Source organism: Capra hircus, chromosome 18 (genome assembly GCF_001704415.2).
Source record: "Capra hircus breed San Clemente chromosome 18, ASM170441v1, whole genome shotgun sequence".
Taxonomy (NCBI): Eukaryota; Metazoa; Chordata; class Mammalia; order Artiodactyla; family Bovidae; genus Capra; species Capra hircus.
The window spans coordinates 26,082,526-26,324,763 of record NC_030825.1 but is presented as its reverse complement, the minus strand read 5'-3'; the positions used below and the strand labels follow the sequence as shown (position 1 = coordinate 26,324,763).

Sequence of the window (242,238 nt, the reverse complement as noted above, 5' to 3'; positions counted from 1 at the left end):
CTTGTGAAAATCAGTGGCAGCCACCAGGGAATTTCCCCAGAGTTTATTTTAAAATAATAATGATGATGATGTCAGCAAGAGGTAAGACTGGAAGGAATTCTTGGGACCAGCTCAGGGAAGACTGTATGCTCATCCTTGAGAGTTGGTTTTATTCTGTGGGCAGTAAGGGTTTTGAGGAGCAGAAGGCACATGACCAAATCACGTATGGATCCGCATCACGAGGAAGGCTGGGTTTGAGAAGAGACTTGGGGTCTGGAGGCCTGAGTGTTTCATTCAAGAGAAAACGTAGATCAGCGCTAGGATAGAGTTAAAAAGGAAATGTGAAAAATGATAGGGGAAAAAAGACATAGCAGAAATAAGGCAGGAGGGAAAGAGGCTTGGGAACAAAGATGGGTTCATGAATAGAGCTAACGGCTAACACAGGGGAGTGCTTACCCGGTGCCAGACACACGGCTTCCAGAACTTTGCATTTGATCCTTACAGCAACATTATGAAGTAGGATGCTTTTGTTATTGCTATCTCACAGCTAGGGAAACTGAGGCACGGGGAGTTTAAATAACTTGGTTGCGTGTATGCCTGCTAAGTTGCTTCAGTTGTGTCCATCTCTTTGTGACGCTATGGACTGACTCTAGCCTGCCAGGCTCCTCTGTCCATGAGGTTCTCCAGATAAATACTGGGGTGACTTGCTATGCCCTCCTCCAGGGCAATCTTCCCAACCTAGGGATGGAACCCAAGTCTCATCTCTTCTGCATTGGCAAGCAGGTTCTTTACCACTAGTGCTACCTGGGAAGCCTGGCTAACTGCATGAAAGTGAAAGTTGCCCAGTCGAGTCCGACTCTTTGTGATCCCATGGACTCTACAGTCCATGGAATTCTCTAGACCAGAATAAAACCCAGGTCTCCCACATGGCAGGCAGATTCTTTACCAGCTGAGCCACAAGGGAAGTCCAAGAATGCTGGAGTGGGCAGTGTTTCCCTTCTCCAGTGGATCTTCCCGACCCAGGAATGAATCGGGGTCTCCTGCACTGCAGGTGAATTCTTTACCAACTGAGGTATCAGGGAAGCTAATCTGAGATTTCACAAGGTTTAAAAATGTACCTGGGGTTAATTTACTTGATAAGCTAAACAGAGAATTTTCATATGACCCAGCAATTCCATTCCTAGGGACATATCCAAAGTAGCTGAAATCAGGAATTTAAACAAAAACTTGTCCATGAATATTCACAGTAGCTCCAGGTTCACGACTCTCCTGGCTGCTTGGGTTTGACTTCTGGGCAAACAGCACTCAGGTAGGCCCTGCCCTCCAGGCCTGCATCCCGGGCAGGATCATGGCTGAACTCTGGGGTCCAGGCAACGTCAGAAGCCCACGGTTCCTCATCACAGCCACCAGTCCAGCCCTCTTCTAAATATTCTGATTGTAGTTCAGCATTTTGCTTTAAAAAGAAAAGGAAAAAAACAGGGTTTATTCATCTTAAGTTTTATAGTGCCTTTTCATAAATAAAAAAATCTTTCCTATACTCCAAGTAGAATTTTGACTGTGTGTTAGTTTCTTTCTTTTTTCTCTAGCAAAACCTCCAGCTTCCCCAAGCTGGTTTCAGACTAGATCTAGCACTTAAGCAAAGATGTATAAGATCACAGAGATAGCAGTGTTCTTGCTATAATGGTGGGACTTACTACTCTCCTCCATGAATTTTCTTGCTCGGCCCTCCCACTGAACTCTGGGCTTCTCCTTTCCCAGCCCATAACAAACATCTCTGTTCATTCCTCTGCTTATCTCTCTCCTGGTCTGGTCAGCTTTTCCTGCCCCAGGCCTAAGTCAATCACTCAGGTCAGCAAGATTTTACCCATGGGTCTGGTTCTTTATAAACAAGCTCTGGCTCTATCCCCATGCACCTTGCCCCAGTTCCCAAAACCTCCTCACATTAACCAACCCTACCTTTCTCTAAGACAAGACTTTTGAACATTTCCCATTGAAGGCAGCCCTTCTCCTGTCTCCCCCTCCCCAGAGCTTCTTCTAAGCTGGTGTGCATCTTAGCAGCTTCTCTCTTCTCCTGAGAAGGCTTACCTGACTGCAATTACAGTCCTTTGATGTCTAGAAGTCTCTTCCAAGGTTACAAAGTTCCTTTACATCCTTTGCTCATCTCTCTCTCTCTCTCTCTCTCTCTTTTTTTTTTTTTTTTTTTTTTGGCTGCATGGCATGTGAGATCTTAGTTCTCTGACCAGGGATCAAACCCAGGTCTCCTGCATTGGGAGGGTGGAGTCGTAACCACTGGACCGACAGGGAAGTCCCATCCTTTGCCCATTGTAATGGTTCTAGCTTCCCGATCACACTCCCTTTCATTCGTTTCCACTTATCTCTGCTCTACTGTGTTCCCACTGCCCATTGTACATGATCCATCCATCCATTCATTCACTTGCCAAGCATTTATTGAGTGCCCTCTCTGTGCTAAGCTCTGTGTTGGGTGCTGGGAAGCAAAGATGAGTCAGATGTGGTCACCATCAGGGCTGAAGAGCACTCACTCAGCCATCTCAGTGGTTAAGATATTCAAATACCCCCGTGCCAGCTAGTAAACATGCCATGAATACCCTCCAGCTGCTCTGGTCCTCAAGGTCTTCCTGCCACCCAGTGACTAAAAGGTTCATGTCAATTGCCACCTTCACAGAGCTCACAGTCAAATGACAGACACCCTCGATTTTGCTCCAACACCGCCCGCAGAATGCACGTTGAAATGCACACATACCGACCACAAACTCCCCTGTAGTCTTCCCATCTGTCTCTCCCACTCCCCCTGAGCGTCTTTTTTGTCCTCCTGCTACCAGCCTCTCAAGTGTTCTCAAATCTTGTGGCTCACTTCCAGTCTCTCCATCCACTTCAGAGCTCACGTACTTTGGTCATTTTCCTTGGATTTTTCATACTTTGACCTTCCATCCTTCTTGCTTGGCCCATCCCATCAGTGGAGAACATGTCCCTGATTATTCATTCTGCACATTTGCTTTATGACCTGGTGCTTAGGAGCCTTGGCAGAGACTGGCACAAGGGCAGGTGTCCTGGGAATTTTGCACCCTTGAGATGGCAGACATTAGCTATGCCTTCCTTGTTGTTCAACTCTTTGCATGTCGTGTCCAACTCTTTGCGACCCATGGACTGCAGCACACCAGGCTTCTCTCCTTCACCATTTCCCAGAGTTTGCTCAAATGCCTTCTGTGTTGCTTGGCAAAACTCCCCCCGCATTTTGTTGATTCTCCATTACTACCTTTTCATCAATTACTCTCTTGCTTGCATGTTAAATCCTTCCCCTCTGACCTATATTTCTCTTTCTCATTCCCACCCATGACAGAGACATTTATAGCCCAATGAATACTTCTATGGTCCTCCCAGTTTTCCAGCACTCTTGCAGCAAGGTGGTGCCATGTGCATTATTTGGCTCGTGGACTTTGAGTGGAAGCAACAGGTCACTTCTGAGCAGAAGCATTTGAAAGCCAGTGCACGACCCTCCTGTTCTCTTTTCCCCTTCCTCAGTGAGTTGGAAGCTACTGGCTGAAGTGGTTGCCTCCCAAGATGGAGATAATTACTGGGACTTGAGGTGGACAAGAGGGTCTACCCAGCATAGGAATATTTGCAAGAGAGAAATGGATCTTTATCATATAAGCTGCTAACATTTTGAGGGTAATTTATGACTGAAGCAGAATCTAGCATTATCCTGACTGACACACCCCCTAAGACAACAACAATCTCTGTTTCTCCTCCAAGGTCCAGCTTATTTTTCCTCACCATATTGTTGTTTTCCTCCCCATTGCTGGGTCACTAAAACACAGGTCTATATGTATATCTGCTGCTTTCCTTCCCCCTCCACCGACTGTTCCTCTGTCTGGGGTCTCTGGCCCACCACCTCACTGAATTATTCTAAGGCTCCCAGTGATGCCCAGAACCACAATTCAGCAGTGACTTTACATCTGCCAACTGGGTAACAAGAGAGCCGACAATTCTGTGCTTCTTGGACCCTGGCGCCTTCTGAGGCCCTTGGTTACCCGGGTTTTCCTCCTGCCCCACCAATGTTCTTTTCTGAAAAACCTTTATTGGAGTTTAGTTGATTTACAATGTTGTGTTAGCTTCAGGTGTGCAGCAAAGTGGATCAGTCATACTTGTATATGTATCCATGTATCCACTCTTTTTCTTTAAAGATATTTTTCCCCATATAGGCCATGACAGAGTATTGGGTAGAGTTCCCTGTGCTATACAGTAGGCTCTTATTTGTTATCTAATATATATATATATATATGTATATATAGGTATGTATATGTTAATCCCATTCTCCCAATTTACCCTGCCCCTCTTTATCCTCCAGTAACGATGAGTTTGTTTTCTACGTTTGTGACTCTGCTTCTGTTTTGGAAGTTCACTTGTACCTTTTTTAAAAAAAGATTCCATTTATAAGTGATATCATATGCATATAACATTTGTCTTTCTGTGTCTGACTTCGCTCAGTGTGACAATCGCTAGGTTGCTGCAAGTGGCATTATTCTGTTCCTTTTTCATGACTAATACTCCCCCACTAATGATCTTTCCTAGGCTGCTTTGTCGGCTGCCTCTTCTTCCTGCCCCTAAATGGAGCCCTTCCGAGGTCCAGCCCCTAGCCCTCTCCATTCCCTGCACCCTTTCTTGGTGATCTCACTCAAGCTATGACTTTGAGTTCCTGTTCATGAGTGTGACTCCCGAATCTACTTGTGATCTCCGCTTTCAGAGTGTCAGGCTGAAACAGTGGACACCATGAGCTCTTCCTGAGCTCCAGGACCACATTTCTGACCCTTGGGGTGTCTCCATACTTTAAGTATCCGAAACCAAACCCACCTACTTGCTCATTTCCTCCAGCAGGAAGCCTGATCTCTCAGCCTCCATGTGACATAGTTTGTTCTTACAGCTGCCCAGGCTCAACTTCTGGGGCCCTGTTCCATCTACACATACATCCAGGCCATTCCCAGTTCGGGAAGATGCCATTTCTTCCTCCTCTTTCCCCTGCCCTTTGTCACTCTCAAGAGTGCTGAGGCTTGCTGGCTTGCCTTGGCAGTTCTGCATATCCTCCTCTCTGGGCACCATGCCTTTTCTCCCCCAGCCTCCTCCATCTCCTGTCTGGCCAAACTTCCTCAGGCTCAGGCTGCCCCTTCACCCTCAGTGGCTCCCTAGTGCCTCTGAATCAGTTCTGAGCTCCTCAGCTTCCCCATGGGGGCCTTGCACTTGAAGACCTTTTCAATCTTATTTTCTCCCAGTTCACAACTCTCTTAAACCAAGAAGAATGGTTTATTTCTTGTTCTCCAAACATACCTAGTTTGGAGAATTACTAAAGAGAGTTACATAGGAGAGTCACAAAAGAAAATGCTCTAAAGAGGGAAAAGAGGGCGCAAAGACTAAAGTGGAGGATGGAGGGAATTATTACTTTTTATTATTTATTTGGCTGTACTGGGACTTAGTCGCAGCATGCGGGACCGTCGATCTTTGTTGTGGCACGTGGGATCTTTAGTTGCAGCGTGTGAGATCTGTTTTTCTTAGTTGCGGCACGGGAGATCTAGTTGCCTAACCAGGGGTTGAACGGGGAGCCCCTGCCTTGGGAGCATGGAGTCTTAATAGTCCCTGGGAAGTTCCCTCCACTCTCCACCTTAGTCTTTACTCTCTGTTGTCCCTCTTTCACATCCTTAGAGCATTTTCTTTTGTAACTCTCCTATAAGCTGGAGCAGAAAACACTTGTATTTTCTTAGTGTCTTTTAACCATATGACACTCTGCTGTTTTGCCTCCCAGCCAGGTGGTTTTTCTTAACACTAGACCACGTGGTATTTTTAGAACCTGTGTTTGTTACGGCTCCCTTTCAGGCAGGGGCACTCATGTCATGCTTGAGCTTTCGGTCATAAGTTTGACCCTCATTTCAAGTGGGCAATTACCAACAAAGCCGGTGGCCGGACTTTCCTGGGCCCCGTTTCTGTGAACACTTCTCAAGTGGGTGGTAATTTTTCTTTTTTTTTCCTGCTCTCCTGAGCTATACATGGCTACAAGCAAAACCTGGCTGCTTTGCATGTACTTGGGGACCTCTCAACCAGCTGGTGGTTCAGGAACATTCCAGCTAGTCTCATCCGTGTGAAACCCACCTCGCCCTCCAAGCCACACGAGAGGCCAGGCAGGTGTGTAAAAGGGAATTCAGTCCAGACGGGGCTTTCCATGTTCTTGTGAGACCCACAGCTCTCTGCCTGAGAGGGGAGCTCAGAGAGCCTGTCTTACATCAGAGTCACAAGTCTGGGCAGGAACTGAAAGAGGACATGATCTGGAGGCTGAAATGCCAGGGGGGAAGTCAGGAGCTATCTGAGCAGTGGATCCTGGGGGAGATAAGTGAGGAGTCCCTTCTGCGGCGGCAGGGTGGCTGCTGGCAGCGTTGGGCTCCAGCTCTGAGGACCACCTCTCTGCGGTTTCCCGGGCACGGTGCCAGGCTGGACTCCTCACTGACGTGGAGCATCTTATCATCCAGACGCAGACACACAGACAGCGGACCGAAGCCTCTTCATCTCTCAGTGCTTCACACGCCCAGCGATGACGCGGTGGGGTGGTTGGGGCGTGGTGGGGGGGGGTGTCTTCACAGCCTCTGAACACACAGTAGGGCCAGAAGTGGTGGGCCACAGTGGGGGTGGGGGTACTGAAGAATGTGTTCTCCACCCCACCTGGTCCCCCTCACTTCCATAACACTAATCAACCACACGTGGGGACTTCCCTGATGATACGGTGGCTAAGAATCCGCCTGCCAGTGCCGGAGACACAGGTCCCATCCCCAATCCGGGAAGACTCCCCATGCCTTGGAGCAACTAAGCCCACGCGCCACGACCACGGAGCCCTTGCTCTAGAGCCCTCGAGCCACAGCAAGAGGAGCCTCCACCAAGAGAAGCTGAGCACTGCGGCGAAGAGTAGCCCCCGCTCACCACAAGCAGAGGAAGCCCGCGCAGCAGCAAAGACCCCGCACAGCCAAAACAAGCACACACATCATTAAAAGACAACACACGGGCCAGGCCAGTCGGGCCAGGCCAGCTGGCTGGTGACACCTGCTTCAGTCCCAGTCTCTCATTTCAGACTGTGGCTCAGAGAGGGTAAGGGGCCATATGTGAGGTCACAGCCAGTTCTGGGGGGAGACAGAAACTCAGATCCAGGTTCTTTGGTGGCCACGCTCTGGCTCTTTCCGCTCAGTCTCTCCGCCCCTTGGTTTGAGGCAAGAGTGAAATTCCTGTGAGACTTTTTAAAAGATAAAGAGGACAGGTTCTCTGTGCATCTTCAAGCACGTGTAAGAGAAGCAAAGGGAAAAGAGAGTGACCCCTGTAAACGTCCACGTGGAAATCTGGCACTATGACCTACGGGACCAGTGGGAGCTCAGAAAAGTTTAATCCAGGGTCGAAAAAACAATACAGTTAGCTTTTCCGAAACACTCAGCAGAGTTGAGAAACAGCCTGTTCCAAAACAAATACATTCTGTTGACTGAGTAAATGTATTTTTTATTCATTTCATTGTTTTTGACCTCACTGTTAACTCAAGACTTTTTTTTTAAAACAAAGCTATTATCATTGTTCAAAATTTAGATTCCAACATGGTGAAGTGTTTTATTTAAATTCCCAAAGTCAAAGCATTCTCTGTTCTTGGATCAGAGTTTCCTTGAGGTCAGAAGAGGGAGCAACCATTTGCCAGGAAGTGGTTTTCCATGTGGCTCTAGAAAGGCTTTGCCTAATCTGGAGTGGGAGTTGGTCCCGATCCACTGACTGGCTCAAAGGCAGCCCCCTCTCCCTTCTTCAAGTGCTCGGCCAGGAGCTCTGTCTTTCTCAGCAAAGGATAAGGATTGTTTTGTGACACTTTCGTTTCACTGTATTTGTTCCAAGTTTTAATGTCAAATAGATTTCTTACTGTGGGTTGCCATCTAGAAAAGTTTGAAAGTCTCAGTTTACCAAAGAACCAACCAAAACAGTTTAGACACATTATTGAAAGTGAAGGAAGTGAGAGGCAGTTAAATAAATTTGCATTATTATGGAGGCTCAAGGGGCCCTGTATTCCTCCCGTAAAGGCTGCAGGTGCATGTGGGGTGCCCACTCGCCTGACGTTGGAGGGGGTGGGGCGTGTTTAGGGGGTGCTCCCAGGAAAGGTCTGTAGAAACTGCCAAGACACACATCCAGAAGTCTGACTCAAATTTGTACACAAATCAAAGACTGAAATCTTAATTTGTTATAATCAAGAGCAAAAGAAAACTTGAAAGGGATATGGACCCGCCAGATAGAACGGACAACTCTATCTGCTACTTCTTTAGCCCATAAAAACAAAACCTAGAGCACACGTCCAATGCAAGTGGGGTCCAGCCGATGTTTGAAAATCTACCAACTTCTTCCACCAGATCATCAGATACTACACGTGACAGGGTATGCTTTCTGTGCCCATGGACAGGTGGGCATCCCCTGTGCTCAGGCTTTGGGCAGGTGCAGCCAAGCCCGAAGTTACTGGCAGTAAAAGGTGAGCACGTTCTCCTGGTTTCCTCGGATCAGGATGACTGGAGGTCTGAGGTCCTGGGACAGCGTCTCCAGCCAGGCCATGTACAGCGAGCTCGGGCACTTCCCCTTCCTCCCTATGGGCAGGGTGCTGTGGGGCAGGAAGAAGCAGCAGATGGGAAATTAAGCAAGGGCCTTCCCCATGTGGCCCAGCTCTTGGTCTGCTTCCTGAACAGCATCTCTCTTTGTTGGCCCTTTCAGCGCTCCTTCTTCCTAGCCACCCTAAGAATGACCTGTGGCTCTTCTTGAAAGCGTGACTTGAAATGTAAGTTCACCCACAAAGCATTTCTAAGCAAAGCCATGGCTTGTGAGGCCCCCGTGATCCTGGCCCCACCAGCCTCCACAACCTCCCCTCCCACTGCCCTCATGCTCCCTCACACCCCTACAGTCACAGAGGCTTCCTTTCCACTCCTGAAATAAAAGGCCAGCTTGTTCCTGCCCCGGGGCCTTGGCCCATGACATTCTTTTTTTATTTTTATTTTTTATTTTTACTTTACTTTACAATACTGTATTGGTTTTGCCATACATTGACATGAATCCACCATGGGTCGATGACATTCTTTCCACCCAGATGGCAGAGCCAGCCCCTAGCTCTTCACCTTGCCTCCCTCGGGTCTTGGCCCAAGAGCACCTCCTTCTCGGATCACCCTCTTCAATCCCATCTCCCCCTCTTTATCATGTCACCCTGTTTCATTATCTTTGTAACACTTCACACTCTCAAATCCTCTTCTCGTTTATTTGTTTGTCGTCTGTCTCCCCCCACTAGAACGTTTGTTCACGCGTGGGCAGGTGGGGTTTGTCTGATTCGCCTGTATGGAGAACACAGTCAGACTCACGGTGAGGCTCACGCATCCCACTCCTGCAGCCACTCGGATCACACCAGCCTTGCCTCTCCAGCCACCCCTGCCTGCAGCCAGAGCAAGTGATATGCTCATGCGTTTCAGCTGAGTGGCCTAGTCCTGGCTCCTGCCACACATGTAAGGCCTTGGGAGCAGGACTCTGCCGTCTTCCTGAACTGTCCTGTCCGAATTGCTATGCTAAGCAAATAACCACATACCCTGGGAAGGCTCTTCAGCCACATTTTCATGGCTATTTCAGGAAGCGACGTTTCCACCACCTTGAGATTCCGAAGACGCCTGGTGATGTCTGCCACTGCCCTGCTTGCGGCTCTTGCGGGAAGGCGGCATCACACTGACCCCGCTGGTGTTGCACAAAGCTGGGGCACCAGCATGTTACGTGGGCCTAATCCTTGTTTGTTTTCCCAAAGTACACCCACAGGTACTGTTTCATCTGCACCTCAAAACTACCCCGGGGAAAAAGCTGAGGGAACCGGCCAGACAGGAGGATGCTGCGCAATGCTGGGCTTCAGAGGCTGGCTCTGGGTCAGAGAAGCTGCTAGAGTCGTGGCTTGCCCCTTCCTCAGCCATGTGGCTGTGACAAAAGGCTCATTGACCCTAAGCCTCAGTTTTTGTTTCCCCAAAGTGAACACACATGATTCTGTCACTGGCTTGTGAGTTCCAAAGAAGCCCCAGCTCATGAAGGGTACTGCACAAAAACACTGGCGTGGAGTGAGCCCTTCGTAACGTCAGCAGTATTGTCACCTCTTATAACTATTTACCAGCTCGAGATGACCCAGCTGGTGAGTGGCAGAGCTGGGACTTGACCCTGGGTCTTGGGATCTTTCCATCCCCATGATCCCAGCTCACTGCAACCCCTCCTCTGCTGAGGATCGACGTCCCCAAACAGCTGTCCCTTTTTTAAAAATTCCCTTCTCAAAGCTTCGTGTGGGACAAACAGTATCCTCCCTTATAAAGCAAGGTCTCCAGGATTGCGGAACCTCATGGGAACAAGGACATTCCATTAAGCCAGTGTCACCTTGGTTAATAGAATGAGTGTGTGTTTTCCTGGTGCCTTTCCCAGGAAAAGGGAAGTGGGAATATTGAAACCAAATTTTCCTGATTTGACAGTTACACTAAAGGCTGGAAATGCCCACTGTTAACTACTCATTGGAAAAGACCCTGATGCTGGGAAAGACTGAAGGTGGGAGGAGAAGGGGACGACAGAGAATGAGACAGCTGAATGGCATCACCGACTCGACGGACATGAGTTTGAGTAGACTCCAGGAGTTGGTGATGGACAGGGAGGCCTGGCGTGCTGCAGTCTATGGGGTCACAAAGAGTCGGACACGACTGAGCGACTGAACTGAATTACTGGTATTACACATCCTTTCCAGGGACTGCAATTAGAAATGTCAAAGGCTTGGGGGCTTAGTCACTGCACTATCCAGGGCAGGGGAACCCCATCATTCCTGCTGTGGCTTTTCCAGCCCCAACAAGAAGTTCCCTCTCAGAGCAGAGCCTGTCCATCTGTCTGCCAGTGCAAAGGACAGACTCCCTTGGCACTCTCTCCCAGTGCCAGCAAACAACACACTCTGTTTCTGCCCACAGGATGTGTGTGGTGTAAGCGACTAATCTTTTGAAATCAAGCTGCTCTAGAACAAAGGAGCTTTTTGCTCAGAACTGCATCGCTTAGCCACAAGGAAAGGCAGCCTTGGATCTAACCTAGATGCGGAAAGATAACCGAGCTTCAGAACCAGCGTCTCGGGCTTCAAACCCCAGTCACCACCTGGCAGATTCTGAATTTCTCTGAGACTCAGCTTCCTCGTCTCCCTAGGGTGTGTGCTGCGGTGGGGATGGGGGTAAAACAGTCACTTAATAGAATTCTGAAAATTAATAAGGCCCAGTGGATTTAGGAGTTTGGGATTAGCAGATGCAGACCATTATGTATAGGGTGGATAAACAACAAGGCCTTACTGTGTAGCACAGGGAACTATACGCAATATCCTCAAATAAACCATAATGGAAAGAATATGAAAAAGAATGTATATATATATGCATAACTGAATCACTTTGCTATACAGCAGAAATTAACATAGCATTATAAATCAACTATAATAAAATAAATTTTTTTAAAAATTAGGACTTCCCTTGTGGTCCAGTGGTTAAGACTCTATGCTCCCAATGCAAGGGGCACAGATTGACTCCCTGGTGGTAAACCAAGATTTCACATGCTACTCGGTACAGCCAAAAAATAAATGAAAAAAAATTTTTTTTATTAATAAAGCCCAATGCCTTGAGTGTCACAGAGGCTCAATCAATAAACTACAATTTGATTACTGTTATTCTGACTATTACTGTTTGTCTTTGGTGACTTCCAGGTGCCACTAGTGGTAAAGAACTTGCCTCCCAAAACAGGAGACACAGGAAACCCGGGTCTGATCCCTGGGTCGGGAAGATCCCCTGGAGGAGGAAATGGCAACCCACTCCAGTATTCCGGCCTAGAAAATTCCATGGACAGAGGAGCCAGTGGGCTACAGTTCATAGGGTTGCAAAGAGTCGGGCACAACTGAAGCAACATGCATTTAGCACACACGCGTTTAGCTTTGAGGAGGGAGTCTTTACAAGAAAGAAGAGGGGCCTAGACCCAAAAGTTACGCCAGAAATATGTACTTAGTGTGGTAAAGGTTGTTGGGCTAGTTACAAGGCTGGTTTACTAGTGTGCAGTTTAAGTGGAGCTCAAAGAAGGACTGTAAATCAGATAAACCATTGATAAGTAGCAGCAAACAAGCCAGTTCTGCCTCAAAGCTGCTCTAGAAAACAGCCCATGTGTGCTCTCTGATGTGCTAGAAAATGTGATTTTTGTCATTTCCTGGAGGCTTGGGAGGATTTTCTCAGTCTTGGGATTTCTGGGAAATGTGGGCTCCTGGGCTCAACCCCAGACCCTGATCTAGAAAGAATTGAGGAATTTGCTGTTTTCCACACCTCCCCGCGCCCTCAATGGTTCTGAGGCAGGGGACCCTCAGAGTGAACTTTTAAAGGCATGTCTCCGGGTTGGAGACAGCAGAGCAGCTGCTCCCTGTGGCTTGACATCCAGGGCCCTTTCAGGCAACAACTGTGGCAGACGCCATGGGGTGGGCCCTGTGCACAGGCCTCTCCTCTAAGGTGACTGACTCCTGTTTATTTGTATCAGCTAATCCCAGAAAGGCTGGTGGGTGGGGATGGGTTTCCCCTGTGAGATCCAGAAGGTGGGGAAAGGAGGGGAGAGGTGACAGCAGGTGGTCCCTCCCCAGATGAAATTCCTCCTCTTCTAGCTTGAGAGACTGACTCATTTTAGTGGCAAACTTAGGGTCATAGCATGTTAGAGTGAAAGAGAATCTTGGAAATAATTAATTTAACTCTTCTCTATAATCAGGGAGGGACTTCCTTTATGGTCCAGGGGTTAAGAATCCGCCCTGAAGTGCAGAGGACATGGGTTTTATCCCTGGTCAGGGAACTAACATCCCACATGTCTCTGGGCAACTAAGCCCAAGGGCCACAACTACAAGTCTGGGGGTCTTAACTAGAAGAGAAACTACAGAGCCCATGCGCTCTAGAGCCCATGCACCATAACCAGAGAGAAGCCAGCACGCCACGATGAAGAACCTGGGTGCTGCAAGTGAGACCCGACACAGCCCCAAAAATAAACATTCAAAAAAATGTATAACAGGGAAGCTGAGGCTCAGAGAAGGAGAGTTACTTGCCCAAGGCCACACAGTGGGCTAATGGCAGAGACAAAATGCAAATCTGCTTCTCTGAACAGAGGTGGCACTCAGGAAGAGGTGCACACCCGCGCCCCAGATGGCACATCCCAAGTACCACACCCAGGGAAAGTCGGGGAGCCATCCCAGCCTGAAGCCGCTGTCACCATCTTACCCGCTGACCTGGCCCACAACCAGGCTAACCTGGCCCTAGAAACATTCTCTGCAAGATGTTGGCCAGCGGCTCGGAGATCAACCTGCTTCTCTTACACCACAGTTCCCACACCAAAGGAAACATGGAGCACTTTCTTTGTAGAAAAGATTATCTCCCCATGAGCCCCAGAAAGACCGGCTTCAGGCAGAGCCAGCTTCGTGGGCAGCCACCTGTGCGGCCGTGAAGCCCCCACTGAGACGGGTCCCAGGCTGGGCTTCACGCTCTGCTGTCAGCATCCTGACATTCTTAATCGCCTGTGAGCAAAGGGCCCCACACTCTCACTGCGCACAGCCCCACAAATTGTGTGCTCCATCCTGGTCTCAGGGTGTGAACAAACTGGTTCGGCTGGTTTTCCCGCTGTCCTGTGGAGTCTGCGGGTGGCTCGCCCCAGGAAATGTCGGGGGCTCCTCTGAAGGCCGCATTCCCTCTGAGCCGGCTGGTCCCTGGGAGAGGGGGCTGGGGGGCCTGGCTGACCGTGTTCTGCCTCTTGGCCTCCATGAGACTCTCCGCGCCACTGTCACCTTCCCCTCTTCTTCCACTTACTCAGCCTGGGTCAACAGCCACCAGAGGTGGCTCCTAACCTGACAGGGCCAGCAGCAAGAGAAGCTGGAGTGTCTGACGGGCCCAGAGGCTGGAACAGCCCCGGCCAGGGCAGGGTTCTGATTCCACTGCCCAGACCTGGCACCAACATCAGCTGGGGGTGGCTGGTGACCAAAGAGGGCTGGCCAAATAACTAGGAATCAATTTTCTTCCAGAACAAACTGGGTCCCCTTTGCCAAGCTGAGTTTGGCAAGAAAAAGCAATGGACAGGGGAAAGCAGGGGTCGGGGGAGTCGGTGAGGCCTGGGACACAGGGACCCAAGACCTCGGCCAGCTGCTGCACAGGCGCGGGGCGTGGGGCATGGGGTGGATGCAGGCCCGGTCACGGAGTAAGAAGCCACTCAGATAGTGTGTCTATGGGCCTGGAGCCCCTCATCCTCACAGAGGAAGGCTTAGGTCCTCAGCCAGTGACCAGCCCTCTGAAGCTGACACTCTGGCCTGGGCATCAGGCTTCTCCAGCACACAGGTCACTACTTACATGACAACCAGAGCAGCATCTCGGGAGTAATCCAGCAGAATCTCATTCAGCCTCACCTGCCGCAGGGACTGGGCAAGGAAAAGCCACGTATGTGGTCATTCCCCACGTCCTCTGAGCGATCCCCGCCAAGCCCAAGTCCACATCCTTGAATATCTCAAACTGGGTGTGTGAATTGTCCCCCCTAAATTATGATAGATTCTCCCACTCCGAGAAGGTGACTGAGTGCCAAGCTTTCTTCCTGGCCTTATTATTGTGGGATTGCGGTGGGAAAGATCACCTCCCGTGGGGTGGGGAGGGCTGGGTTCACATCTCGGCCCTAAGAGTTTCCGACATTGAGCAGGCACCTTGCCTTCCTGAGCTTCACAGTCCTCAGCTGTGCAATGGGTGCAGCAGCGCCCTCCTCGGGGAGTCTGGGAAGCCTGAGTGAGATGATACATGCAAAAGCTCCAGGGGAAGCGCTTGCTAAGGTGCACCCAGCAATGGCGATGGCTCGATCTCCTCTGTGACAGAGCAGGCAGGAGCCTTCTGCGGACACGACGCATTACTCAGCCTTTTCTCAGGACTGGGTGACTCTGGAAGGCCCAGGGGCCAGGTTAGGGAACTCCGCAAAGCTCAGATGTGGCTGAGCTGTGGGGCGGACTCCCTCCCCTTCTCCAAGGCTTGTCTCTGAATTGTTTAGAAGTGGCGGACACTCAGGGTCTGATTGTGGACGGATACCCCATTGGAGAGAAAGGAAAACTGAGGGCAAGTGAGTTCACCCACATCTCACATGGGCAGCATTTGGGTGGAATCACTGCGTTGTGGAAACTGTCCACTGTGGGCTGCAGGATGTTTAGCAGCATCCCGGGCCGCTACTCGCTAAGTGACAGCGGCCGTTCCTGCTGGCAGGTGACAGCCAAAACTGTCCCCAGAAATGTCCCCTGAGTCCTCAGAACTACCAAATGTCCCCTGAGTCCTCAGAACTACCACCATGGAACTCACAGGGAGCAGAACTGCTCTCCCCACCTTAAAATGGGCATGGCAGCCCCTCTCCTTTAGTCCTGAGCAGAGTCCTGAAGACGCTGCCTGGGAAGGGCGTGGGGTCCATAGTGAAGGGGAGAAGCTCAGGCAGCTTTGTGGGCCCACAAAGGACAAACTCTACCTTGACTTTCCCCACCTGCCTTATGAATGCCTTCCTGCAGCCATGGAGGAACAGGGGAGGAGAGGGAGAAGGACCCCAGGCAGTCCATTGCCATGGCCCGGGAGACTCAAAATGGACCGAGGGACCAGGCTCCCGCACCAAGGATGGCTCTGAGATCAACCCCTGGGTCACTCGTCAGCCTGCGGTGTGTGGCTTGAGGACACCTCAGAGGCTTGGTGTGGGGAGACTAGAGTTGAGGGTCAGGGAAAGGGGTTCAGGAAGCCCAGGACAGATGGGGGCACAGGCCCTGACCCAGGGGAGCACCCAGACCCCCACCCCCACCCCAGCAGGGCCCTTCTTTCTCCCGCACCTTGATTCTATTCTTGTTAATCTCCTCATCCGAGATCTTCCAGGGGCAGTCCCGCCTCATCTCAGTGACGGTGGCCTCGTCCTTGAAGCCATCGTTCAGGCGGAAGGGTGCAATCATGTCCTCAAAGCGCTTGATGCTGGGGGCAGAGAGAGCCAGTGAGACCGGGTGAGGTGCCCATGTCCAGGGGAACAGGGTCCTCAGAGGGAGATGGAGGTGGCGGCCGCGGGGACACACATTTCAGGCTGAAACCCTTTCTGATGCTGCTGTTTACATCAAAGCAGCCTCTGTGAATTCAGCCCTGACAGCTGCGTCTGACTTTGAACAGGACTTCCACAAGTGGCCCATGAAGCCTGACTGGGGTCCACCTCCACCCCCTGACCACTCCCGCCCCAGGGTGTTTACTGAGCACTGCTCTGTGCTACACAACAGTGAACAAACCAGACAATATCCCCAGTCCACACAGAGCTCATGGTCTGCTGGGCGACAAATAAGCAGGTCAATATAGATCAGAAGACTTATGAAAGCATACGCTGAGTCCTGGGATGGGAAATAATTGGGCAGAAAGTCCTCTCTGGACCCAAGGATGCCCGTCCTTCTGAAGCTAGCTACGCACAAGGCAGGGGGTGTTGGAGCAAACAGAATGGAAGGTGCAAAGGTCCCGAGGCAGAAGTGTACTTGGGCTGCTTAAGGAGCAACAGAGAAAGCCTGTGTGGATGGAGCAAGGTGAGTGCAGGGGTGAATGGAGGCCATCAGGTAAGTCAGGGAAAGGAGGCAGCACCAGCAAAGGAAACTGAAAGACGGATCCCTGAAGTGGGAGGGATCCAGCAGTGGGCAGCATCTTGGATCCAAAGGGGCTGTTTCAAGAAGGACCGCTGTGTCAAATGCAGCTGCGAGGCAGAGAACGAGCAGGACAGCAGCGGGCCCTGAAGATCCGGTGGTGCAGAGGTCACGGCCCAGGCTGGCGAGAGGGCCTTCAGCGGAGCTGCAGGAGGGCAGCCAGACTGGAGTGAGCTGGAGAATGAGGGAGGGGTGGGAGGAAGCAGCCACAAAGAGGGTAGCATCACTCTGGAGTAGGCTCGCTGTGCAAGGGAGGAGAGAAATGGTCCAGGAGGTGGAGGAAGATGCAAGAGCAAAGAAGGGGTTTAAAGACAAGATGGGCTGGGGGCTTCCGCATGTGGCTCCCACTGTCCTCTCCACGGGGGAAGGTCTCCCCCTCCCATCTCTGTTCATGGCCTTTCTCAAGGTTCTGCTCCTCCACTAGCAGAGATGGCCCTGTTCTCCTTTGCATTCGAGTCCATCTCTGCACCATTCTGATGTCTCTTGACATCCTCCCTGTACCTCAACCAAGGTAAACCACGCAGGGCAGGGCTGCAATTTACTCATCTCTGTCCCTGCAGCTCAAGCACAGCCCTGAGAGAATGGGGGAGTCAGTATATCCATCACTATTAACTAGTTCCTTCCTTCAAAAAAATATTTACTTATTTATTTGGCGACACTGGGTCTTAGTGGCAGCATGAGGGATTTTTAGTTATGGCCTGGGGGCTCTTATTTGTAGCATGTGGGATCTAGTGCCCTGACCGGGGATTGATCCTAGACCCCTTGCACTGAGAGCTCGGAGTCTTAGCCACGGGCCCACTAGGGAAGTCCCCTTTCCTTTCTTCTTGATGTCCTTCCTTCTCCATGTAAACAAGGGCTAAAGAGGTCAGGACGGACCTTACGTTACTGAGAAGACAGAGTCCTGGAAAACCTCACTTGGACAGATTTACGTAAGGCAATCCTACCGTAAAGGTCTTCTTTTAAGAATATGCAACTGAATCTAGGAAAGTAACTCATTCCTTCTGGCCCCACAACTGAGCCCTGCTACAGATTCACACAGGTGTTTGCTTCGAGTCTGCCCACTTGCCATTGCATGGGTGAGCAGGGGAGGGGGTCAACATCCGCCACTCTCTCGGTGCCAGTGAGCTAATACAACATCAGGGGCGGCAGCTGCCATGCTTCTGCCTCAGGGCCTGGGGAACTTCCGTTCTGTTTGCTGCAGTGCCCCTCAGCCCCATGGAGGGGACGTGCCTCTGCCGTGGCCTCTGCGGAAGGAGCACCCTTCCAGTGGTGTATTTCGGGGCATATGATCCTGCCGCTCCTGGCCATGGCCAGCTGGACTAAAGGTGGCCACAGAATAGACCTTCCGGTGACCTTTACCTCGGCTTGGCAGGAAGCAATGAGCTGGGCTGGTCACAGTCCCTTTTTCAGACACTTAATTTAAGCAATGTCCGGAGAAGGAAGGAAGCAGTCTGTAGCAGAGTTAGGACTATAGGGAAAGGTGGAGATACAGAAAGACCTCAGAGGCTACAAGTGGGCAGCCACAAATCCAGCCTTGACTGATCATTGACTCTGGGCAGGGCGCCCTGTTAAGCATGTTACATGGATCGTCTGAGACTGTGGTTCTCAAAGTGAGGTGCCTGCATCAGCACAGGAGAGCTTGTTAGAAGTGCACATTTTCAGGCCTCACCCCAGACCTAGTGACTCAGAATCTTGGGGCTGGGCCCACCAAGTTGTGAGTTCACAAACACTCCAGGTGATGCTGTTGTTTGAGAACCAGTCTTTTATGAAAACGATACAGGAGTTGGAGAAAATTTAGAAAATCAGAGTAGATAAATCAGCCTTTCATGAGTACCAGCAGCCTGAGCTCGAGAGGTGTGAAGCTGGAGACTTTCTCAGTGCCAGGGTGTGCGGGGTGGGTGGGAGATCCCTGGCAGATGAAACACCAGCTCTGCTCTAGGGGCAGAACGGCCATGAAGAGCTTCAAAAACACTGGGTCTGTGAAAAGCATGAATGGGAACTTTCATTGACCTTCAGCCAGGTGTGTTTTTGGCAAAGACCACAGCCCTGATATGCAAAGGACCACCAGGCAAGGGGAAAAAACTCAAACAAAAATTAATAGCTGCAAATTCTCTTTCCATGAGCCCAGTGTAGGCGGGGTCAGGTGACCAGGTTGCCCTTGGTTCACCAAAGAGAAAGGGCCAACCCTTCTCCCTGGAACCCTCAACAGAAAACTCACTGCTCAGCCCGTGGCTTCTGGTTGATGTCAGGAAGGACGTGAACTTCGTGGAATCCCAACCGGAACTTACTCAGCAGAGAAATGATCCTGGAAGACAGAGATTTTTTTTTTCTTTTTTTAACGCATTCATTCCTTCAGGATATGTATGTTAGTTGCTCAGTTGTGTTTGACTCTGTGACCCCATGGATTGTAGCCCACCAGGTTCCATGGGATTCTCCCAGCAAGCATACTGGAGTGGGTAGCCATTCCCTTCTCTAGGGCATCTTCCCAACCCCAGGATCGAACCTGGGTCTCCTGCATTGCAGGTGGATGCTTTACCATGTGAGCCACTAGGGAAGATAGAGCAGTGAACAAAACAAACTCTGCCCTCGGGGATTTCACATTCTAACCTGCGAGGGAGGCAGACAATAAGTGAAAATTGATAAAGCAGGTCAGATGACGACGAGTGACAGGAAAAAGGAATTGTCCTAAGTCTCCGGTGGCCATCTCTGGGCTAGAGCGCCTCACATTCTAATGTCGTGCACCTGCTGGGGAGCTTGTTACGACGCAGGTTCTGATCCAGCTGGCCTGGGTTGGGACCTGGGATTCTGCATTTCCTTTTTAAAAATCTTTATTTATTTACTTTTGGCTAAGCTGGGTCTTTGTTGCTGCATGTGGGATCTTTCTGGACCAGGGATCGAACCTGTGGCTCCTGCATTGGCAAGTGGATTTTTAACCACTGAACCACCAGGGAAGCCTGGGATTGTGCTTTTCTAAGAAGCTCCCAGGTGATTTGAGGCTGCTGGTTCACTGGCCACACTTTGAGAAATGAGGGTGTAAGGAATGGGAGGTGAACGGCAGGAAATTCCTCAAGGCGGCTGAGGGAGCAGGTAACACATATGAGCTAAGTATAGAACCAGGAGTGGCAAGCCAGGCAGCCCTGACTTTGCATCCACAAGGAAGAAGCAGTAACTGTGGTTTGAAGTGGTCAGGGAAGGCTTCACAGAGGAGGTGGTGGTCTGGCTGGATGGTGAACGGTGGGTAAGACTGTTATAGACTGAAGAGGTGGATAAGGGTGTTCACACCGGAACCACACAAGGAGGCTTCTAAACAGTACTCGTGCCTCGGCCCTAGCCCGTCCATTGCATCAGAATCCCTGGGCAGGACATGGCGTTGGTGATGCCCCAGGACTAGCTGGTGGGGAGCAAGCACCCCAGGAGGAGAGTCTAATAAGCAAAGACATGGGGGTGCATGGGATGGGGTGGGAGCAGCCAGGGGCTGCTTGGGACGGTGTGGAGCTTGCCAGGGGACAAAAAGGAGACGAACTGCCATTGGTGGTCCTGGAACTTGGGAGTGAACTTAGGAGAGCAGAGCCGGGGGCAGCACAGGGGTGCCCTGGGGTCACAAGGAAGGCAGAGGACTTGGGCTGGTCCAGAGGCAGCCGGGAGGAGAGGAGATTTCACAATCTTTGCTTGCAAGACATCCTGTGACCCCACAGTGCTGCGGCCTCGATCTGAACCAACGCTCCCTGAACCCAGCTTTGAGTGGGAGCTGGAACAGGAAGCCAAGAGGGCAAATCAGCCTTTGCGGTGTGTTTATCTTCTGGAAAGGAGCACAGAGAAGCAGATGCTGCGTTTCCTGGGCAATGTTCTCCGCATTAAGAAGGGCCCTGCAGTGGAGAAGCTCTCAACAGGGGTGAGGGCAATGAGATGGGGTTGCTGGTCACCCTTAACTCATGCAGCAGGGGTCATGGGGATGTATGAGGTCCTGGCATAGGACTAGGGTGGCACAGGCCACGGAGTCCTGCCCCTGGGGTGTCACAGCAGGCACTCAAGGCTGTGCAGGGTTTTCTCTCTGGCTAACTAACTGCACAATTTGAGGCAAGCCACCCACCCCATCCTCCCCAGCCTGCCCACACCCTCCAGCAGTCCTCGGTCCTATGGCCTTTGACCTCACTTGACCTTGCTCTAAAGCCACAGGGGCCTGAATCTAGCCCACGTGTGCCACCTGCCTGACCCCTGCCACCTCCACACCCATGTACGTGCCTGACTGTTTACTTCCGTCTCAGCTTAAGCCAACTCACATTCTCACTTAGATACGTCTTGAAAGGAAATGGCTTCACAATTTAATCAGCAAATCAGCAACTTTTGCCAGAAAGATGCAGCCAATAAAACCGGTAAACCAACATCACTCAGTTCTGGCAGATGCCACCACCTGCCAAGCACTTGAACCAGGCTGCCCTCCTCTTGTTTAGACAGAGAATCAGCCATGGAGTTGAAGAATGGAGTCCCTTCTCACCAAGAGATTCCAGGGGATTTGCTGCCCTTCATCCTGGCCACTGAAGTCACCTCTGGCCTCACCAGGGGCGGCACCTGAAGCTCGGGAGTCGGGGGCTGCAGGGGGTGGGGTGGGGAGTGGGGGACGTTGCCCTGAAGGATTCTAAGCTCTGCCCTCATTTCTGAGAGGCAAGGCCTTCTCTATCCTTCATTTCACTGCAAATCTCCTGGAGATTTGTGGATTTAAAATTTACCAGCCCTCCCTGCTATGGCCAGGACTAGGACATGCGTATCTTATTAAAGGGGACAGGACACCAAAACCACTTCTGAAATGGAGAGAAACCTGCTTCTATCCTGAACTCTCTCACCACTGCTGTGACCGAGACCCCCGAGGGGTGGAATGGGGAGTAGGGGCAGGTGGGGGCAGGCAGGTCGGCGCTCCCCACTTACGCCTTTCTCTCCTGGTCCATCCTGTTGATCTGGCCCCCCACGAACACGCGGATCCTGCATTTGCTCCATCTCTTCTTGCGGCCAAGGAGATACGGGATGAGGAGGGTGAGGCCTGGCAAGGAGGGTGCCGTGAGTTAAGAGAAAGATGCTCTCAGGATACAGCCTTCTCTGGGTCCTGCTCCACTCTGCCTCTAGCAAACCCCACCCCTTCTCTTGACCTCAGTGTACTCATCTCTATAATGAGTTTGCCAGGTGAAACCAGGGCGAGACATGGGCTCTGTGGGCTGGGGTTTATTTGAACGGCATGATGCTTTTATTTATTTTTTAAAAATCTGAGGGGCTTCCCTGGTGGCTCAGTGGTAAAGGATCTGCCTGCCAATGCAGGAGGCATGGGTTCGATCCCTGATCCAGGAAGATCCCACAGGCCTTGGAGCAACAAAGCCCGTGTGCCACGACTATCGAGACTGTGCTCTAGAGCCCGGGAGCTTCACTACTGAGCCTGCACACCCTAGAGCTGGTGCTCCGCAACAAGAGAAGCCACCACAATGAGAAGCCTGCACACCACGACTAGAGAGTAGCCCCTGCTCAGCACAACTAGAGAAAAACCCACGCAGCAACAAAGACCCAGCAGAGCCAAAAATGAAAATAAATTTTAAAAAATCTATTTTGGCCTTTCAGAATCTTATTTCCCAGAATCAGGGATCCAATCTGCGCCCCCTGAAGTGGAAGTGCCCACCAGGGAATTCCTGTGCACAAGGCTTTTAAATACATGAGTTGGCATTTAGGGGGGGATTTCACATGCAAATCTAGATGGCTGTCATTTATCACTGTATGATCCACACACGACTTCCCCACTCTGTGCCTCAGTTTCCTTATTTGTAAATGGAGTTAATAATCATTTTCACCTGGGGACTGTATTAGGTTAACCTATGCAAACCCTTGGCATCAAGCATATAGTAAATGCTCAGGATATCTTTGTATCTAGGACTCTATCAAGGTTGGGAACAATAAAGCTGAGAGTCACAAGAAAAACGAGAGAGCGTGTTTTTCTTTGGTAAGTGGTGAATATGCCTACAGCTTTGCTGCGCTCCGGCTCATCTCTCCCACTTACGTCATGTGCTGGTGACCCCGACGGCCTGTCCAGTCTGAAGGTCCCTCCTCACGCTGACCTCACCTGCTCCTTTAAGTCCCTCATTTTACAGCTGAAAACAGAGGGCCACGAGAGGGACCTGGCCAGGCTCCCGTGAGCCCAGTGGCGGGCCCAGGGGCCCCATTCCTTTTAGCTGGGCCCCGAGGTCCCACTGGTGGCCTTGTCATCAGCGGCCAGTGAGGGAGGCCGAGAGAGGAGGTCACGGAAGGGAGACAGCCAGGGGAGAGCCAGCATCTTGGGGCGCTGACCTCCATCGTCGAACAGCCAGTAGATGTCAATGGTCTTCTTGCCCTGCTCCGACTGGAAGACTGTGCTAGCCTGCTCCTCCTGCACCAAGGCCTCGGGGTCCACTGCAGGAGGAGAGGGGCAGGTCAGGTGGGTGCGGAGCACAGGGAAAAGCCTAAGGCTGTCTGGGAACACAGCATGGGCTTGCGCACACGGTGGCTGGAAGCCCTTGCTGTACGTGTGCGCAGGGGATGCCCTCCTGTGGGGGACGCCCTCCTGTGGGGGACGCCCTCCTGTGGGGGACGCCCTCCTGTGGGAGGCTCCCGGGGCAGGGACCCTGGACGAGCAGTGCTGGGATGTGCCCCTCCTCTGCTCCCAGCTTCTCTCTCCCTGGATTCTGGCTGGCTCCAGGGGGTGAGACCATTCTCTTAAAAATTCCCCTGTGTCCCTCACAAATGCCCACAGGATGCTGCCAGCCCCTGCACTGAGTGTTTCCTTGCTTCCCAGAGTGTTTTTGCCCCTCTCTATCGGAGCATGGCCGGGGGGCCCTTGGAGGGGCAGGACTTGGGCCCCAGAGCCTACTGGATGGGATCCCACAATCCCTGGACCCTGTGGGGATTCTCCAGCAGGGCTGGCAATCTTTATCTCGCCCCCAGTCCCACTGCCCTACCAACTCCCTGTGACCCAGTCCTAGGGGTCTCAAGTCACTTCCACAAACAAAAACCTCCTGCCCTTGGCTGAGTTCCCCCGTGGCCCACCACTCAGTGCCCCCCAGGGTGAGAGCTCCCTGTGCCTCTGAGTTGGGGCGGGGGGACTGACCTGTGCCGGAGACAGACAGCTGGGCTCCACCGACCCTGGCTTCCTTGCCGTCCTCTGCTGGATCAAACACAGGGTTAACTGAAAAAGAGGGGGAGCTTTGTTCCCAGGCTTCTCTGGGGGCCCTCTTACCCTGGGGGAGGTCCTGACTCCGCAGCTGCCACTGATCTGGTCTCTGCCTCCCTGCACGTTCCATGCACCAACACCGCCCCCCGCCCCACTACCAGCTTCCTGTCTGCTCAAACAAGCCATGCGCCTTCCTACCAGGCCTAAGTGGTGGGTGGATGGCCCCAGAGCCAAGGGCCCTCTTTCCCCAGCCCTTCCCTTCTAGAAATAAGCCCCCTCCTCAGAGAGGCCCTCCTGCCCGCATTCCCCCCACTCCACCCCGTGTGGGCCTCCTCAGGACACCTCATGAGCTATCAATGCCTGCAATGAGTCCTGGGTCCACTGCGTTTCCCCCAGAATGTCAGCTCCTCCAGGGCAGACTTGGTTATGTTCCCTGCTGCACGCCCAGTGCCTAGAGCCACCTCGGTCAGGAGTGTGGCTGCTGCTCTGCAAATTCTGGTTGTGTAAATATTCATTGAACTACCAGCTGCCAGGCACGCCCTCAGCCCATCGGTGCCCTGGGTGAGCAAGACCCAGGCTGGCCTGCGGCCTCTGCTCCTCTCAGCCTCGCAACCCCCACCCCTATTTGTCTTCATATGTGTTATTTCTATCACGCTTCTAAAAGTAACTAATTCAGATGTTTACATGTGAACTTAAATGTAGCTCACACCCCTACTCTATGCCCCAGCTTTCATGGCCTCTCTGTGGGCGTTTTCATGCTCTGGAGTCTTTACGTGGCTCTTCTCCCCCATCTTTTTCTCTCTCCTGTCTTAGTTTCTCTTTATCCCATCTGGTTACGAACGCTCTCATGGTGATCCGCAGAGCTGTGATCCAGTCAAGCAAGGATCATCCCCTTTCAGGACTAGTCACATCCCCTTTCAGGACCTCAGTTTCTCCATTTAGAAATCTGATGATTTCCATCGAAAACTGACTTTCTAGGAGTCTGTGACCTTCTATTCCTTACTAATTTCCCCCTGTCCTCCCTGAACCACTTGGGAAAAAAAAATGGGTTCTAGCACTTCCTGGGATCCTGTTCTGTCTGTGACAGGGGTGTCGAGAAGCGGGGCTACTCACTGTGTGCCTGCATCACCTCTGAGATGTTGAGGCCCTCACGCATCCTCATGACACAAACACCGTAGTTGAAATCAAAAGCGTCGCTGGAGAGAGAAGTCATGGAGTCAACCTGCTCTTGACCCCCAGCCTCCAGCCCCCAGCCCCCAGCCCCCAGGCCCCAGGCCCCAGCCCCCAGGAGGCCTGTCTAGAGCTGACCCTGCCTCCCACCATACCCTTCTCCTGTCTGGGCCTCAGTCTCCCATCTGTATAATGTGCAGGCAGGACCGGAGAGACAGCTAGGAGGCCTCTAGCTCTACTGTCTGAGGCACTATGGATTCTGCAGACCCTCTTGGGGGAAACTGAGTCAGGCCAGTTTCAGAACCAACCCTGTCCTCCTGATTGTTGCTGTTGTTCAGTTGCTAAGTAGTGTCTGACTCTTAACCCCATGGACTAGACTGTAGCATGCCAGGCCTCCCTGTCCTTCTCTATCTCCTGGAGTGAACTCAAACTTGTGTCTATTGAGTCGGTGATGCCATCCAGCCATCACATCCTCTGTTACCCATTTCTCTTCCTGCCTTCAATCAACCTTGCCCAGCATGAGGGTCTTTTCCAATGAGTCAGTTCTTCGCATCAGATGGCCAAACTATTAGAGTTTCAGCTTCAGCATCAGTCTTTCCAATGAATATTTGGGGTTGATTTCCTTTAGGATTAACTGGTTTGATCTCCTTGCAGTCCAAAGGACTCTCAAGAGTCTTCTCCAGCACCACAGCTTGAAAGCATCACACGTGGCTAATCTTCACAACTCTACCAACAGAGGTGGGGATGGGAATTGCTACTCCCATTTGACAGATGCAAAATCTAAGTTTTAGGGAGTAACTTGTCTATGGTTACACGCTAAGGAAGTGGCCAGTTCAGATCAGAATTAAATAGCTGAAGATGGACACGCACACAGGAATGGCCTCACTCATGAAGACAGCAATGGGCTGCCTGTATGGTATGTCTGGAAGACTCCCAAGCCACAAGTATATTAACTGCCTGGTTGACACGGTGCCCAAGAGCCCACGACCAGGGCTAATCTACTTGGCTAAGGACTGCCCTCTCTGAACTCTAGTCACAAATCTCTGGGACAGGGCCCTTTAGGCTTCAGCCGTTTGGAGTTTTGGCATATTGAAGCCAATATGTAGGGGTCCCTACAGAGCGGGTATGTACTGCCTCCTGCTGTGATTTTGCTAGAGGCAGTGAGATGCACTGCTCGGTCATACAGCTGGTTCCCAGCAGACCTGGAAGCCAGGCCCAGGTCCCCACACTCAGCCTCGTGTTTGTTAAATGCTCCAGCACACTGCCTCTCGATACCCCACCAAGGCACAAAGGCAGCTCAGGCAGGTGTTTTCTGGAGTTTGCACAGCAAGAAACAAAAGAGAAAGGGTTTGGCGTTAACCCTGAAATCCCCAGGGAGTTTATCCCTGGGTCCCATTCCCCAGTTTGTCGCCTCCTTGGAGGCCTGGTTTCAGTGGTACCACCTCACAGCTTGAGAGCTGGGCATTTGCAGGTCTTTGCAGCCCCCAGGTAAGCACACGATTTTCACCTAAAAACTCACATTTTCGACTTCTCTGAAAAACTAGAAGATCTGGCCACACTAGGTCCTCATTTCTGCCTGGGCACGATTAGCTGGAGCCAGGGAACACCTGTTCTCCTCCGTTTGCCACAGTCCCCACCGTTCCCTGATGCCCCACACCTGGCCCACTTCACTCTGTTACTTGCCTGTTCTCTGACAGTCTGGGTGTCTATGGCCCGCAGGGCAGAGGGGGACCCTCCATCTGCCTTTTTCTTCCTCAGCTTTGAACCAGTGGACTCAGCTTCTTAGAGTGTCCACTGCTTCCCCTCTACTTCCCAAGGCCCAGGAAATGCCAAAGGCCCAGATCAAGAGACCTCAGGCCCTGGCCCGCCTGGCGACCTCACTCACTGCAGGATGCCAATGTAGTCTTCCACCGTGGCTGGGTGAGCCGACTGCCAGTTCTTCTTGAACCCGACCACCAGAATGTTGGGCTTCATCCTCCCGAGACCTGCAGCCTGCCAGGGGGTGGGGATGAGGTGGCGGGTCAGGCCTCTGTTCTGTGACTAGGGTGGAGCTTGGTCTCAGCCCAGTTTCCCTCTCCGCCATGGGGTGGGGGCTCAGGAGAAATATCCCCCAGTTCAAGGTCCTGGCTGCCTAGATCCACTCATGAGAAAGGTGAAGCTATAGCCAGAGTTACTCCCTGAGGCCTCTGCAAGCAGGGCTAACGGCTGGGCTGTCCCATCAGCTCTGGATTATCCCAGCTACTGTTTCTTTATGGAATTATTTGCTATAACAGGGGACTTGAGTTTGGATGTCAAGCTTGGAGTATTCCTGGGTCACCTAATCCATACATCTTTTATATTCATCTTTTTTTTAATGTAAAAAAATTTTTTTAAATTTTTGAGGTAAAGTTTACATAACATAAAATCAACCATTTAAAAGTGTATAATTCAGTGGCATTTAATACATTTAAAATATCACACAATCATAACTTCGACCTCTGCTCCAAGTAGTTTTATAATCCCAATAGGAGACCTTGTATGCTCTTTTTTAATTTTGAGAAATATTGGAAACTATTGAAAAGGAGTCCCCTATGTTGACTCAGAATTAACAACTATTATTTTATCCATGCATCCCCACTTTACGAATAAGAAAATTGAGCAATAAAATGAATTGCCTGGAATGGAATGTTCTAGAACTTGACCCGAGTGGTGGTTTCATAGCACTGAGTGGTGTCCGCTTTTGTAAACATATATTAAACTCTACACTATTTCACTTTGCTGTCTGTAGATTATATTGTTAAAAAGTCCCCAAACCACAAAATGTGTCATCAGCTCCCACCGGTCTGCAAGGCAGTGTCCCTGGAGTCCTGGGCACTTGGAGAAAGTGCCCTAAATCAGCACATCCAGAGAGGGGGAGAAAGGTGGACTCCTATCGCAGCAAAAGGGGCTTCAACTAGCCCACCAGGGCATCCCACTTCAGGTTGCCACAGCAAGTAGTAAGGCCTGTGGGGAAGCCCCAGGCCTGCCCACCTGCATGAGAACCTGGACACCGCTGCGGAGGTCCTCGGCGAGGACGTCGGAGTAGAAGGCCTTGATCTTCCTCTTGTTCAGCCACTTGGTGTGCCCACTGGCGATGACCCGGAGCTCAGGCATCCTCTGTTTGCGGGGGCCCTGTGGGTGGCAGGGACACATGACCTCAGGGGTGCCTTTACCCTCTGACCTGAGACACAGCTCCTCTCTTGCCCTGGAGGTTGTTCCCTGGGCTCACTGGTGGTTTCCTTTATGGAATTAGGGGGAAAAAAGAGAAAGAGGAGGGCTTCCCTGGTGGCTCAGCTGGTAAAGAATCCGCCCGCAATGCGGGAGACCTGGGTTCGATTCCTGGGTTGGGAAGATCCCTGGAGAAGGGGAAGGCTACCCACTCCAGTATTCTGGCCTGAAGAATATAGTTCATGGGGTCACAAAGAGCTGGACATGACTGAGCAACTTTCACTTTTTCACTAGGCAGGGGGAAGGCCAGGAGGAAGATGGAGGGAGCAGGTGAGGGGTGGGGCAGTGGGGAGAAGCCAGTGAGAGGAACAGGAAAGGGGAGAGAGCCTGTCCAGGCCCCACAGCCCCTCCTCCGGCCCCTACCTCACCCCACCCCACTCCCACCCTCGGGGGTGGACCAGATGCCCGAGGCTCCTCCAGGAATACAGCCCCACCCTCTCTGCAGAGGACACGCACCATGAGCACGTGGCCACAGATCATCAGGCTGAGGTTCCGGGTGAAGGTGCCCACAAAGTCCACCAGGGCCGGGCGGAAGTTGGGGGGCCCTGTGAGCACCAGGCACTGGGGGCTGAGGAGGGGAAAGGAAAAGAGCTATTAGGACAGAGTTGGGGGTGTGGATGCCAAATAGAGTTGCTCCAGGCGTTGCCCCAGCTCCAGGACTCCCCTCCTAGACAGAGGAACCACCCTGTGGTCCTCCCGTCTGTGACTCCTTTCCAGCTCTCTCTGTGGCCAGCCACCACACTGGGTGTTCCTTGTCCTTCCTGCTCTGACCACCACAGGCTCTCCTGGGGCGAACCTCCCTCCTGCTGCTCCACCTAGGGCCCCCGCTCCAGCCAGCACAGCATGGTGTGAGCAGAATCAAGACTGCGAGTGGGGAGGCCCCTCACTCATGAGATCACTGTGTTACCGGGTAGAAGAGGCAGCCAAGGCTCACAGTCAAGGGTCACTACCAGACTCAGTTGGAACCAGACAAAACTGGCCACTCACCAGCTGTGTGAGTTGGGGCCAGTTACTTAACCTCGCCTTGCCTCAGTGTTCTCATCTGTGAATGGGGTTAGCGGTTTTATACACCTCAGAGGGTTGTGCCGACACTGTGTAGGTCACCTAGCACGGGATTGAAACCCAGATACGTCCGATTATTAACATTGTGATCTGTTGGGAAAGGGATCCTGGAGGCACAATTTTCCTCACTTAGGAGGGGAATCAGCTTCGAAGAGTACTTGGGACAGGCTCAGAACAGTCAGCCTCACGAATTATAACATCAGATCACCTTTACGAACACAGGTGGCCCTTAGAATCTGTAGGTTCTACATCTTCAGGTTCAACCAAGTGTGGCGGGGACTTCCCTGGAGGCCCAGTGGCTAAGACTCTGTACTCCTAATGCAGGGGGGTCAGGTCCACCCCTGGTTGAGGAATGAGAGAGATACCACATGCTGCAACTAAAGATTCTGCACATTGTAACAAAGATCAAAGATCCCACATGCTGCAAATAAGACCCAGTGTGGCCAAATAAATATTTTTTTTTAAATCAAGCATGGAGATTGAATCTGAATGTCGGACCATGGACAGCAAGGGCCAAGGGTACTAGGCTTTCTACATAAGGGACTTCAGCACCTGAGGATGTTGATATCTGGGCAGGGGATGGGGAGGTGGGGCTGGATCCAGGCCCTGGTAGACACAGAGGGATGTCTGTGTTGTCTGTGTTTGTATCGCCCAGAGCATATTCCACTGTGGAAACTTAGGTACAGAGAGGCCACTAGACTTGCTTGGGCCCCACTGGGCAGTGTCTACTCTGGTCTCTTGACTGCTGGGCGATGCTTCCCGACCCTGCTCCCTCTCCGAGAAGGGGCCGTGCCCATCCTGGGTCTGCTGGTCAGGTGTCAGGTCTTGGCTGGGGATCTCCAGAGCAGGGTCAGGGCCAGCCCTGCACCCCAGGCACCCCAAGGCTGTGCTCACCGGTAGTTCTTGATGTGGTCCTCCACCTCGTTGAGACCCACAGAGTAGCTCAGGGCCAGGTTGTAGGAGCCCGCCTGTACCGAGGAGCCCCAGTTCACCTCTGAGGTTAGAAGTCACGGGAGAAACCAGACATTAAGTACGAGGGAGGGAACGTTGACCTTTAGGAAGCAGACACTCATGGGAGCAGTTGACAGCATGTAGTTCTGTTCCTAACCTTTGCACTTACAATATGGCTACAAACTCAAACATTATACATTACATCAAGCTATTGAACTCTACAAACTAGTCTCCTCCTTTGACAAACAGACCTTCACAATGGCCTGGAAGGCCAAGTTCAACTTGAGAGTTCTAGGCTTTCCTGGAGTTCTTTATCTCACCCCAAGAGTGCTGTCTCCTGGGATCCTTGCCTGCCTGTGTGTTGACACCCCTGCCCCTGCATCCAGGCTCTGCCTGCCTGCCTTTCTGTCAGGCAGCCCCTGGTCTGGTACGCACACCAGCAGGCCGGCCACTCTCTGGAGGTTGGACCTGAGCAGGCAATTCCAAGCCCTGGGTGTCTGGCAGGGGGTGGGGTGGGCTCTGAGTGGGCACACTCCCCGGGGGCTCCTCACCCCGTGGGGAGGGATGAGGCTGGAGGACCAGAGGGAGCCCTTGGGAGCACAGACTCTGAGACAGACCCTCTGGCTGAGCTGACAGGCAGGCTGGCTCGGCAGCCTCAGGGCGAGAAGGGGATTCCTGACCTCCAGGGGCCGCCTGAGACACACACCTGGCTTCTTGTAGATCACGTAGAGCAGGAGGAAGAGGACCACGCCGATGGCAATGAGGGCCGCCCACCAGGTGAGAAGGAACATGATGACCACAGAGATGATTGCCCCAAACAGCGCTGCCCACTTGCTGTAGTATCGGAACGAGGGTCTCCACCCTGGTGGGGGGCACAAGGCACGGGGGTACCCTCAACACTCTGGAGTCTCCCTCTGAGCCAGCACAGCTGGGCAGGGTCAGGGTGGCAATGCCCATAGTGCCCAGAGCGGGGGTCCCAGCCTTTGCCCACCCATCTTGCTTCCTGGGATTGGGCTTGGAAACACTGATAGGGCCACATGCCTGCCTTGGTTGGCATCCTCCCATGTGAATAGGCTGTACCAAAGGACAGACATCCGGCTCTGGCCAAATACGGCCACAGGACATCCAGTGTCAGCAGCAGTGCTGGCTTCCGGGGCTCGCACAGAGCCGAGGGGGTGAGTGCAGGGGAAGGAGCTGACTCTGCATGGCCCACATCTGCAGCTGTGCCAGGGCCACCCCACTGCACAGCTCCAAGGCACCGTGCTCCACGGTCTAGGGAAAAGTGGCTCGGGGGCCAGCTTATCAGCAGTTTCAGGCCAACTGGAAAAAGTCTTCCTGGAAGACTCTTTGCTGCCGTCTGCCAGAGAGTGTTCATAATAAACATATAAATCTATGACGTCATGAGTGCGCCCCCTGGAGCTGGGCAAGTGCAACCTGTAGCCACTCTGTGACCGGTGATTTTCTTCTCTCTCGGGAACCAGGGTCCTGACTCCCTTAAATCTGGGGGAGGAAGGCACGAGAAAAGTCTCTGCACACTGTAAACAGTGTATGAATCCATGCAGAGTGTACATTGTAAGTGCCTGATAAAGGACAGCTGTTGCTATTATTATTATTGGAAAGTTACCTTTAATTGACTTCAGTTTGACAGGTGACCTTGGTCTTCCCGCCTGCATCCATGTCTTCCATGCCCCCTCTTCATACCCCAGCCCCAAGTGTCACTTCCCATGGAGAGGTGAGGCCCTTGCTTACCAGGCGAGTTGGTGATGGAGGCATGGAAGCAGCTGAAGTTGATGAGGGCGTAGGAGCACAGGAAGAAGTTGGAGATGATGGGGGCGATGGTGTTGAGCTCAGCTTCAGGGACCCAAGGGAGAGAGGAGACAGTCTGTTGGGCACCTCCATCACAGAGTCACCAGAACCCTCCCTCTCAGGGTAAGGGAATGCCAGACGGGCCGCCGAGGCTCAGTGAGTCTCAGCTTTCTCATCTGTGAAAAGGGCCCATCATTTTGTGAATCTCAAAGCCCATTGTTTCATAAGCTGTAAAGTGTCAGCTCTATGGAGGATGGAGAGGAATGTGAGGGTGGATCCTGGCAAGCTACAGGATGACCCAGGACAGAGACTGTCACTTCTTTTGTGACCACAAATTGTAATAAGAAATACATCTTACAATGTGACCCAAGACCCATGCCATCTGTTATCTGAAACCTTGAGACCACATCACATTTCCATCCACAGTGGAAGCCTGCTCAAGAACTGACTCCTGCCCTTCCCTGTCTCGTGAGCCCCCTGCCCTGGCACCCCAGCAAACTTCTGCACATGAATCCTTATCTCGGGGCCTGCTTCCACACGATCCCCGAACAAGATGAGCACCTCTGTGTGCTGAGTCTTCTGTACACAAGTCTATTGAATCAGCACCAGAACCTGCCCAAGAACATCTGAGATCACTGTCCTCTGTCTGAGGTCCAGTCAGAACAACCCAGATGAAAGGACATCAAATTGGAGGAGGGGGTGGACTGAGGTTGATCAGGAAACACCGGCAACACCTGGGACTCCGGGCCTGGCCAGGCACTTCCAGCCCTGGGTGTGGCCCACCTGCCTCTTCCTCTGGTGTAGGACCCAGTCTGGAAAGTTTCCCTTGAGTGGAAGTGGGGCTAGACCACTAGGCTACGTTTCCTGGGTTGGTGGTGCCAGCCCAAGTCGCAGGGATTCAGCTGTGGCAGGAAAGCGACCCCCAGCCAGGGGAGGTTCACCAGTCACTGACCCTGGCCCCATTCCTGCATCAGGAGGAGGGTCAGGGGTCTTCATGGCCACTGCTCTTGCTCGGTCGGGTCACCTCTCTCCTAGCACTCTCTCCTAGCAGGTTCTGCCTTGTTGGCTAAACTTCAGAAAGTACTGGGGAGTGGGCACACATGAGTGTGTGCATCTATGAATGCGTGTGTGTGTACATACGTGGTCTCTTCCTGCCCATCAGCGACACACCCTCTACGCATTGTTGGTCCCATTTTGCAGACAAAGAAACCGAGGCTCTGGGAGGTGAAGTAACTTCTCCAAGGTCACTCACCTGGCACATGGCAAAGCCAGGATAGAGGTCAGTCTAGCTAACTGATTAACTGGGATCTTTCTCCAAGGGCATCCCCTGTCTCGGACCCCAAGGGACCCAGTAGCTCAAGGTCTGAGAAATGAGGTTGATGTAGCTTCTGCACCTACAGAGATAGTGACCCAGCTGCTTGTATCAGCTCCCGAGGAGCAATCAGTCGCTTGCCCTGTGCTCCCGGTGTTTCCTGGGGGCTGGTTCAGACCTGGGGGCGGGGAGGGCCCAGATGCTAGCACACAGGAGGGCAGAACCAGGGAAAGCAGGTCAGGCCCTGCCAGGTGGCCGTCTGGAGAGGTGGCGGCCCTGCGTGCCCTCGGCTACTCACCGATGATGATGAAGGCCACGGCGATGGCATAGGCCAGCAGGTAGCCGCGCACCGGTTCATTGTTTTTGCCGTAGCCTTTGCCGAAGAAGCCGATCAGCGGGTACAGCTGGTCCAGGCACAGGCACTGTGGGCACAGGGCGATGCGCTCACCCCCTGGCCAGGACCTGCCCGTCCCCTCCCCTGCAGCCGCCTGGACCCCAGCCCCTGCTTGCTCTCTCGGTGACCTCAGCAGGGCACTTCCTGGCTTCTGTCTCTGTGAAAGCGGGGGATCTCCTGCCCTCCCCACTTCACCATGAAGACTGAAAGGGGGCTGATCACATCGGAGGGAGACTGGGAGGGTGGGCTGCAGACAGGGTGCCAGACTGTGAGGGAGGGTGCGGGATGGGAAAGGTGGGTGCTCGTCAAAGCTCAGCACAGCCAAGGGGCTGCTTCCTGCAAGCCTTTGCTTTCCCAGCTCCTTTCCCTCCCATCCAGACACCAGGTCACATGACTCCTCCGGCCTCTGGAGGTCACCTGGCCTCCCAGACCCTCCCGCCCCCTCCTGTGGCCTCACCTGGAAGACTTTGGCAGCAGAGACGAGACAGGCCAGGGCAGAGGAGAGGGTGGCACCAAAGATGCCGGCTGTGATCAGGGGTGCGAAGCCCGACACCATGCTCATAGTCTGCAGGGACATGTGGTTCAGACCCCTGAGGTGAGGAGTGGGCCCAGAGCCCCCACCTGGGTCACCCCAGTCCCCATGGCAAGCAGGGGCTCTGTCTGGAAGCTTCCACCTGAGCCTGCAACCCTCAATGGGGCCCCTATCTGAAGCTCTTTCCCTACCCTAGAGCCATCCCCCAAGCCTTGTCTTTTCCAGCCCATTCCAGCCTCCACCCGGCCCTCCCGGCGTCTGGCGGGGCCACGCATGCCTGGTAGTAGTTGATGAGGCCGTAGCGGCAGCTGTGCTGCTGGGCGCACTCGGTGAAGTTCCAGCCGTAGCCACAGGCCAGCCCCTCGCAGGCGCCTGAGCCGGGGGTCACCGTGTCATTCAGCCCCCCAGAGGCATCTCGAACCACACAGGAGCCTGGGGAGGAAGGAGGGCGTGGGGAGATCTCCCTCCCCTCCTCCGTCCTCCCCTGCCACCCAGAAAATGCTGGTCGCTTCTGCAGAGGGCGAGATGCTGCTGCTGGGCCAGCTCTTCCTGTACTTTGTAATCATGATGATCATTTTAGCTCTATGCAGGAGCACTTTTGACACGCCAGGCCCTGTGTTAAGCATGTTAAACACTTCTGGGAAGCAGGTATTTCTATTATTTTTGTTGTTGTTGCTATTCTGTAGAGGCACAAGGAGCCTAAGTGACCCAAGGTCACAGTGTCCTCCTTATGATGGGGGCCTGACCCTTAGGCCCCAAGAGGCTATGACTGGGCCATGTCCCTTGGCCATCTGTGAGCAGCTCACCTCGCACAGTGGTTACTGAGAGCAAGAACATGTGTGAGGGTCTCAGTGAGAGGCAAGTGTCAACAGCCCAGGCCTGGGTCCAAGCCCCACCTCTACCACTCAGGCTGTGTGACCTTGGGCAGGTCACTTGACCTCTCTGAGCCCTTGCTTTCTCCTCCATCAAAAGGCAGAAATGACCAGTGCCTGGATTAAATGTAATAAGGCATGTAAAGGACTAAGCACGTGATAATAAGTCAGTTGCTAGAATCATCTTCCCCGTCCTCAGCATCACTCTTTTTATTATTCTTAGAGTTGGAGCTTGATTTTTCCTACAGGATTTTACACCCTTGAATCTGTAACCTGAGGTTTGAAGGGATCAGAGGAGCCTCGTCTGACCCCACATCTCCACCACAAACTACCTCCCACTGAGATGTTCTGGTTGCCACCACGGTGCCCAACACAAAATAAAATCCATGGCTCCACTTCCTGGTGTTGCCATGTCCTCCCGGCCCAGCCCTCCGTGTTAGAGAACCGACTGCACCCTGCGGCCCCGCCCGCGCTCTGGGCTGGCGGCTTACCAATGGTGGCCGAGATGGCCAGGTAGGAGACGGTGGTCCAGAAAATGGCCATGAGTGTTCCCTTGGGGATGGCTACTGCAGGGTCCTGGAGGAGAGAGGGAGGGAGAGGGGGGTCAGGCAGCCCCTCCCAGGCTCTGGCCTTGTCAGGCTGAGGGTGGGGCCGCCACCCCTGACCTTGGCCCCTCAGAGCCCCTGCCCAAGGGGCACCTAGAGATTGAGCATCCACAGAGGAGGACGGGACAGAATGAAGGTGGCGGCTGAGACCACACCCAGGGCCCTGGGAGCCGGAGGCAGGGAGAGGAACTCCTAGCAATTCCTCTGGTCCCTGAGGACACCTGGCCAGTGCTTGCCCTGGGGGCGGCGAGGGGGAGGGCTCCTGAATCAGCCTTTGTGCGTGCATGAGTGCTCAGCTCTCTTTGACTCTGTGCGACCCCATGGAATTCTCTAGGCAAGAGTATTGGAGTGGGTTGCCATTTCCTTCTCCAGGGGATCTTTCTGAGCCAGGGACTGAGCTCATGGCTCCCTCATCTCCTCACTGGCAGGCAGATTTCTTATGACTTAGACACCTGGGAGGCCCCTTGAGTCATCCTTCCTGAGGTCAGATTCAGGTGATCACCGGGTAGCCTGCCTGTCCTCCCACACCTCAGCCCCTCCAGCCTCACAGGGATGCTGGCGAAACAAATCCATCCTTGTTAAGCTCCTAGACCAGGGCTCAGCTCATCAGTTGGGTTCGCTGTGTGTAATCCCCATTACGCATCAAGTGATTTGTTTGATTACATAGCCAGGAATATATAGACCAGTCCCCAACTTCCTCCTTCCTCTCAGACAAAGATCTCTGCTGGTGCTTTCCTGGCAGTAACAGCAGACCTTCACACCCACATCACATTCACTCTTCCAGGCACTTCTCCAAGTATAGCTTCCTGAGAGGTGGCTGGTGGGGAAACTGAAGCCAGGGAGCCAGGAGGAGGGCCCAATTTGTAGAGCCTTAAGCAGCTCGGCCCTGACATGTCAAGGTCCATAGCCTCAGGCCCACCCCTGGGGGGCACTGGTCCTGGGTGGAAGGATAGAGGCTGGGGGTTTTACAACAAGTTTCTAGTCTAGGTATGGACCCCAGCCTGGAGGGCAAGGCCACATCAGCCATGGGAAGTCAATTGGAAAACCTGCCCGCCTTCCCTGGGCCATTCTGCTCACCACTCAGCTGGCAGATGCAGAAAGCATCAGAGGTGACACAACCTGGATAACTTGGAGGGACCGTGACACTGTTCAAGTTCATGGACAAGTCAGACAAAGCTGGCCATGGTCCAGCTGTCTGCCTCAGACACCGGGGGCCTGAGGTGGGACCTGTGGACGCTCTGTGATGACGAGGCCCTGAGGCTTGGCCCAAGGGAGAAGGTACAGTTGAGATCCTGCCCACACAGGGCAGATGGTGTGCCCACCACAGGGAGGACCGCAGTGCACTGGGGAGCAAGGCTGGGGAGATGCACCCAGAACCCCGGAAGGCCTCATGGTAGAGGGGACGACTAAGGTGACTCTGAAGGTGCTGGGTGAGGAGGAAGGGGGTGGCAGGCCAGAGAAAAGTGGGAGCAGAGGTGCCGAGCTGAGGGAGGCTGGAGTCTCTGGAGCATCCTAGCTCTGAGGTCTCTGCTCTGCAGCCATGGTCCAGCCAGCCCTGCCCTGAGAACCAGGAGGGCTCGCTAGGTCAAGCACACAGGGTCCCTGGGCCCAAGGCCAACAGACCAGGTCAACGTCCATCTCACCTACGATGGGATGAATAGTGTCTCCAAAAATTCACATTTATCTAGAACCTTAGAATAGGGCCTTATGTGGAAATAGCATCTTTGCAAATGCAGCTAGTTAAGATGAGGTCATACGGGCTGAGGTGGGTCCTCCATCCAATGACCTGGTCCTTGTAAGAGGAGGCGAGACCACAGAGACAAGCAGGGGAAAGAAGGCCATGTGAGGACAGAGGCTGAGACTGGAGGGAGGCAGCTACATGCTGAGGAGCCCCGGGATTGTTGGAAGCCTCTAGAAGCTGGGAAAGATTAAAGGCAGGAGGAGAAGTGGCCAACAGAGGACGAGATGTTTGGATGGCATCCCCGACTCAATGGACATGAGTTTGAGCAAAGTCCAGGAGATGGTGGAGAACAGGGAAGCCTGGTGTGCTGCCGTCCATGGGGTCGCAAAGAGTCGGGCATGACTGAACGACTGAGCAAGAACAAAAGAAGTTGGAAGAGGCAGGGAAGGACTCTTCCCTAGAGCCTTCAGAGGGGCATGGACTCTACAGACACCTTTGTTTGGACTTCTGGCTCCTAGAACTGTGTGTGAATAAATTTCTGCTGTCATCAGTAGTCACTAAGTGGGTGGTAACGCATTATAGCACCCACGGGAGGTGAATGCACGAGGTCTCCATCCCGCCCTTACATCGGTCTGAAATCTCAGAGCCCAGCTCACAGATCAGGGATATCTGAGTCCACATCCTGCCTAGCTCTTTCTGGCTGTGTGCCTTGAGACCAGTCCCTTACCCTCTCTGGGCCTCAGCAGCCCTCCCTCCTCACCTATGAAATGAGAGAGTTGGCTGGCACATAGCAAGTGCACAAGCAAGCTCGCCAATGTGAGCAGTTAGGTGTGAGCTGTGTGGTCACACAGCCTGGCACAGATCCCACGGCAATCACTAGGAAGTCCCTCGTCTCGGTCCCCATCTCCCCATCAGAAAATTGACATCATAATAATGCTTTCCTTGGCCTTAGCACAGGGTGGTTGTGAAAAGGAGACCTCCCTGATATTGTGGTCATGAGACTGCTCTGTGAGTACTAAAGGGTTGGGGGACGTACGGGGTGAATGGAGACAATGCCAACTTTGTCATCACCCCTTTAGGGCTCGGCTTACATGTCACCTTCGCAGGGGCTCTGGCCACCTTAGCCCCACCGCCGCCCCAGGGATTCTGTCCCTGCTTCTCTGCTTGATTTCTCTCCCCATCACTCAGCCACCATCAGGCAAACTACACGTCTTACTTATGTATTTGCCGATTGTCTCTCCCACGAGGCATGTGAGCTCCGTGAGGGTAGGAATCTGTGTGTTTTGTTTACTGCTGCTTACTTACTGTCAACAAGATACTGCCATCAAAGCAGGTGCTCAAAAGTACTGGTTGAATGATGAAGTTGTAACGAAGGTGAGCCTTCGGTATTCTGGAAACTTGGTATTCCAGCTCCTCTGCCCCTGTGTGCAGGGCCCTGGGCAAGCCCCTGACCCCCTCAGAACTGGGTCTGCTCCTCTGTAATGTGGGGACATGATGCTAGAAGACTATGGTGGCACCAGGATATTATTTGTAAAGAAGGAGGCACCCAGATGTCCCTGGTGGTCTAGTGGCTAAGACTCTGAGCTCCTAATGCAGGGGGCCTGGAATTGATCCCTGGTCAGGGATCTAGATCCCACATGCCTCAACTAAGGCCTGGAACAGCCAAATAAATAAATTAATTAAAAAAAAAATAAGGAGGCATTGTGTTGGCCACAAAATGACACTGACCTTGACAACTGGCCCTTGGCGCTTCCTCTGGGCTGCGCACCGTGCTAGCAGTTTATGTAAATTAGCACGCTGAACCCTTCCTGCCCTGTGAAGACATGGCTGCGTGAGTCCCATTTTACAGCTGGGGAAGCTGAGGCCCAGAGAGGTTTTAAGAGACTTGCATAAAGTCCACACGAACAGGACTACTCTTTGCTGAGGACGTGCTGTCCCAAGGAATGGGCAAGGGACCAGAGCCAGGAGGAAAGGGCCCCTTTAGGGCTCAAAGGCATTTAAGACAGAAGAAGGTACCCCTACCACCCCCAGCTCTGAAACAGCTGCTGGGCCTTGATGACTGCACACTGGGCTGGTCAGTAATCTAAGAAGCTTGATGAAGCATCTAGATAAATCCCCAGGCTACGATTTTCTACGACAGGGCTGGGAGGGGGCACCAGGCCACTGACCACATGCCTGAGCTCTGCCAGGACCTCAGGACAGGCAGACCAAGCCCCTGCTGGCCGCTGCCCAGAGAAGGGAGGGAAACAGCAAACCCAGCCTCCCTCTGAATTCCAGAGCCAGGCTGCGTTCGAGAATGCTAACGCACGATTCCTAATTCACTCGAGAACGTGATCAGGGAGCATTTTCAAGCAGAGCTGGTGGTGGAGGGTGAGGGTTCCCGGCACAGAGCCAGGCTCCTCTCTGTCCTCCTCCACGTGAGTACCAGCTCCTTGGGTAACCTGTGCGGGAGAGTCCTCCTCCGGCACCAGCTTCACCTCCACCCAGAAGTGTTGCTGGAGCTCCTGCCACCTCAGCCTGCACGTCTGCCCTACTTTATTACACACTCAACTTCTGCTCTTACACTTCCCGTTTGCCATATCCCACCACTATCCACTTGACAAACCGGCACCAGGCACCTAGTGCTAGTCAGACTCAAAGCTGGGAATGGGACACAGAGTGAGCCCCAGCTCTCCAGATGCAGGGGGACAGAGACGCAAGTGGCCTGACACCCCTACCCTAGGGGAACTGTGACGCTGACAACAGGGCAGGGAGAGATGTCAGGATGGAGGTGTTAATCTGCAGGAGGGACAGATCTTTGCAAAGTGAAGAAACGAAGAGGGGGAGCCCCAGGTGGAGAGCACAGCAGAGGCAGCGGTGGGAAGGAGGGACAGGGGAATGGGGGCAAAGTGGTAGATCCTGAGGGCTGGGCAGGGGTCACGGAAACAGCAAAAGTTCCTGTGGGGCTGGGACCTCCCAGGCCAAGACAAGGAGCCTGCCCGATCAGGAGGGTGGAGGGCCCGGGGAGGCTGTGCCTGAACCCGTCTGAGTGTTGGAAGTCAAGCTAGCTCAGTCTTCCCCTTAGGCTGGGAGTGTCAGGGTCAATGGAGGAGACCAGCCCATTTTGGGGGTGGCATTCAGGGCCTTGAGCGTGGTGGTGCCAGTAAACGCCCTTGGAACTGAATGGGCTGAACAGGATGGATTTGGGCTGCTCTGGATTGAGTTGAGCTGAAGTTTACAAGCTCTGGCTCTGGGGGCTCAGTGCCCAGCCCAGTAGGACATCCTGGGAGGAAGGAGCAGGAAGTGGGAGGGATGGACGTCCTGCTCACCTTGAGGTCCCCAGAGATGTTGGCTCCTGCCAGGATACCTGTGGCCGACGGGAAGAAGATGGAAAACATCCCGAAGAAGCTGCCGTCCATGCCTCTCCATTCAGGCACCAAGTTTTGGACAAAAATGTCCGCTGGAAAAATGAGGCCTGAGTCAGGGCCTCCTGGAAGGTCTGGCACCCCTTGCTGGGCCCAGGCAAGCAGGCAGGGGGCTCCCATGGCAGCTCGCGCCTCCCCGTGTAACCGAGCAGGATCCTACGAGGCCTTCCCGGAATAGACCCCTGCCCACGTCCTCTGCCTGCCTTTTGTCTGGTAGGGAAAAAACCTTAGTCAAAGAAGAAATTTAATCAGAGAAGTGAGAAGATGCAGAGAGAATGGAAAACAGTCAAGCAAGACATAATAATAATAATTTAGCCATTAAACAAAGTACTTCCTCTTTTGCCGCAAGGGCTGTAGATAATATTCTGAGCCAAATCCTTTCAACTGTTCTGCAGCCACTGACACCCCCAGCAGGTGGGAGAAGTTAACTGCGTGCTGCCCAGACGTACGCAGACCCCAGACCAGCTGGAGCCAGAAGGTTGATGATGCTGACTCCCGACCCACCTTACCTGGTTAGGCACCCACAGCCCCCTCCCTCTCCCTGTCTTTATAAACCTTTCCCTGAAAGCCTTCAGGGAGTTTGGGTCTTTTAAGCATTGCTGCTGCTGCTAAGTCGCTTCAGTCGTGTCCGACTCTGTGCGACCTCATAGATGGCAGCCCACCAGGCTCCCCCGTCCCTGGGATTCTCCAGGCAAGAACACTGGAGTGGGCTGCCATTTCCTTCTCCAACTTTTAAGCATTAGCTGCCCTGAACTCTTTGCTTGGTGCCCTGCAATGAACATTGCACTTTCCCTCACCACAACCTGGCATCAGTAGATGGGGTTTACTGCACACAGGCAAGTGGACACAAATTTGGCTAGGTAACGGAGCCCTCAGAATGGGCCAGGTTGGTGGGCAGACTGTCTCTGTCTCTGGAGCCACAGGCGGGGTCCCAACCCACACGTACCTCGGTAGCTGAAGAAGCCTTTGGAGGCCTTCTCCTCAGATGGGGGGATCAGCGTCCCCACTAGATAGTTGGCAAATGAGACCATGATGACGAGGAAGAAGAGCACCTGGGCCTGGGGGAGAGGAGCCTGGAGGTCAGACAGTCTGGCCCTGCCTGTTCAGGGAGCCCCAGCGGTGAAGAGCTTGCCCAGGTCCCTCACTCTCTCATTCATTCTTTCATTCAACACCGATTATGCTGCAGCCAAGCTCCTGTCTTGCAGACAAATAAGGAAGATGAATCTAGTGAGTGAATGGGGGTGTCACGGGGGCTGGGTTGGGGCTCCTTTAGGAGGATGGCCTGGGAAGATGTCTTCAGGTTCCTAGAGGAGGAGAAGGGAGCAGCAGCGTGACAGGAGCAGCAGCTTGCTGCATTCAGGTAACTGGGAGGAGACGTGGAGTAGGAGGTCAGAGGGTGAAGGTGAGGAGGGGATACAGGGCCATGATCGCCAAGCCTGCCGCTAAGGCCCGACTTCTCTCCCCTCGTTTCATTCTGAACCTCTGATCTGGGGCTGGGCACAGGTCCGGATGATGCTCACATTCCCCTAGGCCCCCTTGCAGTAAGGTGTGGCTATGGACCGCATTCCGGCCAGTGGGACGTGAGCAGAAGGAACGTGTATAACTTCCAGGCTGGGCTGGAAAAGTAAAGGGGGGCAGGGATTTTCTCCTTTCCACCCCCTTTCCCCTTCCTGGGGCTTCCCTGGTGGCGCAGTGGGAAAAATCTGCCTGCCAATGCAGGAGACACAAGATTCCATCCCTGGGTTGGGAAGATCCCCTGGAGGAGGAAGCGGCTGCTGGCTGGGCTGTGGCCAGGGAAGTGGGGGCCGTCACCGGCCAGGCAGATGAAGGCCGCACCCCAGGGGTGGAGAGGCCACAGGGTGGAAGGAGCCTGGGTATCCCCCCCGCCCGCACCCTGGGGCCACACACACGAGAGAAGAGCAAACGACTCTGGCTTGAGGCTCCCTTCCTTGGGGTCTCTGTCACAGCGGCTGAGCTCAGGACCCAGCTGATACACACCAGAGGCGGAACCAGGAGCAGGTCCCAGGACTCCGGCTTCTGCACTTGACCTTGCCCAGGCCCCTCTCCAACCTCCTGCCCTCACCTTGGACTCCCACTCCATGCCAGCAAGGGAGATGGCCAGCAGAACCGTGACGGTGGCCACACCGATGATGCGGATGTCATTGGTGGGGTCCACGATGGGCGAGCCGTACTCCTGGGGAGGGGACAGGCCAGGCTGCGTGCCGCCCCCGCACACCCCACCCCTCCAGGCTCCTCCACCTTGATTCCCCTCACTTATGGGTGTCTGCTCGCAGGAACACACACACTCAACCCCCTTCCCTGCCAACAGGTCCTCCGTAGCAACTACTGCACAGGCCTGGACAATTTGGCCCTAAAGGCAACACGCACCCTAGAAGGTGGTTTCTGGGAAGTCTTTATTTGCTGAGATCATCATAGTCACCTGGTCAGACTGTGGCTTTGGTCCCTGATGGGAAAGCTGGACAGAGGGGCAGGAAGGCCTGGCACAAATGGGGTGGGGGAGGATGCGGCAGGCCACCTGGGCTTCCCCTGCCCAGGCTCCCACCCCTGCCTCACCTGCAGCAGGTCCCGCACAGTCTCTGCGAAGCCCACGGTGTGCATGGCCACGCCCACGGCATTGGCGAAAGCAAAAATGAGGCCAATGGAGCCGCCTAGCTCTGGGCCAAGACTCCGGGAGATGAGGAAGTAGGTGCCACCTGCAGGGGACAGAGCCAGGAGCCATGGCATGAGAGGAATCGTCTGGCTGGGATGGACTTGGGGTGGGCAGAGCTGAGGCTCAGAGGAGGTGAGCGTGGGACCCAGTGGTCCATGGGGGAGGAGAGACCCAAGGCCACCCCGTGGGTATGGAGAGACTGCCCAAAGCCTGCATCTGCAACCAGAAGAAGCATCCTCTATTTGGGCCTGGGTGGAGGGTAGGGAGTGGTTCAGAGATCTGCCCCCAGGGTGAAGACTCAGGGTCCTACCAGAGGAAGGTCTGGAGGCTGGGGTGGGGCCCACCTGACTTGACCTTGCCGTTGGTAGAGATGGCGGAAATGGAGAGGCCCGTGATGGAGGTCACGGTGACCGAGAGCAGGATGATGATCCAGGTCAGGACTGCGGGGGTGGGGGAGTCATTGCCCCAAACTCAATCAGAACATTTCCAGAATGAGAAACCCGAGCCAGCCAACCGATTCACCATGGGACTTGAGTTACTTTCCTTCTCTGAGTCTCAGTGTTCTCATCTGAGAAATGGGTCTCTGTCTACCTCATGGTATATTCTGAACAGCCAGGGAGCTGATAAGGCAACATGTAAAGGATCTTTACATATGGATAGGGAGGTATTTTTTTCTTTAATAATAAGAAATACAGTAATAGTTACCTCTTGCTGAACATCTCTGGTGCCAAACCCTCTGCAGTTTTATGCACATCAGAGGAACAATTATTGCCACATTTTGGTAATGAGGAAACTAAGGCTCAGAGAGGTTAAATGCTTGTCCAAGGTCACACAGCATGCTATGGAACCAGCAGCTGCTCTGTCCTCAGTTAGAGATCCTAACCCAGAAGCTCTGTGGGATAAATTTGGCTCCAAGAGGTTGACTTCCTGAGGGCAAACTGAGCCAGGGAGAGCCCCCAGGCCTGCTGGCCCACATGCAGTGCTCCTCGACCGTACTGTCCTCAACCACACTGCCCTGACCTCGGCCACTGCAGGGGCCCGTGGGCTCCATAACCCTAGTTCAAGACTGGGAGGACCAGGCCCCTTCCCCCGCACCCCAGAGGCAGCACTCACCAATGCCCGCTTGGGCGGTAATCCAGGGGAGCCGCAGGTAGAGAATCACACCCCAGATATTGAGCATGCAGCGGATCTGGGAGGAGAGGGGGGTCAGAGGCCACCTGGGGGCCAGGTACCCCAAGATCAAACACATACATCCCTGTTCCCAGTCATGGCCTGGCATCAAGCACCTAGGGAACACCTGAGCTCTTTCTTTGCTTCACCCATGTGAGCAGGTGCCCTCTTCAGTGCCTCTCTGGTTCTATGGGGCAGGGAGGGGAGGGGTACCCAGAGACCCACCTGTCCCTCCCACCACTCTCCTGCCCTCCTTCCATCGAGGCCTGAGGATGGGCAGCAAGTCTATCATCCCTCACCCCGCTCCAAGCCCAGGGTCCTGTGTCTGCCAGCCCCAGTCATGGCCCAGTAGCCAGCTGTTGGCCCACAGCCTGGCATTTACGGAGAACTTGGCAAATGCCAGCTGAGCTGATGCCCCACATACAAGCAGAAGTCAGGGCTCAGGTTGCTGTGATGTCAGCTTCCAAATTTAAAGCCAAGCTGGAGACCACAGCTGAGGCTGGAATTCCCACATGGGAGGGATGCGGTGGTCTTTGGAGTGGGACAGGTGGCAATTACAAGTCCTGGAGATTTCTTTTTTCTTTTAGTCTTTAAAAATTTTAAATTTAATTTAATAAATTGAGGTATAGTTGATTTACAATATTATATTAGTTTCAGGTGTACAACAGAGTGACCCAAAATTTTAGGCCAGATGGCAAAGACCTGCATATGTGCTGAGGCACTGAATGGGGCCCACACAAGGCTTTGGGCACCAAGGGAGGGAGGGAGGCCAGACGCTGGATCTAGAGGGAGGGGTGACCATTCAGATGGAGAAAGGCACAGCCTGCAGGGAGTTAAAAGAGTTAAGGTTAGAGCCCAGGCCTCCTGCCTCCCAGAGTGAGGCTAAAGCTTTCTCCTAGACCTCATGTGACCCCCTCTGTAAAGTCCCATAAAGTCTTTCAAAGCCAAGTTCATTAGGTTGTTTGCCATCTCGGTGAGACCTAACAGGCAAACCAGCTCCTTCTCATCGTGGAGAATGAGAGCACAGTTGTGGAGCTGTGTGTTAGGTGCTGCCCTCTCATGGCTCTTAGGGGGAAACGCAGTTTCTCCCAATAACTACAAGGCAGGCATTGATTCATGCACTTTGTGTCTATTAACTTGTTTAATGCTGATGATTTCACAGATGAAGAAAGTGAGGCATGGACAGGCCACATGATGAGCGGAGCAGTCAAACAGAGATCCACCCCAGGGCCAGGCCTCAGTCTGGGGGGTAAATGGAGGTCAGGAAGCAAAAAGGGAGAGAAAATCTGAGATCGCTTTGCAGATGGGGAAACTGGGTCGTGGGTCTGCTTTGACCACTGCCTAATGAGAGTCAGAGCTGAGCTTGAATGGAGCTCTGTATCCCCAACCCCCACTCCTGGAAGACCCATCCACTCACCATCACCCCTTTGACCCAGCCAAAGCGCACGGGCTCCTCGGGGTTCTTCTCGCCATTGGTACCTGCCTCATCCTCCACCAGCCCATCAATCATCTCATGGCTGGGCTGGCTGTCAAAGGCGAGGGCATGCAGGTGGCTGCCTTCCTGCTGGGAGCCCAGAGACCATGGGTCAGGCAGGCCGGGGTCAGGACAATCCAGCTCCCCTAGCTCCTCCACCATTCAGCCTCCAAGGCAGCAAACCTAGTAAGCCCCCTCTCTGCTGCAGACCTTCCCTACCCTTCTTTCCTCATCTCCTTCAAGTGTGAAATCTCTCTAAACTACTAGGAACTCATTACTTCTCTGGGAAGTCAAGCTTGCTTGACTGGGTTGCCAAAGACTGGGCAATAAACATTACAACAGGTGCCCAGAGGCTTACAGCTCCCATGCCCACATTTCACACGGGCCTCTCAGCCCATGAGGAAGACCGTTGTCTTCCATGGAGACCCCTCTGTGTCCCCACGACACAGATGACAGAGCTGAGGCTTAGAGAGGTCAGGTAACTGGCCGCGGTCACACAGCAGGAAGGCCTGCTCCTCTGGGACGGTGTTTACCTTAAGGAAGGAGTGCAGGTCGGCCAGCGTGGGCCGGGCCTTTCGGGGCTCGCCGGGCAGGGCGCTGTTGGCATAGTGCTCGTAGGCGGGCACCACATCGATAGTGTTGTAGCCAAAGGTGCGATTGTAGAAGGTATTGCCGTGGGTCAGGTGGCTGGGGTGGCTGCTGTCATAGGCGGCTGGTGGGGGGGGTTCTTCGCCCCCCAGCAACGTGCTGATGGTGAAACGCCCACTGCAAAGAGCAGGGTCCCTGGGCGTCTCGGACACTGGCAGCTCTGCCATCGTGGGCTCTGGGCATCAGGGGAGGGGGCCAGGGTCGGCGGGGACATGCAGGGTGGCTTTATAGGCTGGGCCCACAGCAGGGAGGAGACGGGGAGGTTGGCCCAAACCGCCCACAGCTGGTTAGCAAGGTCCCTGGACAGGGTGGGAGGCAGAGCACGTGTCCATTGCTGTCCTGCCCACCATCTGATCGCAGAGATAGCAACTGGCCTTGGACTGGGAGCTGGGGCTGGCCCAGCCCCTGGGTCCTAGGGAGGCTCTTCTGAGTCTGGGGGCAGCAGACATCTGCAGCTGAATCCCAGGAAGGAGTGGACCCACAGGGACACTATGAGGGACCCCGTTAGGGACCCCAGAGACAGCCTGATGACCCTCTCAGAAACTTTTTGTGTCAGTTTTATTTAGTTAGCATTTTGAATAGCTGAGTGGTATGACATTTAAAACAACGTGTGTGTGTGCTCACTCAGTCGTGTCCGACTCTTTGCGACCCCTTGGGCTATAGCCCTCTAGGCTCCTCCCTTTATGGGATTTTCCAGGCAAGAATACTAGAATGGGTTGCCATTTCCTACTTGAGGGGATCTTCCCAACCCAGGGATCAAACCTCCATCTCTTGAATCTGCATTGGCAGGCAGTCTTTACTGCTGCGCCACCTGGGAAGCCCCATTTAAAGCAATACACACACAAATATATAAAAGGTTAGTCTCTCTTACTCAGACCCGAGTCTAGTCTCATTCATCCTCCCAGAGGTATCTCAGAATGTTTACGCCCTTAGGTGCCAGCAGCTCCAAGCAGAGTTCAGCAGGTACCAGGTATGATCTGCAGGTACCAGGTGTGATCTGCAGTCACCAGGGGACCAATGAGCCCCTGGGGCTTGTGGCTGCAAGACTAGTGGACACTGACCCCTGCACACCACTTACAGGGCCACTGGGGTGTGGAGCCCAAGGAGCCAGCCCTCACCCCCTACCCTGGGCCAGCCCAAGAGCAACCAGCTCCCACGGCAGGCAGCGGGCCAGGCGCCATCCTAGTATTGAGCCAGATCAGCCTCCAGTTTTGCCAGCATCCCTGAGGTCAGCCTTTGAATGCACAGTGGCCATGAGGGCGTCAGTCTGGTCACCAGAGACACCAAAGCCAAGGCGGGGTGGGGAGCTGAACTTTGAGTCATAGGGGATGACACAGAAGTAGCTCAGGGTTTGAAGAGATGAGTTAGTATGGTAGATGCCTGATGCTCTGCCTGAAAAGGACATCCCCCCAGCTGCTGGGAGGAGTCTCGGCGTCTGCCCCGATGGGAATGGCCTTGCCTATGGCCGAGCTCCCCCGTGGCGCTCTCGTCCAATGATGGGTGTGGGATGCAGAGGCCTGGTGCCCTGCCCCCGGCTGCAAAGGCCCACCCCAGCTCCAGAGGTGCCTGGGCTCAGCTGAGGCTTTGTCTCCACAGCAGCCCGTGCCTCTCTGTTTCTGTCCTGCCGCCTCTCTCCTCCCTACGCCAGCTGCCAGCGGGGTGAAGGCTCCGTGGTGAGGACTCCAGGGCCAGGACTCTGGGTCAGTTTTCCACCTTCTCTGCAGCCCCCACCCCACCTGCCAATTCCTCCTTCCCTCCCATAGGGCCTCAGGGCAGAGCTTACAGATCTTATCAGCCTCTCCATCAAGAGAAGCTGATTAAACTGCCACTTGACTGGTGAAAATCACAGCTGCCCAACACCCCCTCACACTGTGTCCCCGAGCAGCTGTGGAAAATTCCTGATTAAGATCTTAGGAGAGGAAGTGGCTGGATTCCAGCAGCACCTGGGGCCCATGCCGAGTGAGGGGCCACCGCTTTGCTGGGTGACCTTGAGAAAGCCACTTCCTCTCTCCTTCGCCATTCCCAGGCCTGAGTCAGCTGCGAGGTTCCTCCTAGCACTGGAAGCATTTGCTGTTTCAAGAAGCCTTCCCCATAGTCCTCCCCCATCCCTACACCTCTCTAGGAATGGGGTGGGATTTAAGCAGGAAAGGCTTACCAGTCAGAGAATTGAAGGGACTGTCAGAACTCTGTCCCAAGGCACAGACTCCCCACCCACCAAGAAAGGGGCTTCCTGCCCTTGAGTGGGCATCAATCACTTTGAGAAATGTTCACAGGGGCACTCTTCTTGATGGGGGCACAGCGTGGTCACACATGACTCCTGCCTTCCAGGGGTCTGAGACCTGGGAGAGGGAGTCGCAGGAACCCTGAGCGAAGCCCTGGGATGTGGCCGCGGGGGCTGTCAGTTGATCCGGGGCTCTGAGCAGGTCACCCGGTCTTGCTGAACCTTTGGCGTTAGTAGCCACACGGAAGCGACACCCATGCTAGTGCGGCTCTTACTCACCCAAGGGCCCCTGGCTGGTGATTTAGGGCCCCTGTCCTCTCCTGCTTCTCGGAGGAGGGAGAATAGGGGCAACAAAGGAACAGAAAAGACTCACTGCTGGAAACTCCCTGGGCACAGGGGGCTGAAATGGTGAGGGCAGGAGGGCCTGTGTCTTCACGGCCTCAGAGGCGCCTAAGTCTTTATTAGAACTGGTGTTCACAGCCTAGCCTGGCAGATGAACCAGCAAGGAGATGGCAGCAACTGGATGGTAGAACAGGGAGGCTGCCCCGGGAGGGAGGAGAGCTGGGAGGGGAGATGTAGGCAGGGATGGAGGGGGTTCTGGGACATGGGACCCAGGAAGGCATGATCAGTGGAAGGGACCAGGCCGTGGGACTAGAGCTCACGGAACTGGGGGGAGGCGGAGGGGAGAAGGGGTGGTAGATGAGGCTGAAAGGGGTCCAATTATTTCTCCAGTCACACACATTTATTGAGTGCCTACTGCATACCATGCCATGTGCTAGGCAAAGGAGGTACCACAGGGAACAAGACAAAGGCCCTGCCCTCCTGGAGCTCACATTCTAGTGGGAGAGAGACAAGCAGTAATTACAGTACATTCAGTGATAAGTGTTATGAAGAGAACGTTTTTTTGTTGCTGTTGTTTTTCTAAAGGAGGGGCACTTAGGCTTCTCTGAGAATGAGAAATTTGAGCTGAGCTCCAACAATAACGGGGAGCCACCCATAAGTGAGCAGATGTGAGCACAGGGGTTCCAGGCAGAGGAGAGATCCTGAGCAAAGGCCCTGGGGTAGGAGTGTGGTTGGGGCTTCAAGATGGCCAAGGGACGAAGGAGACGGGTTTGAGACATGGAAGCGGGGACACCAGGCCTTAGAATCTGGGGTTAGAAGCTTCATGTTCTATTATGTGATGGGCAGATTTATATTTCTCAAAGGTCACTTTGGCCATTGTGTGGAGACTGGACGTAGGGAAGCAGAGTTAGCCCAGCGGGGCCACTGTGGGTACGTGAAAGTGGTGGCTGGGCAGTAGCTGTGGGTGACAAGGTTGTGAGAAGTACTGGGACTTGAGATACATGCTCAGGCAAAGCCAACAGAACCAGCACACGGATTCAGGTAGGAACAGGGAGGACTCTGTGGGGAAAGGTGGTGTCATTTCTGAGCAGGGAAACCCGGTAAGGAGGACTCGAATGCCAGGGTAGGAGGCTGGCCTTCGTCCTGGGGAAATCAGAGTTCGTCTGCTTCTGGAAAGCTGGTGGGGGGCATGATGAATGGTGTGTGAGCAGTGCCAGAAGAAGAACAGGGCGAGGGAGAGCCAGGAGGGGTTATGGCAACAGTCAGGCAAGAACAGACAACTGCCCAGCTCCGAGCCCTGACTGCACACACACTTCACCGTCTCACTGTAGCCTCTGACAGATGCTGACTCTGTGGCCCCCACTAGGGATTCTATGGGCCTGGGGCCCAAAGGGGGTGAGGGGTTGGCATGAGTATTCTCGGAAAGCTCCCCAGGTGGTCCTGAGGGGCAGTCAGACTGAGACCCAGTGGGCTAAAGAGAACGATCTTTCACACACAGCCTGTCCGCTCCCGCCCCACCCCACGTCCACATCCGCCCGGGTCCCACGAGGCTCGCCTGGAGAGGATGGGTATGATGCAACCCTGGTGTCGTGAAATAGCCGGGTAAGAGGATGCGCTGCTCGTCGGCCTGATTCACAACACCAGCTGCAGCAACAATACCAGAACTCGGCGCGCTTCCTCCTCTGGCTGGTGCTCCGAGGCTTCAAGGCAGCGATGACGGGCCCGTGCAGACGCCCTCCCTGACCCATGGCTGCCCCGGGCCAGTGCCATGCAGAGGCCTAGGGCTGCCAATGAAGGAGGCTGGGTCCCTGCCCCCCAAGGGGTGCACAGACTTGAGGTGAGGAAACGGGGACAAACAGAAGGCAGAGAAACAGCAGAGGGGTCAGGCACCAGAAAGGTCTGGAAGCCACAGGCTGACTGCAACCTCTCCAGCAACCAGAACCACGAAACCTGGGGTTTCTCTTGGGCCCTGCAAATAACTTAAGTGTGTCTACTGTAATTCTGGTCTTTCTATCCAGACAGTGTAATAGCAGTTGAACACTGAATTATCTTGAAGCTACTGGCAGCTAAAGCAAAAGGGAAACATGTTTGATGATTAAGATAGTTTTGGTATTAAAGGAACAAATTCTGGTTCCTTTTTCTTCATGGTTAGTCTTACTTAAAAAAAAAAAATCTATCCAACATTCACTCCACAAGTAATGGCAGGTATTAATGATGTATTAGACTCAGTCCAGGTATTTTGGAGGATACACAGAGATACTGCTCTCAAGTATCATGTAGTTCTTCAGAGGAGGTAACAGCCACAAACCGAGGCATAAAGGCATAAACCCCTGGATAAAACACTACAAGGCTTCATAGAAGGGATGCCTTCCTCTGGCTGGGATGATGATGGAGCAGGATGTATGAAATACCACAGTTAGAAAAAAGCAATCATTTAAGGAGGGAGAGTGCCATGTTAGCCCGGAGCTTCCTGGCAGCCCAGGCAAAAAGTAGAACTATAATCAGCAGTCACTATCTGATAAAGAGTGAGATTTCGTTTTCTCCCCTCTCTCTTTCCTCATAAAGAAAATAAATCTCCCTCAACCCATCATCCCCCCCCAACCCAAGCTTGGAAAAGCTGCCCAAATGAGAATGGCTTGAGCACATTCCTGCTGCATCAACACAAACCGAAGCAGTGATTCTAATAGAAACTTGGTCCTGTAGTCACAGGCATACGACCACTAGGTCTTCAACCCAATGACTCTGCCAGTGTGTCCTCCAAGAGACCAATCCCATTGTTTTTCCTACCCCTAGCCTTTCACTGTTAAACACAACTTTAGTTTTTCTAACTTTCCTATAAACCTTTGTACCTTTCTTAAAAGCAATAGAGGAGACATGTGGTCATTGTGCTCAATCTTGAATTCCACGGGTACATTTCTCATTGGAATCCTCTTCAGTGGCGTCTTTTGAAGCTTAGGAGTCTCTCAGAGGACCTGATCCTGGAGCTGGGACCAGGGGCCCTGGAATCATGGAACCGCTGTACTAGCTCAGCTTGCCCCCCACCCCCTCCCCCAAGCTGGGCCCAGCCATGGACACATGGGGAGAGGGAGAAGGATAGGAGTCAAGGGAGGCCTGGACCACCTGGCTCTGCACCACCTACCTCATGACCTCAGGCCTGTGTGCCTTAGTTTCACCATCTGTCAAATGGGTAACTCTTCTCAGTCAATGAGTGTTTTGCTGATCGAGAGAGGGAACTTGTGCAAGAAGCATTTCAGAAGACATCAACAAAGTTCTGCAAATATATATATGTATTCTGCCCCCCACCCCTCCTCCAGCTCTTCAGCTACCAGAAAAGAAAGGTGGGGGAAAACCAACTCACCCTTGACTATTTAAGGGGATGCTTTTTAGTAAGGGCAGGTGCTAAAATTTATTAACAGACAAAACAGGGCATTAGGAGGAGTTGAGGGGAAGAGGTGCTCAGGATCAGAAGGTGGAAACCCAGAGAGTTGGCTTTGGTGGTTTGCATTCATCAGAACTCAAGCTTCAACAGAGCAGACAGAGGATCCTGGATGCCCAGGGAGACTCCTGTCATCTCATTGCGCCTTTACCAGAGACTTGAAATAAGCTACTGACCTCCTTAATATATATCCCAAAGGCTCTTCTGTGGGCGGTCACCCAGGTTTCAGAGGCAAGATGACACTTGCATCGAGGCTGGATGCAAGGGGAGTCTGTTCTCCAGACGGGGCCCCTCAGGCCTGGTGCAGGTGCCCTGGGTGTGGAGCCCCCCAGCAGGAGGGCTGCATGTGGAGCAGACCTCGGGTTCTCACTCCCTGGAAGCTTAGCTAGCAGCAGCACTAAGCACGCTGGAGAGGCTCCTAGTGAGCCTGGTAAGACTAGTGCCCCCCAGAGGTGGACACGGGAGGCTGGGGGCAGGGGGACACTGGGAAAGAGAAGCCTGGATGAGGGCCCAGGGATTCAACCAGAGCTATCAGACGGTCTTTCACTTGTGATTTACTGGGAAATGGGACACTGCCAGCCCCTCTGATTCTTTCACCCCCTTGCCACCCACCCCAACAATAATGCACTTCAACTGGTGCCATTTTTAATTGATGAACCACCACCAAGAACCATCCTGGACAACTGGCTTTGACACTGGTGGGTACACAGTGGGCTAGATGACCCAAGGGGCCGTAGGTATGGTACGTGTTTTTCCTAACTAGTTAGAATTTTCATCTCCCTGTTTAGTGCATCTCTGACACTCTGATTTATTGACAGCCTTCCTTGAGGAGTGGGGAGGGGGAGTCCACATTTAGACGGGCCCAGAGGCCTCCTTCACCCCCTGCTTCCAGTCAGAACAAAGGTCTTGACCCTGTTCTTGACTCAGGACATGAAAATCACCTGGGGAGCTTTAACAACCCAATCAGTACCTGGGCCCCTCCAGAGACCAATTATGTCAGAAACTCAGGGGGCAGGGGCTTGGAAATCAGTGTTTTTGAAAGCTCCCCAGGTGATTCTAATACATAGCCAGGGTTGCGAATGGCAGTGTTGGGGCCGAAAGCCGCAGAAAGATGTGTTGACTAAGGCTGTGTACAGCACAAAATCTGGCTTTTCTTAATAAAGATAATGCTGACTTAGGGTTTCTTAAAAATAATCTTTCCTGTTGTAAACAGATTTTAAAATGTTTTCTTTTCCTGGGTAGATTCATGAATACATAAGTAGGCTATCAGCCCTTTGGGTTCCTTGCCTAAGACCAACAGACACCTGTACAGTTACTGATTTGTACAGGTAAGTGTGTGTCCCCCATCAGACCGTCCCTCATCGCTCTGCCTGATGGACTACACACCCCAGGTGCAAACCCCACGTACTCACCTCTTGGACAAGGTGGATGCCCCACAATCAGGTTTCTGCTCCAACAGGAAGGGCTGAACACGAGGCCTGCGACCTCTGGCAGGTCTCCACCTGGCTTCAGAACCCCTCAGCTCCCCTGAGTCCTGCTGTCTCCCCAGCTTCAAGGTCACGAGAGAGATTAACAGTAGCAGGAGATGCTGGGGCCCCAGGGGGAGCTGGAGTGGAGCTCACTGTTACCATTCTGGGCTGGCAGGATGGCCGCCCCCAACCATGCCGTCCCACCCCCCAGCCCCCACAAGTCTGTGGGTTTGGATCCTGGTCGTGCAGATGGCTCCTGCATCCCCCGGCCACAGGAAACCCTGCCTCTGATCTTTGCTTGGCCCTTTCTTGTGGCATTTCCAAAAGGCTTCCTGTTCTATTATGGTGTCTGTGGGTACACATAACTACCTCTCTTTCCCTAACCACACCATGAGCTTACACAAGAGTGGCTGCAAATCAATCTCAAAAATCACCACATAGCTCTTGGCCCCAGGTCCTTGGTAGGTGCTGCAGGGCTTTAAGCTCTTGAGTTAGCATAGGGTGGGGGTAGGGAGTGGGGGCAGAAGAGGCCCTTTCCTGTAGGTCTCACCTCAGTAAAAGGTAAGCTCCTTGAGGGCAGGGATGTCGATTCATCTCAGCTCTGTGTCTCCAGCACCTAGAATAATGCCTGAAACAGCACAGATGCTCAAACATTCGCTGAATTGCGTTATCCATTTAGCAGTCACTGAATCAACAGGAATCACAAGTTGAACTTGACATGCCAAGGTCTGTCCCCTAGTAGCAAAATTTTGGCTTACTAATTTTAACCCTGTCTTCTTGTTAAAAAAAAAAAAAGCTATCACCAGGGTGGGGATAACTGATTCCACCCTGCACCCATGTGAAAAACCTGTTGTGAAGGGCAGAAGCCAAATGGTAGAGGAGCCCCTAGCTTCAGAGCCCCAACTAAAGGTTGGTAGCAGAGTGGCCAAAATTAACCTTGAGGCCCAGAGTGTGTCAGGCACTAGGTCAGCGATTTCTAGAAATTAACTTCACCTTCTCATTAGCCTGATGGAATAGCAACTGGACCCCTGCTTCATACCTGAGCAATCTAGTTTGCAGCAGTCAATAATCTGCCCTCAGTCACATGATTACCAGATTGTGAAAGGAGGATTTTAGCCGGACTTTCTGGCCACCTCCAAGATTTATGTCTCTTGAAAATGCTGGGTCTTGAGGCCTGGTGGGCTTGTTTCATCTAGGGCTCTGTGCTTGGAGAGCCTTCAAGCCTGAACATCAGGCTGGCCCTGTAGGAGAGCGAGGCATCTGCAGCAGCCGAGGAGACTTGCCCCAAGGAAAAGGTCTTCCCAGGAAGAGCAGCGCTGCCGCGTGCAGCCCCAGCTCCAGGCCTCGCGGCCCACTGTCAGTCCTGCTTCCCTGTGCTCCCTGGGGCTTCTATGGAGACCTGGGGCCCCAACCCGGGGGTGACCAGTGGCCCTAACCTGGTCCTCTTTCCTTGCCACCTGGGTGGCTTTTATAAGTATTTTAACTGAGGACTCCACTGAAAAGCCTCCAGTTGCGAGACTTGTATGAACAGGGCTATACTTCACAGCAGCGGCCAACTCTTCATCTGGCCCTGCTCCTCAACAGCCCCTGGCTCCAGGAGGTGCTGCAGAGCCCAGAAGAGACCACTGGGCCCTACACAGGGTCGGGGGCACTTGGATGAGGCCCAGATTTCTGGGTGACTCATCAGGAAGCGGCCTCCCCTAGGCCTCGGGGACCAGAACAAGCTGAGGGCCCCCAGGCAAAGGGAGTGGGCTGCAGCTCTTCCATGTGGCCCCTTCAAGGACAGAACATTAGGGCCACAAGGCAGCTGGAGCCCCTCTCTCCAGGGCTTCTCGTTAGGGCCAGGTACCCCAGGTGGAGAGAGATGAAGACCCCCGACCTCCTTAGCCATTTGGACATCCCCAGACAGAAGCCCAGGCTCCAGACCCTGAAAACCCCTCCCGGTCAGAAACACAGGCAGATTTGCTCGAGAAAGTGGGAGTCACCCGTCCCATGACCAGGTCCAAGTCTCTCCCCTCACCAGACCCATCCTGCATCCCCTCCCCCAAGGCCAATAACTGGCTCTCAACCCCCATTTAAAATTCTTTCCACTGAGCACCCAACACCAATGGTCACAGACTTTCCACAGCTCCCAGCCCTAGAATGCATGCCACATGTGGGGTTACCACACATATGCTCTGGATGGTCTAAGTCCCACCACGCTTCCAGCCTGACCCTCCTCAGATCCCTAGCCAGGGAACTTAACTCCAAAGCTGGTGGGGGGACAGCGAGACTTCAGAGCTGGAAGTCTTGTACTTACAGAAACCCTGGGGGCTTTGCAGACCCAGGGGCCCGGCAGGCCTCAGTCCTCCTTGCAGGGAGTGGAGGAGGGGCCTGGTGAGGTCACCCCAGACACGGGGAAGAGGCATTTCGGCTGCCTTCTGAGGAGCCCCAGGCTGTGCCTCAGCTAAGGACATCCCCAGGAAGGGAGCCTGAGAGCGGTTCCTGCTCCACTGAAAGACTGAACAAAGGGGGCACTTGGGGAGAACATTCTGGAAATTTACCGGCTACAGACAGGGGTGGTGATGTAGGAACCATCCTAAACACAGTAAATGCAGAAGTTACTGGAAGGAGCATGAGAACACATTCACCAGCTCTCTCCCACCCCGTCCCGTCCCCCCACAAACACCACACAGAGTGACAGTGTCAGCAAAGCAAAGACGAAAGGAAAATGATCAGCCAAGTAAACAAAGCAAAACATTCTCCCCCCGTGCATTTCTCATCAGTTACTGACCAACTGAGCAAAGGTTGTACTTCGCCTCTTTGCGCCCTTTATAAAATACACACTTGAAATGCCGGGTGGAAAAATACCCAGTAGAGGCTAGCAGCTGAGGTCAAGGGGGGCCCACACACATGGGCTCAGTCAACTTGCCTGGCTCTTCAGAACTGAATTCTTGTTTCCGCCCTTTCTCAGGTGGTGCAGTGATAAAAGAATCCACCTGCCAATGCAGATGTTAGAAATGTGGGTTCAACCCCTGGGTAGGGAAGATCCCCTGGAGGAAATGGCAACCCACTCCAGTATTCTTGTCTGGAGCATCCCACGGACAGAGGAGCCTGGTGGGGTCCATGGGGTCACAGAGTTGGACACGACTGAAGCGACCGAGTATGCATGCACGCCCTTTCTCAAGTGACTGTGTAGCTGTCATTTCCGCTGCCCACAGAGGCACAAACAGTGCAACAAATCAGGGCCATCGATTTAGCTGGAGAGCTCCTGGCAGCCTGTGCCAAGCCTGGAAGCCTCTGCACAGCAGATGCCCGCAGAGGCAAGCCTGAATAGGGTAGCCAGATAAAACTGGGACAAACTTAGAGAACTATTGGTTGTTTATCTGAAATTCAAATATAACCAGGTAGCCTGTATTTTTATTGGCTAAATCTGGTGCAGATGAAGGGGCCTGCCTAGGCTGGCTCTGCTGGGGCCACCCAAGAGGCTACGATGTGTCTGTTTCTCTGTTAGAAGTCCCCTCTGGGATCGTGTGCTCCCCCACTTCCTGCTCAAACAGAAGCCACTGTTTGAGGCAACTCTTCCACCCTCCCCAGAATCTCAAGGACCCCAAAGGCAAAGGCAACAGGGAGGACAGATAGTGCGCCAATGCATGCTGGGTTTCTGCCCATCCCTCAACCTTTAGTTTTTTTAAAGATTTGACCTTTTGCAAAGAGTCAGACCCGACTGAGTGACTTCACTTCACTTTCACTGTTAACGGTGAATCAAACCTCCATCCCCTTCTTCTCAACGTTTCCCTGCAGACTGTGCAGCTCCACAAGTTTCCTTCTTTGAAGGATCAGCCCTGATCTCTCTGACCCCAGGAGACACTCCCCTCTACCTTCTTTCTGGCTGAATGCCTATTAGAGGCCCCTGAGTCTGAATCCAGGCATGTGGAGCTGGGACAGAGGATGTGGGCAGGGGACTGATACAGGAGACGGAAGCAAAGGACCTGCTTGTTCAAACCTTTGCTAAACTAGGTGGGTGCTAAACTAGATTCCCCAGAGAGGGCACACGGAAACCATTTCAAAAATCAAGGTTAGGACAAAAAACTTTTCCTCCTTTCCTGGGCTAGCAATTTAGAACGTACAGTATTTCTACTAGGTGGTTCTGGACAAAAAAGGAAAGGTCCCATTGAGACTTCTGAATAGATGGGGACTTGATTACCGTGGCCATTCCCAGTTCCTGAGCACAGCTTGGCACGTGCAGGACTGTAACAGCTGAAAGGAACTAAGGCGGACTCATCAATACACGGGGCCTGTTTGGCCAGATCCTCAATTATAGCCAGTCACAAGGCAAGGAGACGTACAGATCATTTGAAATTAATGTTCAAAACATTTTAGGTAGTGGTTTTAAGTTTTTTTCCCACCAACCTTTTTAGTTAGAAACAAGCGGTAAGAAGACAGATTTAGTTCCCTCCTGTCCCTGTCCTGTGAGGGACACTAGGATACTATGGAGTTGTCAGAAGACGGGCTGGAGGCAGGTGATGTCTCAACTCCACCTAGAAGAGCGAAGAATGGGGGACATCTGGGACCTCAACACAGCCTCACTGCCTCATTTCTCCAGGGAGCTACATGATCTCTGTTTAACGACATCCTGATATTCTGAAAGGCAGGCACAAAAGTTTTTGTTTTTTTTTTTTTAACTGATACTAAACAAGCATCTTGAATGATACCATAAAGTGTGCATTTCCATTAGGAATTTTATAACATTTTTTCCCAGTTTGCTGGACAGAAGTCTCAGTCTCCAAGGCTGACTGAGGCTGAGTGCGAGCCCAGTCAGGCTGGGGCTTGCCAGCACTTTGGCAGGCCTGGGACAACGCCCCAGTCTGGGTTTTATGCAGTCTTCGGTATGCTGTCACCTCCTGAGTGGTGTGATGTGGACTGCCGAGTGAGCTGGACACAGATTCTGACGCCCAGTGGAGAAACGTGGACCGTGGTGGTCCATGTAAAGCAGCAGGGCACTGGCACATCTGCATGTAATGGCTTAACTGAACATCAAACAAAGCGGGCAGGGTGAGAGTCCAAAGAGGACAGAGTCCACAGTTTTTTCCCCTCTATATCAGCAACTGTGGGATTCTGTGGGAAAGTCTATAGTATTGTGCTTAAAGTAACCTAAACCCTAGACTTTAAAGTCATTCATCAAAATAACAACAGGAGTGATAAACCCAAATGATTCACTCTGAGAGCACACTACTCCCACTCCAGCTTTCCCCTAGAAGTCAGGTGGCCAGGGCTGTTAAAGAAAAAAAAATCAAAGGAACAGAATCTTTGTAATTAAATCTTGAGGCCTCTGAAAAGGCCCTAGACCAAGTGAGTACTTCCCTTTGAGTGTCTCAGTGAGTTTATTATAAGCCATTTGGAGGCAGGCACTAACCCCATCAAGCTCCAAGTGCCCTTGATTTTGTTAGAAAGATTGGAATCTCATCCGGGGAAGACGACAGACTCCCAGGGCCACTTTCTGTGTTTCTCTAGATAAATGGTGAAATCACAGACCAGTATCAAGGGAGAGGATTTAGTTCCGTGACCGAGTGAGCTGAAGATGACTTTTAACCTAATAACCTGTTAAAGGACCATGAATTCTGAACACAAGCTGTAACCATGGGTAACGGTAGCCTGTTGATGCTGTGGCCTTGCAAACTCAGCCTCGTGTCTCCTGCATCTCTGCACCCAGCTTTATTTTACCACAGTCAATCGGACAAGCACTGGGGTTTGCTCCAGGAGCCTGGCCCTCCTGGAATAAACAGAGTTATCTTATTTCTCCTATAAGTGTCTCTCACTAGGCAGGCCCTCAAATGCCAACCAGGGACTGCATTCCTCTCAATTCCACACAGCTTCCCCATCAGGGCAGTTTTCCCCTCCCTCTGTCCAAAGGTGGAGGACCTTACCCCCTATGCAGGGCTCCAATGCAGCTCTCCTGTTTGGAGCCAGCAGAACTGCATGATGCAAAAAAGGCAAATCCACAATTAATTCCCATGATGTAAATGACGAACAAGAGAAGAACTAGGGAGTAAATACATATTTAAATCCCTTGAACCTTCTGTCCTTTATGGTAATGTTACATTTCTATCTATAAGATCTAGCATTAAAAAAAAAAATCAGAACTCTTAAGCCACATTTATGAAAAGTCCTCAGAGAACTCTTTTAAGACACTGTTAAAGCAAACTGTTTGCTTTGTTTAAAATATAAATCAATGCCTATAAAGAGGTTACAACTTGCTAAATCAAGTCTCCTGCAGCACCTGTCTTCTGAGACTTTCTTAGTAAAGCTCAACTGAAGGTGAATAGATGCGAGTTGAGGAGGGAGACAGCCCCTCAGGCTACATCCTTGATAGATATAATGGGATCCGACTGAGAAGCAGCAGATGGCCCCATTATCTATAGACGAGCTCTTTACTACAAGCAAAGGCAACAATTTGTATTTAGAGAATTATGAGGGTAACTGTGCCCTGTGAGCAAAGTTTTCTCTCTAGAAGCAAAAGGTACCTTGGGAGACTCTGGGGACTTTAACACTCTCCCCCTGGGAGAGCTGCTGCAGGAGCAGTCCATAAAACCAGCAGAGCCGACCATACCCGATCCTGTAGCCCCGGCTGGCACATTCAGGAACATTCGTCCTCCCGTCTTCTCCAGCTTAGCCAAAGGCATCAGAATAAAGAGGGCCACCGATGGGGACAACCTTGCTCAGGGATCACATACCGATGGTATTGATGCCCAGTGGAATGAGACCCATGAGCTGACCTGGCCAACTGGCTTTATGAATGGAGACAGGGAGAGGAGGCTGTCCAAGAAGAGGAACCAACTGGTGGAGAAGAGAGAAGAGGTGCTGAGAAGTCCTCTTGAAGAGGGGCACGCACAAGGCCAAGCAGGCGCCTCCCTGTGGAGCAGCCAGAGGGAGAAACGGCCAGGTCTGCCCTGCCTTGAGCTCCAGCTGAGACCCCGACAACGTTCACTGATCAGACTATGGGTCTCCAGGACTATGTTTTCATCTCCAGGGGGATTTCAGCAGAACAGCAAACATTAATCCCGGCATCAGGGCAGACAGTTTGGAGGTTGGTCTTGGAGAAACATCAACAACCTTAGATATGCGGATACCACTCTAATGGAAGAAAATGAAGAGGAACTAAAGAGCCTCTTGATGATGGTGAAGGAGGAGAGTGAAAATGCTTAAAACTAAATATTAAAAAAAACTAAGATCATGGCATCTGACCCCATTACTTCATGGCAAATAGAAGGGGAAAAGGGGGAAGCAGTGACAGATTTCCTCTTCTTGGGCTCTAAAGTCACTGCAGATGGTGACTGCAGTCATGAAATCAGCAGACGATTGCTTCTTGGCAGAAAAGCGATGACAAACCTAGACAGTGCGCTGAAAAGCAGAGACATTACTTTACCAATAAAGGGCCGTATAGTCAAGGTTATGGTCTTCCCAGTGGTCACATACGGTTGTGAGACCTGGACCGTAAGGAAGGCAGAATGCCAAAGAACTGATGCCTTCGAACTGTGGTGCTAGAGAAGACTCCTCAGAGTCCCTTGGACAGCGAAGAGATCAAACCAGTCAACTTGAGAGGAAATCAACCTTGAATACTCATTGGAAGGACTGATGCTGAAGCTGAAGCTCCAGTATTTTGGTCATCTGATATGAACAGCCACCTCATTGGAAAAGTCCCTGATGCTGGGAAAGATTGAGGGCAGAAGGAGAAGAGGGTCAGAGGATGAGAAGGCTGGATGGCATCACCGATGCAATGGACATGAACTTGGGCAAACTCTGGGATGTGGTGAGGGAGGCCTGGTGTGCTGCAGTCCATGGGGTCACAAAAAGCCAGACATGATTGAGCGACTGAAAAACAACAACAACAACAACTTGGACCTCAAGGCACACCTTGGGGAGGTAAGAGGGAGGAGGATGTGGAGTGCCTGGTATTTCACACACAAATCTTAACTCACCCAAGGCTGAGGCTGGCTCTCACATTCAAATAGAAATGTGAAAAGCTAACCGTGACCCTGCTATAGGGAATGTTATATCTAAATAAAAGCAACTCCCAAAGGCTTCATTTCCTTGCTCATTTTGGGTCAATTTTTAATCATATCAGGTCAACTTTAATCAACTCCTGGATGCCTATACAAGTCTGTCATTTTCTGGCCCAAGCACTAGTGAAGACAATTCCTCTCACACAAATAAAAATTTCAACAAAATTCCAAAGGGGGGGGGGGAAACAGTGAAATAAAAAGAATGTGAAAAAAAAAATACAAATCAAAGAAATTTATTGGTGTTGACAAAAATACATAATACAGAAAAATGAAACAAAACAAACACAACAGAAACAAAACCAGAAACCACTCCCTACCCTGGAGGGCCCTGAGGTACTGACAGCAAGCAGCCCCATGAGCCCCTCAGAACATCACACTTAATTCATGAGGACCTCCATCTGCACCAGCCTTGCGTTGGTATCCCCAGATGTCCTGTAGGGTATCATCCCAGCAAAGGTGATCAGGGCTCGGGCTTGGCTGCGGAGTTGCTGAGAGAAAGGGGAAGAAGAGAAGGAACCCAGTTAAGTTTTGGGTCAGGGCACTGTCCTGGGAACCAGCACTGCATCCTTCCATTTTCTCCCCTCGGTGGTGTAATGACAGATTCCCAGTGGGTGGATGACCGTCTTGCCCTCCACTGTCACATTCCTCCAGTGTGGTGCAGAGTTAGCGAAGGAGGGCCGCCAGGCCTCCAGTTCCAAAGCCCTTTTACTTAGCAGAAGATGGATGGGTCTGCCAGGCAAGCCGCCCCATTTGAGCAGCTGCTGACCTGGCTCTGTGCTTCAGACTGCCTGCTCCACTTTTCCGAACCTCTCCCTCCCCTGACTGGTGAGGACCTGAGTTTCTAGGACCCCCATGAAGCACCTGCACTGCCCAAGTGCAGCCCATTCCAGGTCTTTCCTCTCCTGCGTCGTCCCCTTTCCTCCCTTTCACTCCTTTCATTTCTCTTTCTAATGGAAGTGAGTAGTCCTCTTTTCTCAGGCAACAATATTTATGAGATTCCTGGATTGCTCCAGGAGGGAAAAAGATTTTAACTCAGGTGTTTCCAATATTAGAAATAATAACCTTCACTCTGATTTCCAAGTGATAAATTACTGAGTAAAGAAAAAACGAAATCTGAGAGAACAGCTTCAGGTTGCCCACACTGAGCTGTACTGGATGCTTACAGAAGAAAGGAAACCACAGCTAGGACAGGAAGGGTGGCGGGGGTGGGGGTGGGTTTTCTGGACTAGTAACAAGACTTAAAAGGAAAATTCAAGGACCGCTTACTAGGCCTCTTAAGGACCATTCAAGAAGAAAGCTGAAAGGCAGCTGCCTTTTCCCTGATCCGTGAAGTACACTGGCAAGTCTAAGGTGGAGGTTCTGACAATGACAGGACCTGTGGGGGCCATAACTGAGAGAGCCCAGACATCTTTGGAGGCAGGAGATAGGTTTTCAAGGCCCCAGTTTCTTGATTGCCAAAAGCAGGTATGGCTCTTAACACATCATACTGAGAGCCTCATTAAATGTTAAGGGAAAGGCAATTCTAAAACGCCACCAGTTTTAATGGGTCAAACACGTGTCCCTTTTTGTCAAATCAACTGTACAGTATATGCTGTTTGGGCCCAAGGGTTCTATCTGCCTGGACTCCGTGTGGCCCAGGTAATGCTGGAGGCCCCACAGGCAGTGGAAGGGGCACTGGCCCCGGTGTCAGACAGACATGGCTTTCAGACACAGCAACTGTTGACCAAAAGTACGGTTTTCGTGGAAGTGCTGAACTGAGACTCATAAAATGACTGTATATTTTAAAGTGGGCAGGAATTCTTATGGAATCAATATAAACTAGTATTTTGATTGATTTTTTTAAGACCTGATATTCACTGACTTGGCACATCATTATTTTTTAGCTTGAGAAGAGGAGCAACCCCAGTAATGTTCAATTTCTTCTGGAAGCGCTCAACATAAGCTTTACCCAGATGCCAGGTAGTAAAGAAACAAGCACTTTGGGTCATGAGCAATGGTCTCATGAGGAGCAATCGAAGGCAAACCAGAAAGGCGGTTCTCAGCGATGGCTGTGGCCAACGCTGGGATCTTACAGAGTCACGGTCCTCGATGACTCGCTGAGGCCTGGATGCTGAGGATGGACTTGTCCCCTTGAGCCTCTTAAACTGTGTGAACAAGATGTTCATGGTGGCGAGAAGCACTTCTGAGAGGTTGTGCCTGATCTGCAGAGAGAGACACAAGGAAGTAAGAAGAAAGAACCCAGCCCTGGGGCCAAAGACAGGGTGGGGGAGGGGGGACTGATGCTCCAGGAAGGCCGGGTCACGCCATATCCCCACAGTTGCCAGCTGGTGTACTACACAGCCACCAAAAAGGAGCCGACGGCACTGGACTGTCAAGCGTGAAAGCAAAGCCCAGGCAACACTATTCAGAAGGTCAGATCGGTCATTCTGCTCTTTTTAAAAATATTTATTTGGCTGCACTGGATCTTGGTTGCAGCACTTGAGGTCTTTTAGTTGCAGCATGTGGGATCTAGTTCCCCAGCCAGGGATCGAACTCTGGATCCCCTGCATTGGGAGCATGGAGTCTCAGCCACTGGACCACCAAAGAAGTCTCCTCTGCTCCCTTCTTTATGCAGGGACGTGAGCAGAGAGCATGCTAACTATGTCTGGGCAGCAGAGGGATTAGCAGAAGTCCGCATCTGAACATCAGGAGGTAGGGACGCACACGCTGGCTCTTCAGTCCCCATCACTGCCCACCATCTCAGACCCACCACACTATCTCAGACCTGCACGGCCTGAGCAGAGTCCTTGGGAGTGTCTACGAGGACAGGCCCTGGTACCCCACTTCAGTCTATAAAACAATGGATGATGTAACCAGGGGTTGGCAAGAAACAACAAAAGGAGGAATAGCTAGGGGCAGAATTGTAGTAGGTGTGAAGGGAAGGTTGGCAAGAGGCAAGATTTCTTAACTGCCTATACCATAGGAGGCAGACACCCCACATGCAGAAGGTGGCCTTCCTTCTTCCTCTAGAACAGACACACGCTTCCATAAAAGGAATGTGCTCATTGAGAAATGGTTTTAAATCGAAACACTGTCAAGAACATCCTGGGACCAGGCAGCTGGTTCTAGAGAAGAGTCTTACTCTAGCCACACAGGAATAACCAGGGGAGTTCTGGGCTGCAGGCTCAGATCAGAGAAACCAGAATTTCTGGGCCTTGGCATGAGGATTTTTTTTAAAGGTCTCCGAGCAATTCCAGTGTGCAGCCCAGCTGAGTAGCCTTGGGCTAGGCAGTGGCAACATGCTAGAAACCCTGCATAGAGAGGAGCTCTTAGGTTCTTGGGCTGATAACTGAGACCATGGTCACTGCAGCTGCTTCTTGAGACAAAACTTCTCTGCTTCAGAGAAGGGAAAGAAGGAAGTGAATCACAATGTATGTTTCATGTACCCAAAGGAGCTACTTAATAAAAGATCAGTTAAGCACTGACACACCCTCTAGAACAAGTAGATAATAAACAATTAAGCCAGATTTCATAGAATCAGTAAGAAACCTGTTTCTCCCAAGAATATGTCTGATCACTAGAGTGAGAGTATTTTCTGAGTCAGGAATTCAGACAATAATCTGATGGGTATATGCGTACTCAACAGGAAAACCAGTCCAGGATTCCTGAAACTGGACTCGTCTTAGAAAATTCAGTCTGGATGGTGACTGTACTAGGACTCTTAAGAGTTATTGGCTACATTAAAACAAAAGCTTTCAGCAGAAGGGTGGAAAAAAGAATTTTGTAATTCAGGCAGAGAAGGACTCACCTCATCACTGAAATTTCTGAAGGCAGCCACTCTCTCTTCGACACTTTCCTGATTCAGGGGCACCAGCTTCAAGCGATCAATTATCTGTTTAACACAAAAGCCATCAGCCCCATATGATACAATCATCACAGTCATTCCACTCTTCAAACACATGTCAGCATCTAACATGTTCATAGGTGGCTTCTTAGTAGGAAATTCTACTCCCCTAGTTCAAAGGCTTTGATTCCAACTTGCTGACTGACTCAATTCCTATCCTCATTTTCTGAGGCAGTTTTCACAATTCAGAGACTTCAAATTATTTTGAGAAATTCCTCTGTTTTTAGATTAAAGAAGAAAGGAAAAGAAAAAAGGGGAAAAAAGAACAACATAGAAATCCCTTTTAAATTGCCAGGATCTTACTTGTCCTTTTTCACTTAACAGGCATACTGGTGACATTTCCTTTGTTTTAAATGAATCCCACAAAATGTTTTGATTTTTCAAGGGCATACACTAAGCAGTACTTCAAACACCCCTCCTGAAACTTACATCAAAGGCTCTGTCAATATGCCCACTGTGATACTCGTCAAAAAAGGTGATCAAGTCCAACAGAAGATAGAATGTCGAGTCCACAAATTTATTTGCACTGATTCCCTGAGCCCTATACCTGAAGGACAAAAAAGAGGGAAGGGAGGCAGGGGTATATTAGGCATTTCTGTGCAATCTGTAATTTGAGGACAACATCTAAAAAATGTCAGAACCTCTTAGGCTCTCTAGATGAGGTGAACTAAGGAGTGGAAAATAGTGTCTCTTTTATAACGGCCGAGCATTTGATGGTGGATTTGACAGAGATCGACCTATAAACGTTCTGTATGAAGCCCAGTTCTCCAGCTTTGGCCGCCATCTCAGCAAGCACCCTGACCCAGTTCTCAGGCAGATTTGGAGAGGGCACAAAAAGTAACGACTGCTGCCCAGCCAGGGAGTCACACTGGTTGGAGTGCACCTCCACTCATGGGGAGAGGGGAGATTCCGAAACACTGGCCACCACACCTTGGAGAATCCCCCATCCACCCATCCATCCATCACTAGCTATTACCAAATCCCTTTGAGATGGCTGCTAATGGTGCAGAGATGAGTATAATGCCTTGAATTAAACTGCAGGATTAGAATGCTGAGATATTCTTAGATCCCCTTCTTTTTGGCAAAAATGTTTACCAAGTGACAGCTGGTTATGATGGTTATTAAGAACTCTCGAAACTGTCAGTGCCAGTGGGACGGTGGAGCCCCTCTTAGGGACTGTGTGACGTTACAGTGAAGCTGAAGACACACCTGGGTGGGGGCTGGGAGCCCGGGACCCCGAGAGCTTCTTCGGCCTTACCGTTCTGCGATGGAGAGGGCCATGTTCTTCAGCCGCTCCTTGTTGGACTGTGGTGCGCTGATCTGGGGCACAATGGGGCTAAGCAGTTTGTTCATCAGCTCCAGCACCTTGTCAGCATTCTGTTTAGTTTTTTAAAATTAAAGAAGGAATTCATTACAAATAATCAATACGAAGACAAAAACTAAATCATCAAGACAAAGAGGGAACTTTTTGTTCTGGATCTTGACCTGGGTGATGATGACACAGACATATACCTGTGGAAAATCCATCAAGCTGTTATGTATGCTAAGTATCTACACCTTTTTCTATTTTTTCACTAGACCTCAGTCTCAATAGAGGACTCCCCTGATGGCTCAGCGGTAAAGAATCTGCCTGCAATGCAAGAGACCTGGGTTCGATCTCTGGGTGGGGAAGATCCCTTGGAGAAGGAAATGGCAAGCCACTCCAGTATTCTGGCCTAGAGAATTTCAAGGACAGAGGAGCCTAGTGGGCTACAGTTCATGGGGTCACAGAGTCGGACATGACTGAGCAACTAACACTTTCCCTTTACTTTCAGTCTCAATATTTTTAAATTAAAAAAAATGCATTACAATCCTGTTTTGCGAACTTCTATGAGGTGATAAAAGGAGAGAATGCAATCTTCTCCAGGCTACAGTTACTAGTATTTCCCAAATGTTCTAATGCAGAACTCCTAACTCCAGGGCTCTCAGCACGCCTTGGCTGTGGTTTTGTTCCCAAACATCCATCCATCCCCAGTGGGTCTGCGGCTGCTTGGAGGATGAGCACCAGCACTTTCACCAGCGGCTTTACTGTCGAAGCATGATGGAGGTTTATTCTGCTGCTAAGTGAGACTACAGCTCAATGCCCGCAGGACAGCCTTTCAATATATCGTGCTCTCGTCTGGCCAGAAACACCTTATGGGCAGAAATAATTCTGTAAAATGGGAATTTCACCCTGACTGGATCATTAACTGCCTAAGCATTAGGAGACAATGCCTCAGCAGACAGAGGGGTACAATAACAGCACCGCTGAAATGGTTGTGCATTTAATGCAGCAAGGCTGACAGATCTATTAGGTGCAGAGGCAAGAAAAGGACACATTTACCTTGGCAAGGTCGTAAAGCTTTGCTGCTTCTTCAAACAGTCCTTTATTTTCTGCCACGGAAGCAACTTTGTTGATAATAGGCTTTGTGTCACTGGTAAACTTATCTATGACTCCAGGCTGACAAGACAAATTATGGAAGGGAGGAAGAGAGAAACAGAGGGACAAAGCTGTCATTTTAAACACAGAGAAGCAATTGGGGATCTGAAAACTAACTGAAAATGCTTGCTCTGGGCAATGCATATATTTCTATCAGCCAGACTCTGGCTTTCCTGAAGATATAAGGGCCTATTAAACATATGAAAAGGACCAAGATGAGTGCCCATGAAGAGGCAGACTCACAGGCAGCCCAGAGGAGTCAGCGGTAAGACTCCATGCTTTCTCATTTTGCAAAATGACCTACAAGTATGTGAAATCATCAATGATTTTAATTTTGCAGATGACCCTAGTGGGGGCAAAAAAATCAGGAGGCTCAGAGAAAATATCTGAAAGATTTTGGATCTGCTTTATAAGACAGACAGCAAAAGAAACCTACTCCTGAAAAAAATACATGGCAAGTGGTGCCAGGATACTAAAAACAACAACAAAAAAATCTGCGTCATCACTCAACAGCAACCCAAGAGAGTATGAGACAGGCCTTAGGTAACACAGACTCCGTGACGTCTGACTGGCTGCCCAACTCTTCATCAGCCCTGGACCGAGTCAGGCGACCGACCTTCTCTGTCACCCTGGCAGCACAAGAGGTCAGTGAAGAGCATGGGCTCTGGGGTCAAGAAGGACTGGGTTCCAATTCCAGCTCATTTTCTTACTAGCTGTGTGACCTTGAAGACAAAAATTAACCTCTCTTGTCTCCACTTCCTCCCTTGAAAAACAGATAATAGTTCCGACTCGGTGGGGTTCTTGTGACCACTAGGTGAGAACATATTCATCGAACATTCAGCACAGGGCCTGGCAGTTGTCACTGCTCCATCAGCATGGCCATCATCACATCTTCACCAGCACCGCCACTGGTCTTCCTGAGCTGGATGGTGTAAGCAGTGTGAGCTCATTTCAAGATTTCTGGGTCTAAACCACCCATTTTTGTAAGCAGGGAAAGTGAGTCCCTGAGAGAGGCACAAGGAGCCCCAAGGCGGGTCAGGAGGCGCCTCCATGCCAGGGTCCCTGCCCATCCACATGGCCCCAAGTGGGGTCAGGAGGGGCCTCCCCGCCAGGGGCCCTGCCCAGTAGCCATGATGGGTCTCAGGGAATCGCTGAGGCTCATGGGAGCAGCTGCATCTCTGGGGTCAGTGCAGGGTTCTGAGCCCTTGAAAACTACCTTTGGAGAAAGGTCAAGTGCATCTCTAATTTCCCATCTGGGGAGAGTAGGTGTAGTAATCAATTTCTTTCTTGGATATTTTCTGAGCCAAGAATGGCAGAAATGTACCCTTCTCAGATGAAAAAATGGCAGGTGTAAGCAGATGAGTATTTTGAACATAATTTAAAAAGCTATCTCACCACAAATTAACATATTTCAAGGAGAAATGTATCTAACATCAAGGTCATCACTTGGGACCTGTAATTTTCATTCTTTGTTTTTTAACACTAAGCAACTTCATTCAGATCTGTCTCTTTAGTACCTTGCATCCTAAAATGTAACTGTATTTTTTGGGACAATTGTAAATCCCCACCTGCAAACTAACATATCTCCAGGGGTGTCTTTAACCTACCTTTCTGCTTCCATCATTCTCCAGTTTCCCAAGAATCATATCGAACTGCAGAGGCAAAAAAATGTTTACCCAGTTTACTGGATGAGGATATACACATAATCCACAATTCTTAGGAGATGAGAGAGGACTAGGGGAGGTGGCAGAAGTCTCGAGGATACTGAGACTGAATCAACAATTTCAGAAACCAAAGAATACTCTAAAGCTCCCCGCCTCCCCACAACCCACACTGAGGTGATCAGCATGAGAACCTGTATACTGGAAAAGTTAGGAAATATACCTCTCGACTTTCTATCACCAGCTCGCTCACACAGCGCAGAAACATGTTTTCTCCTTGACTATCCTTCTCATCCCTAGGAGGAGACAAAAACTGGTTTCTGAAGGTACGACTTTAAGGTCTCTAATCATCATTCTCATAACGGCAGAAACCAAAATCAGCTGAAGTAAATGGTCAAAAGCCAGTCTCACCTGAGGAAGTAAAAGTACTGGAGGGCCTCTCTCGGGTCCGTGGACTCAAACTTCCGGGTGTAGAGCATGAGCAGCCGCACAAAGTTCAGCCTCCGCATGCAGGGAGGGTCGCCGGGCTCATGGCTGACTGCACGGGGTGGGGGGGGGTCAGAACTGGTCACAACCACACAACCAGGAACTATGGGAACCAAGCCCAAAGACCCAGTGGCACCTACTCCTGCAGCCCAGCCAACGTCTGGCAATGCGAGCTCAGCCCAGTCCCTTCACCACCGCCCTTGAGTTCGGCCCAAGCACAGAGCGGAGACAATGGCATTTTGTAGTGAATCATAGTATGCTGGTCTCCGAATGAAAAGGTGGCAACAACCTACTATTATGAAATGTGTTCCAGGAGGAGCGGGGGGTCTGCTGCACTACTCACAAACTGCAGCCACTCGGGCACATGTCTTCTCTCCCTCCTGACTACCACTCCATGCCATGAGCAGGCATAACTGATGGCTCGTTGGGCCTTCCAGTGTCTCCAATTAGAGCTCCAATGGGAACCAGTCTCACTAGGTTTATATACTGAACTCCCCAGGGAATCTGAACGGAGGAGGGAGGGGCAAGACCGCCTCACACTGATCATCCCAGAGGCCCAACTGTCTACAACCCTCTAAAAACGACTGGCTCTGTTTGTTGGATCCCTGTCAACCGCAGTTCTGCGCCCACTGTCACCTGATGGGGGATGTGTCATGCTGTGGAGGTGTGAGGGCCAGCAAATACTCACGGAGCTGAGCACTCTGTCCTGAGGATTTTAAAAGCAGCTTCAGCTCAAAGAGCACCAGTGCCACGTGGACAGCATGGCAGCGCAGCCGCTCCATACGGAAGAGAAAGGCAATGGCGGCTTCAAACTGCGCCGTCAGGAACAGCACTTGGAAGTAGAGGAAGGGCTGCTGGTTCACCGTGAAGTGGGACTCGCCTGAGGGAGAGGAGGGATAGCTGACTCAGAAGAAGTGAGTGGAAGGAGCAGCCGACCAGCAGCCCTGAGTGCTTAAAGAGCGGGATGAAAGCACCAGCCTAAGCAGGAATGGACCTGGGGTCTGGACACAGTGGACGCCACTCCAGCTTTGCCGTTTCCACAGCCTCCTGACCTCCCAACACAACTGGAGAGTGGGGGGCCCCTGTTGTAAAACCTGGACTACTTGCATTAGGTGGGAGAGAAACAGAGAGTAGGACCTTAAAACAGAATGCAAAGGGTCTGTTTATCTCCTGTGTCCTGATGAGTCACTCAGTAAGGAGAGGAATGACTTCCAAGCTGCAGTTCCCTCAGATTCACAGCATTTAACATTGCTGACCACCAGTGGGAACTTCTTTCTCTCTGTGTTCAGATGCAGTCACTTTGAGATCTCTGAGGGAGCTGCAGCCAAGTCCTCTATCTCTCTCTCTGAGCCAGTGTCCACCAGAGCTGCTCAAAGAACTGTCCGTGACTATGTAAGCCACATCCACTACTTAAGGCCATGGGTGCGGCCTCTACTTGAATCTGAAATAATTGTTTTGTTGTGCTGTGTTTTGAAGGTTCACGGGGTTTTGAAGGAGAGACGGAGTTCAGAGATGAAGGATTTTCCCAGAAAGAAGCTAACCAGTGATCTTAGGTGGATGAGAGAGACAGAAGGTGTTTATGCTTAGGGGATCTTACCATAGTCTTCCAACAGCTGTTTCTGGAACTGAGAGAGAGTGAGCCTGTCCTGCGGGGAGCTGGTGCCATCGTCATCAAAACACACCTGGTTCAACTAAACCCCCAAGAGAAAAACATGCATTGGTACCAATGGCAACCCACTCCAGTATTCTTGCCTGGGAAATCCCATGGATGGAGGAGCCTGGTGGGCTACAGTCCACAGGGTCGCAAAGAGTTGGATACGACTGAGCGACTTCACTTTCACCTTCTGAGCCAGGAGCGAACTTAGAGCTGTTTGAGCTCAAGGCTCAAGGCTATGCTAATGGCTGTGTTACTAGCTGGGAATCGTGCACAATAAAAACTGGGCCAGGAGACAGAAAAACCACTACTGCAGTCACCTTACTGGCATCATACGTTAACAGTAAAATCTGTGTGCAGAGTGTAAGCAGGGGGAAGGGGCAAATGCCCTGCTGGGCAAGGGGAGCACGCCTGCCTTCAGCCACAGGTAGTCCTCGGTTTTGTCGGCCACCTCACTCTGGTTGTCCGTGACGTCACATCTGCCAATGATACAGTACACAGCCCGTTTGTAGGGGTCCGTGTTGTTCCTGAGGGCCCTGCGGTAATGCAGTCGGAGCTTGTTCTCCGTAGCTGGGGACAATCTGAAGACACAAGGGAACAGACAAAGGCTGAAGATCCTCAAGGGCACCTGAAAGCACCCAGGGTCCAACCACACAGTAACAAAGTTGTGAAGCCTTCCTCCATGGAGAGGAACAGGCACTGTCCCACCCAAATCCCCGGGACCATCACTTTAACCTGACTTGCAGCTCCCAGGACCTGCATCTCTGCCTGCTGGCTTCCTCCAGCGGTGGCCTTCAGGGCAGAAGGTCTGGGGAATTGACCCCCCAGCCCCCCACCCCCAGCATCCTCCAAACAGTGATGAACAAGACTGAGTCAGTCCTTTAACGGCCTCAGCCCCCTCTGGCCTCTCCACTCCCTTAACCCTGTGACGTCACCTCCCAAATAAACTTCCTGCACTCAAATCCTTGTCTCAGGGTCTCCTGGTGAACCTAGGACATGGTCCCTACTTTACACTCTGATATAAGCAAGATAGGACTTATGGTTTATCACACTCTCTGGACATGGACACTGCCAAAAAAGTAATCTTGGTTTTCCACACGTATAACTGGTGTAACTACCACTATTTCTTCTATATACATGCACATATATTTAAACTAGGTTTGAATGTGAATTTAAGTCCAACTACATTAACAAAAACCAAAGAAAAACTAATGCTTTGCAGTTCCTTAATGTAAGAGGAAAAAACAAAAACAAAAAACAGCTTAATGAAGTAATTCGATGGTTATATCTCAGGTTTGCCAATGTCTAATTCTGGCCTTTGAGCTATGAAGTGCATGACAACATATTTTCATCTGGATCAACCAGAAAAGCACTAAGAGTGAACAAGTGGCGTGTAATACAACAGTTTCATTTTATAAAGCATCTCTGATGTGCCTAGGACGCTATAAGTCTAGACATTCGTGTCAGAGTGGGGCTCTTGAATTCTTCATGCTTTCCAAAGTTCATTTTTCTCCCAAGCAGAAACTTATTTGGAGCCATGTGTAAGGAAAAGAGAGCAAGGCCAGGGCGGACCACCCTGTTGATCCCACGTGGCTTCTTCTGGACTCGGCACCTTGTTCACCGTACCTTCTGTCCTTGCTGTTCATGTACTCCTGGAACCAAGTTTTGAACTCTCCCAGTTGGTGCTGGGCTCGGTTGACCACCTGTGAAGCGGCAAGCAGGTCTCCGCAGCGCATGCAGTAATAAATTAACGCCCACACAGGATGGCCTTCCACCTCTCCATCCTAAAAAAGGAAAGGTGCTCAAGTAGACAGACAAATAAAAGCTAACTGATGGCTTTCGATGTGCTGGTCCTCAGCTAAGCCTCTTCTTGTATTAAGTCACTCAATCTCACAACTCCACTAGGTAGGGACCCTGAATGGCTTCCTCCTCTCTGTTTTACAAACCAGGAAACTGAGACATGGGGCTGTTAAATACTTATTCCATGGCAAGCTAGTAAACACCAGTCTAGCCTAGAGCCTTTCCTCTACAGCATCATGCGTGCCACATGAGTCAAAGCCAGATGGTGGGTTCTCCATGGAACCCCAGGATTCACAGCGAAAGGGTGACATGTTCTTCTGTGATGATTTACAGACATGCACTCTTGCCACCCCAACAAGTAAGGGATAAAGACATTCACTTACCAATAGGAGACTATCATCATATTAAGAGTTTCACTGTGCTTGGCACTGGGGATATAGGAAAGCGGGTCTGATCCTACACTCTGAGCAAGAGCATCTCTCCTGAAAGTGGCTGTGTCCCCAGACTGTGCAGCAGCCCTGTAGTTATTCCCCCCTCTGCTCCTCCCTGACTCCTCCAGAAATGTGGACCTCAGACTTCCCTTCTTGGCCCCTCCACCCTCCCCTCAGCAGGACTCCTTCTAAAACTCAGACCTGATCGTGTCACTTCCCCACTTAAACCCCTATAAGCTGTTTGCGCTTTAAGTGCTTAGCCTGGCGCTCCCCAAGCTGGCCCCGCCCTGACACACACCCAATAGGCCAAGTGCTCTATCCTGCCTTGACAAGTTTGTTCTTGCTGCTCCCTCCCCATCAAAAACCCTATCCGAGACCACTGGCTGGCGAGCCCCTACTCTTCAAGCACTAGTATGGGCCTCACTTCCTGCAGGAAGCCAGCCTCCTGTGTATTCCACCACCCTCGGTACACAGATCTGGTTCAGCACTCTGTACACAGCAGGTATCTGAACTGTGAGCTGAGAAGAAAGGCACTTTCTAGGAACCATATCTAACTCTGTTGTGTTAGCTATTTGAGCCAACAATCTCAGAAGTCATCCCTGACTCTGTGGCTCACACCCATAGCCGAATTCTTCCACCGTCCCATTGGGTCCACTTTCAAAACACGTCCAGAAACCAATGACATCAACCCCCTGCACCCTCCTCCTCCACCGCCATCCCCTGGACTCCTGACCACCAGCCTTTCCAGGTCTCCTAGGTTCTCTTCCTGCCCACTCTGGTCTCCTCTTCATACAGCAGTCTCCACACATTACCTCATTTCAGCTGAAAATGCCTATCTGAGAGACTGACCTGGAGGAGTAACTGATCGCATGAAGGTGCCAGTACCTGAAGTCCAGGCAAAGGAGCTGGAAGTTTAATGTTCAGGAAACTTCGAACCAGCTGGTAAGTCCCCGGCACTCCGCCCAGCTGGGCTTGATGCAAGTTTCCAAAGACAGTCACAAGGGTGTAATTCTTATAACTGGAAAAAATTTGGAGGCACAAAAAAGGGAGGCGAGTTTGAAAACATATCTTACACGTATCTGTGTCCAGACCCACAACATTAGACTGTGAACTCCACATGGCAGGGCCTGGACTTCAACTGAACACAGAAGACGAAACAGAAGTGCATGCTTAATGAAGCAAGCTACATTATTGATTTGGTGGGTGGTGGATCTCTGTGAAGACTTCTTATCACTGTGGATACTCAAAAGAATTCCTGGAGCCACATAATTGTGAATTTCAAATGCAGAAGGGGCTGCTGTGCAGAAAAATAAGTGCTCCGCTCACAGCCTAATGCTCTAGTGGATCTTCTCAAACTTTTTATTTTGAAAAATTTTAAACCTACAAAAAATTAAAGAATAGTTCGACGAGTGCTCAGATGCCCTTTACTTACATTCGTCAGTTAATATTTACATGCATGCTCTTCTCTCTCTCACAAATACATGTTATCTGAACCATCTGAAAATGTTATAAAAATACATAAATCAGGCGCCACCTCATCTGTAAATGAAAAACTTTCAGGTGCTTCATATGCACTAAAATGTTCAACATCAGATTAAGTATAATAGCAGACTGAGAGAGAGAGACACACACATACACACCTCTCAGAGAAAAACATCTAAATGTCAATTACAGAAAACAGACTCATCAGAAATTGATGTAGTTTTAAAAAATGATACTGACAAAAAATTTTACAAGCAAACTATATAAAACCATATATTGTACACATTGGGATCATAAGCTATGTAAAAGATAAATATCAAACAAAATATTCATATGTCCCAGAAAGGTGGTGGGGTTGGGTGTGGAGGTGGCGGTGAGGAAATATAACAAGGTACCAGGAGCCCCTGCATGTGAGAGGGGGGGCTGCTCCTTTTTTTCAGGTCCTCTTTTTGGCATCTTTCAAAATTTCTATAATAATCATGTAGTATTTTTATGATGAAAAATAAACATAATTTAACAAATATGAGTTCTCTATCACTGGGAGTATTTAAAAGCAGAGGTTGGAAAAGAGATTGGATAAGAGCCCTGTGGCAACTGGGACAAACAATGCCCATTATGGTCTCTTCCAACTTGAATGAAGACAACCCACATGCTGGAAAGGGCCTAACTTCCTTGAGAGCTAAGAAATGCTACCTTGCTTCAAATTTGAAATACTCAAAAAATAATTTGGGGCCAGGCCTGCTTTGCCATCTGGTGTATTACATCACTTGAAACACTATATGTTGGGACTTCCCTGGTGGTCCAGTGGTGAAGACTCCGCCTTCCAACGAAAGAGGTGCAGGACCAATCCCTGGTTGGGCAGCTAAGACCCCACAGGCTTCGAGGCCAAAAAACCAAAACATAAAACAGAAGCAATGCTATAACAAATTCAATCAAGATGTTTAAAATGGTCCACATCAAAAAAATCTTAAAAAAAAAAACACACTGTATGTTATCCTCTCAGTGGATTAGTACCAGCAAAAATATTTTTTTAAGTGAGTACAGTTATCTGAAATATTCCCTTTATCAAAAGGGACAATAGATCCTTAAAAAAGAGGCCAAGAGAGAGATGCTGTTAGAAAAAGAAAATAAGCATATAATAGTTGTGCACAGGAAACTCCCGAATAGCTCCAAGTGCTGCTAAAGGAATTAATGGAACAAGATCATCCTAAAAAAACTAAATGAAAAGAATAATAGAAGAATTGGGATGGCTTACATATATAAAATCCCAAACTGCAACCTGGTACCTCTGGTGAAGTCAAACACCAACAGTGAGAATTAGGCTTACTGAAGAAAAAGCAGTCATATACTTAATCCTTTAAAAAAAACCACCCTAATATTGTTTATACACTGTGAGAAATTTTTTGATTCATATTTTGCTAACTTGTAGCAAATAAATACCACTATATATATTAGGTTTTTCATGGCTGAAGACTTAACAAAACTTACATTATAAAAATTGAGTGAAAGCCTGATGTAATACTTTATGAACTCTTTGCGCCTGTGCCAGAAAAAATGAAATACCATTTGCAGTTTCAGATTTTTCTTAACAAAAGAATGGAGGCTAGTGAGTTTAATATATCTGATGGTGTTCATCTTGTGTAGCTATTAAATAATTTAGTATTTGATATAAAAATCTGTTCTCTCTCTGCAGTATCAAGTCTTGAATTACCTTGACTTCCTAACAGAGTATTATTTTGTTGACAGAAGGTGACCACACAACAAGGCCACTGGCAGCTGCATGGGTGCAGAGGCAAAGAGCTGCAATTGAGCAAGTGTATGCAGCCTGCCTTTCTCTTCTCCAGCCAACAGAGAGAGGCCCAGCACCCTGTCTCTGAGATTAAGAGGGTCCACTGCACACTCATGACAACACCTGCTGGTCAATTCAGAGCTAGGAGGAGTGTCCACAGGGCGTGGATGAATGGCACAGCCCCTACCAACTAGGGGGCCAACAGTCAAGGCACAAGGGTACAGCCACAAACCCCTGTGACCAACTCCAATTAGTGAGGAGGTGGCAAAAACCTAGGCACAAATCAGAGGCTTTAGCAGCTGGGAAGGATCTGAACTCACAGGATTAACCAAGCAGAGCCAGAAGGAAAACAAAAGCTCAAGGGGCCTTCCTAGGGTTTGGAGGTGGTAAAATGCCAGGTGGGAAAATTAAAATGTTGAGAGAAAACCAAGAGCCTGAGGAGTAATGGCTGAACCCCGCGAGGGCCCAGGATCCTGACCCAAGGCACTGTGCCCTAATAACCCTGTCTCTGTACTGAGGGACGCAGGGTGGAGAAAGACAGAGAGAAAAGCCTAAGAGGGCTCAGGGCTCCCACTCACGTGGTTTTACACCTGTGCAGAGATAGTTCCCATAGAGAAGTGCTCCTAAAAACAGCGTAATATCTCTCAGACTTGCTCAACCTTGTTTAAATCACACCAGCTCCAGAGCACTTATCTAGAGAACCACTTCAAACAGGGGAACAGCTACCTTCAGGGGATTTTAAAGGCGGCCTCTGTGCTGCCGCCGCCTCACCTCTGCTCCAGGTACCCCAAGGCCTGCCTGACAAACTCCATGCGCACTTCCACGCTGTTGCGGCTCTTCAGGGCGTCAGTCGCTGGCACCAACAACACATCTGTCATTTGTTTCACCATGGCCCACATGTCGGAGATGTTCTGCACAGAAACAACACTGCACGTGACAACGCTGTGGGGCTGCGCAAGCGGCCTGGTTCTTCACGGTGCTCTGACGTGGAAGGGGCTGAGGTTAACGTCCTATCTGCAGCCCTCAGGCTCAAGCCCAGCAAAGAAGATGTGCCTTGGCTGGGCCAGTAGCCAGGCTCTCATCTTCCCTTAAGCAGCCCACGTCCTGAGTGGGTTTTCAGATCAATTACTATTACAGGTCCGACATAACCACCTACATAATTGAGACCACATTTATTGAATCTCAGTGGGTTATCCCTTAAGAGAGAGTGAACACATTTATAATCGTCCAGAGCTCTAGGATTTTAAACTCAAATAGCTGCATGTCAGTCCTTAGACAAGGTCATTTGAGTTTTTTAAGACTTAAAATAAGAGTCTAACCTAAATAGTACAGGCTTTGTCTTCCCGGAGGCTCTCCAGGGGCCCCTGCTCTCACCCTGTTTCTCAGCGGCATGGCCTCTCCTTTTCCTGCCTACTCACTCCCCTCAAAAGGCGCCCCCAGTGCAGCCTCCTAGAAGGGGCGTGGGTGTGCTTGCCTGTGTGTAACCACACAGACGGACTCTCACGTCCCAGGACCCTCCTGGTTGTAAACTTTGCCTTAGAAGTGTGTTCCCTGAACCCTTTGCGACGTTACAAAGTTAAGATCTCTGGAAGGCAGTAGCAGTTGGAGAAAAAGCAGGTCTACACTTTTTCCAAAGGAAAAGAGAAAATCCCGTTTTCATTGTTTCTTGGAAAAGTTAAAAATCTGTAGAAAATCCATCTAAATGTGACTCTTTCTAGGTAGTGAGAGAGTAGATAAATTCTTACTTTCTTCTTTAGATTGGTTTTATAATCTTACACTTTTTTATTGAGAAAAAAAAAAAAAAAAAAAAAAAGTCGGCTGCCCTGTGAAGGAAAAATGTGTTCAAGTGCTTGCTTGCGTTACAGACTTCCTTCCTTTTCCCATTCTTCCTGGCCACCTACCAATCTATCCATCCCCTTTTTTGATTTTTATTTTTTCCCCGAAGTGGGAGAAACTGGGCCAAGGATAAGAACTGAGGGGCAGGAATGAAGAAGGGGGAGTCAGAGAGAAACAAAATCAGTGGCATATGAAAAATTCTTGTAAAGACCCCACCTGAGTCGAGTTCAAGGGGCTCACGGTACGAAAACCACATCACCTTTACAATTCACATCTCGTGAAAGAGCCCTGTCTGTCTTAGCAGGGAAACTGACAGGGTGGAGCTGGAGCCTGACAGGACTTCAAAGCAAACACAGCTTGGCTGGGCCTTTTGAAGATGCATTAAAGATATATATATATATATATATATATATATATATATATATAGCATCACCATAAAAAAAAAACCACCTAAAAATTACTTAAAATAAAACTCTGAAAAACACTTAAATTAATCTTCCAAAGCATAGAATTTCTCTCTAGCACACTTCTGCCAAATCAGCAAGCCGCTAATCCCATCAGACACCCGACCCACACGTCTCCCCGGCCGGCTCTGGGTGCTACCTTATCATCCAGCTCTGTGACGGAAGCACAGAGGTCCAGGAGGTTAGGCTGCAGGTGTCCGTTTACGATCTTCTCGTTATAGATATAAATCTGAAAGGAAGAGCAGAGTAAATGGCACAAATTCCATTTTCACCTCTCCTTTTCAGAACCTCTTGAAGGAGTTCTGAAACCAACTTCTGCCCAATGGTCAGAAGCTTCAGTCAACCTTTCCTTCCTCACAGTGGCTGAACTATCCACACTGCCTGGAGGGCAAGGCCTCTGGCTAGCTGCTCAGTCCGGCGTCCGAGTCTCGCACAGTGGCATGAACACACACCAGAGCTAACTGCTCCCCCAGCCCTGCTAACCTGGGGAGCAGGAGCAGGGCGGCCCTCGGGGAGGAGCACCGCATGCAGTTCTGTGCTGCTCTGCCCAGCAGACCCTCGGGCCCAGAGAACAAGGACCAAAGTGGAAGACGGGACAGTGGAAGACGGGACAGTGGAAGGTCTCTAGCTGCTGCTTCCTAGGAATCTGAGCAGAGTCTGGTCACCTTTCTGATAAAAGGATAGAAGGGCCCCAGCCCAGGGCTGTGTACTGAGTAAGGACTGCCAGGCTGCAGCCCCCTACACGTGTTAGAAGAACACTTCTGCCCATTTGTAGTACCCATTTCTCTCATCAAGAATCCCAGCTCCTTAGTAAAATTTTCTCAAGAAAAAAGAACTCTGTGATGTTTAAGGAATGGAAAAGCCAATATTACTCTGGACTTTGTCTCTAAAGAACCAACACATTGATGGGGAAAACTAGTAAATTCTTCTCTTTGCATTCTGAAAGCCTTGCACTGCTGAGGACTGAACTAGGTAGTGATTTCAGACAAAACAGGACCCTGTCGAACCCTGCCCTCTGCTCTCTATGGGGGAGAGCAGCACATAGCCTCCAGGAGCATTATAAAGACAAGGTGGTGTTTATTCACTCAATGAGCATTTCTGAGGGGCCTTCCCTTGGGTACTGTGTTCAGCATGGGATATAAAGGTTCTCTCTCCACTGGAGGGGAGTGCCACGTAAACAGACATGACATTATGGAGTCCTGAGTGCTAGAAAACCTTAGTCTTATAAAGCTTTAGTCTTCACAGACACAGAAGACCCATGGTTTCTCTCCTCAGAAGCTTGTAATTTCATTAGGCCTGAATTCTGGAAATGTCTGTGACAATGATAGTCAGTCATATGATCAAAGTGAAATTTTTAAAACTGTAGATGGAGTGTGGGAGATCTAAAAATTGGAGAATAAATTTTAGTAAAACATGAGGGAGTTGGAAGAAGGTGGACTTGTGTGTGCAAAGCTGACACAACTTGCACAGTGCTTTGAGGGAAGAATATGTTGCTGCCACTGTGGCCCTCAGCATTACCAACTTCCTTTCTTCCACCAAGTCTCAGGTGGGGTGGTTGGAGGGCCACAGCGGCACCAACACATTCTCCCCTCATAGCACTGTGGAAGTCGGTCACAACCGAACAGATGTTCCTTGGTGACTTCTGGTGCAGGACGATTTAAAGGGGGTGGAAGCCCACCACCTGCAATTCAGGAAACAAGACTGTTTTTCCTTCTTGATACTTTATGCAGGAAATCAGCAAATTAGAATAAAGTACACAAGGCTGGTACAGTTTTACTCAAAAGGTCAATTCCAGGTATGTACTATCTTGAGGGCAGTTTTGTGTCGTTTTTACACCCTGTGCTTTAAACACAGAGTGTCTCAATCTATATTTACACTATCGCATGGTCATGATACACAACCAGAACCACAACACCCCAAAAACTATGAGCTTCTCCAGGGCAGTAATATCCAGTAATGGTGGGTACACTATGCTAACCCAGGCAGAAAAATATTTAGAAAATTTCTTTCTACAACGAGGGAGGGAGCAGGGTTTCTGATAATACCATTTGCCAACCAGGTGATCAGTTAATATAGAACTCCATTTGCTCAGTAGTGCAATTACTCAGAGCTTTACTGTACATGGACTGTTGCCAAATGCAAAATGAGATGCCTTGGTCAGTGTGTGAGGCAGATTTCAATTTCCCTAAATCAAACCTGAGTCATTCTATTACCCAGTTTGATAGACTTCTCCAGGGACCTAGATGGTAAAATATTAACAAGTCCTCTGAATGAAAACCCAACTTGCTTTTAGGCTCTGACTTTCACATGAAGTCTGTGTTCTCTTTTACTCTCCAGAGGGCTCATGGAAGATTTTCCTGGATTTGATCTTCCTTGAGAACATGCTTACCTGCCGGGCGTAGGCCATTTCGGTGCTGTCTAGGGAGCTTCGACCAGGGGGTCCTGCATCACTGATGTAACTTGGCTGTAGAGAAATATATATTCAGAATTGGTTCAGAACAGCATTCAATCATGTAAAGGAAAAAAAAATCACAAACATTTGTTTGTCTTTAATGGAGCTGTGAGGAGTCTGTTTCCTAGTCAGACTTCCTGAATGATTTTGGGGGTTTCAATAGAAGACGACTCTCTTATCATGAACACATAAGGGAGCAGGCATGGGACCCAATGAACTCCATAACAGGAGGCTGACCAAACTGCAGGGATATCTCAATAACTGTTCCTATCTCTGTGACATTTGGTTTCAATCCCAAGCTCCCACTTTGCCTCATCTTCCTCATCCATGTCTTTACACCAGTAAGACAGTAGTGCATGTGGGTCTTCTGTTTCCATCAATACTAAACAGCTGAGGAAATGGGAGATTATAGGGTCACAATACTGAGGTTCAGATGTTTCCTAGAGTCCACACTAAGGCAATAGCTACTGATGAACTTTCTGCCTCTGAAGATACAAAGTCAGCCTAAGTTGAGTCATTTATTTATCTATTCATTCATTCAGTAAACATCTGTTAAGTGTCTGCCTGCCACACGCACAGCATGAACGCACCCATCCCTACAGGGATGACAGGAAGACAGCCCACAGAGGCTGTCCACAAAGAGCTTACCATCTGATGGGGAGAGTCAGACACCAACACATGGGAAGGTTTATTAGTCTTTTTAGAGAAAGATTAAAGTTAATCTTTAGCTAAGTTTATTCCCTACTGTAAACAAAAATGGATCAAAAATAGATACGCTCCAATTAGGTACATTCTTAAACTTCCAAATTAGTTTGTAACTGTACTGCAGCAGAGATCAAATTCTTTAAGCTTCTCTCATAAAAGAAAAAAAAAAAAATCAATGCTCTATTCTCTAAAGTCTAAAACAAAGCAGTTTTAAAGTAGGTTTTGTGGGAGCAGATGGAAGATAGTACCAAAACCTCCCAGCACCTCCAAGGCTGGCAGAAGGTTACCAGTGTGAGCATGGGCTGGGGTAGGACAGGGAGGAAGGAGGGCCAGGAGGCAGAAAGGCGGGATGTAAAGCTTCAGCTTCTAGAACGGACACCTGGGTTCCAGGAGGACCACTCCACTCCCTGGTTTTGGGGTCCAGGGAAAAGCACATTCCTTCGGAGCCTCAGTTTCTCATTTGAGAAACCAACAAATGGGCTGTCCTAGACAATCTCGAGAAGTCCTCCCACCTCTGATTTTCTGCAGTCACTGGTATTAAAGGAGCTATAAATAGCTTACTGTTCAAAATACTGAATTTGGTCTCACTACAGTACAGCAAAAACCAGTATATTGGAAATTTAAGAATATGACTAACACCTAGTAGAACACACCTAATTTTGATCCATATTTATTTACAGTAGGGACAAAACTTAGCTAAAGGTTAACTTTGCTCTTTCTAAAAAAAGACTAAGAAACTTGTCCATAAGTTGGCCTCGAACTCTCCCTATCAGATGGTAAGCTGAGTAAATGCTGCCGCTTGGTTGACTCAATGAATATTTCACATCCCCACCTCTTACCTCTAGTCGCTGCCACTTCCCCCTCTGGCATATGGCATTTTAGATATAACATATCTAATAGTGTGTTGGTAAATGTTTAACAACTGGCTTGGGGAAGGGGACTTGATTTGTAGCATTTGCTGGTTTCTTTAGTGTAGATACTCCCACGATGGCAGAATTCAAGCTATTCCAAGTGGTATCAACAGGATAGCAAATTTTCTGAAAATCTGACAATAGGTCCTCTTGAGCTCAACCCTACACACTACCCTTTCCAGCCTCCACTGCCCCTGGGAGTGGCCATGCACCACCCTGGCTCTAGCCAGTGAGACGGAAGCACCAGCCTGGCAGTACATTCAGGCAAAGTGTAGTTTCTGCTTTTCCTGACAGAAGGGGATAAAGAGCCTGGCATGGCGTTTCAGCATTCTAACCTGAATGCAAACAGCATGCCTAGAGCAGCGGCAATCATCTTGTGAGCCTGAAGGGGCTCTCCTAAAATATGTTGGTGTACAGAGACAAAGACGTGTCTCTGATGGCACCACAGAGCAAATGAACTAAGGCCCACTCTTTCCACACCTGCAGACTTCTTAGGTGAGAAAAATAAACTCCTCTTCAAGCTACAGAAACTCAAGTTTTCAGTTATTCACAGCAGAAGGCCTTCCCATCTGCAATGACTGAAAACCGTCAGGTTACAGTGACAACAGCCACACCTTCTGAGCAACTCCTATACACCAAGCAGAGTCTTAATCCTCGTGTATTAACTCTACAACCCCATGAGAGACACACTTTTATTATGTCAATTTTATAGAGAAAGATACCAAAGGGCACAGAAAGCAACTTGCCCTAGAACACTCCAGTAAGAAGTAGCAGAGTCATGGTTTGCATCCACAGTCTGGGGCCATGCTGCCTGCCAGGGTAGCCCGGGGCAGCTGTCCAAGGATGGCCACTGGAGAACAAGTCAGCAGTGGTTTAGAAAGCCTGGCTCCACTGCTCACTAGCTAGGTGATCTTGACTGAGTACACTGATTCTTTGGGGCCTGGGCTTCTTTAGCTATAGCAATGATACAGGGGCAGCAATGATATTTACCTTGTAGATGAAAAGATTAAATGGGAAGAATATATTACCCACTTCACAAGGAGTAAGCAGGAACAAGTAGAAAGAACTCACTGTCCAGTATCTGACCAGTAAACGCTAACTGCTATCACATTAAATAAAAAATAAACCACAAGGAACATGGGAATAAACCCAACGCTGAACAATGGATAGATATGGACACTACAGTAACATAACCTACAAAATTTTACTTTCTGCTGGCTGGAGAGTCTCATCTCATTTTTCTACAAGGAGCATGCATTCCTTGTATGAACAGAATTCCCACTAGCTCATTTTCTACTTCTGAGTGTTCCCAGTAACACTGTGACAAAGACTGTTCTCTAACACAGTTATCTTTCTGGAACAGAACTAACTCTCTGAAAGCTGGTGATCCCCAAGTCTTTGAAAGAACAGAGCACTAAGGTTGTTAATTCCAGTAACCTAACTGGGGGGAATAAATAGGGATGAAAGGGAGAAATGGCACGAAATACTTCTGCAAGAACACAATTGTTTCAGCTAAATATACATAAACAGCCTTGAGAAATATTTTCCGGTACTACTAGAAACCTAATTCTAAAAATTATCCACTTAAAAAGTAGTTGGTTTTTAGCTTGCAAATTTCCATTTAAATGAATTTTGTTTAATACGCTTGTTTTCAAACATAGCTCTCCTTCATTTGCCCTTGACGGAGCTTCTATTTCACCACACACAAAGTCAATTATCCACCAACAGGATGTGGGCACGCACATGCCTGAGGAGAGGAACCAGCAAACATTCACAGGAATCTTAAAGCCAGGGGCTGCTGGAGGGCTGGGAAAGCGGACGCCGGTGTGTTGTGTGGGGAAACATTTCAAACTTTTCAGGTTTGCCTGACTGGATCACCGTGGGGATACCAGGAGCACGGAGTCAGAGACCAGGAAGGCAGGGAAGATGGGAGGGGGGCCAGGACGACAGCAAAGGGTTCACCTAGGAATCTGGAGACACTGCGGAGAAACCGTCTCTGGGAGCACAGACATGAGAAGGGTTTTCTCAGCATACATGGTGTTCCCAAAAGAGTCATTTTCTTTTCTAAAATCAGACTTTAAACTTTATTTTGTATTGGGGTATAGTTGATTAACAATGCTGTGGTAGTTTCAGGTGAACAGTGAAGGGACTCAGCTATACATATACACGTATTCATTCTCCCCTAAAACCCCACTCCCACCCAGGCTGCCGCATAACATGGGGCAGAGTTCCCTGTGCTGCAAAGTAGGCCCTTGTTGGCCATCCATTCTAAATAAAGCAGTGTGTACATGTTGATCCCAAACTCCCTGACTATCTCTTCCCCCCACTATCCCTCCTCTGGCAACCATAAGTTGTTTCCTAAGACTCTGAGTCTGATTTGTAAATGAGTTCATTTGTATCATTTCTTTTTAGATTCCACATATAAGGGATGTCATATGATAAAAGAGCCATTTTCTAAGAGAGCATTCCAGAACTGGGAGGATATGGTTGGAGTGGCAGGGGTAACTAAGCATTTATCAAGCAGCTAGTTTTGTACATAACATATCCAAGGATGGGGCTTCCCTGGTGGCTCAGATGGTAAAGTGTCTGCCTGCAGTGCGGGAGACCCGGGTTTGATCCCTGGGTTGGGAAGATCCCCTGGAGAAGGAAATGGCAACCCACTCCAGTACTCTTGCCTGGAAAATTCCATGGACTGAGAGGCTCCTCAGAGCCTGGTAGGCTACAGTCCACGGTGTCGCAAAGAGTTGGACACGACTGAGCGACTTCACTTCACTATCCAGGGATAAATAAATCTCTTTTTCCAAGGAGGGAACATTCTAGATAGGAAAAAGGAATGTAACCAGCATTCACTTTTAGCAAAATAAGTACAGAGGAAAAAGAAAATGTGATGATACTATTGAAGGAAGAGAGTTTTTAATTTCCAAGTGAAAGGTTTTGGCTTTACATAAACAAAACAGAACCAAAGTAATTAACGTACAGTAGTTGGCTATACACTCTGTACATAGAAGCTCAGTACGACTAGGAAAAAAACACCAACTGGGGACCAGAAAACCCAGGTTCTAAATGTAACCCAACTGTGTGACTTTGGGTAATGACATCAAACCTCTCTAGGGCATAGCTCTTCATGGATAAAATGGGAGGAATACTTGGGTCATTTATACAATGAAATTTATTACAGCCACTAAAATGACAGGCACCTACACATACTAACCAAGAAAAAGCTCCAAAATAAGTTAAAAAAACAAAACATAATGCTAAGCTGTAGCATCTATTATATAAAATCCTGCCATCTGTGGAAAAGATAAAAAACTGATTGTGTGTTTTGTCACTCAGTCGTGTCCGACTCTTTGCGACCCCATGGACTGTGACGCACCAGGCTCCTCTGTCCACGGGATTCTCTGGGCAAGAATACTGGAGTGGGTTGCCATTTCCTTCTCCAGGGGATCTTCCCCACCCAGGGATTGAACCAAGGTCTCTTGCATTGCAGGCAGACACTTTACCATCTGAGCCACCAGGGAAGCCCCATCCTTGGATATGTTATGTACAAAACTAGCTGCTTTACCATCTGAGCTACTAGGGAAGGCCAAATAAATTGACTGGATGGACATATATGTATAAATGTGCACATAAAGACGTAAGAGGGAACTGAAAGGACAGGATGTCGGAGGTTATGTTTGGGTTTGGGGTGGAGGACAGCGGCTGAATTTTTAAAGCGCGTTCAACCATTAGAACGCTGTGCAAGAAGCGTTCTAATCATATCATATCATGCGTGATATGGCTTGATATTAAAATGAGTTGGTTCTTTAAACTTCTTTTTGAAAGAGCAGTGCAGCACTTTCCATACTTGAAATTCTATTCAAATTCCAGTATGTGGAACAAAACCAGCCCTTTTGGAAACTACCAGGGAGCCATAAAATACAGCTTGGAATCATCTAGTCTGGGGTTTTTAAATTCAAACTTTGTCAGTCAATATTTTTGCTGTATTCCACCAAATCTAACCATCTAAGACATCATGTTTATGTACCACCAAGAAAGAAAAATGCTGACAGTTAAACTATACCATTGATTTAAGACATATCTTGATTTCAGAGATGCTAAAATATAGAAAAGATGTGTAGCTGGCAGCTGATGAAATATGGTATTAAGTCAGTTATCAAAATTAGAGACTACATTCAACATACACCGTTCACTATCTGTAATGATTAAGCTACAACAGCTTCTTTATCAAGGCTCCTGCTTGAGAAGCCGAGTCATTTCCCACATAATACAGTGAAGCACTGACCACTGACGATGTTTAACACCAACAGAGCCATGACACACTGAGGCTGGATAGAAACTTACTTTTAAATACTGTTTTAATGTTGGCTGAGGCATATCAAGGCTTCTCAGCGCTGCTCCCTGCTGTCATGCAAGCAGCACAGACTGGGGGTGTTCTTCCCCACAGGCCAGACGGAAGGTCTGGGGCATGGGGGCTCTTAGCTGGGAGTCTCTTTCTTGCTTTAAAGCCTCTCATTTTGATTGAGACCAAAACTTGGAACATTATTAACAATCTTTCAATTCCTACTTCCTTTAAAAATTGTATCTTTTTTTCAATGATATCCTAAGGAAATTAATTTCCCAAATTGAATTTTGCTATTGAAGCATCATTTTCCCTATTAAAACTTGCCAGGAACAGATATTACAATGTGTTGCTGCTCTTCTGTTATCAGAAGGCTTGAGGGAAAAATGTTTCAGGAATCACCATCTCCTAGTTCATTTTTGTTTAAAAAAATAAAAAAAGCCTCAAGTCTCTCTTCATATTAAATTAGCCAAATTTGGACATTTTCCTTCAATGTAAGGTCAGCTCCAAATGACTAGAAGCCTCTTTCCTAGCTAATGACTCTCTAGATTCCAATAATCTTATTCTTCAAAATAAAGTACCCAGAAAAGAATGGTTTAGATGGCAAGTCATACTTTAATTATTTCCTCTACTTATTGGGGGCAGGAGAAGGGGAAGACAGAGGATGAGATGGCTGGATGGCATCACTGACTCAATGGACATGAGTCTGAGTGAACTCCGGGAGTTGGTGATGGACAGGGAGACTGGCGTGCTTCAGTTCATGGGGTCGCAAAGAGTTGGACACAACTGAGCGACTGAACTGACATGATGAGATATTTTTCATTCCCAGAAACACTTCATAAATCAAGGGACAGTTAAAAACGGACAGATCCATCTTAGAATAATAAAAATAAACTTAACAACGTGTGCATGGATGTGTGCTAAGTTGCTTCAGTCATGTCCGACTCTTTGCAACTCCATGGTCTGTGGTCCACCAGGCTCCTCTGTCCATGGGATTCTCCAGGCAAGAATACTGGAGTGGGCTGCCATGCCCTTCTCCAGGGGATCTTCCCAACCCAGGGACTGAACCTACGTCTCTTAGTCTCCTGCATTGGCAGGTGGGTTCTTTACCACTAGTCCCACCTGGGTAGCTTACCAAATACCAACCACCACCATAAACATGCTGGGATGTGCTAAGCGTGCACTCTATGCTGGCTCTGGGCCAGGTACCTTACATGCGTTCTATGTTCCTTTCAACCATTCTTTAAAAGAGGCCTTTTACAGTGAGGATGAGAACAATGTGGTTCCCAGGAGAGGCCCGGGAACTCAGACCTGCTGAATTCCAAAGCCTGTCTCTGTGGTTTCCTACAGAGAGGGTAAAGAAAGTGCCTGCCCAAGTGGAGCTAATACTACCTTTCCATCTTCTGGAAGAAAATTATATGGGAAAAACACATGGTTCTTCCACACCTCCACCAGAATGGTTGAACTGTAAAAGACAAAAAATACCAAGTATGGCAAAGATAAGGAACAAAGAATTCTCACAGTGCTGGTGGGAAGGGACCGTGAGACACCATTTTGGAAAACTGCTGGGCAGCATCTGCTAAGGCAGAACACACGTGTACCCCGTGTGCCAGCAACTGCCCTCTCACGTGTGCCCAACGGATGTGCAAATATATATTCACTGGAAGACAGGTACAAGAATGCTCTCACTAGCACTCGTTATAAAAGCTAAGAACTGTAAACTATTCAGTGTGCATCCACATCAGAATGGGTAAGTACTGCAGTCATACTATCTGGCCATGAGAATGAACAGCCTTCAGCTACATGTAAAGATACACAGAATGTTAAGCAAAAGCAGCCAGACACAAGGGCGCATAAAGCATGACTCCACTTACACAGAGTTTAAAAACAGGCAGAATTAATCCATGGCATTAGAAGTCAGGACAGTGTTTCTCTTGGTGGTTGTGGTGAGGGGGCGGGGATGCTCGGGGGATGGCAGTGTGGTCTCTTCACCTGGGTGTGTTTCATTTTTGGTAACTCACTGAGCTATATACTTAGGATGTGTGCATTTTTTTCTGTATGTATGTCATACTTCAGGGGAAAAGCTCAAAACAGCAACAAACAATAAAACCTATGAGGGTTCCAGAAATGGCAATTCCCTGGATAACCTGAAGAGAGAACCATCTGCATTATTTGCCAGCTTTTTCAGCAAAGCTATCTACTCTGCTAGGTGTCACCATAGAGAACAGCAGAAGTATCAATAAGAGGGAGTCCTCCCTTTCAAGAGCGAGGACTCGAGGTCAAGGAAGAAGTGTCTACTAAATGGACTAGTCTATTTTTAAGACAAGAGCAATCAAGAAAGAATATCTCATTAGCAGCTTATAATTACTTCCAAATCCCAATACAGACCACAACCTATTAACACAGTTTTAAAAAATGAAGTTTATAAAAACCATGAGCTGTTCTACTTCTCTGCCTAGACTTATGAGAAATTGAGAAACATCAGGCTGCCCAAGGATTTTCTACATTAGCTCTTTTCCCCCCCCCCAAGACTCTGCTCTTCTCTGAAGTCTCTGAGTCTAAGAAATGTGGACTAAGGTCCTTAATGAGTAATTTCCTAAGATAAATGACTTGAGCATATATTTATTTGGGGGCTAATTTAATAGAAAAACTTGGTTTTAAACCAGGAGCAAATCTGTGTGTAACGTTATCATGCAGGCATGACACTGCCAAGCTACCCTCCTTTGACCCAGACTTCAATAGAACGATGGTCCAAATGTCAACAGTCCCCGGTCTCACCTAGCATAGCACAAGTCTCCCTGAGCCTTAGGTGTCCAATCTCTTATGAGAAAAGAACATCAGCTAGTCAAAACAACTCTGGAGGAAGCACTGGTAATATTACTTGAAATGTCTAATGCTATAATTTTTATAAATTTTAATAATTTCTTGACATAAATTTTAACTTGCACATCCAAATTGTCTGAAACTACTTTTTGAGATTTTTTTTTTTAATGTGGACCATTTTTGAAGTCTTTTAGTGAATTTGTTACAGTACTGCTTTTTTTATTTAATGGCTTTTTTGGCCTTGAAACACATGGAATCTTAGCTCTGGAACCAGGGATTGAACCAGCACCTCTTTCATTGAAAGGTGAAATCTTAGCTACTGAACCACCACGGAAGTGCCCTGAAATTACTTAACTTTTAAACAATAGTAAAGGATAGTCATTATGGGAGAGGGGCTTTACATTATCATTAATCTTCCCAATAATTCCATTTTACTAATGAAGACACTAAATGTCTGCAGGGTTAAATAACTTGAATATTTAAGTAATAACTTGGATGCCATATCAGAACTAGTCAGTGGTGAAGCTAGGGTTAGAACCCCAAAGTCATTCTCTCCCCATCATTAGTGTGGTGAATGTATGGTCACAGTTCCCACTGGCCAAGGGCAGATGTCACTAATCAAGCAAGACATACTTTCCTGCTGATCCCAAGATGCAGCCTCAAAATCCCTCTCAGGAAAGATCGCCAGGATAAGTAAGAGATAAACCCTATGTAACATACCCACTCTAAAATCACACATCCCTAATACTCTGGTTAGCACAAAGTTAGCTAAGGCCAAATGATTTATTCACCAAATATTTTTGGAGTATCGAATATGTTCCAGGCACTCATCTAGGCACTGGTGATATGACTAAGTACAGTAAATAAAAATCCTTACCAAACACCAATACAGTATACTAACACATATATATGGAATTTAGGAAGATGGCAATGACGACCCTGTATGCAAGACAGGAAAAAAGACACAGATGTGTATAACGGACTTTTGGACTCAGAGGGAGAGTGAGAGGGTGGGATGATTTGGGAGAATGGGAATTCTAACATGTATACTGTCATGTAAGAATTGAATCGCCAGTCCATGTCTGACGTAGGGTGCAGCTTGCTTGGGGCTGGTGCATGGGGATGACCCAGAGAGATGTTGTGGGGAGGGAGGTGGGAGGGGGGTTCATGTTTGGGAACGCATGTAAGAATTAAAGATTTTAAAATTTAAAAAAAATAAAAAATTTAAAAAAAAAAATCCTTACCTTCCTAGAGCTTAAATTCTTCTGGAGGAAACAGACAATAAGCAATATAAAGACATCATACACACACAGTGATTTTAAGTGGTTTAAAGTGAGGAAGTGCTAGAAAGAAAAATATAGCAAGAAAAGGGGATATAGGGAGGGTTGAATGGGGAGAGCTTGGTTCAGATTTCAGATGTAAAGGTCCTGGAAGGCCTCACTGAGATGGCACTGGGTAATATTTGAAGGAAGTGAGGAGGACAGGCATGCAATGATTTGGGGGAAGAGCCTTTTAGACACAAGCAACAGGAAGCCCAGATGATCTAAGGCAGAAGCAGCAAGAGCAATGGGGAGAGCAGAATAACGTGAGCTGGGAGAGGCAGCAAGACCAGGTCAGAGAAGGATTGGGAAGTCAGGGCGAAGACTCTGGCTTTCACTCCAAACGAGACGAGTGTCACTGGAGGACCCTGAGAAGAGGTCTGACGTGATCTAGTCTGTGTTTAACAGCATCGCTCTGGCTATTGAGAAGACTGCACAAGGGCAGAAGCAGGGAGACCAGTGTGGCTGACAGCCTCTAAGATGGCTCCCAATAATCCCCACGTCCTGGGATCCAAGCTCTTGTTTAATCCTCTCTCCTTGAGTGTAGGCTGAATTTAGTAATTTACTTTGATCAGAGAGACGACAGAGTATAACTTTCAAGATTAAGTCACGGAAAGACTGTAGTTTCTGTCTCAGGGCCCTTGAACTCTCCCTTGGATCTTTCCCTCTTGCCCCAGGAGAGGCACACTACCATGCTGTGAGCAGCATAAAAGAGCCCCACACAGCGAGGAGCTCACGCCCCTAGCCAAGAGCCAGAGAGGGCCTGGGGCTTGTCAGGAAGCACATGAGCGAGCCTGGGCCTGGATCCTCTTCAAGCTGAGCCCTGCGAGGAGTGTAGCCTTAGCCAGTATCCTGACCACCAGGGCCAGGACATCCCAAACCAGAAACACTCAGCTAAGCTAAACACTTGTTTTCAGCTACTATGGTTTGGAGTGATTGATTACACAGCAACAGATAATGGAAAAACCAGTTAGCAGATCAGTCCAATAATCTGAACAAGAGATACTGGTTGACTTGGCCCCAAATGCTAACAGCAGAGGTGGTAAGAAGTGGTTGGGGAGGGAGATTTGGGATGGGAGGGGGGACATATGTATACCTGTGGCTGATTCATGTTAATGTATGGCAAAAACCTCCACAATATTGTAAAGTAATCAGCCTCCAATTAAAATAAATAAAGTTTTTTAAAAAGTGGTTGAATTCTGGGTATATTCTGAGAGGAGGGCTAAGTGGATTTGTCAGCATGTCTGAGAGTCTAGGTAAGAGGAGGGTAGGATAAAAATGAATCTGAGGTGTTCGATCTCAGCAAGTGAAAAACTGGAACTGCCTTTTATAAAGACGATAAACTCTGTGAGAAAAGCGGGGAGGGAGTTGGAGGCAGTTGCTACCATGACTCAATTTTAAACATGTTAAGCTTGATGGCTCTGAGACACCTGAGTAGCCAAGATGGCCACTAGAACAAATGAGTCTGGGAGGATTCAGGGCGGTGATGTGAATCTGAGTCTTCAAGTACATAGACGGTATTTAATACATGAGCCCAGAAGAGATCAACAGGGCAGTGATTAATGAAGAATCAGGAACAGGTCAAGGACAGAGCCCTGGGACAGGAGTTTGAGGACAATTCAGCACAAGAGGTTGAGCAGAAGCAGCCAGCCATGCTGGAGGAATCCAGGCAAATGTGGGCGTCTACAGGCGATGAAGAAAGGGCTTCCAGAGGAAGACAGGGACCAGCTGTTCCAGGCCAGCCAGCGGTCAAGCAGATAAGCATTTTCTGACCTCACATTTTTAATAATGGTTTATTTTCTGGACTCAACTCACCTCGCTTTCTTGAGTAAAGTCAAGGGCATCTTCTCCTGATGCCAGCAGGGTGTGGAGAATTCGCTGCTTCACTTGTTCCCACTCGACCAGCATTGACTCTCGATGGTACTCCTCAGCCATACCAAAGGTCTGGGGGAGAGAAGAAGAGAGAGAGGACCCGAGTGAGAAAACAAAGAACACAGTTTCCCTTAACGTGCAACAGAAATTAAAAACCCTCTACATCTGCCATCTTTCCATAATCAGAGAAAAGGCAAGCTATTTCAAATTATCCTTAAAGAACTGAGAGCTGTTTGCAAACATGCCCTATTTCATCAAGTCTAACACATGAAAAGCAGCTTGTTAATTGTGGTAAAATGTACTTAACCATAAAGCTTACCATTTTAACCACTTAACTATGCAGTTCAATGGCATTAAGTTCATTCACATGGCTCTGCAAACATCACCACCATGTATCTCCAGAATGCTCCTCATTGTGCAAAAATGAAATTCTGCACCCATTAAACAATACCTCCATTCCCACTGTTCCCCAGACACAGGCAACCGCCATTCTACTTCTGTCTCTAGGATTCTGACACATCTAGGCACTCACAGAAGTGCAATCATACAGTATTTGTCTTTTGTGTCTGGCTATTTCACTTAGCATCACGTCCTCAGGTTCATCTATGCTGTAGCACATGCAGTCTCCTTCCGTGTTAAGGCTGAATAATACTCCACTGTACACATACACATTTTGTTCATCCATGCCTCTATCCATGGACACATGAGTTGCTTTCAACTTCTGGTTAATATGAATCATGCTTTTGTGAAACTGGGTGTACAAATCTCTCAAGTTCCTGCTTTCAATTCTTTGGAATACTTGTCCAGAAATGAAACTGCTGGATCACATGGTCATCCTATGTTTAATTTTTTGAGCGACTGTACAATGTTTTCAATGAGGCTATACTTTTTCATTCCTACCAACAATGCACAATAGTTCCAATTTCTCTACATCCTCTCCAATATCACTCTCTGGGTTTTTGACTGAAGCCATGCTAATGGGCGTGAGGTGCTAACTCCTGGTTTTGATCTGCATTTCCTCTAATGAATAGTAATGCTTAATTTTTTTCTTATGTGCTTATTAAGATAAGTATCTTCTTAAAACCTTAACCCTCTGAAATCAGGCTACATATTACGATTGATAGCATGTCAAAAGTTTAAACTGAAGTACTGTTTTTTAAAGTACTTTTTCTGCGCAGTACATAAAATAATGATGGATTATAAGTCAATGGTATCTTAAGATTTAATGAGCTTCTAAGATGAGACAGAAACAAAAGATTTTCCCAGCGTCTTCTTTTTTTTTTAAAGAAACAGTAATATTTTCACAGGAGGAAGCAAATCAGTTAAACACACACACGCAAAACCTAGAGCCGTCTACAATTAAGTTTCCTATCAGTCTACTCGGGCTTCCCTGGTGGCTCCGAGGTTAAAGCATCTGCATCAGTCTACCCCAAGTCACTCCTGAAATCTCTGGCAAACCTCACTCCTATTTCCTAGTGATACTGCACGTTGCCAAAGCAAATGTACTCAGGAAAAAAAAAGAAGGAAAACAGAAAAGGAGGGAGGGAGAAAGGAAGGGAAAAACAAACAGCAAAAACACCCCCCCCCGGCCCCCTCAAAAAGAGACAAAAAAGCCTCTTGAAAACTAAAACAAAACCCTCTGAGGGGGAGATTAAAGCAACTTATAGAGACATACTGAATCATAACCATTCTTAGCCTATGATTCTTTAATTGGCAACCAGGTTTCCCATAAGCTTGAGCCTGCTTTTCAAAAAGCCATTTCATTTACAATCAGATTGGCATCCAGTTAGGCAGCACCAAAGGCATGAGTATTAGTAATGCCTGCTTTATTTCTGGCAACAAAGATAATTTATATACTGATAATATCCATATATATGAGCTCTGGGAAACTCTAAGAAAAACTGTATACTCTTTTTACAAATGTGATGTTTGCGTATGGATCAGTATTTATTAAAACATGAAAAGACAGCAGACAGCCACAAAAATGATTAGGAAGAGGGATGGCACATCCTGCAAATTTGATTTGGTCCATCTATCAGTGTATTCCTAACAGGAACTCTGAAGACAGAAGAAGAAATGATAATCAAAAACTTTAAAAATAGACTTTCACTTGGTTTTCTTCTGAGAGTCAGGCAGAAAAGACCATTCCAGTTAGCCTGGATTGAAAAAAAAATACCTAGAGAAAAATCATTTTATCTTGCTACATTAGGGACCTTAAACACGAAAGCTATGCTTTTTTTTTTTTTGGAAAGCTACGCTTTTTGAACAGAGAGAAGGATGTTGGACAGAAAAATGGGGAAAGGGGAGGGGAAGGAGCTAGGGTACCCAGAAGCTACCCAGAAATGCTGCACGTGTTGAACCACATTTCTTCTAAACCTCTTCCTGTTTAGTGGTCAACCACCTCCTCAACCTTGCACCTGCTGGAGTAAGGGAAAACAGAGAGCTATGTGGCAGGCAGGCCAGGGTGGGCTGGAATAGGGGTGGAGAGCTGGCATACCATACAGCTTTCCAAGCTTGCAACAGGCAGTGACGCAAGCGAAGCACTGACTGAGCTGTGGCACTGACCCAAGACACCAGGGCATCACCTGAGTTTTTTTTAAGGGTAAGTCCTCCGGCTGGTGAAGAATGGCAAAGCAGTAAAGGCAACTGAAGAGAACACAATCCGTCTCAGAGACACTGTTGATGAGGACGGCACGGGCAGACTTCCGGCATCATGTAAGGGTCAGAGCCATAACAGTGGGAATCAACCATCCCCTGTTAATCAAGCTGCCCACCTGTGTGCCAAGAACTGCTTCAGGAACACAGGAAGTACTCTGAAAATTGGCAGCTTTCTGGGCTCCAGTCCTCAGAGTATCTCTGAGAGGTACGCCAGGCTACTCATTTAGAAACAGCCCCACAACCTGAACAAACAGCACTGTCATTCCATTCATTATTAGTGTGATAAGGAGCTTCAAATAAAAATAAATGGCCCAACATTAAAATTCTCTTCTCTTGACCATGCCACCCCCAGCTTATCTTAATTACATTAGAGATAATGGAACATCCAATTTGTGGGCTAATCAGGGATGATCAGCAGCCCATCTGCCCTCTTCTAGCCTATTCCCTGTAGACTCACATCTGAACCACTGGATTAGGTGCAAAGAAGAATGTCAACTAGGAGAGCTAATCAGAGAGAATCAACAGAGCCAAGAACTAACAGGAAGGAGGACAGGGAGGGTCTGAAGCGAGGTGAGAGACAAGAAGGAAAGAAACCCAAGGGAAGAGAAGAGGGATAACCTGGAAGGGTATGCAGAGGTCTACAAATTAAAAGGAAAGACAAACCACAGAAAATGACAAAGCAGGGAGAAACTGTTATAAACTAGATTTGAATCTTTCAAGTTATGTGGGGAAATAGATCTCTTCAAACACGGTTAAGAAAGGCAGGCACAGAAAGAACTGGGCAACTGAATTAAGAACAGGTGGGGAGCACTCGAACCCCATTTTCATAAAGGGAAGAGGGCAATATGCTTTGACTTCACACCCGCTTATTATTGAGCTGTTGCTGGCTTTTAGAAACTCCACATATGTTCTGATAATGTTGTTCTGTTTTTGCTGGGATGCACCAAATGGGAAAAGATAGGACACATTTGTGGTTTTGTAGCTTGTTTTCTTGGCATTTCAGCAGGACATTGGCAAGTTATTCAAACGTGAAATTACCACCAAAATGCCAGGAAGCTGCTCACCTTTTGTTTGAAAACGATTCTTGCTCAGTGGCAGCCTCCAGGTGTCCAGACAGGTGAAAGGTCCCCCCTCAGGGCCGGCTCCCAACACCGGAACACCTCCCTCACAAACACATATGCACGCATTTTGCACTGTGGTATGTCACTTAAATGTTTTGGCTGGCTGCACATTTAGTCTCAGTATGGCACAACGTTCAGAGACTGCCAATTTCAGAAACACATTCCGCAGGGTAAAAGGATTAATAAGGCTTGGTGGCATTCGACAATCCTAATTTAATTTCATTGGTCCTGTACAGCAGGAGAAATCAATGTTGGTGAGTAACTCATTCCAAGTGTGAACAAAAAGGAAAAAAACCTTAAAATTTTTTTTTTTCAATTCTGGATCAAGTGAATCTCTCTATTTCTAGGAATAAGTACTATTGCCAACAATATAATTAATTAAATTTTAGGGAATTTTACTCTGATAATTAAACATACCAGTCATTCAAATAATGTCTCTGAAACATATTCTTATCAATTAGAGCTGGAAAGCCCCCGTGCTGCCCTGTCTCACTCACATTAGCCCTAATGAGACACTTCCACCTGTATGGAGTATTTAAGAAAGCATACCAAGCAGCAATTTTTTTTTTTACTCTCTTATTTTTTGAACCATATAAATAATACACAAATTTCACATGATCTATGGGCTACATAAGTAAACAGCAGAACAGAGGTCCCTTCACCCCTACTCGTCCTTGCAGATATAGCGACTGCTTTCAGACTAACGTGAAACCCCCAGCCTCCTTCTTGGGAAAAGTTGCATCTTTAGAACCAACTCCACATAATCACTACGCTTCTTCTTCCTTCTTCCCCAAAAGACCGAGGGGCCTGAAAATCTCTTACTCCATAATGGAAGGTCTTGGAAAGGTTTTGATCTTTTCATCCTCGTCAAACAACTGAGGATAACCCACGTTAGTAAAGTAAATGATCTTTGAGGATCTTGTGGGAATGCTTGTTGCAAAATATTGCTGCCCATGTCATGGCTGTTCTGGCTGACTTACGTACTATCCTCTAGAACATCAAGACGTTTTTGTTTGTTCAAAAGAGCTTGGAGAAATTGCTAATTTAAAACGTGCTGTAGAAAGTCAAATTTTATGACAAAAGGAAAATAAATTAGGGAAAATTATCAAGGATCATAACTGCTCTTCTGAATTGCTGGTTCAGTAGAAACCAAAATGCCATTTATACTATAACAGTGAGACCCAAGAACTGTCTTGTGCTCCCATTCAAGATTAACTTAATGGTTAACTGCCCAGCCCAGTGTTTCCGATGCAGTCACTGTATACACCAGAGTTGCAAGCATAGCATTTTCCTCAAAAATGGTTACTGTAAAACTCCCCCTGGTGAACTACCAGGAGAGCTGGGCCTGGGACAGAGAATCCAGCTTCTAGAACCTGCACACCCCAGCACGCAAGCTGCTCTCACAACAGCATGCATCTATGCATTTCTTACCCTCTTCCGGGACTCTTCGATGGCAGACAGCAGGGCATTGTCCTTTTCATTCTTTAGGAAGCCCTGGGAAGGAGCAGAGAAATGATACAACTTAGGTCAAAATTAACAAAAGTAACCTTTAAAGAATCAAAAGCACACTGCAGGAAGAAGAAGAAGAAGAAAAAAAAAACAACCATAGGGACATCTGTTGCCCTGCTTACCTTCACCCTCAACAAATGCCCTCAACTTGAAAATACTATACTGCAGTTTTGGATATGCAGCCGGTCACAGTGCCTGTAACTGTTCTGGTCTACAATTTCTTCCTAATATTGAGGAAGCCATCAGCCATCCTTCTGTTTGGGTGTTTTTCACTTGTTTGTCACTGGCTGGGATACCTGCAAAACCATTTATTTACACACTTCTTCTGGGGTTATGCTACGTGTGCCCCCTATTTCAGGCCAGATGACATATACCATTTATTTAACACAGGTAGGGGGAAGGGGAACTGACCCACAAGGCTGGTTTTACATGCACAGGGTGAAATGTTTGTAAAATACAACTTCACAGTAACACAACAGACCTAGTTTTACATTGTGCTCCCCCGATTTACTACTTGCATGGGTGACTTGATTTTAGACAAGTCACCCAGATTCTCTAAGCTGTAGTTTACTCAGATGCAAAATGAAAATTAAAGGAGATAATGTAATCAAGTGCTTGGCCCAAGGCTCAAAACATGTAGCTCCAGCATTAGGACTGCTTAGATCCAGATCTGCTGGTGACATTACAGCGAGACGCCCAGGGTGACTTCTTTGCTGCTACGTCTTCGTTGCTCAACCTGAGATGCTGGGGAGGAGAAGGGACAGCTGCAGAGTGGGCTTCCATGCCTATCTCTTGGCTAGTGCCTGGCCCTTCACAGAGGAGGGAAGCTCACGGCTGGGATGTGGGGGCCAAGGAAAACAAGGAAGACAGTCCCTTAACTAACCATTGGAGATCAAAGTTTTAGTTGTGATGAAAGAACTGGCATCATCCTATACATTAGATCCGCCTGTACTATGGAATTCAAGGTACCTGCGCATCAAGAACACTGTGGGTGTATTTATATGTGTTCAAAATCATGTTTCTTTTTTTTTTTTTTTTCCAGAATCAATCATGCTTTTACTTTTCTTATTTTGGGAACTCTTTGGGGAACTATAATACAAAACAGAATTAAGCTAAAAGTTTCATGCTAAATTTTAAAACATTATCTGATAGTTTTCTTGAAAACTTACTGTCATGATTAATTGATTTATTGATCACTTATTTGTATTTCAACAATTGTAATGTTTCAGTATATTTTGTTGAAACAGTCCCAGATATAAGGCTATGATTCTTAAAACAAGACAAAAAAAAAACAAAACAGGGGTGGGGGCTAGGTAAGACTGGAGACATATATTTAAATAAAATATGACTGATCTTTGTCCGATTCTCCACATCTGTCGTCACATCCCAACCCTGTGAGCACTGGGATGGACAACGGCCAGCAGCTCTGGGAGCAGTTCTCTTGTTGGCTTCTCCAGGGCAGGCAGTCCCGAGGCAGCACTCAGGCTGCTCCAAACACCTACACTGACATTTGGGGGAGGTGGTGGGGTGGAGAGGACGCATTGGCCACCTGCCTACTAATATAACGGCCTCAATAAGCCAGAGCACGTAAACCTAGCCCCCCATGGGATCCATTCAGGAGAGGGCAGCTTGTCATCACATGCCTGTTTCTGACCATTGCAAGGGAGCCAGACGTGAAATGATGGGAAGGATTTTAATGGACCTTGTTCATACCCTTCACAGCGAATAATTATATCAAGTAAACAAATCTTCATCATGGTTCCCTTTTCCTGAGCCGGTCTTCAATGGCAACAGCCAAAGGCTTTAGTGTCACAGTTTATAAACAAAGCTACAGAACTATTATCTTCGACTGCTGTTCCTGAACAAAGGGCAGGCATAGTTTGTGCTTTGTTGCGCTGTTTCATGCCGCTAATGGTCAGGGTGGTGGCGATAACCACTGCCTGACAGGCCTGGTTTCATTTTTCTCTTTTTGGTTGGGGTGGGAGGGGCTATGCCAACTGCCCCACCTCCTCTCTCGGCTTCTCTGCTCTTCCCAGTGACCAGCCATCTCTTTCTTTCAGCTGCATCCATGTCTGTCTATAACCCACATATACACAATTCAAACACAAATGCAAAGCATTAATCAGACATTTGTTTAAAAGAAACATAATGAAAAAAATAAAATAAATAAGAGCAACATAATATTCTGTAAGAAACAATTTCAAAGTTTCTAAGAAATGAAATTTCAAGTAGTGATTAAGAAACAAAAAAGAAGGAAAAAAGGCATTGTTGGAGGGAGTGCAGATTACTCTCTTCTTATAACCCTACCTTCCAAAAATCTCACTAAATAGACTAAATGAAGCATTTGTGCATAAGAATCAAATTACAGATATCACCTACATATGAACAAAGGCCATGAGCCATGATGAACCTCAACAATAGAGGTTGTTGGGCCAAGTCTACAAAATACATGGATTTTGAATTTTAATTTTTCATCCTTTATTCACTACTAAAATGAAATGTTAAAATATTTTAATATATTTTATTTTTTAAAACAATGTGTCAGTGACCTATCTTTTGAAAAGAATCTTAAACGTATTACCCAGTCAGAATAGTGCTGGGGTCTGCGCGCCATCTAGTGGCAGTTAGATTCTTGTAAAGAACATATGTCTTAAGGAAAACACCTGCCTCAGTCTGAGTTTCCACAGGCCTCCTCTTCCACCTCCCTTTTCCATATGCATGTTTTCTGCTCCCGTGAGGCACCTTTAAGAGATACATTTCTAAAGCTTATCAGAAAATGACTTTTCTACAGAGGTGAGCTGGGGCGTGAACAGTGTTTCTACGAGACACCTTCTCCCCAGGGGCAGGGCTCCCTGCCACACTGGAGATTCCTGGTCAAAGAGAAGGCCCAACAGCTCAATTCCTACCTGGAGATGCCAGCTGTGTAACTGGAACCTTCAGAGATCCTCATCATTAATTTCCCCTTTTTTTGTCAACAAGTGCTTTTTTAATTGCTCATAGTCTCCAACCCTTCTACTGCTGACCCCCTCAATAAAGAACATTCCATAAACATCTGCAGGCCTGCTAAGAAAGATAACTAACTACCCGACTTCCCATCTATATATGCTCCTCTCTGCCAAAGTCCTGGAAACAGACACTTTTCTAACTGGCTCCTTGAATGGGTTTTGGTTTCAAGCTTTCTGTAACATATAATAGCTTCTATTCAGGAAGCAATTAAGGGCCAGACACTGCTCCAAGCAATTCAAAGACATTATTGCTAATCTTTTAACAATATGAAAGAATAGACATCCATTCTCCTCCCTCCCCTCCCAATCACATTTTACAGGTAACAGATTTCAGCATTCAACTAACACTGATAAGGGTTCCCAACCAAGAAGAGGCAGGGGAAGAATTCAAACACAGCTCAAACTCTCAAAAGACTCAAACTCTCAAAAGACTAACTGCTTCTGAAATACTGAGGGAATAGTAAACTTCTAAAATTTAGAAAATAAACATAAAATTTCCTTTTATCTCTAAAAGCATGGAGTCCAGGAGGGGAGCAAAATATCCTTAGATTTGTTTCCTTCATCAATTATCAATTCCCCTTTATAGATGATGAAGTTAGAGGCTCAGAGAATACCAATTCTTATACCAGTATTAGTAAGAGCGAACACTTACATGGATATGGTTATTACTCTGTCGTAAGTGTGTGTTGCACATATTTGGTTCTAGTCTTCACTTTTAACCCAATGCTTAACTGACTCTCAACAGTACTTAACTGGATAATCCTATAAAGTATCAATATGTTCTTAATATAGGTTTAAAAGTTGAAAGGGCTTTTGAGATGGTTTCCAGAGCTTCCATCAACCCTAAAACATTATGGTTCCATATTAAGATAACCTGGTTTGTAGGGAGTCAAGTTCAGACTTGGAATCCAAATTTTCTGACCCCTTTTCTACCTTCTTCCACTCTATCATGCAAGTTAGGATGAGATAAATAGCTATTTTATGCTTGCATATTTACCCCTCCCCTTCCCGACCTCACACAGGTGAGGAATGAAACAATAAATGTCAAGTTTGGGGCATTTCTTTAGAATAGTGTTTTTCAAAACGTGCGTCAAAACTCATAATTGGGTCATGAAATTAACTAGCATTTTAAAAATGAAATAAAATGCAACAGAGATATAGGTATGGATAGATACTGTCTTGTGAAACTTTCAATTATATATTCTTATTTGTATGTAGAAGTGGGTCATAGTGTTACATGTATTTCTTACTATGGATCACAGACAAATAAAAGATGGAGAAATCACTGTTCTAGACTGTCCACTGTATAGTGCCTCAAAATACTGCTTTTATTGCTGTGGAACAATAAACACTGTACATGTGCACAAGTAGTATCTCCAGCCACGTGTTCCATCTTTAACAGAGGAAGTGGGCTGCCTTGCAACATATACCGGCTGAGAACAATCTAGAAGGCAGCTACAGGGTAAGCCAAGTCTCCTATTAAAAGTGTAGTCACATTTCAGGGACCTGCTAGGCCAAACTGGCTTTTAAATGGCTCAGGTTGAAAAAGACAAGCATGAAAAACTGCCTTATTTTAATCACCATGCAGACTCTGGGTTTCAGAAAATAAATGATTATAGAAAAAGCAAGTGGGCAAAGGATGTTTGTTTTTGTCAAATGGCCAAACTCTTCATTTATTTGCTTTCCAAAAGTAAAACTGTAAGAAATAAGGGTCTCTGTAAGAAAAATGTTAGTATCCCCTTTAGCTAGGGAAGTGTGACGGCAAAAAAAGAGCTTGCATCGATTCTTTCACAGTCCTTTGCTTCCCACCAACAAGTAAGTGGTTTGTCGAAGAGTTATGTAAACGGTTTGAAGTAAAGAACACATAGGTTTCCTGATCATTAAAAAATAAAAACAAAAAAGAAAATAATGAGTCTAAGTTGGCCCCACAAAACAAAGGCCACAGTTTACATGGTGCTCAAAACATGAAAGACCACTCTAGGTCTCTTTCCCCTCAACAGACCAACTGGCAGTCTACCCTGTCAAAATCGCAAGTGAGGCAGCCACAGCAGGCCTGACTTTCTGTCAGAAGGTATCTGACACCAGAGAAAAACACACGGTGAGTGCTATAAAAAATCTCTCTTCTCTCATGGAATACATACAAATTTAAAGGAAGTCAATAACCAACATTCCAAATCCAAATAATATTAACACAGTTAAGCAGTGACCATACTTAATGGTCACTGTGGTTGGAAAAAAACATTGCCAAGACACAAGCAAGAGCTAGGAAGGCAAGGAAGAAGGAAAGAAAAATAATCAGGGCAAAAAATAAACTTAAGAAACAGAATAATCAAGAGGGTCTATTCCAAGATGAAACAAGAATTTCAATAAGCACTACAAGTATTCCTTAGAACTTTGAATAGTGACATGGAAACGTGTCCACTTTCTGTCAAGACAGGAATACGAGCTGTACCCATTATTTTGCTTCAGCTCATTCTGAATAAAATATCACTCCCTTAACCTCTCCCAAACCTTCTTGCCAATTTCTGAATGAATGATCTTTTCTGAAGTCTTCTCTTGTAAAATTTTTACAAAGGCAAAACTGCTACTTAAGGAGAAAGTGAGGAAAGACAAAGCAAGATACTGTTTTCAGACAAGCAGCAGAAACCCTGCCAGCACTCTGCTGCTGGGCTTATCAGATGGTGTGGACACGCTTTTCATTAGCTCCCTTTGTGGTGCCTACAGAGAACGCCTCAAGGAATTTTTCAGGTGCAAAGAGATATTCACTACTGATAAACTCCAAAAGACGAACAGAGAAATTTGAAATGGGGGGCATTTTTCAAAATTTGGGGAACTTTCATTTGGTTTTATAGCATGGTTGGTTATTTTAGTATATCAATATTTAATGCATTAAAACAAGAAGATATAAAAGCCCACGAGAGACCAAACTCCTTTTGTAAGAAATACAGACTAAAGAGCAAATCCAAGCTTTATTCACCAACTCAGATATTTACAGTAGGTTTCACTGCTTGTTTTCTACAAAAAATTTAATATTTTAAATTGTTCACAGATTGTATTAAATATATATTTTCAGATCACATTAAAAACAAATATATATATAATATATTTGTTTTTCCAAGAACTAGCCCTGCAGAAAGCAGTGCTAAGATCTGACACTGTCAACTGTAATACATTTTTAATGCTCTTGTATGATTTCTCACCGTGCATTTATGCAAAAGCCTAGTCACCCTCATTCAGCAGGTAGCAGCAGATGCTGCAAGAGTGGCTCTGGTGTTTGTCCCCCATTTGCCAGATCAGCAGACCCACTGGCCCACAGGCAGCTCTGCAGCCACAGGTGGCAGACCTTGGGGCTGTGTGAGCACCAGGCCATCTGTCACTCTTTAGGCTGCAGGGTCCCATTTCGTACATGGTTTCTGCTGCTGGGTTAAACAAAGGGTCACACAACTATGTGATGGATTTGGGTCCATGAAGGCGAAGCAAATCACTTGCTCCCATATAATTCAAACTGGTTTACAAGATGGTCTACAAGTTCTCACAGGCTGAAGAGAACTCAACATGTGCAGAGAGACTGTAAACCCAAGAATACACAGCTCTGAGCACGCTTCCTCCTGGGCCCACCTGGGGCCTTATGGCAGCACTCTGACGCGAGTGTACTGGCTGGCCTGGTCTCTTTCAGGCATGTCAGTATCACCGTGACACAAATCCATCTCACCTGTGCCCTCTGGAAGAGTCACAGGCCTCTGAGAGAACCACTCATATAAGTCTGTCTAACAGCTTTTTGTGGCTCCTTCCCTATTACCCTCTCCGCTGCACAAGAGAACAGAAAGAAGAGGGAGGAGGCGGAAAGGAAGAGAGAGAGGGAACAGGAAGGGGAGTTGAGGGAGGAAAAGGAATGAGGACCTCAGGCCTACCGCTTCAAGAATCAGCCTTCCTGTTTCAGGAGAGGGAGGAGGAAAGATGGGCAAGGGGAAAAATGGAGGAGGAAGGGGAGGAAGGAAAGGTGGGGGTGGAAGGAAAGGAGAAGGGAAAGGGGAGGAGGGGGAGGAAGGGGGAGGAAGGAAGGGCAGAGGAGGAGGAGGAAACAACTATTATAAAACTAACACCCAACTTCCGAGATTTTCAGCACCGGGTAAAGAAAGCGTGTGAGAGGTAGGACTCACTCTGATCCAGAAGGGAAGTCACCTCTGACAAGGGGACATGCCATTGCTGGGGGCACTGGTGAGGGGCGCACGGATGCACTGCACACTTTCCTTGCCCACACATGTAGGCGGCAACTACTACAGACGCCGCTTCTGGTGCTGCACCAAGGCTCCAAGCTGGGGCTGCTACTGGCACAGTCGGTCGCTGTACTTGGAGGATAAGGCCAAGGTTAAGGTCTGCACTCCAGTGAGAGCCATGTTAAGTCTCTTGTGCTCCTGCTTCAAAACCAGTTCTGTCCCTTTTAGGGGGCCCAAGCCATCCCCGTTATCTACCTCTGGCCATCCAGGAAAGGAAAGCGACCAAGTCAGGTACTGGGAGACTCTATGGGGTGGGGGGCAAGCAGTAAGGGCATAATATGAATGAGTAAAATAAAACATGATGGCCATTTAGTCAGCTAGGGGGGAAATGTTTTTCAGCAGAAATCCCCCCTCCTCCCAAGTGCAGCAGTGCCCTGCAATAACCTCTCAGGGTTGTGTAAGCAGCTCTCCCCTGCTGGTCACAGGAGGCCTGCGGAGAGGATGTGAGTTGCTTGGCGCCAATACCCACATCTCACTGCTTCCAGAAACAAGCCAGAGCCCGCACCTCAGCGATGCCGCAGGATGCGCCCTGCAGCAGTCGCTGGGCCTCTGCTGGCCGCCCTCTCTCTCTCTCCACTCCTGGGAAGGGGGGGACCGAAAAGTAAGAGCACTGAAAACCAAGGCAGGGAGGGAGCGGGGAGGCCAGCCAGCCAAGTGCTCTCAGACTCGGAGGTGGACCCATGGGAGACAGTAAGGACAGAGGCTCTGAGCAGGTTCTCCCCTCTGCCTTCCCCTCGAACCTGGACCCTGGCCCCAAAGCAGCATACCTGTTAGAGCTACCCTTTGAAGTAGCTCTAACAAGAACAGGCAGTTCCCAAGAACAGGGAGGATTCTAAAGAGAAAACTTTTCAATCTAGCTTTGTGAGTAGAATAAACTGTGTGCCAAAGTATGCCCAGCTTCAAAAATCAGCTGAAGAACCCTCTCCTCACCCAAAGGTAAGGCTAGATCTAAAAAATATTAATCCCATAGCCACTCTTAGGTGATGGAAAGATAGATAAAGAGGATATATTAAAGGATGATAAAAATGTTTAATGTGTCTTTGGGGAGCGGATTTCCATCTTGGAGATGGATTAGTCCACATTCAAAGAACTTTGGGTACTAAAACCGCACTGCAGTATGAACTGGGAATGTATCAATCATGGCCTTTATTACGGCCAAAGTCCCCTCCCACTGTCCTCCTGCTCCCAACCCAAACTTAAAAGAACTTATTAAAAGAACCCTGTATTATATACATATAAAAAAATACAGGTTGCCTGCTTTGTCAGATTTAGTGTCTTTTCCCCTTGGCAACAGCAAAAGCAAGGCTCGGGGGCTATGAGAAGGACAGGCAGCAGAGGGTGTGTCTCTGAGGCAGTCAGGTGGGAGCTGACTCTGACTAGTGTTTGCCAGGCTGGTTTCCACTGCGCTCCAAGATTAAGTCTGGGTTCTACTTAGCAAGCGCAAGGAGCGCCCTTAGCGAAGACAATGTTTGGGAACCACGTGTCATATTAATTCCCCGCTGGTACACGGTGTCAGTCATTCACACTGCAGTCGAAAACCCCAGCTCCTCCTGCTCTGCAGCACTGCTTATGCTGATGGCTTGGAGCACTCATCATCATGGCTGTCACAGAGAAGGGAGGTTTGGTTCTGCTGCAGTTTCTTCTCATTCAGAAATTATTTTTCAAAAATTTATTTGTTGGGAGACAGACTCTTTTATAACTTCCCGTTGCCTTAGATGGAATCTGTCATGGTACCCCATTTGCTACCAGTACTTGGGGTTTCACACTCTAAAACCTTAATTAAGTTTGGAAGCATTTTGACTTTCCCCTGTCAGAGCTGAGGGAATACTGCAGGATGCACTCACCATTGTCACTGCGGGTACAGAAAACACCAAACACTGCTTAGCTAAAACGGCAAATGCGCGCAACAGGAGGGGAGAGGGCAAGACCATTTTTTAAACACAAATTGCCTGAAATAGACAGGGAGGTAAAACCTTTCACCCAGCCTATGCATACTAGGAGAAGAGGGGCAACCCTGCCCCGTGGGACCCCTCATACCTGGAGAATCAGGAGTGATCTGCCGGGAGGATGCATCAGAATGCCCATGCCCATGCCAGGAGACGAGTACTTCACCCTGCATGCCAAATCAACAGCGTGTACCTAAAAGCTCAACTTGTAGGATTTACCTTGTTTTAACTGTTTGTTTATAAATGCGTATCGTCTACATCAAAGGATCAGGAGGACTCCAAGCAGAGCTCCATAAGGCTATTTCCGATGAGACTGAGAAGGAACATCTCTGGGAGAAGGTTGCTAAAGCACAGACAGACTTTGCTGCAAGCTCAATCCATTAGATCCATCACCAACCAGTAAGCCCACAAGAGAAGCAGTCAAATGCAGGCAGGTGCACAGCACAGAGTCTGATGGCCCGAATTCAGGCAAAATTGACTGCTTTCCAGACGTATGACCTTGAGCAAGTGGTTTAATGGCAGTCAACCTTGCTTTACTTAACTGTAAGGATGAGCTGATTACAGTACATAAACTCTAAAGCCAGTTTCAGAAATTCTAACTCTATGAAAGGTGGGAACAGGTAAGAAATTAGCATCATCATGACTGTAGCTCACTTCCAAAATAATCCATACCTTAAATCACAAAAGAAATACAGCAAACTTCGTTTTTGAAGGCCGTGGACATACATTTCATACTTTAATTAAAGCCCACAGAGAGCTAGAAAGAAAATCAGAATCAAAGACAAATAACGTTTTTTTCCATAGGAATGCCAGTTTCATCTTGCCATAAAGGAGAAGCATACTGTCTTGTTTTCTGAAAAACCATCCTATACTGAAAGGAGTACGTTTTCACAATTAAAAAAAAGAAGAAAGCACAAAGCAAGGAAATTCAGAAGTCTTAACAAAATACTTATTTAAATTTTTGTTTCATCCATATTTGCTACCAATTTCTTAAAAGCAGCAATCGGAAGCTATCTAGATACAAGTGCTAGTTAAGTCTTTACTTCAGGAAAATCTCAAAATTTCTACCATTTAACAGAGTAAAAAGTAACTGTAAACTGGCAAGGTAGTGCTGCTAGAGGTATCTCCAGACTTGACTGAACGAAGGTGACCCGTGCGGCCCACCTCTCCTCACAGGGCTCCTGGGGACGCCATTTTCCTCCTTCCTCACTGCCATCTTAGTGCCATGAACGTCTCTTAGCGGGCTGGCCGACAAGCTAGCTTATCTACGTTATGGCACTGCCAGAGCATTCAAAGGTTTGATAGGAACATATTTTTTGTGGCAGAAAGAACAGCCTCTGACTCTACTACCAGCCAGGCTAAAATTTCCACACTAAAGAGGTTTAGGAATCCCCTGCAAGTACCAGAAACGCGAGCCTCTCCCCAGTAGCCACTCTTGAGTAGACCATGGAGTAGACCATGGTGAAGGTAAAGAAAATGGAAAGCAGCTGGGTCTCTGCTATGTCCTCAGAGTACTTGGTGCACAGCTTACATAAAGCCAGAGAAAGAAAGCGAGACCAGCATCTTTAACCAGGTTTTACTTTAAAAATGTCAAGGGAAGGCTTTGTGATACCCTTTATGTCATCCAACCATTTATGCAGCAAAGATGCAGTTAAGAGGAGTTCTAATTTGCTGTCCTCCAAGTCTTTTATTTCAAAGTGCAAGCCTTGTAAAAACCAGTGGAAAAGAATCCCTTTGCATTCTACTATATACAGTAAACAATTAATATATTAAATGTCTCTTTTAGGGTTAGTAAAATTATATTGAGATCTAGGCTCCTACGCGACAAGCATAAGATTAATGCAAGATTTACGGAATCTTTGTGGGATTCTAAAGAGGGCTTAGGAAAACTGAGCCTTCCAATTTCAATGAAAAGACTGATGTGAAAACCCTCCTCTCCCCTAGTTTCAAAAACATCTCCTAATTAGAGAAAACAGCATTCAGTGAAGAAGATGAACAACAGCTACTGCAACAAGACCTGGAAGAACAGCTGGCTGTATAAATTTGGTATCAAGTTAAAAGGTACCTAGTTCTGTGAAGATTTAACTCCTGAAACAGCTACTAAAGTATTCTGAACAAATTCTTCATGGTACAGTTTACTGTAAAATACACTTACTATAAATTCTTCAGGGTTAAGTGCTTTTGAAAAAAATAAACACACAAATCAAAGTTAAAATCCACTTGTTTCCTCTTAGTAACAGCATAAAGGAACAAAGGAATAAGCCGAGTCAAATCCAATTAATTTTAAGAATCAAGATTTCTAAGCTTACAATCACAAACAAGAGTTTTCCACAAGTAGCTTTGAAGTCAACTATTAATTAAACAGAAGGCACTAAAAACTGTCCCCATTAATGGGAGTGAAAGCCCTCCATCTACTGATCTTTTAAGGACAAAATCTTCTTTTGTTAAAACATTTTCCCTTTATATTTTAATCAGCCATTATAGATCATTAACATTGGAAGCATTTCCTTAAAATAGAAAAGAAAGGGAAAAAAACCAACCAACAATAAAACCCCTAAATTCTAGCAATTTTCTTCATAAATGGAAAACAAATTGTAAAAGACAGTGAAAAGAAGCCGGAACTCTCATTAACTTAAATTACCAATGAATACTTAATTAAAAGCATGTATTAAAACCACTCACAAAACCTATATTTTAAGTACACATATATATCAATATATATCACACTTGGTTTCCAACACATACATAAAAAATACATCTAACAATCTCTGTTTTATACCTTTAACATTTGCAGTGTTCATTTTAAAGTCTATTTTGTCCATTCAACCAAAGACAAATTTTCAACTTCTCACCACTAAATGAGTAGGAGAAATACTTACTGTAGACAAAAGGATTCCATTTTCTTTCTGGGAATGCTCTCCACCCTCCTACAGAACTCTTCTATGCAGCGTGCAATTTCATTTTTTGACTTTTACAGTAACAAAGCTCTCGTGCCACAGAACCTAATGTAAATGAAATGGCCCTGCAGCTGCCTTCAGAACCCAGCTCACCTCAACCATGATACAGCTAATTGTTAAAAATGGTGGCTGAGACATTTTCCATACATTAAATTAAGGAGCTCTGATGAAGGCACTGGCATCCTCCCACTTCAGACAAAGGAAAATAATTTGCAACTGTACCAAGGCACGGATAATTGAGTCATTTCCTATACTGGGTCAGTGTTAGAGGTTTCCTCCATCTTTACAAAATGCAAACCACAGCTCATTGTCTCATCCCAGAAATCAATTCATTGCAAATGCTGCACTGGGTCAGAGTTTTAAAGCAATCTTAGTCCTGGGTAAATCCAGACCTCCAACACCGAGACAAGTGAAATTCTCACAGTTCCTCTCTTCCCTGGGCTGCTCTCTTCTATTCCTCACTTGACAGCGCCTCAAGTCTTCCTATTGTTAAGAGTACAAAAAGTCCCACACCTCTGAAAGGAGCTAAATCTCTTAACTAGGTGAGCAATTTCCAAGTCCATGCTTCGGAAAGAAGTCCAAACCCTATGGGTCCCATGATACAAATACGTTCCTTGGGATAAAAAGCTATGTATCATTGGCTTTTTTTTTGGGAGGGGGGTTGTTTTTAAGGTAGGACAAGACAATCAAGCTGCTTTTTAATGCTGAATCAAAAGCATTTTATCTCTGATATTAGTCAAGGTATTAACAGTGGTACAAGCAAGAAAGCTCTATCATTTTACCACCCTCTAGATAAGGCTTAGAGGAGTTGGAAAGTTTTTCATTTCACTTATACAAATCATGATCTCTGCACCAAAAATTGGAAATATTCTTAAAGTGTTCATATCACACTCTTATGAGGACGAATTTGGGATAGGAAAAGTCACTATCTCAATTCAAATCACCTACAGTTGATAACACTTAAGAATCCACATCTTTGATGCTGTATTTAATTTTCATTTAAAGTCTTATGCTAAAGCACTACTTGTGAGATAATTCCAGATACCTTGAATAGTACTTTTTCCCTATAACAAAATATAAATGACTGAATTCCTTGGTAAACCATACCACACACACACAGACACACAGACACACACACACTCTCTCATCTACAAACCCAAAGGATCTGATTTTAGCATAGAAAAATTCTATTTTAATATTTTACCTCATGTAAGAATTCTACACTTCATACGCATCTTTTCAAACAAATCCTAAAGAAAGTCCATACTACTTACTACTTAAAGATGAAGTCTGCAAAAATCCTAAATAATCGACTATTTAAATCTTTAAGTGAATGCTTATCTGCCCCACCCAACAGATTTTTTTTTTTTTTTTTTTAAGAAAAATGTTAGAATGACAAGGCACAAATCTGAATAATTCCCAGGAGAATCAAGTACTTTTTCTATCAAATGAGTTAAATGCTTCTGAATTCATCTCAAAATTTTAAACAAACTGAGATCTTATCTTTCAGAGGTATTGCAACAACATGCTATCAATGTATTTACTAGGGTACATTAATCTTTTTTTAAGGTGCATTAATCTTAATTTCTCTATGAAACACAGGCAATCCTACCTGCAGCTCTCCAATTTAAGGAGTTTCTCCAATTTAAGGAGACCGGTCGACGCTGTCAGTCACTGCAGCTCTTCCATACCTTCTATGTGGGATGAGCTCTGTCGGAACCAGTGCTCAAGTTTTCCTCACTACGAACAGCCAGAAATGAGAGGGGGGAGGAGAGGAGAGCGAGACACAGGGAAGAGAGAAAGAAGAGAGAGTACGAAGAAAAAGGAAAAGATAGCACCCTGCAAATGCTGATATGACTGAAGCACTGAAGAGTCTAATTAGACAATGAGATTGCAGGGTCCCCTTAAAAAGGGTGCTCATAGCCCCCAGGGCAGAGCATCATCACCCGTGTTGCCCCACACAAATTCAGAGAAGTCAGCCATCAGTTTGAAAGCACAAACTGATGGGAGTAACAGTTTATAGGTTACAGAAGGGTATTTTATTGTTAACGGACTGTACCAAGTTAAGATTTAAGAGGGGGAGAGACAACATGTAGGCAAGGAATGCTATGATACTTTTTTTTTTTTTGACCCAAGCCACTGCAATTACTCTGATGTGAATTTCTGATGACTTCCGACATCTTGCATGGTTAATACTCGCTTCAGCTGTCATGTTTGGTTAATGTGGAAAATGCATTTGCTGCATTGTGATGCAGTGCTGTGGCCACAGATTGTAACACCAGTTGTGAAGCTGGTCCCTTAACTGAGCAGCAGGAATTTGCACATGCCATGATGCTAAAATAAATGGTAGTTAAAAGATTTTATACAGTAGCAGGCAGATTCTGCCATTTTAGCCTACAGAACGTGTAGATTCTACCTCCACAAGCATCTCAGCTCACTGTGCCCCCATCAACTGCACTGTCCTTCAGACAGAACGGTAAATTCATCATCTTATATGTTTGGCCTCTCAGCAGTTAAAAGATTTCAATACTGTTTAAATAACTATTCAGATTAATTATAGCTTTGAACAGAACCGAGGTTATTTGCATTTCAGGAATATACAGCCAAAGAAACTGTCAGTGACACCGGAAAATGCAGACCTTTTATTAACATATGCTCAGCTCAACTGTCACTTCTCTGTACAACATTTAGGGGAAAATATATGATGTGTAAATAATGAATATTTCCATACTACCGCAATGTTTTTCTTAAATGTTTCTCAGAAAGGGATTTTTTCCTCCTTAGGTTTTAATGTATTATCTGAGAATTAAAGACTACCTCAAAATACTAACATGTGTTTTTTATTGTCACTAAAAGAAATTTAATGCAGCAAACAACTGTGCAATTACAGGAAAGCTTGTGCAAAAGCAGAGATGAAACTGCACTGAGAACCAGGCATGAGATGATTAAAGTCAGGCCAGGAAGGTAGTGGACTGTCATTACAGTGCAGACTGCGAAAGAAAAATCCTTCTTTTCTGCAAAAGAGAACGATCCTTCCACCTTCAAAAACAAAAACCACAAACCCTATGACTGCAACTGTGTTGGCTGCAAAACTAATACCTATACTGCAGAACGTGAAGGACAGACACATGATCTGCCAATTTTACATTTTTATACAAATATTAACTTGGCTACTTAGCATCTAGAATTTGGCTACTTAAGGTTTTTATTCATCTGTAACAATCATTTGGGTATTAAAAAAAACCAGAACCAAGTACAGACTTTGCTGCTGTAAAAGAAAAACAACTAATATAATCAACGTGTATTTCTTACATCAGAACTTTTGCCAATTAAATGCTCAGAGTTAAGATGTTTCAGACGTTTCTGCCTTGAAAAAAAAGAAAACTAAACGGAAAAAGAATGAACATAAGAACACACTGGTGTCTGCACAATGAATAACAATGAAAGAACTTATGTTACTAACATAAAAATCAACCCATGATTTCCTTTGTTTTATTCATTGTGATAGCACCAAATGCATAATTTGGAGGTGCATGTGTTAACAAGAGCTGTAAAACTGAAGAGCTTTCTAGTTCTGTTTCTTCTCCTAACTTAAAATTAACTGTACCAACAGTGCTATTTGGTGCCATAGCAGATGTCACAGTAGTTGTAGCTAACATTCAACAATTCAAGCTTTTTTGTTTCAGACCCAATACAAGGTACCACTAGCGGCTCAGAAACCACATAAGCAAGGAGGGAGGGAGAGAGGGAATGTGTGTTGGGGGTAGCTTTGAAATTAACCAGGCTCAGCTTATGCTCCAATTACTGAACAAAAGACAATCCTGGGGGACCTCTCTCTGAACCAGTGCAAGAAGCAAACTCTTTTGTTTCTGATCAAATAAATACAGCATTGGTGCATAGTGGATATGCAGCAAGGGGATTTTCTGCCTGGGGATGGAAGGGGCAAGAGAAAAAAAGAACTCAGAGACCCCAGTGTGGTTACAGTCAAACCATGTCACTGATGGTTAAAACCTATTCCTGAGGGAGACATCTAAAGTTCACTACCGGAGACTGAGAAAACCCCCTTCATTACTTTAAAAACCCCACGTCATTAGAGCCACGCTTTTCCATGCCACTGTGGCCAAAGAAATAAGTTAAGAGGACACACTTTATGCTAGAATAAATTGTAAACCAGCTCAGCCTCAATCTGTGAGTATCCCAAGGAGACCAGAGGAGTTGCACGGGATCTTGAATGCAAAGGGCCTCAGAGTCGAGACCACTGAGAAATGCTAAGTGATCTGCCTCAGACCCCAGCCCAAGTAAGTACGGGGAGGTCGCCAAACACTGGAAGAAGACACCTGACAAAGGAGTGCTTTTCCACCTGCTGTATCACTAGCTGCAGTGACCCACTCCTACACTTAATTCTGTGTTTTGGCTTTATACAGCCTTAAGCCTTAAAAACGAAAAGAGAAAATGGTAGACAACTAGTGGACTCAGTATTTATTCATATAACAGACATAAATGGGCTTTCTTATTTCACAAATGCAGAGACAATATCGGATTCTTTCTACCAAAGAGGATCAATATGATCTTTTCAAAATCCTCTGTATACTGCACCATTCTGAAATACAATGGCACCTAACTTGTACATCAGATACTCATACACTCTGTGTGAAAAATGCAGAAACCCAAAGTGTAAAGACAGATGGATCTTACTACCACAATGACCAAAGTGCATTAAGGTCTTTGTGTATTTGAAAGATCTCCAAATTTCTGGTGAGGGCTCAAATTTTTAAACCCTATTCCATACAAATCTCCAATGAAGTATGCCTTTATATAGTTCCTTAGAATTCACTGTAATGAAAATCTTTAATAGAAAAGATTCAAGTTCATTGTTTTTATTTCCATCTCTCTATAGATTTCCCCAGTTAGTCCATTAAGTAACTTTTTAGCAAAGTACAGGTACAGGATCAAGAAAGAAGAAAATTTCCAAAAATAGTAGCAACACTTCCTCCAGCCTCAGACAGCCATATTCCAAAGTCTCTGATTTTCTCCCTCATGCAGTTAACTGGTTTTAAAGATCTGAGTAGGAAAAAATAAAAAATAAAAAGGAGGGAAAAGGTAGCTCTAATTTCCTTAGGCTTGTGTTTGAAACACAACAAGGATGAGGAGACATTTTTTTAAGAGGTGGCATTATATGCCTTTTTTTTTTTGAAACCTGTTACCATTACTAAAGAAAATTATAGAACAGAAAAAAGGAAGCCACTGAAATTCTGCGGTTCAATTAGAATTATGATAATCACTCAGTGAAGTTATCATGTTCAAGCACACAACCGTAATGCTTTAAAGTACATTAACAACATGTAGGGCTTCACCCAGAAATCAAACTATTACAGAATCCTGATGAGCTCTGTTCTCCCTTCTACTGGGCTGCTGGGAAGATCAAGTAATATCACTGGAGGGCAAGTGCTTTTAAGAGTTAAAAATGAGAGACCATGTGAGGTCAGGCAAGCACTGTCCCCTATTCTAGCCTTCGGAGGCACACAGGCTCCCAGTTCCCTTCCTGGCCACCCCCACCAACCTCCTCCTAGCTCCTCTCCCCCAGCTGAGACCTTGGTCCCTGGCCCCATGCTATATGCTTCCCCTCTGTACAGTAGCTTGTACTGCCACAACTCTTACCTCTAGACCAGTGACTCTGGAAAATTCTGGCTGGAGTAAGTTTCTGAGCAGTGTTTCTTACCCTATCTTCAAATGTTTCAGGGGCATTTCCACGAAGATATCTTGCCAGAACATCGAAAACGGAAATCAAATCTCAACTCCCAATCTAGTTAACCTTCCTAATTTCTCAGCCTTGACCAACAGTGCCCATCCTTCTTGTGCCACAAACCTCAAGTGATTTCTGAACATCCTTCTTAAGCCCATCAGGCACCAACTGACGTAGATGTTCTATTCCAAATGTTTCTCACACACCTTTTCCTCTCTGTTTTTTGGCCACTGACCTGGTTCTGGCCAGCATCACTGAGCCTGGATTGCTGCAATCGCCTCTGAACAACACTGCAGCAGGTATCCTTCCCCTGGCCCAGCCAACTTCCGTGTTTCCACACCCTCCCTCCTTTCTTGTTGACACTTACCTGCTCCAAAACTTTCAACGGCATGTACTGCCGACACTCTACTTCCCTGGTAGTCACTCCTTTCACATCTGTTCCTCCTACACTGACAGAGTTTATTTTTTAGCATATAACTTCTATTCTTATCTCCCTGACCTTGTTCAGGTCATTACTCTCATATCCTCTTTCACTTCCACAAGCTAAGCCCATTTAATCTTGCAAGGCCTACTGAGATGGTGACTGTTTCAAGGGATCTTCCCCAATCATCCTAGAATGCATGCGTCATTACCCCCTCTCTCCTCTGAACTCCCTATGGCATTGGCATTTAGAATCTCATGTGATTCCTATTTAGTTTTGCCAGTCATTTTACATGGTCTTGGACAGTTTGACCCTATAATAGGAATGTTAGTCTTGGCTCTCTAGGTAGAGAACAATGAGCTTCCAGAGGGAAGCATCCAGAATTTAGGTTTATTCTAATTGTCATCAGTGCCTACCATACTGCAGTCCTTAATGGGTACTCAACAAAACCACTTCATTGATTTTTATTAGTGTTCACTAGGCCCCACCCAGGGAGATGGAGGTATCTACTTAAAGGGGAGCTAAATATTACTTTCACTTATTGTTCGTTCTTTTAAATCTCTTCAGCTCCCTGAGATAATTGCAGCCTTAGGTACTAAGACAGACGCTGAGATGGTTCTTGGCCAATGTGCAGAGGCACCAAACTCGTCTTTGTGACTAAGCAATATTATCAACAGTGTTCAATCCCCAAAGTCGGCTTCCTTCTCAGTTGCATCAAGAGCCAAGGAGGTTCCGGGAAAATGAGATGGTCCTGGCCCAAAGTCAGTGGTGTGGCATTCACAGCTGATCCGTCCTGACAAATCAGCTGAGAATGAAAAAGCAATCTGCTAATTTTATCAATGACATTTCACCTTGAGTATTAAGTGAAGACTACTAGATTTAGGCAGTCATTAAAGAATCAGAGGATCTCTGTTCATCTTATTTAGCAGGAAAATAAATTAAGGTTTATTATCTGTTGTTCATATGCAAATTTGTCTGCTTAGGGCTCAAGAAACAACAGGAAAAAGAAAGCTCTCCTTTCTACTGCCCCGCAGCAGGGTTCTGCCTCCATAAGCTTACCAAGGGGACAGGGTTAGGAGTGGGCCAGAAACTCAAGGCAGGTAGGTGAAGGTAATTTCAGAAGCTAGGCTTCCACTTTAAGCACGTTTTAAGGAAGCAGTGTCTCAGTAAGTGTGGTTATTAATGGGAAGGGGCTGAAGTGGGAGGAGGCAGCATCTCTCCTCAAATTTTCCTTCGGGAAAATTCACTGCAATCCCAAGTTCCAGAAATTCAGAATGGGAGTTCTCTTGTCAGTTTGGGTCTGGGTCTCTGTCTCTCTCATAAACACACACACAAACAAATACATTCCCAGCATCTAATCAAGCCTTAGTATTCAGATAAAGGGAACAAGTGATTCTGGCAAGAACTTGGAGATTATATGAAGAAGTTCTACCTCAATGACAACAAATGAAATAATAAAGTCAATAAAAACTCATCTTCATTACAGTCATGAAATTTCAGGGGCAGTTCATTTCCCTTGTGGCATAGATTAAGAAAACAGGGAAACTTAAAGCCTCACAGGTCTAAGCCCTGGGTTCAGGCCCAAGTTCCTTGCTCTCAGGGTTCTCTACACACCACTATGACACTGTATCAACACAACCTGGTGAGGGGTGTGCTTGATGAAATCCGACTTCAGGGAATCTGAAGTTCTTCCATTGAGGATGATGGTGGATACAAAAGAACAGCTTCTGGCTTGCTAGTCTTGTCACCAATGTAGTTTACACAACAGATGTATTTCTTACCAGGTTGATTGTAAATAGAATTCTTTTAAACGACTTCTATTTTAAATTCAGTAGGGAAGCTGTTATCTGAAGGAATACTAAAGCTAAATATCACCCCAAGAGTTCTTTAATAAATGCAGATATTCAGATTTTGGATTTGCTTACTAAAGCAGGGCCCATCATATTATTACTATTATTTTAGAGAAAAGACATTAAAACCTCAATTTTCATGCAGTTTTTTTTTTTTGCTGTATATATTTACTGTTTCTGTTATTAACCAGAAAACACTGATGAGGCCAGAAATTGATTTTAAAAAGAAAACACTCCTCAATAGAAAGAAAAGGATTACTAAAATTACTCAGTCCTCAAGGATTCCAACAAGGAAACATTTAAGTATTTCATTATCTGGTCTGAGTTTCAAAATCTACTGACATATAAAATATTAGTCCTGAAATCTTCCTAAGAAAAATTTTATAAGAAAATAACCAAGTTAAAAATTACATGCAAAATAACAACAAAATGAAGTGTTCCTGTGAAGCTACCTGTATATTATTCTAACTTAATCTAGTCAAGCCTTATGGGTAATGCCCTGCAAAGCTACCTACAGAGGATTTCCAAAGGCAAGGGGGTAATTAAATCTAGTGGAAAGCATTCTGAAGTTGGAGTCAAACGATCTGTGTTCTAGGTAACCCTACACAACTTATTCACATCATGCCTCAGTTTCCTCATCTGTAAAAAGGGGAAAATGCCACCAAATCTATATGATGAACACTGTTTATCTTCACCAGCTAATACAAGAGGATTATTCTTCAAAGCAAAGAGAAGATGTTTCAAATGATTTCTAAGACACACAGGCTGCAGATTTTAATACATTTTTGAAATATGCAGACTGATTTAGACATTTCCAAGGAAATACTTATTCTGACTCTCTGCTTTCTTTCATGGCATCTGTTGTTACTAGCAGCTAAGGAAAAGCAAAATCTAATGTCATTAACAGTCGACTGAAGATCTTCAGCACTCACTCAGTGCAGGAGGGGCTCACAGAGAGAAACAAATGAAAAGGTAAATAAAATGAGAATGAGAGAAGCTGAGGAGAAAGGCAGAGAAAAATCAGGTTAATGAGTAAAAATAAGAAGTCCATCTTTCATCTCTCCTGGCTCCTACTGATGGCAAACTGTATTTAATCTGCTGAGAGACCAGATTTAAGGCCTCCCTTTGGTATAGTCCATCCATGAATTATTAATGTTAGCAGAAGCAATAGCACATCCGCTCACAGCGATCACAGAGGAAAAGTGATGATTAACCAAGGCGGGATTATTAATCCCTCCACTTCCTGTTCCTCCATCCCCGTCTCTTCTTCATCCCCCACTGCGCTCTCACTGCTTTTTAGGCAGTGTATATTAAGCTACAGCTTCGAAATCAGAGTCAATTCCTTCATGGCGAAAAAATAATCAATGACCGATTACAAGTAACAGACTTTTAATATATGTAAGTTTTTAAACGTATTTTATTGACCACTGTGCCCTTCATAGAACAAGAATAAAAACAAGGGTGGTGGGGCTTCCAAGGGTGGAGGGCCAGTGGTTAAGAATCCACCTTGCAATGCAAGGAACATGGATGTGACCTCTGGTCCAGGAAGATCCCACCCACATGCTGAGAAGCAACTAGGCGGGACGCAACTCCTGAGCCTGTGCGCTAGAGCCCAGCAGCCACAACTAGAGAGCCCACGCGCCGTAGCTGCTGAAGCCCACGCACCTAGAGCCTGTGCTCTGCAGCGAAGAGTATTCCCTGCTCACTGAGCTAGAGAAAGCCCGCCATACAGCAAAACAGACCACCGCAGTCACAGATAAATAATCAGAAAAAAGCAAACAAAAACAAACGACGAAAAAAACCAACGCTGGTTTCTGACTCTTTATGGTCTCAAACACTTAGATGATAAATATACTGCTTTGCAGGCTGCAAGTTCAGGGTTGGTCCACAGGTGGACTAAGTGTACCAGTTGACAGAGATGACTAGAAAAGAAGGGGTCACTTATTCTAGGCTTCTGTAAGAGCTTAACCCAGTGGATCTCAAGCTGCAGGGCTTGTTAGAACAGGTTCTGGGGCCCACCTCCAGAGATCCGGATTCCTTACGTCTACGGTGGGTCTAAAGAGTGAACATTTCTAACAAGTTCCTAGGTGATGCTGAAGCTGTTGGTCTGGACACCACCCTTTAGAATCACTGACCAAGAGCTTCTTTCCTGTTGCCAAATGCATCAAGGGCATGAGAAGAATAGAGAAGGAAATTAGAACCTGAGGGAGAAGATTAATACAAATACAAAGATGAGATATGTAGCTCCTTTCCCTTCCTAACCCCCAATGAAAAACCTGGAGGCCTAAAGAGCTTTTCAAAGTCTGCTGCTCCAAAATAACCCCCATTTCCACAACATTCCCTCTCCCCAAAATATGAGATAGTAGGATGAATAAGTTAACACATGGTGAGGAACACATATGAAGCTGAGAACTAGATTAATTTATAACTCCATTCCTAAAACATGCGAAACAAAATCAAATATGCCCTTTTCCTTGGTCATTTTCTTCCCCTTCCTTCCCTCTACTTAGGATCTGGCTTTAATGCATGATTAATCCTCAAAACACAAGGAAGCTGTAATAGCCTTACCCAAAACAGCTATGTACCGTAAAAGAAAACTCGTATACACCTTCAATATCAAGCTGAGTTACGCACCAAAAGAAAAAAAAAGAGAGAAAGAAAAAAAGAAAAAGTAGAATATTAGCAGAGGCTTTAGCCAAGGGCCAAAAATAAGGAAATGCACTTTAGAACATCCATTAAGAGAGCAAAATAAGAACAGGTTAGCCAGATGGATAAACTAAATTCCACCTCTTTGGGGTTTGCAAATGCAGAAAACCCAAGTAATGATAATACATGAGGAAGAGCAAGGCCTGGCTTCCTCAGAACCAGCTTCTCCACACCAGCTCAACCCCACACCCAGACTCACTCTACAGAGTACACAGCGTGGGTGGGTGCATACTGCCAGGCTGCAGGAACCATTCTAACAGCCATGATTTCACAGCTGCTACTTGACTGGAAAAAAGGAGGTACGCTCCCATTAGCAATGGCTGCTCCAGATGCCAGCCAGTCTAAAAGGCCGGGGGTGGGGTGTAGACAGAGAAAGAGAGATGCAAAGGACAGAAGGAAAAAAGCAAGAATGAAAAGAAGAAAGGAGAAAAGACAAAAAGGACAGACAAAAAGAACGGAAGAAGAGACAATAGTCCAAAGGAAGGAAAGAAACAGGGAGGGTGAGCCAGAAAGCAAAAAACTGGCAAAAACTAAAAATTTCTCCCCTGACTTGCTCTGAACCCTGATAGTCTAGTCCAGCTAAAGTTTCAAATATGACTTTTGCTCCGGTTTGCCACTTAGCATTTGCTTGGCACCAGTGACCTACTCAGACAGCACAAACCAGGCTGACAGGCTCTAGTGCAACAAATCTCAAGAAACCCTGGGCCTCTTCACACAAAGGGCGTCTATAAACTATGTCAGCAGCAGTTACACTTCTGTTCAGTGTCACTTTTTATTCCAAAGTATATCTCAGATGGAAACAGTGAGGTTTGTCACCAGTCTATAGTATTGCTCTTCTAAGCAGCATTTTTGTCTCTACAACTGATTTAGTTAACCAGCAAACCTTTCATGTGGAAAGGAATACATGGAAATGTCACTTCAAAGAAAACAAGTAAGAAAATGTCCAGGGGGAAAGACAGAACCAAAACATCAAGAAATTTGACCAGTGGCAAAAGAACTAGCTTAACATCTTTGCAGAAAAATAAATAAAATAATGATATTGTGGAATTTACCCAATCATCCATCCCTGAGGCTTTCCTCAGCAAAGCATGATATGAAGCATCTGGATTCAAGTTCCACCTTTGATAGGAACTAATCAATCCTGATCTTGATTTCTTCCCTTTCTAAATAAAGATGATGCCACCATCCATTCACCTCACCTCAAACACTGCAGAAAGGACTAAGACAGTGATGGACGAAGCCCACTGCAAAGCAGTATACGCATGGAAGGGTCATCGCACTGTGTCCCGCAAAGCTCACATAAATTTACTAGTCTGCTACTTTCCCCTTGATCTTCCAAATCAGGACAAAGTCATAAGACTTCTCAATAACAATTTTCCCCAGTGGTTTGAGGGGGACAGTGAAATGACATAATGATCATTCATGAAATCTGTATCAGATCTCTATTCACACATTAGAAAACCTTTTCTGTCACAGAATAAAGGAAAAGACTGTATTTACTTTACAGGAATTGACCAATGGCCTTATGAAGGCCATTCTTATAGTCTACCTCTAACACGTTTCATGAAACAGTTCCTCACTGCTCTGTTAAAATAAGTCAATTTTCCTTGTCATTTTCAGAGATGTTTCACAGCTTCAAGTACGTGGTCCAAACAATTCAACACTCCCCAAATGCTGGCAGTCAAGAAAGTGCACTATGGAGCCATTTCCCAACTACTCTGAACTAAGCACATCTTGCTTTTGCAATTAGATGGAAAAGTGCATTTCTGCTTCTAATGCCACTGAGTTCTCATTCACACCCTTAAAATCCCAAATTTAATGGTTTCTTGTCATCTAATTCCCTCAGCCCTCATTTACCGTCAATTCCAGTCAAGAGGTATTCAGGTTATGGAAAGGAGGGTAAAAGTCTTTCACAGACATTGATTACTTCTCTTCCAACCATTGTGAGCCCAGCTTCCTCCATAAGCAAGACACTGTAACCGCCTCTCAGCTAGACTCTATTTTCAACTTCACACAGGGAGAGTGGCACTGGGCACGTGCTGAGGACCACTCACAAGGAAGCAGCTGCTTAGCTGGGACCCACTCTGGCACACCACCATGCCCGCCCAGTTCCCTGCTGGTCTTCTCGTCAAGATTCTGTTATGTTAGTCTGCATTTATTTCTAAGAACTAGTTAGTCCGGGGGTATCAATTTGCATGACTTCAGGTGAATGTCAACTCCTCACTTTTGTGCTGGCTCCTAGAAAAGCCTGATTTTGCTATGCAGAAATTCTTTCCTGTATTCTGGAGCACACGCACCAAGCGGAGGGCTTTGCCTGTGTCTTTAAAGACCAAACACACATAATACCCTTAGACAGCCAAATCATATTACGAGATGTAAGATCTCAACATTCCGGCACACTGCCAGAACTTAATGGCCAGTCAGACGCTAAGTAAGGAAATGGGTCTGCATTAAACCTACAAAGAAGTCAACAATCAATAGTTCAGGACTACAGTAAAAATCTGATGTGCCCTTTAAATTGCTTCTAGCATCATCCTTCTAACTCCAGCTCAGCTTCAGAAGCAAAACAAAACAAAGATGATCAAGCAAGAAGCTGAACACAACCTATTTTCACAAGCACAAAGCCTTGGCATTTCAAAACTAAAAGCTGCTCCAGGATTTCACAGAAATCCTTTACAGTGTACCTGTAGGGCAGCAAACCTGAGAAATAATAGGCTGGGCCTTAGACAGTAAATTAAACTGACAGCTCAGCAAGCAGAAAACTACGGCAAAAAAGCCAGCACCTGGAGATAAATGGAGGAAGCAGGTTTGGCCTTCCTGCAAAACTCATCTCCCCTCAAAACCAGCAGGGGTTTGTATTACAGTTCAGAAAGCACATTCCAGCTTCTCCCTCAATCAACCTTATTTTACTACTAAGCTTATCTAAATAAGAGAGATGCCACTATATCCATTCTCTATGAGCTTTACACTCTTCATTTTGCTCTAAATGAGCAGTCAGTTATACACTCTATTTCCTATTTCTGCCACGATAGTCTTCAATATACCCTGAAAATTCACTCCTGTGCTAAAAGAGTCTACAAATGAATTTAAAATCTCATGGAATAAGGGCAAGGACTGAACTCAAACTGACAGAAGGGAGTTCAAGTCTGGCACACACAGCCTCTTAGGCCTCAGGCTCCTTCTTGGTGAAATGGGGTTAATGTAACCACCTCAGAGGGTGGATGAATGAGGAAACCCAGGAACTGCTTAGTACAGTATCTGGACACAATACATTTTTAGTTAATCTTCAGCTCTGCCTCCTTGATTTTAGCTGGGATAGAACAAGACAGAAGTTCAAACTTGTATTCGGTGCCATGTTTCACCGTACAGCAAGGAAAGCTTAAAACAAAAGAAAGGAAGGGAGGGAGGAAAGGCGAAAAGAAAACACACCTACTGAAACCAGAACTACCCAAGTACAGCTGAAGAAACACCCGTCCACAGTTCCCAGTGTGTAGCAGGTAACTACAAAAACTGAGAATTAGCATTTAGAAATTTTTATAGCAACATGACAAGAGTAGTTTTATGTCTACTGACTTTAATTAAAAAAAAAAAAAAAAAAAAAAAAAAAAAAACACAAGGCTTCCAGGAATTCCCTGGTCTAGCAGTCCAGTGGTTAGGACTCTGCGCCTTTCACTGCCGAGGGCCTGGGTTCAATCCTCGGTCAGGAACTAAGATCCCAGAAGCTGCATGGAGTAGCCAGAAAACACAAAACAAACATAAAACCAAAACCTAAGGCTCATATTCTGTCTGTGTTTAACTTCACCTTTTCTAGTAATTCATTTCACTTATTTTATCTTAGTCTGGGATAAACTGGGAAAGAAGAAAAAAGAAAGTTGAGAAGCATGGATTCTATTAGCACCTTTTGAGTACACCTATCACTCTATTCCTTCAAAACAAACACATGTAGGACCTCATCACAGAACCAAGTGCTACTAGTGAAGGCCTTAAACCTTTAAGGACCCACACAGCCCTGCTCATTTAGAGACTGCTTCTGCTGAGGAAGACTGATACGTACTGTGGATAACAGAGAATCTAATAAGAAATGAGAAAGCGCTCCCAGATAACATCATACAAGTGTATTTCGGTACCTTGAGTAAATCAAGCATGTTATAACCTTCCATGGTTGTTTCCACCTGTCCCTAAGAGAGCAACAGCTTTTTTAAATAGACAATTTTTTTTTTCATGAGAAGAAGGAGGAATGGAGAAAACTGTGCCCCATATCCTTGCACTTTTGCCATTCAAAGAAATAAATCAAATCAGGTAGCAATAATAAAAATCAGCCAGTGGATCCATACTCCCACTTACATTCTGCTGACCTAATCCTCCCCTTTGTGTTATAAACTAAATGAATGGTTGGGGCTAGTTGTGAATGTGTGTTATAAGACAAGAGGTTTTTTTGTACAGTTTCTTGGAAGCTGTGTCACGCCCAGCCCTGCTCAGCCGATTCTGCCGCAGTGCTTCAAGTGCTGCGGCTTTCTGCAAAGCACAGGCAGGATTCTGCTGATGGCATCTCAGCCTCACAGCCACTCCGTGGTGAGAAGCAGGGACTCGCCTTTCTGTCCTCCAAGATGATTAAAGCCGCACGTGCACTGCTGCCGGTCGTTAGTGTCGCAGACCAGGAGAGTGGGGACTCACCCAACCTCTCCTCATCTGAAGTGCAAGATGGAAGCCAACCATTTGAGAGCCCGGAAAACGCTCCAGAAAAAAAAAAAGAGGCAATACACACTGGTTCTGAGAGCTCTGCAGCAAAAGAAATTCTAAGTGCAGGTCTCGTCAGCAGAGGATGATGCCCATCCTACCTCCCGGCTTCTTTTCCCAGTCCCTGCTAAAAAACAGACAGAAGCAAAACCACAGGACTCTCCTGTCTGAAGCCCTCTCTCAGTCCCTTCACAGGATGCGGAATTTTAGTGGAGACAGGGAGAACCTGGGCTCGGAAGTTCAATGACTAGGGAGCCACATTTTGCAACCACAACCAATGGAAGGGGCCAGATCACGTTGCCGGCCTGGAAAGCCTCGGATTGAACATTCCGAAACGGAAATAAGAGATCACAGGGCGCTGTGGCAAGCAGATCCGTGTGGCGCCCAGGGTCAAGATCTGCCATCTGAGAACGACAGGCTGGTCTACAGTAAGTGTGTTCAATATCTGACTAGGTTTTAACCCCTATTTAAATCAAACAGTTCAGCCCATTTCTAGTTCCTGAAACCAAGCAATTTAAAGATACCAGACTGAAGATGACAATATATGTTTCCTATCTCCAGAGTTCTGGCATCAATAGGTATTGGCAGGTTAAGAGAGGCTGGTAAAGAGGGAGGAGATGACTCAATTCCAGTTCAAAGGCACCAGAGCCTGGCCAACACTTGAAGTGCTCTATTAAATTATTAGATAAATATTTTAGCCATGGGCTTCTTCCAAAATACTCTTACAGAACCATTCCAACTTCTTTCTTCTTTAAGTTGGTAATTGATATTCCTCTGCTCACTACAGGATATAAGAAACCTCTGAGAAGACAAAAAAGCCTGTCATTTCCTCCCTGCTCAGAATGCATTCAGCATCCATTTACTTGTTTGTTCTGAAAGCCCTGCATTCAGGAGTAAGTGTGAATGGATAAGTAAAAAGGCTGAAATCTTCTATCCCTGGCTAACATAAAAGCAGTTTTTCACGTTTTCCACAGATGATGCCTCTAACATCCATTTTTACTACCATTTTTAATTCCATTTACAGGACACTTTAATATAATTGCATACTTTGCCACCAGACCACAACGTCTACCTTTCCCCTTATCACAAACAGGCAGGAAAATTAAGTCATTTCAGTACTTCCCACAGCAATCTGCATTAGCCCACCTAATTATAAACACAAAACAGGATGGCACATTAACCTGCCTCTGCAAAGACACTATTTTTTCCTTTTTACATGTTTACTGGCTTTTACCAGCTCTGAGATTTATTCCGGGTCAGGGTTTAATGACAAGGAACAGCAAATATGCTCATTAAGTGGGGGTGATGTGGGCGCCGCAGTGTTTCCATGAGAGATGAAGCCTAGCAGGGCTACTGCCTTGAACAAGAGCACAGGGAGCGATGCACCTGATCCACGTGCACCTCGGCCCCTACAACTGAATTTTTGCCTAAAATATACCCGGTATTTGTTCTAGGAAAGAGTTTTTATCTCTACTAACAGGCTTTGGATCCAGTGGGAACTGGATTCATTTGCTAGTGAACCCAAGAGTATTACCTATAGGTTGTTTCAAGTCTAGGACAGAGAGCTGTTATAAGGTGGAAAGGGCAAGATTCAAATTTCCATTAAAGTCCTCTAAAAATTCAAAAGAAAGGTTAGCATGAACGTCCCACTGACTCTCTTAGGAGCAAGAGGAATATAACAAAGGAGGTTAATAAACACAAATGCTTAACTAAATAAATATCTTCACACTGTCAGATTCCATGCAATGGTCTCTTACATTTTTATATTAACATTATGTGAAAACATTTAAGAGCAAAGTCTTATTCCCTCAGAGTCCATCAATTCAAAATTCTAAATCATCCAATATTGGGCAAGATCACCATTATGTGCAGTAAAGACTGCTCAAGTATATTTAAGAGCAGAAACAATAAGGCAAGTAGGTATGTTTTGCCTACTTTAAACCATTTCTCAGAATTGTTATACAAATTTCAGTATGCAAACAGATACAACTCTTATGAATGAACCTCATCTCTTCCTTAATGTACTAAACCAGTTTTGGTAAGACCTCTCCTTGGTACACACACTTAGCAGTTTCAATTTCTAGAAACAATGCAAATGACAATGATTTACATTTCTTTAAAAATAATTCCAGATTTAAAGGAAGTCAAGAGACACCTGGAGTAACAGGCAAATTTGGCCTTGGAGTACACAATGAAGCAGGGCAAAGGCTAACAGAGTTTTGCCAAGAGAAAGCACTGGTCAGAGCAAACACCCTCTTCCAACAACACAAGAGACGACTGTACACATGGACATCACCAGATGGTCAATACCGAAATCAGACTGATTATATTCCTGGCAGCCAAAGACGGAAAAGCTCTATACAGTTGACAAAAACAAGACTGGGAGCTGACTGTGGCTCAGATCATGAACTCCTTATTGCAAAATTCAAACTTAAATTGAAGAAAGTAGGGAAAACCACTAGACCATTCAGGTATGACCTAAATCAAATCCCTTACGATGATACAGCTGAAGTGAGAAATAGATTCAAGAGATTAGATCTGACAAGAGTGCCTGAGGAACTATGGATGGAGGTTCATGATATTGTGACACTGTACAGGAGGCAGTGATCAAGACCATCCCCAAGAAAAAGAAATGCAAAAAGTCAAAATGGTTGTCTGAGGAGGCCTTAAATGTAGCTGAGGAAAGAAGAGAAGCAAAGGACAAAGGAGAAAAGGAAAGGTATACCCATTTGAATGCAGAGTTTCAAAGAATAGCAAGGAGAGATAAGAAAGCCTTTCTCAGTGATCAATGTAAAGAAAGAAAGGAAAACAACAGAATGGGAAAGACTAGAGATCTCTTCAAGAAAATCAGTGATACCAAGAGAATATTTCATGCAAAGATGGGCACAATAAAGGACAGAAATGGTATGGACCTAACAGAAGAAGATATTAAGAAGAGGTGGCAAGAATACACAGAAGAACTGTACAAAAGAGATCTTCACAACCCAGATAACCACAATGGTGTGATCACTCACCAAGAGCCAGACATCCTGGAATGTGAAGTCAAGTGGGCCTTAGAAAGCATCACTTCCAAAGCTACTGGAGGTGATGGAACTCCCGCTGAGCTATTTCAAATCCTAAAAGATGATGCTGTGAAAGTGCTGCACTCAATATGCCAGCAAATTTCGAAAACCCAGCAGTGGCCCCAGGACTGGAAAAGGTCAGTTTTCATTCCAATCCCTAAGAAAGGCAATGCCAAAGAATGCTCAAACTACTGCACAATTGCACCCATCTTACATGCTAGCAAAATAATGCTCAAAATTCTCCAAGCCAGGCTTCAATAGTACATGAACCATGAAATTCCAGATGTTCAAGGTGGATTCGGAAGTCAGAGGAATGAGAGATCAAATTGCCAACATCTGCTGGATCATCGAAAAGGAAGAGAGTTCCAGAAGAACATCTACTTCTGCTTTACTGACTATGCCAAAGTCTTTGACTGTGTAAATCACAACCAACTGTGGAAAATTCTTAACAGATGGGAATACCAGACCACTTTACCTGTCTCCAGAGTAATCTGTATGCAGGTCAAGAAGCAACATTTAGAACCGAACACGGAACAGCAGACTGGTTCCAAATGGGAAAAGGAGTACATCAAGGTTGTATATTGTCACCCTGCTTATTTAACTTATATGCAGAGTACATCATGTGAAATGCTGGGCTGGATGAAGCACAAGCTGGAATCAAGATGCCAGGAGAAATATCAATAACCTTGGATACGCAGATGACACCACCCTTATGGCAGAAAGCGAAGAACTAAAGAGCCTCTTGATGAAAGTGAAAGAGGAGGGTGAAAAAGTTGGCTTAAAACTCAACATTCAGAAAACTAACATCATGGCATCCAGCCCCCTCACTTCATGGCAAATAGATGGAGAAACAATGGAAACAGTTCAAGACTTTATTTTGGGGGGCTACAAAATCATTGTAGATGGTGACTGCAGCCATGAAATTAAAAGATGCCTGCTCCTTGGAAGAAAAGCTATGACCAACCTAGACAGCATATTAAAAAGCAGAGACATTACTTTGCCGACAAACGTCCATCTAGTCAAAGCTATGGTTTTTCCAGTAGTCATGTATGGATGTGAGAGTCGGACTATAAAGAAAGCTGAGTGTTGAAGAATTGACACTTTTGAACTATGGAGTTGGAGAAGACTCTTGAGAGTCCCTCGGACAGCAAGGAGATCAAACCAGTCAATCATAAAGGAAATCAGTTCTGAATATTCACTGGAAGGACTGATGCTGAAGCTGAAACTCGAAAACTTTGGCCACCTGATGTGAAGAACTGACTCACTGGAAAAGACTCTGATGCTGAGCAAGATTGAAGGTAGGAGAAGGGGACAACAGAGGATGAGATGGTTAGATGGCATCACTGACTCAATGGACATGAGTTTGAGCAGGCTTTAGGAGCTGGTGATGGACAGGGAAGCCTGGTGTGCTGAAGTCTATGGGGTCGCAAAGAGTCGGACATGACTGAGCAGCTGAACTGACTGACTGAAGATACTGTTCACCCATTCAGAATGCCCCTTCCTTCAACTAATTCAAGCCAGGGAAAGCTTACTGCATTCTCCCCTCAGTATTAATATTTTGCCAGTACTAATCCTGAAGAACTGCTATTAGCATACTAATCATTCTAGGCAAGTCTGACCCTCTTTTCAACAAACTGCCATAGGATTTCTGGAACCAATTCCCTACCAACAACTTGCCAGTACCACAAACACACAATTATTAATAGCACTCAACCACTTTTCCTCTTAGCTGTTATATATAGCTGCATTTAATCAGCAGTACCTTAATTCTGAAGGTATAAAATTAAAATATAAACCTCAAAAATAACAATTTAGGTGATAAGGGATTATAACACCGGTGATTTGTTTTATACTTAACCAAAGCCATTTAGTTTCTTCTGGTTATTTATGAGATAAGCTAAGAGTGGTTTGAGCATAACTCTACATTTCCAAGGACAGAAAAAGGAAGGACATAATGAATATTTTACTATAGATACAGTGTGGTAAGCAGAACAAGTTTTTAACAAATCAATTATTATTGCACTATTAGTTTTATATGTGATACATCAGTTCCCTGACTCATTTTCTTATAGCTGTTTTCCTCTCTTTTTAAGACTTTTTTTTCTCTTTACTTATACAGGACAGATTTCCATTTGGAAATTTAGCAGACTATGAAGATCTTTAGTTCTGTATAGGGTTTTTGTGTATAGAAGGGGCTGTATTTTCATTTATCAAGATTTAAAGTGGCTGCTAAGTCAATTCCTATAACAATCTAGGTTGCTGTTTACTTTGTGGGAGACCATTCAGAAAGTTTTGTTTTTTTCCTAAGCAGGAACGCCAACATGCTACATTTGGAGGCCATGGGAAGAGAGATCTGAGACTATGAAAGAGGTGGCATCTAAGGAAGGCCTTAAGAATGTCAGACTGAAAGGGGGCTCAGACATTTTCAGAGGTGCTACTCCACGCTACAACAAGGTGGTGAGCAAAGGCCTCAAGTATAAAAGGAAAGCAGAGCGGTTTGGTAACCTGGTTAGCAGAAGGAGAAACCTCTTTCTCACCCTCAGTACTCCCTCCCCTCCTAAATTTAATGCTACCTGTCCTTACCCTGAAAACTAAAGTACTTAAAACTATTTTAAAAAATCAAGCTGTTTCTAGCAGTCAGCCTCACCTTTCAAAGGCCTGAAAGAGAGCTGAAGATGAGATCAGATACTTGACTGAGGTTTGCAGTCCCTGGAACAACTAGCAACAGATGCCTTATCCAGACACTCCAGTCCAGTTGTGAAACATACAATGTTTCATTTCAGTTAATTTATAGTTTTACATTTTCTGGCACTGTTAGTACAGTGGGTCAGAGTAGCTATGTCTAAGTCCCAACTCCTGGTACCAGTGAATGTGATCCTATTTGGAAATGGAGTCTCTGCAAATGTAATTATGATAAGGATCTCTAGCTGAGATCATCTTGGATTTAGTGTGGGCCCTAAATCCAATGGCTGGTGTTCTTAGAAGGGAGAAGTGGATTGACACACATGAGGAAAAAAAGAAAAAAAACCTACGAAGATGGAGGCAGACTACACCTATGCTGCCATAGATCGAGAGAAGTCAGGAGCAACCAGAAGCCAGAAGAGGAAGGAGTCTCCTCTAGTGCCTTTGGAGGGCTCTGCCAACACCCTCATTTCAAAGTTTTGAGCTCCAGAACGGCGAGAGAATGAATTTCTAATGTTTTAGGCCACTAAGTTTGTGGTAATTTGTTACAGCAGCCATAGGAATCTAAGTAAGTTTAGTAATAATAATATTATATTTTGGTCTAATGCCATTTGGAAATATTGCAGCCTAATGCCAAGAAACTGCAGCTCCCATTTTTATGGCCAGCCCAAGTTATTTCTGCACAGCTTTCTTGAAAAATACATGTAATCTAGTGAAAAAGCCCAGAACACAACTGAACTGTGTAACTGTGTACTTTATTACTATATAATACATATCATCCATGGTACATTAGGTCTGTTCAGACCACAGTAAAAATGTGCAGTCTACCCTCAATATTTTTTTTCCCAAAGACAGAAGTGAGCAAGAAGATCTCTGCGAGAGGAACTGTACTTGCAAGCACCACAAAGTCACTCAGAATAGAGCAGTAGTTGCTTTAGTACCATATCCTGTTAACAATTATTGCTCTCCATCTCTATTACAGCAAACGTGTAGGCCTTCTTTATGAACATTTCCAAAAATTAAATCAATAAACATTTAAAAAAATTCCACTGGTATCATCCAAACATATATTTAAGTGGGTTTATTTAAATATGTTACCTTTGCTGGCCACAGCAATTTAAAAATGCATTCTCAATGCATGCCAAGATCACTGATTATGATAAACAACAGAAGACTTGTATTAATTTCAAGCTCCATTAGAAAGAGAAGGAAATACAATCAATGTTTACCAAACAGAAAAGGACAATCTATTCATGGGAAAATGCCTTTTCAAGCTTATAAGCAACGCAAACATTGGACAATACAAAGTCTTGGGCAGAATCTACCAAAGGCTCCTTCAGCATTGCATTTCCTTTTATGAATTTATATACTGACATAATAAATTCACTCTGACTGATACTCAGTATATGAGATTAGGGTGTGTTCTTATCTCAGAACTACATAGTTGGAAAACATGACATTCATATACAAAAACTGATCAGATTTATACTATGTGAATCATTATTTCAATAAAGCTGGTAAGAAAAATAAGTGAGAAGAAAGTGTCCATCAAAAAGCATATCTGAAAAAAAAAAAAAAAAGGCATATCTGGTTTTTCAAACTGAAAATGTCCAAATTAACTCTTCCTGGATAATCAATACATGAAGAGAAGAATTAAAAGGAGGATCAGTCCTGTGAAGGGGGAAAGCTGGCTTGGCTCCTATATCTGATTACTACACAGGAAGTCAGGCAAGGACATGATACTATATCGTGTACAGGAAGTTAAGGTATAGGTCAACTGAGCCACACGATATAACTTAAGACTTCAAATCTCTATCAACCACTAGCACTATCTCAAATTAGGCCAAAGACTCAGTCCTTTGAAAGTTAAATTTTCTTCTTTAAGGCTCTGTTGGCAAGAAGATGAAGTCAACAGAGGATTTTATTTTGAAACTAGTTCGTCTTAAATCTTTACTGCAGGTCTAGATGATCAACTCCCAAATAATCAAACCTTATCTTAGAGCAGCCAACTCACATTTTTTAAAATACTCCAGAACAGCTCAACTGAGAGGTTAAATTCCGAAATGGAAGCATCCTTCCTCTCAAAGTTCAAAGGTTTCACAGAGGGGGCAGGACCAAAACTCTTAGCCATGCTCATTCCAAATTAAGAAATTTTCTCTGATGTGACCAAGCATGCACTGCTAGGAAGCCACCTAATGGGGCTGTTGAAGGACAGTGTTCACACATAACGTGGAAGGTTAGAATAAATCATTATTACCTAACATATCTGTAAACCTGTCATTAATCCCTCAAAGCGAAAAATGTAACACATCAAAGGGAATTCATGAAGTGCCTCACTAAACATTGCTGGGTATTCCAAATATGCATTACAAATATGCCAAAGAAAGTAAAAAAAGCAGTTTTTAAAATAAACAACTTATCTGGCATCTTAAACATTAAAAACAACTCAAATAACAACCTTTCAGTAAGTGCCATCTCTTTCCACACTACTGGGATTCTCCCCTAAATACATGGTGATTATTCAAATTATTTCAACTATCTCCCAATCACCCACCTTGATCCTGTTGTAAGTACTGGGTTGGCCAAAAAGCTCATTTGGGCATTTCCACAAGATGTTATGGGAAAACTCAAAAGATCTTTTTGGCCACCTGCAATATTTGTTTACAGGGCATTAAGCAAAATAGAAGGTGGAAAGAGGAACAGTTAAAACTTTAAAAAAAAAAAAAGAGGCAATTATACATGCCATTTTAAGATTACATGGAAATAAGAAAGCATCTGTAAGGTGAGAGGCAAATATAATTTAGCATATAAAACTGGGAAAAACTGAATTTTCATAGTCTGGGAACATATCAAAAACACAGAAAATAATGAACATCTGTAGTTATTTAACTCTCAACTCAAAGTCTAGGGTTTTAGGCTTCTGAAGTGGAATAAATGCAATAGCACTGTGGCCATTAGATGGATTAAAACAGTTCTTGAGAAGGATGGTGGGGTGAAGTGTTTCAAATTGAGCCCAAATAATAAAAGATCCATTCGTACTAAGATTTGCCTCTGTAGGACCTGCATCCTTTTATCTCAAAGGTAAATCAATGACAAAAATAGTATCCCACCATCCCTTCACTCTAACACAAATCAGTGTTCCAATTCCTCAAAACTAAATGGATCACAAGATTTTTCCTTAACAATTTTGGACACACACTCACACAGCCACTAGTTTCTGATTAGATTAACATAGCAATCAATTGTGCCAGTGGCATGCTAGGCTAAATGAGGCTGGAGTGCTCTATCAGGCCATTTCCTGGGGCCACTAATGGAGCCAGACACTTCCTAGAAATCACTAAGTGGGTTTCAGTAAATAGTACTTAAGTTTTCCCCAGCTCTTTGCCAATGCATACAAGCAAGATGCAGAAAAGAAATGTAGAAGAGGAATAGTAAAATTATTTGAGATCTAGCAAAGAAAGTAAGCGAAACTTACAACTAATGTCTCTGTGCCTTGGATTAAGCCCAAAGAAGGAAGACAAATCTGTGCTCATAATTACAATAATTTAAAAAGTGCAGGTCGGAACTGCTTCCCTAAATTCAGTCTTGCAGAGCACTCTGAAAATAATCCAATGTTCCTCCAAAGCTGAGCCTCTCATTCTCTTAATATTTGAAGAAGAAAATTAACAAAGAAATATGGAATTACTAAACCAGCTGGTGAACAAAGGGTCAGGGCCCTCAGCCTGGGTTGCACGCTCAGGGTTTCACTGCACCAGTCCTGTGCCTGGCACCCCTTACCTGAATATCTGTATCCTTCACGGGCTCAAGAGGCTCGAAAGTGGTGGCTGCACTCAGACTCTCCAATCGCTGTGAGATGTGGGATATGTCAAGTCCCCGAGACCCAAGGAGAACTGACCTATATGAGGATACAGGACAGGGAGAAAAAAAGAATTAGGACATTTAATGTACTTTCTAAAATATTAAAGAGTATTTTTAGTATAAAACATCTTATAAGCTGCATGAATACTTTTGTATGGTTGCTTTATACCTTTCCAAAAACATCTATCACCTGGTATAACAGACACAACATTGCACTTTTTAGTAAGAGTTCTGATCATGTCTAAATTAGCGTGAGGGACCTATATAGGATAAAATGATAGCATGTCAATAAGATCATAGGCTAAACTCCTCCAAATATTTTACAGTGAAGAAAACTGTGAGGTGTGTATTATTCTCAATCACCGTTTTCCAGATGGGGGAACCAAAGTGCAAAGAGGTTAACCAACTTATTCAAAATCACACAGCCAGGAAACAGTGGAGCCAGGTCACCAAGCTCCAGAGCACAAACTCTTAACCAGCACACTATATTTACAGCCTCTGTGCAGACAGATGTAGTGAACCTCAAAGTTTTAGAAGCTTCAGGAGTAACCTAGTTCAAACTTCATTCACTAAGGAAACTAAAAGTCCAGGGCAATCAACAACCTGCAAAGGGCAGTAAAACCAGAATTCAAGGCCAGTTCTCCAAAGATTCTCTTCAAAAGCCAAACATCATGTAAAGTGCATCTTCAAATTCCCCCTCTGTTGCCCAGTCTAACATGTGACTAATAAATGCTTTTCAAGAGAAATGAGAATAATACAGCTGGCTTTATACCTACTTACTTGAGAAATGTGACAATGGAGACCAAAAAATAACTATAGAGTCTCACTAATATCCAGAACACTTTCTGGCAGAAAGAAACCTAGGAAGATTAAAGGTGTTTAGACTGCTGCTTTTGGATTACGGTTTAATACCTCAACATTCCACTGACAGAGTCTCTGCTCATTCTGAGTAACTCAGAAGAAGCGAGACCACCTGGCAGCACAAGTAACCCTAACACCTATGGGTGTTACACTGAAGAAGACCAACTCTGAACACACTTACTGGAGAAATGAAAGGACTTCTCATGCTTATTTCCACTGTGCTAAGTACACTAATGGTGCTAAGGGCCACTAACAGGTGACGTGCACCCAGAGGACTCCCCACTGTGGATTCCTGTCTCTTCCATCAGAATGGTCAGCTATGATGCCATCCCTGGCCTCCCCTCCAGGCTATCATTTCAAGCAGATAATCTTGCCTCTCTCTTCTAACAATCCTTGACAGCTAACTTCCTAATACAATGGTTCCCAGTCTTGGTTGCACGTTAGAATCACCTAGACAACTTCCCTCCCAATGATTTTGATAATGCTGGATGAAGACTGGAGATTGGTTATCAATATAATGCTCTCCTTCCTTTTTTAGTAATACCTTTACTGAGATATTATTCACATATCACACAATTCACCCACTTAAAGTGTATAATTTCATGGGTTTCAGTGTATGCACAGGGTTGTACAACCATCACCACAATCTATTTTAGAACATTTTCATCACCCTCCCCCCTCCTAATTTTCCGACAACCCATCAGCAGTCATGGGAATGTAAGAGGCTCATGTCTCGACAAATCTCTCCCCAACCTCTGGCAACCACTAATTTATTTTCCATCTCTCCAACTTTTCCTATTCTGGACATTTTCTATAAATGGAATTATAAAATATGTGGTTGCTTGTGACTGGCTTCTTTCACTTGGCGCATTTTCAGGGTTCATCCATGTTGCAGCATGTATCGGTACTTTATTTCCTTTTATTATTGTACAGTACTCCATTATATGAATATGCTATATCTTCTATTTATGAACATATCCATTCATCAGTTGAAAGACAGCTGGGTTGTTTCTACTTTTTGGCTATTAGAGGAATGCTGCCATGAACATTCATGTACAGGTATTTTTTTTTTTTTTAATATTTATTTACTTGGCTGCACTGGGTCTCGGTTATCTTGGTTGCAGCATGTGGGATCTGGTTCCCTGACCAGGGATTGAACCCAGGCTCCCTGCACTGGGAGCACAGAGTCTTAGTCGCTGGACCATCATGGAAATCCTTATACAAGTTTTTACATTAATATATGTTTTCATTTCTTGTGAGTATATACCTAGGAGCAGAACTGCTAGATTATATATTAATTCCTTGTTTAACCTTCTGAAGAACTGTCAGACTATTTTCCAAAGCAGTTACACTATTTCATATTCCCATAAGCAATGTACGAGGGTTCCAATTTTTTCCATATTTTTGCCAATACCTGTTATTACCTTTTTGATTGCAGCCATTTTAGTGAACTCCCCCTTTTAAACTATTATAGGAAAAAATCTTACTATTTTATTATAAAATAATAAACCTTGTACATATTGCTGTTGTTCAGTCGCCAAGCCATATCCAACTCTTTGCCATCCCATGGACTGTAGCATGCCAGGCCTTCCTGTCCCTCACCATCTCCCGGAGTTTGCCCAAGTTCATGTCCATTCCATTGCTAGTACCATCCAACCATCTCATCCTTTGACGCCCTCTTCTACATCTGCTCTCAATCCTTTCCAGCATGAGGGACTTTTCAAATGAGTCGGCTGTTTGCATCAGATGACCAAAATACTGGCACCTATTACTGCTTCAAAAATTAGCATGTTGTAGCCAAGTTTATTTCATCTACATCCCTACCCACTTTCTTCTCTCTACCACACAGATTATTTCAAAAGAAATCCAAGATATTCCTCCAATTATTTAATACTTTTAAGATTTGTGTTTGTTTGAATAGAACACAAATTAGTTCTCTACTTGCAAATAACTGATATGCCTCCAAGTGTCTTTTCATCTGCATAGGCTGCCCCTCTGTCTCATTTTTTTTTTCTTACAATTGCTTTGTTTGGAGACTCCAGTTCATGTGTCCTGTAGAACAATGCTACTCAAACTTGAAACGTGCATGTGAATCACCTGGGAAACTTGTTAATATGCAGATTCTGTTTCAGCAGGTCTGAGAGAGCATAAGTGTCTCCATGTCTAAAAAAGCTCACAGATGATGCTTATGTTGTTGATCTATGGGACACACTCAAAGTAGCAAGGATGTAGTTTCCCATATAACAGGTTTTACTGACTGCATCCCCATGATGTAATTTAGCAGGGTCCTTTGGCCTCTCCTATCCAATTTCCTGTAAATTGAAAGTGCTGACAGTCAGATCAGATTCATGTGGCATTATTTTATTTTTTTTTGGTTCGATTACTTCAGACTTTTATCAAGAGGTATGTAACGTCTGATTACCTCTTTTTGGAATGTTACCAGACGCTGATGATCACTGCTGAGATTCATTAATTCCTTAGAGGTTGCAAAATGGTGGTATTCTATCTTTATTAGCTGGAATATTTCCCCTCAGAGACGCTCTTCATCAACTATGTGGTTACTCTGAATAATGAGTTGATTCTCTAGCATCCTCCAAAGGTGACTGATGAGTCTTGCTTTAGTATCATTATGAACTCATGAATTTAAACATATCTGATGTGTTTCACTCCATGCAGTTACTATCTTTATCATGTTCAAAATCATCTCATCTTTGGCTAATAGAAGCCTTTTCAAGTTGGTTTCTGAGATCTTTTGACATGACTCAAGGGGAACTTCATAACTTCCTTGCCATCTGGTATAAGTTCATCTTACACAGACCTGGAATTGGTCAACTCTCCAAAGAGTCCCAGTTACTTTTTATTAAGAAACGGAGTTTTAGAGTGCACTCTCTGGGCACTAGGACTGCTCACTGCTACACTTTCTAAGCCTTCAACAGGCAGAGCTAGAAACAGAGTTTTTAATTTTGTTTCACATCACCACCCTAACTATCTACTTGCTTTATCCTACACTATATATACAACAGTCTCAAAACAACAGTATTAATCCCTCCACCAACAATACCATTATTGAAGACTGATTAAGATATTACTTGGAAATGTTCCTCTCTGAATGGTTGTGTCATCAACTGAATGAGAATTTATTTTTTGAAATTTAATTGTTTTACAATTATGCAAAATATTTAAACAATTTCAAAGTCCAAAAAGAAAGTCCCTGTCTTCTCCATCTTATTTTTTCCCTTTTCCTATACGTAACCATTTGTGTTAATCACATCTTTTTACTTTCTGTATTTGCTGCTTTGACATCTGGGGCCATGCTGATGCTGGAGGGACTGCCTCTCCCAGGTTCGCTAATTCCTAGAGGCCTGCAAGCACATAAAACATATGCATACTAATCAATCTAGAGCCCATACCTCAACCACCTCCTTCACCAGGACACTATCTTCTTCCCTAATCATCTCAGGGCTAGGTACCAAACAACCAGAGACAGCGCTTTTACCCTAGAGCCCACCAAGGTGATTCAAACTAGCCAATCCTAAGCCTGCTCACCATGCCTTCTTACAGAAACCACAGTAAAGGCTTTTGTCCACGTGTTCCCCTTACTTCATTTACCCCAACTGACCTCAGTGCTTCCTCAGTGGCCCTGCATAGCACGCTCTGCCTCCTGTTTCTGGAGAAATGTGAGTAGAAACTTCTTCCCTCAAGACAGTCATATCCCTGTCTGCATGTCTTATCATACCTTATTATAGCAAACCTTCAGTTCAGTTCAGTTGTTCAGTTGTGTCCGACTCTTTGCGAACCCATGAATCGCAGCATGCCTGGCCTCCCTGTCCATCACCAACTCCCGAAGTTCACTCAGTGATGCCATCCAGCCATCTCATCCTCTGTCATCCCCTTTTCCTCCTGCCCCCAATCCTTCCCAGCATCAGAGTCTTTTCCAATGAGTCAACTCTTCACATGAGGTGGCCAAAGTACTGGAGTTTCAGCTTTAGCATCATTCCTTCCAAAGAACACCCAGGGCTGATCTCCTTTAGAATGGACTGGTTGGATCTCCTTGCAGTCCAAGGGACTCTCAAGAGTCAAATACTTATATACATTTGTGTTTTCTACTTTTTGAAAACAGTGTTACTGAGACATAATCCACACACTATTTAATCACCCACTGAAAACGTGTAATTCACAGATACATGTGTATGTATGACTGAATCACTTCTGCTGCACACCTGAAACTAGTAACATTGTTAATCAATTATAATATAAAGTAAAAACTAAAAGTAAATTTAAGAAAATGGCAGAATGTTGATATGATGGGTGATGGGTACCTGGTTTATACTGTCTTCTCTACTCTTGCGAATGTTTTAACATTTCCATAATAAAAGGGTTAAAAAGAAGTGTGATGGGGTGAGTGGGAGGAAATCTCAAAAAAAAAGCAGGTTTTAATATATTCACAGATTTGCACAACCAACACTACAATCAATTTTAGAACCTTTTCATTACCCAGAAAAGAAACTCCTTACCCAGAGCAGTCACTCCCTAGGCCCCCTAATCCATCACTCCTTTCACAACCTCTTAATTACTCTCTTGTTTCTATATATTTGCCTACTCTGGACATTGCATGTAAATGGTACTATAGAGTATATAGTCTTTTGTGACTGACTTCTTCCACTTAGCGTGTTTTTTCAAGGTTCATCCATGTTGGAGTATGTATTAGTAGTTTATTCTTTTTTATTGCCAAAGAGTATTCCATTATATGGATATACCACTTTCATTTATCAATTTATCAGTCATTAGACATTTGGATTGTTTCCCCTTTCTGGCGACTATAAGTAATGCGGCTATGAACACTCATGTACAGGTTTCTGTGTGGACAACTGTTTTCATTCCTGCTGGGTATATGACTGGGAGTGGAACTGCTCATTTATATGGAAACTCTATAGGTAACCTTTTGAGGAACTGCTAGACGGTTTTGTAAACTCTGCACCACTTTACATTCCTACTGACAGTATATGAGGGTTTCAATATTTTCCACATTCTTTCCATTTGTTATTACCTATCTTTTTATCTACAGCCATCCTAGTGGGGGTGAAGTGGTATCTTTCTGTGGTTTTGATCTGCAACTCCCTGATGATTAGTGAATTGAACATCTTTTCATTTATTTACTGGACATGAACAGATCTCCTTTGGAGAAATGCCTATTCAGATCTGCTCATCTTAAAACTGGGTTGTCTTTTGGTGCAGCCACTATGTAAAACAATAAGGAGGTTTCTCAAAAGAAAAAACGCTAAAAACAGAACTACCATATGATCCAGCAACTTCCCTGGGGATATATACTTGGCAAAAATGAAAACATTAATTCAAAAAGATACAGGTATCCAATGTTTATAGCAGCATAATAGCCAAGATATGGAAACAACTCAAGTGCCCATCCACAGGTGATAAAGAAGATGTGGTGGGTGGGTGGGTGTGGATGTGTCTGGGTGTGTGTGTGTGTATGTATATGTATATATGTATATATATACACAATAGACTATTATTCACTCATAAAAAAGAATGAAAATTTGCATTAGCAGCAACATGGATGGATCGAGAAAGCATCATACTTAGTGAAATTAGGCAGAAACAAATACTGTATGACATCACTTATATATGATAGCTAAAAAATAATACAAACAAATGTGCCTACAAAACAGAAACAGACAGACAGATACAGAAAACAAACTAATGGTTACCAGAGAGGAGAGGCAAAGGGGGAGGAGCACATTAGATACGGGATTAAGGGACACGAACTACTACACCTAAAACGGATAAGGAACAAGGATATACCGTAGAGCGCAGGGAATTACAGCCATTATCTTTTAACAGCTTTCAATGGATGATAACCTGTAAAAATACTGAGTCACAGTGCTGTACAACTGAACTAATATTGTAAATCAATACTACTTCAAAACAGAGTTGTCTTTTTATCATTGAGTTGTAAGAGATTTTAATATATTCTGGATGTAAGTCCCTTATCCAATATATAATATACAAACATTTTCTCCCCATTCTGTGGGTTATTTCCTTCCCTGATAGTGTCCTTTAAATCACAACAGCTTTTTAATTTTGATGAAGTTCAGTTTATTTTTGATTCTGTCACTTGTGCTTTTGGTTTCATATCCAAAAAGGCTCTGTCTAACCTAAGGTCAGGAAGATTTATGCCTATGTTTTCTTCTAAGAGTTTTAAAAGTTTAAAGACAAATACCGTATGATTTCACTTATATGCAGAATCTCAAAACCAAATCAAGTGAACAAACATAACAAAACAGAAACAGACTCATAGATTCAAAGAACAGGTGGTTGCCAGAGGGGAGGGAGGTAGGGGGAATGAGTGAAATGCAGGGAGGGAGATGAGGAGGTACAAACTTCCAATTATAAAATAAATGCATCACTGGAATGAAATACACAGAATGGGAAATACAGTCAATAATACCGTAATAACTTTGTATGGTGAGATGGTAACTAGACGTATTGTGATCATTCTGTAAAGAAATATCGAATCACTATGTTATACCTAGAATTAACAAAGCGTTCTAGGTCAATTATACTTCAATTAAAAAAAAAGACTGTTGTGGCCGTTTCAGGTTCCTTGAATTTCTATACAAATTTTAGGATCAATTTATAAATTGCTGCAAAAAAGCCACCTGGGATTTTGATAGGAATTGCATTTAATCCATAGATCAATTTGGGGAGTGTTAACATCTTAATGAGATGAAGTTTTCCAATCCACGCACATGGACTTTTTCACCTGCTTTCTTAAATAATGGAGAAGGCAACGGCAACCCACTCTAGTACTCTTGCCTGGGAAATCCCGTGGACAGAGGAGCCTGGTAGGCTGCAGTCCAGGGGGTCCCGAAGAGTCGGACATGACCAAGTGACTTCCCATTCATTTTTCACTTTCATGCACTGGAGAAGGAAATGGCAACCCACTCCAGTGTTCTTGCCTGGAGAATCCCAGGGATGGCGGAGCCTGGAGGGCTGCCATCTATGGGGTCGCACAGGGTCGGACACGACTGAAGTGACTTAGCAGCAGCAGCAGCAGTATACACGTTCCTCCACCTTTCATGTTTATTTTACTTAGCAACATGGCCTGGAGACACTCCATCCATGGTGGTGTATATTCACATTCCTTTGTGCTACTGAAAAGCACTCTGCTATGCACATGCACCACATTTATTCAACCAGTCCCTACTGATGGATACTGGAATTGTTTCTAACTTTTGCTATTACAACCAATGCTGCAAAGAATATCTTTGTGCACACATCTTTTTGTATTTTTGCCAGTGTACCTTTGGGAGAGACCTTCAGAAGTGTGACAGCTGGGTCAAGAGTAAATTCACTAACTACTGCCAAATTCTCTATCCCACCAGCACTCTATCCCCACCAGTGATACGTGAGAATGTATTCAGAGGCCAGTGATTTTAAGGCATACCAGGGTTGGGAACCTTGAAATGTAAAAATTAGCTATGAAAATTATGAGGAAAGTTATCGAGGTGGCTGGTGCCCAGAGGAAGTGTGCAGTTCAGGCTCTGTGGTGCATTTGCAGAAGCCCTGACTGGGGTGGCAGGGAGGGGAGGGACCATGGAGGCAGGCAATCTGGGGTAGGGATGATGCTACTAATACGAACAAAGGCTGCTTCACCTTCTCAGGGAGGAAAAATCCAAAGGTTCCCTGCCCCAACTTTTACAAGCCAGAAAGCCTCTCCTGAGCAGAAAGTCAGAGAGGCTGAAGTCAAACAGTCCAGTCCCAGGAGAATAGGAAGACAAAAGCTGTTCTCAGAAGAAAGTCCAGAGGCCTGGGTTAGTCCCACCTGTCAGATACTGACTGAAAATCCTAGACAGCTCACTTGTCCAAGCTTCCTTTTTCTCCTGCTAAAATGTGGAGGAAAGCTCTGCCTCTCTCACCTCTCACGCCTGTGAAGACCAGTTGGGAGAATGCCCATGATAAGCCTTCGGGAACTGAAAATGCCTCACAAACATGAGGGATTCTCACTGCCCAAGCTGGGTTGGAGTTCTGGTGTGATCACCTGCTATCTGACTCCTCAATACAAAAAGGAGACAGTCACACTTATTTCAAAGGGTTATTTCTATTTCACAGGAAAGTACATAATGCATGTAAAGTACTTGGCACAGTGTCTGACAAACAATAAACGCTTTAAAAGGTAGGTTAGTAGTATGAGCACAGAAAATGTTATAATCTGCTGTTTAACTCTGGGCAAATAAAACGGTATACATGTTTTGCCTGATCATGGGGAAAACTGTGAAAGAACAAGCAAGTTAATGGCACTGATCACCTTGGAGGGTAAAGTTGGGCAGAGAGTGATTGCTGACTTTTTCTTTGTATCCGAGGTTGTTTGGTTTCTGAGCTGAATGGAAAAATTCAATGAGGCATCGCCCGTGGGAAAAGAGGGGGATGTAACTGACGACGAGATTGGGGTTCACGGCCACTGATAACATTCTATGTCTTAACTGTGCAATGTGCACAGCGGTATTCATTCACTTTACTACTATTTACACCATGAGTCGGCAAACCTAACTCCGTAAAAGGCAGACAGCGAGTACTTCAGGCTTTGCCGGCCATACAGTCTGTCATTACTACTCAACTCGGCTACTGCAGCACAAAGGCAGCATAGACAATACATAAACAAGTACGTGTGGCTGTGTTCCAATAAAACTTTAACAGGCAGCGGGTTGCATTTGGCTCCTGGGTCTTAGTCTGCCAACCCCCGATTTATACCTTCATATATGTTATGCATATTCTTTTTTATGTGTGAAGAAATTTAACAATTTAAAAATATCACACACACATGCAAAAAAGCAATCAAATCTGTTCCCTAAAATGAAAAATCCAACACAGTCTATTTAAACAAATGCATTTCAACACAGAACAATTCAATCTTAAATCTACAATCCAATCTTAACTAAAATCTTGAAGACAGAAATTTCTTTCAAAATTTATTTCATGTAAGAAAATTTTCCCTATTCACTTCTTTCCTCTGCCTTCATCCTGTACTAAAATATTCACATCACTCTTTATGTCTCTGCCTATCACAGAGATGGAAAAATACAGTCATCAGCCCTTTGGTTTCTTTTTAAGCACCTGCCCCACCCTATACCCATTCTTTCAACGTTCCAACTTCCTCCCCCCTAAAATGATGAATTTAAGGTAGAAAGAGATGAGGAAGAATGGAAATTTACAAGAAAGAGAGCATGACTGATAATTGTTACCAAGAAAACATTTTCCCTTTTCGCTCTTAATAGGCTGTAAAGCTGATGCAATTAAATTATAACTATAGCAACTCAGCTGGCATCACAGTCCTTTCGCTCCAGCAGCATCCTTTCACATAAGCAAAGCCTGCATGCCCGAGCCCCGGGGTAACTGCAGGCAGCCAGGAGCTGCAGCAGCAGGAGCCTGCAGGGAGGGCAAGTTAGTGGAAATGTCTGAAGACATTGGGGTGTTGGGAATTAATGTAGGGGAGCAAGGATGGATAATAAAAAATCCTCTCCAGGGTTCCCCTGATGTGCCTTTACCAATACCAACAGAACTAAGAAAACTTAGTATTTTAAAAAAATAAAATTCTGGGGAGGCCTACATAAGGATTTCTACAACATCCTTACCGATTCAGCATGGCAGCCAAAACATTCAGATCTCAAGATGAGTTGAAAAAAGCAAATGTGGCCATTAAACTCATTCTGGTGACATTCACTATGTATCCAAAACAACGTCCCCACCTTTATACCGGCACTTAGGTCTTTCTCAAGTTTAAGGAATGAAGACTGAGCAGATGTCTGACGATTCCCATGATGTATTTTCCACAGAGAATCTCAGCCACTTTCCAGACCCAGCAAGGTCACCAGTACCAACACCTCTCCATCCTCCCATGACCCTTCCATCAGGGCTAAAGGAGCACACACTCTGGAGTCAACCTCACTGGGTCTGAATCCTGACTCACTACTCGCCAGCTGTGTGATCTGAAAGAGTTATTGCCCTCTCTGAGCCTTAGCTGCTCAACTGTAATACAGGGGTCACAGTCTTACTATTTATTGTGAAAGTGAAAGTATTAGTCACTCAGTCGTGTCCGACTCTTTGTGACCCCACGGGATGTAGCCGGCCAGGCTCCTCTGTCCACGGAATTCTCCAGGCAAGAACGCTGGAGTGGGTTGCCATTTTATTCTGAGGACTAAGCAAAATCTTACTGATGTACAGTAAGTAATGAATAAACACATTTGTTATGGAAAGTGGCAAGATTTTTTTTCTGCCTCACTAAAGAATAAGTTCCTTGAGGGCAAGGACCATGTCTAATACATGGTTGTAGCCGAGAGATGGTCCAGGCCTGGCACAGTGGGGACCCCAAACATATGTCTGTAGAATCAACAACCCAATGCATGCTGTGTGGCAGCAGCAGCCACTGGTCAGACAGTCAATCTGCACTTTTCTCCCACTGCACATTCTCGGGGCTCACCCACTTTCCTCTTCTACAATCAACTGGCAGGCACTGCATTTCCAAGGTCTTTTAGAAGCAGCCTATGGGGTCACTGACAATAAGCAGACAGAATCACTACTCATGTGGATGGCTTCTCATCACTAACTGCTCATCAATTTCTTCCAAGTGCTCTTAAAAATGGTGCCCATCACTTCGTGCTCTCTGGCTTTAGAGGGAACATTTATCTGTGTGACCCACATTTACCAATATACTATGTGAACCATTTATGACCCAACAGTCAGTGAACCCAAGCAGGAAAATGACTGGGACGCTTCTGCATGGCAAAGCTCTACACCCTTTCTCACCCTGATCACCTCTGCCTGTGACAGGGACTCACAGCTTGGTCAGGCAGACAGGCTGGAAAAGCCAGGAAGGTGGGGGACAAAGCAGCGCTGCTGATCTGTTCATAAAACCTCTCTCGAATTCCTGAGGATCTGGCTTGTATCTGAATTTTACAGACTGCGGCCAAATTCAAGGCAGGAAAGAAGGAACAGATCCTGCCCCCGAGTCCCCAGTGCCAGTGCTCCCTCCCCAGCAGTACTCACGCCTTGACATCTGCTGTCTCCTGGGACGTGCGTGTGAGGGTACGGGAACGCAGACGCTCACCCGCCTGCTGGATCTCCTGCAGGTTCCGTTCCACATGGGGAAGCTCTGAGATGCCCTCAGTCTCTGCAGCAAGCTGTTCAGCTTGCTGAAGGAGCTCACCAAACCCCTCAGTATCCATTGGGGACGCAGATCCTAGGTGGGGGAGAAGGAAAAAGAGACCCAAGTCAAGGGACGGATGGGCTTCACAACTGCCTGAACCTGTCACAAGCTCAATGAAACACTGGGACTTTCTGAAAACAGACAAGGAGACAGGTCCTCAACAAGCAGCGTTTGTTCCTGAACGTAGCCCAAGAACAACAGGTCTGACAGAGAAAATGAGTCAGACTGAGAAGAAATAGATCATTTCTGTCCATATTGACAGCCCCAAGATTGATTTCTGCCACCAGAACAAAAGCAAAGATATTAAGGCACAGACTAGAATTCCTGTCTCCCTCCACAGACTCAGAGCTGACAGGGGACAGAAGACATGGGCAACCTCTGAGAGGCCCAAAGAACCCTCAGCTGTGCCTCCCTCCTTCTGCCCGTCTGAGACAGGAAAACGCCCCGCCTGCAGAGGCCTGGGCAATTAGGCCCTTATCTTATATGATTCCCAACAACTCTGTGAGGACCCTGAGAAGACAGAGAAGCAACGTCAGTCCACAGGGCTCAGTCCTGTGCCCAGAACAGTCTCTGCAGCAACGAGGCAGAACTGAGGCCAGAAGAAGACAGGCTTCTGACTGATCCCTGTTAGTCTCTACACACCTGCTCCTTTGCTAACATAAAAGACAGTGTTTTAAAATTCATGTCCAAGTCTCCACTCATTCTTCTTTAGCTTCACCTCTGAGAGCAGAGATCCATCTGTGTTATATATGACACTCAGAATATTAGACTTGCTAATACATCTACTACTTTCAGAAATACCACTGCAACTAATAATTATACAATAGTAGCTGGCTTCTAGATGATGAATATTATTAATAAGATCACCTGTTTCTCCAACAACTGAGAAAAGCACTTCGAACAGTGCTGATATTTAATGCACATTACACATTTATGAATCTTCTATATACTGTACCATCCTAGTATAAGGTTCATGACCAAGGAGTCTTTAACTACTACCACCACTGAAATCAACAGAAGATAAATAGTATCAACATCATTTAAAAAAATTTCACTGCTAAAAGGTTAACAAAATTATTATTTATTAAAAAAGAACAAGTCTTTCAAAAGTAGCTTTTGTTGATAATTTTCCTCTTTGTTCCAAAGGCATGGCTTCTATTGTACTTTTGAAATCCCTTGGTCTAGAAGTGTAGTTACAATGTTAATGTAATATACAATTACGTCTTAGCTATGAAGCTCAGGTTAATGTTAAAAGGGCATGGTCTCCACCATAAATCCACAGCAAGAGAATAAGGAGTTTTAAAAATGAACATTAAAGGACATTAACTTTAAAGGCAAGGGCACAAGGTTAAAACAAAAACAGCTCAGCTGTAATAAACATGGAAACATTTCTATATTCTTTATGAAGTGCCAAGCTGACTTTAATATTTAGATGAAAAGTCATGTACACTATAACACTTTATCTAAAGTTTCTAGATATTCATTTTTTTTTTTTTTTTTCAGGCTTCAGCAGTACGTGAACCGTGAACTTCCAGATGTTCAAGCTGGTTTTAGAAAAGGCAGAGGAACCAGAGATCAATTTGCCAACATCCTCTGGATCACTGAAAAAGCAAGAGAGTTCCAGAAAAACATCTATTTCTGCTTTATTGACTATGCCAAAGCCTCTGACTGTGTGGATCACAATAAACTGGAAAATTCTTCAAGAGATGGGAATACCAGACCACCTGACCTGCCTCTTGAGAAACCTATATGCAGGTCAGAAAGCAACAATTAGAACTGGACATGGAACAACAGACTGGTTCCAAATAGGAAAAGGAGTACGTCAAGGTTGTATATTGTCACCCTGCTTATTTAACTTCTATGCAGAGTACATCATGAGAAATGCTGGACTGGAAAAAACACAAGCTGGAATCAAGATTGAGGTGAAAAAATATCAATCACCTCAGATATGCAGATGACACCACCCTTATGGCAGAAAGTGAAGAGGAACTAAAAAGCCTCTTGATGAAAGTGAAAGTGGAGAATGAAAAAGTTGGCTTAAAGCTCAGCATTCAGAAAATGAAGATCATGGCATCTGGTTCCATCACTTCATGGGAAATAGATGGGGAAACAGTCGAAACAGTATCAGACTTTATTTTTGGGGGGCACCAAAATCACTGCAGATGGTGACTGCAGCCATGAAATTAAAAGATGCTTACTCCTTGGAAGAAAAATTATGACCAACCTAGATAGCATGTTGAAAAGTAGACATTACTTTGCCAACAAAGGTCGATCTAGTCAAGGCTATGGTTTTTCCAGTGGTCATGTATGGATGTGAGAGTTGGACTGTGAAGAAAGCTGAGCGCCGAAGAATTGATGCTTTTGAACTGTGGTGTTGGAGAAGACTCTTGAGAGTCCCTTGGACTGCAAGGAGATCCAACCAGTCCATTCTGAAGGAGATCAGCCCTGGGATTTCTTTGGAAGGACTGATGCTAAAGCTGAAACTCCAGTACTTTGGCCACCTCATGAGAAGAGCTGACTCACTGGAAAAGACTCTGATGCTGGGAGGGATTGGGGGCAGGAGGAGAAGGGGACGACAGAGGATGAGATGGCTGGATGGCATCACTGACTCAATGGATGTGAGTCTGAGTGAACTCCGGGAGTTGGTGATGGACAGGGAGGCCTGGCGTGCTGCGATTCATGGGGTCACAAAGAGTCGGACACAACTGAGTGACTGAACTAAACTGACTGAATGGAATCACGCTGTAACTGGCCATCTCTACCTGTGGGAAAATGCAGATTACAGAGTAAGAGGTACTTTCTGGGACAGAAGAATAAAGAAACGGAATATTATTACACAATGGCTCCTGCCTAATGGAGAAATGTTTTTCCTTCAGAAACCTACAAGGCCAATGACATTCTATGAAGTGTCAGAAACATGGTCTCTCACCACAGAGAGGAAAGAAAAGACACATGCTGCCTCTTCCCCCACATTTTTTTTACTCTAAGATAAAAATAATTTGTCAAACAGAGCCAAGGAGAAGAAAACACTTTTTTTCCTTCATAAGGAAAATTTTGGAACTCCTTGAATAAAACACTGAATGAAACAAAACTTAAAGTTTAAAAAAAAGCAGAGAGAAGAAAATACATCCAATATTTCACATAACATTTCCATGTCAGAGAAATTCAGACAAAGGAAATGTTCAACTTCTCAAATGACTTATCCATACAAAGACTTAAAGTGATGCATTTGAGGGTAAGTAATAAATGTAAACTAAAAGTCATGCTTTACTTCAATATGATCCAATAAATATGATTTGTCAAAGTTAATGAAGAATTATTCTGATCATAGTAAAATAAAGGCTGAATTTCTAAACAACATCCTAAACTTCAGTCAATTCAGTTCAGTCACTCATTCATGTCCAACTCTTTGTGACCCCATGCACTGCAGCACGCCCAGCCTTCCTGTCTATTACCAACTCCTGGAGCTTATTCAAACCCACGTCCATCAAGTCCATGATGCCATCCAACCATCTCATCCTCTGTCATCCCCTTCTCCTCCTGCCTTCAATCTTTCCCAGCATCAGGGTCTTTTCCAGTCAGTACTTCGCATCAGGTGGCCAAAGTACTGGAGTTTCAGCTTCAGCATCAGTCCTTCCAATGAATACTCAGGCTGATTTCCTTTAGGATTGACTGGTTGGATCTCCTTGCAGTCCAAGGGACTCTCAAGAGTCTTCTCCAACACCACAGTTCAAAAGCATCAATTCTTCGGTGCTCAGCTTTCTTTATGGTCCAACTCTCACATCCATACATGACCACTGGAAAAACCATAGCTTTGACTAGACAGACATTTGTCGGCAAAATAATGTCTCTGCTTTTTAATATGCTATCTAGGTTGGTCATAGCTTTTCTTCCAAGGAGCAAGCATATTTTAATTTCATGGCTGCAGTCACCATCTGCAGTGATTTTAGAGCCCAAGAAAATAAAATCTGCCACTGTTTCCCCATCTATTTCCCATGAAGTGATGGGACCAGATGCCATGATCTTAGTTTTATGAATGTTGAGCTTTAAGCCAGCTTTTAAATTCTCCTCTTTCACTTTCATGAAGATGTTCTTTAGTAGTTCTTCACTTTCTGCCATCCTAAACTTAACATGCCCCAAACTGAGCTTTAACCTCTTGTCTATAAAACTTGCTCCGCCGCCTTCTCAGTGTGGAGACCCTACCAGTCACTTGGGTCAAAATCCTTAAAGTTCAGTTCAGTTGTTCAGTCATGTTTGACTCTTTGCGACCCCATGAATTGTAGCACGCCTGGCCTCCGTGGCCATCACGAACTCCTGGAGTTCACTCAGACTCACGTCCATTGAGTCAGTGATGCCATCCAGCCATCTCATCCTCTGTCGTCCCCTTCTCCTCCTGCCCCCAATCCCTCCCAGCATCAGAGTCTTTTCCAATGAGTCAACTCTTCGCATGAGGTGGCCAAAGTACTGGAGTTTCAGCTTTAGCATCAGTCTTTCCAAAGAACACCCAGGACTGATCTCCTTTAGAATGGACTGGCTGGATCTCCTTGCAGTCCAAGGGACTCTCAAGAGTCTTCTCTAAAAATCCTTGAAGCTCTCCTCAATTCACATCCCACATGAGACAGGCCAACAAAGCCTTTCAATCTACCGTCAAAGTGCACCCAGGATCTACCTCTTCCCACCATCTTCCCCATCCAAGTCACTATCACCTCTTTCTGGCTCCCCAGATTAAGCCCTTGACTCCTACAGTCTCAACCTGACAACTAGTGGTCCTTTAAAGGTCTGATCACATCCATCCTCTGTTTAAAACCTCTTGTGTTAACACAGAGTGAAGTTCAATGAACCAACCCACCCCTTCTCTCCTCCGAGACTCGTCTCCAGCCCCGTCCCTCCTCCTTTCCTGCACCCCAGTCATTCTGGGCCTCTGTGCTGCTCCCCTATGAATCAAACACCGTCCTGTCCTTTTTCTGTACCCTAGCTCTCTCAACTGTCACCATGCCTTTGATGCCAACCTGGGCTTCCCTGGTGGCTCAGATGGTAAAGAATCGCCTGCAGTGTGGGAGACCTTGGTTTGATCCCTTGGTTGGGAAGATCCCCTGGAGAAGGGAACTGCAGTATTCTTGCCTGGAGAATTCCATGGACAGAGGAGCGTGGCAGGCTACAGTCCATGGAGTCACAAAGAGTCAGACACAACTGAGCGACTTTCACTTCACTTCATTTCATAGGACAGAATATTTAGGAGTACTGCCTGTTCCCACCCTCAGCACTCCCCCATCTCCCTATGGTCTGTCACCCCAGCCAGAATGTAAACTGTACAAGGATGGCGATTTTTGCCTATTTTGTTCACTGAGGTTCACCCAGTCCCTAGAACAGTGCCTGGCACACAGTAGGTGCTCATCTGCTGAATGAATAGTAGGAGTTTTGTTCTTCCATTTATGGAGACTGTTTTTCTTGAAGGCTTCCTACACATTCTTGCCAAATCCACTGGCAAGCAGAGACCAGAGCAAAAACATTCCCTTCCGACTACCAACTGATACTTAACATTTCCGAGGCTGCACAGCATAAGGCAGTGACAGTATAAATGGCATGAATTCAGATCACACTTGGTCCAGACAAGTGCTTTCCCTCTAAATACCCAGACAAAAACCCAGTGGTATTTTAGAAGAAATAGCCCAGTTTTCAGGTGGACAAATTCCAAACTAAAAGAACAAATAATACATAGAATTGTAGAAAATAAGCTTGTTCCATGTCTGTCTGAAAGAAGACAGTAATATATATAATACTATATTTGGGAAAAACTGGATTTGTCCTGCATTATAACTCAACCAATGGAAACTGATTTATCAAAAAATGCTATTAAAGTTTCCAAGTCTACACTTTGATGCAGTTATCATCCTGTTTCATTAAAATTTTCAAATGCATGGTTAATTTAACAAGTTTAAAGACAATTTTTAACCTTTCTGCAAAAATAAATATCAAATTAGCCACAAAATATAAGGGGTTAAACCAACCACATATCAGTATCACTTGATCCAAGATATTGAAAACTGATCAGGAAAATAACCTCACAGGCTTAGTCCAACAGAGAGAACTACAATGGGACGGGGAAGAGGGAGTTGTCAGGGTAAAGTCTCTGTGCTGGGGAAATCTGGTCAGGACACACGCAGAGGCTGGACGTCAGCTGCACCGCGGGAAGCTACGGAGGAGGGGGCCACTCCATGGGAAGAAGCCACTGAGAATCCACCAAGTGGGCTGCGGCACAGCCAGGGCAGCAAATCCGGGGCTGGACGGGAAAAGACCAGCAAGGAGAGCTCACAGCACCAGGGCCCCTCTCCGTCAGTAGGACTCGGTGCCTGACTGCAAGGGGCCCCTGGAAACACTGAAAGGCGCTTCAGAGAGCACAGCAGGGTACAAGGGCTCTGTGCCTCTGGGAAGGAGTCCTCCAACGACCTCCTCAAACACCCGGTGAAGCTTAAAATGAAGGGCAAACTTATCACTGCTGTCAGAAGGCAAGGCTGGTTGCCCTTTGGGGGGCAGGGGTAGGGAGAAAGGAGGCTCTGGGGATTGGTAATTTTCTTACACTTGGTGCTGCTTAATAGTGTGTTCATTTTGAGCAAGACTCACCGTTTACGCACATTTCTGATTGTGCATCACACCTGAGTAAAAAGCTCCCCTCCAAAACAAAAGGCAAGGACCCACTGGTGAATGCTTCTTAGGTGAAAGTTCCCCAGTTCAGACCTCTTCACCACACCTAGAGGATGCTGAGAAAATTAACTAGAGGGAAAAATTAAAGCCTGCAGCTTTAGAGAGACAGCTCCTATTTAGAGCTAAAGCCAAGGACTGGGCAGATGTCCATTCCCTTATATTAGTTAGCACTCACCTGTCCATCACTGTGCAAAAAAATGCCCCTTCTATGCACATAAACATTTTCAACAAAGAGAAAAAAAAATCTCCAAATTGCATACAGGATGAAATGAACTTAAAAAAAAAGGGTAAAGCAAAAATGTATCAAATAATTTTGGTCTACTTGCTATTAACATGTTTCTTAATTATGAAAAATATGGTCATTTCCAGATAATATAACCATGTTAAATATTTAATCAAGTCAGAAAGAGTAGTGTAGTATAATAAATACATTTGGTCTTTGTCCCTAAGTTCCTGGCACAAAGCTTCTATAACCCCTGGAATGTCCTGAAGTTCTGAGTCTTCTGGAACTCACAATGAACCCTTTTAAGCACACCTGAATTTATGCAAATGAGGTAACTTGGAGGTGCTATGCTAGGTGGCCTCAGGATGGGGCCGGTCACCAGGAAGACCAAGTAATTAGAAGGTTGGAACTTTTGGCCCTACCCACCAACCTCTGGCAAGGGGAAGCGAGGGCTTAAGCTCTACAGAAACTCCTGAACAATGAGATTTGCTGAGTTTCTGGGTTGGTGAGTCACCTACATGCTGGGACAATGGTTCCAGGGGGACAGGAATGGTACCCGGGTCCCACAGAGACAGAGACTCCTGGGCTAAAGACTCATCTGGACCCCATCTTATGTACCTCTGCACTTGGCCATTCATCCTTCGTGACAAACTGGTGAGCGTTAAATAAACGTTTCTCTGATTTCTGTGAACTGCTCTAGTGAACTAACTAAACCTGGAGGTGGGGGGGCGGATACAAGAGCCTCTGATCTGTAGCCAGTTGGTCATAAGTACAGGTAACAATCTAGGAAAGATTAAGGGTAGGAGGAGAAGGGGGTGACAGAGGATGAGAAGGTTGGACGGCATCACCAACTCAATGGACATGAGTTTGAGCAAACTCCGGGGAGACTGGGAAGTCTGGTGTGCTGTAGTGCATAGGATCGCTAGGAGTTGGACATGACTTGTGACTAAACAACAACCCTTGCAACTACTCAACTCCACTTTAGAGCAGTTAACAGGTAAGTAAGTACAGAGGCGCTCTAATAAAACTTTTATCACGGCCACTTGAATATGAATTTTATAAAATTTTCACATGTCATGAAATAGTCTTTAGATTTTTTTCCCCCAAATGACTTAAAGACATAAAAAATAAAAACTCTTCTCAGTTTCTCTGGCCCATAGCTGTAGTCTGCAAACCCCCAGTTTGCCGAGGGTATCTGAGCTAGACCTGCTAAGTGCTTACCAGCCTGCTTCAGTGTCCTGCAAGACTCACCCTCACTAGGCCTTAGCAGTGACAACCCTCATACAGAGACTGAGCGACACAATCGGCCTGCTGTCACTTCCCTCCCCTCTTTAAGCTATTTGTTTGGACAGTACATCCGGGAGAAGAATCTGTTTGGTAATGATGAAATGTGTCCAGTAAAGACACACAGAATGTGTTCTGACCTACCGCACAGAATGCTAGTGGGCACTCACTGCCCTGTTCAGGTATACTGCAACATACTGAGCAACCCAAGTGAATTTTTCCTTTTCCTTATCACCCAAAGTCCAAACAGCCTGGCTCTCCAAGAAACACCAAGGGCTGAGAAAGAGATGAAAGGATAAAGACAAGGCCATCCATTTTTTCTTCAGCGTTAAAGAACTCTCAATTCACTGAGGTGCATGGGGAGATGATACCAGCTACTTTCCCTGCAGAATGTCAAAGTACTCAAACAATACTTTATTACCACTCACTGTGGAACTCTAATTTTACCATATACTCAAATATTATCTCTTTCAACTACAAAGATCCTGCAATCTAATAAACACACATTAAGCACTGCTATACATTTTCTGGATGTTGCCAGAGGAGGATTTCATATACATGAGGGGAAATAACTGATGTTGCAGTTTATACCTTTTTTCTTTAAAATATACAATAACAATGTTATTACTTCTTTCTATTATTTTTAGAAGTTTTGACAGTAATAAAAAAATATTTCAAAAGGAATTGGTAAACAGGAGAAGATTGAACTCTGAGCCCACACACCTGGTTCAAATCTAGAAGGTTCACTTACTAGCTGAAGGTGGGTTGACCTACCCTGGGATAGAATCCCAATCTCCCCCACAATTTTCTCGTCTCTAAAGAGGAGAGAACAATGCCTATCTATTTCAAGGCGCTAATGACAGACAGGAAGTATTTTTATTAACTCTTGTGATTTACGACATCATAAAACGGTATTTTAGCTTCTTTCCAAAGTTGCCAATTTGGCAATATTTTGTCAATTGCAAACATCTCTGCTTCAAAGAAATCCAGTAAATATATGATACTAAATTATGACATTTAACCACAGCTTCATATCATTCAGTAAGAACTTCTGGGAGACAGCTGCAATTTTTACATGTACAATTTTTAAATTTTCTACTATCAAATATGGTTTTAATTATAAATCCAAATTTCCACAATGAAAGTGTGACTCAAATGAAATTTAGCATTGAATTTGAAGCGGAAATCTTGCCCTCAAACCTTCTTATTAATTAGACTGTAGTAGGATTAAAACATAAGAACAGTGTTCAATGTTCAACACCAAGATTAATGAGGAAAGCCTCACAGGAAGTGTCAAAAGTTGAAGACTGGCTCTGTTCTCCACTCTTCTTCCGAATATATAAACTATGGTTAAATGACAATAGCATTCCACTTTATGCTGTATCTGTCAGCTGTCAATTACAACAATAACCAAAATAAAATTACACCCTAACAGATACTATTGTTTCAGACACCTCTAGAAGACTAGAAAAAAAATTATTTTATAAAAGTGTTTTCAGATAATTTTTTATAGTCTTGTGAAACTAAGTGAGAGAGTTAGACCTAATCATTATTCAGAAGGTAGACACTGGAGAAAGTAAAGAACTAAAATAAACTACCCTAGGAAGAAGAGAAATTGAAGACCTGGTGATTCAGTACAAGTATGGGGCTGGATGACTCCATCAGGAGTGTGTAGTGTCAGCTTTTCTGATACATAAAATAACACCTGTATTATTTCAAGGAGCAAAGAGAAACAGAAACCAAACATCCACACAGCCCACTTCCTGACAAACTCTCACAGTGGAAGGCCTGGGGTAGAATGTAGACCCCAACCTGGCTTTGCCCCACATCAGCCCTCCAACCCTGGGATCTGCCCTTCCTCATCTCCAGATCCCGGCTTCATCACCAATGAGACGAAGGGGTTGGCTCAGGTGATTTCTAAGGTCCTGCCCACCATGAAGAATCTATAGATGTGAGATATTTTAATTGTCTCTAAACTTAACAGAGGATGAGATGGTTGGATGGCGTCCCTGACTTGATGGACATGAGTTTGAGCAAGCTCCAGGAGTTGGTGATGGACAGGGAAGCCTGGAAGCCTGATGTGCTGCAGTCCATGGGGCTGCAAAGAGTAAGACATGCCTGAGCAACCGAACTGACTGAAACCCAATGAACGTGCCCTCGGAAGGAGCAGCCCCAACTCAGTGGTGATGAAAAGTATCTGTATGTAGAATCTTGGGAACATAAACCAGGGCAGATCAACAAGCCTAACCCTAAAAGGCTTTGGCTCTCCTCTCTAAACTAAGGATTCTCAGCTGGGGGCAGCTTTGCCCCCTGAAGAGCTCTGGCACTACAGGAGAGGCATTTCTGGTTGTCACGACTGAGAGAGAGACCACGTGCTACTGACACCTAGATGGCCAAGGCCAGGGGTGCTGCTACACGTCCTACAGTGCACAGCACAGCTTCCACAACGAAGAATCATTCAGCCTAAAATATCAACAGTGTCAAGGCTGAGAAACCGTGCAGAAACTAAGGAAGGCTTCTTGTCCTGAGGGCCACGACACTAGCATCAAAGGCACCCGGAACCTCTGGAAATATGTGCATGCGTCTTAAAAAATATACAAGAAAAGCACTACAGCTGTTACCAGAGTCTACCGAAAGTCTGAGTCCCCTTCCCACTCCGCCTCAAATAATCTTAAAGCACTGTATAATTCAGAATTATACCATTTGGGTTTTTCATGGTGGTATATTCATGCCCCAGCATATCACACGGCACTGGAAAAGATCAAACCGCAGCTACGTGGAACAACAGGGATAAAAGGACCTACAGCAGCTACATACCAAAAAGGACATATTCATGAGCCCATTTCCATGGATTTTAAGAACAGAAAAAACTAATCTATGGTGCTAGAAATCAGAACACTGGTTATTGGGGCGGGGGCGGGCGGTTAAGGGAACAGGGAATGATTGGGAGGAAGGACAACAGAACTCTCCTGTCACTGCAGACTGAAGCGCATCCCTCCAGAGGTCACCGTGAAAGGCACTCAGTCCTGTCCAACTCTGCGACAACCATGCACCACGCAATTCTCCAGGCCAGAATACTGGAGGGGGTAGCCCTTCCCTTCTCCAGGGGATCTTCCCAACCCAGGGACTGAATTCAGCTCTCCCGCATTGCAGGCAGATTCTGTACCAACTGAGCTATCAGGGAAGCCCATAAAAGTCGTTATGCTCAAGTCCTAACGTGAAAATATCTTGAGAAGTGGTCTCTGGGAGGTAAGTAGTTTAGATGAGGTCATGAAGAGGGCATCCTCAAGATGGGACTGGTACACTACTAAGAAGAGCCACCAGAAAGCTGCTTCCTCCATCTCCACCCCCACTCCACACACACATTCACCCAGCAAAGTACACGTGAGCACACTTGAGATGGTGGCCGCCTAGAGCCAGGAAGAGAGAGGACCCTCACCAGAACCCACCATGTGGCACCCCAGTCTCAGACTTCCAGCCTCCAGAGCTGTGGGAAAACACACTCAGGCCGTGGTAATACGCAGCCCAGGCGAAGACATCAGGCTATTGGAAATATTCTATATTTCAAAATGGGTGATGGTGACAAGACTGAATAACTATGTAAAAGTTCATAAGCTATACTAAATATATATTAAGTGTATATATTATATATATATATATATATAAAAGCTTGTTCACAGGATAGTATTTAGAAGACATAGCAAGAAACTTAGCATTACCTTGAGAAAGAGAGTAAGCTAAGATTTGGGAGATTCCTACTTTTCATTTTATACCCTCTGTCAATCCAAATTCCTGTCCATACGTGAATGTGACCCTTTCTAATTCTTAACAGCGTGTTCATCTGAGCACTGCTCTGAACTCCATCTCAGTGTTTGTCTCATCACTGCCCCTGCACCCTTGATGGCAGTGAATGTCAACTCCACATCCCCACCCTGCTCCTTGCACTCGCACTCCAACCCAGGAGTCTCGAGGCACTGCCTGCGCACATCCACTTAATCCCATAACTGTCACACCCCGCACGTCTCCAAATGCAGTTATTCACCGCCGCCGGCGCCACTGCCTTCCCAAACCCCTCCACTTGTACCCTGGCTGCTCTCTCAGGTTATAACTCATCCTTCTCCTTGCATCTGTGCATGGATTGTTTATTTGTAGGTATTCTCCACTGTCCAGACTCAGAAACCAAAACAGATGCAGATACACTTTTGAGAGGCAGCAGGGAGGTATTCCTCATTATCCAAACTATTGCTACTCCCTAACAAAATCTCAGGAAACCAGTACTACAGATTTAGATGACATGACATCCCTCCAAATCCCTCATTACCTAAACAGATTAGACAGCAAGGGACACTATATTTTTACAGTGTCTTCTGTTGCTTTTTTCTTTTTCCAGCTTTACTGATATGTAACTGACCCATCATACAGTATCATTTTAAAGCACACAATGTGATGATGTGATAGACATAAATACTGTGAGATCATTACCACAAGAAGGCTAGTCTAACTGTTGCTTCCATCTTCATCACCATCGCTCTTGGCCAGACTTCCCGCACTTTAAACCCAAGTTCTTGCTGGATGCCAGTTCCAGCCCTTCCCAATGCCTATCACTTGCTCATTGCAACCATGTCCATCTTTCCACCATCACTTTTCCTCTGTTGCTCCTGCACAAAAGCCCTCAATACATCCCACTCATGGGATCCAACTAAGGCACTCTCTTTGCAGAAACCCTGTGTGCGAGCAACGTGATCCGCTCTGTCTCTGACCGTCTTCACCCACTCCCTGCTCTGTGCTCGTGCCCCATTTTTCACAGCCAGGAACATCTACTCGCCTTCCACCACCCCGGGACCCAGCTAGGCACTGTGCCCCCTAACTGGGTGACTTCAGGTAGTTAACCACTCCTTCTGCGCCTGGCCTATGAAGTGGAAACACAGTTGTACCTTCCTCACCTGCCACACAATAACCACTCAAACATCAGCTACCGTTACCACCAATTCAAGTCCTACCTGCCAAACGGTGTTCCTCCACACCAGTTCCCCAGCAATCTCCCCTCAGTTCCTCTCGACTCCATTTATCTATTTGTCGTGCATGTTTGCATGTGGCCAATAGTCTGTTTCTGTGCTCCACGGGGTTTCTGTAGCCTCCTTATGTCACTCTGGAGTTTTCACAGAGCTATTTTTCATCAACATCTAGTTGTTTATTTGTTTCTGTGGGCGGACAGGCATTAGGACCTGTTAGTCCAACACCCTGCTAACTTCATTCTCCTCATTTGCCTTGTTATTGTCTATTAATATCTAGATTCCTTCTCTCTCAAACAGCTTAAAATTTAAAGTATTCTGGAGCTTTACCTATTTAAAAAAAAAAAAAAGCCTTCAACTACAATTCTCACCAGTGGCCATCAGTCTTCCGGATGGCTACAGACCTCTCTGAATCCATTCACATACACGTGGGCATCCAAGAGAAACACACACTCTTGAACAGGCAGTATCAGGAAATTCAATGTTGCCTTTCCCCAGAAAGTCAATCCAAGGACCGTGGCGGTCTATCTGGGCCCAGGCAAGGAGCCTCATCTGTCAACACAAAGGTGACTTCCATATCTCTCTGTCTAGCCGAGCTCTCTCCCTGGGCCAGTATTTCCAACTGTCCACCTGACACCTATACCTGGCTGACCAGTGGGTGCCTCAAGCTACACATTATCCCAAATGCTTCACTTCTCCCGCTTCCTAGCTGCCACTGCAACTCCCACCATCACCACCTCCTCCTCCTCCATTTCCAGTCTCTCTAACCTCATTCTTTTTTCCTGATCACCTCAACAATCTAAGCCTTCTCGTTTCTCTAACCCACCCTCCCCTCAGCCAGAGAGGTTAATTCTTTCTGAAATGCTGCCCTCCTTTGCACTTGACCCACTCAAGGCCACCTTCCATCCCCTACATGCTCTGATGCAGCCAACTGAAGTGTCCTCCAAAGAATGGGCGCAGCCACATTTACCATCCTCATCTGTTACTGCCTGCCCCCCCATAGATACCCCAGCAGTTCGCTACTCCTTGGGGTGCCTCATGCTGTCCCCTCCCTTCATACCCCAGGACACGCAGGTGCACACTCTGCTAGAACACACATCTACCCTGTCACACTCTTAGGTTGCTTGCAAAGTGAACTGGGAGAGTCCTAACTACCTCAAACTGCTCCCACACGATTCTGAACCTTCAATTACTGTTCTTCCCTGGACATCTGGGAAAATGGTGATGATCTCTCCCTGAGTCTGTCTCCTTCTCCACATGGAGAATTTTGGTAGGGTAAGGTTCACAGCCTGCTCAGCTCTTAATCTTCAGTTGCTAAGTTTGGCACAAAAAAAGTACCAAATCACTGTTTGCCGAATGAAAGTGGCCAGTTCCCTGAGGACCTGTACCTCAGGTCCTCCGATCTTAGCTCTGACCCCTCCCTCTCCCTCTCAGTGGTATGTCTTTCTTTCTCTTTATTTTCTCCTTCAGCCCGTCAGGAAGCAGGTGCAGACACTCAAGTTCACTATCTTGAATCTCCAATATTCCCACCTCAGGGTATTTGCACTGGCTGTTTCCCTCCAGGAATGCGCTTGCCCTAGATATTACCCTCTCAGATTTCAATCAGGTCTCTGCTCAGATATCCTTGTCCTCTTTTTAAAAGGGCCCTGCCACCACATGCTATCCCTGTAGGCTCACCGCTGGTGCTGTGCCCCACAGAAACAGCAACTCAGTGAGTGCAGGCCTATCTCAGGCACCACTGGATCCCCAAATCTTTATTGGTGTCAGGAACACGGCCTTATTTCCCATGTGTTGAGTACATACTGTGTGGCAGGTCTGGGTGCTGGAGATACAGTAAGGAACAGAACAGATAAAAATTCCCCTTTCATGTTCCCAAGGGGAAAAATAAACAATACTTAAGATAAACAAGAAAAATATAACAACAACAAGAAAATTGATAAAGGAAGACAGGAAGTAGAAGAAGTCTCACTAGGTGACTCATGAATAAAAATCTGAGAGAAATGAGGGAGCAAACCATGTGAATACTGAATCACAAGCCCAAAGGTTCTGAGGCTGAAGAATGTCTGCCATGTGGAAAGAGCAGGGAGCAGAAACTAAAGTGCAAAAGTAACAGTGGGTCAGATTATAGCTCCCTGTAAGAACTTCATCATTTGTTTGTTTTTTGGTCATGCAGCACAGCCTGTGGGATCCTAGTTCCCAGACCAGGGATGGAACCTGGGCCTGAGACTTGAGTCCCAACCACTGGACCACCAGAAGATTCCCAAGAGCTTATCTTAAAATGAGATGGGGACCCATTGGAGGGCTTTATGATCTGCCTTAAGGGATCCTTTTATCTGCTGTGCTGAAAACAGGGGTTAGGGCAGAAGCCAGAAGAACAGATGGGAGACTACTTCAATAATCCAGGAGAGAGGTGATGGTGACTGGGCCAAAGGCACTGGACATAAAAAAGCAGTCAAGGATAACTCAAAGGTTGTTGATCAGAGTCTTCTATGTTACCGAGAAGAGACAAAAATAGCAAGAAGAGCAGTCTGGGAAGAGAGGTAGAAGGGAGCTTGCTAGCACTCTCCTGACATGTTCAGTCTGAGTTCCCTACCAACCATCTAAGTAGGCAGCTGCATACAGGTGAAGGGAGAGGCCCAGGCTGGAGATATTCAGGTGGGATCTGTTAGCCTAATAAACACGTATTTATAATGATAGCCTTGAGTGACATCACCAGGAATGAAAAATAAAAATGTCCCAAACACAAATTCACAAAGAAGAATAACTGAAAAGAAGAATAGATATGATGCCTAAGGACACCCTCTCACCCCTCAAACAGAACACAAAGGTGACCCTTGCTGAAAGACCTTTTGGTCAAAACACAACCTCCTTCGCACAGCCGGCAGAGGGGCAAACCAGGACCAACTCTGTCAATGGGTCGTCCAAACTCTGAACAAAGACCCCTGCGGTCCGCCCCATAATCTCTTAAAAATGAAACCCAGTAAATGTAGGTATTGCCTTTGTAAAAGATGGGGTGCTGTGGGCCCAGAGAAAGTGAGGGCCACGTCCAGGTTCTAATCACTAGCATCTGCCTGCACGGGAAGGAGCATTCTGCTGGATGCAGACGGAGGAGATAGGCCACGGCTCACAGGGTTGTCCTTCTCCTGGGAGGGCACCGCCTCCCGACAGGGTCTATCCATCCCTGAGGGGCGAGAGAGCTGGCAGGGCGCGGTCAGGAAGGTAATCAGGCACAGTGGGGTGCGGGGGAGGGGCATCGATACAGACAAGGGTGGACTCGCGGGGCAGGGTTGGACGTGGGGGCGTGGCGCGCCTGCAGAGCGCTGGGGTGGGACACGAGGGCCGCCAGGAGGCCGCGGCTCCATGTTCGGAAGGAGGGCAGATAGAAGGCACCGCGGGCGCACCCTGACGCTATAATGAGGGGCGGTTCGACAGGGCGCTGTGTAGCCGGGGTGAGGCGTGCCGGCTGACGTGAGGCGAACGGGAAGCGTGGGCAGCACGGTTCTGAACATGTGGACCGGGCTCCGCCCAGCCTCGAGGACCTGGGGTCAAGGATACGCCGCGTGTCAGAAGGACGGGGCAAGAACCACCCTTACCTGGCGCATCAGCAGCCGTGTCCCGCTCGCAGGTCCCGGCTGGAGAACGCGGCCGCCGCTTCTCGCGCCGCTCGTCCGCGCTTCCTGATTGGCCGAGGCCGGCCCTCCCAGAAGCCCCCGCGCGGCGCGCCGCCAAATGAACTTTATGGAGACCCGTGGTGGAGGACACGGACACGGGCGGGGCTAGGGGCGGGGCCTTCGACTGAGCGGTCACTCCCCACACTTCCTCGGCCTCGGCCCTCACCCTTCCCACGTGGTTAGAGTGAACTCGGGCGCAAGAAAGCGGCCGCACAATGGCCTGCGCGGATTTCTTACCCTTTATTGAGCACTATCCAAGTGCCAGGCACTATTCTAGGCACTAGGGGCACAGTGGTGACCACGACAGGCAAGGTCCCTGCTCTAATGGGGTTCTCTAGGTGGTGGGGGAAATGAAAGTGAAAGTCGCTCAATCGTGTCCGACTCTTTGCGACCCTATGGGCTGTAGAGTCCATGGAATTCTCCAGGCCAGAATACTGGAGTGGGTAGTCTTTCTCTTCTCCAGGGGATCTTTCCCAACCCAGGGATCGAACCCAGGTCTCCCGCATTGCAGGCGCATTCTTTACCAGTTGAGCCACTAGGGAAGCTCTTGGTGGGGGAAATATAATAAATGACTGCCAGTTTGTAAGGAAGGCAATGGCGAAACAAGCAGATTAACGGGAAAGAGAATGCCTGTGTGGTCGGAGGCGGCCTCTCGGAGAAGGTGATCGCTGAGCTGAAACTTAAATGATGAGAAAGGGTCAGCCTTGCATAGCCTTGGGTGCCGAACATTCCGAGTAGAGGGAACAAATCTGAAGGTTCCACGGGGGAACAGCTGGTGTTTGAAGAATAGAAAGAAGTGGGGTATGACTGGTAGAAGATGATAGAGCACAGGTGGGTAAGACTCACAGTTGCCTGGGACCAGACTTTGCAGATCCTTCAGGCTGCAGCGAGAAAGTGTAAGGTATTCCTCATGCAAGTGGAAGCCACTGAAGGGTTTCATGCTGAGTTATGACATGAGCTGGTTTACTTTTGTAGACAATCCCTCTAGTCCTTTTGGGGGAAAATGGACAGTAGGGAGCAGAGAGGAGCTGGGAGGCTACTTCTGTGTTTAAGACACAAGCAGAAGACTTCTCTGGTCCTCTGTGGTTATAAATCCACCTGCCGAAGCAGGGGACACGAGTTTGATCCCTGCTTCAGGAAGATTCCACATGCCCCAGGGCAACTAAGCAACACAACTACCGAGCCCAAGCACCGCAGCTAGAGAGTAGCTCCCTCTTGCTGCAACTAGAGAAAGCCTGCGCATGGCAATGAAGACCCAGTGCAGCCAAAAAGAAAAAAAAAAGGAAATAAATAAAATGAAAAAAAGAAAGACAAGAGAGTGGAACTCGGATCGTTGCAGTGCCCAGTCATGAAAAACAATTAGTGCTCACAATATGCCAAAAATATCTAAGACCTAGTCCTTATGATCTGATGAGGAAGCGGGTACAGAAAGAGTGTATTTCAATGTAATATGTAAGGATGCTAAGGGAGTTTAACCCAGTCTGGTGGGTTGAAAGGAGCCTTCCTCTGGGGGGTGGGGGGGTGGGGTGATGCCTTAACTGAGCTGTGAAGATGAACAGGGCTCAGACTGGCAAAGAGAGAAAGGAGCTTTTTCCTCGCCAAGGGAATAGAATAAGCAAAGGTGGAGAGGAAAGAAACAGTGTCTGCCCATCCTCTCCATACATTACCTCTCATTCTGAGAAAGGGAGCCTCTACCCAGGCTCCCCTGAGACCTGTTCTCTTCTGGCTTTCAACCTGCACCTGTAAAGACTTGAGCAAAACACTAACATACTTTCTAACAGCTATTAAAATCAGATATGAAAGTGCGGACATTACTGCTGATTCTACAGAAATAAGGATAAGAGTACTGGGAATAATTGTATCCCAACAAATGATGGATGGTGTGGACCAATCCACAGAAACATAAAACTTACCAAGACTAAATCGAGAAAAAGTAGATTATTGGAGTAGATCTGTAATTAATGAGATTGAATCAGTCAAAAATCTCTCAACAAATAAAAGCTTTGGATCCAATGGCTTCACTGGTAAATTCCACCAAATATTTTAAAAACTACTACCAATCCTTCTCAAGTTCTTCCAAAAAACTGAAGGGGAGAGAACACTTTTTATGAGTGTTCTGTGAGGCCAGTATTACCCTGATTCCAAAGCCAGCCAAAGATACCACAAGTAAAAATTCTTAGCAAAATACTAGCAAACCAATTTCAGCAGCATATTTTTAAAGAGATTTTTTGGATGTGGACCATTTTTTTTAAAGACTATTGAATTGGTCACACTACTGCTTCCGCTTTATGTTCTGCTTCTCTGGCCCTGAGGCATGTGGAGTCTCAGCTCCCTGTATGTGCGTGCTCAGACGTATCTGACTCTGCGACCCTGTGGCCTGTAGCCCACCAGGCTTCTCTGTCCATGGGATTTTCCAGGCAAGAATGCTGGAGTGGATTGCAGTGTCCTCCTCCAGGGGCTATCCCTGACCCAGGCATCAAACCCGCATCTCCTTTGTCTCCTGCATTGCAGGCAGATTCTTTACCACTTGAGCCATCAGCAGCACATTAAAATGAGTATAACACCATGACCAAGAAGCATTTATTTCTGGAACGCAAGACTGGTTCAACATATGAAAATCAATCAATGTAATACACCACTTGAACAGAATGAAGGAGAGAAATCATGATAATCTCAACTGATGCATAAATACATTTGACAAAATTCAACACCCTGTCATTATAAAAACACTTTGCAAACTAGGAACAGAAGGAAAGTACTTCAGCAGAATAAAAGCCATATATGAAAACCCCCACAGCAAACATCATACTCAATGGGGAAGAGCTGAAATCTTTTCCTTTAAGATCAGAAACAAGGCAGGGATGCCTTCTTTTGTCACCTCTATTCAACATAGCACTGGAAGTTCTAGCCAGAGCAGTTAGACCAGAAAGAGAAATAAGAGGCATCCAAATAAAAAAGGAAGAAGTTGAATTATCTCTGTTCCCAGATAAGATTTATATGTAGACAATCCTAAAGATCACACACACACACACACACACACACACACACACACAAACCCTGTCAGAGTGAACAGATTATTCAGCAAAGTAATAGGATACAAAGTCAACACACAGAAAACCAGTCACATTTCTATACTCTAACAATGAAAAATCTGAAAAGAAAAATCCCAAAACAATTCAGTTCGTAATAGCATGAAAATAATTTAGAAATTAAGGAGGGAAAAACTTGCGCAATGAAAACTACACAATAGCTGAAACAAGTTAAAGAAGACGTAAGTAAGAGAAAACACGTTCCATGCCCGTGGATTGGAAGACTCGGTGTTGTTAAGATGTTAGTGTTACTCAAAGAGATCTGCAGAGTCAATGCAATCCCTAAAAAACCCCTTATGACTCTTTTTTGGAGTAGAAAAACCCATTCTATACGGAGAAGCCTCAAAAACTAAAAATAGAATTTCCATATGATCCAGCAATTCCACTTCTGGGTATATACTCCAACGAACTGAAAGCAGAGTCTCAAAGTGACATTTCTACACCGATATCAGTTCAGTTCAGTTCAGTCGCTCAGTCGTGTCTGATTCTTTGCAACCCCATGAATCGCAGCACGCCAGTCCTCCCTGTCCATCACCATCTCCCGGAGACCGATATACATAGCATTATTTACAACATTCAAACTACAGAAGCAATCCAAGTGTCCATGATGGACGAATGGATAGGCAAATGTAGTATATACAGAGAATAGAACAGTATTCAGCCTTTAAAAGGAGGGGAATCATGACATATACTATATATAACTGGATGAACCAGTTATATAGCACTGGACATTATATCAAATGAAATAAACCAGTAACAAAAAGACAAGGACTACATTATTTCACTTAGAGTAGGTAAAGTCATGGAGACATAAAGTAGAATGGCAGTTGCCAGGAGCTAGGGAGTGGGGTGGGAATGGGGTTATCATTTAAGGGGTACAGAATTTTAGTTTTACAAGTTGAAAAGGGTTAAGAAGATAGATGGTAGTGATAGTATTATAATAATCATAAGCACATTATGAAAGTATTTAATACTACAGAACTCTACACTTGAAAATTAAGATGGTTCATTTTATGTTGCATATTTTACCAGAATTTAAAAAAAAATGTTTTTAAGGTTGTGGAGCAACTGAGACCATCATACACTACAGAGGATTTGGAACATCCATTTGGAAAACTAGCAAAACATATTCAAGTTAAATGCACACATACCCCATGATTCAAGTTTTATGTGTGTATATGTTTGTATATTTTAATCCATCTCTTGCATAAACATGTACATATTTTCACTAAAGCCATGTACAACAACATTTATAACACCATATTTTGTACTAGCCCCAAAGTGGGAACTACCCAAATGTCCATTGAAAGAAGAATGTGATAAATGAGTTATGGTGTGATACTGCAAAATGCTGCAGTAAATAAATGAATATGTGAACTACATCCACATATAATAACGTGGATGAATTTCATAAACATAGTAATGGTAAGCCAAAGCCAGACCCAAATGCATGACTCCATTTATATAAAGTTCAAATCAGACAAAACTAACCTATGGTGACAGACTGTCGGATCAGTAGTAGTCCTTTGAAGGCACATCAGTAGTTATTTTGAAGGGAGGAAAGGTTGCTGATTGGGAAGGGAAATGAGACAATCTTCTGAGGTTTGTTAATGCTCTGTTTCTTAATCTGGATGCTGAGTGCATGGATGTATTCATTTTTAAAAATTCATTGAGCTGCACATTTAAGATTTATATACTTTACCACACATATATTATTCATTATACAATAAAAGTTAAAAAAGGGAAAATATCCCCTTCACTGTGGAATATTTGATATTTTTGCTACCCAAAATTCCTATCACTTCTCTTTCCTCAAGTATTTGCAGTTTAGAACCTTGTTTTACTTCCTTGGTATCCACTGCAATCCTTAGCATGTAGTACATGGAAAGAAAGCTAGAATTATTTCCTAAATGACAGAATTCAGCTCCACAATTGCCCCCTATCTTGAGCTGCTACTGCTAGAGATGGGCTCTCAGTGGGTGGCAGCAAATTGCATAATGCTTTGTGATCTGTGGCTGAGTGATCAGCAGTATTCTTTAATAGTCATTAAAAGCTTAAAAGGGAAGCTTCTTACTTTGCTCTTTAGATGAATTTAATTTCAGCTGCACAGAAGGTGACTTGGCATTATCAGAGATGGCAAATAGGCTTTGACTAGAATACTAACTCCTGTGTCAGCACAATTGGTTGGGTCTACCAGAAGTCCTGTGTTAAAGATGCTGAGGGTAGTTCCAGGCTCAATAGAGGAACTCTGAGATCATTTAGTGTATCGGTCAGGATGTTTGACCTCCAAATAACCGATTGAATTTGGCCTGAACCATAAGGAAATGTGTTATTAACCTAATTGGAAGTTTGGCAGTAGATGTCAGTTTGGTTGATTCAGCAGCTCACAGTCTCCAGGGACCTTCCAGCTCTCTGCTGTGTCATCCTAGGTGTGAACTCCATCTTGAGGCAGTAAAGATGTTGCTGATCTAACAGGATAGCCAGTTCTTACCCTATAAAATGGGCTTCCTTGATGACTCAGTGGGTAAATAATCTCCCTGCAATGTAGGAAACGTTGGTTCGACTCCTGGGCTGGGAAGATCCCCTGGAGGAGGGTGTAGCAATCCACTTCAGTATTCTTGCCTGTAAAATCCATGGACAAAGAAGCCTGGTGGGTTACAGCCTACCACAGGGTTGCAAAGAGTCGGACATGACTGAAGCGACTTAGCATGCATGCACAGTTACATGCATATGTAAAAATTTGTTGAGCTGTAGGCTTATGACTTGTGTACTTCACCAGATGTAATTATCTCTCAATGAAAAGATTAATAAGCTCGAAATTAAAGAAAACGTGATTCACATCTAATATCGCACTTGGACCTTACAACAACCCAGGGGTAGGCAGGGCAGGACTGGTGACCATCATGCATCCCGTGGGAATCCAAACTCCAGGAGGATTAAGTGATATACACAAGGTTACAGAGGGAGGTAGTGGCAGACTGGAGCCTACACTCAAGTCTTCCAAAATCAAGGCCGGTGTTTTCTAGTCCAATGAAAGCCTCAGAAGTGAACTTAGAAGCCTTCGTGAACTGTAATAAGAGCTATGCAGTGAAGTTCTTAGATGGACTTTCTTGCCAAGTTTCTGAATTGGGATGGGAACAAACCTCACATTCTCATTAATCAGCAGCTAACTCTCAGATGACATTGTGGAGATGGTAGGATTTTTTTTAAACATCTGGTTGTTTTATTTGTTATTAAACAAACTGTTGAGTGAAAGGAAAAAAAATCCTACACATTTCTTCATTGCTGCTGTTTCAAAACAGCTTTGCCGACATCTATCAACTTTGTTTATGTCAGATTGCACAATTTGTCACTGATGCTGAATTTGCCAAAAGTGAAGTGAATTTGATTGACAAGGCCCCAGGGCTTCTCTCTCTTCCTTTTCAACATTCCAGATGTTAAAAAAAAAAAGTTGGATCCACCCCCAAGAAAGGCTCATCTGCGGGTGGAGCTTGGGGGATATGGTTATAGTTTGTTAGTTTCTGTAGAAACTTTGCCTCCTAGAAACCCCATCTTCTTGATTGGTTCAAATTACCCTCCATTTTCAATTGTTGCCTTTCAATGGAGCCATCTGTTTTGAGGCTCATCTGTCAGGGGCTCTGTTGTGGTTGATTATTAAACATATTTGCAGGTGGAGGTTCAGAGAGAAAACAAAAAACAAAAAAACCTTAAATGACAAAAGAAAAGTGTCCCCAAGAATGAAAGTAGAAACAGACTTCTAGCTATTACCACTTTTAGAAATCAGAGGACTTAATCCTTCTCTGAAACCCAGGAGAAAATTAATATAAATAAACAAGTGTGGTGGACAGTAATGGACATTGGGTGGCACTGGGGCTTTCCACCACAAAGTTTCTTTGGAAACTACACCCAAGGACACGCAGGCTAACTCTGGGGGGATTACCTCTTTCACCTTGTGACTATTCTCATAGGGATAATGGTAATCCACCATGAAGGGCTGTCTCTAAGGATTAAATTAGTTAATGCATTTTAAGGGCTTAGAGCAGTCTTAACATATATTAGGTGCTCAGTAAACATTAATTGTTTTTATTTCTGGTAGAGCTTGTTGTTACAATATTCTAGAATTGAGTAGAGGTTTCTCTGACCCACCAGGACCAAGCCACCCTCTGCCCTCACGCACCACATCCCACTCCACCTAACCCCATGCTAGGCATCACAGGACATGGCAACTCTCCATAACTTTCACCTTGAGAGCCAGGTCACGGCACGTTCTGCTTTATGTCCACCAGGGGGCGATCAGTGAATGTTAGCTGAAAAACTAACAGCCTGACCCCCTGGCTGGGACTCTCAGAACAAAGGCTCCAGCGTCCCCAAAGCGTCAACTCCCCTGAGTTGAACAAACACAGAGCCTGAGATTCTCAAATAGAATTAGCAGCCTCAGCATTTGGTTCAGACTAGGGTTAACAGTTGGAGAAGGCAATGGCACCCCACTCCAGTACTCTTGCCTGGAAAATCCCATAGACAGAGGAGCCTGGTAGGCTGCAGTCCATGGGGTCGCTAGGAATTGGACACGACTGAGCAACTTCACTTTCACTTTTCACTTTCATGCATTGGAGAAGGAAATGGCAACTCACTCCAGTGTTCTTGCCTGGAGAATCCCAGGGGCGGGGGAGCCTGGTGGGCTGCTGTCTATGGGGTCACACAGAGTCAGACACGACTGAAGCGACTTAGCAGCAGCAGCAGGGTTAACAGTGGTATGTGTGATATAATGAGATTGTACGTGTATCCCCATCTAGGTGGTCAGGGGTTCTGTAATATTCCTAGGCACTGGAAACATTTCCTGAAACATGATGCAGCCAGACCTTGTCTTGCCTTGAGATAGAAGACTGCTGAATACTCAGACTTCAGTGAAGCAACGCCAGAGTTTACCCTTATGAAAACCATTTCACATAACACTCGCCAGGCTACAGCCCCTGGCTGAAATCTGTCTTAGATGTCTTATCCTTTTTTAGAGTAGAAAAAGAAAACACAGTCCTCTGAAAGTCAGAGAAGAGAGGCATTCAGGGAAGAATAAAACTTTTTTTATTCATCTGGTTGATAATGTAATTTTAACGGAAAATGTTTGTTTATGTTTTTAACCCATCTGTCTTCACAGCATTTACTTTTTTGTAATGCATTTAATTTTATATTATGAAAAGTATGACCTTCAGTTTCATGGTTCAGTTTAAACTGGAAGATTTGAAGGGAAAGTTTTTATCCAGTAAGGTCTCAATTTTTAAAATCATCCGTCAATTTCTATGAAGTTTTTGTGAAAAATCTATCCTGGCAAGAATCAGTGTTTCTGTTTGTTTGTTTCTTTTTAAATGAAATTAATTCCTGCAAGTAAAATATATTCATTTCAACTCAAGGTCTTGTATAGAATAAATATTTAATAAATGTGTCAAGTAAATGAGAGAAATATTAACATGAAAGCCTGTGAAGAAGTGGGGTAACTTCTGTGTTGCGGAATTGACTGTGCTGGACTCAGCCCATTGTTTCATTTCACCCACCAGCAACACTTAGGGAGGATCTGTCAGGATCTATTTTGGCAGAGAGGGCTCTTTGCTCTTTGACTTCCATTCAGCCAGCCAGGAATCGTTGTTTGACAATCAGAGCACGCCTCACTGATAGCTGGATCAGGGTTGTTTTATCTCTACCTGGTGAATAATCTTAGCATCATACTTTATACCCAGAAGGTGTGTGATTAGTATAATGAATTAACAGTTTCTTGCTTCTCTGGGAAAATGAATACCAGGAACCCCATTATCATAAAGGGCAATTGAGGGGAAAGGAACTCACAGGGCAGATACTTGACTTATGCTGTTTAATTTAATCTCTCCAACAGCGCTTTCAAAGTATTCGTGTGTTTCAGAGCAGAAAGGAAGCTGAGCAGAGGAAAATGTCCAAGGTCATGTAGTGAAGTAACTAGAAAAGGATTTTTTTTTTTAACAAAAAGTTGGTCTAATGCTGTGGCCCATGGCCTTGCCACCATATCATTCTCTTTGTAGAAGAATGAGGGGCTGCTGTTTAGAGACAAAGAATTGAGCTGAACATTCCAGAGCAGGGACTCAGATGAGGCAGGACCCTCATGGAGGCTCATTCCACGGCACCCGACAGCAGGTAGCCCCTTGCTCGACCTGAGCCTTAGCTCTGGCACACTCCACTGTCATCAGCGGAAAAGGATTTCACCCTTGCCCTCTGAAATGCTTCATACCCAGACATCCCTGGACCATTGCGGTTCTCAGGCATTTCCACAGTGCCCTGGGCAAAAAGTCAGGGGATCCCAACACTGCCTGTGGTCTGTTTGGGCCATGAAGGGGAGGATTGGACAAGTTACTCGCCTTCTGAATCTCAGACCTTTCCTGTGTCAGCGGAAGTCAATACTGCTTGTCCAAATACAACCCACCTGGAAGGATGCAACGAGACTCTATGAAAAGATATGTGTGGAAGTGCTTTGAAAGCATTAGAGGCTGTAGGAATGTTCTTCCAGATTCCTCAACTTCTTTCCAAAAAAGATGTGACCGAATTCCTGAGAAATTAATTGGAGTCGGTTTTTCATTTTGTTTTCTTTTGCCTTTTTTCCCCCTTCTGGTCTGCATCTTCTAACAAAGAATGGAGAGTTCATTTTCTCCATCTCCCTTGAAGGAAAACAGCCAGGTGCAGAAGTTAGTATTCAATTCAACTGCAGAAAAAAAAAAACCCAAACACAGTAACAGCTCCAATACCTGAACAAGGTAAGATATTTTTCTGTCGCGTAAGAGAAGTCTGAAGAGAGGCCATCCAGACAATGCGGTGGCTCCCAAGTCATCCAGGACCCAGGCTCCTTCTACACTGTTGCTCCACCATCCTTAACATCCCTCCTCACTGGCCAAGGTGGTTGCTTATGATCCAGCTATTGCATTCAGGTTCCAGCTAGCATAAAGAAGGGCAGGACTCTGAAGAAGCTCCTCATTCCTTCAAGGATATATTCTTACAGTTTTATATCCACTTCCACTTACCAGTCATTGGACAAAACTTGGTTACATGGCCACCGCTGGCTGCAAAATAAGCTGGGAAATGTAATCTTAGTGGGACGTTCACCTCCCAGACAATTGTGGGTTCTTATTACAAAGAGGGAGGGGGTGCATAGTGAGGGCAAACCCATTGTCTACCCATCATATCTTGGGTTCTTAAGTTCTGGATTCCTTGTCCAGGTATGTGTGTGCATGCATGCGGGCATATGTGCACACATGTGTTAGGAGGAAGGGACCCAACAGGGGAAAATACCCAACAGTGCAGCATTAAGAGCTCAAATTTTAGTGCAAAGCAGAATCACATGAGAAGCTTGCTAAACACATAGTCAGTAGGCAGATTCTTAGTCAGAAAACTAGCACTAATCAAAATAGGACAAAATAACAAACTGGTCTTCAACACAAATTAAGATTTCCGATCATCAAAAGATACCACTAAGAAAATGAAAAGGCAAGCCCTCGATTAAAAGGAAAATTTCCTAATATTTATCTGTGACAAAGGACATATGACCAAAACTGTGTGCTGGTCTCAGCCTATCGATAACCAATATTTTGGTTGGACCAGTCCATGTGGTTCTTATGATTGAAGACACCCTTTGGCTACAACCATCAAGAAATTTTGAAAAAAAAAAAAATTGAGGTTTAAGACTGTTAAGATCTAGCAATGACACATCACATCTGGGGCCACACAGCAAGGTCAAGGGGAGAGAGAGACTGCATGGGCCTGGGGTTCCTCTTTTATTGGGGTTGTGGGTGGGGTGGGGTTGTATGTTTTCCTGAACTCACTCTTTATTGATGAATTTAAAGCATAAAAGTGGGAATTTTAAAACATAGGAAGAGAAAAAAAAAAGGGTAGCACCAAAGGTCAGTTGTTGGCATCAACCAAGACCTCTAAAAATAAAGGAACCTTGGTGGGGGAGGCAGCCTGGCTCTTTATCTTGCTGTGTGGCTGGTAATGTGCTTACTCTAAATTGTTGTTTTTGAAGTGGATGCTTCTTTGGAATAGATGCCTCAGTGATCAAAGTGTGCCAGGCACTTGCACTATAAAAAAGAAAATACTGTCGGAGCTTATACTATAAGAATATATAAAAGAATATCTGAAAATTAATAATTATTAATAATAATTTAAAAGATAACCAATTTTTCTAAATGGTCAAAAGACTTGAATAGGCACTTCATGAAAAGAGCATAGAAAATGCCAATAAACATGAAAAAATAGTTAATATTCTTAGTCCAGGGAAAAGTAAATTCTGGTCACAATGATCCACCACTTCTTACCCACTAAAATGACTACAATTTAAAAGCCTGATAATACCAAGTGTTGACAGAAATGTGAAGCAACTGGAACTCTCATATTCTGCTGGATGGAGTCTTAAAGGTTACAACCATTCTATAAAAGTGTGGCAGCTTCTAATAAAGGCCCAGAAATTCCACTGCTAGGTGTCTACCCAAGAGAAATGAAAGCATACTGTCCACAAAAAGACTTACCTACAAACGCTTATAGCCGCTCTCTTCATAATGGCCCCAAACTGGAAACAACCTGAATGTCCAGCAAAGAAGGGATAAGCTAACTGTGGGGCATGCATACAATGGAATGCTACTCAGATATAAAGGAATAGACTATTGATATATGCAATAATATGGTTGAGTTTCAAAAACACTGGGCTGGGTAAAAGAAGCCAGAACAAGTTTTAACTATAGGATTCTGTTTACATGAAGTTCGTGAATAGATGAAACTAATATGGGGCAGAAATCAAACGGTGGTTGTTGGGGGGTGAGACGTGGGTGGGTGAGATGTATTGATTGGAAGGAGGGCTGGGGAATTCTTAGGGTGATGGACATGTTCTATGTCATGTCTGGTGTGTGAGTTACATGGGAATGTTCATTTGTCAAAACCCATCAGACTATGAATTTAACGTTTGCACATCTTACTGAATGTAAATGTAATTTAATCTCAAAAACTGTGTGTACGAGTTGGTGGTGTGAGTGTATGTGTATGTGTGTGAATTGTCAGCCCTCATCTCAGAGATTTGGATTCATGGGATCTAGGAAACTGACGTTTTTCAGCTTAGGAACTGGCATTTTAATCACCCCCCTCCTCAGGGTGTCCTGATGCAGGTGGACAGGCCTGATGTGGTTTCTGGAACCAGGGAGGGAGCCGTGAAGGCCATGTGGCTCAGATGCGAGTGGCTCCCTGAGTTTTGGAGGACCCCAAGGTGGAGGGTGGAGGAGGGGAGAGGGTCCTGGGTCCACAGTACACAATCCCCTGCAGGGGGCCCTCAGGTGAGGAGGTGCAAAAATGCTCGTGACCCTGGTGCGCAGTGCCTGGGCCCTGAGGGAGCAGGCAGGGCCCCATCACAAAGGCCTGTGGTCAGTGGTGAGGATAGCTAGGAGAATGTCCTTGTGGCCTGCTTGGAGCAGCTAGAGATGATGGCCAGTGGAAGAACAACCCAGGGCTAGTGTTACGGAACCAAACTCGGGTCTGCTTACCTGCGTGCAATTAGGCCCATCTACTGACACCAGGTTGTGGTGAAGGAACGTGCAGTGTTTATTGCAGGGCACCAAGCAAAGGGTTCAGGGCAGCTAATGCTCGGAAGGCCCAAACTCCCCGTGCCTTTCAGGGAAAGGTTTATAAAGACAGGGAGAGGGAGAGGGTTGCAGGTGTGTGGACACTCTTCTGATTGGCTGGTGGTGAGGTAATCGGAAGTCAATATCACCAACCTTCTGGTTCCAGCTGGTCTGGAATCTATGTGCTTGTGGGCAGCACACAGTTAACTTTCCCACCTGGTGGGGGGTTCAGTCGCTGCAAAGCATTGGAAAGGATTTGGCTCAGAATAGTGTCTACTGCCCTTGAGGAGGAACTGAAGATTGTGGACTTTAATGGCTAAACCATCACTTTTGTCTTGCTTGACTATTTCCCTTTGTTCCTGCATTTTCTCACTTCTCTGATTGAATTTATTCTTTGGAACTTGGGGGAGGCCGAAGAGGCTAAAGTTCTTCTACAACCAAGAGGCAGGTAGAGGACATAGGGAAGGGAGGTCTGCCCCAGAAAGGCTCATTAGGATCCTCCTTGGTGACAATTCCCTCTTTTTTTTGTTCCTCAATCCTGAGAAAGAACAGGTGTGGAATAAGAAAGGAAATAAAGTTTTGGATACAGAGGTTAATCGTAAACTCAGTGGAGAAGCTCAGTTTTAGGGTGGGGGGGTGGAATTCTGTTTCACTAGGGATCAAAGTAGTAGTTATCGTTTATTGAGTGCGAAGAGGTTTACATGTATTGATATCTATTCATTTCGTTTCCCCCATATTATAAGTGAAAAAACAGATGCCAGGGGAGCCAGGATTTGAACCCCGACAGCCTGGTTCCAGGGCTTACATCCTCACCTTCCATGCTGACTTCCCCTTCCACTGACCCCCACCCCTTGTATCCCTGCTTTCCTGGGCATCAGACAAATTGCTGTAGCCAGAGGTAGAATATGCAGCTTTGAAAGGAGATTGAAGAAAAAAAAAATGAAACTGAGGTTGGACTCCTCAAAGCCTTGGTAAGTGGGAAGGCACAGCGCCTTGCAGGGCCAGGAACTCTTGCTCATGAGTAACAAGGCAGGTGTGAAACGCTGGGGAGTGGAGGGGGGTGCTGTGGCACAATCACTTTGCAGGGGGCAGCCGTTACTGAGATGGTCCCCTTGGGGACATGCAGCAACACTGATTTTTAAAGATTCTGATCCTTCCGGTTCACATTCCAGTCAAGTGAAATGTGGGCGGGTGGGATGCAACCCTGGGGCTGCCTATTGCAATGTCTGTTCTCTGCTTCCTGGGTGCCCTGTGGCAGGATGGATGGCAGGCCAGTGGCCTTCAGAAGGCTGGCCTCAGCCTGCTCAGGGTGAGGATATTTAACTCCATTAGAGCCCACCCTCCCCTGTGTCCTGAGCCTGAACTTTCTGAGGTGGCCAGGGGAGTCCCGCACTGCCCTTGTGTCGGCGTGCACCCTTCCTTCCGGACAGTCAAGAGCTTTATCCCAGAATCTAACCACTCTTCCTCAGGGGCTCCTTTGCCCCATGCCAGTTTTTCCAAAGGCCCTCACGTCTGCCAGAGCTGCCTCCCGCCTTATCCCCCCACGACCCCCTCCCACTCTGTTTACTGGCTGATACACATTTTTGGTTTCTTAAATTCCATTTGAGCCATCATGCTGCCCAGTCTCTTATCTCACTCCCTATCTAGCTTCAGCCTGAGCTTGGGCATCTTGTGGGCTTTGCAGCCAGATATGAAAGGAGGAGAGATTTATTTCCTGCCTCCTGCCTCTCCTACCCCACATCTGGCAGTTTAGTTCACAAGCTCTTTTTTGGTGTAAATAACAGACATTCGTTTCCTCATGATCCTGGAGGCCACAAGGTCCAAATCAACGTGTCAGCAGGGTTGATCCCGCCTGCCTGCAGCCTCTCTCCTTGGTTTGTGATGGTGGGATTCTAGCTGCGTCCTCACAGTCTTCCTTCTGTGTGTGTCTGTGTCCTGACCTTGTCTTGTGAGGTCAGCAGTCACACTGGACGCAGGCCCACCTTCATGACCTCGTGGGAACTTCATTCTCTCTAAAGACAGCCTCCAAATACAATCACATTCTGAGGTGCTGGGGGTTAGATTTGCTTTACTGTCACACATGCTTCTTATTTTTATTAAAAATGTTTTATATAAATTTTAAAGTTCACACTCCATTTACAGTTATTTTAAAATATTGGCTATAATCCATGTATTGTACAATGTATTTTTAAAATATAATAATGTCTTATTTAATGCAATATATCCTATTATTTCAACGTGTAACAAATGTTAAAATAATTTTTAATGAGATCTTATTTTTTCATACCAAACTCTGAAACCCTATGTGTATTTTATTTATTTATTTTTAAATTTTACTTTAGTTGGAGGATAATTGCTTTACAATGTTGTGTTGGTTTCTGCTATACAACAACGTGTTTCAGCCATAAGCATGCACATATTCCGTCCCTCTTAAGCCTCCCTCCCCCCCACCCCCACATGCTTGTTATGAAACCTCTCTCACCAGTAGGTGACGGCTGGGTCTCACGATGCGCAATGTGGGCGTGTTGTCCTTCCAGACCCCCTCACAGGCTGTGACCATTCTCCGCCTGACACTGGGGCCTCTGCCTTTCCCTAAGATGCTTGGCAGGTTGCATCTCACTCCTGGGCAGACCTGAGGGAAACAAAACCCTTGCTCATAGCAGGACAGTTCAGTGGTATAAGTTCTGCCCCAGAGCACCCTAGTGGGAGAGGTCGAGGATAGAGGGTCCCTGACAATTATCTGTGCTCAGCCCCCTCCTTTCCTGTTCTCACCCTCTTTCCCTCCTTCTCACCTTCAAAAAGTCACCTGCACGAAATTCTTGTCTCCAGCTCTGAATCAGAGAAACCTGAGGGCAGAAGAGGGCCAGTGGTGGGCTGAGAAGAGAGCAGGGCAATGTCCAAGACGGCATGGCAAGGAGCCCCTGTACTCCCAGTGCTGAGTTCAAGATGCCAAAGTCCCATTATTACAGCGAGAAAATAAAGTCTTAGCTTTCCAACAATAGAGGCCAGCTTGATAAATTACAGCTCACCCTTACAATGCATGCTGCTGCTGCTGCTGCTGCTAAGTTGCTTCAGTCGTGTCTGACTCTGTGCGACCCCAGAGATGTCAGCCCACCAGGCTCCCCCATCCCTGGGATTCTCCAGGCAAGAACATTGGAGTGGGTTGCCATTTCCTTCTCCAATGCATGAAAGTGAAAAGTGAAAGTGAAGTTGCTCCATCGTGTCCGACTCCTAGCGACCCCATGGACTGCAGCCCACCAGGCTCCTCCATCCATGGGATTTTCCAGGCAAGAATACTGGAGTGGGGTGCCATTGCCTTCTCCAGATTCCACCATTATTAGCAGTGCTGTATAGAGTATGGCAAAACGTTGACATTTGTTGAAGCTAAGGGATGGATACATTTCATCTTACTGTCTTCTTTACTTTTATATGTTTGAAATTTTTCATAATAAAATGCATATAAAAAGATGGATAAAGAAAACGCTGTTGTACTTGGAAATTATTCACTATGTTGTTAAGTGAAAAAAAAAACTGGCTGCAACTACTAATCCAACTATTTAAAATAATATATCTATATGTGCATTTAAAAAATATTAAGAAATTAACCATTAAGAAAATAATATTTTAAAAAGAAATTGAAATGTACATGCCCAATGACCCAGCAATTCTACTTCTGGGTAGAGAAACACATGTGAGAAAGGAGAAGGGTAAACAGCTGAAGTATCTATTAATAGGAAAATGGCTTTTACAGTGGTACTATAATCATTCTTTGAAAATTTGGCAGCAGACAAAAAGAAAATTACTAGAACACTTAAGTGCAGGTACCCTTCTAAATACTTAGGCATGCTAACATAATTCTTACCCTATAAAGTAGGTATTGTTGTTAAGCCATTTTATAGATAACAGAAAAATTAAGAAGCTTGCCCAAAGTTCACTGGGCCAATGGTGGTTCTGGGATTGGAACCCAGGGAGCGGTCAGCCTGACTGCACAGCCCATGCTCCAAGCCATTATGCTATTTCACCATTTGAGGGTGAAATGGTCCTAGAAATATCAACACATCTATCAGACCTAACATTCATTTGAAGTCGCCCACGTGGCAGGCCCTGTTTTTAACAGTTGACGTGTATTGTCTCATTTTGTCCTCATGACAACTCTTTCAGGAAGGGAGATGAGATACTAACTACTAAAAGCTCCTTTTTCTAAAGGAGACAATCAAAGAACGGAGAGGCTAAGTAATCTTCCCAAGGTTACACAGCTAAGAAGTGGTAGAGACAGGATTCAAACCTATGGAATCAGGTTCCAGAGCCTAAGCTCTCAACCCTTTTGCCCTAAGTCAATAAATCACAACAGGATACATAACAGTTCAAACAAATGAAAAAAACCAACAAAATAATGTATTTTCTAGAGGTACATGTGTGAGCACATAAAATAAGGACTCAAATGTGAAGTAGAAAGATGCACCCACAGAACTGAATTTACAATATAAAATATATAGATAAAGAATTGGAAAACAAAACAAAACCCAGGTCTCTGCATCTCCATATATACAGAAAATGGTCTGGAATGATACTTACTACCCTGATGAGTGGCCAGCTGGGAGGCAAGGGCTGGAGCCAGCTCCACAAGTGGGGCTGGCTGTCTAAGGGGACTTGAGACCTATCTATAATCTTTTAATTTTTGACAAGACTATATTCATGTATTATTCATAATTAAAAATTTAATAATGTCCCCAATAGTCCACACTAAAACGGCAGCAAGCACTGTCTCTGTGTGGTGAGGTTTTTTTTTAGTTCTTTCCTATAATTTACAAATTTTCTACCAAGAAAATATGTGACTTTGGCCATCAAGGTGGGGAGGGAAGTAGTAGTGAAGTCGTTCAGTCGTGTCTGACTCTTTGCGACCCCATGGACTGTAGCCCAGCAGGCTCCTCCATCCATGGGATTCTCCAGGCAAGAGTACTGGAGTGGGGTGCCATTTCCTTCTCCAGGGGATCTTCCCGACCCAGGGATCGAACCCAGGTCTCCCGCATTGTAGGCAGATGCTTTCCCGTCTGAGCCACCAGGGAAGTCCGGGGGAAGGAAGGGAGGGAGCAAAAAGAAACAAATGTAATATTACTGCCCCCAAATGATGCCCCACCTCCTCCTCCTGGATCATCTCTGGTTCACTCTCCTAGGCCCACCGCGGCGGCCTGGTCCCCAGCCCCTTCCCACGGAACGGCTCACTGCCCACGCAGTGCTCTCTGAGCCCCACGGGGGCACAGAATACGTTGTTCTGTTCTGGTTGGCTCTGGGGGCTGGGCAGTGAACTTCTCCAGGGTAGGCCCTCCTGCTGGCCTCTGACCTCCCTGCTGGCTCCTCCACTCCAAGCGCTGGCCCACAGGCGTCAATAAGTGTTGGTGGAACTTACAGGGTTCAGAATCCATCAAAAAAGGAGCGGAGAGGATCCTTCAGGCCCACCTTTCTCTCCCACCTGGGACCTCCTGTAAATCGCAAGGGTCTTCTGACCATCCACTCACATACCCCCAAGATGCATTGCCAAGTCCAGCTTTCTTTTCACTCCAAGGGATCTTCCTGACCCAGGGATCGAACCCGCATATCTTATGTTGCCTGCATTGGCAGGCAGATTCTTTACCACTAGCTCCACCTGGGAAGTCTTAAGAATGGTTTCCTTCATAAACGTCCCTGTTTCAAAGAGAGAGAGACCTTTAATTCACAAGTTTGCTTGTCTGGCTTATTTCTTATGTGCACACTCTGCCCATTAATGTCTGGAGAAAGCAAGGATTTTTCCATAATAAAGTCCCTGCCCTCGTGGAGTGTGCCTTCTGTTAGGGGAGGATAGATAATGACAGGTGCTCAGGAAAAAAATAACGCTGGAAAGGGGAAGGGGTAGGTTTCTGAGGGGGAGGGGGCTGAGATTTTAAAGAAAAGAGGGCGGGAGTCCACTGACAGCATCACAGGCACAGATGACCAGAGATGACAAGGGTCCAAGGCAGAACATTTCTGATGGTCCCGAGGTACAGGACTTGGCAAATGGAGCAAGTGGGAGGGAGTCACGTAGGGCCTCATGAGCCACCATAAGGACTTTGGTTTCTACTCCCAGAGAAGTGCTGAGCCATTGGAGGGTTTGGAACAGAGGATGGCATGTTCTACCAGGATGAGTCTGGCTGCTGTGTTAAGAACAGACCAAAATCCCAGCTGAATTCTCTTGAAGCCTCTTGAAACACCATTGTTATTGTTATTAAATATTATTCATATTAATAACAGTTGTGGAACTTCTGTTGTGGCTTCTGGCCAAGACTGAGCTCTGAACAACCATTTTATCTGGGCCCAGAGGGACAGGGAAGTGGCAGAAGACCGGAAACTGAGTCTTGGGAGTACTCACCATCCTCAAGGTCAGCCAGCATCCTGTCACCATAGCGACAGTGTCAACACTTTCTGACCCTGAGGTCCCTGGGCCTCCTTGCTGCTAACAGTCACTGGAAGGCTCTGCCTCGGGCCTGCTGTACTGCTGCTTCCAATGGCAGACAATTTGGGAAACAGTGCTTTAATACAAGATGTTCCCAGTCTTGGGCATCTAAATACATCATTATAGGGGACTGGAATGCAAAAGCAGGAAGTCAAGAAACACCTGGAGTAACAGGCAAATTTGGCCTTGGAGTACAAAATGAGGCAGGGCAAAGGCTAATAGAGTTTTACCAAGAAAATGCACTGGTCACACCAAACACCCTCTTCCAACAACACAAGAGAAGACTCTACACATGAACATCACCAGATGGTCAACACCGAAATCAGATTGATTATATTCTTGGCAGCCAAAGATGGAGAAGCTCTATACAGTCAACAAAAACAAGACTGGGAGCTGACTGTGGCTCAGATCATGAACTCCTTATTGCCAAATTCAGACTTAAATTGAAGAAAGTAGAGAAAACCACTAGACCATTCAGGTATGACCTAAATCAAATCCCTTATGATTATACAGTGAAAGTGAGAAATAGATTTAATGGACTAGATCTGATAGATAGAGTGCCTGATGAACTGTGGACTGAGGTTTGTGACATTGTACAGGAGACAGGGAGCAAGACGATCCCCATGGAAAAGAAATGCAAAAAAGCAAAATGGCTGTCTGGGGAGGCCTTACAAATAGCTGTGAAAAGAAGAGAAGCGAAAAGCAAAAGAGAAAAGGAAAGATATAAGCATCTGAATGAAGAGTTCCAAAGAATAGCAAGAAGAGATAAGAAAGCCTTCCTCAGCGATCAATGCAAAGAAATAGAGGAAATCAACAGAATGGGAAAGACTAGAGATCTCTTCAAGAAAATTAGAGACACCAAGGGAACATTTCATGCAAAGATGGGTTCGAGGACAGAAATGGTATGGACCTAACAGAAGCAGAAGATATTAAGAAGAGGTGGCAAGCATACACAGAAGAACTATACAAAAAAGATCTTCCTGACCAAGATAATCACAATGGTGTGATCACTCACCTAGAGCCAGACATCCTGGAATGTGAAGTCAAGTGGGCCTTAGAAAGCATCACTGCGAACAAAGCTAGTGGAGGTGATGGAATTCCAGTTGAGCTATTTCAAATCCTGAAAGATGATGCTGTGAAAGTGCTGCACTCAATATGCCAGCAAATTTGGAAAACTCAGCACTGGCCACAGGACTGGAAAAGGTCAGTTTTCATGCCAATCCGAAAGAAAGGCAATGCCTAAGAATGCTCAAACTACTGCACAATTGCATCCTTCTCACAAGCTAGTAAAGTAATGCTCAAAATTCTCCAAGCCAGGCTTCAGCAATAATGTGAACTGTGAACTTCCAGATGTTCAAGCTGGTTTTAGAAAAGGCAGAAGAACCAGAGATCAAATTGCCAACTTCCGCTGGATCATCGAAAAAGCAAGAGAGTTCCAGAAAAAATCCATTTCTGCTTTATTGACTATGCCAAAGCCTTTGACTGTGTGGATCACAATAAACTGTGGAAAATTCTGAGAGAGATGGGAATACCAGACCACCTGACCTGCCTCTTGAGAAACCTATATGCAGGTCAGGAAGCAACAGTTAGAACTGGACATGGAACAACAGACTGGTTCCAAATAGGAAAAGGAGTACGTCAAGGTTGTATATTGTCACCCTGCTTATTTAACCTTTATGCAGAGTATAACATGAGAAACGCTGGGCTTGAAGAAGCACAAGCTGGAATCAAGATTGCTGGGAGAAATATCAATCACCTCAGATATGCAGATGACACCACCCTTATGGCAGAAAGTGAAGAGGAACTAAAAAGCCTCTTGATGAAAGTGAAAGTGGAGAGTGAAAAAGTTGGCTTAAAGCTCAACATTCAGAAAACAAAGATCATAGCATCTGGTCCCATCACTTCATGGGAAATAGATGGGGAAACAGTGGAAACAGTGTCAGACTTCATTTTGGGGAGCTCCAAAATCACTGTAGATGGTGACTGCAGCCATGAAATTAAAAGACGATTACTCGTTGGAAGAAAAGTTGTGACCAACCTAGATAGCATATTGAAAAGCAGAGACATTACTTTGCCAACAAAGGTCCGTCTAGTCAAGGCTATGGTTTTTCCAGTGGTCATGTATGGATGTGAGAGTTGGACTGTGAAGAAGGCTGAGCGCCGAAGAATTGATGCTTTTGAACTGTGGTGTTGGAGAAGACTCTTGAGAGTCCCTTGGACTGCAAGGAGATCCAACCAGTCCATCTTAAAGGAGATCAGTCCTGGGTGTTCATCGGAAGGACTGATGCTAAAGCTGAAACTCCAAGTATTTTGGCCACCTCATGCGAAGAGCTGGCTCATTGGAAAAGACTCTGATGCTGGGAGGGATGGGGGGCAGGAGGAAAAGGGGATGACAGAGGATGAGATGGCTGGATGGCATCACTGACTCGATGGACGCGTGAGTCTGAGTGAACTCCAGGAGTTGGTGATGGACAGGGAGGCCTGGCGTGCTGTGATTCATGGGGTTGCAAAGAGTCGGACACGACTGAGTGACTGAACTGAATTTAACTGAACTGAAATACATATAATTATCTGCAATTGTACTACAAAATTCTCAAAAACATCTTCACAGGATGAATTCAGCCATGCTTGACTATAAGTTTATAAATGCATTTCAAATAGGGGTTTTAGTAACAGGGACGTTGGGGGCAAAGTCAAGGTCCTAAAAATTCAAACTAAAACCCTAGGGGAAAAAAGGGGGTGGGGAGGGGAGGTCACTACATATATCAGCTCATGCTAACTTCAAACTGTTTACTCAAGGGCTTGTCAGCTGTAAACTTACAACCACGTTCTAGGATCTGAGCAAACCAAGTCTGATTGTCTCAACTTTTTGATGCGCCGGTTGGTTGACTCAGTTCAGTCGCTCAATCATGTCCGACTCTTTGCGACCCCATGAATTGCGGCATGTCAGGCCTCCCTGTTCATCACCAACTCCCGGAGTTCACTCAGACTCACGTCCATCGAGTCGGTGATGCCATCCAGCCATCTCATCCTCTGTCATCCCCTTCTCCTCCTGCCCCCAATCCCTCTCAGCATCAGAGTCTTTTCCAATGAGTCGACTCTTTGCATGAGGTGGCCAAAGTATTGGAGTTTCAGCTTCAGCATCAGTCCCTCCAATGAATCCCCAGGACTGATCTCCTTTAAGATGGACTGGTTGGATCTCCTTGCAGTCCAAGGGACTCTCAAGAGTCTTCTCCAACACCACAGTTCAAAAGCATCAATTCTCCAGGGCTCAGCCTTCTTCACAGTCCAATTCTCACATCCATACATGACCACAGGAAAAACCATAGCCTTGACTAGACAGACCTTTGTTGGCAAAGTAATGTCTCTGCTTTTCAATATGCTATCTAGGTTGGTCATAACTTTCCTTCCAAGGAGTAAGCATCTTTTAATTTCATGGCTGCAGTCACCATCTGCAGTGATTTTGGAGCCTCCCAAAATAAAGTCTGACAGTGTTTCCACTGTTTCCCCATCTACTTCCCATGAAGTGATGGGACCAGATGCCATGATCTTTGTTTTCTGAATGCTGAGCTTTAAACCAACTTTTCACTCTCCTCTTTCGCTTTCATCAAGAGTTTCCAGTTAGTTAAGACTAAATTGGAATTTCCCGTAGCTTGCAATGAATTACCACTAGGTGGCAGCAGACACCCAGTAAAAGTCCATTCCTTTTTGACTTATAAAGTCCTCACTTGCAAACTCAAAAGACGAGTTCTATGACATTGGAAAGGGGAGCACTTAAAATTCTGGATAACTATAGCTAAATTATGCTACCAACTAAAAAAAAAAATGTATCCAGCTTTCAACCTAAAATTTTCCTTTCCCTCAGCTTCAGTAGGTCTTCCCCAGGGCCCATAGGGGATGGGTTTGCTGCCTTTTCCCAGCGGTTTAGAGATTTCATTTCTTAGGAGAAGAAGTGTCTGAGCAGGGCTTCTAGCCTGCCCTCCTAGGACAGGCTTTCTCTGATCTTACTACCTGTTACCAGTATTTCTCAAAGCTCTCTGATAGAGGTCCAGGGAGAAGGGCCTGCCATGAGCAAACACCTCTGTGGGTCCTTGGTTTCTGAGGATTGTATACTCCCATACTCGCTCACAATTGGCCTTTAACGCTTGATTTTCACTTTAAGTCACTCTACTCACACACACGGTGACTCCATCTTCCACCTGTCAGCAGACAGTCCGCCAGGGTGCATGTCCCATCTCTCCTCCACAGGGCCCGTCTTCCTTCAGACTTCAGGGTAATTGCCCTGCAACCTCTTTGAATGAATCAGAAAAAGTCATGAAACTGGGAATAATCCAGATTTTTCTTGCAGAAAGTGTGGCCGTAATTTCTTAGAGATTTCTACATCCCAGGAGAAGCCAGAAGTCACCCCAGGCATTCTGAGAGACCGTTTTCAGGTGACACTTCAGGGACTCACTCCAAAGTGGTCACTGCTTGGCCCTGATGTGGTCCAGGCCGCAGAGAGGGTTCATATGAGTTGCTGGAAGAGATGGCCCCAGGGAGGGGCCTGGAAGGATAACACATAAGTTGGAGAAAGCAGTGTAGACCTATGGGAGGGCCAGTAAGGGCCAGGCAGCCATGCCACATGTCGCCATGCCCCGTCCCCCTCTTTCCCACTCCAGGACATCCTCAGTCTGTGTCGCCTCCATCTCGACAGGCAGCTCCTCATGGAGGAGGGGGACACGGCACTCTGGTCCCCCACATCCTCTCACTGGAGTTGTGGGTGGCCCAGAGGCATGGAGCAATGCAGTGGCCCCTCAGCACCTCCCAGGGCCCAGCCCGCTCCACTCTGCACATCCAGAGGTCAAGCCAGAACGGCCAGAGCACCTTCCTGCCAATGGTGCCCACTGTCTTCATCCTTCTTTCACTGAGGAGGAAGACTTAATTTCAGCGCAAGACAAAGACATTGACTTGGTCTCCAAAAGAACATTTATTTCCAAATTGAGGCCACAGAAACAGAAACTCCTCCTCCCGGACCTCTGCCACTCCCACTGGATAATTCCTCAGCCTCCACAATAAGATGCCTCTTTGGCACACAAACCCTTCTAGAGAAACCCCCGTTTACAGCTCAACATGTTTTGATTGTGGGACCTTCTTTGCTGCCTCCTGGGACAGAAGCTCGTTCCAGAAAGCCACTTTCTCACTTTTCAGCTTCTCGGCTGCCCGAGTGTTGACACCAATCTGAAGGTACCCTTCTTTCTGGTCATATGCTGGCCAGTGGGGAAGCCCCTTCCCATTGGGGTTCCTAGAAGAAAATCAAACAGAAATTCCCCAAAGCTGCTGTATGGTCTTAGACCTCTTAGACTGTCAGGGAACCCCGGCTTCATTTCTGCCAAAGGCTGATATGCCTCCAGAGATAGGAGGCTGACCATGTCCTGGGCAACCAATCTATCAAGGGGAGCTCTCATCTCAGAGGTCACAGGGCGGGGCGTTTGACCATCACACGTTGGAAGCTCCCCCCACCCAACAGACATGCCCAACCCCGCTCCATGTCTGCCAGCAGCTCACCCATTCCGAGCAAAGTTGGCCCAGAATTTCATCATCATCTTGCTGAGATTGATCTCTTCTTCTGAGGCACCATCTGTGGGGAGGAGACAAAACCAGTGCTGCTCAAAGAGTGGTTCATGGGCAGTAGCAGCACTTGAGAAATTGTTAACAGATTCAGAAATGGGGGCCTTACTCCAGACCTACTGAGTCTAAGCCTGCATTCTGAGAAGATCTTGGGAAACACAAGTGGACTTCAAGCTTGACAGTTACTGACTGAGGCTGGGCTCAGTGAAGGGCTGCAGTTGATCCATAAGCTGACTGCCTTGTCTTCTGCACCCCCCCGACTGCCCTTCCGCCTTCAGTGTTTCAGGGACACACCCCAGGGTTGCTGCTAGAGTAACCCCACTCCCAGGAGGCTCTCCTTTGGGTCTTTTCTCGGTGTTCTTGATCCACACACATTTTCACAGAATCTGGAAAATAACCGAGCTGCAAGATCCCGCAAAAGCCACCCAACCAGGAAATGCCCAGAGGCATTGGGTGTAACGAACAGTTCTGCGATGTGTCAGACACAATTTGTCTGTAGTTGCTAATGGTTAAGGCATTGAAGACATCTGTGACTTTTTTTTTAATATTACACACCTAGATATATTATGATATTAAAAAATATGAGTTTTAGACAGATAGATGATCGGATAGACAGACACATGTTAGTCCTGATTCCAGGTGAATAACAACTCTAACTTCACCCTCACGCACATTCTGATGTGTTCTTGTGAGGGCAGAGCGAGTGGTGGCCTTCTAGCCCTGAGCAGGGCCCTGCGGGTGACCCAGCTCCCGTCTTGCTGATGCCCAGGTCTGGATTCTTAGAGCGACCATGGGTTAGGGCACAAGGATGCGCATTCTCTATCAGGTTCATTAGAGCAAGAGAATGGTTGGGACCTTTGTCCTTCCACCCCGTTATGGTGAATTCAGGAAACTAAGACCTGCAGAGAAGGAGGAACCTGCCCAAGGTCACCAAATAAACTTGAACCCGGATCTCCTAACCCCAAGTTTATAGTCACCAAAGGGCCATCACCTTGCAAAACTGGAATCCCGAAGACAGAGAAGACTTCATCCCCGTGGTCCCCTATCACTGTCTTGGGTTTCACCTCTGGTGAGAAGCTTGGGCGATACTGAAACTCGTACATGTAGGTCGGGACTCCAGCATCTGGGAAACAAGGATTCATACATGGTTCATTTCAGCAGACGCACACTTGATGGTATCAAGGTCTCCGCGGGGCTGTGAGCAATCAGGAAATTGGGGGCATGCCTAGTCCTGAGTGAACAACAACAGTATTAATAGCAGCTGCCCATTGTGAGAACCAACTGTGTGCCAACCTTGTGTGTTCCTACAGGAAGCCCCTGGTTATGAGCACATGAAAAATTTTGGAAAAATTTCATCACTTGCTTAAGGGTGCATAGTTGGGAGAGGTGGAAAAGGATTTGAGCTGGGTATTTGTTGAATGAGTAAGTGAAGAGTGAATGAATGAATGTTCAAACCTTGAGTAGCTCCATTCTAAATAAATATAGGGGCACTGGGTCAGTTCACATAAGCCCCTTTTGATCACCCATGCACAAGGACGTCCATACACGCACACTTTATTGCATTTCATTGCTAACAGGCTAGTCTTCATTTCCTTTGAGAATACCTGCAGCCTGACAGGTGTCTTCCATTATGTCCATTTTTGAACCTTTCCAGTGATTTTCACGTGTATTCCCAGAAGAGTGAAGTAAATTCAAGCTGTGAGCCTGAGAGTGCAGATTTAAATACAAACCTATGCAGAGAGGGGAAAGTTTGCTCCCTGCTCTCAGGAAACCTCAGTCTGGCATTTCCTACCCTTTGTGTCCGTCCTCTCACGTGCCTTGCTTCCTGCCTGGCCCAGGGAGTGTGCAGCAGTGGCTGAAGGGAGAAGGGGCTGAGGAAGGGGACAGACCCTCTCTCCTGGCCTCTCTCCTTCCTTCTCCTCTCCTCTCTCTCCACCCCCTCTTGAAGCCCCAAGAAGATGTCAGTTTTCCTGCTGATGCTTCAGGAGAGACGTCCAACTTGCTCCTTCAGGGCTAACTCGTGGGTCCCCTACCTGGGGACTTCTGTGCTTTGCATTGATAGTTATGCCACAGCCAGTGACTCTAATGCGGAAGGGTCAGGCCCCAGGGCAGACTGGTGGGGAGATGTCACAACATTGCCTCCCTGCCTTGGGGATACTATCACATTTGGAAAATGCCAAAAAAAAAAAAAAAAGGAAAATGAACAAAATGATCACTTATAATCACACTGCTCAGAGAAACCTTCGTCAATATTTCAGAACTTATTCCACTTATGCATATGAAACTATGACACTATTGATAATTCTGTGTCATTACATATGACCATAATGATTGCTTCACATCATTAAATTTCCCCACAAAGTAGTTTAACAATATATGCCATCCCAACAGGAGGATGTGAAACTATTTAATTGCCTCCCTCATCTCCTATCTTCGCACTTTGGTTTAGCAAGAGGTGGTTTTTGGAAGAAGCAATCCTCTGTGGTCCCACAGGCCACTTATTAAACAGTTGCTTCAAGGCTGGGGGCTTCCCTGGTGCTTCAGATGGTAAAGTATCTGTGTGCAATGCTGAAGACCCGGGTTCAATCCCTGGGTGGGGAAGATCCCCTGGAGAAGGAAATGGCACCCCACTCCAGTACTCTCGCCTGGAAAACCCCATGGACACAGGAGCCTGGTAGGCTACAGTCCATGGGGTTGCCAAGAGTCGGACACGACTGAGTCACTTCACTTTACCTTACTTCAAGGTCAAGCAGACAATGCCATAAGGAGGGGCTTTAACCTTGGCTCTGCCATTTTAAAGTTTTAGAAAGAACTCATGATCCAAACATAGGCGAAAGAACTTTCATGAATGGGAGAAATTATTTTTGGGAGCATGTTGCCCAAAAGATATTTTTGTTTATTTTTTTCTTTTTAAAATTTCTGCCTTAAACTTCTAAGATTTATTAAATTCCTACAACCACAACACAAGTCTTCAAAAGAACAAGTAGGGCACAGGTTTGAATAATAACATTTAGGAACAATAAGAAAAGCAGAGGGAAGGAAAGAGCTAGTAATAAAAAATACACAAATTTAAACAGTGTGAGGTTCTTTTTTCTTTATTTGGTAAGGAGGGGCTTATGAAGTTGGCAGCATTATTTTTATTTTTTAATCTGAGTATCTTAACAGACAGAATTAAGAAATATTCATTCTTATATACTGGAAGCAGTTTCACAGTATGTATCAAAAACTTTAAAATGGTCCTACAAGCTAGCCTAGTAATTAAACCTTTAGTAATCAAATCTAAAAAAAAAAATCATCAGAGATTTGGTTAAAGATATATGCACATCAGACTGAGCATAATGTTTTACAGCATCAAAGTATGGTCAGCCTGCCTCAATATCCAATAGGACAGGAATACTAAAGTAAATTTTAATGTATTATTCCATGAGATAATGGATGCTTTTTATGAGTTTTCATTGACATTGAGGAAATGCTTACCATTTAGGATTCCATGAAAAAAACCACAATATAAAATTAACATTTAAATGATATGTAAGACATGGGAAGATTAATGAAGAAAATATGTCAAAAATTTATAGCAGATATTTCTATGAATATTGAAGGCTTCCAAGGTCAGAGCTAGCTTTGACTAGAAATTTGACTAGAAACTAGAAATTTCTAGTTTGTTTATGTGTTTCCATATTTTCAAAATGTTCTACAACTATAAGATGTTAACTTTTATATTCAGAATAAGTTCTCAACAGTATAAAAAAAAGACTTAAGTACAAAAAGTTTAAAAAAGGAAAGTATAATGTTGATAAAGTCTGAGAATTCCAAGCAAAAATGACTCTGATGCGGGTCTGACACGTCCTGACACATCCCAGACGACTGGGTCAACAGACAATGAAGCAGAGGAAACCACATGTACGGAGAGACAAGACCACGTTTGTGAAAGAACAGTTCTGACCCCAGGCCGTCCCTGGCTGAAGAGCTTCATCAAGACCCTAGGGAGGAGGAAGGGTAACCAGAACCTATCCATGACTGTATTGAACTGGGGGGACCTGGTAGGTCAGATGTAGCTACTTTTTATTATGCGTATAGAGTCCCAAATTCTAAAACCCTTCTAGCATGGTTAGAAAGAGTGATCTGGGTCAGAGAACCATGTCCTGCCTTGCAGACTAGATGAGAGATAGCTCCTGGAAAGGGAGGGTGCTGTAAGGACCTCAGTAAGGCACTCCAAAAGGACACCTCCTGTTCAGGTGAGCTCCTCCATCCCTGGCCTCAGGCCCCTAGGGCCTCCTCACACACAGTCTTGGGATATGCTGAAAGGTCCTGCGATAGACCCTGCACACACTGGCATGGAACAAGGCCAGCTGCAGACATCAACATTCTCCAGCCCACTTGCCCCATACCTCCCCCTGCTCCATCCTTTGGGTTTTCTTGGTCCCAGACAACATTCCTGATCCGACATGTGGCCTCAAGCTATCTCCAGCTCCACAGGTTAACAAACTAGTTTGAAGCTATCTCTGACCTTGGACGGCTTCTAATACAAAACTGCCAATATTTGCCCTGTGGCCCCACAGACTACTGTAATTCAGGTGAGGGACCCCGGGGCAGAGACTGTTGGTGTCTCCCCATGTCCCCTGCTTCTGGGCGCACTGGCCAGAGTTCCAGCTCCTGCATCTGGAGCTCTTTGCCTGAGGTCTTTGGCAGCCAGAGACCACTCTGCCCACATGTACAGCAGATCAAAGCACCAGGGAATTAACTGCCCTTGGGAACAGCCTTCAATTGATGACTCATCAAAGCTGGAGGATAAAGAGCCCAGCTCTCTCGCTGCTGACTGGGGAAAACCCTGAGCCGCGTCTTCTGCTGGTTCCCCAGCTCCAGGTGTCCATGGCGGACACTCGCTTGGCAGCACAGGGTAGACTGACTTCCTTCTCCATCCCTGTCACTTCTCCACTCCTCTACCAGGGTTACCTGGGGTCACCCCCAGATACACTGCCTGCAGTTAGATCCTTTCTCAGAGTCTGCTTCTGGTGGAAACCAAAATGGGACCGAGCCCCGCCCCCGGCTATCTGGAACGGATCTTGAAGTTTCTTATATCTTTCTATGCTGACGGTTAAGACAGAATACAGTGTGAAGCGGGTGGGGTCAGTGTCCCTCTCCTGTACAGTGACGAAGACTCACCTCTGTGGTAACGGGCCGTGTTCACAGATGGCACACAAAACAACCCATCTCCAATCAAGTCCAGGAGCAGGTCTTCCTTTTGGGCAGGGTCTTGTGTTCCTCCTAAATACTTGTCAGTGAACACTGGAGCCAGTTCCTCAGGGATGTTCTGAAATAGATCAAAAGGTAAAGTGACCACCAAGCCCTAGTGAATGCCCTGGCTTCCCCAGCCAGCGAGGAAGGCTTGCGTTAATGGTGAACCTCTCAGGCCCCATGCCGCCACTCCCGTCTACCCCTGGTGCTGAGGTGGAAAGGCAGAAAAACAGGAGCTGAACTCCCCCACCCCTAGCCCCAGTCTTCATTTTGCCATTAGCTGCTCTGCAATTGGGAACAAGGCCCTGCTCATCTCTGGTGCTCAGCCAGTTTCCGTGATTTGAGTCTTACAAGGATGGGGTAGGACTTCCACACGAGTGACTTGGCCATCTCCTGGTCCATCTTGCCTGCAGAGAGTGGGAAGCCCATGAGCTGTTAAAACAAAGGTTAAGCAGTTGTGAAATCATCAGGAAATAGCAGGAAAACCAAAGTGACCAACGGACCAAACTAAATGGAGGCTGAAGGTCACTTCATCATGCGTTCGTTGGGCATGGGTTTTGGATGAGTTTTGGACTCAAATGGACTTTCATATCCAGAGACCAAGGAGGGTAAAGCGGATAATGCAATTGTTAAGGGAAGCTGTCCTAGTCCGTGTGTGTGTGTGTGTTTAGACTCTGTTTAGACACACACACACACAAACAATTGGAGTCCCCAGAGTGGTCAAGACAGAGAGGGATGATTTCGGCCAGCCTAGTGTTGAAGTGAAGGGCTCAGGGGCAGATGACACGGACCCCACAAATACCCCACCTGTGTCGGATAACTGTAAAAAAAAGAGTGAAAGTGTCAGTAGCTCAGTCATGTCTGACTCTTGGCGACCCCATCAACTGTAGCCCACCAGCTCCTCTGTTTGTGGAATTCTCCAGGCAAGAATACTAGAGTATGGGTAGCCATTCACTTCTCCAGGGGATCTTCCCGACCCAGGGGCTTTACAGGCAGATCTGCTAGTCAGATAACTGAGAAAGCCCCCAGTCCTGCCATTATGACTTTGGTCCTTTGGTCTAACCTCGGAAGTCATTCTGAAGAACCGCAGAACTCTGCACATAACAACGCTATTAAAACTCAGCCCTAAGAGACTTGACCAAACTCCAGGACAGCTAAAGGAGGCTTTAGGCCACATCCCCAGGATGACTGCAGGCCCCCTTCAAGAGCTCTGGGCTGCCAGGAGACTTTACTCTTTGTTTCAGCCAAAGCCTAGTGATAGGCAGGTAGGTCCCTACACTCCCTCTTAGAGCAGTTACTTTAGAATTCTTGTAATTATAAATCTTTTCTTTGTCCCTTTACATGTAAATCTACCACCCAAAGCTGTTTCCTCAAGGACCTAAGAGCCATCTCTATGAAAAACAAACATCCAGGGGATAATTCTTGCTCTCTCCTCCAGTCCCTGTGAGATGATAAAGGCCTAACTTCAGTGGGGGCCTGATTCTACTTACACCGCTGCCTCCTGTTGTAAAGACAGAAGTTTGTTTCTTCTCCAGATAATGCCAGCTAACAAATCCAAGTAGGTAGTCCAGTCACACAGATAATCCACCCCACCCCACCCCACTCCCACCCACTCCTTAAATAAGCTCCAGGCTTTCATTTCAGGGATTGGGTTCAGTTCACAATGGATCATTTCCCTCTAGCAGGGATGTAACTGAATCAAATCTGTTACCACTTCACCTAGTGTCTGCCTTTGTTTATCTCTGTCAGAAAACTTTTAGAAGTCAATTTTAACTCAGGAGGAAGCAGGCTCCTCCCACTCTTTCCAGTGAGATGAGTGGGCGCATGGGTGAGGCGGGGGTCATTTATGGAGAAAGCATGAGAGCAGCAAGCCCGAGGCGAGAGGCTGCAGGTTCCAGGCCCCACTCTCCGTAACTCCTGAGCCCCTTGCCCTGCCCAGGCCTTGGGTTTTTCATCTGCCCAATGATGATCTCTATCAGCCCTCCTGGAACCGACATTTCGGGATTCACGGATGGGAGGACAATCACAGACTGTGTGGGGACATGGGTCCCCAGAACCGCACCACCCAGATGACAGTGTGGACCATAGGAAATGGTTTCCACGGACATATCAACTTGTATGAAGGGGACAGCTGGCCTGGTCCCAGAGAGAGGTCTGTGACCACAGACGGGAGGGTGATGTGCTGGGAGACAAGTCTACAAGGCCTGCGCTTTCTCACCAGTGGAATAATCCAGCCAAACTCTTGCTTGTTGATTCCGATGATGTAGGGAACGGTGTTGAAGTTCTTTTCAGCCAGCATCTGTTGGCATCTTTGGCAGCACCACTCCGTCAACCACGGTGGGCAGGAAAGGATAGGTCTGGGGAAGAGGGCAGAGTATTGTCTGTGCCTCCCCTTCCAGGTCACACCCGCATCCCCGTCTCCACCTGCCGGAGCTCACAACCATTACCACACACCTGAGTCCTAACCAAGGGGGATAACTCTGTGGACCCCAGAGGGTAGAACTCTGACCAGGGGACAGCAGTGGTCAGGTGATGGGGAAAGTTCTTCAGTCAATTTGGTATAAAAATATATAATATGTGCATATATTTGAATTATATATATATATGTCTCTTTCCAGTCTCATTCAGCTCTCAATATTTGTGGTACTTAAGCTCTAAAAAGTTACTGTGACGGACTTCCCTGGTGGTCCCCCAGTTAAGAGACTGTCTGCCAATGCAGGGGACATGGGGTTTAATCCCTGGTCTGGGAAGATTCCACAGGCCTCGGGGCAACTAAGCCCAGCTGCTGCCGTGTGCCTCGAGCCTGTGCTCCGCAACAAGAGAAGCCCCAGCAATGAGAAGCCTGCACACCACAGCTAGAGTAGACCCCGACGCTGCAACTAGAGCACAGCCCGTGCAGGGATGAAGACACAGCACAGCCAAAAATTAACGAACGATAAAAGAATGAGCTGGGAAGAAACCAACAGCCACTGAGGACTCAGGGGTTCCCTGGGTGATGCGGCTGTAAATCCCTGGGGCATCAGCCTCAACAGTGCCGCCCACTACGCTTTTTTTAAAAAATCCGCCTTCATCTCATAAAATCACAAACATAGATTGTTTCCCATGGCTTCGTCACACGCCACAGATGTTACTTTAGCATATTCCTAACCAGCTCACCGAACTGATCGGCAAATAGTCTTTTCCTTATTCTGGATGCTCTGCGATGTCGATCCATTAACACTGAATTCTTGACCAGCAGCACTGTCATCCACGCCTGAAGGCCGTTTGTCTAATACTCGTATTTCTCACAAGTCAGACACATCGTAGGCTGCCTGCCCTTTGGCCCACAAGACAGCCCTTCTGTCTGTGGTCGGGGATTATTTTAAACAGCAACACTGACGGCACAAAACTCAAGAATGCAAAAGCTGGCACTAACTAGGACCACGAAAAGATACGTTACTGGTTTTAGAGATGAAAGAAAAAGACAAAAAAATGTAGCTCCTTGTTTGATCTCTGTGAAGAAAAGGGAACCCTCCTACACTGGGAATGTAAATTTGTCCAGCCACCATGGAGAACAGTATGGAGGTTCCTTAAAAAGCTAAAAATATCATTATGATATGACCCTGCAATCCCAATCCCAGGCATATATCCAGAGAAAACTCGAATTCAAAAAGACACATGCATCTCAATGTTCACAACAGCCCTATTTACAGTAGCCAAGAAATGAAAGCAATCTAAATGTCCAGCGACAGATAAATGGGTAAAGAACATATGATGGAATATTACTCAGCCATGAAAAAGGATGAAACAATGCCATTTGCAGTAACATGGATGGCCCCGGAGATCACCATACTAGGTGAAGTAAGTCAGAAAGAGAAGCTCTAATGCCACATGATATCACTTATATGTGGAATCTAAAATATGACACAAATGAACTTACCTACAAAACAAAACAGACTCACAGAAAGCAGACTATGGTTACCAAAGGGGAAAAGGGGTCAAGCAGGGATGAATTAGGAGTTTGGGGTTAGCAGATACAAACTTCTCTATGTAAAACAGATGAGCAACAAGACCCTACAGGGGGAGCTATATTTGATATCCTGCAATAAACCATAATGGAAAATAATATTACAAAGATTGTGTGTATATATGTATAACTGAATCATTTCACTATATACCAGAAACCAGCCCAACACTGCAAATCAACTATACTTAGAAAGAAAAAGACTTTGTTGAGTGACTAAGTCTCATTTGATCCTCTCTACACCTTTTAAGGTGAGACTCCCCAGGGAGTCTGCAGAGAGGCCAGGACTTAGATGCCACAGAAGTAATGCCATCAGAACCTGGTGAAGGGAAGCGTTCAAAGGTGGGAGGAGACTAGGGAGATGGGAAGCTGCTGTTGGAGTTTCCCACGGGGCTGGGAGGAGGGTGGTGTCCTGAGGACTGAAGTTCGTGGCTCCTCTCCCCACATCCCTGCAAACACTGCAACTTGCACAGTCCGTCAACCTGAAACCCCCCAGGAGACGATCCAGGCTCCTCGAGAAGGCTCCTCAAGAGCTCCTTACCCAGGCATCTCCACTCCCCACAGTGGAGGTTTCCCGTTCACCTTCTCCCAACAGGGCATTTTAGGGATGTAAACAAGACCAGGGGCTGGATGGGGACAGGGACACAGAGTTGATGATGGAGAGCACTGGCCTGGGGGTTGGGGTACTGGGTTCTGGTCTGATGACTGGTCTCCTCCTGGGGCCACCCGGACAGTACTCTATCTCTCTCCGGGGTCAGCAGGGTAAACACAAGGAGCTGCTATGGCTTCGCATGGCAGAATTCCTGTCATTCATATGTAAGTGGAGCTTAAGGGTGTCAGAACTTCAAACCCATAATTAAGAAGCCAAAGGTCCTTACCTTTGTTGGGTCTCCCAAGAAATCAAGAGTGAAAAAGTTCTGTGAAGACAAAGACAGAGGCTGTGGTGAGCAGGCTTCCTGGGAGGAAAGCTGACCTCTGTGAGCTGTGCCAAAAGGTACCGAGTGCTCCCTCCTGGCGCCACGCTGGCTGGGCTGAGAGGAAGAGGGCAGGACACCCTCCCCCGGGCACCAGAAAAGGGAGCCGGTGGAGGGTGGGCGAGGGGGTGCTGCAGGGCACTGCTGCAGGTGCCCGCCCTGCCCCCCACCCATTTCCCCTTCTTCCTCTTCCAGGCAACAGCACCCCGATTTTCCATTGGGGGACCCCCTGTCCCCGCTCTCACTCCATGATTGCAGGCATCTGTATGTGGCCTCCGGTGCACCAAATCCCGGAATACAGGGACTACTGCAGGGGTGGACACGTGCCCATGCCAGTTCAATAGAGTTTACCCAAAACCTTTACTGGAGTTATTGGGAAAGGGGGTTTCTGGGCAGATAGGATATGAGACTAGAGCATTGTTGTTTAACTTCCCTAGGGGCCAGAGCTGCCTAAGAGTGAAGCCAACACAGGAAGGGAAAGGCTGAAGGATAGAGAGAGTCTTAATCGCATCATACGTGCATCCAGATCCAGCCGCGCCTGAAGCCATCACCTCCTGGGCTTGTCAGGGAGTTACCGAAGGATTCTGTCCCAGCATACTCCTCTCTCTCCTCAAAGCACTGTGAGATGAGCTCCTCACCTTGCATCAGAAAATCCTGACTCATACAAACCCACTGAAAATGCTCCTTGCTGTAAGTTTATCAGGATTGTACTGACTTTATTGTTATACTGTAGCTAACAGGCCTGACCAGCATGTATGAGGTCAGCAAAAATGGTCTCTCCATTACGTGTTGTAGCCCTGCAATCCAGGTGCGTGTGTCCATGCGTGTGTGTGTCTATGTGTGTGTATTAGGGTGAGAAGGTAATCATGGAAACACTTCCACATGATCTCAGAAAAAGGAGGATTATAGAGGCTCCGGGTTTCACCAAAGTTACCAATTCTCCCTGTATAAACTGGACCTCTTGGGCCACATTGAGAGGTGCTGAAATAAATTTACATCCTTTCAGGCATTAGAAAGCAGTTGTGTTTTCATTCTTTGAACATATAGGTCACATCATGTGAGCCTGAGAAGCCAGGATCTAAGTCCCAAGGCCAAGGCCACACTGGAAAGGGCTCAGAGTCCAGTGTCAGAGACTTGTTGCTGGGGGTTCAGGAATACCCTCCAGAGTCCAGACACAGAGCCCAGGTGCTTAGGTTACTCTGGGCTTTCTTTCAAACCCTCCCCGACAGAAAGGATAGTTCCTATTGGCCCAGGTGCTATATTTCTGGGTGTCCATCCTGCTGCGGCTTCTCTGTGATGACACGCTGCCGCAGACATCCATCAAGCCTCACAGGTCACCTTCTCTGTGAAGCATCCTTGCTTAGTATAACAAATACTTCCCCTCTCTGTCTTCCTACCACACAGAGCCCACAAAGTACGTGGGTGTGTTTCTCCCTGGAAAGTTCCTTGTGAGCAGGGATTATATGTCCGATGCACGTTTGCATCACCCTCCCTGTTACCACCCCTCCCCGCCACACACACACTTCACATAGACACGTGGATGGATGAAGTGGTCAGTACGGGGAGTACTGGTGAGTCAGATGGATGAGTGGATACATGGAGATGGGTGATGGGTGGATCACTGATTTGGAGGGATGGACGATGGAGTGACAATATTGGTGTGGTGCATGGATAATTAATAATAGATGAATGAAAAGTTTTGAGTGGATTTGTGGACTGGATAGAGGAATGATAAGACAGATGAGTAAATGGATGGATGGTTGGATAGATTAATGGGTTGATGTATAGTTTTCCTAGAATAACAACTGAGGCAGAGTCTTAAAAAATCTAGAAAAGTGGCCCACCATTGGCTTAAAAATGAAATGGTTTCTACGTTAACGAAGATAAAAAGTGATAATCTTTCCAAAAATATTTGTTTTTCATATTTCTTAACTTTAGTTCAGGATGGTAGTTACCTCTGAAATATACGATATTTAATTTTTAAAAATATATCTAAAAAAGAATAGAAAAAAAAGTTTTGATAGATCTAGAGGATTATTAATTGTTCATTACATTCTTTTTTTGACTTTGCTAAAGTTTGAGATATTCCATAATAATAAAGACAAACAGTTCCCCATTCAGATCCAGAGGCTGACACTGCTCCTGGGAGGTGAGAAACTGTCCCAGGTAATTTTTCTAGGGCAAGAGGACTGAAGCTGAAATGGTGAAGCCTGGAGCCAGGGTTCCACGTTCAGGGGCTTGTTTTTCCAAGAGAACGGATGCACTTACCATCTTCTGTGTTACCTCCAAGAGCTCGTCCTCCGTCTTCTGGCGCAGGCAGTGAACAAGGACAGCCGAGGTGATGGTCTTGCACCCAGCAAAGGCAGCAATTCGCTGTAGAGATCACAGGCGACAGCAGAATTCAAGAGCCAGGCCTCTCCCTCCATCAGCACCGAGGTCTTCCGTCCCAGCCTCAGTTTCTAAAGGCAGCCCGTGGTAGCAGAAAACACCCCAGACCAGGACTTCCCTGGTGGCCCAGGGGTTAAGAGTCCGCCTGCCAGTGCAGGGGATCCGGGTTTGATCCCTGGTCTGGGAGGATTCCATCTGCTGCGGGGCAACTAAAGCCCCGCACCACAACCACTGAAGCCCCTGCACCCCACACCCCACGCTCCGGAACAAGAGAACCCGCCACAGTGAGAAGCCTGTGCGCCACAACGAGAGAAAGCCTGCACACAGCAACAAACACCCAGCACAGTCAGAAATAAATACATGATTTAAAAAAATAATAACAAAATTAAAGTTTAAAACACTAAAAAAAAGAGAGAGAGAAAGAAAGAAAAAGAAGAAGAAAGAAAAAGAAAATGCTCCAGACCAGTTTGTGTGGGTCCTGGGTCCCAGGCATGCCAATGATACAGCCTCTGCTCTGTTACTTTATGTCTGTTAAAATGGGCACAGTATCCTTGAAACTGAAGAGAGGTATCATGGAATGGAGCTTAAAAATGTGGAATCCACAATCCCACTGTCTAATTTCAAATCTTGGCTCATCCAAGTAACAGCCATGTGGCCTCAGGCCAGTCACTGGCAAAGTGAAGCCAGGGGGAAGACGCAGCAGAGAAGTCAGGTGCCAGGATGCTGGGGCACTGGAGAGTGTGCACGGCTGCCTGGAGACGGGTCCAGTGTCTGACATGCAATCAGGGCTCAGGAGATGTTTGCTAAATAAATGAAATGACCGTAAGAAGTGGACAGAGTGGGGAGAGAGAGAGGGAGGGAGGGCAAGAATCAGAATCTTCGATTCCGTCACTGTCTCAGATTCCTCCCTTGAAGTGTGGCTGCTGGCCCCACCCCTCCACCAAACCAGCCCGGCCAAAACGCTCCACATCACTGACTCTAAGGCACACTCCTCAGCAGGGCCTTCGTGCTGCTCACCCTTCCCTGTCTTCCTAACGTTCTCCAAATAAAGGCAAAGGCCCCACGAGGTCCTGTGCAGTATGGCCCTGCCAGTGGCCCCATCCTCAGCTCTCTGCAGGCCCTGTCTGCACTTTCTGCCCTGGCCTCATCAGCCTTCCTCACTCTCTCACTTGAGATACCTCCTCCTGCCACAGGACACTTGCTCAGGATGTTCCCTCTTCCTGGATATTCTTTTCTTACCAAGTACTTTACTGCTTATCCTTCTCATCTCAACTCGCTGATCATTAGATTTTGCCAGGAGCCTTTCCTGATAACTTCTCCCAACACACTGGACTAAGCGCTCCTTTTGGATTCTTCTGACATCAGGTGCCCTTCTCTATTGCTCTAGTCACGGTGGACCTTTTACAGGTTTTGCAGCTGTATAATTATGACTCTATCTCCTAAGTTACAATAGAAGCTTCATGAGGTTGCCAGATGTCAGACTACATCAAAACTACTTGCTGAGTGAAGGAATGAATGAAGGCTCCAGGGACCGACCCCAGTCACAGCCCCCAGGGAAAGTCCACTCCAGGCTCCCATGAGGCCAGTGAGTTCAGCAGACTCAGACACTGAGGGAGGCAACACACATGACAGGCCACTGCCCACTGTGCAGCCCCTCACCACACCTGGCGCACTTTGGGACGCGTGTTCAGCGCAAAGTGCACCGGGGCCGGCAGTCCAGAGTCACGAGCCCGAGCCCAGCTCTGCCCTCATCACTGGCTGACCTTGCCAAGTGCTTCTGCTCTCTGCCCCAGTTTGATCAGCAGGAGAACTGGGAGGTGGGGCGGGGTGTGTCCTCGCCCTTCCTGGTCAGCCACCCTCACTTCTATGATTCTTTGAGGATGTCAGCCAGACCCTGTGATAAGAAAGGGCCCTCACCACTTCAGCAGAGCAGAGCATGGGCCAGCAGAACTGGACTGTAGGGACAGCCCAGTGTGAGACCTACCTTAGCTTCAGCCTTAGAGTCCTTCTTGACCAGGCCAGGAATAAGGGCAACACCACTCTCTGAGATGGCCCGGTGGAAAAGATTCTTGGCCAGAGGAGATAAAACCTGGGAGGAGAGTGGCAAGAAAGGGAGTTTATGCTCACAGGGAGTGGGGTCTTCAAGAGCTATACATACCCATAGCCCTGTCCTGGTCTGTTCCCATGGAGACCGTGGGGCTCAGTGGACATGACAGGTCCTTCCTTGACCTGACTGACCTTGTTCCCTAGACTGACCAGAGGGTCCAGCTTCTCCAAGAAAACCTCCACTAGAGGGAACCGGGTGTGCAGAGTGAAGCATGCACTGATCACAACAGTCAAAGTATCTGAAAGGCAGCTGGAAATTTCTAGCATCGATTTAAACACACAGTTCTGATTTCCCATTTCCATTACTCAGGATTTATTTTCAGGAAAATGATCTGGAGGCAAACAAAAATCTCTAAGTTGTTCATGTTATTTATAACAGTAAAAAGTGGAAATAGCACAAGGTTTTAATATATGACATGGGGTAAATAAGGGACTTTTCATTTTTACAAGGAAATACTAATGAGTATACACACAAAACATGAATAATAATTAACGGTTAGGGAAACATATATGCTATAATGTAAAGGAGGCTTTTTTGTTTAGAAATTCATAGATACAGATAGATGATAGATAGGGGGATTCATGGAAAAAGGGCTGTTCTGGTGGCTCAAATGGTAAAGAATCTGCCTGCAGTGCAAGAGACCTGGGTTCAATCCCTGGACTGGGAAGATCCCTTGGAGGAGGGCATGGCAACCACTCCAGTATTCTTGCCTAGAGAATTCCATGGACAGAGGAGCCTGGTGGGCCACAGTGCACGGGGTTGCAAAGGGTTGGACACAACCGAGTGACTAAGCACAGCACAGCACAACAGCATGGAAAAAAGACTAGAAAAATGAAGCTGTCCGTGGTGAGAATCACTGGCTAATGGGATTGTGGATGAACTTTTATGGGGGGGGTTATCTATGATTTTCTTTTTTCTCCATTTTATAAAATAAAAAAAAGTTCTCTCTGAATATTAAACTATGATCCCACATGTTTTAAAAATATAGTAATAGTGCCCAAACGTGAGGGAGCTGGAGTGTTTCCCACGGCTCCCAGCACCCTCTAGTCTGGCTTTCCGGCTTAGCTTCCCTCGCTGTCTCCCTCATTCCCACTCCCCACACCACACTCCCAGGTCCTGTCTGTGTCCCTTGTTCCTGTCCCATCCCCCATCCCTCCTCTTCTTCTCCTTCTGCCCAGCCCAGCTCCATCCCTCAGCCCCAGAGACTGCTGCCCTCCCTCCTGGGCATGGACTAGCCACCAGGGCCCTCAGAGGGGGCCTCCAACCTGTTCCTAGTGCTCATGTCTCCCGAACTGTAGGCCTGGCTTCAAGTCAGACAAGGACACTCAGACCAACCTCATGGTCAGCTCCTCTGATTAATCACTTACACCCACCCCTAATCTCAAGAGAAGTGAGGCGACTCCTAACGTTAAAATGATTAAGAAGGAGAGGATGAGCTCAGCTGACACAGGACAGAAGAGAGTGTCTGTCGCAGCTGTGGCTGTAGCTATGGCCCCGGAGGCTGAGCTGAGCCCTGAGCTTCCTGGGGGCCAAGGGGAGTCTGGCCTTTAACTCTCCACCATCTGATGTTGCACAGAGTCGAGTCAACCTTGAATGCAGGTCTTGGAAGTAAAGGTCCCAGGACTAGATGGGCTGGTCTGCAAGGGGTCCCATCAGCAGCCACATCAGGGCCGGGAAGACTTACAAGAACAGACACACTTTCCCCTCCTGCTGACTCTCCAAAGATGGTCACAGAGCCTGGATCCCCGCCAAAGCTGGCAATGTTCTCCTGGACCCACTGCAGCGCGGCCACCTGGTCCAAGTGGCCCCAGTTCCCCCGGCAGTGCTCGTCCCCTGTGCTGTGAGTGAGAGGACAGGGTGGGGTTGGGAGCAGAGATGTCCCGGCAGGGCCCTGAGGACCAGAGATGGGGCTGGGGGTCCAGGGGAGCCTTCTGGAAAGGACTGGGCTTCCACAGCCCTGACACGGGGTCTTCACTCTCCTGCTGTCCTGCTCTGCTACAGGGCTCTGCAGAGCCATCCTGCATCTACTGACTAAGCATCTGCTACGGTCGGGGTGCAACCCTGGCTAAGGTGGTAGAGAGGCCTGGGGAGAGGAAGTGGGGCGAGTACACGCAGTAACACTGTCACAGGGAGCAGACACAGGCCGTGGGGGGAAGAGCTGAGGGGTCTCCGTGAAGGGGACACATCCTGGGACACGACTCCCCTGGGACAACCCTCCCCCAGCCCACAGGTCTTTCCAAGGAGGTGACCACCCCTCCCCCGGCCCACCCTCCAGCATCTCAGGGTAAGGGTTCCTGGCACCAGTACATTCAGGAAAAGCTCAGTAACTGCCTCCTGGAAACCCGGTTCCTGTCCCCAGAGAATCCATGCAGGAGACTCAAGCCTTCACTCATGCATGTGCCAAACTCCAGGAGGGAAATGGGGTGAGTGGGCCCAAGGCTCCTCCCAGTAGATGTCCCCTGGAGTCAGATGCTCCTTACAGCCTCCCAGTTCCAGGCACCCGCTCCTTCACCTACTAGACTTCCTGGAGCTCCCACGAGTCTACCCCTCTTCACCTCCCCAGGAGGAAAGCTGTGCGCGCCTCTAGGTGCTGTGCTGCATGGTGACCGTCATCTTGAAGATGCTGCAGCACGCCAGGCACCACAGTGGAAAGGGGTAAGCAGTTCAGAGGAGATGGCAGCTGGGCTGGGCTTGGTAGGAGTGATAGGAGTGCGTCAGGGAGACTGGGTGCTTTATGGGGAAGAGCTCAGAAGTCAGTGCACCAGGGTGGCTGGGGAACGAGAAGGCAGGTGGAGCCCAGTTAGGGGGGCACTCAGATGCCTTAGCAGGGAGCCTAGCAAGGAGCCCCTTGAGGGCGTGCATGACCAGAGTGGGGTCCTAGCACCCCCACCCTGGGGGCAGTGTGCCACCAGGAGAGTCCAGGGTCTTACCTGAAGAAGCCCCAGATGCCCAGGCGGTACTGAATGGTCACCACCACCACATTTTCATGGGCAGAGAGGACCAGCCCTTCATAGGTTGATGCTCCTCCCATCAGCAGAGCTCCTCCGTGGATCCACACCATCACCTGGAGGGGGGGATGCAACCACAGGGTTACAGGAAGCAGAGCTGGGGAAGACCTCAGAGGCAGGCTTGGTCACCTACCCGTTCTCCAGCTGCGGCCCAGGCCAGCACCCCACTCAGGGCACCCTGGCTGCCCCTGCCTGTCTCCCCTGCCCCAGTGCCACCTGCGCTCAGCGCTCCTCATGCTGACAACATCATCACGGGAACAGCCAAGGCTCGAGCACCGTCTCCTCCCCAGCACTCCCGCCACCCTCACTCCTGGACCCCTCGCCCAGCTCAGTGCACTCAGCGTGCAGAGGCCCTTGGCTAGAAGCTTGTTTCAGCGTTTCAGCTTCATCTTAGTTGCCTTCTGAGTGGCGAATGCAGCATCTCATGAATGAATGATCGTGTCAAGAAGCACACGCCATGGGTGGTACCTCATCTTAATATGACTTCCTGCTGCCTCCTTCTGCTCCCCAAATCTCACCCATCCTCCTAAGCCCAGCCTAAAAACCACCTCCTCCAAGAATTCTTGAGCCATTTGATGAATATGATCTGAAAACCTACTAGGTGCCAAGGACTGTGGTAAGAATTGAGGCCATTCATAATGCATGTCCCCAAATTTAAGGAGTTCACATAGCAAGAAAGTGAGAATAGCTAAAGTAATATAATGATTTTGTTATCAAAAATTTTGAAGAACTCATACATGAACTATGTACCAAGTATTATTTTAAGCATTTAAAAATAACTCATCCATGAATGAAGGACTCCTATTATCCCATTTCATGGACATGAAAACGGGGGCACTTAACCACCCTGAGGTCACGCAGCTACCAGGCAGTGGAGGCAGGACTTGAACCCAGGCAGTCTGACTGCAGAGTCCACGTGTTGAGCCACCCAGCACCCAGCAGCCAATGGCTGTCTGCCGTAGGTTGGCTGTTGGGGCCAGAGGAATTCCTTCCCTTCAACTCTAACTAATGCATCAGAAGTTGCCTCGTGTGCTGTGCCAGACACTGCCATAAATCTTCATATTCATCACTGAAAACTCATGTGTGATTTTCCCTGATTTGAGGAAACAGAGCCAGGTCTCTCAGGCAGTAAAAGGCAGAACTAGTCTTTACACCCAGACTCTGCAGTTCCAGAGCCTGTGTCCACACTAGAGGTTCTCCAGCCTCAGGTTCCCCGAGCCCCTGCTCCTCCAACACCTCCGATCCTTGACTGCCTCCTGGTGGAGGGACTGAGTTTGCAGTCATCTCTTGAGTCCAGGCTGAGCCAGGGGCTGGTCAGCAGCGATTTGCTGAAGAACCTAGTCCAGCTCGGTGCACATCCTCAAAGGCAGGGGCTGTGTGGTCATAGTTTTACGTTCCTCTTTTCTCTTAACCCCCACTTCTAGCTACGTGGGGGAGCACTAAGTATGTAACAGGCAAATGAATGAATGCCTGAGTGATCAATGTCCCCACCTCTTCAAGCTTCTAGTCCCAAGTTCAGACACCCTCCTCCACATCTGGGCACCATGCCAAGGGTGTTCCTGGGAGATGGCTGGGTGTGCGTGGCCACCCAGTCTCTACCCCCGCTGACCCCTCCTTTTCTAGCAGACCAGCCCCACCCTCTAGCCTGAGTCTGGAAGGCTGCCCTGTCTCTGGGCTCCATTTATTCTGGAAATGCTGACTCACTGAATCACTAGCCTGGGCCAGAGACAATTAGGAAGTGAAATAAACTACAAGAAAATCTTGATAGTTGGCAAAGGAAAGGGCAACCTTGTTGCTCCAGGCTCTGCCCCGCAAGCTGTAACCCAGAAAGCTGTCAGAGAAGGCCTCTGTATGCTGAGGAAAGGCACACATAGGCTCCATGCCAGTGTGTGTCAGAGCGCTCCCGGCTGTTCCAGGAGCCCCGTGCTCCAGTCCTGCCAACCCGACTCTGTGACCGCGCCTTCCCCTCACTGGGCCTCAGTTTCTCTGTCTGTAAAGGAAGGGTTGGCTTGTTGGCTTATCTCCAAGGTTCCTTCCAGCTCTAACTTTATGGAAATGACGTTTTACCCTCTCTGGGTATCAGATTCCTAATCTAGCAATTAAGAGTCATCCTTCTTGTCCATCTGTTAGCATGAGAGGCCCTGGAAAAATGAAATGTGCATCACAGATGTGCAGCAATCTCCCCCAGGGGCCCTACTCTGGCCGAGGGGAAACAGAGGTGTGGGCCACCTGCGCTCCCTGATGTCAGGTTTGGCTGTGGTGCACAAGAAAGCCCTGGGGCCCCAGAAGACCCTTGGCCCACGACGCCCCCACTCAACACTGCCTTCATCCCCTTCCAGTCTACCCCAGCCTTGCCCAGTGGTTCCCGCTGCTTACCGGCAGCCTGCTTCTCTTCGTCAAGTCAGCAGGGGTGTATATGTTTAGGTAAAGACAGTCTTCAGAAAATTTAGGCTTAACGCTCTCCATTCCATTGCTAAGGAGGTCTGAGGCCATTTCCCCAAACATTGCGTTTTGGGAGCACCTGGGAGGAGCAAGGAAAGAGAAGAACTCCTGATGTTCAATCAGAGCTGACCAAGGAGATGTCTCCAGTAGTGAGGCCAGGTCTTGGACTGGGAGAATTAAGCCTGTAAACAGAGCTGTCTTACCACATTCCAGACACTGGAATGAGTAGGAGGCTACCTGGGGGGTCAGAACAGGGGGCTCTAGGGCTCACCAAGGTCTCTGGGGAGAGTGACCAATGAGAAGGCCTGGCACCTCCCCCTTTCAGGAGACTTTGGAATGCATTGTGTCAAGAAGATGCTGCTTATGAGCCTGGAAGTGGATCATTTCCTGCATTCTCTGCTTGCAGTTGTCTCTCTGCTGCATAGCGAGTGCAGGGTGCTCATGCTCCTCTACAGGTCAAGCAGGAGTTCCAGTTCACGGGAGACTTCCAAAAACGGTGAGAAGCCACTCTGTTGGCAGTCATTTAAGGCATGCAACAGGTCAAGGGCAAAATATTTGTGGTGCAACATTAGGAGAGCTTGGTTCTCGTTCTGCCTCTGCCACTTACATGCCGGGTGACCTTGGGCAAGTTCCTTCTCTGTTCTGGGTCCCAGTCTGCCATGTCTAAGTGAGGGGAATGATTTCTATATGGGTCTTGCAGCACTGACAAGCTAAGATTCTGTCAGCTCATCTTGTCAAGAGTTATGCATTGCCCAAATAATGGATCTGAAAGATCCAACAGTGGTAACAGGCAATACTTAATATTTAAAAGACACTTGCTCCTCGTAAGGAAAGCTATGACCAACCTAGACTGCATATTAAAAAGCAGAGACATCACTTTGCCCACAAAGGTCCTTACAGTCAAAGCTATGGCTTTTCCAGTAGTCATGTATAGATGTGAGAATTGGTCCATGAAGAAGGCTGAAGGCTAAGGAATGGATGCTTTTCAATTGTGGCGCTGGAGAAGACTCGAGAGTCCCTTGGATTGCAAGGGGATCCAACCAGTCAATCCAAAAGGAAATCAACCCTGAATATTCATTGGAATGACTGTTGCTGATGCTGAAACTCCAATACGTTGGCCACGTGATGCTAAGAGTTAACTTGTTGGAAAAGATCTTGATGCTGGGAAAGATTGAAGGCAAGAGGAAAAGGGGGTGGCAGAGGATGAGGTGGTTAGATAGCATCACTGACTCAAGGGAGAAGAATTTGAGTCCAGGAGATAGTGGAGGACAGAGGAGCCTGATGGGCTACAGTCCATGGGGTTGCAAGGATTCAGACATAACTTATGGACTGAACAACCACAAAAATTCAGGTCAGGGGCTCCCCTGGTGGCTCAGTGGGAAACAATCTGCCTGCCAGTGCAGGAGACACAGGTTCGATCCCTGATCCGGGAAGATCCCACATGCCACGGGGCAGCTCAGCTTGTGAGCCACAGCTACTAGGTCTGTGCTCTAGAGCCTGGGAGCCTCAGCTGCTGAAGCCTGCGCGCCCTGGAGCCGGCGCTGCGCAAGAGACACCTTTGCGATGGGAAGCCCGCGCAATGCAACTAGAAAGTAGTTCCCGCCGTCTGCAGCTAGATAAAGCCCGCACAGCATCAAAGACCGAGCACAGCCAAAAATAAACAATAAAATAAATAAAATTATTTTAAAAAATCTTCAGATCAGACCCATGATATGGGTTCTATTATTATCCCCATTTCACAGTTGAGAAAACTGAGGCACAGAGAGGTTATAGAACCTGCCCAAGGTCACACAGCCATGAAGAGTCAGACTATGCACTGCTTATGCTTCCGAGGACTTTATAAGCCACATTTCCAGATTTGCAGAAAGCAGGCATGGTGGCCCGTAGTCCTGAGGTGCTTGGATGACATAGCTGTCAAGTGACTGTCAGAGCCCCATAGAGACCCTCCTGATTTCCATCCTGGGGGAGCTGTCCCCAGATCACCAAGGCAAGGGGATACAGTATTCATAAAAGGATACAATAAAAATTTAATGGGAAAGAGAGTTCAACATCACTAGTATTGAGATAAATGCAGAATAGACTCTAAAATTATATAAATAATTATGATGCTAATAATTATTATTATTTTGCCTACTCAATAGCCAAAACATTTTTAATAATCTCAAGCATTGGCTAGGGTCTGGTGAATGAAAGTTTCCATATATGAATGGAAAGAGTGTAGCTGGGACATTTCTGGAAGGAAATTTAACAAAAGATGATACTCTTTTACTCAGAAATGTCATTTCTTGGAGTTCAGCCCCAATTACCGTGAATGTGCATAACGGTTTGGCTATAGGAAGTTCATCACAGTGCTAATTATATTATCAAAAATATCAAGAAGAACTTAATGGTCCCAAATAAGAGACTGGGTAAATAAACTATAACTCAATACCCAATGTAATATAATGTCAGGCTGTGGTATGCAATGACATATAACCATGTTTATGATACAAATGAGCAAAGCAGACATCCAGAGTATCTGTATCGGGCTTCCCTGGTGGCCCAATGGCTAAGAGTCTGCTTTGCAATGCAGGGACATTGGTTTGATCCCTGATCTGGGAAGCTCTCACATGCTGCAGGATAGCGAAGCCCGTGTGCCACAACTGAGTCCGAGCCCTACAGCCCATGCTTCACAACAAGAGAAGCCCACGCATCTCAACTAGAGAGTAGTTCCTGTTCCTTGCAACTAGGGAAAGCCCACGTGCAGCAACAAAGACCCAGCGCAGCCAATAATAACTTAATAAACAAAATTTTTTAAATTATTAAAAAAAAATAAAGTATCTGTATTGTATGATATGATACTGTGATCTAATAAGAAATATATCTTTGGTCTTCCCATTTCCTGCAAGGAGTTCCTAAAACCCTAGGAATTTCCTAAGTGAAGAAAGTGACAAACGCATCATCTGCTGTGTTAATGAGGTGGTTCTGGACCTCACCTAAGGGTGGAAACTAGCGGCAAGAAGCAGATCCTGGAAATCCCCAGAGATCCACGCAAGTAGATGTCCTAGGTGTTCTGGGGCATGACTTTGACTTCTTTGCCCAACCTGGACACCGTGACTAGGACACACTGAACATTGCTCTCCTCCTTACTAGGCAGCAGCCACACCTGGGAGTTAGGAACTGGCGATACCCCAAAGACTCCCCACCCACACACCTCCTGGCCCACCTCACTCCCCAGCTGCATCGAAGATCAAGACAGAAGAATAAACAGAATCATTACTTCTGACCTGCCCACACCACTGCTCAACTCCTGGTTTTATTCCAAACCACTTAGCCTATTCTTACATATTATATAATCTTTACCTTGCATATTGCTCAGGATCTGTTTTTCCCTGATACAAAGGCAAGCTGCATGAGGGTGGGATCTTTCTTTGGGTCACTGACGGGTCCCAGGAGACTAGGACACGCCTGACACACAGGAGGTGCTCCGGAAGTATTGGTTGAATAAAAGGCTCTACAGTACTGTGAGAATTTTGGAATGCTGGTGAGGATCTACACTATCTTGGGGATTTCAGAATAAAGTACGAGCCCCTCAGATTTCCTTGGCTCCTTCCTGCATCCCTTTGAGACTAACATCCCCCCTGAAAGGTGCCAAAAGCCACACCCCGGCTTACATGGGAGGGTGAGAGGTGGTATTCTTCACGAAGCTCCATGGTTCTGCAGGCTGCGGCGGAGCAAACCTCAAGGATCCAAGAGGAGGCTTGGCAAAAGGAATTCCCAGGAAAACACCCACAGGCTGTGCAAATCCATTTAAGCTGACATATTTTCCCAGGACTCTGCCCTGAGCAGTCTCCACTATAGGTGGTGAGGGTGGCAGCCCTGGTGGACATTGAGAGGAAATGAAGACACATCAGTGGTGAAGGTTGGAACTGGATTCTGGGTGGACTTTGTTACCTTTGCCACGTGATCTTGAATGTCCTCCCAACTCTCTAAGCCTCTGCTTCTTATGTGAGAGAGAGTGAAGCTAACTGTTCTTCCTAACTCACAGGGTCATGAGAGAGAATGAGACGGGGGGTCACATCCTGTCTGTCCCATTCCCATGGAGGAGACAGTTCCTTCTCACTGAGCTCAAATGCGTCTCCTGCAGTTGCCACGTCAGGCCTGGTCCTCCCAGCTTGGGGACATCCTGCACCTTCATGAGGCAGGTGGCCTTCGTGTCGACCCCTGTTCATACTCATCTCTCAAGTCCTTTCTTGTCCGTCCTCAACAGCTGCAGCTTGTTTAAGCATCCTAACAGGAAATGATTTCCAGCCTCTCACCCTCCCAATTGTTCCCCTTTAGATACAGATAAAATGACAACCTCTCCCTCAAAGCGTGTGGCCAGAACAGAGAAGAATAACCCAGATCTGGTCTTATAAACACATCTGATGATAGCCTTCAAGAGACATGTAGTGGACAGATGCCCAACTGGCAAAGGTGAAAAAGTGGATGATGCGCTGTGAGGCATAGGCAACAGTGGTGGCAGCAGCGGTTACCCCTTGAGGTACATGCAAGGATGTGTATTGGGTACGTTGTGCCACGTGGACATTCCAAAGACAATAGCCTTGCTAGGGAAACGTTAATATGCCCATTTTACGAAAGAGGTAACTGAAGAAATGGAGGGCGCCAGTATGGATTTTTGAAAGATGGAAATAGACTGACTCTCCCCAGATAAACCAGCAGAAAGGGGATAATCAGCTTCTAGTGTGCTTCTTACTCGGCTCTCCCCTCGGTTCCAGGCCTCTCACAGTGTCACAGCACCAGGAAGAGGGCTAAACCCAGTGTAGACTGGACGGTCAGAGCACTGGCTCTGGTCTCAGGAGACAGGGACAGAATTCAGAGCATGATTTTCCTGCTGACCTTGGATACATACCTTTCCCTCTCTGAGCCTCAGTTTTTCCATCTATAAAATGGTACAGATGCATTCCGAGGTCCCTTGCTGCACCCTTCTATTAACCATGTCTTCTATGCTGTGTATTCTGATGCTTTGACTCCTGGAGCCTTGCTGATTCTGGGGGAACTGCCCCTCCCAGAGTTAGCCAATCCCTGGAGACAGGAATGAACTTTCTCTTCCAGCCTGCCAGAGGCTGAACCCCAACCATCTTCTTTATCAGGCCCCCCACAATGGCCACTATCAGCCTGCCCTAATCACACCAGGGCAAATTACCTAACAGTTGTGGGCACTCCCTAAGCCCTAGAGCGTGGCAGGGTTTGGCTAGTTCCCTCACCCTATCCAGCCCACCCCACCAACCAAAATAAAGTTCTTGCCCAGATTCCTCCCTTCTTCCTCTGCCCCTGACACACCTGGTACTTCACCTTTGAGCCCACCGGGTGGTGTCACGCCCCCTCCACTGGGACCCTGGGAAAAGCATCTCTTAGATGGCAGTTGGCTCCTGACACATGGGCTTTCCACATCTCAGAGTGTCTACTAATACACTGTAAGTTATAACAACTCTTTTACTTATGAATCACTGTTTTTTCACTTTTTTCCAATTCCAGACACTCTTTACAAACAATCCATTTCACACTTACAACAGCCCAATGATGGAGATACAGTTCTCACCCCCATTTTAGACGTGCAAAACTGAGACACAGAAAAGAAACATCCCTTGTCTAAGAATACACAGCTACTGAATGCTGCCTTGGATGGGAACCCACACACTGACTCCAGAGTGCACATTAATACTCCGTTAACCCACTTTTGGAGAAGGCAATGGCAATCCACTCCAGCACTCTTGCCTGGAAAATCCCATGGACAGAGGAGCCTGGTAGGCTGCAGTCCATGGGGTCTGGACACGACTCAGCGACTTCACTTTCACTTTTCACTTTTATGCATTGGAGAAGGAAATGGCCACCCATTCCAGCGCTCTTGCCTGGAGAACCCCATGGACGGAGGAGCCTGGTTGGCTACTGTTCATGGGGTCGCAAAGAGTCAGACACAACTGAGCGACTTCACTATCTATCTATCAGAGTCCTGACAGCACGCGCTGCTGCAGCGGGACCCAGCAGCCTGTCTCTGCTTTGCCCTGTAGACTCTCCTCCACCTAGTCCCCCACAAGGATTCTCAAAGACCGCCCGCTATTTGCATTTCAGGACGACTCACCCCAAGCCGTGGAAATGGCGAGGGAGGTTAGGACCAGAGCGACGAGCCCCATCGTGGCAGGACAGCAAGCTCTGCCTCCTCCGGTCTCTGCGCCTTATGAGTCCGCCCAGTTCCCGCCCACTCCAGCTTCCCAACCCCCAGCCCCGCCCCCACCGCCCAAGAACCAGACGAGGAGACAACAGAAAAGCTCTCCCTGCTCCCTAAGATGCAGGGCTGAAGTTTCCCCGGCCAAGCCGGTCCAGGCCCCGCCCTCCTAGAATGACTTTTGTCAAAACAGCTTGCCTTAAACTTCCTGATTACAGATGACCACTGACTTGTTCAACCCCTAGTTTCACAAGTGTTTCTCCTTTGCTGGATTCTAAGCTTCCTGCACAGTGAGCTACCCATAGCAGGCATAAGCAAGCAGAGGTCTGTAGACAGGGGCACACTTTGGTGGAACAAAAGACTGGTTCCAAATGGGGAAAGGAGTACCTCAAGGCTGTATATTGTCACTGCTTATTTAACTTCTATGCAGAGAACATCATGAGAAATGCTGGGCAGGATGAAGCATAAGCTAGAATCAAGATTGCTGGGAGAAACATCAATGACCTCAGATATGCAGATGACACCATCCTTATGGTAGAAAGTGAAGAGGAACTAAAAAGCCTCTTGATGAAGTGAAAGAGGAGAGTGAAAAAGTTGGCTTAAAACTCAACATTCAGAAAACGAAGATCATGGCATCTGGTCCCATCATTTCATGGCAAATAGATGGGGAAACAATGGAAACAGTGAGAGACTTTATCTTCTTGGGCTCCAAAATCACTGCAGCCATGAAATTAAAAGATGCTTGCTCCTTGGAAGAAAAGCTATGACCAACCTAGACAGAATATTAAAAAGCAGAGGTATTACTTTGCCAACAAAGGTCCGTCTAGTCAAAGCTATGGTTTTTCCAGTGGTCACGTATGGATGTGAGAGTTGGGCTATAAAGAGAGCTGGGCGCCAAAGAACTGATGCTTTTGAACTGTGGTGTTGGAGAAGACTCTTGAGAGACAGTTGGACTGCAAGGAGATCCAGTCAATCAATCCTAAAGGAAATCAGTCCTGGGCGTTCATTGGAAGGACTGATGCTGAAGCTGAAACTCCAATACTTTGGCCACTTCATGAGAAGAACTGACTCATTGGAAAAGACCCTGATGCTGGGAAAGATTGAGGGCAGGAGAAGGGGATGACAGAGGATGAGATTGTTGGATGGCATCACCGACCTGATGGACATGAGTTTGAGTAAGCTCTGGGAGTTGGTGATGGACAGGGAAGCTTGGCATGCTGCAGTCCATGGGGTCACAGAGAGTCAGACACGCCTGAGCGACTGAACTGGCTGAACTGACGCTTTGGTCTGTGGTCCTCAGAACAACTCAAAAACTTTCAGAGTGACTCCTAGCCCTGCAGCTGTCCAGTTGGAGAACATAGGGCAAATCTCTTAGCTTCCCCAGGTTTCTGTTTCATAGAATTCCATGCTTTCCACTTTGGAAGCATCTTAAATTTCATCCTGTTTCCCTTCTGACACCTGGATTAACTTTACAGTGTTCCTGACAATTAACTCAGCCTCCTTTTGCACACCTCCAGCGTCTGGGTCTCACTACGTCTCCAGGCAGGGATCTTTGGACAGAATGTTCTTGTGGTAAAGGAACACTGTCTCTTCATAGTCCCTGACTCTAACCATCCATCTTTCCATCTATTCATTCTTTCCTTTATTCATTCATTCTGCAAACATCTATCAAATATTTGGCTCTATGCTGGGAAGGATGGATACAAAGTTACATTTAAGACATATTCTAGTGCCCAGAGGAGTTCACCATGTCATAGATAAAACAGATGGGGGAAGCTATGGGTGGCTTGCCATGCAATGTGAAAACACCATATATAGGGATATATGCTATATATTAAAAGTGCTCTGGATATACCTGGGAGAGTGTCATCTCCCTGATGGGGTTGCAAAGAAGATGCTGAAAATCTGTTTCATAGAATCATTAAATGTCCAACAAAAGAGAATTCTCCAAATATGCTCTGAGGTTGATATTTAGCTGGCGAAAACAATACTATCCATTCACTCAAACTAGTGATGCACACTTCTACATATGGGCAAGAGAATATAGTCATGATCCATTGTTAAGGGGAAAATATAAGTTATAAAATAGTTAGGGTTGCTTTGGGACACAGCTTGGCAGTTTATTAAAAATTAAACTTAGGGACTCCCTGGTGGTTTGGTGGTTAAGAATCAGCCTGCCAATGCAGGGGACACAGGCTTGATCCTTGGTCTGGGAAGAGCCTACGTGCCGTGGAGCAACTAAGCCCGCACACCACAACTCCCGAGCCCGTGTGCTGCAGCTGCTGAAACCTGCACGCCCTCCAGCCCGTGATCCGCAACAGGAGAAGCCACTGCACTGAGAAGCCTGTGCACTGCAACGAAGAGCAGCCCCATTTGCTGCACCTAAAGAAAGTCCTGGCACAGCAACGAAGACCCAGTGCAGCCCAAGATAAATAAATACATAAATTAAAATAAAGAAATAAAAATTAAACTTAGAGTCACCATATTTCACAGCAATTTCACTCCTAGGCTTGTACCCAAGATAACCCAAGATAATTGATAATATGTTTATACAAAAACTTGCACACGAATAGCAGCGTTTTTGTGTTTGAGCACAGTTGCACTCATCTCACACGCTAGTAAAGTAAGGCTCAAAATTCTCCAAGCCAGGCTTCAGCAATACGTGAACCGTGAACTTCCAGATGTTCAAGCTGATTTTAGAAAAGGCAGAGGAACCAGAGATCAAATTGTCAACATCCGCTGGATCGTGGAAAAAGCAAGAGAGTTCCAGAAAAACATCTATTTCTGCTTTATTGACTATGCCAAAGCCTTTGACTGTGTGGATCACAATAAACTGTGGACAATTCTTCAAGAGATGCGAATACCAGACCACCTGACCTGCCTCTTGAGAAACCTATATGCAGGTCAGGAAGCAACAGTTAGAACTGGACATGGAACAACAGACTGGTTCCAAATAGGAAAAGGAGTATGTCAAGGCTGTATATTGTCACCCTGCTTATTGAACTTCTATGCAGAGCACATCATGAGAAACGCTGGACTGGAAGAAACACAAGCTGGAATCAAGATTGCCAGGAGAAATATCAATCACCTCAGATGTGCAGATGACACCACCCTTATGCAGAAAGTGAAGAGGAACCAAAAAGCCTCTTGATGAGGTGAAAGAGGAGAGTAACTAAGACCATGGCATCCGGTCCCATCACTTCATGGGAAATAGATTGAGAAACAGTGGAAATAGTGTCAGACTTTATTTTTCTGGGCTCCAAAATCACTGTAGATGGTGATCGCAACCATGAAATTAAAAGACGCTTGCTCCTTGGAAGGAAAGTTATGACCAACCTAGATAGCATATTCAAAAGCAGAGACATTACTTTGCCAACAAAGGTCCGTCTAGTCAAGGCTGTGGTTTTTCCTGTGGTCATGTATGGATGTGAGAGTTGGACTGTGAAGAAAGCTGAGCGCCAAAGAATTGATGCTTTTGAACTGTGGTGTTGGAGAAGACTCTGGAGAGTCCCTTGGACTGCAAGGAGATCCAACCAGTCCATCCAAAAGGAGACCAGTCCTGGGCGTTCATTGGAAGGACTGATGCTGAGGCTGAAACTCCAATACTTTGGCCACCTCATGCAAAGAGTTGACTCTTTGGAAAATGTCCTGATGCTGGGAGGGATTGGGAGCAAGAGGAGAAGGGGACGACAGAGGATGAGATGGCTGGATGGCATCACTGACTTGATGGACATGGGTCTGAGTAAACACCAGGAGTTGGTGATGGACAGGGAGGCCTGGCGTGCTGCGATTCATGGGGTCTCAAAGAGTCTCACACGACTTAGCAACTGAGCTGAACTGAGCAGCTTTAGTCAAAAGAGTTGAAAGTGGAAACAACCAAAATGTCCATCAACTGATGAATGGACAAGAATGATTATGATCTATAATATAATCTATCCACACAGTGGAATATTATCTGGGCATAAAAAGGAACACAGTATGGATACTTGCTACAATGTGGACGAACGTTAAAAACATCATGCTAATGGAGAAAGCCAGCTACAGGAGGCCAGATGTTGTATGATTTTACTTATGAGATGTTCATAATAAGCAAATCCACAGAAACAAAGTACATTAGAGGTTTCTACAGGCTGGGGACGAGGGGGATAAGGAATGACTCCTAATGGGTATGAGGTTTCTCTTAGGAGTGCTGACAATTTTCTGGGATTGGATAGTGGTGATGGTTAAACAACTTTGTGAATATACAATCCCACTAAATTGTGCACTTTAAAAATGTGAATTTTATGGTACTTGAATTATATTTCAAGAAAGTAGTTATTTTAAAAATCCCATCAAGTATAGTATCCTATGTTAAAAAACAAAGCTCCACTTCATAAATTTGAAGATATAATTGCTTTTTCAAATGATTCACACGCAAAGCAGAAATCCATCTAGCAAGCAGAAAAGTTCTGAAAGGTAGAGAGGGATGGGCAAGGAAACCATAAACAAATGAAAAATGATGACGTTGGGCAGTGTCACTTTCTTCGAGGGGACAAAAGGGTCTATGAGGCATATTACCTCACTGGTGCTGGCCAGAAAATTCCAGACTGACTGGTTAAGATTACATTCCTGGGGAAGGTTGAAACTCCAATTAGGTAAGGTGCTAAATCTTCATCTGCTGATGAGGGCTTAGCACAAGTGATTGCATCTGAGGCCTGTTTTGTTTTTGTTTTTAAGAATTCCCCTCTTTTGATCAAACAGTTAGTTTAACTGAGAGATGTGATCAAGATCTAAGGCATCTAGGCAAGATCTAAGCACCACTCTTGGCTACAGGTCACAACTTCTGTGGGTCCTTTGTGTGGTGTCCAGAGCTCAACATTTTTTTTTTGTTTAATCCCCATGACAGTCATAGGTCATGGCTTCAAGTTCATGATACTTATCTGGTTATTCTCTTTCCTTCTTTTCCAACATTCCTGTCTTAGGGAGATCATTTGCTTGGTCGTTAGCAGCTGGGAACATGTATTTAAAGCTTTTGAGAGAATACAGTGCACTCATGGAAATGATTATGATTGCAATAAGCACAATAACTCTCAATGTTTGGAGTGCGCTCAGTGCAGGAGACGCAGAGAAGCAGATCCGATCCTGGATGGGGAAAAACTCCTGGAGGAGGAAATGGCAACCCACTCTAGTATTCTTACCTGGGAAATCCCATGGACAGAGGAGCCCAGCAGGCTACAGTCTATGGAGTCACAAAGAATCAGATATAACTAAGTGACCGAGTGTGTGCATATGTGCACACGCACACCCACACAACACCCAGTAGAGCCATGGTTCCCAAGACCTAAACCAAAGTCAAATCTGTCCAAGCAAGAATCACTGAAGGAGTCAGCTTTTTAAGCCAAGTGGCTTGCTCAGTGATCTTACATAATTGATCATGTGTAACTAAGTTACTTCCCCAGAAATGTTAATCCAAGTGCAGCAGGTGGTATTGGTCAAAGCACAGATATCTCCTTGCTCAGTTAACAGATCATCAGGGGACAAAGACACATGTATCCCATTGTTCACTGCAGCACTATTTACAATAGCTAGAACATGGAAGCAACCTAGATGTCCATCAACAGATGAATGGATAAAGAATTGTGGTACATATACACAATGGAATATTACTCAGTCATAAAAAGGAATGCATTTGAGTCAGTTCTAATGAGGTGGGTGAACCTAGAACCTATTATACAGACTGAAGTAAGTCAGAAAGAGAAAGATAAATATCATATTCTAACGCATATATACGGAATCTAGAAAAATGGTACTGAAGAATATTTACAGAGTAGCAATGGAGAAACAGACATAGAGAATAGATTTATGGACACGGGGAGAGGGTGAGAGGCTGAGAGAGTAAGAGTAACACGGAAACTTACATTACCATATGTAAAATAGATCGCTATTTAAAAAATGGGGAATTTGCCCTATGGCTCAGGAAACTCAAACAGGGGTTCTGTATCAACCTAGAGGATGGAGCGGGAGATGGGAAGGAAGTTCAAAAGGGAGGGGATATATGTATAGCTATGGCTGATTCATGTTGAGGTTTGACAGTAAACAACAAAATTCTGTAAAGCAATTATCCTTCAGTAATAAATAAATAAATAAATAAGATCAAGGGCTATCCTGTTATCAAAAAGAACTTTGGCTAGAGAGTCTAAGGAGTTTTCCTGGGCAGCTATTTCTTTAGCAGCAGATTGTGTAATACTTTCAACAGTAAAGGAGAGGTTTCTGATCATAGCCTCATTTACATTTACTCCTAACCGTTTACATTTACACATTCCTTCAAAGGAAGGAAGCCTTGAACACTGAACACCTCCTGGTAATTCCCATTTGAGTCTTGGCTCAAGACTGGGAAGGCGACAGCCATGGAGGCTAGTGAAAGGGTCTGCAGACCACCCAGGCAGTTTTGCCCTTTCCTCATGTACAGTTTTTTTGCAGGCAGCCCGGACACAAGGTTTCCCAAGTTTGGGGTTGTTAACAGAGACAAAGAAGTGGATCAGGGTGACCCTGGCATCATGGACAGACAAGAGTTTTTTTTAATGATAGATCCAGCAGTCTGAAAACATACTCCCTTTAGCAATGGTCTTGGAAATACGGATGATGGCATCATCTTTCCAGGCCATTGCCAGAGTAGAGGGAGGAAAGAGAAGAAAAAGAAAGGTTTCATGTTTAAAGTATTAAGTTTTTTTAAAATTAATTTCTGTTGCCATATAGTTGATTTTTGCAATGTGTTAGCTCTAGCTGTACAGCAAAGTTAATCAGCTATGTTGTTGTTCATTGCATTTCCTCCTTAGGGGATCTTCCTGACCCAGGGATCAAGCCCGCATCTCCTGCATTGCAGGCAGATTCTTTATAACTGTGTCTCCTGGGAAGCCTGCAGGATCTATTGTTTGGGTAAATTCCTTTCTTTTTGAGGCTCCTGGGACTGCCAGGAAGTTATTTTCCTTACTCACCTGGTAAGGTTGCTGGGAAACCTGTAAGCAAGGTAACAGGTCAACTTTTTCAAGCAGCTCCTTAAAGTTGTCTGGTCATATTTGAGCCTTTATACAACTCTTTTAAATATGACATTCTCAGGTTCAATGGCTGGGTCAAGAAGTTTCCCTGGAGAAGGAAACAGCAACCCACTCCAATTTTCTTGCTTGGAAAATTTCATGGCCAGAGGAGCCTGGTGGGCTACAGTCCATGGGGTCGCAAAGAGTTGGACATGACTGAGAAATTGAGCATGACAAATTCTAGTCAAAGCTTTGGTAACATGTCCAATATTATTGTGTTCTAAGGAGAACAGATTCTTATTGAACTTACTCAAATAAACTATATTGCCATGAAAAGAATACTCAAGAGTTTCTGAATTTTGAAGGGGTTAGGTAGGGAGAAAAAGTAAATATTTCATCTTTGTTCGCAAAGGTATAATTGATTAACTTGTCAATCACTTCAAGAGAAAGAAAACAGGTTTCCTTAAATCTGGAAGAACAAAACATAAGCGAACCAGCAACATTTCAAACAAAAAGTCATCAAAAATTATAATGATCTTTATCAATTCCTTTAGTCCTACATAATTAATTCTTGTTGATCTTTTGTTAGCAATTTTATGAATTTAATTTTTCCTTAGAGTTCTGAAAATTCTTACCCAGTTTGGTGGTATGATCGAAAATAATTACAATCGGTATTCGTGAGCACTTGTGAGATTCTCTTTTATGAATTTCTCTGAAGATGAAACATTTTGTTGGAATACTTTTGCAAAAGCATCCAAGTAAAACAAGAACTTTCTGTAAACTACAAAAGACTTAAAATAACCATGGTTAAAGATCTCATTAGATTTCATTACAATGTGATTGATATGGAAATCTTGTTATTTCCGGGAAACACACAACATTTTAAGATAATAACTGGAATTACTAAAGCATTTCAGATTTTTAGGAATTTCATGCAATTTTTAGAACACATAATACATACTAACATAAATACAACATTAAAAAGCTTAGTGTTCCTTCTTTTCTGATAATGCTTCCCATGTAACTTAATATATCAAATAAATCTAATTGATATATTTTCATATGAGAGAGAATAAATTTATGAAGGTGTTCCAGGAACTCTTCAAAAGATCCCAAAGTTAGTTTAGGTCAAAAGATTTCACTTAGAATCTGATTTTGGGGATGTTTGTAAAAAATAACAAAAGGTTTAAAAACAGTCAAATAGAATCACAGGTCACTGTGAAACAATACTTAGTTATCTACTAAACCTGAAGCCAAACCTCAGTTTTGCTTAATGTGTATAATCTTGTGGCATCACAGTTGCCACAAGCAACACAGCTCTTAGGTGTCAGTGGTGGTTGATTGGGATGATCACCTTTCCTCTGGGTAACTCCCTAAGGTTTCCATGTGAAACTAGATGATCTGGAAAGTAAAATCCTGGGAACTGACCTTTACTCCTAAGCAGCTGGGCAGGTCTTAGGGAATAAGACAAAACCTTTCCATCTCTTCCAATTTATTCAAAAGATATACAGAGAGCACATGCTAAAAGAGGCGCTGGACAAGTATGAGCTTGTATTGTACGGATCCTTTACTGGCCTTTGTTCAGCTAATCATGGGATTAATCAGACAAAGCCTCCATGATTTAGAATGCAGCACAGGGAAATCAGAAGCCTGGGAACTCCACTGGAGGACATTCGGGATCTGCTCTGGAAAGCGAGTGGTGAGAGACAGGAGTGCCTGTGGGCAAGGTGGTCTCTCACGCACCGCTCATTCTGAATCGACATTCTATGAATCTAGAATTATATGACATTTTCCACTGCAGCCTAGACATATGTAGTGTTTCTGGAACCTCAGCTGTTCTCGTAATAACATCATGCTTTTTTGCCGTATCAGTATACCATCTGTATTATTATTATCATGAGATCCTGTGTGTGTGCTCAGGATCACATGTCTGACTTTCTTCAACCCCGTGGACTGTAGCCCTCCAGGCTCCTCTCTCCATGAAATTTTCCAGGCAAGGGTATTGGAGTGGGTAGCCATGCCCTCCTCCGGCGGAACTTCTCCATCCAGGGACTGAACTTGCGCCCCGTGCAAGTTCATAGATATATATTCATCCATATATATATATGAATGCCCAAATCTGTCCATGACGTCTGATCATACTGGGCATTAAGAGGTGAGCAGGATTTGGAAAACAGAGAAGAAAGGACATTAGCCCCAGTGCAAGGTGGATTTGGAGGCTTCTTGGGGGTGGGCAGCAGGGGCTGAAAGGTGAATAAAGGACAGAGAACAATTTTTTTTTACTCTGAAAAGTATCAAGTTAAGGAGAGCTGGGTTTCACCCCAGATGATGGGGATGACAAGATAACAAGCGTGTTTCTGAAAGTAGAATCTGGCAGAAGCATGTAAGCCATTGGAGTGGCCAAGAGGGTTACCCTGAAAAGGAACCTTCCAAACACTCACTGAGATGGTAGAAGGTGAGCTCTCCTTCCCAAAGATGACTAAATTCTCAGCAGGTGAAAGTTTTTCCTTAGGGGCTCCCACAGACCTCAGCGAGAATAATGACAGAAGAATCTCCAAATCGCTAGATGCCAACAAGTTTTGTGAAATCCCAGGATCGATTGTCGTGAGCTCTTGGCTCTCACTCTGAAAGGTCACAGGAGCCATGGGAAGTTGTAACCCACTGAGATTCCCCTGAACCACTGTCTTGTTCTGCGCTTACTTGTCCTTCTAGGAAGCAGGTCAGGAGCACACTGGGGACTGGGCACAAGTGTGCGGTGTGGGCGGAGGGTGAATCAGTCCACGGTTTCCCCAACATATCACTCAGGTTTCAAGTACCCCTCAAGCTACACATATATACAAAATGTCACTCCAAAGTACAATAAGAATGAACATCAAGATGTGCAAATTAAAACTATACATATCAAACTATACCTATCCAATTGGCAAGGAATCACCTCACGACAGTTTTAGTGGTTGTGCTGAGTATTGGCAAGAAAAACAGGAAGTTTCACAACTGATGTAGGAGATAAATTAATACAGCATTTCTTGGGGCAATTTGGCAAAATCTATCCCCCCGGAGAAGGAAATGGCAATACACTCCAGTGATCTTGCCTGGAGAATCTCATGGACAGAGAGGAGCATGGTGGGCTACAGTCCACGGGATTGCAAAGAGTCGAACACAACTGAAGCAGTTGAACACATCCAAATACTCACAAAGGATATCCGGGTTGCCCTAGCTATTCTCTGCTGCTGCTGCGTCGCTTCAGTCGTGTCTGACTCTGTGCGACCCCACAGACGGCAGCTATCTCTACTGAGGAATAATCCTGAATGTGCTCAAAGATGTCTGTATCAGATTGTTCACCTCAGTGATACTGATAGTAGTAAAAAGTATGAAATAATCTATGACCAACAAAGTAAATGGTTAAATAATTTATTAAGTGTTTCTACTGTGGGATGCTACATAGCAGTCAAAAATGTAGTGACATATATAATGTTGTTTTTAAGTGTTTATTAAGAAAGCAGTTTGGCACTTGCTATTAAAGAAGAAGGATCAAAACTTGCATTTATGGGGACTTCCCTGGTCGTCCAGTGGTTAAGAATTCGCCTTGCTATGCAGGGGATGCAGGTTCAATCCCTGGTTGGGGAACTAGGATCCCACATGCCTCAGAGCAACTAAGCCCACAGGCCACAACTACTGAACCTGAACACTCTTAAGCCTGCCTGCCACAACTAGAGTCCATAGACGGTAGCAAAAGATCCCACACGACACGACTAAGCCTCGACACAGCCAAATAAATAAATATTTTAAAAATCTATTTAAAAAACCCATGCATTTATTTCCACTCCCTTCCAAGTTTTTCTAAAAGGAGAGCAAAATAACATTTATTAAGGCACAAGCGGCTGTGTCCAAACAAAGCAGAAGAGGAGTTGATGGCAAGAGTATTTTAGAAGCTGAAAGATGATAGCACAATGATTACTACTTTCAGAGCAGAGAGAGGGAGTCGATGTGCGGGGAAGAGGGAGCCCCCAACAGACGGATGCAGAATGGAGGCAATAGACAGCCCTCTGGCTTAGAGGGGCCAGGTAACTGTGAAAGTGGGGGTGTAGCTATCCCCAACTTCTCTGCATCAAGAGTGCAGCTCTCCCCTCCAAGATCCACCCAGGCCAAAGTTCCCCACGTGGGCCCTGCTTCTGCCATTCCTACAACTGGACTGCATCTGGGGAATCCAATCACCTGGTCACAACAGGGCATCAGAAGGACCCTGGAAGCCTCACATAGTGTTATTTCTGTCCAGAGATCTGAGTGTCAAAAGGAAAAGTCTCCTGAAGTTCCAGGAAGTGACTGCAGTAACAGTGACCCTTGATGAAGACAATGCCTGATCACCTACCTAGGGGTCATGGTGGTGGACAAAGTGGTCCCATCCTTATATCACTAGCTGATCATCAGTGGTAAGCTTTTCCCACTGAGAAACTGATATTCAGGAAAATGGTTTTCTAAGGGAGTGGCCAGCATGGTGGAGTGGAAAGACCCTGAACTCACCTCCTCCAACAGGCACTCCAACTAGGGTAACAATGAGAACGACCTGAAGACTAGCAGGAAAGGTTTTCCACAACTAAGATACAAAGAAGGAAACAGCAGTACAAGAGGACGGATAGAGAGGACCCACACCCCCTGCAAAGGTGACCCACAAATGGGAGGATAGGCAGAGTTGAAGGGGTTCTCCCCGAGGAGCGAGGAGTCTGAGTCCTGCCGGCATCAGGGCCCCGCCCTGGGGAGCCTACACCAGGGAGACCAGCCCCCAGGATCTCTGGCTTTGAAGGCCAGCATGCAGGGGAACTGGAGGCCTTGGGAATGGTGCACACAAAATACCACATGCTCTTAGATCCAGCAAGGACGCAGTCATTTGAAAGCAGCCTAGGTCTGATCCACTTGCTGATCTTGGAGAGCCTCCTGAAGAGGCAGGAGACACCTGGGACACCCCCCAAGGAAAAATATTGCAGCGGCAGCCACTTACGGGCTCCGTTCTACCACCATGGCACCAGGGCTCGCAAGTGCCGCTTGGGAGCCCTTCCTCTAGTCCGTTACACTGACTCTTCCCTGTCCCCCAGCTAGTGGGCACAAGTCCCAGAACCCCCCAGGCTGAGCCGTCAGCCACTCTGGGACACAGCCATGCCCATCAGCAGGCCCAGAACCAGCCTCACCCACCAACAGGCCAGCACCAGCTGTAAAACCCCCCAACCTCAGCAGCCAACCATACTGGCACATGGCCCTGCCATGAATGGGCTGAAACCAGCCCTGGGACCTACCCCCAATTCAGGATCCCCTGGCAGCCACCTGGGCCAGGGACCAGCCCCACCTACTGTGGGCCCACAGTAGTTTGCCCTGCCGAAATAGGAGGACTCTGGCAATCCACACAGGCGGCACCACTAGAGCCTATAGTTTTGGTGTCCTGAGGGAGTGTGTTGCTGGCTCCTGCAGGACAACCACTGCATGAGGCCACTTCTCCAAGACTGGGAAATGTAACTGACCTGTCTAACACAAAAAAATAAAAACAGAGCTAGGCAAAAGGAGGCAAAAGGAAAATATGTTACAAGGAAGGAATAAGATAAAACCCCAGAAGAACTGGAGATAAGCAATCTACTCCATAAAGGGTTCACGGTAATGAATACGAAGAGCCTCAACAAACTCAAGAAGAATGGATGAACACAGTGAGAAGCACCACAGAGAGTTAGAAAGTATAAAAGAAAATAGAGCTGAAGAATACAACAATTGAAATTAAAACACGCCAGAAGGAACCATCAGCAGAATAGGTGATATGAAGGAACAAATCAGTGAACTGCAGGACAGAGTAGTGGGGATCCCCAGAGTGCAAAAGGAAGAAAAAAGGATAAAAAAAATTGGAATAGTTTAAAAGACCTCTGGGACAACTGGGCTTCCCTGGTGGCTCAGAGGTTAAGCGTTTGCCTGGAATGCAGGAGATCCGGGTTCAATCCCTGGGTCAGGAAGATCCCCTGGAGAAGGAAATGGCAACCGACTCTAGTACTCTTGCCTGGAAAATCCCATGGAGGGAGAATCCCTTGGAGGGAGGAGCCTGGTAGGCTACAGTCCATGGGGTCGCAAAGAGTCGGACACGACTGAGCAAGTTCACTTCACTGGGACAATATCAAGTATACTTTCATTTGCAGGATAGGGAAAGACAAGAGAGAGAGAAAGGGGCAGAAATTTTATTTGAAGAAACGATTGCTGAAAACTTCCGTAATATGGGAAAGGAAACAGAAATCCAGATCCAGGGAGGACAGAGTGTCCCAAGAGGTCCACACCAAGACAAAATGTCAACATGTCAAAAGTTAAAGAGAGACTATTAAAAGCACCAAGGTTAGACCAACTAGTTACGCCTAATGAAATTCTCATAAAGCATCAGCTGACTCTTCAGCAGAAACTATACATGTCAGGAGGCAGTGGCATGACATATTTGAAGTCATGAAAGGAAAAATCCTACCGTCAAGAATACTCTACCTAACAAGGATATCATTCAGGTTTGAAAATAAGATAAAGAGTTTAAGCTAAAAGAAGGCTTCCCTGGTGACCCAGTGGTAAAGAATCCACCTAGGGAGGGAAAATTGGATTTTCTCTGGAGCAGGAAAGGACAACCCACTCCAGGATTCATGCTGGGGAAATCCCATGGACAGAGGAGCCTGGCAGGCTACAGTCCATGGGGTCACAAAAGAGTCAGACATGACTTAGAGATTAAACAACAAAAGCTAAGAGTTCGATACCAGAAAACCAGCTTTACAATAAATGCTAAAGGGACTTCTCTAAGAATGAAAGACCACAGCTAGAGATAGGAAATTTACAGAAGAAAATATCTCACTGGTAACCAATGGTAGTAGATCAGCTCCTCTACAGCAAAGGGCCACATGAAGATGGGCTGGCTGGGCAGTCGTCGTGTCCCCAAACCCCACCCCAGTATGGTGACCCACAAGCAGGAGGGATCTCACACGCACACTACTTATCCCTGAGGAGCGAGGGCTCTGTGCCCACTAGCCCTTGGGACCTGAACTGGAGAGACAGCTCCCAGGATGCCTGATTTTAAAAACCAACAGTGCTCCTGTTCAGGAGAACTATGGGCCTATAGGGAATGGAGATTTCTCTTAGAGAGATCATACTCAAACTCACTTGCCTGGGATCTAGCACAAAAGCAGCCTCTTGAAAGATGCCTAGACCATTCGTGAAGAAGATTTATTTGGTAATCCTCAAGCATCTGCTGGAGGGGCAGGAACCTGCTGGGATGCTGTCTGGGGACACAGGCACTGGTGGGCACCCTTTTTGCTTCTCCTTCTACCTTGCTAGCATAAGCTTGGCAGACACGTTTTCTGCACCCTGCCTCTGACCTGCTAGCTCTGGGGGGAATGTCCTGCATCTGAGACTTTCCCTTGGCCCCACCAAAGCTGACCAAGCAAGTGCCTCACCCCTGTACCACTTCTGCAGTCCCACCAAAGCCAGTTGGGTGGGCGCCTACAGTCTTGCCAAACCTGGCTGGGCAAGAACCCTGCCCTTGCATTGCTCCTGTGACACTCCCCCAAAGCCGGCAGACACACGCAAGCCATAATGGGGACACCCTCTGAGTGGTTCACTCTGGTGGCAAAGAGTTTTATATTTCTGGGTCCCAAGGGTCTGAAAAATCAGAAAGTTCTTGACACCCTCAAAAACTGGCACCTAGCAAGAAAAAAACAGGCTGCTTAGAAACAGACTCACAGACTTAGAGAATGAACTTATGGTGGTCAGGGAGGAAGGATGTGGGGAAGGGATAGTTAGGGAGCTTGGGATCGACATGTACACATTGCTGTATTCAAAATGGATACCAATACGGACCTACTGCACAGCACAGGGAAGTCTGCTCAATGCTATGTGACAGCCTGGATGGGAAAGCGCTTATGGGGAGGGAAACATGGATGTGTGTGGCTGAGTCCCTTTGCTGTCTGCCTGAGACTATTACAACATTGTTCCTGCTGCTGCTGCTGCTGCTAAGTTGCTTCAGTTGTGTCTGACTCTGTGAGACCCCAGAGATGACAGCTCACCAGGCCCCCCCGTCCCTGGGATTCTCCAGGCAAGAACACTGGAGTGGGTTGCCATCTCCTTCTCCAAATGCATGAAAATGAAAAGTGAAAGTGAAGTCGCTCAGTCGTGTCCGACTCTTCGCGACCCCATGGACTGCAGCCTACCAGGCTCCTCCACCCATTGGATTTTCGAGGCAAGAGTACTGGAGTGGGGTGCCATTGCCTTCTCCGATTACAACATTGTTAACTGACTATATTCCAATATAAAATAGTAAGTTAAAAGAAAAATCTAAACCACACACACACAAAAAAAATCAGGCTGCTTATATAATCACAAATGACTAAAAGACAACCTAAGCTATGTCAGGTTAAATGCTGTTTTATCTCCTACTCAAGTCTGTTACTTCAAGACTGGGAGAGATGGCTATTTTGCCTAATAGCAATACATAGGAACAAATACAGAGAGCAAAACAAAATCAGGAGATAGAGGAATATTTTCCAAATGAAAGAACAAGATTAAAACCCCAGGAAAACCTTAATGAAATACAAATAGGCAATTTACCCAGTAGAAGTCTAAAAGTAGTGGTCATGAGGATGCTCACTGAATTTGGGAGAGCAAAGGATGAACACAGCAGAATTTCAGCAAAGAGAAAACACGAGAAGGTACCAAACAAATCAGAGGCCTGCAGAATACAAGAACTGAAACAGAAAATATACTGGAGGGGTTCAACAGCAGACTGGAAGAAGCATCAAAGAGAATCAGTGACTTGGAAGACAGGGCAGTGGAGCTTACTCAAAGACAGCAGCAAAGAGAAAAGAAAGAACTTTAAAAATTGAAGATAACTTAAGGGACCTATAGGACCACATCAAGCAGAATACCATTCACATTGTAGGGATTCAAGAGACACAAGAAGAGAAAAGAGAGTCACTTCAGATCTAACCTGGAGAAGAAAATGGCAACCCGCTCCAGTATTCTTGCCTGGAGAATCCCGCGGACAGAAGAGCCTGGCGAGCCCCAGCACGTGGGGTTACGAAGAGCTGGACACGACTGAGCGGCTAACCCTTCACTGCAGATCGAAAGAGGCACACAAACTGAAAGTAAGGGGTTGGGTAATCTCTGAATTCTTTGTTTTCCCAGCGCATATAAAAGTTGTATTTACACCCTACAACAGTCTATTAGGACTTCCCAAGTGGCTCAGATGGTGAAGAGTCTGCCTACAATTTGGGAGACCTGGGTTCGATCCCTGGGTTGGGAAGATCCTCTGGAGAAGGAAATGGCAACCCACTCCAGTATTCTTGCCTGGAGAACCTCGTGGATGGGAAGCCTGGTAGGCTTCACTCCATGGGGTCGCAGAGTCGGACATGACTAAGCGACTTCACTTTCTTTCTTTCATAATAGTCTATTAAGCATTCAAAAGCATTATGTTTTTAAAAAAAATCAATGCTCATACCTTAATTTAAAAATACATTTTTTGCTAAAAAAAAAAGTGCTAACCATCATCTGAGCCTTCAGCAAGTCATAGTCTTTTCGCTGGTAGAGGGTCTTACCTTGATGTTGATCGCTGCTGACTGATCAGGGTGTTGCTGCTGAATGTTGGGGTGACTGTGGCAATTTTTAAAGATAACAGTGAAGTCTGTGCATTGATTGGCTCTTCATTTCATAAATGATTTCTCGGTAGCATGCAATGCTGTTTGATGGCATTTTACCTACAGTAGGACTCCTTTCAAAATTGGAGTCAAATTCTCCCAAATCCTGCTGTTGCTTTACCAATGAAGTTTATGTAAATCCTAAATATTTATTGTTATTTTAATGATAAAGTTACATCTAGTTATTTTAATTAGATCTGATAAACAGAGTGCCTGATGAACTATGGACAAAGTTCGTGACATTGTACAGAAGACAGGGAGCAAGACCATCCCCAAGAAAGAGAAATGCAAAAAAGCAAAATGGCTGTCTGAAGAGGCCTTACAAATAGCTGTGAAAAGAGGAGAGGTGAAAAGCAAAGGAGAAAAGAAAAGTTCCAAAGAAGAGCAAGGAGAGATAATAAAGCCTTCCTCAACGATCAATGCAAAGAAATAGAGGAAAACAACAGAATGGGAAAGACTAGGGATCTCTTCAAGAAAATTAGAGATACCAAGGGAACATTTCATGCAAAGATGGGCTCGATAAAGAACAGAAATGGTATGGACCTAACAGAAGCAGAAGATATTAAGAAGAGATGGCAAGAATACACAGAACTGTACAAAAAAGATCTTCACGACACAGATAATTGAAAAAAAGTGAAGGTGTGATCACTCACACTCACCTAGAGCTGGACATCCTGGAATATGAAGTCAAGTGGGCTTTAGGAAGCATCACTACGAACAAAGTGGTGATGGAATTACAGTTGAGCTATTTCAAATCCTGAAAGATGATGCTGTGAAAGTGCTGCACTCAATATGCCAGCAAATTTGGAAAACTCAGCAGTGGCCACAGGACTGGAAAAGGTCAGTTTTCATTCCAATCTCAAAGAAAGGCAATGCCAAAGAATGCTCAAACTACTGCACAATCGCACTCATCTCATACACTAGTAAAGTAATGCTCAAAATTCTCCAAGCCAGGCTTCAGCAATATGTGAACTGTGAACTTCCAGATGTTCAAGCTGGTTTCATAAAAGGCAGAGGAACCAGAGATCAAAATGCCAACATCTGTTGGATCACTGAAAAAGCAAGAGAGCTCCAGAAAAATATCTATTTCTGCTTTATTGACTATGCCAAAGCCTTTGACTGTGTGGATCACCACAAACTGTGGACAATTCTTCAAGAGATGGGAATACCAGACCACCTGACCTGCCTCTTGAGAAACCTATATGCAGGTCAGGAAGCAACAGTTAGAACTGGACATGGAACAACAGACTGGTTCCAAATATAAAAGGAGTACATCAAGGCTGTATATTGTCACTCTGCTTATTTAACTTATATGCAGTATACATCATGAGAAACACTGGGCTGGAGGAAGCACAAAGTGGCATCAAGATTGCCAGGAGAAATATCAATAACCTCAGATATGCAGATGACACCACCCTTAAGGCAGAAAGTGAAGAACTAAAGAGCTTTATGATGAAAGTGAAAGAGGAAAGTGAAAAAGTTGGCTTAAAGCTCAACATTCAGAAAACTAAGATCATGGTATCCAGTCCCATCACTTCATGGCAAATAGACAGGGAAACAGTGTCAGACTTTATTTTTTGGGGCTCCAAAATCACTGCAGATGGTGACTGCAGCCATGAAATTAAAAGACGCTTACTCCTTGGAAGGAAAGTTATAACCAACCTAGACAGCATATTAAAAAGCAGACATTACTTTGCCAGCAAAGGTCCGTCTAGTCAAGGCTATGGTTTTTCCAGTGGTCATGTATGGATGTGAGAGTTGGACTGTGAAGAAAGCTGAGTGCCAAAGAATTGATGCTTTTGAACTGTGGTGTTGGAGAAGACTCTTGAGAGTCCCTTGGACTGCAAGGAGATCCAACCAGTCCATCCTAAAGGAGATTAGTCCTGGGTGTTCATTCGAGGGACTGATGTTGAAGCTGAAACTCCAATACTTTGGCCACCTGATGCAGAGAGCTTACTCATTTGAAAGACCCTGATGCTGGGAAAAATTGAGGGCTGGAGGAGAAGGGGACAACAGAGGATGAGATGGTTGGATGGCATCACCGACACAATGGACATGGGTTTGGGTGGCCTCCAGAAGTTGGTGATGGACAGGGAGGCCTGGCGTGCTGTGGTTCATGGGGTCTCAAAGAGTTGGACACGACTGAGTGACTGAACTGAACTGAACTGAACTAACAATCTTCACAACATCTTCACCAGGAATAGATTTCATCTAAAGTAGTTGCTTTCTTTGCTCCTCATTGGAAGCAACTCCTCAGCTGTTGAAGTTTTATCATGAAAACATATACTTTGCCGTATGTTAAATGGGTAGCCAGTGGGAATTTGCTGAGTGACACAGGGAGCCTAAACTCGGTGCTCTGCAACAGCCAAGATGGGTGGGATGGGGGTGGGAGGTGAGAGAGAGCCTTAAGAGAGAGGGGACTTGTGTATACCTATGGCTGATTTATATTGATGTATGGCATTGACAAATACAATATTATAAAGCAATTATCCTCCAACTTAAAAAAGGTAAAAAAGTTTTCTCATGAGATGGCAGCAAGTCAGTCAGTTCATGAGGTTGCACTTCTAATTCCAGCTCTCTTGCAGTTTCCATCACATCTGCAGTTAGTTCCTCCACTGAAGTCTTGAACCCTTCGAAGTCATCCATGAAAGCTGGAATCAACTTCTTCCAAACTATTGGTAATACTGACATTTGGGCTTCTTCACATGAATCATGAATGTTCTTAATGGCATCTAGAGTGATGAATCCTTCCCAGAAGGTTTTCAATTTCCTTTGCCCAGGACCATCAGAGGAATCACTACCTGTATTGTCTATAACCTGAATGAAATGTATTTCTTAAATAACATGACTTGAAAGTTTAAACTAGCCCTTGATCCAGGGACTGCAGAATGGATGTTTAAGCAGCATGAAAATAGAGCTGTCGAGTGACTTGGTGCATTGTCAGTGAGCAGTAATATTTTGAAAGAAATCCTTCTTTTCCCTGAGCACTAGGTCTGAACAGTGGACTTAAAATTTTTGGCAAACCATGTTGGAAACAAATGTATTGTCATCCAGGCTTTGTGGTTCCATTACAGAGCACAAGCAGAGTAGATTTAGAATAATTCTTCCAAGCGCCCTAGGATTTTCAGAATGGTAAATGAGCATTGACTCAACTGAAAGTCAGCAGCTGCATTAGCCCCTAACAAGAGTCAGCCTGTCTTCTGAAGTTTTGAAGCCAGATGTTCACTTCTCCTCTCTAGCTGTGAAAATCCTAGATGGATCTTCTTCTAATAGAAGGCTGTTTATATTGAAAATCTGTCATTAGTGCAGCTGCCTTTGCTAATCATTTTAGCTAGATAATCTGGCTAACTTGCTGCAGTTTCTTGGCACTTCTTTGTTCTTCTATGTTATGGTGACAGTTTCTTTCCTTAAACCTTATGAACCAAGCTCTGCTAGCTTCAAACTTTTATTCTGCACCTTCCTCACCTGTCTCAGCCTTCACAGAATTAAAGGGAGTCAGGGTCATGCACTAGATTAGATTTTGGCTTAAGGGAATGTTGTGACTGGTTTGATCTGCTGCTGCTGCTAAGTCCCTTCAGTTGTGTCCGACTCTGTGAGACCCCATAGACGGCAGCCCACCAGGCTCTCCCGTCCCTGTGATTCTCAAGGTAAGAACACTGGAGTGGATTGCCATTTCCTTCTAAGCTCTAGCATATCACAGCACCTGCGTCCCAGGAACCCTAAGGGAAGGGAAATTTTTTCCCTCTTTTACATTGCTGCCCTCTGCTGGATGACAGGAAATTCACAGATGAAGATGGATTCATCTGTAAAGTTTTGTTTGGGTTTAATTTAGTAATTCAATTCAAGATTGTCTGAAAAAAAAAAAAGGATTTTGCTGTAAATAAAGAAGTTTTAAAGTTTGCAACAAGAAAGTAATTAAATATTTCATGTTTTTAGAATGATGAAAAAAGCAGAAGTGTCTGTGAAATACATGTACCTGTATTGTTGAAGAAGTGATGTGATCCTCCAGAAGTGAGTTTGTAGAACAAAAGGACAGTCATGTTAATAGGGCACCGCCTTTGATCCAGTTGATCTTCTGCAAATTCAGAAGCCAGAAACAGTTTTTAAAAGTATCAATAAAAGTACATATGCACTGTATAAGTTTAAGGTTACAGAATAATGATGTGACTTACATGTGTCATGAAATGATTACCACAATTTTAGTGAACAGCCATCATCTCACAGACAGAAAATTAAGGAAATAGTACACTTTTTCCCCCTTGTGATGAAAACTCTTAGGATTTACTCTCTTAACAACTTTTATATATAACATTTCCCAGGCAAGAATTTCTTGAGAAACCTGTACTCAAGTCAAGAAGCAACAGTTAGAACCAGACAAGGGACAACCGGTCGGCTCAAAATTGGGAAAGGAGTACGTCAAGGCTGTATATTGTCACCCTGCTTATTTAACTTCTATGCAGAGTACATCATGCAAAATGCCAGCTGGATGAAGCACAAGCTGGAATCAAGATTGCAGGGAGAAATATCAATTACCTCAGATATGCAGATGACACCACCCTTATGGCAGAAAGCGAAGAGGAACTAAAGAGCCTCTTGATGAAGGTGAGAAAGGCTTAAAACTCAACATTCAAAAAACCAAGACCATGGCATCTGGTCCCATCAGTTGATGGCAAATAGATGGGGAAACAATGGAAACAGTGACAGACTTTATTTTCTGGGGCTCAAAAATCACAAGGCTGTGGTTTCTCCAGTGGTCATGTATGGATGTGAGGGTTGGACCATAAAAGAGGCTGAGCACTGAAGAACTGATGCTTTTGAACTGTGGTGTTGGAGAAGACTCGTGAGAGTCCCTTGGACTGCAAGGAGACCCAACCAGTCAATCCTAAAGGAAATCAGTCCTGAAAATTCATTCGAAGGACAGATGTTGAAGCTGAAGCTCCTATGCTTTGGCCACCTGATGCAAAGAACTGACTCACTGGAAAAGACCCTGATGCTGGGAAAGATTGAAGGCAGGAGGAGAAGGGGTTGATAAAGGATGAGATGGTTGGAAGGCATCACTGACTCATGGACATGAGTTTGAGCAAGCTTGGGAGATGCTGAAGGACAGGGGAGCCCGGCATGCTGCAGTCCGTGGAGCTGCAAAGAGTCGCATGCGACTGAGTAGACTGAACATCAGGGCAAGAATACAGGAGTGGGTGGCCGTTTCCTCCCCAGTGGACCTTCCCAAGGCAGGGTTCAAACCCACACTTCCTGCTTGGCAGGTAGATTTGCTGAGCCACCTGGGAAGCCCTTCATATATAACATACTATAGTGTTAATTATGGGGCTTCCCTGGTGGCCCTAGTGGTAAAGAACCTGCCTGTCAATACAGGAGATGCAAGAGACCCAGGTTCAGTCCCTGGGTTGGGATGATGCCCTGGAGGAAGACATGGCAACCTACTCTAGTATTCTTGCCTGAAGAATCTCATAGACAGAGGAGCCTGGTGGCCTACAGTCCACAGGGTCACAAAGAGTTGGTCATGGCTGAAGTGACTTAGCATGCATGCGTGCAGTGTTAATTATATTTACTATGTTGGACATTGCATCTCTAGTATTTATTTATCTGATAATGGGAAATTTGTACCTTTTGACAACATTCATACAATTTCATCTTCCCCACCCCTGCCTCTAGTAACCAAAAATATAATCTGTTTTTCTATGAGTTTTTTAGTTTATTTGCTTCTTTGGGCTTCCTATGTAGTGCAGTTGGTAAAGAATGTGCTTGCTAATATAGGAGATGGAAGAGACACGAGTTTGATCCCTGGGTCAGGACGATCCCCTGGAGGAGGAAATGGCAACCCACTCCAGTATTCTTGCTTGGACAATTCCATGGACAGAGGAGCCTGGAGGGCTATAGTCTATGGGATCGCACAGTCAGACACGGCTGAACACAGCCCAGCCTTGCTTGCTTGTTTGTTTTTTAAGTGTAATTGCCCAACAACACTCTGTTAGTTCCTATTACATAACATGGTGATCTATATGTTTCCAAAAAAAAAAAAAAAATCACCGTGACAAATCTGGTTACCATCTTTCACTATACAGTAGCAAGTATATTTGCTATATCCCCCATGCTGGACTTTTACATCCACAACTCATTGTTTTACAACTGGAAGTTTGCATTTCTTAATCTCCCTCTCCTGTTTTTCTCTTCTACCCAATCCACACTCCTTGACAACCACCTGTTTGTTCTCTGTCTCTATGATTATGTTTCTGTTTTGTTTTTTCATTTGTTTTGTATAAGGGGAATCATACGATAATTGTCTTTCTTTGACTTATTTTGCTTAGCATAATAACTGCTAGGTCCATCCACATTGTCAAAAACAGCAAGATCTCATTCTTTCTTATGGCCAAGCATACACACACACACACACACACACACACACACACACACACACACATATGTGTATTATGTCCATTCATCTTTTGATGGCACTTAGGCTGCTTCTGTATCTTACCTATTGTAAAGAATTCTGCAAGAAACATTTCAAATTAGTGTTTATGTCTCCTTTGGATAAATTGCCAGGAATAAAAATTCTGGATCATATGGCAGTTCTATTTTTAATTTTTTGAGGATTCTCCGTACTGTATTGCATAGTAGCTGCACCAAATTTACATTCCCACTAACAGTGCCGAGGGTTCCCTTTCCTCCACATCCTTACCATTTGTTGTCTTTTTTATAATAGCCATTCTGACAGGTGTGAGGTGATACCTCATTGTGGTTTGGGTTTTCATTTCCCTGGTGATTAGTGACGCTGGCCTATTTTCATGTGCCTGCTGGCCTTTGTATATCTTCTTTGGAAAAATGTCTGTTCAGGTCCTCTGCCCATTTTAAAATCAGGTTTTTGTTTTTGTTTTTGTTTTGATGTTGAGTTCTGTGAGTTCTTTGTGTATTTTGGATATTAGCCTCTTATCATAGGTATCATTTGCAAATATCTTCTCCCATTTAGGTGGTGGACTTTTTGTTTTGTTGATAGTTTCCTTTGCTGTATAAAACCTTTTTAGTTTGATGTAACCTCATTTGTTTGTTTTGGCTTTTGTTTCCCTTACCTGGGGAGACAGATCCAAAAAAACATTGCTAAGACCAATACTACCTATGTTTCCTTCTACAAGTTTTATGATTTGGGGTCCTACACTTAAGTCTTCAATACGTTTTGAATTTATTTTTGACTATGGTGTGAGAGAGTGGTCCTGTCTGATTATTTGCATGGTGCTGTCCAGTTTGCCCAGCACCACTTGTTGGAGAGGCTGTCTTCACCCTCACTGTGTATTCTTGCTTCATCCTAGATTGTGTGCTGTGTGCTCAGGCGCCTCAGTCGTGTCTGACTCTTCGCGGCCCTGTGGACTGTAGCCCACCAGGCTCCCCTGTCCTTGGGATTCTCCAGGCGAGAATACTGGAGTGGGTTGCCATGCCCTCCTCCAGGGGATCTTCCTGACCCAGAGATTCAACCTGTGTTTCTTCTGTCTCCTGCATCGGCAGGCGGGCTCTGTGCCACGAGCACCATCTGGGAAGCCCTAGAGTAATGGACCGTTCATGTGTGAGTTCACTTCTGGACTCTCTCCTCTGTTCCGTTGATCTGTGTGTCCTTTTTTTGTGCCAGGATCATACTGTTTTGATTACCGTAGTTTTGTACGAGAGTTTCAAATCAGGAAACATGATACCTTCAGTTTTGTTCTTCTTTCTCAATATTGTTTTGGCTATTCTGGGTCTTCTGTGTCTCCATACAAATAGTTCTAGTTCTGTGAAAGATTCCATGGGTATTTTGCTAGGAATTGTATTGAGCCTGTAGACTGTCTTGGGTAGCAGGGTCAATTAAACAATATCAGTTCTTCTAATCCATGAGCATAGTATGTCTTTCCATTTGTTTGTGTCATCTTTAATTTCTTTGGTCAGTGTCTTATAGCTTTTTGAGTACAGGTGTTTTATCTCTTTGGTTAGATTTATTTCTTAGGTATTTTATTCTTTTTGATGTGATTGTGAATGGAATTGTTTTCTAAATTTCTCTTTCTGACAGTTCATTGTTAGTGTATAGAAACATAGCAGATTTCTGTATATT

The 242,238-nt window shown here is 46.3% G+C and overlaps 3 protein-coding genes and 1 long non-coding RNA gene across 10 annotated transcripts; all 4 read right to left on the bottom strand.

Annotated features, from left to right (window-relative positions):
* SLC12A3 (solute carrier family 12 member 3) lies at positions 1,026-47,124 on the bottom strand. 5 transcript variants are annotated; one of them, XM_018062024.1, is made up of 26 exons: positions 46,811-47,119; positions 46,221-46,367; positions 44,747-44,822; positions 43,978-44,073; positions 43,537-43,676; positions 43,046-43,156; positions 41,909-42,020; positions 40,867-40,997; positions 35,764-35,848; positions 34,678-34,832; positions 34,326-34,433; positions 33,773-33,896; positions 32,106-32,207; positions 31,063-31,218; positions 30,300-30,399; positions 28,800-28,911; positions 28,107-28,247; positions 26,983-27,089; positions 25,041-25,123; positions 23,865-23,942; positions 23,069-23,170; positions 21,671-21,782; positions 18,966-19,052; positions 15,911-16,046; positions 14,421-14,488; positions 1,026-1,432 (listed from the first exon to the last, which is right to left on the bottom strand). In XM_018062024.1, exons 1-26 carry the CDS (start codon positions 47,090-47,092, stop codon positions 1,402-1,404), a joined length of 2,982 nt encoding a protein of 993 aa, XP_017917513.1. In that variant the 5' UTR covers positions 47,093-47,119; the 3' UTR covers positions 1,026-1,401. The 5 variants fall into 5 exon arrangements, with proteins under 5 accessions (XP_017917513.1, XP_017917510.1, XP_017917509.1 ...); XM_018062021.1 differs by lacking the exon at positions 1,026-1,432 and adding an exon at positions 8,222-8,644 and having other exon boundaries at positions 46,221-46,364; positions 46,811-47,124; XM_018062020.1 differs by lacking the exon at positions 1,026-1,432 and adding an exon at positions 8,222-8,644.
* On the bottom strand, positions 62,647-166,333 carry NUP93 (nucleoporin 93). Of its 2 annotated transcripts, XM_018062018.1 has the most exons (22): positions 166,229-166,333; positions 149,255-149,447; positions 137,252-137,369; positions 100,011-100,073; positions 94,744-94,872; positions 82,769-82,843; positions 80,519-80,608; positions 78,851-78,990; positions 75,694-75,826; positions 74,204-74,361; positions 72,993-73,158; positions 72,521-72,614; positions 71,612-71,803; positions 70,849-70,975; positions 70,661-70,733; positions 70,384-70,428; positions 68,681-68,797; positions 67,577-67,695; positions 66,748-66,865; positions 66,223-66,306; positions 64,508-64,636; positions 62,647-62,923 (listed from the first exon to the last, which is right to left on the bottom strand). In XM_018062018.1, exons 2-22 carry the CDS (start codon positions 149,431-149,433, stop codon positions 62,813-62,815), a joined length of 2,460 nt encoding a protein of 819 aa, XP_017917507.1. In that variant the 5' UTR covers positions 149,434-149,447; positions 166,229-166,333; the 3' UTR covers positions 62,647-62,812. The 2 variants fall into 2 exon arrangements, with proteins under 2 accessions (XP_017917507.1, XP_017917508.1); XM_018062019.1 differs by lacking the exons at positions 137,252-137,369; positions 149,255-149,447; positions 166,229-166,333 and adding an exon at positions 118,384-118,404.
* LOC108637969 lies at positions 175,247-182,138 on the bottom strand. Of its 2 annotated transcripts, XR_001919448.1 has the most exons (5): positions 181,802-182,138; positions 181,492-181,641; positions 177,930-177,981; positions 176,157-176,343; positions 175,247-176,069 (listed from the first exon to the last, which is right to left on the bottom strand). It is a non-coding gene; the product is annotated as an uncharacterized LOC108637969 (long non-coding RNA). The 2 variants fall into 2 exon arrangements; XR_001919447.1 differs by lacking the exon at positions 176,157-176,343 and having other exon boundaries at positions 175,247-176,113.
* Positions 190,422-217,456, bottom strand: LOC102188340 (liver carboxylesterase). The gene is given in 15 exon segments (XM_018062017.1): positions 190,422-190,756; positions 191,020-191,092; positions 192,074-192,205; positions 196,249-196,396; positions 196,672-196,752; positions 198,539-198,623; positions 198,625-198,677; positions 201,202-201,240; positions 203,566-203,670; positions 205,670-205,774; positions 207,477-207,630; positions 208,723-208,856; positions 211,177-211,321; positions 214,896-215,100; positions 217,364-217,456. Coding segments are annotated over 15 exon segments (1,695 nt in total). The 5' UTR covers positions 217,416-217,456; the 3' UTR covers positions 190,422-190,572.

Excerpts from the sequence above, each read along its gene's own strand:
- SLC12A3 (XM_018062020.1), bottom strand. The coding sequence starts at position 47,092 with ATGGCAGAGCTGCCAGTGTCCGAGACGCCCAGGGACCCTGCTCTTTGC. Across the intron at positions 44,823-46,220 it reads GCTGGGTCAAAGGGGTGATG|ATCCGCTGCATGCTCAATAT; the intron begins GTGAGTGGATGG and ends CTCTCCTCCCAG. Across the intron at positions 33,897-34,325 it reads CTGCTGCCAAAGTCTTCCAG|TGCCTGTGCCTGGACCAGCT; the intron begins GTGAGGCCACAG and ends CTGTGCCCACAG.
- NUP93 (XM_018062018.1), bottom strand. The coding sequence starts at position 149,433 with ATGGATACTGAGGGGTTTGGTGAGCTCCTTCAGCAAGCTGAACAGCTT. Across the intron at positions 100,074-137,251 it reads TGAAGGATACAGATATTCAG|GGCTTCCTAAAGAATGAAAA; the intron begins GTAAGGGGTGCC and ends GCTCCTTCCCAG. Across the intron at positions 80,609-82,768 it reads AAATGGCCTACGCCCGGCAG|ATTTATATCTATAACGAGAA; the intron begins GTAAGCATGTTC and ends TCTTCCTTTCAG.